This window comes from Centropristis striata, chromosome 8 (genome assembly GCF_030273125.1).
Source record: "Centropristis striata isolate RG_2023a ecotype Rhode Island chromosome 8, C.striata_1.0, whole genome shotgun sequence".
Taxonomy (NCBI): Eukaryota; Metazoa; Chordata; class Actinopteri; order Perciformes; family Serranidae; genus Centropristis; species Centropristis striata.
The window spans coordinates 21,408,847-21,669,628 of record NC_081524.1 but is presented as its reverse complement, the minus strand read 5'-3'; the positions used below and the strand labels follow the sequence as shown (position 1 = coordinate 21,669,628).

The window sequence follows — 260,782 nt, the reverse complement described above, 5'->3', positions numbered from 1 at the left end:
GGCTCGTGTGTGTTTGGTGCTGCATGGTGTCGTGTGTTTTGTGGCGCTGCCCTTCGCCACAATCAGAGCTGAGGTCAGCAGGCAGTTATGCGGCATGGTCGGCATGCCTGGCACGCCTGGCGCTCGTGGCCCAATGCCTGACACGCCCCCAGAGCTACAGTAGCGTGTCTGTGTGTGTGCGCGTGTGTGTGCGTGTTACCGGTTCAATCCGGAACGGTCGGGGCGAAGCAGAGGTCACGACTCAGCAGTCCGGACACTTTCACCCGGAGACAAGGACCCACCTGTGCTTGTCTGTTTCATGAAGACTCTGGTTTCACACGCAGGCTCATCTGTGCTCACACTCTCTCAGGCTGCCATAACCTGTTCACCCTGCACCTGTCCTCATCAGGACATCTCGCCCCACTTCCCTCCCTCCCTCCACCACCTCACTTCTTCTCTCCACCTCCCCCTCTGCAGGCCTGGACTCCATCACTGTCCTGTTGGAGCCAGCTGGAAATCCCCCAGCACAACCGGTTCTGGGCGCTCCCTCCCAGTCCGCAGCGATAACCATCATCCAACAGCTCAGTCTGCACAAATCTGTCCTGCCAGACCAACTGTGTCCATATTAAAAGAGAAAAACAGGACTATCTAAGGTCAAAAGTGTTCAAAATGACTGCTGCTATTGAAGCGAATAATATAATTACAGCATTTATGAGTAAATGATTTCCTAGTGTGGAATCCAAACCCTTCCTCTTACGATTGACCTTTTAAAATACACAAAATCTAACTGCTACTGTTTACCACTACAGTCCAGGGCAGCCCTGTTATGCAGTATTTTTAGATAAGCGTCCTCAGACAACAGAGGGCTCCTCTCTTTCTCTCTCCGATAGGCGAAGGAGACACAATCGATGAGCAGACATTGATGCCGCTGGATCAACTTTCCACGAGAGGAAAGCTCAAGGTGTTTCACCATCTTGTAAACAGCTCTCTGACAGTGTGATGGTAGTTTGTGTGATTGGATCTGCCATTTAGGAGTCATCGCCCTGAGCGTGAAGAGTCGGAGGAAACAAAATGGCAGGAAAAGATTTCCACTCATGACTGGCTTAATTTATGTCGGTACATTCATAAGATGTGCAAAAATAGATTCTGTACAAATACAAATATGCATGTAAACAGATTGTAGCTGTAGGCATGCAAAGTGTGAAGATAGATTTTCTCATGATTTGTTTTCAAAATACTGTGAAGACAGTCACAACCTTAAAGATGTAGTAAGAAATTTCTTTAATAAGTGGAGGCAGAAAAGCTTCAAAACAAGCTCACAGCCTTTTTATAACCTTCTGAATGTATTTTAGCTGATATGTTTGGAAGAAATATGTATTTACATGTTCAACATGGAGCAACATTAGCATTAGTTTTTTTAGAGATTCATCCTGAGGTTGTTTAACTGAACCGTGTTTGCTCGGTTTGGTGTAAAAGCTCATTCAAACTCTACTGCAGACCAGACAGACAAACTCTGTTCTGCATGAAAATGAGGGTCCCATTTTGTTTCCAAGTACACAAGAGTTTGGTGAACTTTAGGTAAGAACACAACCATGTATCCATGGCATGTGAAATCCATAAATTCCATCCAAACCTAATTCTTTCAACTGTCATGTTTCCATTAACAAATTTCTCTGCACATGTTAAAGGTTCACATGAGAAAAGCTTGATAGAAACATCAAAATTTAATTAAACTTTCGCACAAAAATGCACATAAAAGTTTAAGTTTTAAAGTTTACGCTCACTTGAAGTGGTTTTGGTCTTTTTCGAGAAATATTTAATGCACTAAACACGAGATGGAAACATTTTTTCCGAATAAGTTCTGTCTTTAACCGGGCAATAAGTTGCCCGGTTAAATACAGTTCCTGAAAACTCCATTTCCTCTTGTGGGTGGCCAAAGTTGTCCGATCAGCAACCTCTTTTTTGTTGTTGTTTTCTCTCTCTTTCTTCTCCTGTTCACTGACATATTAGTCTTCAGCAATATACATAATAATATTATGCATTACACTGCCATCTTCTCACCAAAGTACGTTAATGCAGCTTTGTTTATTCACTCTAAACCAGTTGATGGAAACGTCCCTAATTTCCATTTTCTTTAATGCAACATTACAAAATTTTGCTTCCAAATTTGAGTCAACTTTAATGGAAACACAGGGAACGTTGAAAGTTCACGGTCAAATTGCATTGACTTTACTGAACTCTACAGGTTTGGAAGTGACCAAAGTCTCCGTCAGGTTTGGTCTCCACCGACTCCAGAGAAAAATATCCAGGTCTTAAGTTGCTAAATGTTACTTTCAGTCAGTTTTTGTCTGCAGTTTGGTGCTGGACAGGTAAAATGCACTGAGTTTATCAGAGCTTGTTGCTAAATTGTGGCAAAGTCAAATTTATTTCTCCAAAAATGTGATGCTGAGAGTTTGGTGGCAAAGTGACAACTTGTGAGGCAACTTGGTGAGCAACTGGCGAGTTATGAGTTTACTACTAAAATGCTCACTAGCCAGCCAAAATAAAAAATAGTCCATCAAACTATTTTCAGAAGCGGCTTCATTTCCTTCAACAGTGTGAATTTGTCTGTTTGCCAAAGTTGGATTCTCTGTCTACACACAAACACACACACACACACACACACACACACACACACACACACAAAGCTCCACACAAAATAACTTCACCTCTGTCAGTGAATCATTTTACTTTTAGTCAAAAGTCTGCCAGGCTGATCAGACTGAAACACACAGTAAATGCGCTGTGAAAGCAAAAAAAAAAAAAAAAAAAGCTCTGGCATTATCTGTGGAGAAAAGTATATTTTTGCAGTGGATGGCATAATATGGAAAAATTGTATTATATATATATATATATATATATATATATATATATATAATATTTGAGCTTTTAACATCATCCTTTGCTATTATTTCACCTATTGATCAGACTGATTTGTTATTGGTCTGATATGTCATTTTCATACAAACTTATTTTATAACTTCCTTCTTGTATATTTTTACTGATTGGACACTCAAATAAGCACTTTGAAAGTAGTTTATTTGAACTCTGGTGTGTTAATTCCTTCCATTCTACCATTTGTACCCAGAAGACGCCGGAGCCCCTCACAGAGAAAGTGAAAATGTTTCGTACATTATCTGCGGGCTGACACAGTAACTGCAGTGTGGCTTGTTGAGGCAGTAAAGGGGTGAGAAGATAATCCTGAACAAATACAGAAAACGACCCAACACTCAAGGGTTTATGGGTATGAGGAGACAGATGTTGGCGTCTGATAGCCAGCCGTTTCTCAAGCTTGGAAAGCTGAGCGTAACAAAAATGAAGTGAAGGAAAACATGGAGCCAAGATGAGGTGAAATTCCTCCAGAAGGGCCAAGGAGCACATTTCTCAACTCCTTTTAAAGAAGGAGAGTAAAAACTAAAGAGTCTATCGTGCTTACCTCAACATACAAACACTGCAGGTTGGATTCATCTAGACCTGTGCAAAACAAACTGTAAAGCATTCCTGATGTGAAATGCACATACAGTTTAAACAAACAGGTTGTTAACCCTTTTGTTGTCTTAACTCTCTGTGTACACCACTTGTCATACGGGTCAAAAACGACGCGCCTTCACTAAACCCCTAAAATAAAACATCTTGACTTCAATTTTAAACCCAAATCTATTTTTGTATGAAGAAACAACCTGTCATTCATCACAAACTTTGAGAATATCGAGGTTTTCCCACTGACAGTGCAAGAAAACTGGATTCAATCAGTGGAATCCACTCGTTTTTATTACAAGACATCCTAATTGATTAAATGTTTTACTAAAGTAGGGACTTATTTTTATTAGTTTTATTGCTAATGGTACTGCATAGTTGTAAACATATTTTTTTAGCAAGCGTGCGTGTATGAACAAGATTTTATAGCTGCCGGGTTAAAAAAACAATAACACGAGATTTGTACCCTGTTGGTGTACAGCTTTCATGGAAATATGAAGAAAGACATGTTTTACTTTTTCTCATGTTGTTGTCATTCCAGGAAAAGTAATTGAATTTCAAGTTGAAAAAAGATCACTAAAGGGGTTACTTCTGCTGTTAAACATAGTGGCGGGTCATTTTTTGACCCCAAAGACAACACAAGAGGACACAAGGTTGCACTTCATTCAAAGTTACTTTGGATGCATGTTTGACTCACAATCAATGAGACACTGATTGCATTGAATTTTCATTTATTGCTGCTTTGAGAACGATGTTGTTCCCAGACCAAATTCATGGTTAAAGATGTCAACTAAAGAAAGATATACCAAGCTGATAAGACTGCAACTTTGTCTGATACATGCATGTTATTATTTTAGCCGTATATACTGTTTCCTTTCTGCTCAGTCTTTATCTCTGATGGATAATTCACCGAATTGTGTAGCTGTCACAGCCCCCCTCATGAAATATTACAGTCACAACCTTAAATTAAGTCTGATATTTTTTCCCGTCGTGATCACACTCTTATTTTCCGACTATATTGAGGTTACAGCGACTCCCATAAACTCATCATTTCCCTCTCAACTCTTTTTCTAATCACTGAGTGAAGATTAGAGGCCAGTTTCTGCTGCCTTCCTTGCAGGGGGAAGAAAATTGTCTCTTTCAGTATTCTGCCTCTCCTGAGTTGTGGTAGCAGAGCTGATTACTCTGCAGGTCATAAGTTAATTGTTTATGTGACTCGCATGTCAGCCAGAAATATGTCATCTGCATCCTTGAGAGAGGAATAAAAACCTTGACACTGCATTGACTTTAGAGTGCACGGGAGGCAAAAAGTAAGTGGCAAAGAAAAGCATAATTGGATCTTGATAACAAACTCAGTCTTTGGTGCTTGTTGCAGCAGTGTCAGAGATTAACCCTCAGACACATTAATCATTGGCAATACTGAACAGCCTTTTTCATCTTGTTATTGTTATTGCACATAACAAAAATCAACTTTAGACTGATACATGGGCAGATTATGAGACAATGGGCCCCTGAGCACAGACATGCAAAAGGTCCCAACACCTCATACATAGAAGCAACACAAACAGACTTTATAGCTGTTTAGCCTCCATCAGTTTTTTTGTGTCTCTTTGTAGGTGTTAGGCATCTCTCCATAGCTTTGTGTCTCTTTGTGGTCACTTTGCATCTCTTTGTGGTTGTTTTGTGTCTCTTTGTGGTCATTTTGCATCTCTTTGTAGTTGCTTTGTGGTCACTTTGCATCTCTTTGTATTTGCTTTGTGTCTCTCTGTGGTCACTTTGCATCTCTTTGTAGTTGCTTTGTGGTCACTTTGCATCTCTTTGTAGTTGCTTTGTGGTCACTTTGCATCTCTTTGTAGTTGCTTTGTGTCTCTTTGTGGTCACTTTGCATCTCTTTGTAGTTGCTCTGTGTCTCTTTGTGGTCATTTTGCATCTCTTTGTAGTTGCTTTGTGTCTCTCTGTGGTCACTTTGCATGTCTTTGTAGTTGCTTTGTGGTCACTTTGCATCTCTTTGTAGTTGCTTTGTGTCTCTTTGTGGTCATTTTGAGTCTCTTTGTAGATTCTTTGTGTCTCTTTCTGGTCATTTTGAGTCTCTTTGTAGTTGCTTGGTGTCTCTTTCTGGTCATTTTGAGTCTCTTGGTAGTTGCTTTGTGTCTCTTTCTGGTCATTTTGACTCTCTTTGTAGTTGATTGGTGTCTCTTTCTGGTCATTCTGTGTCTCTTTGTAGTTGCTTTGTGTCTCTATGTGGTCACTTTGATTCTTTTTACTTCCTGTCTTTTTGCATTCAATTTGTGTCTATGTGGTTGTTTTGTGTCTCTAGTTATTTAAAGTCTTTCTGTAGATGCTTTGTGTTACTTTGTGATCATTTGATCTCTCTTTGTAGATATATTGAGTCTCTTTGTGATGCTTGCTGTCTCTTTTCATTAATGTTGCGTATCTTTGTGGTTGTTTTCTGTCTCTATGTAGTTGTTTGGTATCTCTGTAGTTTCTGTGGATACTTTGTGGTCATTTTTGTCTCTTTGTAGTCACTTTGCGTCTCTTTCAGTTTCAGTCTCTTCCACAAGGATACATTGCACATGAGCTACTGATACAGATACTAAACAAAATCATGGAGGCTCCATAGTCTGAACTAAGCTAGCTAGCTAGCTAGCAAGCTAGCACTAGTGTTACCTGATAACTTAGCTCAACCCTCCCGTCTAATGTGTTCACTTCTGGCTCCAAAAAAACAAGATGGCAACAACCAAAAATGCCAATATCTAGGCTTCAAAACATTTCCTTTATACAGCCTAGTATATAAACCTTATTTGTAGGTGATGGGGTTATATTTATAAGAGAAAAGGTGAAGGTGAATAAAACTTAATAAAACAAAACAAATCCCTAAGGTTGTACCGTGGACATATTGCAGGTTTTCTGGTGCATTATCTCAGTCCAAACTAACTGAACTACTTTAATATTTATCGGAGAGAAAGTTTTCCAACTTTTCTCAGATGTTTGTGCATCATTAATTTTGATATGCAGATGTTGGACTTTCCATTCAGGGCCTTTCTGCAGCTTCCACCAGCTTGTCCACTGAAGCCTTCAAACCTGCCTCTTCCTAAACTTGAGGGATTCCCGTATGGCTGCGTTTTTGCTAACTTCACCTCTCTCAGCCGCCCACCTGCTTGCGCTGACGACAGCAGCTCTGAGGCTGACCCGCCCATGGCTCACGCTGATACTCAATTAGTCCTGGAACAGTGGTGCTCCCATCGAACTAATGATTCAAAGCAAAGCCCCCTCACTCTCCCCTCCTTCTCTCTCTCCCCCTTTCTCCTCACTCTGAGACATTTCTTCTTCCCCTCAAACTCATTTTTTCTTGAAATTGCATGTCTCAAAATGGCGGCGTCTCAGGATCATTACTGTCGACGTGAGATTGAAGAGATGACAGTTTTGAGAAATGTAGATTTCTCTGTGCAGGCGGTAACATGTTTAGTCTTTGTCACCCTAAATGAGTTTGGGGTAGTGTGCAGTGTGTGTGTGTGTGTGTGTGTGTGTGTGTGTGTGAGAAAGAGGGAGAGAGGAGCAGGAGAAAATGGAGAGCAGCAGCACAGCCATAGGATTGATCTCGAAGACTCACCTCATTGATTTCTGTCTTTGCCACCCATTTGTTTTCTTGTTCGATGAGTCAACAGACATGCATCATATGAGTCATGTTGCTATCACATGGGGAAGAGGTGAAAAGTGTTTGGTTAATGAATATGTGATTGTTCCTTACAGTTTGTACACATGGGGCCCAGCTGGCCTCTTTTTGCTTTATTACTGCACTGTTTTGTGATGTTTTCATGGTTACACAGAAGGAACATGTCAAAACTATTGACAGAAAAAGTGAATTACAGATTTTTGTTCAAAGCAGGACACAAACCTTGTTGCACCGACAGTGAACTCCTTTTCTTTCACAAGTTAAAGCTCCACTACACCTAATTTTCATGTTTAGAATAAATCAAATTAGCATGTGCAATACCAAGGATTACGAGACAATTATCTCTACTCCACGAAGCGTTTTCGCCTCTTAGCTTGTTGTTTTGCGGCACATTTAGCCTACATTTGCCGTGCAGCAGCATCTGTTTTCAACTAAAAATTGATATACTCTCAGTGCGTAACCTGCCCGGTAACAAACTGGACAAAGTTAGTGACAAGCTTGTGAAGAAAGTGAAGCTTTTAACAGCTGAAGAGCATTTTGAACTCCAAATGAGTGCTAATACTGCTAGTGTCGTTAGCAGCAAGCTGTTTGCTAAGAAGGTAACTGTATTAACTTTAGAAGTTGATAATATGTTGTGGCTGCTTGCAAGTATAATGATTTTTATTTTCCGTGCGACTATTAATTTCTCTTCTTAATTCTTAATTTTATTTCCATATGCTTGTAAAAAAATAAAAAAATAAAAATAAATAAAAACGCTGGAAATTGTTGCCGCTATTTTAGCTTAACTGTACTAACAGGCTAACTGTCAAGCAAAAGTAACAAGCCACCACAGTAACATGTTATGTTTTTGAAAATGCAGAATGTATAGAATTTGTCCATTGTGGTTTGGCCCCTCAAATCCTGGATTACTTCTCATTTTTGAAGCCTAGTCTGATTGATGCCTCACTTCCTGTATTTTAGTTTTTTTCTACACTTTCTGTATCCCAAAGTCGAGGATCCTTCCTGGATCCTTCTGATTCGGGTCCTTCCTACCACTGGTGTAACGCACAAATGAGACAGCCTTCCGACTATGCAGGTGTGCGTCATTGCGTAATTGGACGGTCAATTCTTTGCAGCAATTTCAAAACCAGTGCAGAACAAGGTTGTGGTTTTGGCATCAGCACTCTCCCACATTTTTGTGGAAATGGAAAAAGATGCATGATTTAAAGTTGAATCTACGTGATTTAGCAAGTAAAAGCCACTAAGTGGATTAAGCCTGAATATTTCACTTATCCTGGCTGAATTCGACCGCTACTCAGTTTCATGAAAGCAGCTGCACATAACTCACCATGGAGATGTGATCTGTGATGATTTTTTAAATTTTACAGTACAGTACATTAACAGTTATTTACAAATAACAATATCGGATAATAGCGGACTGTGGGACTAGCGGATTCCTTCAGATTTCGATGATGTTGTATCCTTCAAATTCAGTCGTTTGAGGATCCTGTCTTGACTTTTGGGTACAGCAACCGTGTCCGCCATTTTCGTAGCTTCCTTTTGGATGTGTCCTTATGATATTGCACCTGGTCGCTATGTTACCTGACGATCATCTGTAGAAAAATTTCCTCCTGCTTCATTTTCACCGGCTAACAGAGTACTTATTGCCAAACATAGACTCCTCTGGTCTGCATGCTGTAAACCACTTTGTCTGGTTTCATGGAGAATTGTACCCAGTGACAGGCATCAAGAATAACTTTATAGAAATAGCCAATCTTCCTTTTAATGGTCGAGTTTCTTTATAGGTCATATAGAGGCATCGGTATTAAATTTAGACTGTTTCATAACCAGTTAAAAACTGCTTGTAGCTGCTTCAAACTCCAATTACACAGAGAGTGAGGCTGAGCTGTTAGATAAAGATAAAGACCAGGGATGTAGGAGTGGACCATCACAGTTAGCAGGACCAGAATATCTCAGAGCAGCGTGGTTACCTCCTGCTGTGAGGAAGCAGTGGGAATACATATGATCATAGCTCTGCATGCCACAGCATTGTTAGAAATTATTAGGATCATTATTAAAGAGTCGACTCTGTGCTATTCCCACACCAGCTGAACAGGGTCGCTTGAGTTCATTGATATGCAAAGTTACACACACTTATTAATCTCTCCCACGCCAACCCTTCCTGCAATAAAACCTTTTTTGTCTTTTTTTAAGAGGAGCAGAGGGTATTTTAAGGGGGTATAGCAGGTTGACAGCACTGTAGATCTCACATGGGAGTGGTGTACATCATCTGAAAGCTGGGAAGATGCATTTTTGATGCAGCTCAGCACTGTGTGTCAAGCTTTTCTAGTAATAAAAAATAATCTGTTGAAGCATAGAAAGAGTGTATAGGCCTCAGAGCATTATGATGAGAATATATAAAGTCCACTTCCATGCTCAATTATGTCTCATAATTTTTGTCTGATACCATTTGATACACAAATTTGGTTCTATACATGTAGCTAACCATTTTCTACCCCTTGAGAATTGATAGAAATGGTGGAAAATTCCTCCAAAGTACCACAGTAAAACACTAAAGCCATGAGGGAGACCAAGACAATCCATGCTGGGATTTGTATCAAAAACTTTTAACATTTTAGAGATTTTGGAGATGACATTTTTGGAGAGATTGGATGGTGAACATTTTTGTTCAGAAAACTCTTCTGAAGAGTCCTCCTTAATGTCAAAATACCTAGGAAAGCTATACATCCTCCGATTGTCTCTAGTTTGTGGTTTTAAAGTTTCATGAGATTATCCTAGAGGTCACAGCAGCTCATTTTATATATATCAAATTTCAAGAAATTAAATGTTACTATGGGGATTAACATATTGGGCTCATTGCATCCACAATAATCTCAGCTTTCAGGTCATACCCAATTTATGCAATTCACAGTTTTCAAATAATACAATATGAGAATAAATGCATGGTTTTTGCTCCAAACTGCATGGGATTAGTATAAAGTGGGCATGCAGTACCCATATAACAGATTTTTTTTTTCAGATATCTTGAGGTCAGAGGTCAAGGGACCCCTGTGAGAATGGGCATGCCAGTTTTTCCTAACTAGCGCTCCTTTTCCCCCAAACCGACAACATGAAGTGTACTTCTTTCATATCAGTATCTTCACTGTGGCTGAATCCACTACAGCCTCTGAAAGAAAGAAAGTCAGCTGAGGACGCTTACATCCACACAGTGTTAAAGAAGTCAAAAGTCCTGAAAATGTAACATGGTTTATTACTAAGCATACAGAATAAACTTCAGGCTATTCTTCTGCAGTAACACACTAATTAAAGCTCATTATAATGATGATTGTAATGAGAAGATGCTTTTTAAGACTGTTTTCATGGTTTTAGGCAGATAACCATGTGCCTTATTTATTCGACTGTTTACCCGTGTACTAATAAGCCTGTTTTTTTGTCAGTCTAGCCAGAAGAATCTTTAAACAGAGAAGTGAGTGAGAGTGACATGAAATCAATTATTTTAATTTTATTATCACTGCAGTGTAAAAAAGTTCAAGCTTTCAGCCTGATTCATGTCATTCTGACTCAGTATTTCCTCTAAATTTATCGCCAAAAAGAGATTCTTTCATTCTGACAAACCACTACCACCAAATTAAGGTGAGGCACCCAGCAGACAGTAAACACAGAAGAGAAATGAGGCATATTCATCACTCCGCTGCGAGAGAATCATCCCTTTTTCACTCCAGTTTCGTCACTTCAGGTTTTTCATCAGCTTGCCTCATTAATTCAAATGAAGCGACACAACAAAAGCTTGTTGTGGCAATCAGAAGGTTAGTTAATTCAGCTAATTGGCCTCCAAGTGGTCGTGGACCGATCGCAGTCTTTGAAAGGGCTCTCTGATCCTTTCCATTTGCACAGTAAACAACCAGATGAAGACAAAGGCATTGAGTTCTTTTATGGGCTAAACTATGCAGGGTGATTTCTTCTTACAGGGACAGAGGTCAGAAATGATGTTATATCCAGTAAACACAAAGGCTCTGTGCGTGTGGGGAGGTGGACTCGACAGCTTAAGATATAGTATGTTGTTGATTTTCTGCAGTGTCCTGTACTTGAAGGGCCCACAATTCTTCCAGACAGTCACTTTAGGAAATTAAACACTTGTCCAGTTGGCTAAAGCTCATCAGGGACGGCATTCTCAGTGTACCATCAGTTTATAGTGACCGCCCCCAGACTCCCATCCAACAATGTTGAACCACAGCCATTAATTCCTCAAACACACCGGACGTCTCTGTGGACACATGCTGGTTGGAGGTGTTTGTCTCGCCTGAAGCAGATTCATAGCTACATACTGACACCTTGTGGTTACTGACTGGTGGTGCAGGGAAGTCTTTATGATGGGCTTTATTAACACATAAATTCTCATTTTCAGCTTTTCCAATGACATCAGTGTTACATGCAGCATTTTAATTCACTTTTAACACAACAGTTGAGCACTATTAGGAAAGCTGGTTTTAAAATCAGGCATTTGTTTGAGTATTTCCTGAAGCCTGATCAGTCACAATGTTTATTTAAATGTACATGACTTTGGATTGATGTTTTTTTTTTATGGATAACACAGATACATATCAACGGTGTGCACAGTAACACATAGCTGGCATACAGTGTATGATGTACAGAGTTATGTATGATGCACAGTTTGTATAATTGGCTATATGTACATTTATAGCTGTGTATTCAGAAATAAAAAAAAATTAAAAATTTAAATTGATCAACTCGTGCATGTTTCCATAAGGAAGTGTTTTCCAAAACTTCAGTAGAATGTGAATCAGTGTAACATTAACTGATCCTTTGCAAAGCCGCTCCCTAAAAAGGCTGCTATCCAATCCTCGGTGCTGGAGTCCTGTCAAGCTTTCTGAATAAGGAAAGTGTGTGAATATGGAACCTGCAAGTCCAATAGGAGTCTTCTGGCTCCAGTGGGGAAAAGGAGCTGGGCTTCAGTTTACTTTTTCCTCAACCTGATGATGGCCACATGTGGGAGATTCTGTCCAATGTGCTTTTGCATGTTGGATGTCTTTATATGAACATCTCTGTCTCCGTTGCTGTTGTAGCTTACTAGGACCCTGCAAGCGGGACTTCCAGCTCTACTGTTTTATTTGTGCTCAGCAGTGTGACTGGCTTGCCTGCCCATCTTTAAAACCATTTTTGTTTTAAATTGTTAATCATTTTTTATATATTTCTGCTTGTTTATACTGGAAATTGTTTATTTACTTTATATTTTTACTTGTTTATTTGCTAATACCTCGTCACCCTGTTAGAATAATCGCCTAACTAATTTTTTCAAGTTTTGCAGGAAACACAAAAAAAACTTCACCAAAAGTCTAACATATGATATTTATTGATAATTTCACTCAAAAAGGATGTAACAAAGGATGGCTATTGGCATAGTAATAACACTGTGTGTAAATGATGTAACTTAAGAGAAATAAATGACTTAGGCAATTTTTTTGAACATGCCTTTGTGACTTAAGCAAGATATGGTAACACTTTATTTTGAAGGTGTCTACATAAGAGTCACACAAGCCTGCCAGAAACATGACAAGACAAGTATCATGAGCATTAATGTTACTTCAAAGTGTCATTAATGTTCATGACACATCCCATGTCATGTTTATGACACGCTCATGTCACTCTTATGTAGACACCTTCAAAATAAAGTGTTACCATATCTTACTTAAGTCACAAAGGCATGTTCAAAAAATTGCCTAAGTCACATTTTAATTTGATTTAGGCATAATAAATCTGCTTAAGTCACACACTTGACATAGGCCATTATCTTAAAGGGGTAAAATCACATGATCTGATCAACTGAGGATGTAGGAGATTTTACCATAGGTGGCCGGCGTCATGAGGAGATGATTTAGGAATAAAAAAAAAATGTTGACAAAAAATGACTTAGGCGATTATTTTAACAGTGTGACGATATTTCTATTTTATACTGCTGTTTGCTATTTATTGCTTTTTTCTATCCACTTCGTGCTGTAATACTTGAAATTTGTGGGATTTATAAAGGAAATCTTAATCTTAATCTATTTGTTGTACTAATGTCAGCATAAATTGTTACGACTCAAACTCTCCAACGCTATCAGGAGTTACAACTAAACATTAACTTTAGATAAAACAATATTTTGTCTTACCCATTTTTGTGCCTGTATTAGTTGGTCCTTAACCCTCTGAAATCTTGGGCTATTATGTCCTTTAAAAAATCTGTTAAAAAATCTTTACCATGCCATGTTGGTATCAGTTTTTTCAGCGTTACCTCACCTATATGTCCTGATAATTCATTTTTAACTGTGATCTACCTGATAAAAATGTTGAACCCAAAAGAAACAAAGAAAAACATAAAATCTGATCTTGAAAATACACAGAATTTTAAATGTTGCAAGGTAAAATGAGAACAATCTCTAGTTCTATATTTTTATACTAAATATATTTGACATTATCTCCGGTTTTACTTGACCAAATATCATTAAAAAAAATCTGGATTGGAGTTTCAATCCAGAACTTTAGAGGGAAGCTGATGGCAAGGCTCAACGTTGCTTCATTTTTATGTCTTCATGTCAGGTAGAAGTAATGTGCCGGTGCTTTCATGGACTCTAGAGGGTTAATGTGAATTGTCAAGATATGGGGCGCCTGGGGCTTGCATTGGGAAAGTTGAGCTTTTCCCTTGATTTTAATGTCCTCTTCATACAATATGCTTTGCCGAGAAATAATATTGTGAATGTAGCTCTGGCAAGCATGCAGGGGAGACTTAACTTTACTCATCCAGTGGATTTGGCCATTACATTTTCCCCTGATACTATTATTCTCTTTTTCCCCTTATATTTTAGGCTGACTGATGAAGTGGAGAGGCATCTAACAGTGAGTGGCAGCATGACATGAATGCCTTGTCAACAACATTTTTTTCAATATTCTGTATCCTTCAGATGTTTCCACTCAGGTTATTATTCTTATGTTAATTGGAAATGTGCATAAAAACACATTTTGAGTTCAAACATAATGTCGTGCTGACACATAAGATGAAGCTAATGTGGAGTTGGTTCAGTCTGTTGAACAGAAGTTATCTTCATCTTCCAAATGTTTCTCTGTAAATGTATTTTTGTACATTTCACACCTTTTATACTAATTGCATCTTTTGTGCAGACAAATACAAAAGAAAGCAGAATGTAAATCATTATCACATTTATATCATATTATATCTGATGTGTTGGCAGCCTCACCCAGCCATTACCTTTACTGTTTTTACAGATGAAACTGCTGTGTTGGAAATCTCTCAAAATCTCAGCAGCACGAACAGTATCACTGGTATTTTAAATTTTCAAAAAGCACTCCACACTGAGCAGAAAGAATGAGTTATCAAAAGGCCGTGCTGTCAGTAACACACATGCCTCACATACAGTCCATTCAGGCAGGTTGGAGTACAGTAAGGCTGCAGCTGGTAATGAGGATAACAGCCCTAAAAAGCGGATATCCTTTTCAGATAAATGAAATGCACACAGTAGCCATTAGACCTGCAGGTTCCCACAAATACTCAATAATGCTTGAGACGCTCCTGGAGATTATTCAAGGCTCCAAATTGGATTAGCAGAGATGCTTCTGCCAGCAATTAGTCTGAGGGAATAGATGAGCTGAAGGAAGCACAAAGCTATTAATTAAAGCTGGGGGGGGAGGATGTGCCACTGAGTTCATACAGCAGCGATGAAGACGAGCCGCTGTGGGAGAAGAGGTGTCAAGCAAAGTAGCCCATCAGAGGAGAAGCCTTGAGAGGAGCGAGGAAATCAATAACGCCCTGAGCTGTGCTTTTAGTGCTCTTGATGGCTGACTTGGATGCTTGCTGGAGATACTCAGGGAACTTTAGCATCACAAAAAGTTTGCAAAGTGTGTGGTTGACATGTTTTCTCACACTTAGCGGGCCTCATTAGAAATTTCATCTGAGAACTCTGTGAGCCAAGCGGGCAACATGAAAGGCGTCTGTCGTGGGGATAGGGCAAGACCACGGGCTGCAAGAAATTGTCTCATCAGTCCACAAATGCAGCTCCCCAGAGTGGAGAGCACTCGAGTTGAATGTGAGCTGCCTGCAAGTGTTGGACATACCTTTTTAAATGCAAATGGTGGGTTACATAACTTTGTTGCATGAGCCTAAGTGATATGGTCAAATGACTTTTCCTCTCTGGAAACACTCGACATAAAAAAGAGCTTTTGGATGAGAATTATTCCTGCACCAGCTTGACATCTGCAAATGCTCGCCTCTGCCTTTCAGAAAACTCTTGTCAGGACTTGTGTTTTTCATGAAAGACCAAACACCATGTATTGACTTTATAACACAAAATGATAACTCATTACTGTGTTGTTTCTCCGGCTTTATGTAAGAATGCTGTGAGCCAAACAGGCAACATGAAAGGCATCTGTCAGGGGAATAAAAAAGGAGATTTGGAGAGTAAAGAAGTATTTTCATTTGTGCATTCCCAGCACATTGAAGCCCTATACTACAACTAGTGTGCTTTTAAAGTAGCAAAGCAAACAAGGCTTCTTTCACTGCAAACTGTACTAACAGGGATTAAATGTGCCAGTCATATTTTCCTTTGAGCTTCAGTAGAGTAGCAGCTATTAGTCACTCTTATAAAGAGGTACATTTTCTCTGTATTGATTTTACTACTTTGCAAAATACCTTCACTTACACTGATATTGTGATCCTGTGTCTGACCCTGGAATGATTCACTATTATGTTCATAAATGGCTGCATTCATAAATAAAATAGCACATTTGGAAAATAAATTAACTCCTCTGCTCACACTCGAGTCTGTACTAGATGGAATCAGTTGCTCAGATCATTTGGTAATTTCTGACTCAGCTTGACTTTTTCCTGTGAAGAATAGAAGGCGAGAGCAGTTTGATGATGGTGGTGGACAACAATGGTTGAAATTGTACCTTTCTACTTAGTCAAATGAAATCAAATCAAAATGACTTTATTTATCCCCGAGGGTAAATCAGTTAGTCTGGTGACTCCGGAAGAATGAGACAGCCAGTAGGAGAGAAGGATCTTTTGTATCTCTCCGTCCTGCAACAGAGAGACAGAAGCCGTCCACTGCTGTTTTTTTGGTCCATAAAGGTTTTGTGTAGCAGATGATCTGGGTATTTCAGGATGGACTACAACATGTTGACAGGTCATCTCTCCACCACCTCCTCCAGTGTGTCCAACCTGGCTCCAACCACAGAACCAGCTCTTTAGACCAGTCTGTCCAACCGCCTTCATCTCTGTGTCTGATGCTGCCTCCCCAGCAGACTGCAGCATAAAACAACACACTACCACCACAGACTGATAAAACATCTGCAGCATCGTACTACAGATGTCAAAAGATCTGAGCTTCCTTAAGAAAAAGAGGTGGCTCTGCCCCTTTTTGTAGAGAGCGTCTGTGTTTAGGGACCAGTCCAACTTATTATCCAGATATACACCTAGATACTTATAACTTGGCACCACCTCCATGTCCACCTAGTGAGACATGAGATGAAAAAAATGTTATAAGAACACTGACTGTATGAAAGAAGTGGATCTAGCAGCTGTAATGTGACCTGTTGGTTCGTGGACTATATTTTTGTTTTTTGCAGCCAAAAGTGACCATATTTGGACTTTGTTTTTTCAGATTGTAACTGCAAAAGAGCAAGTTATGAGTTTTTGCTAGACCTACAGTAGGTAGCTATCTCATTAGTTCAAGGTGCATCTGTAATTCCTGTTAACTTTTATATTAAATGGCATGCTAACTTTGGCTTGAGAAAAATAGGCTGAAAACCAAATGTAGGATACTTACCAGAAAATATGAAGAGCAAGCTCCTTAGGCCATAGTTGCTCAAAGTGTGGCCTGCGGACTAAAGGTGGCCCTCAGAAACTTTTGTGTGGCCCGCAAACTTTACATTAAGTACAAGCATTATATTTAAATTTTGCTGTCCACATTGTGTTACCATATGGCAACAAGTATTTTATAAATGTAACCCCCAAAAAACAAGATTTCATATTTCTTATATCAAAAATATTTTCTGTATTTTTTATTATACTATAATACTAAAAAATATTAGTATTTAGAAATAATATGTATATATTATTGAATATATATTATTATTTTTTAAATATTATAAACATTATTTCAGCAGCTTTAGTTAATTCATGCAATATGTTGATGCGTTTACAAAGTGCTATGGAGCCTGATTGACAGGTCACTTCTTTTTTTACAGTCCATGCTGAAGACAAAATGTCCTTAAAGATGGATTAATGTGTTTTATAGCTGGGTATCCAACCATAATATTCTTTTGCTGGAGGCTTAAATATGTATATGTATCGAAAATTGTCAGCTACTGAAAGTTGGTGTTGGATGTCTGATCAGATTTCCGATCTTGTTTATGTATCTTTTCAATAGTTCCTGATTTGATTACTACTATTGATCCTGATTACTTTGTCTTTTTTGTTTGCAAAGTTCCTGCACATCTGTGTTAAGAGAACATTTATCCACATTTGAAAAGTCTGGTTTATTTTGTGAAAAGAGTCTCAAGTATCATATTGGCATCAAAATATTTCATGATGAACAGAACCTCTGAGGGTGGTTTGTGGAACAAATATATAACACATTTGTTCTTATATTTTGATATTTTTCAAATCAGTTGGAGGCTCATTCTCAGTATCAGCATGCATCATTTGTGGACTCTCTGCTTGTCATCTTCCAGGGTTCACATCAAAACGGGCCCCCTGGGTCCCAGCCTGTTCCCTGTGGCTCCCGGGGCACATTTTCTGCTGTGTAGCACTTCAGATCCTCCGCTGCCGGCCACCCCCGGAGTTATCCACTCAGTCAACTCCTCTTCTTCCCAGTTGGTTGTTCACCCCACTCCCTCATTAGCCAGTCTCTCTGCTCCCTGGTCAGGAATTCTCTTTTCTGTCTACCAGTGTATCTGTTTCACCGCAACAGCTGCTCTTATAAAACGCTCATCTCTCATGGCAAGTCCTTTTAACATTTCATTTGTTGATTATGGGTAGCAACAGTTGTTTCTGACTTGTTTGCACTCCAAGCCAAAATATTCATAATGTAATTTTGACGAGGAGCAAGTCTAATTAAAGATATCTACAGTTAATTTCTCAGTGGTCAGAATATTCATTCTTGATAAAATACTCAGTGTAGTTATCTGTGGCTCAGTTACAGATATCATTCATGCAGTTTTGATGTGGTTTAATTAAGTCATTTCCATAATGTAATTTGATTAGTTGCAGTTCTGATCGGCAGCTCAGCTATCGCTGGTGGAAATGTCAATTGTAGATATCTTGTAGAAATTTGAAATAGTTCTTACAATACAAATATCACAAATATAACTAGATATATAATAATTCTTTCTGGCTAGTCCACATTGAATGGTTGACAGGTCGGCTCTGAATTGTCATTAGTAAGATAACCTCAAAAAGCTCAGAAGCAGCATTGGTTATCAGAAACATGCTTTTTTCCCACATAGCTCTGTATAGCCCACGTATGCAAGTCAGCCAGAGGTGCATTGATTTCTATGAGAAACTCTCTGATTGCCTTCTCCTTTTCCTTCTGCTTTTAGTTTTTATTTTTCATTTTTGTTGGGAATTTGCTTCAAGTAACTTGAAAAATGTTAAACTTTTGCCACAGGAGGTTGTCGTTCTTTTTGCTACCTTCAAGTGGAATTAGCAAATTAACTAACAGGCTGTTTTATTTAAATTAGTTGCTTGTTGATGGTCAAATTGTGTAATAGTATAATTAAAAAGAAACATGTTCAGCTAATCTAACACATTGTAAATTTGAGTAATGTCCCTGATGAAATATATAGTTAAGTTTAGGTTACACCACCCAAATAGAGGTTAAATAAGAGTCATTTTTACTGTGGTGCCGTTTCTTTTCCAGCTGTAAATAGATGCATTTATTTGTGTTAAACACCAGGGGGCGCACTCTGTATGCTATACATAATTGCATACACAAAATCTTATAAATAAGATGAAAAGAGCTGAGCCTGAATAGCAAAACATGGAATTTACAAATCCAGATCAATTGATCCAGATTGCACAACCTGGCCCTGATATATAGAAGAGTTTTTGGTCACTTTTGGCCAGTTTCCAAAGTGCTTCAGCCCTCCAGCTATTCCTGTCACCTGTTTGTAACCTGTTCCCTCCTTAACTACTCACTATGTGTCTGATTACAGGACTTCAAGCCTCAGGAACTGTGTGCCTGATGTTACTGCCTGCCCACAGCCAACTGTAAGTCTGTTCTTTCCTTCTGCAATAAGTAAGATGTTGAAAAGCATGTGTGCTTGTTCTGCATCTGGGTCCAGATAACTGTTGCATTGACCAGAACTGTGACAGAATCTGATAGTAGCTTTAGTGTTCATTTGGTTGGGTTTGTTTGGCCATGTGACCTGGTTTTAGCCTCAAGATTATTCACACAGTAGATAATTATACTTTTATCTGGATTTAGATAATCAGGGAAGATTATGACCTTTTTCATGCAGGAAAATTTACAATTTTGCAAGTCAGAACTGTATAAGAACTCTGGCAACAAGAAGAAAAGATTGTGAAGGTGAAGCCGCACAGATCTATTTTATTTAACACTTGTTCTGTGGCAGTCAGACACATTATTAGTCACCTGTGTTTTGGGTCAACAACAGGCGTCCGAGCCAGGTCGATCACTGCTTGTGTACTTAATGGATTTCTCCTCTTGATTCACATCCATCTTGACACAGGCCAGGTAGGATTTACAAAATAAAAATATAACTGGGGTGGTGAGAGGTATCGAGTGGTGGTGAGCAGGTTTGAGCTGGCAGCTGCCAAGTCTCTGGCATCACATCATGCAGCATGTGTTGGCTGTGTGTTTTTGGCAACATGCTCAGTGTTTTTTTTCCCTCCAAGGCTGCTAAGATGACAATGTGTGTGATGGGAGTATTTATTAAGGTTACAGCAATGTCATCAGTGTGCTGATGCCAATACTGGCCTTGCTGTTAAACCCAGATGTTGGACAGAAATTGGTGTCTGCTGCCAGTATGAAGGATAAATATCTGATTTTACTCAGCCAGAGTCACTCTGTTAAACCTGCAGTGAATGCTGCTTCAAAGATCTGCTCACCTGAAATACACATCCAGGCTCAAACTGAGCTGTATTTGTTTTTTTTATAATACGCCAAGGTTACACATTTATGGAAGCCTATTTCTGCCAATGTGATGAAAAAAATGTGATGGTCAAAGTGCTTATGACCTGCTACAATACGCCTTCAAATGTGCATTTTATACCGTGTCCTAACACTCAGAGCGCCAGTTCATTGCAGAAAAAACATCCAGGAGATTCAATCCAGGAGAATAAAAGTAACAAACAAAAGTAAATGATGTGATTTAAACATCACTGAAGTACCGTGCCTCTTGCTTTCTGAGTCCCGTTTTATGTATGGGCGGCTTAGTTGGTAGAGTGGTCGCCCACTAATCCGAAGGTTGGTGGTTCGATCCCTGACCACGGCAGCCTACATGTCGAAGTATCCTTGAGCAATATACTGAACCCCAAATTGCTCCCGATGCTGCGTTCATCGGTGTGTAAATGAATTCCCAATGGTGGCAGGTGGCACTGTTGTAGGATATTCCTGGCCACCAGTATGAATGTGTGTGTGAATGGTTGAATGAGCATAATGTGTAGTGTAAAGCGCTTTCAATAAAAACGCTATATAAGTGCACTCCATTTACCATGTAAATGTCACTTCCGGTAGTCATGTCACCCTCATACTGGCTTCACTTCCAGGATTTATGTGCATTTATTTGGTGTTTACAGTGGTGGAAAAAGTATTCAGAACCCTTACTTAAGTAGAAGTACTAACACAATATTGTGAAATGACTCCACTACAAGTTAAAGTCCTGCATTCAAAACTAACTTTAGTAAAATTATGAAAGTATCAGCATCAGAATGTATGAAAAGTATCAAAAGTAAAAATAATCATTATGCAGAATTGACTCACTCAGATTGTTTGATATATTCCAAATATATTTTAGGATTATTATTATTGACGCATTTATGTAAGCAGCATTTTAATTTTCTCAAGGTAGGGCTCATTTTTAAATGCTTAATATTTTTTTAAACTAAAGCTGTCAGCTAAATGTAGTGGAGTAAAAAGTACAATATCTGCCTCATAATGTAGTGAAGTAGAAGTATAAAGTTACATGAAATGTAAATACTCAAGTACAAGTACCTCCAAATTGCACTTAGTTACATTCCATCACTGACTGTTTAAACTGTGTTTTTTTTAACGCCTAACCAGGACGTTTTTTTCCAATGGTTTTGTAGCCTAAATTCAACAAAACTGCAGCATTTTTATTACAACCGTGAATCGTTCCTCTATTAATAATGACGTGTGTGTTAATTTAAGAATGCTTTGCTCTGTACCACAAACCCCAAACACTCATATGTGTCGTTTTGACAATGCTCATATGTGTCGATATGGGTGGTATTAAAAAACAACATATTCTGTAGTTTAGAGTGGCGATCTTGTTGCTGTTGTATCACATTGTACTTGCCCTGCAATATCACCAAGTCACTTAATTCTGAAGGAAATATATTAATTAAGGCCACAACTAATTTTGACAACTAATTATTTTTCTCTTCCCTTAATCAATTAAATCCAGGGTGACATCTGCAAAAGTCTAATTTGTTATCAGTTAAACAGCCCAAATCCCCAAAATATTCACTTTACTATCAAGTATATCAAAGAAAAGTAAAACAAATCCCCACGTTTTGTAAAGCTGGAACCATTTTTGCTTGAAAAATGACTGAAATAATTAACCAATTATCAAAATAACTGCCAATTAATGTTATGTTGATTGATTGATTGATTGATTGATTGATTGATTGATTGATTGATTGATTGATTGATTGATTGATTGATTGATTGATTGATTGATACAATCAGTTAATTTCAATAGTCTGGGATTGAGTGGACAGTAGACAGTAAATTTTGAATTTCTTTTCACTCCAAGGGTAATAACATTTGAAAGGACACCATGTTTTCAACAACAATATTATATTTAAATATCTGCAGAAAAAATAGCCTTCATCATGCTTCATCATCCATTTTTCTGCCTTAAAAAACCAATATTGAATATGTTTGTGCATATGATTTGTCAGCCGTGAGGTAAATTAACATTCACTGCCACCTGTAGCTGATCGTGTCCCCTCCTGCTGCTTTTGGCAGACGATCGGTATTCACTTCCATCTCATCCACTTCCTCTGGTTTGTCTGTGTAGCTGCATCCAAATATTAAGCAGTAAGACAAAGGAAATTGATTCCTCGCCAAAGGGCTGACAAGGTCATATAAAGCTCCTCTGCGAGATATTCCTTTCATGGAGAACGGCAGGGGAGAGCCGAGAAGACGTTGGCCCTACAGGGGCTGCCAGATAAGCTGGACCCACCTCGGTCTTCAGCGACTAGAAAGAAGAAAGCACTGTGAGATATTTGACTCATCTGAATGATTCAACATATTTACAGAAAATTCAGTTGCTCAGTTCTGTGGGCGCAGATTGTGAGGAGGGAGTGTAGTCAGTTGTGTTGATACTGTCAGGATGTTAAACATTGCATCATCAGGCAAAGTGTTGTGATGTTACCAGCTGCGACAGTGTTTGGCTGGTATTGTTTTCCCTGTGAATGTGTGTTTGGGTGTGTGTCATCATGCTAAAATGTGATCCTGGAGACGCCTGCTGTAGCGCAAACTAGCACAGAAGTGTTTATTTGTGTGTCTGGGGGCAGATACTGTCATTGGAGTAGCGTCACAGCCTTGCAGGATGCAGGCCCAGGACTTCTCAGGTGCATAGTTGAGATCAAAATAAAGGCCAAGTGTGAAAATGGGTGTAATCCCAGCAAGAGCGCCCGAAATAGTGTGATCGATTTTTGGCATCACAGATGTTGTGATCCCATCGTGATGGTCCTTAGGGTATCAAAATGAACTCTCACTGGCAAGAAAAATTTTGTCATGTTTCTGGGGCTGGAAGGTGGAGGTGTTCTTTGAATCCCCATTGGTCACCATAGTGCCAACCCAAATGATCTGATCCATTGTTTGCAATCTGACTAAATTGTAGTGCTCACTAAACACCTTTGCCATGTTTTGCATGTCCCTATCTAAGACAGAAATTCTCAAGTTTGCATAGAATCTGCCCTCTGCATGACATGTTCTCTAGTTCAAGTACTTGCAAGACATGTCTCCACCTCAGCACGAGTCTTATCAGTTTTTAAACGTGTTTGATTTTCATACTTTTGTAGTTGGAGCACCGTGGAGAGACAGAGGGAAAGCAGCACCCAGAGGAAACACAACAGGGAACCAAAGGCAGGCAGGGTGGGTAGCCACACACACACACACACACACACACAGACACACACGCACGCACACACGTACACACACGCAGTCACACTCACAGGGCCAAATTAAAATGCTGCAACACACAGCCACTCATAAAGGAGTCATTTAACAAGCCTCATTGTGCTTATAATTTCTTCTAAGAAACCATTATGATAGTTGACTAATAGTTTCTTTTTTAGTTATTGCTTCCTCAGTGGGATTTCTCTAGTTCAAAAGTTCATTCATGCTTCTTTCCTCCACCACAGTCTCCCCTGTGGCTTGTGTAAATCCATCTGTGCTTTTTGTTTTATACAAACAGCTGCATGTGTCAGTGGCAGATTGCATCAAACCTGCACCTCAAGAACAAGTGACAAAAAACAACAGTGACTTTTGTTGATTATTGCCATAATTTTCTCCATTGATTCCTGGAATAATCAGTAATTGTTGCCTAAGATCAACTGTATAGTTTATGCAAAGAAAAAAAACATATAAATATATTTTACCTATTTTCAAGTGGTTGAGGTTCTCTTAATTTCCTAAATCTTAGATATTTCATAGACAACTTAATCTTATTCTAATTAGTTTCTGCAGTAGTAGTAACCTAGTGTGCACACAAGATTCAGCAAATAAGTTGAAATGTATGAAATGAATGCAGCCCAATCAAACTGTTGCTTTTTCTCCTTGTGTGAGGCACGTGTGTAGTGCAGGTGAGAAAAAAATGCATTCATATATATCACAGAGTATAGTTCCTCAATGCCACCGATGCACAGATTTGCTCCAGAAACCTGATATTAATGGTGAAATTGTGCAAAAGTCTGCTCTTATTTTTCTCTGATCTTTGTCTTCTGAAGCGTGAGCTGAGGGCTGAGAGACTGACACAGCAGCAGCAAGAACCAATCAGCTACCTCCGCTGTCCTGGCTGTCCAATCCGCAACTCCCCACCCAGGATTTCATAACCATGTTGTGAAGTGTATTATAAATGTGCATTTTTATACTGAGGGTGTGAAATACCTGCTTTATTTTTTAAATTGGTCTGATTGGTAAAATACTGACTTTATGTTCATCAGAGACTCATAATTGACAAAATTGCAGCAATCAGGTCATGAATTATTAAAATGTCATGATATGGTGACAGTAACTTAAATGCTCATATTAAAAAAAACAGTTTCTTTAACTTTTCAGACCTCATTTATAGTCTGGAGTTGTCTTTAATAAAGCTTTATGGCAGATGTCAAGTTGTCATGCAGATTGGAGCTGGATATTACAAGCTTATTTGAATTCATACAAATTATGATGGCCAAATAAACACATATAAATCTGAAAAATCATCCCCATGACCAGGACTGCATTTATTGCAACCCAAAATGACATCCAGACAGGGAAATTGTAAGACTCTAAAAATCAGCATCTTTTTTTTAATGTTTTGTGTGAAACAAGTGAATGTTACCAGCCATGACAGCGTGTGACTGCTATTGTTTTCACCTTGTTAGTCTGTGTGTGTGTGTGTGTGTGTGTGTGTGTGTCGTCATGGCAAAGTTTGGTCCTGAATGTACCGGCTGTAGTTGGATCTACCAGAGGAGCTGTTCTGAGGACTCTGACAGTTGTTTATAGGTGTGTTTTTCAGATTTTTTCCACTAAGACAGCGTCACAACTGTGCAAGATGCAGTCATGAAACTGTACAGGCCTGTAGCTGAGATCAAAATGAATTAATTAAGGTTGTATGATTTTGAATAAATACCCAATAGCAATATTTTTCTGATATTCCATTTGCAGTATTATTTACAATATTGGAGGGAATGGAAGTGGAATTTGAAGCATTATTCTAATTTTTTATTGAAAAATATATTAAAAGTATCAGGGGTTCTTTTTGCTTTGCTTTGTTTTGTTTTTTTCGAGGATCTACATCCAACAAGTATTTTTTCTATTAAATCTGTAGAATAAAATGTGCATGCTACCAAGACATCTTGCAGGAACAATTTCGGTAAAATGTCAAGTAATTGTGCAGTCCTGAACAAAATCCCCTGATTTTATACGCTGAACCCCCTTAAAAGCTTTCATACTAAGGTGAAAAACAGGTGACATAAGCATAAAATAAATATAGTGTATTAGTGTATTTGATCATCAGTGAATTATGTGTTTAACCTCTGACTTATTTAAGAGACTTGCATTACAGACTGGCAACTATCAAACCTAACATGTCCAAAGGTAAAAAGTTGAGTCTGTTAAGTTGTCAGCTATTAGCCCTTAATCAAGATGAGAGGATCAAATATATGTTGTTTTAGTTGTTTAAGTCTCAAATGTCTCTTGGTTAAAGATTCATATTTACAGACCTCAGAGTTGTATCAACGTTCTTATCAAACTCTTGGCGAGAAAGCAAATAAGTGCATTTCCCTAAGTTAAGAGCTATATATTAAGAGCTGTGTACATAGATAAAGAAATCACTGATTTTAGCTTTATCTAAGAAAAGTTGAACCCCTAAATAGACATCGTCTTCTACTGCAGTTGAGTTTCAGTTTCTATTCGCTATAATGTATTCCTCTGAGATATAAAAAAGCAGAAAACCATCTCAGATTAATCTGTAATTAACTGAGAGTCGGTGGATTCACCATCTGTCTCAGCAGCTGCAGTCCTCTCTGACCTCCACCAGGTGGAGACGCAGCACAGCGTTTGGATGCTGACAGTTGACTGACTACATTATATAAGATTTCCCCAAACTGCTCTGCACAGTCACTCTCTGACCTCTTCGTGGACTGTCACGTTCTCCCGGAGCTCTGAGGGGATTTGCATCTGTCAGGGTAAGACAGCAAAGACTCTGAAGCTTGTCACCAGAAAAAAAATAATACATGGGAGTGTTTTTCTGCTTGAGATGCCCATCACACCTTAATCTCAAAATTGTGGCTGTCCACGATCCACAAGTCCATGTGCAGCAAAGTCTGTGTTGATGTCCCTCTGGGTGTGCATGTCTATCCTGGATATTTTTAATATAAAGCACTGGCAGACCCCTTGGAGCCCCCATGTTGAAAATACAAAACAAAAAAGGAAAAGTGCCCTCTTTGATTACCCTTTTGTACATATAACAAAGTGGCCTCTAGGCGGCATGTGACAGTAATATACTCATTTAAGCAGTTACAACGTAATACAACTGATAGGACGTTGGAAATTATTATTATTACAATTACTATGCCAAGTAATGCATTATGACCTGACATTAGTGAAACTGGATATTTTTAATGAAGAAAATATGTTTTGGTTGTGGCTCTGATGTTGATGTGTGATTTAATGAGTTTCCTAAAGGACAGAAAGCTTTACTCGTGGCTAAAGTAACTGCTGCTAACAGCTGTCAGATATCTCACTTTGGGGGAGTGTTACTGTTTACGCTAATGGTACACATGCTTTATACAGGGAGAAGGAGATTTTAGATCTGTGGCTGAGGGGACCGAGGATGGCAAATAAATAGGGTTCAACAGCCTCTACAGACATCATGGCAGAGGCAAAAAGACCAAAGTGATTAAAGTAGGGACTGACCAATTCAGACCAATACACAATTTCACCTTTCACATTCACAGTTTCAGTTCTCACATTCACAATTTTACCTCTCACATACACAATTTCACCTCTCACATATACAAAAAATACATTTCACATATACAGTTTTACCTCTCACATACACAATTTCATCTCTCACATTTACAATTTTACCTCTCACATATACACAAAAATATCTCTCACATTCAGTTTTACCTCCCACATTCACAATTTCACCTTTCACATTCACAGTTTCACTTCTCACATTCACAATTTTACCTCTCACATTCACAATTTTACCTCCCACATTTACAATTTCACCTCTCACATTCACAATTTTACCTCCCACATTCACAACTTTACCTCTCACATTCACAATTTCACCTCCCACATTCACAACTTCACCTCCCACATTCACAATTTCATCTCTCACATTCACAATTTCACCTCTCACATGCACAAAAAATATCTTTCACATTCACAATTTTACCTCTCACATTTACAAAAAATACATCTCAAAATAGGTATTTTTTGTCAATGTGAGAGGTAAAATTGTGAATGTGAGAGGTAAAATTGTATTGCCTACACGGCCCCTCATAAAGAAGCATCCTGACAATAGTGAATGTTAAAATGGCTTTTTGACAGCTTCGTGAAATTAAAGGCAGCAGACAAGCTGGTCTTCTTGCTGTAGTAATATTAGCTGGTTTGCTATGTCTTGTGTTGTTGCACATGCTTGATGTTTGGCTGTGAGCAAAGCCGTCATGCACCCCACATCCTCCTCTCTCTGTGGCTGTCAGACTGAGCAGTGACAAGCATCCCATGGTTGGTGCTTCGGGAGAAAAACAATGTCCGACAGATAGATGATATAATGCAAAGGGGTGCTGGTAGTCTATCATACAATGATAGTTAGAGTGGTGATGTGTTGTCAAGAGGTTGTTGAAGCTTTTCACTGTGACATGCGGACAGCTCTTAGTTCAGGTGTGAATGCATTCAAGATGCATTGACGAAGCTTTTGAGATCTGATCACTCAGACCACATTGGGAGGTGCTGTGGGCCACATTTAGCCACATTCTTTTAGCAGTGTGTATACACAAATGCATGATGCCCCTCATTAAAGACTGCATACTCAACTGATATCCTGCTGGGAACTATGGGGGTCTCACTGTGCTCCTCATGTTGATAGACAAGCAAACAAGTGATCCGTGAGCACAGGATAGTGCATTTTTGCTTTTAAGTTTGTCCTTGGTATGTGTAATTTTGTAACTGTTTTGTATTTGCTGCTGCTTATCTTGGCCAGGTCTCCCTTGAAAAAGAGGTTCTTAATCTCAATGGGATTTTCCTGGTTAAAGAAAGGTTATTATAATAACTAAGTTACTACTTGTTGCTGCTGCTGTGTTTCTCTTGTCATAGAAACCACTGAGTGATCCTGTGTTTTAAAATTAAAATGTATAATGTCATTTAGCAGATGCTGTTATCCAAAGCACTGTACATTTGAGAGTTCATACAACACAAAGCAAAAATCAAGTCAGAAGACAACATATGAGAATGTGCCATGGGTTAAGTATCAGGTAGTGCATAAGGACAGTGCAAATAGCGTTTATCATACTGAGGTTTATCTTTACAGATCTGATCACATCCCTGGCTCTCTGAAGCTCTGTGTAACACAAAGATGACACTGTCTGCAGAATGGAGGTCCCCGGGGACAATTATCTTGTGTTTTTAGGTTCCTAGGCCTACAATGTACCCAAATTCTGATATAGGGTATTACTATAGACATCACTGTAATCAACGTCAGAGGTGTCAGCCATGTGTTTTCCAACTAGTTATTTAGAGCCAGGTGTAACTCTACATGCTCACAGCTGTCCACTTAAGATCAGATCACCCAAGATGCATGTTAATGCCAGTTCTGAACAGCGACAAAGTAACAGAACCCAGAAGATGAAGCGATCTCGCCATCGTGTTACTGCTTTTCTGCCAGAAACAACAACACTATATGGACATTTTTCACTAAATGCAACAAACTAGAGCTCCTGTACATTGTTTCCCCACAATAAACTGCATTGCCCTCCTAAAGTAACATATTACTTTCAAATGAGTGTAACTAAATTGCAATAAAATTAATTTTCAAAGACGCAGTGCCCTGGCTGATAGAAAACTTTTTGCGTGCTGGTGCTCTTTTTATTTTTCAGCCCCTGCCCCTCAGGCAGCCTGAGTCCACCACTGCTATAAAGCCTGTTTTTTTGTTTATATTTTGCAGAACATGCTTCCAATTTTCATCATGACAATGTGTCTTTATAATTAAAAAGGAAAAAGATGTGATGCCAAGATAATAGAATATAATTGAGTCCATAATTATCTCACCTTTGACCTCAAATTATCTTTCTGAGAATGCATTTTTAATTACTTGTCTTTTATTTGTGATTATGGATACATTTGCAGATAACACATCAGGGCCACACCTTTCCCCCTCATTCACTTGCAACATATAGCCTACCTGGAGGATTGCTATGGCAACAGGTTGCCAGTAGCGACGGGGTACCACTACATCCCTGCCTGTGTGTCTGCGGGGATGAGCGGCGCGTCAGGACGAGCAGAAAAAAACAAGCAGCGGAGCAGCAGAGGGTGAGGTCTGCCCGGCTCAGTCAGCAAACAGAAAAATAACCACTGCGAGGCGGTTTTTTCTGTCATGAAGTGAGGAGCCCTGCGGGTCTGCAACAAGGACAGCTCGCTGTTGTTGTTCTGGTGAGAGTCTGAACACAGAACCGTCGGATCTGCCAGGATGGAGAGCTACCGCTGACGGAGATCCCCGAGCTCCCTGACAACAACAGGTTAGTGTTTACAGACTCGGTCACTTTCACCTGCAGCTGATGCTCTCACGACCACCTTCACCTTCAGCTGGAAGCCTCAAAATGTGCTCGTTTCATGGTTTCCTTTAGCGCTGTGAAGGTGTGAAAGGTGCCGTCAGACGCACCGGAGAGGAAAAAACATCTTCTGTCTCTGGACGCGTTTTGATGCATCCACGTGTGCAGTGAGGAGTCCGGCTGCGTGGGGCTCATGTACCGGCTCATGTCATGTACCGGCTCATTACAATGTAAACTGGCAACCTATGCAGCCGGTGTAGGGTCAGTTGCAGACAAAACATATGCAGGTTTTTATACGGTTATTTAAATGGCGGCTCTTCATTTTGCGTTGCGGGTGTGTCTACCTTTGATCTCAGTTGGACTACAGGCATTTGGACGGAACAGACAAAAGACATTAGACTTATCAGTATAATAATTCATAATCTTATCTGCACTTTTTTGTATTATTACAGGCATTTTTTTTTTTTTTTTGCATATCTAGATTGGCGTCATATTTCTACCTCAAATTCCCCCCCTTGGCCTTTGTTTACTTGTATTTTTTTTAACTATTTAACTCATAATAGAAAATTAATATTTTAAATGTTTAATTATAAAATTGATATTAGGTTATATAGATGTATTGTTATTATTTGTTATTTTATTTATTTTTACTTATTTAATTATTTTATATTATTTATGTTATTATTCCAAGTGAAATGATTGCTGTTTTACTGAGTTCACAGAGAAAGTTGTGCAGTATGTTTTGTAAAAAATTTTTTTTAATTTTCATAACTGTTTAAAGATGCTCAAAGATATGTACTAAAACTTAGAGAATTTAGAGAAAAACTATTTTAAAAATTCAAGATGAAAACAAAAACATCTTAATATGTGCATTTGCAGAGTTCATTTGCAAAAAAACAGATAAGAACTATTTTCTTAAATGAATAAACCAGCACCAGTTGAATTGATATTCTTAGCATGCACAATAGAAAAAAACATGACGTTTAAAAATCAAAAGGGAGAGAGAGAAATCTTATCAAAATGACCAAACACCAGTTTACAGATATATCCTGCATGCACAAAAAATAAGAAATACAAATAAAACAGAGATATCTGGTGCAAATGAACCTTTCATTTCTACGTATGTTTATATATTTAGAGTTAGGTTTAATATTATACAGCATTTGTACAGCTCATAGTGGCCATTCAACAGTTGCTTCAGTCATTTAATAACACAGGACATTTTATATCATGAAATGATTGACAACATGCTGGAAAATGAAATCCAGTAAATCTCCTAAACCATTTTCATTTCACCTCCTCTGATGCACTTTGAATTCTCCATTAGTCATCTCACACACACACACACACACACACACACACACACACACACACACACACAGGCCTGCAGGTTAGATCAACTTTTCAACATAATCTGCTTCATTTCTAAATTTGGCTCGATGTTCGTGTCACACTCACTTCCTTGTCAATTTAACTCTCAGTGCCTGACATTGTTTTATCTTCTCTCCCCATTATCACCACAGCAACCATCACAGAGGCTGTACAGTTGGACTAAAATAACTTGTCCACTTATATAATGCGGGTCACTTTCTGAATTCCTGTCATCTGGAGGCTATTTCGGAGCCACAGAAGTAATTATTTTTTTTCCTGAAATGCCGCTGCTGATGATCAAAGTCCTTAGATATTGACTGATGGCCTTCTTCAAGAGGCGGAGATCTCATTTTGAAGTGAAAATATCTCTTTCCAAACTTGTCAAGGGAAGCTTAAATGTTTAGCGTGTAAGACTGTCAAGAAAAGCTCTAAACTCTGAGCACTAAGTCGTGGAGCTGCTGATGATGTAAATGTTGGGAGTCTTTGAAGTGCACTACATAACCTGCTAACAAATAGCAGAATGCTTTCTCGCCCCAAAGTGCTAATACCCAGTAACCTCACCGTGTCTTTGGGGGACATGAAGACAAGATTATGAGTTGACAGTAAACACTGATGGAAAAGCAGCGGACAAAGAAAAACAGCCCGTTCCTTATCGTTCCTCACAGCGAGGGCAATGAATCACTGCTGTGAAATATCATTTTTGAGTTTTAAGTGTGATGGATTACAGGCTGCTGATCAGCGAGGCAGGGCTGAAGGTTGCTCTCTCTCTGTCTCTCTCCTGAGAGTTGCCTACAGAGGTTTTTTTTTTTTTTTTTAAAGCAGAGAGAGACAGCTCTCCTGCCCGTCTTGTCACTTCATGCAGCCTCATAACATCCACCACCCCTCCCAAGTGATTGTCAGTCTCTCTGACGGCTCTTCACGCTTACAGAAGCGTGACCAAAGGACACAACCCGAAAAAGATTGGAGTTTGGGTTATGCAGACATTTCTCAGAGGCAATTGATAATCTTGCAAGGATTTAATTGATCTAAACATGATTTTCGGAGCCAATTAAGGGAGGTTTTTCAGCTTACAGGCTAAGCCAGGGCCACATATGCAACATGCTGGGTCTTATTTTCTAAATTTGGCTGTATTTTTCTATTAGGACAAGCAAAGAAGTAAGCCAATAAGATTTCATGTCAGTTAACTCTCATTTGGATGCAACATATGGAGGCTGTCAAGGGCAAATATGCTCCAACAGCCCAAAGCATTTCTATAAGGGAAAACATGCTGCAACTGAAGAAATGATGCCAATTCAAACGTGTGAAAATTCAGAGCAAAAAAAACAACTGAAGCGTTCTGCAGAAAGCCAAAACAAATAAGTTAACAGCAAATACAGAACAGTGCAAACATCGAAACAAATGCAACAGAAAAAAGCTGTTTATACAGTCAACACAATGGAGCCAGAAAGAGTTCACGAGTACAAACCTACACTGAGTCGTGACACTCTGCCAAACCGCTGCTTCGGGTTGATAGCTGTTTTACTTGTCTTTACATGATTGTGACTTGGTGATGTATTCATTATCCTTAACCGCTTATCCACACTCGGGTGGCGGGGGGCTTGAGCCAATCCAAGCTGACATTGGGCGAGAGGCGGGTACACCCTGGACAGGTCTCCAGACTATAACAGGGCTGACACATAGAGACAGACAATCATGCTGTCATTCACACCTCTTGGCAGTTTAGAGTCACCAATTAAACCTGAGTGCATGTTTTTGGACTGTGGGAGGAAACCGGAGTACCCGGCGAGAACATGCAAACTCAGAAGAGCAGCAGGCCGAAGTCGAACCGGCGACCCTCCGGTACACCACCGTGTACCCATGGTTATTTATCATACTTGGAAAAAGCGAAGAGAACTTGAAATGCAGCAAACTTGCCATTCAAACAGCAGAGAGATTGGGGGGGGGGGGGGGATTTCCAACCTAAACAACAGAATAGACCATTTGTCAGTACCACCCATAACGACACATCTGAGCAGACCGTTCTATAAATAGCACACAAGTCATTATACACACTGACGGTTTGCGGTGGTAAAAAAGGCTACAGTTTCTGTGAATTTAGGCTACAAAACCACTGACCTAGGTTTATGGCAAAAAACCTCCTGGTAAGGTGTTTAAAAGTATAAACCGTTATTAAATGTAAATGCTGGAAATGAAGCAGTTACGAGGGTGATGTGAGCCACGGAAGTAACGTAACAATGGAAGTTACGTTAAAAGTCGTTTACTTTTTTCTCCTGGGTGAGAGTCTGTTGTCTGTTCGACTCATCCACCTTCCCTCCCTCCAGCTCCGATTTCCACCATTTAAACAGAAACATAATCATGAGCCTGTAAAAACACCCTATATTGTGGTTTTTGAGGTTCGTGAGTTGGTTTGCTGGTGGTGGATGAATGACACTTACTTTACTTTAGATCTGGTCTCTTTATCACAGCTCTCCAAGGATGTATTATAATAATGTGTGTATGTATGTATGTATGTATGTATGTATGTATGTATGTATGTATGAATGTATGTATATGTATAATGTTCTATAATACATCCATGCTACACTATACTCTCATCTGGTTTCTCTCTATCGGGGTCGTAAGTCAGGCTGTTCCACTTAGTGCTCCCCCTAGAGAAACTTTTTCTGTTGCTTTTGTTTTCTTTGTTTGTGTGTTTTTCACTTTGCATCTTTTCTGTATTTGCAGGGTGTTTGCTGTTGATGTATTTGTTTTCTGCAGCACATTTTTTCATCTGCAGTTCATTTTTGTTGTTGTATCTGTTTTGGATTTATGCATTCTTTCATTGCCATTGTTTGTGAAGCTGCAGCACGTTTCTCCTAATGGAAATGTTTTAGCCGTTGTAGCAGGTTTGACACAGTCTGCCACCGTAGTAAAAAGATGAATGTTTACATTTCCTAGATCCTCCATTTTTAATATGCACTCATTTTCCAGAGCTACTTTCTGGTTCATTTTTAACCTACTGTACTTACTAAATGCACATTTTGTCAATACAAAAGGCAATTAATGTAAATGATTGTATGTTTACTTCAACTGTATTCAGATAATTTGGTTTAGATAAGTGTTTCCCCGGCAGCCACAGCAACAGTAAAATCCGTGCAGTTATGAGAAGATGAAGAAGATAGGGAAGCAGGAAAAAACTGTTTCTGCAACCTCACACTGTGTAAATTATTCAGACGCTTCTCTAATCTTTGCTTTTTTTCTTGTTAGTTTAATTATTCAAAAGAAACAAGAAAAAGAAACATATTCCTTTGGTTAAAACTGGCCACTATTAGTCGACATGCAGCCGATGACAGGGCTCACGAGTGAATGTGCCTTCAGTTTAAATTATCATGAGACTAAAAGTTTGAACATTAGTTCATAATTACATCTGACTGCTCAAGTTGCTCGGATAGATTTGCATGTTGTGACATCACAATGACCTCAGATCTCATTATGTTGGTGAACAAATATGTCCAAGGAATAACAGAATATTAAGCAGGAAAAAAAACAATCTTAGATGTCTGAGCAGCCTCACGTATAAAAGCTTTAAATAAGCATTGCTGTGTGTAATGCTCCTTCAGTGTAAAAAATAAAAATAAAAGACAAATTATAAAACTGGTTTGCGGCAATCACTCTGAGAGTTTTGCTCAGCTGGAGAAAAGACATAAAAGGATGAACAGTCCTGCTGGCTGTTTTCAGATTGATGAATTTACCTCCAACTTGCTTTTTTTAGAACCGATGAGCCAACAGTCTTCCCTAAATTGAATGTATTGGGCCTCTTTTTGGCAGAAAAAATGATCCACACAGAAAGCTGCAAGCTGCTCTCACAGTTCAAACTCAATCATGAGAAAATTGTGTCTGCTGCTAATGAACAGGCACCTAAACCTGATTAAGAAACTAGCTATAAGCACCTGCAGGGTCTATGCAGTGGGAGCAATTACTGTCACTCCTTGATCTCTGTTGTGCTTAGCCTTAACCAGTCAGACCAGTTTAACATATTAGAAATCTCCATGATACGAGCTGAGAATTGAAGCCAAGTTGTTGGATTAAAAAAAAAAATTGTCATTTTTGTCCATTGTGACTAGTTACAAACTCTTGTGCAACAAATATATTTTTTTATTTATTTTTAAAGTTCAGTCATTTCCTCAACAGCTGGTCACTGTAGTTTTTAGCAAATGTTACTCAAACAGGGAAAAATGATAAAGCGCATTTCTTTGTGAATATTTTAAGCAGTGTATTAACACATATGTAGTACTCAGGAGAATATTTACAGCAGCAGGGTTGAGAAGTATACACTTTATATGCATATATATTACTACAACTTCAACGTTATTGTCGCCAAGTAAATTTGATCTGCAGCCGGCATCACATCACATCAAGGACCATGATAAACATGAACTATTTACAACATTGATAATACAAAAAACACATTTCCACACGGCAATTGAGAGCAAGGTACACCTGCCACACTAAATCCGTAGCTAAAAAACAAGCTAAAAACAATATAAACAGCAAATAACATAATACAATGGCTGTAAAGAGCATATAAGGCTTTGCATACACAGTCAATACATGTGTACCTTACCTTTGCCTTGTCCTTTAAATGTACAATGATTTAGTAATTTAGGAATCTGCACTGCATTTAGACACAAACTAGATTTGTGACACAGGGCACCTGCTACGAGACAGAGCATCGATTAAATAAAAAAGCAGGACCCACATTAAAGCAGCGTACGTTGGTATTTTTTTGCACTTCTACAATTTCAGAGTGCAAGTCACCTCTACATCGCAGTTGTAAATATGAACAGCTGTACACATGCATTTCTCATTATTGCATTACTTTGATATGAGGTGGAGAGGTATCCTGTGGATCAAAAATAGTTGCTAAGAGCCAAACGTAAAGTAAGTGCAGCAACAGGAGACATAGCAAAGCAGCTAATATTACTTACAGTCCAACAGCAGCATTTTATTCCACGAAACTTTCACCTCAAACTAAACGCCAGTCCAAGATTTCATTTTGTCCTGCAGCCTCTTGCTTGGTCAATTTCTCTTTTTCTCTCTTTCTCCACAACATCCACTGCATTGTCCTCACCTCTGCCATGATGTCCTTACAGGCTGCAGTTCCATTACCCACTCACCCGGCTCCAGTTCAGACACAACCCAGGCCTAATGACCTCCTGCTCCCAGTGGTCCAAAGCACCTGTGCGAGCAGCTAACGCTAACACTCCCCCGGTGCTCCGAGCCTGGCAGTACAGCTTATTGAGCTAACTAGATGAGAGCAGCTACAGTTAGCAACAGTTTGCATGTAGCATTACTTCACAACAAGTGAAGCTTCCTGTCTGTCAGAGGGAAAACTTTAAAAAAAAAAACAAATTTTCTCTACAAACTATGATCCAGTTTCACCAAAAGTAGCAGTTTGGGGTGCAAAGTGAGAATAACAGAGGCACAATTCTCCCTATTACAAGTTGCATAATGTTGCTTTAAAGCACTCATCACACCAGTTGATATTTAACTTCTGTATTTCTGATAACAACAGGAAGTGTTTAATTTCTGTATTTCCAAACAATTTTAATTTACATTAACACAAACCAGTTGACAGTTTCTTCAGGGTTGTAGAGATTACCAGTTGGAAATCCAGCCTTCATTACCTTTGTTTGTTTGTTCGTATGTCTAATAGGGAACCTTGTCTGAGATGATGTGCATGATGACTAATTTGCTGATGCAGCCTGGTTGCAAAGGAATATATTTTATTGGATATGGGATTTGAAATTTCAGAAGCTTGTGACATTTCTACCTCCAGAGCAGTGTTCCTTGCAAGAAAATGTTGTATAACAAAACTCCAAACTGCCAATTTAGACCCCCTGAGTTGCAGAAATCGAGGGCCAAAGGAGTCCCCTGAGACGTCTTTGCTCACAGAGCGGGCTTTATGCCTGGAGTTCCAAAAATGAACTCTTCTGAGAACCACTTTGTTCTGTCCGGGGTGACATTTTGTTTTGTTCCTCTCTCTTTTAAGTCTATAGATTTGAGACCGTTTCTGTTTCTGCGGTTACATTAAGTTGATATATTTGTTTGCTGTTTCATCTGTCAAACCAAAGAGGACACGATCCCCAGTATAATCCGTCTGTTTGGATTCTCTCACAGGTCTTATCCACTGAGCGAGCACCAACTTCCCCTCCTAAATCTTTCAGCAACCGACAAAGAGCTGGAGCCGAGACGATCAAGCATGGATGTGCCCCGGATGGCTGAGGGCCTCTTCAGCAGCACGCTGTCCTCGTCAGGTGGCGGCCATCACGTACCATCCTACCTGACGCTGGAACAGAAGGCCGCCTTCATCTTCGTGCTGCTGCTCTTCATCTTCCTGGCCCTCCTCATCGTGCGTTGTTTCCGCATCCTGCTGGACCCGTACCGCAGCATGCCCTCATCCAACTGGACAGATCACACCGAGAAGGACACGTTCGATTACCGCATCGTCTGAGGAGCCCCGAGGGTGCGTTACATTTGCACAAATTAGAAAATAAATAAAAAATAAAAAACTGATTTGATGCGTAAAGAGCGCTTTGACCCGAAGAACAAATGACAGCTGATTCACCAGGAAAACAGCTTTCAGAAAATCTTCTGAAGGTGTGACTGAAAAGAAGTACGATGGCGGATTGTCGTCAAAATGAGCGCCAACCAGAGTTCAACAGCTTCTCCCTGCCAAATCTGAAAATTCTCAACTATAACAAGACAACCAGAACTATGCTATGAAGATTATCGACGATCAAACCCTCAGTCCAAGCGATACCCATGACTTCCATCCCCCTCCATCAGTTCTCCTGTGGACTACCTCGTTCCTCCTCCATCTCACGTGTGGAAGACTCACATCGCACACAGGGTCGAATATCTTTTAAGGTCCAAGCCAGTTGGAGAAAAACAGTGTTTACATCTTATCATGTTTACGTCCTTAGATTTTTATTGATAATGTAGACAATCAGTGTTTAAAATAGTCGGTGAAAAATCAAGTTTATAGTTTAGATTGTTGAGATTTTTTTTGTGTGTGTATTTTGTCTTAATTTGTGGACAGATGCGAGAGGTCAAAAGACTTTGTGTGAGTGATATGATTCAGGCGAAGAGGAATAAAATGCCTTATGTCTCTGTAAGATGTTCTGTGGGGGTTGTTACCTTCTAGACAGCTGGGTATCAAGGTCCTAAAGCAGGTTAAATAATCACTGTCGTGGAGAAGTTGTCCCTTTAATGTTTTGGAGAGATTTGAACAGCTAGTTGCCCGCAGTGAGTAACTAAGAGTGTTCTGTGTGTGCGATAAAAAACTATGTGTCCTTTCCGTGTTGGACAGGCCTTTGGTGTCCATGTCTTTTAGATGTCAACAACCAAAAGAGGTATTGAAGAAAAAATAACGTTTACTGTGCTGTACCGTGTGCCTAATTTGAAAAAAAACAACAAAAGATTGATGTTCTAGGAAAAAGAAAGGAAATGGGTTTCATATTTTTGTCTTTAAATGTAGTTTTTTTGTGTGTCGTGCCCATTTAAAGAAACTTAAACAGCATTTTACTGCCTGCAGTTGGTATATTGACAGTTGGTATGCCAGATTCTGCAGAGTGTTGATGGTGAAGATGACGATGCATTTTCACATCAAACCCTTTACGGACTGATGTTGTGGCTCTTTTGTTGGGCAATTTTTCAACTGTGCGCCTTATAGTGTAGATTGTTTACAGTATCGTAGGTAGCGGAGACGCTGGAAATCAGCCAGTCACTGATGCGACTGCGTCTTTGCACTTCACGGAGATGTCATACAACCCGCTAAAAAGAAAAAGATATTTAAAAAAAAAAAATCCCTGCTCTTGTTCCTGCCGGGACAGGAAGTGAACTCTGACCCTTTCGACGACGTGTGATGTTCTTGTGATCTGCTGTGGCCTTTTCCTACCTATCGCAGATGTTGCGATGTTGTGCTGAGGTGACGTGTTATTTTCCCCCCCGCATGTATTTCTTGCAGAGTACCCTCTCCGTGCATGATAAATGGTGAAGTGCTTTAATCCTGGTGTTGTAGCTGTGGGTCAGTTGCTCAAGCAGCTATTTCCCGTCTGTACTGGAGCCTTTTGTTTCAATCTGTTTTTCCGCCTGGAGCCACCGTTCTTTTTCTAATAAAAATGATCAGAGCGCACAACTGCCTTTCAATGTGTTTTATTTCATTAGGTTCATTCACCAGGCGGGAAAAGTGGCAGGTGTTAAAGACAAACAAAAAACGGATGAGAAAAACGTTCCAAGGCACCCTGCCCTTTTCAAGGCGGCCATATGTGCCGGAGGCCCACTACATTCTTTTTCCCATTTTATCAGCGACTGGCAGTGGTAGCCGGCAGGTGTCTCGATTGGTTTTCTGTGAACCCAGACACTTTGTCTGGCTACACACACACAGACACACATACACACATTCTAGTCTCCAGGCTCCAGGCCCAGGCTGCTCTTTGAGCCGAGACCCTCCAGAGCGCCATGCAGAATAACAATCTTCTGTCTGACACTGAATATGTTGATATGCAATCATCATCTGCTGCACACATCCCTGAAAAACCTGCATCGTTTTCTCACATGGAAGCAACACGTGGATAAACTGACTTGTGAGTTTTGTTAGCAAGTGAATATGTGCATCTGTTCTGTGTTACTGAACAATTCTGCTGATATCACACATCCACAGGTTTTATCTTTATTTTTTTAAGGGAGGGCCACGGAGCTGAAACGGATCAGAATTTTAAATGCGAGCTGATCCCACAGAGGAGAAATGTGCAGTCTCCGCTTTTTGAATTATTATGTAAGAGACAACCTACGTCTTTACTAAAGCCTTTTCACCGTTTGCTCTTTTTTAAAAGTCAAAATAGTGCTGTGGCTGCCCTTCTGTGGCTGATTACGGCTGTAATATGAAAGCAGAACTAAAGACGCACAGTTTGTTTGTACAGAAACCTGCTTCTGCTTAATGCATGAGGGCAGAAAGGAATGAGCCAGTTTGTTACACAAGCAGCTGTGAGTAGTGAAGACAATCTGCTGGGATGCAGAAAACATCAGAGAATTGGGCTTGTTGATGAGATATCCAGGATTTAAAAAGCATGTCACCTGCACTCAAGACTGATTCTGACATGAAAGCGAAACACCTTAAAAGTTATCAGTCCAAAAATACTTTTGTTTTTCTTCAAGTATCACCCATGGGGTTTGACATTCTGATCATTTTGAGCGATACCGAAAATAGAAACAAATCATTTTTGGAAAGAAAGCCTTCATTTTCTGTCTCTGAAATCTCATTAGCTCATGCCAAACAAAGATTATAATCCAATCTAAACACGCCCTTACACAGCAAGAGAACATTAACCATTATGGATCAATATCACAGTCATGCTTTATGCAACGTGACTCATATTAAAGAAAGCCTCTGATAATTGAATTATTTTCATTCTCTGCTGTGTGCGCTCAGACGCCTTATGCTGAATTTATTCCCTTCCCAAACGCCCCATTTCACCATTCAGCCTCCAGTTAATTTTCTGGTCTCTGAACAGGTTGGAAGGGACCGTTCCCCTGTGAATGTGAATAGCTGTGCACGAAGACTTAAGGAAGGGGACTACTGATATTGTATAATTGATTTTGCAGTGATTCTTCTTTTTCCCAAGAGCCGGTGACGTTCACAATAGTCTGTCACCTATTTCACTGAATATGCTTCAGGGAACATTGGCGCCAGAGAAAAGATGATCGCCAGCATTATTCAAAAATGCTTTGGGTCTGCACCTTTCAGAGAAATACTGGAAAGATCTTCTGAGACGTAGTCAAAGTCAATCTTTATGGAACTGGAACCTGATCGTGGTGTTATATGGAAAAGTTGAAGGATCAGCAAAGGGATGACATCTCTGTTTGATGCAGTGTCACAGCAGTTGCGTAGACATTTTATTCAAAAAGTCAATCATGACATCACCAAAGTTAGCAAGATTCATCCTCTTAGAACAATGAATGTCTAAAACACTGGTAATGAACTGGCGGCCTGCAGGCTACTGACTGTATGTCCCGCCAAAGCTTTGCATCCGTCGTGTTGAATATTAATGAATTCAGAAAAATCAGTCAAGTTGCCAGAATAAATGTTAGCATTGTACAATTCTACAAACCACAGATTACACTGAATCTCAACACTTTTGAACCACAAATGTGTTGAATAATAACGTTTCTTAACCGCTGCAACATGTTCTCATTGTGAAATGTGCCAACCACTGCTTTAATACAACATACACTACTGCTCAAAAGTTTTGGGGTCACTTGGAAATGTCCTTATTTTTTAAAGAAAAGCACAATTTTTTAAAATTAAAATAATATTCAATAAATCAGACATATTGTTATTGTGGTAGATGACTATTAAAGCTGGAAACGGCTGATTTTCTTATGTAATATCTATTATTTATTGTCAGCAACCATCACTCCTGTGTTCCAGTGGCACATTGTGTTAATCCACATTTATAGTGTTGAAAGGCTCATTGATCATTAAAACACCTGATCATTATGTTAGCACAGCTGGAAACTGTTTTGTGCTGATTTGAGAATCAATAAAATGATCCTTCCTCAGGCTGGTTGAGGATCTAGAGGTAAAGTTGGAGATTTGTACAGGTTAAATTATTATTTCTACCCTTGTCAATCTCTTTACTATGTTTTCAAATCAATTTGTAACTCATTTAAAAAAAAAAAAACAGTTTATTTTAATGGAAAACAACATTTTCTGGGTGACTCCAAACTTTTGAGTGCAGTGTATATGACAATATTGAATCAATTTGTTGCTTTGAAGGCACGAATACTGCTGTGTCAATTAACATTATTATTATTATTATCATTAATAATGTTAATTATTAATATTATTATTATTATTATTAGAGCCTAAAAGCCGTTTCATAAATATATCATTGTGCTTTTGCTTTTAAACGTCTTTTTAATCGTGTTGTGTTATGTAGCACCTAGGGATAGCTTTTAACAATTAAAAGTGCTTTACAAATAAAATACTTTTATTATAGACTTCGATCCAATACAGATAAAGATCTTTTTGCTTGAACAGACATTTCTGTACACCTCTACTCGTTATCATTATATATTTTCAAATGTCTATTAAAAATAATATCACTTTTGTAAGAGAGCCAAAAATAATAAGGATAAGCTACACTATATATATATATATATATATATATATATATATATATATATATATATATATATATATATATATATAATTCTAGGATAATTGGGCCTTTTTAAATTATTTTTTATCCTGTTTCATTGACAAATATAGTTGGTGACCTATGATCTTAACAAAATTTGATTCCCATTTACACTGCAGTTTTTTGAGATATTTCAGTGGTGGATTGACAGATCAACATAGCCGTCCCTTGAACAATGCTGCTGGCAAAAATAGAAGAATAGAAATAACCAGTCTCCAAAAGGTATGCGGTGTTTTTCTCACAATGCAAGTATTTGTTTTAATTTGTTTTAGTCTCCTGGATTATAGGAGGTTGGCATTTTTAAAGCCATCCATTTAAATGAAAGACACAAACTGAAATGAGGTATGGCTGCATTATAAGAAGGGATTGTATAGATGAGTAGCCTTTCTCCTCAGGCAGGTCGTTGTGAGCCTCGGGGCCCTGAGTGATGAGGTGCTGTCAGTCCTGGTCTCTCTGGGACAGCCTGAGGGCCCCTGCCAGGTGATCTCAGGCTGTGTGAGTGCTCATATAACCTTCAAAGCTCTACGACACAGCAATGACTGGTTACACAAAGTGCTTTTAGGGCTAAAACTTGAGATCGGTTCTGAAAATTAGAGGCAGCCTGTGTGAGCAGAATAAAACAGGGGCAACATGATCCCGTCTCCTACGTCTTGTTTGAAGTCTGGAGCTGGTCTGTCAGATTCATGTCAGCCACAATCTGCTTTAGCCCTTAGTACATCAGAGGAAGACAGCTGTTCAAGAGCTCACATCAAATGCAGGCGCTCACTCCCACTGAGCCATTTTCTGCTCAAATTTCAAGAGTTTCACTCAGAGCTGAGTGCAACGATGTTTTTCACTACAGCGTCCGAGTGTTTGCAACTGGGAGCTGCCCAGTATAATGACAGTCATTACTGGTGACCACTGGAGAGCTTCACTAGAGCAGCTGGAGGATAAATGCTTCCACTGGCTGCAGTACAAAAAAATAATGGAACATTTGCATAAATTATCATTTCACATGCATATAATAAGTATTAGGCTCACTCAGTTTGTTGGAATGTCTGGATCAGCTCTTCTTACCTTTCAAACAGGAGTTTTTCAGTCACTGTTTATCACTATGCCTCATCAAATAATTATCTGTTTCATGGTGTTCCCCCCTGGGTTCTGTACTGGGCCCGATGCTGTTTGCTGTGTACATGCTTCCTCTCAGTTAGATAATTAGTAATTTATCATTTATCATTTTGTTTAAGCCCCAAATGTTGCAAATGCTTCTTTTACAAAACTGCCTTAACTTAAAAAGGATTGGAAGGCGGATTATTTTGTCTCTTTGTCCCCTTGTGTTAAAGCTTTTCTCCTCCTTTCTCTGGGTGTTTCTCTGGACCAGGCTTCAAGTCTTGGCCAGCATGTTGGTTTGCTTCTGTTTCTACCAGCTGAGGAACATGTGTTAATTTGCTTCTGTGTTGATTATTGAAATTCCCTTTTCATCTGCCTAAGCAAGACGTCCCTCAATCGTCTACAAGTGGTTCAAAATGTCTCTGTTTTTAAACATGTGATAATAAATATTGTGTGACTGAATTAATTGGTTAGGTTGAGAAAAAAAAATATGGTTTGGGTTAGAAATTAACCAGTTAACTAGATGATGTTATGTGGGAGACATAGAATGTGATATATGTTCATACGGAAGTTCATTTACAAGTTCATTTAAAACAACATTGCCTTTTGGTTTCATCACGGACATGAAAGGTGTTCTCCTGGGTCACAGTTCTGTGCAGTTTGTAGAATAGACACTACTGCTCAAAAGTTTGGGGTCACTTAGAAAATGTTTTCCATGAAAATATAGTAAAGACAAGGGACAAGGGTAGACATAATATTCTTAACCTGTACAAGTCTCCAACTTTACCTCTAGATATTCAACCAGCCTGAGGAAGGATCATTTTATTGCTTCTCAAATCAGCATAAAAAACTGTTTTCAGCTGTGTTAACATAATGTTCAGGTTTTTTTATGATCAATCAATCAATTAATCAACCAATCAATCAAGCAATCAAACAATCAATCAATGAGCCTTTCAACACTATAAACATGGATTAACACAATGGGCCACTGGAACACAGGAGTGATGGTTGCTGACAATATATAATAGATATTTCATGAGAAAATCAGCCGTTTCCAGCTTGAATAGTCAGTTACCACATTAACAATTTCTAAATGATTGTTATTTTATTTTTTTGAAATGTGCTTTTCTTTCAAAAATAAGGACATTTGTAAGTGACCCCAAACTTTGGAGCGGTAGTGTAATTTCTTCCAACGAACTGAACCCAACAATGCTGTCTTCAAAGCCACCAGACTCCATTGACAAAAACAATAATTTTACCTTATAAAAGACTGGAATTGATGGTCTACCATCAATTGATCATCAGAATGATTGATGCCATGAACTGTTTATTTGTTGTTGTTGCCATTGTGTCCAAACTAACCTTTAAAACACCAAAGTCACACAATAACACAGACAAACTGTTCTGCAAGGTAAAATGACTGTTTTTGTCGGATAGAATAGCTTTAGTTTCCCCATATAAACTTTATAAGTAAAGTTGAAACATTTAAAATACTCTAAATATAGCATACACTTAAACTGATACCCATTATTTTTTAGGTGGTTAAGATAAGTTCAGCTGCTGCAACAAGTTGGTTTCCCAGAAAAGATACAGCCTGTCCATCAACTGCCCTTTAACTCTGCTGAAGTGTCCTTGAGCTGCTATCTGCTGGCTGTAGGTCACCCTGGATAAGAGAACATCAAGTGCTCTTACTGTAATTGCTTTGTGATTATCTTTGACCGAACTGTGCACCTTCTCTGAGGCACATTCATCAAGTGACACATCACAGTCTGAAGGCCCAGTCATAACAAAAATTGGAAACACGAAAATACTTCTGCAAAATACAACACAGAAAGTGAATTTACCCACTCATAGAGGTGAATTCTAGCTAGTATTATATACCTAACTCAGCTACCATTCAGTCAAGAGTCTGGTCATGAAACTATAGGTGATCCAAGAGCTAAGAAACACAAAGTGGTGAAAACCTGAACATTGTCCAAAGTCCACGAGACCTTGTTCTTAGCTGTTGTGTCTGTTTCTGTGCAAATATATCGAGAAGAGTCAAATGTCTGATATGGGAACTTTCCTTGTCATAATTTTGACTTGGTGTCTTGGAACTCTATGTACAAGTCAGTTCAACAGCTTTTTAACAAGGATATTACATTACATGGATGTGACGTTAGACGGAAAACTTTGAATCAAAATTATTTTCAGTTTTTAATTAATTTCGTTGTAATAAATCTTACTGGAAAATGTAAAAACTGTGTACACAAACTGACACCAGAGAAAAATATTTCGTGGTTCACTTCTGTCACCGCATTTAGTTGTGATGGTGAAGGTTAGGTGTGTGTGTGTGTGTGTGTGTGTGCGTGTGTGTGTGTGTGTGTGTGTGTGTGTGTGTGAAAGAGAGAGACTTCTATTCTATGTATGTATGCAGCACTTCATTGTGCAGCTCCCTGTCTGCAATTGTGCAGTTTAATTTAAAAATGTTCTTTGTTTCAGACAGAAAGAGTGCATCTTATAAAACTCTGAGTTAAAAGTCCTTTTCTTTTGTTGAACTTCTTTCTGTGCTGACTGCAATGTCGTCTTGAGGTTGTCTGAACTAGTCCCAGCAGCTATGTATGAGAGACTCCCAATGCAATTTCATTGCCTGTTACTTGAAATTCTCCACAGCGTGTGCAGAATTCTAATTCTCTAACTAGCTGATTGTTTTTGTCTTTCTTGTTGGTATATTGCTGCTTTTTATAGAAGCCATCTGCATTAATGATGTCAGTGCATCCCTGTTCTCAGTCAGGTCCTGCGCAGTATTCCAGAGTGTTAAGCCTGTGTGTTGCCCACTCACGCTGCTGCCCCTGCAGGGTGGAGATGAACCGCTGGCCCGGGGACGCTGGCCATGTTGGTCCGTCACTATGGTGATGACCCCGTGCCCACTGTCGCCCACCACATGCTGACTGGTTGTTTCCACCGACTCTGCAGCCATCACATCCTCTGACTCGCCTGAAGACAACAGTTGGGCTTGTTCTGTTAAATAACAGCCACCGCCCAGGACTACACCAACATTATGATGCTGTGCAAAAATGAACTGGGGCCAAAAATGTTACACAACCAGAAAGAAGGGTAAATCAAGGATAACTGAATAACGATTTTTTTAAGACACTCAGTGGATATTTAATGACATTTTAAATGAACATGGAGAAGCTGATGCTTGTTGTTTTATTCTGACAGGAAAAAGAAATGGAAGGAGTGAATGGCCGGATAAATCATTTGTCTTATTGGTTGTGCCTCCTTCTTTCCGTCCCTTTTCTAGTTCTATTCATTGGTAATTCAACACTCCATTGCCTTTATCTGGTGCATTAGATTTATTCTTTACAATATAAGATGTTGGCAAATCTTAATTGTTTCACTTGTCAGTGACATTTTGTTTCTGTTCTAGTTGGTGGAGTCCTGTCCAGATGTTTCCTGTTGGTTGTCAGATACGATGATAGTATGTCTCTTGGGATAACACAGTAAGTCTCCTGAGGTTTCTTATTTCTCACCTGCACACATTTGAAACTCCCTCCCATCTGTTGTTTATTCATCGTCTCTGTCATCTAATTTCTTTACTTTATCATTGCACCTAACCACAACTGACGGATGCATGTGTGCCGCCTCCTTGCGTGGTGGTCTGAGAGCTGTGGATATATCAGATTTTGTTGTAGGGTGAGAACATTTAAAAATGAAATCAGATCTGACTGTATTGAAGAAATACATCTGGCAAATTATGTTTTAACCCATAATAATTAAGTTGACCGAAGTGCTTAAACTTGCACTAACTTTTTGAGGAAACGCTATCTTAAATCTCAATGACAGTGAGGAAACACCAAATAAAATGATAGAAATAAACTTAAAACAATATAATACAATAAACAGATAACAATCAGTAAATAAATAAATACATGGATACTTAATAAATAGATAATAATAAAAATAGTAACAACAATAATTATTATCATCATATATATAAACTAAACTATAACACTAAAATAAATATATTTATATATTTATTTTTAGTATATATATATATATATATAGTATAGCTTTTAATTCAGTTTTATGATGTAATGATAATGTTAATAAAAGTTATTGTTATTTTAATTATTAATTTATAATTATTGTCTATCTATCTATTTTTATTTTAAGACATTAATAAAAGCCAACTAAAATAAATAAATAAATATTTATAAATAAAATAAATAGAGAGATAAAACTTAAAGTTAAAAGCTAGACTAAATCAGTAGGTCTTGTGATGATGAGAGACAAATTGTTTTTTTTATCCTGTTTTAATTGTGCCTTGAGTTGTACCTATACATTTAAAAGATAATTTCTGCGAGCCAAGAAAGTCTCTTTGAGCTGTTTTACTCTCCATCAATTCCAAAAATCGTATCATGATCATATCAAAAGGTAAACTGACAACTAATTCCTAATTTATGATTATTTTAATTGATATATTTACATGCCTTTTGATGGAGAAAGTGGTATTCAATACATTTCTGGTCTCTTATTCCATTTTAGATGAATGTGTAATCCAATTAAAAATGTTCCAGAGTTGAAATGAAATAAAACACTGAAAGACTTTGATGTATAAAATAAAACCCTACCAATTGTTTAATCTGTCTGAAGATAAAAGGTTTAAACACAAAGATAAGAGTAGATAGTATCAGTATTCTGTAATTGAAACTGACACTTTTCAGCACATAGTTTCATTCTGTTAGAAAGAGTCAGAGAGAAGCAGGGTTGGCCCTGAGGAAGGTGAAACTGATCTCTGCTGCTGAAAGTGAGAAACCATTTTCAGAGTCATTTCTTTGATGGTATGACATTTACTTTTTTCTTCTTGAAACAGCTTGAAACCATTTTCCGACCAAAAGTAATCATGCACTTAATGGTGGATAAAATATGATAGCCATGATAGGTGTATGCTGGGATTTAAAACCAATAGTTTGTTTTATTGCCTATCCACTGGTGATTCACTTTCAGTGTAGCGGCGATGTGATTTCATCTGAAGGAAACATTTTATCTGCACAGAATTGATAAGAAAGAGACATAATGTCATTATTTTATGGATGGCGTGTAAACATGGTTGTGGCTTTAGAGATGAGAGCAGCACATCTGGGAGCTCTTTAAATTGACTGGCAGTGATTTCAAATTACGAGCTCTTGTGCTCTGCTTTTTAGCTGTAAGGAACCTGCAAGGCCAGTCAGGCAAACAGTTAAATATATATATATATATAATGTAAAGAAATAAGGGTTATTGAGTGTCCTTTCAGTCTGACAGATTCCCTATAGCCTATTATGATCATGGCATTAATGCAGTATTATGTTTGAATTTAGATAATTAATATGCCAATCATATCTAAAATTGCTTCAAGGAACAGACAGGTGTAGCAGTTTTACTTTGTACATGTATTTTTTGATCAAAGTCTTTTTATTGTTATTTTCATTTTTCCAACTATACAGAAAATACAAACAATACAAAACTACATGAACAAGCATAAAATAAACCCTCCCCACCCCATCCCCAAAAATACCAGACCAATGTCGGAATATGTATGCATGTAGCCAGATGACTGAGATGGAAAAAGAAAAAGTATGCATTTAAAATTACAATCATTCCATAGGTTCCACAAACAGTTTCACAGGGTCACATATCTACTGTATACAGTTACATTACTTATTCAGCAAGGTTGGCAGCCGCCACATTCTCAACAAAGGATATAAATGGTTGCCAGGTCGAGTGAAATTTCCCGACAGATCCTCGAATGGTATACCTAATTTTTTCTAGATGGATATGACACATAACCTCCCTGATCCAGTGTCCATATACTGGGGGATGAGAATCCTTCCATTTAGAGAGAATAAGCCTTCTGGCCAGTAAAGAGCAGAATGCAATCATGTTTATATTGCACTTACTGAGAGAGACATCCACTGGGGTCACCCCAAATAGTGAAATTAGAGGGGATGGATCTATTGTTTTCCCACAAATATTAGAGAAGGCCTCAAAAATAGATTGCCAAAATCTATACAACCTTGGACATGTCCAAAACATATGCAACAATGTGGCCGGAGCTTGTTTACATCGGTCACAAATTGAGTCCAAATCTGGTTTAAATTTAGATAATCTGTCCTTGGACCAGTGAAGTCTGTGTACGATTTTAAACTGAACCACAGCATGTCTTAAGCATACAGACGAGGAGTAAATTCTCTGAATAATACTTTGCCAGACGTGCACTGAAATAGGTTCCTCTAAGTCTGTTTCCCATTTATGTTTAAGAGACTCCAAACTGGTCACTTGCTGTGAATTGAGCAATGTATAAATTTTACTAATAATTTGTTTGGTAACAGTAGAACATGTAAAGATGGAGTCTAAAAGTGACATGGGAGGGCATGAGGGAAAACAGTCCGAGTTAGAAGTAACAAAACTTCTGACCTGAAGATACCTGAAAAAATCTGACCTTGGAATACCAAATTTCCGCGACATCTGTTCAAAGGAGGCAAACTTATCATCTATGTAAAGGTCGTATAGTGACTTTATTCCAACTTGTTGCCAGGAGTCAAAGGCATCATCGATTAATGATGGGGTGAACATGTGGTTTTTTGATACTGGAGCAGCAAGTAACAGCCCCGTAATGTTGAGAGATCGTCTAAACTGGTTCCAGATCTTCAGTGTATGGATAACAGTCGGATTGGATGTAAAGTGAGAAATGGGCTTTTTATAAGGTAATTTAGAACACAGCAAGGCTGCAGGCGAGGTATGTTTAATTGAGGTCTTCTCCACTACCAACCAGCTGAGATCATCAGCATCACTCCTCATCCAATACATCAGTGTTCTAATATTAGCAGCCCAGTAATAATGTCTAAAGTTTGGGAGTGACATGCCTCCCATTGTACGGGGCAGTTGTAAAATATTTTTACCTATCCTTGGCCGTTTCTTATTCCATATAAAAGCAGAAATCTGACTATCCAAATTAAAGAAAAATGATTTTGTTAAAAACATAGGGAGATTTTGAAATAAATAGAGAAATTTAGGGAGCACATTCATTTTGATAGAATTTATCCTTCCTCCTAAGGAGAGAGGTAGGGCGTCCCAGCGATCTAAATCTTGTTTAAGGCTTGATATCAAAGGTTGATAATTAGCCTTGTAGAGGTCCTTGTACTTGCGTGTCACCCATATCCCCAAGTATCTAAATTTTTTAGGGCTAATTTTGAAGGGACTTGGCCCGATACCTGACCCATCTGCAGACATAATAGGCATCAGCTCACTTTTCTGGAGGTTGACTTTATAGCCGGATATGCTTCCAAATTTCGCAAGTAAGATCAGTAATTCTGGAATGCTAGAGAGAGGGTCAGAGATAAACAGCAACATGTCATCCGCATATAGTGATACTTTATGCTCTGAACCAGCCAGCTGAATCCCCTTGATCGTGGAGCTCTGTCTCAAAGCGATTGCAAGCGGCTCGATTACAATCGCAAATAGGAGTGGTGAAAGAGGGCACCCCTGTCTAGTACCTCGTTGCAACTCAAAATATTTGGATATATTATTATTAGTGCGAACCGCAGCCATTGGAAGTGTATATAGGATTTTGATCCAAGAAATGAATTTAGGGCCAAATCTAAATGCTTCCAAGGTCTTAAAAAGGAAGTCCCACTCCACGCGGTCAAATGCTTTTTCAGCATCGAGCCAAAGTATCAACCCATTGTTGCCGTGGTTAGTTGGAGATGGACCATACAAGATATTTAATAGGCGCCTCATGTTAAAAAACAAATATCTGTCCTTTATAAAGCCCGTCTGATCAGGGGAGATAATGGTTGGAACCGCTTTCTCAAGGCGGCGAGCTAATATCTTTGCCAGGATTTTTGCATGTGTTTAGGAGGGAGACAGGGCGATATGAACTGCAGTTAAGAGGGTTTTTATCCTTTTTGAGCAACAATGAGATAACTGCTTCACGCATGGAGGGAGGTAAAGATCCTGAGAGGAGGGATTCATCAAATACTTTTAATAATAAAGGGGAGAGCTGAGTCTCAAACTTTTTATAGAATTCCGTTGGAAAGCCGTCTTGCCCCGGGAACTTGCCACTCTGCATATCTCTGATTGCTGAGATTGCCTCAATAACTGAAAGATCCCTCTCCAATTCAGCAACTAAATCAGAATTCACAAACGGCATACTCAGGGACTTAAAGAAGTCACCTACTTCAGATGGGTCAGTGGTTGAATCAGAGGTGTACAATAACTGATAGAACTTACTAAAACAGGAGTTAATTTCTTTGTTATCAGTCAATCTTACACCGTGATCATCATGTATTGCTGGAATAGTTTGGTTGGCGTATTTTTGGCGCAGCTGATGTGCAAGCACTCGCCCAGCCTTCTCCCTGTGCTCATAGTGGCCATGTCTCGTTTTGGAAATAAGATATTCAGCCTGACGAGTAGACAAGTTGTCAAACTCTGTTTGTAGTATTATACGGTTTTTAATCAGATTTGCTGAAGGGGAATGGCTATATGTCCTGTCCAATGCCAGTATTTCATTGGTCAGCTGTTTAAGACGTTCATTTTTAGTCTTCTTTTTGTTCGCACAATATGAAATAATTTGACCCCTCAGGTATGCCTTTAATGACTCCCAGATAGTAGAGGACGACATACCTGGGGTTTGATTGATCTCAATAAAGAATTTAATTTCAGATGATATAAAACTAACAAACTCTTCCTCTGAGAGAAGCAAAGCGTTAAATCGCCATGGGCGATAGATGGGCTGTGTATCAGGAATGAGTATTTTCATACTCAGAGGCCCGTGATCCGAAATAACTATGGCTTCGTAGTCGCATTCCACTATAGAGTGTAAAATTCTCTTGTCGAGAAAGAAGCAATCAATTCGTGAATAGGTTTTATGAACCGGGGAGAAGAAAGAGTAGGCCCTTGACGTAGGGTTACGGAAACGCCACACATCACCTACACCGTAGGACTCAAGAAATAGATTAATAGATTTAGCAGATTTGGTCAGGGCTGTTCTTCCGATAGCACTCCGGTCCAAAGATGAGAGTACGCAATTTATATCCCCTCCAATCATAAGACTATGTGTTGACATGTTTGGAAGAAGAGAGAAAAAATTATTAAAGAACAGAGGATCGTCCCAATTTGGCGCATAAATACAGGCGAGTATGACTGGGAGCGTGAATAATTCCCCAACCACAATAACATATCGTCCAGCTGAGTCGGCCTGGACATTAGACACTGTAAATTGCACATTGTTACTGATCATAATAGCCACCCCTCTTGCCTTGGCCTGGAAGTTAGATTGAAACACCTGGCCCGCCCACCTTTTGCTGAGGCGCAGATTGTCGACTGAACGTATATGGGTCTCCTGTAGAAATGCAATGTCTGTATTAAGCCGTTTTAAATGTGTAATTATTTTTTTTAATTTAACGGGATGATTCAGGGATTTGACATTCCAGCTAACACATTTAATTGGGTGACCACCATACCTCCTAATATTACTCATACTGACCGTACTGTGTACTTAGGCTTTGTTCTGAGTATGCAACCCATGGATACCAAAATGAACTAAAAGAAAATAGCTCCAATGCAAAGATCTGGCAAAATAAACCCAATAAATAAATAGGTCCAGCATATGTACCCACCCCATCACCTACATGAACATGGTGATTACAGTGCCTCCCAAAAGAAAATCCACACATTTAGTGCTTGTAGTGGGGGAATATAGCCCTAAGTACTATGGTCTCCGCCCAGCCTCAGAAAATAAATAAATATATATATAATAATAAAATAACATAAAAAGGATAAAATAAAATAAAAATAATAATAATAAAAAAAGGATAAAAAAATAAAATAAAATAATAATTAAATTACATTCCAAGCGTGCCACAGACGCACAACCTTAGGCAGCCCTCAAATAAGTGAACTGTAATATTAACATAACAGCACCAGCCTACAGAGACATAATTAACTGATCCACAATCCGGGACATATACACTATCAAAGCGTCATCTCCTCAAAAAGAGTTCCTGGTGTAAACAAAATCAACCCGGACATTATGTGTGCTTAAAGAGTTCAGTCTTACGGTTAATTTCCATTATCTGTGGCTGGGATGATATTTGTCTTCACGTATGCCATCGCCTTTTCGGGGTCGGTAAACTGCTTGTCTTCTCCGCCGTTTGTAATCCGGAGCCGAGCTGGAAACAACAAACCGTACCGGACGCCTTGTCGGTCGCGCAGGAGCTTCCTCACCTCCGTGAAGGCAGCGCGGGCCTTGGCCACACTTGCAGTGTAGTCAGGGAAGATGGTGATCGGACCTCCGTTGAAGCGAAGTGGGCCCCGGGTGCGCGCCTGGCGTAGCACCTCCGCACATTCATGGTAGTAATGTAGCTTCGCGATGATAACCCGGGGTCTGCCGCCCGGATTTGCCGGTCCCAGGCTGCGATGTGAGCGGTCGATCAGCGGCTCCTTTTCAAGCTGTAGTACCTCCGTTAGCAGCTTAGCAACCGATGCAGTAGAGCTCGAGCCGGGTGTCTCAGGAACGCCAAGGATCCTCACATTACACCTCCTCATTCGCCCCTCCAGATTCTCACATTGCTCCTTCAGCCCGGTTACCTCTGTTTTCAGATCTCTCACTGTACTTTGCAAGGCGACCACCTCATCCGAGCAGGTGGACAGGCCGCCCTCCACTTCCTTAACATTGGCCTTCACGTGTTCGATCTCCGTGTGAAGCGCTGCGGTGCTGTTCATAATTTCGGTTTTCACCGCTCAGAGCTCACTCTTGAGAAAGTCAAAGTCTTCGGTAAGAGCATTTTTCAGCTCCGACTTTATCACCGCTGAAATATCCTCTTTCAGCGAGAGAAGGATTTCAGACTTCAGAGTTGAAGTGTCCATGTCGCCAGAGACTGGTGGGGACGGTGGCGATCCACCCGGGCGCTCGGAGCCACCTCGGTCCGAGGAGGTAGTGGGCCTAGTATTAGAGGGTCCAGTAAACTTATATTTTCGTAGATTCGATGCCATCTGTGCACATGAACGGATTGACTTAAGTTTAGAATTAAGTACTGAAACTATTCACGGATCAAAGTAATGGAATGGTAGAAAAAAGCCCGAAATTAAAACAGGCTAGGCGGGAGCCCACACTAAACGCACCCTACTCCATTGCCATCCAGCCCATCCCCCTCTTGTACATGTATTTGAACAAAAAAAAAGAAAGAAGCAATTCCTGCAGCCAGTGCGAGCAAATTAGCAGTTAGCATACGTTACCCTTTTGCTGCAGACTAACATTGATGGTTCTGTGTGTAACTATCAGAAAATATTTGTTATTAATGACACTGGTGTAGTAAACATCGGTCATGTTGCTCAAACTCATGTTGTGCGTCCGAGCATCCTAGGCTTTGTCAAAAATACTGATGTGACATACACAAGACTGACTAGCATCTCGTTGATAGCTTGCTGGAGTAAATTACAGTCATATTTAGAATAACGCCAGGTTGTCGTTTGCAATCCTGAGAGATTTAGATAGAAGTTTTATTCATCTGTTTCCAATAAAAAGCAATTAATACATGTAAATAGTTACATGCAGAACCTTTAAATTGCTGTTTTTCAGAGTATGTTTAATGTATTGACCTTTTAATGCATGCCATTTTTAATTATTAACTATTACTTTTAACATTAATTCGGGGGCTGGAGTTGATCCCTGCTGACATCGGGTGAGAGGGTCGAACAAATGGAGGACTTTCACACAGGCGAATGATTTTTAACATAATAAAAATTCTTAATAACTTATGTTTTTACATTACTTCCGTGGCTCACGTCACCATAGTAACTACTTCACTTCAAGCATTTACATACATTTTTAACTGTCTTTTATAACGCCTAGCCAGGAAGTTTTTACCCTAAACCTAGATCAGTGGTTTTGTAGCCTAAGTTCACAGAAACTGCAGCCTTTTTTACAACCGCGACCATGTATGTATAATGACGCGTGTGCTATTTTTAGAACGTGAGCCACGAAACGCTCATATGGTGGCATTGACAAAAATGTTCCATTCTGTCACTTAGGTCGGAGATCTTCTTGGTTTTCTTGACAGTTAAGTGTTTTACACATCAGAGCATAGTAGAAAGTTAATTTCAGATAATAAACACGTGTCATGGCTCACTCACTGTGATTCAGTCCTTTCACCCCAGGGAAGCTTTTCACACTCATGGCCGAGGTGGGTGTTGATGTTTCATAAGCGCGTCAGTTCTCTTCTGTGTGCAGAACTCCTGCTCGGGCCAACCAGTTGCTTTTGCTCCAGGCCCTACTATCTGTATCATGGCTGGCTGCAGAGGCCTGTCCGTCCGGGGATATGAGTTATCTAATGCTAACTAGAACCTCCTACGTACCACCTGAAGGCCCACACTCACCTCTTTACATAAGGCCTTGGTAGGAGAGCCCGTGGGCCTTTTATTATCTCATTTTTCCAAATACAGTGTCCACTAATCCTCAACCACAATGCTGTTATTTTAATTATTAGTGTGGGTTCTTTATGTTTTCAAAGAGGAGGTCTAATCCGATCTTGTGTGAAATGGTGTCTAAATGCGGGTGTTATGGTAAGAACATGGCTGTCTGACAGAGAGAGGCTGCACGGCCACTGAAACCATAGCAACGCCGCTGAAAGTCCGACTAGTTGCACTTAGAAAACATCAAACGTATTTTTTGAAATCACAGGGGCACTGTGCAAACATGTCTGCGCCGGCAGTCTCACACATCTTCTTCTTATTCGCTTTTTACTTTTCTCCTCCTCCCTGTGTCTTTCTGTTAATCTCCTCGGCTCCCCCGCTTTCTCTTCCTCTTCCCCCTCCTTTTTGTTTCGCTCTCCCCCTAATCTCTGTCCATCTTTCTGCCTCCCTCCCTGCCTCTCTCACAAGCCTCTCATTTATCCGTCCATGTCTCCTTGTCTTCTCCGCCTTCATCTATCTGTCCATCTCTCCTGCCGTTTCTCCTCCCCGTCTTCATTTTTACCTGCCTTGGCTGAAATGTGCTTGGTCATTTTCTGTGTTTTTTCTTCGAATGTCTCCTGTTCTGTTATCTTGCTTTATAACCTTGCACGAAAATTGTTCTGTCTTCGAGGCGCCAACAGAAACGGATATGACATACCCCACCTTTTCTTTCCCAGTTGTCTGTCCTTTAATCTTTCCCCTACATCAATTTTTCTTTCTTGCCCTTCCTTCATCATCTTCACCATGACTATTTTTCTCTTTTCCCTTCTCTTCCATCCTTGTCTCTCCATCCTTCATCGGTCTGACTCCTCACATCTCATTTAATGTCTTTGCCCCTTCCTGTTTTTCTCTCAACTCTATCTGAGTCTCTCTCTCTCAGATTGTCTCTGTCTCTCCCCGTCCCCACCCCTCCGTCCATCCACCTGTGGCAGTATCATCAGCTCAGTGTTGCTGGTATCCATGGCGATGTCGGAGGGCGTCTCATCGAGGCAGTGGACGACGTCTGCGCCGTACCTCAGCAGGAGCTCGGCCACCTCCCTGTGGCTGTGCCGAGCCGCCCGGTGTCGTGCCGTCATCCTCAATATGTCTTCGCCGTTGATGTCCCCGCCGTTCTGTACAGATGCACGGCGCCCCCCGGTGGCGAGAAAGGGAAAGAAACACAAAAGACAAGGAGACAAAAGAGAAGTGATGAGAAAAGATGTCTGTGACTAAGCAGATAGTAAAACCAGGATCAGATGTAGCAAATTTACACTGTAAGAAATTTAAAAAACCTACATTTTATAGTTTATGTAGGAAGTGGAACTCATTTGTGCACCGTGTGGCCAAAAGTTTGTGGACACATGTCAGTCTTTCATTGTCATTTTTCATCTTGATGCTACCCACTACAATCATATTTACGTTTGCTTCTAACTCTAAAGCAAACGTTTGTGTTTAGCCCTTTCCTGCTTTAACATGATGATCTCCCCATGCATAAAACCAACTCCATAAAGAAATGGTTTTCACAGTTTGGTGTGACAGACTGGCCTGCTCAAAGCCTGACCTCAACCCAATTCTGCATCTTTCGGGCGCACTGCAAAAAAGGTGTGTCTAAAAACAAGATAAAAACACTAAATCTGAGGGAAATGATCTTGCTGCATGGACAGATAATTTCACTTGACAAGATTACTTAAATTAAGATAGTTAAATCTAGAAATAAGCATGTTGAACACTTAAAATGAGAAATTAACTCTTAAAACAAGATAAATTATTTAACACTTCTAAATCTAAAGTTTTTTTTAAATCTTGGTTAGAAGCACATAATTTCCACTCTGCTCGGGCAAGTTCATCACTGCTTGCAGCTTTAATTTATCTTGTTTCAAGAGTTAATTTCTTATTTTAAGCGTACAACATGCTTATTTCTAGATTTAATAATCTTAATTAGTTTTAGTGTTTTGATCTTTTCTTTTTTAGACACACCTTTTTTGCAGTGTGAATTTATCATCCAAACTCAGTGTTGGATATCACCAATGCCCTTGTGATTAAATGGAGGCAAATCCCACCAGGTTCGAAAGTTTGGAGGAATTAAATGTTCAACAATCCCATAAAGGTGTAATGTGCCAGTTTTTATGTAATGTACAAAGTCAAAACAATGCCCCTCTTTCCCACTATATACCATAATAGTATCAATAGTTAATAGTTCATAATACTGAACAATAACTGAACTAAAACACACAGTTGATGTCTCTCCTCACTTGCAATAGCAGTCATGTGAAGACAGGTCATGCTCACTCTGGTTGGGTTGTCCTGCTGACTGAGGATGCAGCAGTGATGAGCCCGGCTGGAGGAAGAGGAAGAGAGAGAAAGAACAAAATATGTTGAGGAGCAGCTGGAGGTGATTTTTTATTATCTTTATCCAGGGAAAGTTCACTTAACATGAAACTTTTTTTCTAGTCACAATTGCATGCCATCTCTATGAAGGATGGCAAGGAAGGCCAAATAAATTAAAAAAAATAAAAAATAACTCAATAAATAACTTATATGCAAATAAAAAAAAAAAAAAATAACATTAAAAACTAAATGTAGGCAATAATGTATTTATTGACCAAAATTTTGACATAAATTTGAAATACATTTTACATTTTCCCTATTTGTTTACATCCCTATTTTATCACCTTATTTATGTGTTTGATTATATTTATTTATTTATTTATTTATTTGGGTCTAACCTGTGTAATAGCATAAACAATAATGCTCCAAATAATAAGACAAAAAAACTTACTTCAGTCAGTTCTAGTCTGGTTCAAGGTAAAATTGATAAGGGTGAAGAAGGAAAAAGGTAATCACAATCATTGAGTCAGGAGCTCAAATCTCTGACTTCCACACTTTTTTCTAACTTTAAGGCTACTAAGCATCAAGGATGTAGTATTGTATTTCAGTAAAGTTGGAGACTCGTGGTGGTTAAATACATGCAGCAGAGGGCCAGATATCCTGACATTTACAGTTTTTCTCAGTTGCTTTGGCGCATTTCTCACATCACTATTAACAGTTTGTTCAACCTCCACAACATTTAGTCATTTGTGCTCATCATAGTAGCAGTTTCTCATTCCTAACAACAAATTACAAATGCTTCTGGACAGTCATCAATTGCTTTCATACAACTCTCTTCTGTTTTATAACTTTATTATTTGCTTATGTCATGTCAGTCTAAATTAACTATACTTGTGAATGCTGAATAGTCATTCCATATAAAACTAATAGTCCTCATTTCATTGCTTGAGTCATTACATACAAACATGTTGAATGAGTTGTCAAAATCTAGCAAATTTTATACAGGACCGAGGGCCGTCTGGCTATGCTGGCTCCCCCTTCCCCTGTGGTATGTCATAAGTCTATTCATGTTGTGAAAGTGTATTATGCTCATGTTGCTGAGGTTTTTTTCATGCTTTTTTCCTCCTTTCCTCTCCTCACGTGTGCTGTATTTCTCTCTCTTCTCTCCCTGTCGTCCTGTCCTGTTTACCTCTGTCATATTGATTGTTTGTGTGTGTTGTATACGTTTGGATAGGATGATGGCTAATTTCGTTGTAATGGTACTTGTTACTTGATCAATGACAATAAAGGGACTTCTGAATCTGAATCTGAATCTGAATTTTTTTTTTTTTATTATTTTTCCTGAAAATGTCTCCTAAATTGAACAATTTCTCTGAGGTGAACCTCAGCTTTCACTGATGAGAAGGGCTGTGTGAAGCATTAGTTGAACCAATGATAAGCCACTTCTCTACAATCACTCAGAGCTGAATCCGTAAACCCATAAACACTTCACAACATATATGAACCAGCAGGACATAGTGTGGACCATTTCTACAACACTGTCACACTGTACTGTCACAGCTTTACCCAAAGGGACTTTATGTTTGTTGTAAATAAGGGTGTATTTTTTTCTTTTGCACAATGCTGTGAACAAATTACAATTGAAAACAGCATGCAATAAAAATGTGAAACATACATACTCAGTGTGTTGTACTCAGTTACCTCACTAAATACAGCAATGTGTAATTTTACTGTAGTTTTCAAATGGTTATGTAAATAGTATATAGTGCTGTTTTGAGCATTTTCAGGTAGCATCACCAAGATCTGACTTTTTTGCACTGGAAAACATTTCCAGAGTAAACTGTCATAATGAAAACATGACAGAGACATTTGACTATCTTGTTCATAAACATGGTGTCAGGACTTTTCATCTTGATGTCACTGACACTTTCATTGACATGAACTATCCATTTTGAGCAAGTGACACGCTTTAGCAGATTATCAACTAGATTTTGCAGTTTGTTTTGAGAAATGCACTAACTGTTGTGCAAATGTCAATAGTGATGTGAGAAATGCACCAAAGTGACTGAGAAAAACTGTAATCCTTTGTAGGGCAAAATTCACTATGCAACTTAAAAGCTTCTTTCTACAAACTTTACACTCCTGGTAAACACCCACGCTTGTCACACTCCACACCTTCATCCCAAACCAGGATTACTCCACTGACGTAATTTGAATACATTTTCAGACTTAATAAAACTCCACCAGAGCAACACATTATGCAACTGCTTTCACAGTCTATAAGTAGTACTCCTTATGATGTAATATTACTTTGACATGTGATGAAACAAGTGGTTTAAAGTGAGTAAAACACCCACACCTTTCCATCACGTCTCTGCTTGTGCAGCACACAATACTGCTAATCCTGCAGTAATAGAAATCTAAATTATTATCTGTAATATTCAAATAGTCAGCTTTACTTAGGAAGAGTGACACATCTGTTTCATTTCATTAAAGGTTGATTTGAATTCATACATATAAATGTAAGAAATCGAATCAGTGAAAGCTTCTATTTCTGCCCCTGTTTTAAAATGCAGACATCATGTATGTCAACGTGGCATAAATCCACTAACTCAGGTGCACTTTAACACTGCAGCTACTATATTTCACAGATGCATGACTGAACTCCACTTGAATTTGATTAATTTTGACACCCTTCAATACATTATCTGTTCATATAGTAGATACAGGTTACATTAGGGAAGAGCATATTCAATAAAATAGTGGTGTACACAGTGCCTGTGAGCAGTAAATTATAAATGAATGTTATATATAGATGTGATAATAAGAAAGAGTCAGAGGAAGTGCCTGTGGATTTTTTATGAAGGCTTGTCTGATTTTCAAAAAATTCTTAATTATTTAAAACAACTGCGCTTTCATTACTGTAATAAGTGCACAGAGACAATCATTTTATATGTTTGCAGGGCAATCAAATTAATAAAAAATGCAAATTGGTGTACAGACACTGAATGTTCTGTGCTGGTAGCAGAAGCTCATAAAAGCACTGTACATTATGATGCAATGGAGATTTATTCATGCATTATGGGTTTGAACTACTGGCATCCTTTATGCTATTTAGACCGAATGCTTGTGTAAAATAACAGTTCAGCTAAATACAAGTCCATTAATCGATTAGTCCATCAACGGAAAATTCTAAATTCATTATAGCAAAGTGGATATTGTTGGTTTTGCATCTTTGGGCCGTCAATATTTAGTTTGATTTTTGTCAGAAATCGTTCTGCTACAACTAGGCCTACTGCTTGTAATGAAACTGAATGTTTTAACCCTTTATGCATAATAATGTGCAATGTGCAAAAGTGCACATTGCACATTATTATGCATAAACTTGTTGGCCTGCACCTGCATGCAATTTAGTTTATGCATAACTATTTTAACTGTTTATCTACTGTTTGTCCATTGCATATGTGTGAAAATTTGTAAAGGGTTTCACACGTATATGGCACTTTTGCAAATTGCACATTAACCTTGTTGCCACATGCAATTTAGTTTTTTTGTCCTTTGAACAGAGGTAAAGCATAACAATATGTTTGTGTGCAGGTGCAGGTGCAGTGCAGAATACGGTACAGCAAGAGTTGTATTTTCCTTTAGTATGTCTGTCCAAAGTTTCTTATACTTTTCCTCTCTTTTGAGCTCACTGTGACGCCTCAGCCCTGCTGTCACTCTGCCACTGCATCGTGACAAAGTCCAAAAATGACATTAAGAGCTGACGATTTCTGTTTCTTGGCAGCGGATGAGGTTGCACACACTCATCTCATTACGGATTAGCCTGAAGATTATTCCATAATTAACACATATCAGCCTCACCCAGTGGTGAATGGAGCCCCATTGGCCAACAGAGCTTTGACATCATCATCCTCGTCCACTTTGCACAACCTCCAGCAGCTGTTGCTGGAGATACAGCAGTGACATCTGCTGACAGGAAGGAGAAACAGTAAGATGCTCTCACATGAATCGTAGCAGTCAGGAGGAGAAACCATTACGACTGAGCACAAGTGGATGTTGACGACTGCAACTGTGCATTGTTTATTTTGTGGGACATTCTAATAACCAGAATACACATGTGTTTATACTGTTTGTGTAATGTTAAGCTAATGTGTTGCACTTCAGAAAATCATAATCTTTCCAATATCTCATCTGTTTTATGAGATTTTTTTCATGTCAGACTGTTTAATAAATGACGCATGATGCACAAAAAAACTGTTTCTGCTTCAGTGGTGCAATAATGTATAGCTGCATTTTATGCTGCAGGTTGTTGAGGTGGAGGTACTGTTTGGTTGATAGTAATGCATTGAATTTTATCGTAACAACAGATGCTAAATGTAAAAAAACAAAAGGTAAAATATTCCTTCTGAAATTAAGTGGAGCAGGAGTAACATTTATTATTTAAATGTTTTTGGAAAGTGTGAATTCTTTCAAGTGAACTCTTTTTCTAATTGCATAGTGAAATTTAAGATAATTTTCCTGACCATTAACTTGATTCATTAAATATGTCTGTAAGTGTTGCATAAATACTTCAGTGATGAGTTTAGGGATGTGATTATGTTCCCCTGTGGAGCAAAGGAAGAGCATAATTAGAATTAGTCTATGGTTTATTATTCCTGATTACAAGGTAATTTTATGCCCACCACAAAACGAGTGAGTTTAGTATACCCTCGGCTCTTATTAAGTGTATTTATACCATAATATAAATGAGAAGAAAAGTAAAAACAAACAAAACAAACCCCAGAGGTTATTTGATGAAAACAAAATAAAAAGTCAAACAAGCACAACAATTTAAGCAAAATCAACGAAATGAAAGCTGTAAATAAAGACAATTAATGAAAGTAATTATAACCATTTAGATAAAGCTAGGATAATATATGGAATAGAGGCTTAACCATTTAATATTTGGATTCATAAAAAGAATCCCTACTACTACATTGTATTTATTGTATGAGGCAATCAATTATCACTTAGAATGAGTGCATGTTGTTCTATCCTTTCTCAATTCGGAAAAAAAATCAAGTTTACGATCAGGGGATCTGTTGATACGTTTTACACTCACTGGCAACCACTCATCTCTTACTTTGGCAGACTGCAGTTTCTATCCCCTGACTAAACAGAGGTGAATTACTGAGGTCATAAACCATTCTAAACACCATGCCTTCGCTTTCTTCTATACTGAAACTTATTTTCCTCTGTCACTTTGTCACCTCTTTAGTAGTCAACTAGTAGCTCTAAATTAGGTAAAGGCTCGCATGGTCAGTAAACAAAGTCCGTTCAACTGGAACAAGTACAACCGTTGAACTGTTACTGCAAAAAAAAAAAAAAAAAAGAATACATATACATATTATTATTATTATTATTTTTTTAATGGTATTTGGGTTCTTTATTTGTTATCGCTCTTAATTTATTTACCTTTGTTTTCTTTTATTGTATTACCTAATATCTGTTTGCTGTACTGTCCTTTTGTCGTTATTTTATTTTATTTTATGTAATCTATGTATTAATGGAGGGGTCAAAACAGGGGTAGATGGGAAGGAATAAAGTGGGGGGAAGGGCGGTTGGAATACTGTAAACTACAAAAATGTCTGTATATCAATAACTGTCTATCACCCATAGTTATGACAATAAAATATTGTTTAAAAAAAGAATGAGTGCATGTGCAAGAATATCTTATACATTATAAGCAAGAAACAATTTGTGAACCTAAAATGAGATAATAGATAGATAGATAGATAGATAGATAGATAGATAGATAGATAGATAGATACATAGATAGATAGATAGATAGATAGATAGATAGATAGATAGATAGATATATTTTATTTACCCCAAGCTGGGAAATTACAGTGTAGCAGCAGCATTAGACACAGAGACAATAACAACACAATTAAATAAAAAGAACAACCTAGGCATACTTCAAGCAATAAAATATAAAAATACAATAAAAAATAAAGTGTCTAAAAAAGGAGTATGTATTAAGGAGTAGAATTCCAGTGCAGAATAAATATGAATATGCAGTATAAAATGTTGGTGCTGTGAAACAAATAAGTTGCAATGAACAGTGTGTATAAAAAAAACACATAAAGTGCATAACGGCTGTATGTAATCAACCAGACTATTATTTGTTATTGTACAGTGTGATGGCATGTGGCAGGAAAGATTTTTTCTATCTGTCCCTTTGGCAGTGGAGCTGGAGCAGCCTGTGAGAGAAGGTGCTCCGCTGTCTTTCTACTGTGTGATGGAGAGGGTGCTGATCATTGTCCATGATGGACAGCAGTTTGTTCAGTGTTCTCCTCTCCACCAAGGCCTCAAAAGTCTCCAGCCTGAGACCAAGTACAGAGCCAGCCTTCTTGATCATTTTATGTGTGTCTTGATAATGTGTATTGAATTAAGTATTGTATGAAATTAAAACTGCTCTAAAGTTATCTGGCACCATGCCTGATTACAGGTATGGTGCCAGATAACTTTAAATGCCGCTTATTAATTATTTAACATAATACAGACTTGTGAACTGAGAAGGACTTCATACCTGCTGTGATGTTGATTCAGCACTCCTGAGCCCATTTGCATTCTTCATTCTGCTGTTGGCTATTTTACAAAGTGTTATAGTTGGAAAAAAGATATAACCAAAATTAATACAAAAAAGACATGGTATGAGAGAATAATAACTATGCTATGGAGGATTTTGTAAAGACGCTGTGATATTGCAGAAAAAATAGTCTATTTCCAAATAACTCTACACCAATTTATACAAGAGTAATTGATTTTTAAACATGGCATTAAGGCTTTTGTTGTCTGCCTAATGTGATTGAAGTGTACGCTATATTTAGGATATTTTCTCCACTTTACCTTGCTGCGTGACAGTCCTTTCCAGGTTGAAACTGAGCCCCCCAGACTCCTTTGTCAAAGAGTAATTTTACCTCAAATGGCACAGGAGTTGTTGGTCTATTGCTGCATGGAACAATGAGTTAGTTTGTTTTATTGTGTGATTTAGGTGATTCAAAAATGTAAAGAACATGCAAAACCAACGAACAAACTAACTGATTAATGCAGCGGTGAACTAGCAACTCCAATGTTTTGCGAGGTAAAATTATTGTTTCTGTCAATGGAGTCTGGTATGTTTGAACACAGTATAGGTAACAGCTTCGGATCTCCACCAGGAACCTAAATACAACGTACACTTAGACTGATATGGACTTTTTTCAGAACAAGTCTTTATTTAGGTGGCTACATTTTTTTTTTGCAACCGTGATGTTGGCAACTGAGTCGATTATTAGCTAAATATGGTTGTTTTCTACTAACTAGGTCCTCAATGTTGTATAGTAAACTATTAATACATTGCAACTGTAGTAGAATTACTACCTCTCTTGGGTGAGAAAATGAATCAAAGAGCACGTAGATGTTACTTTTCGTTTTCTTTATTATCAGACATCAAATTACACTGCCTAGGTACAGCGGGGAGAACACTTTGTCAATATTAAGGGCTGCTGAAAAAAGGTGTCCCGTCTCTAATAGAGCCCGAGTTCTCTCCCTTTTTCTGTCTCTGTCAAGGCGTTTTAACCTTTCTGTAAACCAGAATTGTAACAATCTACAAATCTACTTTTAACCTTAAAAAGGATACAACTATATTATGCTTCCAAACGCCTCTAATATCTGACAAATTCCAGACCCTATAGCACGTTATAGCATTAATCAGGAGGTCAGAATGTGACCTTTAACTAAAGCAGAAGACTCACATATAAAAGTAACAATAAAATATACCACTTGTAACATAAAATATACTACACAACTTTTCCACTGTGGAGGTGTAGATAAGCGCAGTAAGAGTAGTTGCGCATTCTAGAGCCATTCACCCCAAGAGTCAACACAAAGTAGTTAGAAATGTCCTTGTATCTTATTTTTTGGCCACTTTTTCCATTCATCCTCCAACTCATTAATAGTTTGAGGGTCTGGCATCAACTTCCCATTTCAATTTTCTAATGGAAAGCACTCCCATATTTTTAATAAACTTGTAAAGCTGTTAAGATAAACTGGAGCAGGGATGGGCAACTGGAGGCCTGGGGGCCGCATATGGCCTGCACCCTCACTTGAAGTGGCCCTCAGTACAACTACATGCATTTGAGCATGAAACTTTAAAAGTGCAGTGTAAAAATGCACAAAATTACTTCTTGCAATTAATGTTGGTCTGATGTTCTTGCACTGAAAAAAAGAAATCACAGTAAGAGGTTATTTTTTATTTGCTTCAAACTTTTTGTAATCCTATTTATACTGTTATACATGCATTTGAGCATGAAATATGTTAAGTTACTGCACTGTAAATATATTTAAAATTGCAGTTTCATCATATGTGGTAAAGTGCACGGTCCTATATGTGGCCCTGTGGTAGTGTCGATGACAAATTGTGGCCCCCTCCAGCATTTAAGTTGCCCATCATTGAACTGGAGGATGCAAACGGAAGTTGTGCCCATTAAATCGCAAATTGACTACATTTCCCATATCCCAACGCGGCACGTATTTGGAGTCGACGTGACGTGCATTCCCAGTTTCCGGTCTAAGTGTAAATGGATACATGACACAGTTGTTTGGAGGAGAGCTTCTTTGCTTCTTTTCGGAAAACCTTTAACGTCCACAAAACTAGCGACGTGGTTTTAACATCGTACCGGCCGGCAGTCCCGTGTCGACTCGGCCACGATGGAGGCGGTTCCGCGGATGCCGATGATCTGGCTGGATCTAAAGGAGGCTGGGGAGTTCCAGTTCAGCCCGTCCGTCAGGCAGGTGAGCTGGCTGGGTGGAGTGGAGCAACAGGGCTGAGGTCCAAAGTCAACCAAACAAGGATTACCGACGACCGGATCACTCAATCAAGAGGCTAACGTTAGCCACCGTTAAAACAGCTGAGTGCTCCTGGTTGTTGTTGAACGGGTAGCTGTGAAGCTAGCTTAGCATAGGTCTGACTCTGGCAAAGATCCCTGACCACCGCCTTTTGTTTGCTAACATTAGCTTCGTTAGCTAGCTAATAACAAGCTAGCAACTGTCAAGTCGAAGTTCATAATTAGCCTCAGATCTGATGTAATTGAGTGACTACTTGTAAATAAACAAATTTAACGCACTAAAGGCAGTGCCACACGTTGCTAATATAACGAGCGTGGCTCCTCACGGCCCAGTCACACTGGCGACATGGAAAATAATAAACAGTGATCTCATTGTCACATGCACCTGACTACAGCATTTCGTCAGAGGAGTAGCACTCCTGCCAAAAGAAAGAAGACTCCCCAAACCAACAACCAGGTCTAGATTAACCCTTTGCTGTACCCTGGGTAATAATATTCAAGGGCCCCATCATCACGACCCCTGAATCACCATAATCTGGCAAAATATAGAATAAATTACAGTAATATACAGTTAATATACTCAATACATCAATTACTAACTGTCATCAAGTGCATTTTTGTGTACAGATGTGCAAACGCTCATAGAACTACAAATGCACCACTATGTCCTCTTGTCAAGGCCACTCACTCACATAATGTTATGAAAACTAAACACATCAGTATCAGTATAATCTGATCGACTACATAGATAGTAATAATAATAATAATAATAATAATAATAATAATAATAATGCATTTTATTTGAAAGGCGCTTTTCTTGGCACTCAAGGACACCGTACAAAAAGATAGAAAAAGAGAGGGAAGGAAGTGTCCTCAATTTTCACAAAAAAATAAGTAAGCAACTACTTTCAAAGCATCCAGTATTTTTTTTAACAACACCTATTCCCAGCAGCACAAAAGTATTGAATTGATAGAGGCATCACAGAGGAAGACAAGACACAAACAAAAATCAAGAATCTCGAATCAAGTAGCTTTTTGGTCCTCAGCTCATTTTAAACAGAGATCACCCCGTCACCCTAAAATTAATTTTTGAGCAATGGCTCTGATGGACAGTTTAACATATTAGAGAGAGATAACCAGATGTTTTGCTTGTGCCCACACTGCCCTGGGCCCTTTACAGGTCCTGGGCCCCTGGGCAATTACCCAGTTGGCCCATATGGTTAATCCAGCCTTGTCAACAACTTGTCTCTTCTGTTAGACTCAACATGTATTTGTATCTTACTCTAGAGTTACATCTACAAGAAAATGTTACAAGTTATCAAGTAAGGTACACCTGTTATACCTTTCTGGCTTAAATCAGTCGACTCTATTGATTAACTGCTATATAAAATGCAAATTAGGAATATTAAAAATAACATCAGGAATAACCAGATCATACAAGAAAGATGAAGTGAACACAAAGGGCGAGAAGGGATGGAGATCTTCTAGATGTTGGATTATTTAGATGATTTGTTTCTTTAGTAAGTGCTTTCAAATCTGCCTTTGGAGAAAATCATGTTTTTGTAAAAGATAAGTCAAAGATCTGTAATGACAAAAAAAACAAGAAGCGTCATATATAGTCCAGTATAGCATCATATTAGAGTACAGCTTATACAAAGCAAATCAGATTTATTAGACTATATTCACAGGAAATATAAAACTTGTTACATGTATCTCTTGTAAATTAAGAAATATCAGTTAACTGGAAAATGACTTTGATTTTGCAGTACAAATCTGTCTACAGACTCCAAACCAAACATTTTTTATATCATCAGTTTGGAGAATTGCTACAAATAAGGGCCCAAAAACTTTGGTCAAAGAACGTCTTTATGGGCTGCTATTTAATTAAAATGTGTACTCCCCCCAGACATTTTATCACTATAATAACGCAGCAGCCTGATGTATGGTCAAGGTAGATGTAAGAATGATATTAAAATGTGGTTTCACAGTTGGACTCCTTCAAGGCACTTTAAAATTCCTGCTGTAATTGAGGTCACAACACTGAAAAACACATTCAACTTGCTAGCTTTCACCTGTGATATTTATGGAAATGATAAGGAAATGCAGATGATTTAAATGCTTCCTGCTTTTCATTCTCATCTTTATCTGGTAACCTATTTTTCAGCACCTTCCTGGGTTACATAAAATACCAGATCTTTGCCCTCATTAGCTCCAGTACTGTAACTTCCTTTCGGTAATACTCCTGGGAACTATTTTGCAATGGTGTGCTCCCATCAACGCCTTTATAAATTAGTGGTAGTAGCAGTTAAAACTATAACTAACTGCAGGGTTTCCTGCAGACCTTATTTGGCCAGGCGCCCCGCCCGGCCTGAAATCTGTAGCGCCCGGGCTAGAATGTCCGGCAAAAAAAAAAGAAAAAAAAAAGATGCAACGCATGCAAGCGACACGGCAGCTTGAGAACTAATCTACCAGCACACATAGATAGATTTGTGTTATAATGAATTAATGTTGATTCTTTAGTGCTGCGCTGTCTGCCTGCAGTGCATTCTGCGCCATGTCTATCTCTCTCTCTCTCACACACACACACGCCAATTGCGGCCCTCGTGACGATATTTTGTGGCCCCCACCTTGATATGAAAGTTTAATGTTAGTGCGGTCCTTTAGGCGCTCGCTATCCCGGTACTTTCTGCCATGTACAAATGTCCTGATGATCATGTCATCATGAAAATATTGAGCGCAAAATGAAAGGCAAATGCTACTGGACAGTTTATTATCTGCAGTGTTATATTTTGTATGCTGGAGTAGACAGTCTGGCCTTAATTTTCTGTTAGAAAAACTGCAGCTACTCCATAGAGTTTTTTATCCTCTTTAATTGCTTCACACATGAACAAGGTACTTGACTTGTGAGGTCTCACAAAAATAAAACTCTGTGTGCGGGATCACGCATCACAACATGGCGACCGGTCCGGATCCATAAAATGCACATTATACAGCAAATAATAATAATCAACCGATGCAAATAACTTGTACTCACACACAACGACCACTAAGTGATAACAGTTATGATTAGGCTCAGTTTGACTCTGCCGTAACCATACAGTCTATGGCCGTAACCAACGAGGATGTGCGGCAGCAGCGGCGCACTGAACTGGTAATTTTTCCTCCGGAACTGTTCGTCGTTCATTTGGGTCTACTCGGGACTACTCGGGTCTTTCCGGTGAGGTTCGACGACGTCCCGAACAGGGCAGAGCAGGGAAGTTCAATAGTAGGCTACCCTCGGGAAGTTTGCACATTAAATCATTTAAAAATACAACATTTAATCATTCCATGTATGTTATATTAGTAATGTTTATATTATAATGATAACAATAATAACACATGACATTATCATATATGTATTTATTATCATTATAAAAATCTGTCTCTTGTTGCCTTTCTGTATAGGCCTGTTCTGTAGAGACTGATTTCAGTAAGATCGAATCGGCGATCGGAACCCAAAATCCTGATCGGAGCATCCCTCGTCTGTTTCTGTTTTCTGAATTTTCTGTTTGCTTTGTGTGCCAAGGGTTCCCAAACTTATTAGGCCATGACCCCAAAAATAAACAGTTTGTGTTTTCCATCATCATGTTTGTGGGTTTATTGTTAAGCAACTTCTCTCATATTTTGAGAGCCAAAAATAAAAATTGATTAAGCATCTTCTCTTTAATATTGAGGGCAAAATTAATAATTGAACAATCTAAGTAATTAATTAATTTATCCTTTTTTTTTGTTGAGAACGGTTCTCGATAGCTGTTCTCGGGTTGAACCCGCTCACTCACCTCCCCCCTGGCCAAAGTTTTTTCCTGCAGGAAACCCTGAACTTAGCTACAGTTTAATCCTTTTACACAGACATAAAGCAGAATAGCACATTGTTGGCTTGTGGATTCAGGACAATGCCTGCCTGTATGTTGCTGTGTCATTGTGTGTTTTTCCTGGAGGCTGTGACTCTCCTGCATCCATGATTTCATTATAAACTGAGACACTGGTAAAATAATGAGTATGTCTGCAGAGTTGTTCACCTCCTGACCTGCAAGCTCCATTCAGTAGTTTGCTGCTTATTGCAGTGGCTCAAGGGGACAGGGACAGTCTTGGCAAAGCATTGTTTATTGTATCCTTAGGATCCCCATTAGTCTTCATAGAGATGAAGACTATTCTTCCTGGGGTCCACATTAAATGAAACAATTATTACACAATTACAGCATTACAGCATTTACACAGAGAATAACATGAAGTCATTCATCCTAACATGATCATAATGTATATTAACATGATTATAGTATATATTAAGTAGTACAGGACATGATTATAAAAAGAGTTACATGATTATAGAAGAGTATACGAGGTAAGCATAAATTGTACTATGATGTTCAATGCAGATGTATTAACATACGTGAGTTCAACTTAACATGATTTCCTATTTTCATAGAAGGCTAGAAGCATAATGGGAGAACACTAAACTAACTTCTTGGCTCTAGCTCATGGCCAAAGGTTAACATATAGATGAAATAGCCACAGTGTTGAGTTCGAATTGTATGACAAGAACTTGTTTTGCATGACGGATAATGTTAAAGATGATTCTGAGCCTTAAAAACCTACTTGTCCTTTCTGTCTCTTCTCTAGTTCATCTTGAAGAATTATGGAGAAAATCCAGACAACTACAATGAACAGCTGAAGAAACTGGAGACACTGCGGCAGGTGGGAACATGTGAAACATCTTCAGACACAGCAGAGTCATTTTGTCAGACCTGTGTGATCATTATATGGGTTACTTGTAAAGCCATTGATAAACCTAGTGAAGGCAGAATGAAGATCAACATGGACAAAGACATGGGAACTTACTTGACAAAAAGTTATGATTCTTCTGTAAAATGCTGCCTGGCAGTGTGTGGTTTCTCTCCTGTAATTGATGTTTGCATAAATTGTCACAAGTTGGGACGATGTGGACGTATACTGTTAAGAACCTTCTAGGTTTTTGGTTGGGTCATGTGCAAGAACACACCCGGTTTGTCTTTGTCCATTTTAGGGCAAAATAATATCTCTCTCTCTGTCACACCTGCAGATTTTTTACTTTATTGTCCCTCCTTCCACCCATCCACTGGAGGTGGAAGGAAACTTGCATCCAGTGCTGCATAACTACAGAACCCACTCTGAAATAAGTTAGAGTTGAGCTTAGTGTTGATGATGATGATGTAATCATATTTGTGTTGCCCTCTGGGAAATAGTAATGGCAGATAAGTGGAGTAAAATGCTCCTTCCAACCACTAAGTGATATCTGCTGCGCTCTCTAGTTTGTGTGCTGGTTTGCACATGATTCAAGTCCGTATGAAACCTAAAAATGAGCTCTTTGGAAATGGCATCTAGAAAATGATCAGTTCTTAATGTTAAATGCTAAAACTTGCTGTTCTAGAGGAAGGAATATACTGTGCACTTAGTTGCAATTGCAGAAGTGCTGATTCTGGCACTGCAGGGGTAAAGAACAGCTCATTAAATCCATGTGAAACATGAGCTTTTGTGTGTGTTTCACAGAGTGCGATTAATGTGACGAGGGATTTCGAGGGATGCAGCACACTGAGGAAGTACTTTGGCCAGCTGCATTACCTCCAGAGCCGAGTGCCCATGGGAACAGGCCAGGAGGCTGCTGTACCCATCTCATGGTAGTATGACACACACACACACACACACACACACACACACACACACACACAGTGAAATAAATGGAAGCACTAACAAGTATTCCCACAGCCCATCTTGAGCTGAAGTATTGGTAGCCTGAACTCTCGAGGTCTGAAGCTCATTTTAGTGTTGCACTCGTTGCATTTTGCTCCAGATGAAAATATCATCTCACCACCCTGAATCCTCCCATACAGGAGTGGACAAATAACATGAACATTTTACAATGCAGTTGAATCCGGGGATCCGTTGATGTTATGACTGTCAGAGTAGTTTTTAATAGGGCCGGGACTTTAATGCATTAATTAAGATTAATTAATTACACAAAAATTAATGCGTAAAAAAAATGTACGCATTTTAATTGCACTTATTTTTGCACCGCGGAACGTTTCTCACTGGATGACTTTCAGGCGGACCAATTATACTGGAGCACCAACTAGCATTCATGAGTTCAGACAACAACAAACCACAGTGAACATGAAGGAAGAAGCTGATGAGAGCGCTGTGGTTGGCCCCGTGGATGATGGGACATTTAGTTACAAAAAACCAACAGATGGAAGCGTCGATAAGAGCATGGTTGTGTTGCTATGCAACAAGGAATTTGCATATCACCGCAGCACATCGAGCCTCAAGTATCACCTCAATGCAAAACATATAGCAGCTAGCGGCTAGTGTGGTAGCTAGCGTGGATTGTGTTTAACTTAAAAAACCAAAGTATTGTAGTTTACAGAAGTTCTACCTACCTATAGGCTACCTGAATTTCTGAAATGTACTATATTTCCAAATATGTTATTGCTACACTTAATAGCAAAAATTGCACTGGTCTGTTGGACTTGAACAAAAATAAACAATATTTTTGTTGCTTAAGCTTATGTATTCAGTCATTATTCAATGGCATACTAAACATCCATTTGGAAAAAATTACTTCTCACTGTTCTCAGGTCAAATATTTATATGCGATTAAAATGCGATCAACTTAGATTAATTAATTACAAAGCCTCTATTTAATTAGATTAATTTTTTTAATCGAGTCCCGGCCCTAGTTTTTAATTAATGGTTTTGCTGCAGCAGAGTAGATTATTTGATGTTCGTTTTCCCTCCCTTTCTACAGAATGGGATCAGACTGATACTGTACATTTATTTACTGATATTAACCTTTTGTCTATCTCCAATGTGAATCTCAAAGTTTCCACCTTTAGTGCAGCAGCATGATGTTAATAAAACATTTAATCTATATGATTTCTTGAGCAAATTGATTGTTAGATAGCTTTTAACTAGTATGTCATCATTTTGGAGCTGTTTAATTTCATAAATAAATGATACTGTTCACAAAATCATGTCAAATATACACATATGTAAGCCTTCTATTAATTGTATTCTTTGTAATATGCCATTTTGTTTGTATGCAGGACTGAAATTTTCTCTGGAAAAACGGTCACCCACGATGACATCAGCTATGAGCAGGCCTGCATCCTCTACAATCTTGGTGAGTTGAGTCATGAAGAGCAGTTAATAGTCTTGTTGTAAACTAGACCAGTTAAAACATGTTGCTAAACTTTCTAGTTTTAACTAATTTAACTAATGTACCTTTGCAAAATATTGTTAGAAGACTGATTGTAACAATCTATACTTCTCTGCGAACTAGTGAAAAGAAAGTACGTAACTTATCAAATCTAAATCATTAAAAACATTTATTTTTGTGGTCAACGTTCTTTTAAAATAGCCAAAAGGGACAAAAAACTTTCTTTTTTCTCATCTGATGACATTTTTGGTAGCTTCCACACTTCCAGCGGTAATTGTCTCATCAGCCTTTGATTTGCACTTCATCTGCTGATTATTTTTTCGATTAATGAGTCGTTCAATTAAACCTCAGAAAAATAGGGAAAGCTGCCAAGGGTTCAGATTGCTTTATTACTCCAACCACCAGTAGAAAACACAAAGAGATTCACTACAATGCAAGATATGGAAAGCCAACCATCAGATTCTCATATTTGAGAAGATGGAACATGTTTGCCAAACAAAGAAGACCTATAATTAACAAACAATCGACAAATTTATTATCAAGATAGTTGCCGATTTCTCTCGATCAACTAATTGTTTGATATCTAGCTATATCGCTACATATTGACTATTATATCAACAGCCCACACTACGAAAAATGCAGTGAGATATTTAAAGGAAACTAAAGCTTAGTTACTGTTAAGAAAACTGTAAAGAGTAGTGAAAATTTGTGTGCCAGTATTTCCTGAATGTGAATATCAGAGTCAGGATTTCTGGCACACTGTCAGCTAAAGTCTGAAGAGGTGAAAACTAACAATAAAGTTTTTCTTTATAATTCAAGTGTTGCTGGAGTTTTGACGTCTTCTGACTGTGAAACTTAACTGAACCTGTCTGTGGATTCTCCGTAGGGGCCCTGCACTCCATGTTGGGAGCCATGGACAACAGAGTATCTGAGGAGGTAAGACACACACAGGCACATCAAACACACGCGTGTGCACACGGTTATAATAGTTTTGGATTTTTCATTAGTTTTAGTTTTAATTTCGTTGTGAATTTTTGTTTTCAAATTCAGTTAGTTTTAATGAGTTTTTAGAGTGAGTTTGCTAGTTTTAGTTTAGTTTTTAGTTTTTGAAAATGCTTAGTTTTAGTTTAGTTTTTATGAGTTTTAGTGTTAGTTTTTATTTTTTGAAAATGCTTGGTTTTAGTTTAGTTTTTGTTAGCTTTAGTGTTAGTTTTAGTTTATTTTGGCTATGTGTTGGGTGCCAGATTCAAAGAGGTCATAATACATTTTACCTTTATTTCATTTCTCAGCCCCAATAAGTTTATTAACTCTCACAGTTCCAGGTGTTTTGAATTTTCGTTCTAGTGTAGACATCCCAGTCTCAGTAAACATATTAACATGTGTTCCTGCATGTTCACTGACCAGCAGCTTCTCAATTGGAACTAACTTCTCCCAGAAGCCCACAAAGCAGGAATACACACACTCAGCACTAGAAACACTGGATTATGTATGAAAAAAGTTGAAAAAGACGAAAACAAAAGACATTTTCACTTTAATTTTAGTTAGTTTTGTAACCACACAATACATTTTCATGTAGTCATCTTTTTTTTTTTCCAGTTAATGAAAAAATAAATAAATGTAGTTTTCGTTTTTTTCATTAGTTTTCGGTAACTATAATAATCTTGGTTCGCACAAACAGTCCCTCTGACCCTCTGCTCTCTGTCCAGGGGATGAAGGTGTCGTGTACACACTTCCAGTGCTCTGCGGGGGCTTTCTCCTACCTGAGAGATCATTTCAGCCACAACTTCAGTGTGGACATGAGCCACCAGATCCTCAACCTCAACATCAACCTTATGCTGGTAGGTGACACACATACAGATACACACAAACACGCATAGATAACAGTCTAATGCCCCTGTGTCTGCCTCTCAGGGCCAGGCTCAAGAGTGTCTACTGGAGAAGTCCATGTTGGACAACAGGAAGAGTTTCCTGGTTGCTCGCATCAGCGCTCAGGTCTTACTATTAAATATTTATTACGTTTAATAATATCAAATCATATCAATCAATAATTCAAGTGTCAGAGAATACTAAGTGGCTGTTGTGCTGCAGGTGGTGGATTACTATAAAGAGGCCTGCAGGGCTCTGGAGAACTCAGAGACGGCATCTATGCTGGGAAAGATTCAGAAAGACTGGAAAAAACTGGTTCAGATGAAGATCTACTACTTTGCTTCTATTGCACATGTGAGTCTAATGGGGGAGTGTGTGTGTGTGTGTGTGTGTGTTCAATTCAATGCATGTACGAACGTGTCTGTGTGTTGGCGTTTGATTACTTGATGACAGTTTTGTTTTTTCTTTCAACAGCTTCACATGGGAAAACAGGCCGAGGAGCAGCAGAAGTACGGAGAGCGGGTAGGGCCAGATTTCACATTTAAGATTTTTTTCCCATCACCTGTCAGGCTGCTGAGGCTGTGATCTGTTCTTTTACTGTTGGTCCAGAGAGAAATGATCATCTGTTTGCTTGTGAGAATTCATGAAAATTCAACTAGGGCTGCAACTAACGATTATTTTCAATATCCACAAATCTGAATATCAATTCTCGATTCACTGTCTGATCTATAAAACGTCAGACAGTTGTGAAAAGTGGACAGCACAGCTTCTCCAAGGTGTTGTGATTTTTAGTTTAATATGATATGAACAAAAAAGAAGGAAATCTCCATATTCAATAGACTGAAAGCAGCATTTTCTGCTATTTTTGAAAAAACTTGAAACAATTCTTTAATTGATAATTTGACTAATTGCAGCTCTAAATTCAACCATAATATGCAATTGTTGAAAATAAAAAAAAGTAATTACATATTTTTTTTCGGCAAGACAAACTGAAAGAAAGCTTGTCAATTTTCCAGCAGTGTTTTTATATGAAAATGTCTCTCAAGTTTTGGTGGGATGGGCTTTTCTGTTTTCTCATGCAGCCCCTTACTCCCAGGCATCAAGCTCAACAAAACCACTATTTTATCTCAAAGCAATACAAAAGTAGTCAGAAATACATCTACACTTTTCAGAAAAACTGCAGCAGACCGAGCTGTTACACATTTTATTGTTGAAGACACTGGAAGCTGCTTTTCCTTCTGCTAAATGTCTCACTGTTTTTTCTATTTTACTACCACTTCGCTGCATTTCTTTCTGTTGCTTTATTAAATGTTTTTTTTTCCTACAACAGTTGGCCTATCTGCAGAGCTCCATGGACAAACTCAGTGAAGCCATCAAGCTGGCCAAGGTAGACTGGCTCTAATTTCCCAGCAACACATGATCAGATCATTTCAGTGCTGCTGTAACCTGTCTTTAGTTTGGGAAAACAATGGAATCACACTCACCAACTCTTCTTTGTTTTGTCTTGGTACAACCAGGGTCAACCTGACAGCGTGCAAGAGGCCTTGAGATTCACCATGGACGTAATCGGGGGAAAGTGAGCAGTACATGTTGATATTTTCATGCAGTTTAATCTGTGTCTTACTGGCTGTACCTAATAGAAATATATGTTAACATGCTTTAAATTGCTTTTTACCTCCAGGTTTAATTCAGCCAAAAAGGACAATGACTTCATTTATCATGAGACAGTTCCTTCTCTGGAGACTCTGGCTTCAGTTAAAGGTAACAGGCTTTATCACTGTGTGCATGCAAAGCTGCATTTGCATCCGTATTCTGTTGAATGTATGTATTCAAAGTGATAAGAACAGCCTGTTGTGTGTCTCTGGCTCTGTTTAAACTGGGTGTGGCCTCCTGTAGGTTACTAGTGTGTGACTCAGCAGGTTTCAACAATGTAGAATCTTTGACTTGTTACATATATTATAAAAGAATTCTGATACAGTTTTGTTTATCAGGGCACACCTGCCTAGTCTCTAGTAACATTCACACTCTGAAGCATCAGCTGATACACAACACTGAGTGAAAGCTCAAATAAGTGAGTTAATCACTTTTGTAGCAGGTTTTAAATATTTATTTTACTTTTATAGAGGTGTGAATCACTGGAGGCCCCACAATATGATTTTATCCCAATATTTGAGTCACTTGATATTATTGCGATTTTTTAGCATTTTGCTATAAGGATACAATATATTACGATTTAACTGTTTAACTACATTTTGTATCCACAAAATTAATTGTTTTGTCAAATAACAGAAAATTCTCAGTTCTGAATTGGGAGGCAGCCATGTATATGTGAAGAAGAGACTTGTGGAAACCAGGAGAGCCTATTTTCATTGAGATAGCATGACATCAGAGGTTACATGATCGCTTTGAAAATGACCATAAAACATAAAAAATAGCCTACCTTTGCAACGTTATTTTGAAAACTTCCCGACACAATATTCTGACGCACATGGTGCCTATAGATCCTTAGATCTTCTTGTTTCATATGATACCAGTATATTCCTAAAAGTGGAGGATGCTCGACATAAAACTGCGGGCTGACGCAACGCTAAATATCGATACTTGGCGGCCATGAATCGATATAATATCGCCATGCAAAATATCGCAATACTATGCTGTATTGATTTTTTTCCCCACCTCTAGTACTTGGATCCTACCTCTAGGATTTGATGCTATTTGAGATTGTATTTGCCATCGTCTTGGTTAAATAGAGTGTTTTTAATTTTTATTTTAATCAAATAAGATTTTCTGTCTTAGAAGAAGGTGGCTGAGCAAAATAAATGTATTGCTAATTAGGGATTCAACTTGATTGTTTACATCATTGATTTATCTACTGGTTATTTAGATTTTAATTTCACAATTTGTCTCAATATTGATTCAAACATTTTTTTTCCTTACAGCACTGACAGCTGTGCAATTGTGCCACTATGAAGTCTTTATTCTTTTACAGGATGTCCTAACAACTGCTATTTACATTTTCAAATTCTTCTTTAAACAAATGGTATCAAGTGTGATATGATTATTATATGATTATATATATGATTATTTTGGGAATGCACCATACTAAGGCCATGTAGTCAAATTGTAATATTTTTTTTCAAAACCAGCATTTTTGATTTCGTTTGAAATGTTGACACCCCTAACTGATACACTCATGAGCTTATGCATGATCCCCTCCAGGTTTACGTCTGGCAGAGATTACTACAGAAGCTGTAGCTGTTTTGCTGTTGATCTCATGTGTTACTGTGCCAGTAAAACCAGCTACTGTGCCCTTCTAGGTGCCCCGCTGGTGAAAGCTCTACCAGTCAACCCCACAGACCCCAGTGTTACCGGACCAGACCTGTTTGCCAAGCTGGTGCCGATGGCTGCACACGAAGCCTCGTCGCTGTACAGGTAGGCACACACAGTGGATGCTCAGGTTGAAGGTGAAAAAGAGTGTGTTTTGTCAGAAAGTTTACTAATATCTGTTTCTGCTTTTCCAGCGAGGAAAAGGCCAAGCTGCTGAGGGACGTCATGGTCAAGATCGAGAGCAAGAATGAAACTCTAGAGTGAGTACATCATGAGTGTGTGTGTGTTTGCCCAGAGGGAGCATTTCTGTAAAAAAAAATGAGCTGACATTTCTGACAATAAACTGTAGCACTATTTCAAGAGATTTAAAGAAATATGCTAGTAGAGTATTTCTGTCAGTAACCTGTTCTGTTGGCTTGCAAGAAGTTGACTCAACCAATCAAACTTTATTTATGTATTTTGTTTATTCTGCACTAACCTTTCATACAGGTTAGTGTGGTTCAAAGTGCTGCACAGGTGACTGACTGTGGAGAGAGAGAGAGAGAGAGAGAGGGAGAGAACAGAAGTGTAGACTAAAACAACAGAAAAGACAAAAACAATTAAACAGTTTGAGATCAAGGCACACAAGACAATAAAATGACGAAAATGTAATAAAATGAAAACAGTAAAAGTAGTAAAACAGAGTGAAATAAAAACTAGATTTAAGCGCTAGATGAGTTCAATTAAAAAGACGAGAGAACAATAAAACTGATCATAATAAAATACAATAAAATAGATTTAAAAGCTATAACAATAAAACGACATGATGGATTAAAAATACAATACAACATAAAGACAAATCAGTAAGTATCACACCATCCTCACATCAAAATATAAAATGCAGTTATTTTAGATTATTGGTACATTTTTAGGCCATTGTAGACAACCATTGATGCAAAAAAGTAAAAATGATATAAGGAAAGAAATATTTTTTTTCAGTGTGAGCTGACTGGTCTCTTCTCCTCCTGCAGGCAGTTCATGGACTCTCTGGGCTTGGAGCCGGAGTCGGTGGACAACTTAGACATGTACAGTCACATCCCTCCGGTCCTGATGGAGAAGTGTGCTGCTCTCAGTGTCCGACCTGACACCGTCAAGAGCCTCATCCTGTCCATGCAGGGTCAGTGGAAACAAACGTACACACACGGCACCCTACTTGTTTGCATATATGATAATTTGTGTGCATCTACGTAAATAATGCTTTGCTTCTGTAGGGCTCTCGGGTGTCTTCACTGATGTGGAGTCTTCACTGAAGGAGATCATAGATGTCCTGGACGCAGACGAGGGTGGTGAGCGGGCCCTCCAGGAGGTCGGGGGCCCCGCTGCAAGCGAGGTGCACCCAGCGGCGCAGAGCCAGGCTCTGGCTGAGATCCGCAGGGACCTGGTGAAGTACATGGAGGCTCACGAGAAGGCCAGTTTTACCAACACGGAGCTCCACCGGGCCATGAACCTGCACATCAGCAACCTGCGTCTGCTGGGGGGGCCACTGGAGAGTCTGAAAGAGGCTCTGCCCCGGCCCCAGCTCAGCGAAGGTGAGGGCAGGTTTGATGGTCAGGGTTTGTGTGTGTTCTTCAGAAGGATTTGGCACAAATAAGTGTTGGGATGAGGGTTTTCTGCTCAACAGTTTGACAGGTTTTGATAAGTTTCATCAGTGTAAAGAACAATAATAAAGTACAGTGATTCATTATACAACTGCAGCTAATGATTATTTACTCTATCGATAAATCTGCTGATTTTCTTGATTAATTGTTTGGTCTTTAAAATGTCAAATAATTGTATTATCATTACCCAGCTCAATGTGATGTCTTCCATTGGTTTGTTTATTTAAAAAAACACTTTTAAAGCCACATACAATCATGGAAAAAATTATCAGACCACCCTTGTTTTCTTCAATTTCTTGTTCATTTTAATACCTGGTACAACTAAAGGTACATTGTTTGGACAAATATAATAATAACAACAAAAATAGCTCATACGAGTTAAATTTAAGAGCTGATATCTAGTCATTGTCCATGGAAAATGGCTAGATATCAGCTAGTTAGTTGTACCAGGCATTAAAATGAACAAGAAATTGAAGAAAACAAGGGTGATCTAATAATTCTTTTCATGACTGTATATCCAGTTAACTACCACATGAGAGGAAGAAAAAACAAAAAATACTTGTGTGGTATTTCTGCTTGAAAAAGAGTTAAGTCTATTATTAAGAAAATGTGGAAATAGTTTCATGTTTAAGTTATTTAACAAGCTGGAGAGTTTTAAGATGTTAAATTGTAAAAGTAAGCATTGTCTGCTGCATTGTGTTGTGAAAAAAGGTAAAATATGTAGCTTATCTTATGAAACTAACCATTAGGGTGTAAAGACAATGTAGGTAAAAATGATCAAAACCAGGTTTACAATGTCCTTCACAGTTAGAAAAATAAGATTTGAAACGCTGAACAGGTTTATTAGCTTTATCTTTATAATGTTGTTATGAATTGTGAGTGTGACCCTCTGTGTGTTTGTGTATATGTGTGTGCAGAGGAAGTAGCAGGCCTGCAGTGTATGAAGCGGATCCTGGGGAAGGTGCAGGAAATGAGGGAACAGAGAGGCTCTCTGGAGAAACAGCTCCGCGACCTGATCCAGCAGGACGACATCACCTCCACCCTCGTCACCACAGAAAGAGCAGACATGAAGGTACGAATCCCAGAAGGCCACAAAAACACTGACAGCATTTTTAAAATCCTTATTTGTGAGATCTCTAACTGACCCGTGTCTTTCCAGCGTATATTTGAGGAGCAGCTGAAGAAGTACGAGCAGGTGAAGGTGTATATCGACCAGAACCTGGCAGCTCAGGAGAACATCCTGAAGGCCCTGACCGAGGCCAACGTCCAGTACGCCTCGGTCCGCAAAGGCCTGAGCCAGACCGAGCAGCAGTGGAACAGCACCGTCCAGGGACTGGTGGGCTCGTACGAAGCTTATGAGGACCTGATGAAGAAATCGCAGGAGGGGAAGGATTTCTACGAGGACCTGGAGGCCAAAGCGTCCCGTCTGCTGGAGAGGGCCAAGACTCTGTGTCAGACCAGGGCAGAGGAGAGGAAGCCCGCCTTGGAAAAGTAAGGCAGACATTGAAATGATAAAGTTTTAATATGAGGAGAGAGGCTTTTAAATCTGAAATACAAGAAAACTGTGTATTAAGTAACAGTGGATTACTGTCACTGTCAGTTAGACTGAGGGCTGTCTTGACTAAAGAAGTTCTTAGTTGACTAACACTCGTATGATTTTGTTGACTAATAGATTAGGTTATTTAATCTTCTATGCAAAGATTCATGCAAAAGCAACACTCTAAAATCTTGTGTTTATCAGAGATGTGCTTGACTGTTTCTGGGAAATAAGACATTCATAAAAAAATGCAAAAAGACTAATTGACGTAAGAAATCCCAGTCAGCTAAGAGAGGGCAGCCTTGGTTCCACTCTTCTTGCTTTTTCATCCTGTTGCTGTTCTCCACTATATACTGTAAATGGGATTTCTTGTTGCCACTGTAGTTTCTTTATAGATTGTTGCTCTAATATTGGCTTTTTCATAAAGTCAAAACAACAAAATATTTTCCATTTCACAACATTGACCTTTAGATATAGAAAAGGCAATTTAATGAAGAATGTATCTTTCCCCTCTGTTAAAGGTGAAACTTGTTTTTCAATCCCTGATTTTCATGTTGTACTCAGAGAGACCCAGAAGAAGCCACCGGCACGGCCCACAGCAGCCAAGCCCTCCTTGAAGCCAAAGTCCTCCGATACCGACTCTGCCTGCTCGAGCCTGGAGGACCCGGAGCTGGCCCAGCTTAGTGCAGCCATCTTGGCCTTGGGAGGTGACTTACCTGAAGAGCTCCGCAGCCTCCCGCCTGACATTCCTTCCTTCCCCGGCACTGCTGCTCGTCTGCCCGGTCCTGAAACCTTCATCCCGCCTACAGCCAACCTGGGTGGCAGCAGCTCTCTGCCTTGGCCCGGTGCTCAGGCTGCCGGTCTTCCTCGCTTCCCTGCCAACCTGCCTCCTCCGGAGCTCCTGGCACGGATAGCTCAGTTTCCTACATCGGGGCCTCTGCCACGTGGACCCCTCCCTCAGATGCCACCACAGATGCCTCCACAGATGCCAAACCAGGCAGCTGTGTCAGGTTATCGGCCACCCCATCCTCAAGCCCCCCAGCCTGGCATTGTAGCCCCTACCCCAGTTCGGCCCTCAACCACCACTGTGGATAGCATCCAGGCCCCCATCCCCAGCTACGCCCCAACACCACAGCACCACCCGGTCCCACCTGCAGCCTCAACTGGCTACACTGTACCTCCACAGATGGGGGCCTACCCCCAGTTTATGCCCCGACCTGGAATGCCCATGCAAGGCCCGGCCCAAACTCCTGCACCCCAACCACAACCACCACAGCAGCAGAAGCAGCCATACCCTCAGCCCATTGGACAACCACTTCCTCAGGGGTATCAGCCTGGACCAAGAGCTATTCCTGGCCCCCACCCTCATCTCCAGGCTCAGCAGGCTTACCCTCATAGATACATGCCGCCTCAGCCTGGTGTTCCTCCCCATTACCAGCAGGCATTCCCAGGTCAGCTGCAGCCGCATCAACAAAACGGCTATCAGCCCCAGCCTCAGATCCCACAAGGCTACCAGACTCCACAGGGCTATGTACCCCAGCAGCACCCCCACATGATGCCCGGCTCCATGCCAAGGCCACCTCAGGGCCAGATGCCACCTCAAACTGTTCATCCACACATGCCACCAACTTCTCAGCCAGCACCTCCTGCATCTCAACCCTACCTGCCCCACCCACACCAACAAATGCCCCCTGGACACCCTCACCAACACATGCTGCCACAACAGCAACAAATCTCCATGCCCCCTAATGCCCAGCAGATTCCGCCCCACCCGCAGATGCAGATACCAGGTGGTCCCAGAGCACAGATGCCCCCCACAAGTCAGCAAATGCCTCCAGTCTCACAGAACTACATGCCCCCCACTAGCCAGCCCATTCACCCCACTTTGCGGCCACAGATGCCTCCGGTCTCACAACCTCATATGGTCCCTGGTCCTCAGGTCCACCTGCCAAGGGGCCCTATGCCACAGATGCCCCCCAATGCACTACCACCACAACATCACCCCCACCCTGGACAGCCTCCCATACAAAACATGCCCCAGCAGCCCATGCAGATGCCCAGCCAACCCCAGGCTCAGCCCCCTCATTCTGGGGGAGTGTGCTACCCTGGAGGGGCTCCACTGATGCCTCAGCAGGCCCTGGCACCACAGCCAGCTGCTCCCCAACAACCTCAGGCTCCTCTTCCCATGACTTCTCCTATGTACCCTTCAGCTCCAGGAGCTAGTGTACCTCCAAGTGCCCCCCAGCAGCCTACTGCCATGGGCCCACATGGTCCACACGTTCCCCCTGCACAGCACATAATCCAGCCCTCTCCTGGAGGGCCACCAGTGGCTCCACCACCCAACGCTGTCCCTCCTTCCCCATCACCTTCCCCCTCCCCATCCCCCTCTCCAGGTCCCAGCTCCCTGAGTCTGAACCCCCAGCAGAGACCCACACCAGCTCCCACCCCTGGAGGCACAGCTCCGCCCACTCTCCCCTCCCCCTCGGCTGTCTCTCCCTCCACGTCGCTGTTTCAGCGCCAGAACTCAAGCACAGACGACCTCCTCTCTTCGAGCCCTGAGAGCCAACCTGGAGGCACCAAGGCGCCCACCAACGTCCTCCAACCCACCAAAGCTGACCCACAAGATGGAGAGCGTCGCAAGAAGAGCTCCCAGGCAGTTCTCTTGATCCAGGGCGACCCATACCAAGCTCCAGAGCGCGTCGCCCGTCTTCACGGTGAACTGGAACGTTACAGAGCCCAGGTGGATTCCCTGGAGCACCCCTCAGAGAGCGAGGGCGGTCTGTCGGTGCTGGACGCCCGCTGGAAAGAGCTACAGGACCAGCAGGAGAAGGACGCCCGCCAACTCTCCATCGCTATCGCCCGTTGCTACACCATGAAGAACCGTCACCAGGATGTCATGCCCTATGACCTGAATCGAGTGATTCTGCAGTCAGGCAAAGACGACTACATCAACGCCAGCTATGTGGAGGACTTGTCGCCATACTGCCCGCGCCTTATCGCCACTCAGGCTCCGCTCACTGGCACAGCGGCAGACTTCTGGCTGATGGTGTACGAGCAGAAGGTGTCACTGATAGTCATGCTGGTTTCAGAGCAGGAGCTGGAAAAGGTACTGGGTTCAGTTTAGTTTACACTGTGATCCATATGGAAGTGATTAAAACAACATATGGTGTACTCCTGCAGAAAAGTTACATGCAAATTGTTACATGCTGCTATAAATATAGCAGCATGTAACAATTATTATTTTTAATTTACATTTTTCTTATTCATTATTTTTTCTAGTTTCTAGTATATATATATATATATATATATATATATAAAATAATATATATATATCTTATGTCTTTTAGTTTGGTGATTTATATTTCAAAATTTGTACTTTTTTATTTATTTTTTAATAGGGGAAAGTACACATTTCTGCACTTTCAATGAACAGTCTAAAGTCTTTAGTTTTTGAAACTTTTAATCATTTAACAAGACCTTCATCAACATATGGATTTTGCGCATTTGAAGATAATTAAATACATTTTTTCTCAGGCTTTCAAAGGCCTTGTCGTCCTTGTTGGTTTTAAGGCTTAGGTTCTAAGTTCTTGTCCTTTTTAAAAAATATATACATTTGAGAAAACAATTTTACCACAATGTGTAACTTAATTTATATAATCACTGCTTTGATGGAAATTACTTTAAACAGAAATAAATTAAATATAAAGAATTAGAATCCCTGAAACATTGTAGTTTTAAATCCAACAATTTCTTTCAGCTACACGCTGTAAATGTGATTTCCTCTCACCTGTTCTGTTGTCACGTCTGTGTTTTTAATGCTGTCTTCTCGATCTCTCCCAGGGAAAGGTTGTGCGCTACTTCCCAACAGAGCGCGGCCAGCAGCTCTCTCAGGGACCAATCACACTGAGCCTCACCACGCAGAAGACCACACCGACACACGTGGAGCGCATGATCAGCCTGCAGTACCGCGACCAAAGCCTGAAGCGCACCGTCGTCCATCTCCAGTTCACCTCCTGGCCGGAGCTGTGAGTCATTGATTTTTATTTTACTAGTTTCTGCAGAAAATACATGACTCTTATCCAGAGTTTGTCATTGGGATTTATTATTCTAACCATTCTAAATTAGTGGAGTGATCATTTCTTCATATTTCTCACCAGGGGTCTTCCTGACAGCAAGAGCAACCTGCTGCGGTTCATCCAGGAGGTTCATGGACACTACCTCCACCAGAGGCCCTTACACACACCTGTCGTGGTGCACTGCAGGTGAGTCCTATCCTAAATAGCACCAAAAAACATACAGTACAAATCGTGTTGTTTTACAGTTTCAAACATGCAGTAAATCAGTGATCCACAGTCGTTTGGATAACCAGCCTGAACTCTGTCTGCCTCAGCTCGGGCGTTGGACGCACCGGCGTTTTCTGTCTGCTGTACGCGGCGCTGCAGGAGCTGGAGGCAGGAAACGGGATCCCAGACCTTCCACTGCTGGTGAAGAAGATGAGACAACAGAGGAAGAACATGCTGCAGGAGAAGGTCAGATACACACAACCCTTAAGCTTTGTATTTAATTTGTATAATGGGTTAAAAGCTGCAGCAGGCGGGGTTGTGCAGGCGGTAATAGATTCAATTTTTTGGACTTTTCCGGTCGACAGTAGCCTGGGTATACCCATGCTGCCTTACGCGCTCGATTTTGTTTTCTAACTGCAAGGCGGCATGGTGTCCATTGCTGATACTTTTGGTATCCAATCACAGAACGAGGAGGGACTGTACTATTCGACAGACAGAAGCTTGTAGTTTGCTTACAGATCCAACATGGCTGCAGCAGACGCCAAGCTCTTTCGATCTATCTGTAGACGGTGTTCAAGATAGTTTAGAGCGAAAGTTTATTTTAAAAGAAGAACAACGTTTGGCTTTACACTCCTTTATCATCACCAAAAAGGATGTTGTAGCCTTTCTTCCAACAGGATTTGGCAAAAGCCTAATCTACCAACTAGCCCCGCTAGTGGCTAAGCTAATGGGGTTTTCTGTCACTCTACATACGTCATCTGGTATAACTGATACGATTGGCTAGCTACGTACAGACGCTTATGATAGACATTCGTAGCGCCCAATAAACGGCTCTGGACGATCGTAAACCACGCCTCCTCTACGGAGAAATGAAGGTGGTCTCCAGAATATGTCTCATTTGTGATATAGTCTGGCGTCGACAGTGCATTGCTTAGAAATGAATTTCTTCCTGGTGGCTAATAGAAGATCAGAGATTCAGAGAAATTTAGGAAAAAGTGACATCCCAGTTGTTACTCAGGTGACTGTAATGCAGCTCCACTGTGTGGTCTGTGCTGAGGATACAGGTGCATTGTCACAGATGAACCCTGCATAGAGCAGCTTTGAAAACTGATTTAGTAAAAAATATAAATAGCAGGGTGCACATATAATTTACAAATAAATTGCATGAACGAAAACCGAAAATATTTTTTCTTTCCATTAGCACAAGTAAAATCAACAAATACATGAAATGGGTTCACAGGAAATTGTGCAGTTAGACAAGACATCCTAATGGGCTTATACAAGGTCTCTAAAATAATAGATGCTATTTACAACAAGTTGAATGAACACAAGATATGAAAAAAATAAAAAATGCAATAGATAGTGATAATTAAAAGAAAGAAATGGACCTAAAATATGAAGCTTGTAGTGTAGCACATGCATTCTTATGCCAGGGCTAAGTGTGTATTTAGCACGTGGATCTTAAGCTTGGATTATGTTTTTATATTATATATATATATATATATATATATAATAGTAATTTAGGTATGCTGATGTAAAATATTGATGGTATTTTCAGATATAAAAAGCTTTATTTTAATACTGTCTTTGTGTGTGTCCTCAGCTCCACCTGAAGTTCTGCTATGAGGCCGTGTTGAAGCACGCTGAGCAGGTTCTTCAGAGACACGGCATCACTACCGCCACCTGCAGCAGGAGCACCAACTCTGCAGCCACCAAGGTCTGACACTCAAATGAATCATCATGAATCAATCATCATTAATCAGTGGGTTAGATGAGTCTGTGGTGTTTAAGTTGCCTCCTCTCAGTCCATTAGTCATCTGAACACTAATTGGTTGTTTTGGTCTTAGTTGACTTGATTTCTTAAGTCCATGAGTAATTTTTTTATTCTTTTTTTAAAAACTGAATTACTTATTTCCGAGTAACTAATGAGCACATCTGTAGACACACAAGATTCAGAGTGGTGGTTTTGCACAAATCTTTGAGGAAGCTCATTTTTTCTGATCTGTTGATTTTATTCGAATAGGGGTTTATTTGGTCGAGGGGAGCCCTATTAGTGTTAGAGAGTAGAATTACTGTTCCTCTCGTGAACTCCCATCCCCTGCTAGCACCAATCTGTTTAATCATTCTCACTTCAGTTGTAATGTTTTACTATTTTTTATTTTGCTCACCTGATTGTTCCAAAGGAATTCTACGAGTTCTGGTCGGATGAGGTACTCCTTTTTTATCTTCAGTAGAGCAGCAGCAGTAGTTGTGTTGAATATAGTTTACAAAAATATTGAATATATTTTTAGTTTTCAGTAGGTTGTGGCAGTGCACAACAACACCCCCCCCCCAAAAAAAGTTGGGATGTTGTATAAAACTTAAAAGAATAATTTAATTATTTTTGACATATATTCAAAAACTGGATAGAGACACTATCTTTTATGTTCAAAATTACTTGAATATAAATCGAGAAAATAAATTGATGCACTCTGTTTTTCCGGTGTCCCAAGTTTAATGGGATCTGGGTTGTATTCGGTCTAAATTATATATTTTATATATGAGAATTTTCAGTGGGTTGCACTAAAGTTGCTTCATAGTTACATCATTTTTATTTTTGTAGCTTTTTTTAGATATACAGTGTATATACATATATAAAAAAACAATAGTATAATATATATTCCATTTATTAAAATGATGTATAATGTGTATATTATATTTTACGTTCAGTAAATGCAACATGTTTCCAGTCCAAAATTATTATATTTTTCTGTCTCTTTATCTGAACATTTCTGTCTTCTCTGCAGCCTTACTCCAGACAGGAGTCCCAGCAGGACATCGTCCTCGGTGGAGACATGCCCATCAGCTCCATCCAAGCCACCATCGCCAAGCTCAGCATCCGGCCGCCCAGCGCCACAGACCCGGCCATGGAGTCCCTGTACGGCCTGGAGGAGCAGGGCGCCGCTATCTTTCCCGGCCTCGACTCGCTGAGTGACTTCCAGCAGCTGCAGGAGCCCTGCCCCCCCGCAGACCCCCAGCCGCCTTCCTCTTTCAGCCCGCCTCTCTCCTCCCCTACCCACTCCCCTCCACCCAACGGCCTGGATGCTGCGTCCCCCTCCACGCCACCAGCAGCCAACCACCAGCCAGTCCCGGAGGCTGCGCCCAGCGTCAGCCCGCCTCCTCCCTCCTCCGCTCCCGCCCCTTCGTCGCTGGAGCTGCTGGCGGCGCTGACGCCCGAGGCCTTCTCCATGGAGGGAGGGGGCAAGGGGAAGCAGAGGGTGACCAAGCAGAGCTTCTTGCAGCCGGCGGAGGGTCAGGGTCTCCACGGGACTCGAGGGGAGGAAGGGGACGACCCCCTCAGCAGCCTGGACCCGCTCTGGAGCCTCGGCAAGCGCTGAGCCGAGCCAACGGACCGCTGCCTTTCTTTCTCTCTACCACCAGGTGTCAGCGAAGGCCTGTAGCTCTTTCTAATCCTGCTTTGAAGAAGAAAACACTGAATCTGAGAGTCAGAGACATTTTAGCGGTGTTGATTACCAAGACGTGCCTGGTGGCAGACGGTAGGGGTTCAGGTTTGTTTGCTTTAGGGTGAGACACAGACACACTTGCTTCTCCTTCCATCACTGGTGGCTTCTGGGACCAGATCTCTATGCACTCGTCTGTATTCCTCCCGTCACTCTTCGCTGCTTTTCTTTCCTCGTGTGGCTGTTCTGCACTCTCAGCACCAGATCTGGGCCCCCCCAAACCCAAAAAAGAAAAAAAATCCCAGCATGCACTCCACTCTCATAGCCCCTCCCACAGGGTGTGACGGTGTTCGGCTGCTCCCTTCTGCGCTGGTCTGCGATCGTGTTTTAGTAACTGGAATAAAGGATGCATGGACTTGCAGGCAGGCCAGAGGAGCTGGGTGGAGCTTTTTTCAAGGACACAAACACCTGTAACTCAATCAGTGTGTATAGCTGAGTGGCCATGTTAACACAGAGCAGCATACAAATCAGCACGTCTTAACAAGTTGATTATTTTTCTTCATGTGTAACACTGTAAATATCTTACATAAAGTTAGACTATTCCAAATGTCCTTCTGGTAAACTTTCACTAATCATTCATTATTGTAAAAAATATTAAATAAATCCAGTAGACAGACAACTGTTGTGGTATCAAAGCCTCTTTATTTGAAAATTAGTACAAAGTCTTGCGCTTTTTTTTGTGTTACAAAATAGTAAATAAGTTACCTCCACTACTACAGCCTGCGTAGATTGTAGCCAGCCAATGAAGGGAGGAGGCTATAGGAGCAGACCTGGGGGTTTATAGACTTCACTGTTTTAGTATTGTTCTGCCACAGCTCTGATTCTCCTGACAGCTGTATAAACAGTGAGAAATAAAATGTTACAGAATCTGATTTCTACTTGTTTAAGCAGCCGGCGGAGGATCACACGTGGACCACAAAGCGTTAAATATCAGAGTTCTGCTGTTATTGTGAGGACGCAGCCACAGGAAATGTTCCTTTTCCTGCTTTAACTACTCAAAGGATAGAAGGAGGTCGTGGCTGCTCCCACACACTTTTGATATGATACACTGACAGCCGGATGAATGAAAGAAACAGGATGGAAAAGGTATGTTTGAAGCAACAATAATAAGCATGGTTTACTAAAATAAAATGGGCAGAAACATATTAAATCAACAGACAAAGTACAGTTGGATATGGATTGTTTCAAGGCCAAGTCCATGAGTGATGAACCAAAACATTCAAAAGAAGCGGCAATTCTCTTGGAATTGCTACACCAACTCCCCCCCCTTAAAGGAATAGTTTGACATTTTGGGAAATGGTTTAATTGGCTTTTTTTTTTTAGATGACAAGATCGATACCGTTAAATATAATACAACAGCAGGTTAGTTTAGTTGGGCACAAAGACTGGGAATTAATTACACATTATCTCGTTTGTTTACTTGGTACAACAACTGATGTGTTTGTATGACAGTTCAACATTTTATGTGCAGTAACAAAGTACATTTGTACTGGATTCACAGGGTTCATACAAAGTTTTGAAACATTTAAAAATGCTTTAAGTTATATTTTCAAGGTTGAAAATATGCTTGAATTTGAAAATGCATAATTTTACAACACAATGTTTGTTCATTGTATTCCATATAGGATGTCATTTACTCTGGAAATGAGCAAGGATTAAATAATCATGATCAAAATACACAATCAAAGCTTATAGGAACAGCTGGCAAAATAAACAAAGTGACAGTATACTGTACATTGATTGGTGGGTGTAAAGAAATTCTGTAAACTTACAATTAAGATGTGTTGATAAAGGCTTCTAGTGTCTGAAGTTTTTCTTTTGAGGTAACTTTACAGTGCTTGAATTTTACTCTTAAAAACTGAACGAACCCTGTAATTCAGGACAACTTTGAGGTACTGTTTTGCTCCATTAAGTTCACTTTACATATCAGGATTTTTGCACAGAAAACATATGAAGAGCTTAAAAATAAGCTATAGATATATGTTGCTATGAATAAAATTCCCCAACTTTATAGAGCTGGATTAAACCATTATATCAATTATATTCAACAGTAAAATCCTACTTTTACATTCATGCAAAAGTACTAATAATCTAATGACTGAATATTGGATGACATTTTTGAGCATTGATTATTTTAAATACATTTTCCTGATTATACTGGCATTCTTTAAGTGAAGTAAAAAATAAATGCAGGACTTTTACATTTAAAAAAAATGTGATATTAGTACTTTCTTTGTTCCTTGTGTCTCTGCTGAGTGAAACATCAAACTGTCCGTTTTACACTTTGTACAAACCAAACAAACGAGACAACCAACGTGTTGATTATAGAGGTGATCTTTGTTAGAAACAGAGCCAGGCTTAAAAATTCCCCGTTTCCAGTCTTTGTGTTTAGGTAACCTGACCGACTGCTGGGTAGCTGTCCTCTCATCGATCTTCTCATTTAACTGCCTGAAAGCGAATAAACGTGAAGCATATTTCCCAAAACATCCAACCTTTGCTGTAAATCAAATTCACATTGCTAGAAAACAAGTTAAAAAAATCTAAAAACTACACATTTCCCAGTTCTAAAGCTTTCTCGACTATCGTTACAACAGAAAACACAAGCTAATAAATTAACAGGTTACAATACCAAGCAGGTCACGAGCCTGTAGGATGCAGGTAAACTAATGATGCGTTTCGTTTTGTGCAGAATTGGAAATACTTGCCGAATTATAGATTTATACAGTGCAATACCAGTGTATCCTCAGGCTCTGCCCACTTCATTTTAAAACGAGCAGTGTACTATTTGCAAAACAAATAGTAGAATCAACATGCTGTTTTTTGTGCAACATTTCACCCAAACGTAGATGTTTATCACATTCAAAGCATTTCCACAAGCATCACATGATACAGATCGTAAAACAACATGCTTTCAATTGTTAAATGCCTGCTACTAATAGGCATCGTTTGGAGTTCTGCACATAGTTTGAAGCTTGTGGAAATATGTTTAATGCCTCATGAATATCTATAATTAATCAGGACTTTGCACAGTAACACAAACAGTGTAACGTGATTCTACTATTTCTTTGTGCCTCAATGTTTCCTGTTTGGTCCAGCACCTGTTGAAGACTTTCGTGGTTGTGCGTACCTTTTTAAGTGTCAAAGAAATATTTTAATGCAAGTACATCAGGGATCCCGATTTTAGGATAATCCAATCTTTTACTTAATTTGGCCAAAGTGATATTTATCTCTGTGAGCATCTTAAAATGGCCAAAGCGGCAGACAAAAATGAACTACAAAGCCACAAACTGTTTTAACCAGAGCATCTGTGTGTATATTGTTAAGTATTATTAGTTCATAAGGACATAAAAAGCTGCTGTATATTATCCATCTGTTGGTGTTTCAGACGTGGACAGGTTTTAAAGGGAATATTCGTCGATTTTCAACCTTATCTCTTTCTGAATTAGAAATATAGCTTAAAAGACACCTGCAGCTGCAAAGTCTGTTGTTTTTCTGGATTTCAGCTACATAATTTGACGTGACAGTGACTCGGCTGGGATTTAGGAAGAACCACAGAGTGTTTTTTTAAGCTTTTGTTGGTTGTGGGACGCAGTGCTGCTCCTTCGCTTGTATTGGAAACTAGTTGAATTTTCAGCAGCATAAATGGCTTCCTAAATATGACTGTAGAGGATTTTTACAGTGATTTGGCTGACTTTGATATTCTGCCATGTTCAGCTGGAGAGGCTGCTGATTGTAGCAACAGTGCAAAGACTCACAAAGACAGCTTTTGTTTTTTTTGTTTCAGTCCAACTTGAATGTAATGTGTTTTACAATGAGTTAACAAGGCAATTAAGCTCATTTTAGTTCAGTGTATATTTGCTGCCAGCAGGATAATTTCTTGCTTCAATTGGCTACATTTACCATCAACACTGATTGCAGATCTGTATAAAAGGTTGTGAATTTCCCTTTCAGACAAACTTCACTTAGTTTACATCAACATGGTAAGATGTACTGTGAGGTCCGATGTTACAATGAGTTCTGTTATTATTTGTGGCCAAAACCGTTTTTGTTGAACCACGGGTGATTTAAAGAATAAAAAAAAATCTCGAGGGCACAATTTATATAAAAAAATACGAGAGTCAATGTAAACGTGACGTCAGCTAATGACAGAACAAAGTCAGTATTCTCATCCAAAATTCGAGCAGTTTGGAAAACGGAGGTAGCCTGATGAAGGTGTAGCATGCAGGGGCCCCTCATACAGCAACAGTAACCCCAGAATCAGAGGCCGAGGCTGGGATAAAAGCAGGAACCTTTTCTACTACAGCCCCCAACTCCATTACAACAAACACTTCAGTGTTTCCAGTTCATTATCACAAATAATCGTTTTATAGCCACGTCCCAAACCCCGCCCACACAAATAATCACCATCTTACATTTATGTCATTACTTCCATATTGTTATATTCTTGTTTAAGAGCCGTTATTAGCATTCATAAACAAACTGTTATTTCAAAAATGTATCGCTAATAAATAATAGATTTATACATATAAAAACAGCCCCCTATGGAGGTTTACTTTATACAGTAATCATCAGTTCTCCCTCACCCACACGCTCACATTTCATCCATTCATCAATTTTTGTTCTCAGCAGTATTTTGCCATAAAAAGGACCTAGATTTATTCATTCAGTCTCCAACACACACACACACACACACACACGTTTAACCACACAGCTCATCCCAACAGGCCGTGGACCCGTAGAGATGTCTGTGGCTGCACTTCGCTGTTGGGCGAAAACAGGCAGCAGGAATATTAAAAAATAAGGAGACAGTTCCTCTCTGGGCGGGTGGGGGTTACAGTGAAGCCCCACCCATGTAAGCAGCATAGAGGGCAGAGCCACAAAACAAACACACACACATTAAAAAAAGCACAAACTGGTGACTGGTGGATCCTCTTTAAGTGAGAAACATCCAGCTTTTCTTGAACGGACCTCATGCCCCTCGTAAATGTCCAAAATTCACTACCGAGGGTCTGTCACCCTCTGATAAAATGCAGCAGGTTGCACAATCAGTCCTCAGCTTTTTTTGCTTAATACATCCACACCTGTAGTTACAAAAAAAAAATCTAGAAAAAGAAAGAGCCTGTATGCACGTGGAAACTGTTCTAATGACCGCGTCTCCTTTGGGTGTCAGGAACAACAAATGAAAGCAAAACAACAGGGAGGTGATGAAGGGGAAAAGGATGTTCTGAGTGCATGTTTTTGTTCCCACCGACATCAATGACTGCCGTCCATCTGTCCCTCATCAGTCTAGTTTCTCCAACACAGAGGGCACGTACACCAGGCTGAGCTCGCTGCCGAAGTCGCAGATGATGGCTGCGTTGTCGAGCACCAGCAGCTGACGGACGCCCTGGCCGTCGCTGCTCTGGCCCAGGTAGACTGTCTGCAGCAGGTCCCCGAAGTTAAGGTCCCAGAAGGAGACGCACCCCTGGCCCCCGGTCACCAGGAGAGACTCAGAGATCACTCCCAGACTGGCCCCACAACCCACCTCCTGGTGAGGAGCAAGGTTATTATAGTTAACGAAAACTAACAAAATAAGGAAAACTAGAATTGAAAAAACATTAACTGAAATAAAAATAAAAACAAGAGTTTTTAAAAAAACGATAACTGAAACTGTATTGTGTTGTTACAAAAACTAACTAAAACTAACTAAAATTATAGTGAAAATGTCCTTCGTTTTCCTCTTTGTCAACTTTTTTGATACTTAAACCCTTTTCGGTTGATATGAAATCCATTTCATCTATCTGGTTTTATGACTTAGTGAACTTATTGGGGCTGAGATGGATCAGACAAAGGAAATAAAGGAACATTTTTTGTGACCTTATTGAATCGGGCACCCAACAAATACCCCATTACAAAGAACTAAAACTAACACTAAAACTTACAAAAACTAAAGTAAAACTAAGCATTTTACAAAAAATAAAAACTAATTAAAACTAGCAAACTCAAACTTGTTATTGATGTTATGTTAGAGATGTAAGAATGGTTCTACCTGCTGTATGGAGTAGAGTTTGATCCCTGTGCTGCGGTCCCAGATACAGATGAGGTCGTCCAGTCCCGAGCTGATGACACATGAGGTGGTGCAGACGAGCGAGGTGACGTCTCCACGGTGACCATAAACATGGCTGACACGACTCCCTGTCAGGACGTCCCACAGACAGATGGCGCCGTCTTGCCCACCACTCGCCAGAACCATCGTCTGAGGAGACCAAGACACAGAGTCAAGTGGGCTTTCTTCATCTTTATTTCTACTTTTTACATGCAATTCCACAGTCTTTTTTGGACAAACTACACTTAGAAAACACCATAGCATAGTATGTCTAAAATAATTTTGGACAAACTACCGGTACACTATGACATGTTTTTCTGTCATTTCTGGCCATATAATGCACTTACATATTTCATCACACTATAATTAGAGCATTTTAAAATTTAAACATTTTTGACAAAAATCGACATGCTAAAGTATGACTTCTTTTGAGGGTGTCATTTTTTTTCATTATTTTTGGACAAACTATACTACTACTACATGTATCAGCGTACTATAAATGACCCATTTTAAGCATTTTAAAATTTGTCAATTTTTGACAAAAATCAACACTTTTTTTCCAAACTTTGAAAATCTCAGAATATGGTGTTTTTTGTTATTTCTGGAAAAACTATACTACTACTTGTATCAACTTATTATAATAAGACCATTCTGAGAGTTTCGGGCATTTGAAAATTTAATAACTTGTTCTTGAAAAATTTCAACATACTATATAGTATGTCGTTCAAACTCAAAAAAATCATAATAATGTATGTCATAAAAAAACGATCAAATTGTTCATAATACTGTAGTAAAAATGTTAAAATGTTCAAGTAAAGTAAAATTGTCTTACAATTTAGTCACAAAAACATACATTATATAATGCTTTAAAAAGTCAAACAATTTTCCAGTTTTATGCAGAAGTTAGAATACATATGTAGTTTTTTGTATGCACTTGTCTTGTATTACTGACCTGGTCTATGTAGATGGCTGTGATCCCTCCAGAGTGACCCTGCAGGGTGAAGAGGCAACACGAGTCCTCTAGACGATAAACCTGAATAACAAACAGAGAAACAACAGATTAAGTAAAACCATTTATACCGTTTGTCTGGTAATGTGTTAAAGGTGTATGTTTATTTAACAGTTTGTTCTCACAAACTGGTTTTTCAGATGTACTACATGAATACAACATCAATGGAGCTGCAGTAAAAATTCTGTGACAAACAGCAGGTTTCTGAGCTGTTAGTATTCAGTGTTACCCGGACAGTGTGGTCCTGGCTACCGGTGACGACCCTCCCGGCGGCCGCTCGCAGCACTGTGATCGGCTTCTGGTGAGCGCACTGAACCGAGCGCGTTAGCTGGCAGCTTATAACATCTTCGCTGCTGTAACAGGGAGAGGGAGGCATGCTGCCTCGCCCAGGGGCACCTGGAGGAGAAGAAGGGAGTTTTCAAAACACTTTTAGGAACCTTAATACCCATTTCTTTCTCCTGTGTCATCTTTTTTAAATGGAGTCACCTGGGTTTATGTTAGAGCTGAAAAATAACTGATTCATCTCTCAATTATTCTATTAAATATAAGTCCATCCCAATTTCATACATCCCAAGGTGATGTCATGGAATCTTTTGTTGACCAGCAGTCCAAAACAAAAATACTAAACTTACTACAATGTTCAGATAAGGTAAACAGAAAATTGTCACAATAAAAAGCTTTAAACAAGAACTGTGTGGATTTTGCTGCAACCAACAATCATTTTCATTTTCAATTAATCTGCAGATAATTTTCTTGACTAATTGAGTATTTCTTAGTTCTGTCAAATGTCAGAAAAGAAAAGAAAAAGTGTCTATCTTAATGTCACACCGAGTGAAGTTGGAACCAGAGGATGTTTGCACTGTTTGGGCCAGGCCAAGGTCTGATGCAATATCAAAAATGTATCAAACATCTAATAAAGTTGTGTTCTGGCAAATAAATAATAAAATAAAATAATAAATTTTTTTTATAAATAACCAACTATATGAATACCACTGAAAGCTGTTTTAAAGAATTTGCATCTATTATAATATATTATTATGAAGAGACAACAATCGGGTTGTCACAATAATGTATTTATAACATTTGGTGTTTGATACCAAAGTACACATATTACATAAAGGTAACAGAGAAATAGCCCTATTTAATAAGGTTACCATGACCCTGTTTGTCTCCATTGACTTCACATCAGTTCAATTAAACAAAAAAGACAATAACACAAACTGTTGAGGCTCACCTCTGTACTGCAGCAGACCCAGAGGTTTGTTTATCTCAACAGTGAAGAAATCTAGAGACCCGTTGAGCCGAGCCGCTACGATTCTGAGGAGGAAAAACATGAAGTGTCGGGATGAAGAATCGCCAAGCTCGTCTTATTGAACACCAACATCGTAAAGTGTGAAGGATCTTGCATCCAGTGACTGTCAATGGGTTGTCATTATGCTAGTCACTGAAGTTAAAATATTTTAACTGTATTTAGTTAAATTTTCATTTAGATGCAGCTAGCAAGGTTTATACATTTTCTTATGTTGTCGAGAATTAAAAAAAAAAAAAAAACTTGACATAGAAGTATGCAAAAGTAGTGAGAAAAGAAATGCAATCGGTATTAACCTAGTGTTAAAGAAGTGTTATTTTATTCCAATTAATGGTCAACACAAAGGGTATGTGCCACTTAAATAAAACCTGAAAAGTTTAAGAAATGCATGTGGCACAATAAGTCCCATCCTAGAGGAAGCACTGTTAAAATGTGTTTTCCCCGTGTGTATGTTTCTGTTGTGTTTCACCTGTTGTTGAGGAAGGCTAGAGCTGTGATCCCAGAGACTCCGTCTTCATTAATGCAGCGTAACGACCCTTCTACTGCATCCCACAACTGGAAACAAATAGGAGTTCATGGCGTATATTACCTTTACATTTATTACATCCAGGGAATATCAGTCAAACTGCAGTTGGGTTGTTTCAAAAAGGGATCTCAAACATTTTATCGAATATATCAGAGATTTGACACACCTCCAGTTTGCCGCTGCTCCTCCCAGCAGCTATCAGATTTCCTCTCAGCTCCATGGCCCAGACAGAGCTTTCCCAGTCCGCTGTCGCCTGCATCCCCGCCATGGAGGCTCTCTCTGGGGTTAAGAAGGAGGTTGCGTCTCCAAAGCTGGGTGTTCTCTGGAGGTGAGCTCCTGAGGGCGGCGAGGAGGAGGCCGAGGAAGGAGAGGGGTAGGTGGAGGGCGAGGGGGGCTCGTGCTCCATATAGGCACGCTCCACCAGACCCCCAAAGTCGAAGCCGTCTCTGGGCGGGGTACAGAGGTGGGAGGGGGGCTGGGAGGCGAAGTTGGTGTCGATGAGCGGGGTGAGATCCGGCTGGTCGACGAAGAGAGTGGGCCGGGCGGGAGCAGTGCGGCGCCTCAGCGGGTAGCCCTCTTCCTCTGATAAACCGTCACCGCTGACTGACGGGCCGTGAGCTTCAGAGCCTAAACACTCTGCGTCTGCGGCTCCGCTCACACCGTCCCAGCCGTCCCGCTGCTCCCAGCAGCCACTGCTGCTGCTCCGTCTGAGCCTGAGGACAACACAAAGTACAGTTAGCTCCATCGAAATACACAACCCCATTTCCAAAAAAAGGTGTGACGTTGTCTTAGATGTAAATTGAACAGAATTCGATCATTTGCTAATCCTCTGTGACATATATTCGACTGAAAACCGAAAAAAGATAACAGAATCTGGGTTGTCCTGAGACTGGGAGTTAATCAATCAGCCTGATATTATTAGTGGATGCTAAGGTGTCTATTATTATCAGCATACAGTTTGTCAGCCAAGAGGAAACAATATATTAAGCATCCATAAAAATGTACTGAAGTAATTTATAGGTCATGTAACACCAGTGTCACCATCACAGCCTGACCAGCAGAGAGCACGGGCAAGTTTATTTTTTAACTGCAAAATGTCACAAAAATGTTTCTGTTCTGGGTTCATGTAAAAACTAGGGCCGGGACTTTAACACGTTAATTAAGATTAATTAATTACACAAATTTTAACATGTTAAAAAATGTACACATTTTAATCACACTGTTATTTTTGCACCGCGGAACGTTTCTCACTGGATGAGTTTCAGGCGGACCGATTATTCTGGAGCACCAACTAGCGTTCATGAGTTCAGACAACAACAAACCACAGTGAACATGAAGGAAGAAGCTGATGAGACGCTTTGGTTGGCCCCGTGGATGATGGGACATTTGTTACAAAAAAACAACGGATGGAAGCGTCGATAAGAGCATGGTTGTGTTGCTATGCAACAAGGATTTCACATATCACCGCAGCACATCCAGCCTCAAGTATCACCTCAATGCAAAACATATAGCAGCTAGCGGCTAGTGTGGTAGCTAGCGTGGATTGTGTTTTACTTAAAAAACCAAAAGTATTCTAGTTTACAGAAGGTCTACCTACCTATAGGCTACCTGAATTTCTGAAATGTATTTCTAAATATGCTATTCAGTCATTATTCAATGGTATACTAAAAATCCATGTGAAAAAAATTACTTCTCACTGTACTCAGGTCAAATATTTATATGCGATTAAAATGCGATTAATTAATTACAAAGCCTGTAATTAATTAGATTATTGTTTTTAATCAAGTCCTGGCCCTAGTAAAAACATATTGTCAATACTACTAAAAGAACTGCCGTAAGATCTTAAAACTTCTGTGCTGTAATTGTAATAGCTTTAACTTAAATTTTGTCCTCCAAACTCTTCTGATTTCATTGTTTGACAATGTCACCATCAGAACACTGAAATATCTAACAGAAAATTTCTATTGTGACATTCTCACCCGTGCTTGGGGATGACGGTCAAACAGTCACCAGTCTGAGCGTCCCAAACCCGAATCTGTCCTGCCAGGCAGCAGCTCGCCAGCAGCATGCCGTCACTGGCCAAACACTCGATGTCCTGCCAGACAGAAAGACAAAGAAATAACCAATAAAACAAATGGCTTTTGCCATGTTTGTATTTTTGGGTAGCAAGTGCCCTTAATTAGAACAAAAAACTGTTTTGGTTGTTGACACAGTAATCTGACTTCTCTAGAGAAATGCACACATATAGTATAGGATAGTGTTCCTCCAAAAATCAGAACTATACTATAAAGATAGTATGTGTAACAGGGCAACTGAGCTCTAATCTAGGTGTACATGTCGTCTTTATCTGAGTCCATTCTCACCATACTGTGGCCCCTCAGCAGCAGTGGTGAGATCTCGCTGATGGGTGGTGAGTAGCCGTAATCGTCGCAGGGCAGGTCCCCTCGCCGCCGGCGCCCATGAGCAACGCCGTTCTGGCCGTAGTTACGTGGGCAGAGAACTCGGTAGAGGCAGAAGAGCAGCAAAACCAGCAGGACGCCGGCCGCCAGGCCCAGAGCTGCCACCCTGGATGGAGGCAGGAGTGAAATAAAGAATACAGTTTTTGTTTGGAAATCAGGCAATCACTTGTTTTCTGCAGCATCTAGAAGACCATTCCGTTAATCCACACTGTGGACTCTTTAGAGGAATATGCATGTTGGGCTACAGTAAAAAAGATAACTATCAAGTTGAAAGTCATATTGGCTTGCTCACATTTTTACCAACTTTTGAATACTTTTAGGTCTGCAACTTTTACTAAATATTTTTAGTTTTCAACATTGAAACAGAGACCAATTTAAAAAACTGAAAGAGACAAATATTCTACAGGTTCAACCTTTCAAACTCGTGTATAATTCAATGTTATATTATCCACCTTGCAGAAAACGACAGCATATCTGCATCTTCTACTATCTGCTGTGGAATGTGGCACAACGGTGATGATGAAACCTGCCGAAGGAGTGTGACTGACTCCAGTACCATACCAGTCTTTTAAAACCCCATCTGCTGCTCTGGAAAACCCACCTTATCAGCCATGATAGGCCAACAACATGTCTTTATCAATAATGTTCTTGGGTCATGTCATGTCCTGTTCTGGTTTGTGTTCCCACCTCTCACCTTGTTCTCTTACAAGAGCTCTGAGGTGCACATTTGTGCCCATCTGAACAAACTCAACCAATAGGTCAACACTCTAAAAACATGCATGCTAAGTGTTCAGACCGGTTTTTATTGGATTCCACAGGGCATCAAATCTGATCTTGGCGGTACCTGAGTTCTAAAACACATACACACAGGACGCTGGGAATCTGATGCAAAGATGTTAATATCCTGTTCTCAGTCCTTGAACATAGCCAATATTGTGATTCTAGTAGTTGAAAATTGGGACTTGGAACAAAATGTAGGGTTGATCTCTTTGCTGGAATATAATGTTACTGAGAAACAGCAAGACACCCAACATTTACCAAGACAGGGTCTTAATGTTCCCAGGATAAACAGAAACTTTTTATTGAGTTTGGTAGAACATCTTGTCCATGTACGGATCATAAAAAGTATGCAATGTCAATGTTTCATATTTGTTCATCTTTTAAAGGCGGCACATTATTCGCTTCAGTTGTAGCATAAGGAGTTTGGGCATTAAACATACAAAGCTACAAAAAAAAAAAAAAAAAAAAAAGCTATCCTGACAATGAAAATTATTTTCTTTATCAATTAATCAGATAATCATGATAAATTGTTTGGGCTATAAAACGTATTTCTTCCAAGTCTTTGAAATTATTTTTTGAGAAATAGAGAAGGATAAAATGCTTAAAACACAGCTGAGCAGTATGTTTGTACTAAGGCACTGAAGTTTTAAGTAGTAATTGAATAAATTATTAATGTTTTATATAAATTGGGTCAACTGGTTTTAAACTGTACAAATGTTTGGCAGTATCTGAAGCACAAAGGTGGCTGGTAACTTTCACAGAGAACTTCCAATCAGTTATCTTAACTGCAGCAGTTTTTTAAAGTTATTAATTTCTAAACAGTAGAATGGAGCACCAACAAGAATTCACAAATAATTTCACCAAATCTGACTTCTCATTCTTCAGGCAGAAGAATCCCTCTACAGACACAGCATTTGAATGAACATGAACCAACATGGTCTCACAGGAATCCGTGAAACTGACACAGATTTCGCTACAATGCAAGTTAATGACAGTCATATCCTGTGGCTATTCCAACATACAAAGTGATTATGTACATTCACTGAGTGAATATTTAGAAAATAAAACATATTTCTCGCTAGAAATGTAATCAAAATCCATTTTTATGCAGAAAGTCAAAATATTGATTTTTTCACTAAAAATGAGACTGTCCGCCATGTTTTTTGTTCTGACCGCCGGAACCTTGAAAGTCACGTGACTTGGACACAAACCAACGTTAAAAATAGGCCATTGTCATATAGTGTGGAACATTTTGTGTAAAATAACGACCTGTTTGCCACAATGCTGCATTGCTGGCTTTCTATACACTATGCATAGATCTTTTCCTGTGATTAGAAAACAATTAGCCTGTGGTGCAACCGGCTCTGCCTCTCATTGAAACAGCATGTTCACCTTTATCACACTGGCCTTCTCTCTGTGTCAGGGTCATCTAAACAAGCTGAAAACTCAGCTGCACTTCCCCGCTGTGAAGGTCACAACCTTGACTCAACCGCAGCTGATAGCTTCGTATCTACTGTCCAAAGATGAAACTAAGAAATCGCCCTTCCATTTAGCAGCCAGGTGACAACACACTGCTTTACACAACACAGCACAGTGAAAACTAGCCTCCACACTGAAAACTGGAAAAAGTTTATTTGGCCATTTTGCAGAGGATTTACTCCATTAAAGTCATTTCATGGCATAAAATAACAAGGGGACGTTAACTTTAGGTACATTTTCAAACATAATGCATCAACAGAAAATCTAAATCACCAGATGCAACCAGAAAATAGTGTTGAATAATAAATATGCTGCAGCCAAAACTTGTGACGACTGGATGGATTGTCAGTTGTCGTAGTATTGCCACACTCTTTCTGGCATAACTACTGTCAAAACAGAGCCCAAAGCTGATATATCTCAGCCCTAAAAAAAACAACTGGAGCTGTCAAAAAGAAGTCAAAGACACTTCAACTTCTTGGCTAACAGCTTTTCATGAAGAAGGGAATGTAGCTGTCTAACACCTGAATCTGCAGATGAAACTGTCAAATGTTGCACTGGGGACGAATAAGCTCAAGCAATGCAAAGAATCAATGCATGACGTCATGCGTCTTTTTGGCCCTTGAGGATCTGAGGTGAAAGCTAAAGAACAGAAATGCATTGAACCAACCATCATATGCAACCATTCAGCCAGGCTGGTCCAGTCAGGCTGAGACAATACTTGCCAAAGGCGGAGATAACCAGCCACCTCCCATTTCTTTGTCCGGTCCCTTTGTCTCTATTTTTGCCTCAGATAAGATAACAATCAGTCCAGTGACACTTGACACAGTGCAGCTTCTCCTTTATTCCCTTCTTCTAAAGGGAAAAAAAACAATTCTTGTATACTGTTCCAAACATTTTACCCAAACTATGTAAACTCAACAACATGAGTTCATGTAACTACAGAACAAATGTAGGGGCGGCTGTGGCTCAGTTGGTCGAGTGGTCGCCTACTGATCGGAAGGTCGGTGGTTTGATCCCCGACCATGGAAGCCTACATGTCAAAGTATCCTTGGGCAAGATACTGGACCCCAAAAGGCCCACTGATGCTGCGTTGATCGGTGTGTGAATGAATTCCCAATGGTGACAGGTGGCACCAGAGTGCCCTGGTATCCTCTGCCACCAGTATGAATGTGTGTGTGAATGGGTGAATGAGCGTAGTGTGTAATGTAAAGCGCTTTGGATAAAATCGCTATATAAGTGCAGTCCATTTTCCATTTACAAATGTAATTTCACTGTGCCATATTTAAGTCTAGTCTTTATACTTTCAAGAAACAACAGTTTAACCCCTCCAAAAAAACATTTACATGCAGCTGGACACTGATCAGATTGGTCCTCTATCTAGAGCCACGGTTTTTAATTAAGGCAGACATATATTAAGTTATAGTAGTTGTTGTTGCAGACATGTTTTACAAATAGAAAACGAGTTTCTCTAACGCACGTCAACACCCTGATTCAGACGACTGTTGAGCCCTGAGTACTAACTTGTAGAGTGTGAGGTCCGTCTGTAGATCTGCAGAGACCTTGGGGATAGGTGGAGGCGGGTGTCTCGTATCTTGAGGGTGGCGTGTCTCTACGGCCTCCTGAGGGCTCAGGTGAACGGTGACCGGAATGACGGGCAGGATGCTGATGTACCTGAAACAGGACGGACAACAATAATAACATAAATATATTTTATAAAACAAAACTGATCAATGCTCCTTTATGGGGGGGGGGGGAGCTGTATGAAACAACTGTCAGAATCAGATCTCTTTTAAAAATTATAAAAAATGCATTTTTCCAGGTTTTCCAGCACCTTACAGCTGTGGAATGCTGCATATTTATATACAGTACATACAGCATGTACAGTATTCTGATTATTTCACTTCAAATCAAATCAAACTAGATGTTATAGTGCTATAAAACAAGCAAAATGCTGCTTTGTGACAGCATTCCGGGGAAGGTTGGGGAAGGAAGTTACAAAATGTAAAAATGTTTGTAAGTAAACTTGACATCCATTAAACCTAAGTTTTAAGCACATTGAAGCACTTAATTCAAACCAAGCACTTTTAAACCTAAAAAAAAAGTGTGTTTAGGGATTTCCAGCACCTGGTAGAACCTTGCAGAATTAAATGTTTACATCCTCCTGCTATAAACAGAACAGAGTAAAATAAACCTTGTAATATGAAACAATGTTTCAAACTTGAAAGCCAAATGGGTTCCACTGTGAATAGTAAACACTAAATAGGCCCCTAATTTGAATACCAGCTGTTTGGAGCGGACTTTTGTCGGGACTTTTTTTGGCCCTGTCAAAGAGCAGGGCCTTTTTTCTCCCCTGAAAAAAGCCTGACAGCGGATAGATCGCTAAGCAGGATGTGACGTAGTACTCAACGCCACAACAACACGCGACATTTGTAAAAGCCGGCGAAGCAGTTCTTACTCTTCTTAACGAGCCTCCGGTCCACGGCTCGTTAAGAAGAGTAAGAACGAACTGAAGCGGCACAGTCACTTCCGGAGTCTCTAAATCCCTCTGGGAGTCTTTTTGTAATGGAGAGTGAGTGGACATTTGAGAAGGCGTGGCCCCTAAAGGAAACACGGCTAATAGCTCTCTTTCCCCTCTCACCTCTTGGCTAAAGTGATGTTATAGTAGCTGAAGAGCGAGGGCCAGTGTCTGAAGGAGAGCCTCCTCCACCCCTCCTCGTCCTCCGCCCCCCAGGTGATCTGTGGCACAGCGGGAGGCGGAGCCTGGGGGAGAGGACCATGGTGGCCCTGTGACTGGTTCTCTGGTAAGGGTGTTGGATCTGGTGCTGGGTGGATGCTCAGTGTGCTGGTAGGATCGCCTCCACGAAAGACGGGGGCCACCCCGAGGTGAGGGGGCAGACCGCCTCCTCCGGGATCTCCCAGAGGGCTTTGCTCAGAAACCTGCGCGGCCAGGTAGGTGCGTATTCCGGCCGGGTCGGTGTAGACCAGAATGCCGATCCAGATCACCGTGCCAACCTGGAGATGAAGCAAACAAATGATAGTGAGCCAGTTAAGCTGTATAATCTTAGATTTCTGCTGGAGTTGTTTTAACTTTTGCCTTCATTGAACTGTTCAGTCTCAACCTCAAATTTCTCTTATTCTTTACATTTATCTTTACATTCATATACCACATACTAGGGCTGGGCGATATGGACCAAAAGTCATATCCTGATATGTTTAGGCTGAATATCGATATATGATATATATCTCGCAAAGTGAGAGCAAATGTTCAGTCAAAGCTAAAGCCAAATATAACATGTAAATGGACTGTACTTATATGTCACAAGTAGTTTTATTGAAACCGTTTATTTAAGTGAACATTAATACTGTATAACAACAGGAGTACCTTGGTCCAATTCCATATCACGTTTAAAAATATATTGATTTATGTTTTATATTGCTATATCACCCAGCCCTACCACATATCCACTGAAAAAAGAGCTTTTTGGAGCCTCCGACACTTTTATCATGATTTTATCATGTCTACAATTCTGCAAACTAAATCTAAATAAGGGAATAAATAAAAGTTACTCATCCTATCACACTGTTGGATCATCAGGCATATTTTCTTCTTGTCTTATCATAACTAATCTCTCTTTTACCAACTCTCACAACGAACCAATTATTCACATGCTTCAATTATCAAATTGCCTTAACCAGCAGAAAAAAACTTTATCAACACTAAAGTTCAAATGAAAGCACATTTGTGCAACACATTTAGCTTATTGTGGATATATAGTCTTAAGCCACCAGTCCCTTTTAATGTTGCTGTGATGTATCACCGAACAAATATTTAACAGAGAATGGATAGGAAAAGTGGATAAGCAGTTAAGGATAATAAATTAATGAATGTTCCAGTCAAACTCTGACATTAATACAATGATCTGGTTATTATCAAAAGTGACTGCAGGCACATGAGGCACAAGAACCGTTCAGGAAGTCAATAATTGAAGACAAATAACAGACAAAATATAAAACAGTACAAATTTAAGGTTCCCTTTGAATCTAACGTCTCACCATGATGATGCGCTGAGCCAGACGTGTGCGGGCCAGGAAGTAAACCACACGCAGCCTCTTGGGAAGCCGCAGGTTCCTGAAGGCCGGGGTCTGCAGGGTGATGGTGTGGGGGGAGGGCCGCGGGGGAGGGGGGACCTCACGTGGACGCAGCGGGCCGGGCTTGGGTGGCGGTAGGCCTGCTTCAGCTGGGAGCCGGCGGTTCAAATCAGCCAGCTGAGTAGGGGATTGAAAAGTCGTTTTAGACACATCTGAGAAACATCTAAGATCAATTGTTTGGAGAAGACCAAACAATTGATCCAAAAATTAAAATAAACAGATCAATTGATAATGAAAACAATTACCATATGATCATTTATTTAACATGTAGCACATATTCCTCGAATTCCTCGGATTAGGGATTTAGGAATACTTTAAGATGATTTTTTTTGGTGTATGTAAATGTATAGGTTTATAGTGCTAATGCTCATTAAGCAGGGCACTGAGCTAAACACAAAAGGTTTCACTATGTGTGTGTGTGACAGGGAAAAGGACCCACAGTGGGACAATAAGAGGTTTTACACAAGAAGTACACATGTGGGAAACAATAATCTGAAAACTATGTGGTGAATGTACGTGGGCCTGTGACTTCCATCTGACCTCCTGTGTGACCTATATCTGCTCAAAAGGAATGGATTGTGTGTGTTAGCCCCAGTTCATGTCTTTCATGTTATCTTGATGTTTAAAATCCATATCTTTAAATGTATTACTATGGTTGATTCAGATATGTGCTGCTGTTTGTCAAGAATAAGTACAGTCTGAAAATTTGTCAAAATTGTTTTAGTTCTTTCTATTTTGAGGAAACCATTGCATTTTTGTGTGCATTTTTAAGTGAGGGCTCTCACCTCCATGCGTCGGATGTCTATAGATAGGACTGTGGTGAAGAAGAACATCTGCAGGAAGAAGTCAGACACCAGCCCCACAACAGCAAACAGACAGAACTCCTGCAACATACAGAAACCAGAGGAGACATCAGACAAAGCACATGTTAGCATGTCTCACTGTAACAAACAGGTACAATGCATGGCTGCATCATATACAGGTGTATCTCAATAAATTAGAATATGATGGAAAAGTCCATTTCCAGCAGTTGAAGTCAAACAGCCCGAACCAAGTATTGACTCATATAGATGGACATACTTTTCAGAGGCCAACATTTCCATATTAAACATACTTTTTAAAATTGGTCTTTTGTAGTATAAAATTCAGTGTCTCAAAAACATTCAATAAGTCTTCATTAAATGGAACCGTGATCATTACAATTATAAGAAATTACACAAATTAAGACATGAACTGTTTCATTCTGTGTGTAATGGATCTACAGTCACGGAAAATATTATTAGACCATTCTTGTTTTCATTAATTTCTTATTCATTTTAATGCCTGGTACAACTATAGGTACATTTGTTTGGACAAATATAATGATAACAAAAATAGCTCATAAGATTTTAATTTAAGAGCTGATATCTAGACATTTTCCATGGTTTTCTTGATAATAACCAAAATCCTTATCCAGAAAACCATGGAAAATTTACAAATGTACCTTTAGTTGTACCAGGCATTAAATGAACAAGAAAGCAAGGAGAAAACAAGGGTGGTCTAAGATTTTCCATGACTGTATATATAATGTGTTATTTCCACTTTTTGAATTGAATTACTGTCATAGACTTTTCTATGATATTCTAATTTATTCAGATGCACCAGTAAATGAGAAATGCAGGAGCTTGTCGCTTACAATATATGTCGTATACTGCAAGTACAAGAAGCTTCCTCATATAGATGGATAGATAGATTAGATTAAGAGTGATGTGTGTTGCAATAACACTTTTTATACCTTATTATTAACATATTCTAAGTATTGATGTCTTTGTTTTTGCTGACTCAAACATATTTCTGTTACCTGGATAGCTGGCACCAGAGTGAAATATCCAATGAGGATGATGCACAGTTCAGTGGCCATGTTCTTCATGATAGACCAGCTCTCATTACTAAGGCCTGCAGGAAAAAAAACACATCAATTAACATACGCCAGTATATATACAGTAGGATGCCCAAAAAGCTCTTCACACACACACACTCTTTCTAGCCTCACCCTGAGCGATGCGGAGTTTGACCTCGAGGTCGACGGGGGTGGACACCACAGACTTGGTGAGGACTAAGACGTTCTCCAAGCCGATCACCACCACCAGGTAAGGAAAAATCTCCCTGCAGACAGAAAACAACGAAAGTTTGAACACAGTTATGGGTTTAGATGAAGTGTATATACTGTACATAATTAATACAAAACTTCCCATAGCTATTTTAGCATGTTTTTAACCTTCTTTCTAACTGTCTTTTCCCCGCACACATCAGAAAATCAATGAATCCAAAAGTATAATAAGCTTTGGTTCCTGAATCATCAGCAAAAGTGAGGTAAAGCCGAGTTTGGTGGAACACAATGTCGTAAGTCTCCCTGACATGGTTGCAATGAGAGAATTCTCTAAAAAAACCCGAATGCAGTGTGTCTGTGGTGGCATTCATTAAGTGCTTAAAAAATAACAATTCTGACTTATGTCTTGATGCACAAACTGATTTCATGAGTGCAACTCAATTGCTGCCACATCAATGGCTCTAAAGTAAAAGATAATTTGTTCAAACTAATTCAATTGTTAAAAAACATGCCTATGTTTTACCATCTATGTAATGCACTCATTTTTGTCAAAGAATTAATAAGATGATGATGATTACTAACGGTGGATAAAGCCCCTGTAGATGGTTGTGTGTCCATAATATTAAATCAGTTTGGATGAATAATTCCAGGAACAAAAGTGTTAATTCAGAAAGTTATGCCTCTATTATTGCTTGAAATGTTAGTGTACTACAATGTAACATGTGTACATAATGAACTACTAATAAATATGTCCTGCAAACGTCAAGAGCTCACACTCAACACAGCACTCCCTCTGGTTCCCAGAAAAACATCTTGCAAGTGTGAAGTGAATCAGTTATTGAGAAATCGATGGGCGGATGCAGGGACAGAGACAACTTCCTTCCTTGGTCTGATTTTTTTGTGCGTCAGCCACAATGACACAGTATATAGTGAACTGTGTGGCCTTTGAGATGATCCTTCACAGTAAGGGCCCATGAATCATCAGGTTATGCATTGGTCACAGCACAAGTGTTGGCTGGATCTAACAGTTTAGGTCTAAATTAAATGTTGAAATAGTTTTCAAAATGATGTTTCTCTTCCTGCCAGAATTGAACAAATAATAACTACGCTCAGTTATGATCCAATATCTGACAAGTGGCAGGGAATTTCCTCCTCCGTTGAAGTGTACAGAGAGATTAGTTTGAGAGTAAAGATAAGCTTGTACTATATAAGTAAGTGTATAACTGGGTCACAGGAACTCTGCACATTACGTCACACACACTCAGTAACACATAATAAACAGTTCAGATGAGTTGAACCAGTTACTTGTCTTCTCTGTAGAATCACTTCGTCCATTTGCTCTGCACCCCTGCTGTAAGGTGCTGCAAGGACAGCTCGCAGCAGGTGCATGTGTGTGTGTTTCAGATTGTTTTACAATGCCTTTGCTGATGAAGACAGACCCAACTCTCTGACCTCTGTCTTCTCTTTTGACCAAAGATTCGGCAAGAGCAGAAATGTGCGTGTGTTAAGTGAATGTTTGTGTCGTGGTGTCAGCGGGGGGCTGTTATGTGTGGGCAGATGGTCAGTTCAGATGAGTTGAACCAGTTACTTGTCTTCTCTGTAGAATCACTTTCTCAGCAATTTAGTCTGTCTACACTGGATGACAAGATTGCTTTTATTTCATTTTAACGGCACTATTAACAGATTTGAAGTCCTGTGTCCATCCCAACACCAGTCCTACTGTCAGCCCCTCATAAACACTAAATCTATCTTTTCATTATCAGGAGTCCTACATGTGGAGCCAACCATGAGTAAGCAGCATGTGTAGCTTGCATGCATATCTGAGTTATGTTAACCTTGATGTGCGTTTATGCAAACACTCAGAAGGTCCAAGCACAGCCCACAGTGGACGTGCGTGGATCTTGGTCAGTGGTTGGACAACAGTGTGCCGTTGTCACGCCACGATGTCTGCTTTCTAACAATCCTCAAATGATTGGACGACCATTAAATGTCAACATCACTATATCCCCGCCCCCTCGGGAAGCCCCGCCTACATCCACGCCCTGTCCCTTCTTCTTTAACCACAGTGACACACAGCCCACCAGCTGTAAACATTAACCATGTAATGTCAGTAAGTGGGAAGTTAATAAGCCGGTGTGTGTGTGTGTGTGTGTGTGTGTGTGTACCTGTCCTTGTCTTTCTGTGTATAAGATAACAGATAATGATGAAACTGTAACAGTCTATTGGGGCAGTAAATATTATCAGAATACATTTGAATGTCAAAGGCAGAGCAAAGTAGGACAATAAAACAGCTGCTGAAACGGTGTACCAAAAGCACAAATTCTATTATTTTGCTGTGAATACCAGAATAAATTACCTCTCTTTCACTCCAGAAATGATCCATATTCGAAAGCAAAGGACAATCCACACTAAAAGCGTTTTTAGAAGCATTTTTGGCATTAATCAGCCACGTGTCTCACAGAACAGATTACATTTTATTGTTTCAATCCACACCGATGCATTTTTGCCACCTAATTTGTAAAGACAGCTGTTTAAAATCAGACAAATATGCTGGTGCGTATCAGTTCTGGCCTTATTAACCATATCTACATTGAATAATCGAAGCATCCAGTCTGACAGATTCCCCCACAAACATTCTTGATTTCTTCCCATTGAACCGACATAAAAACTTTTTTATGTTAGTAAATTTCTGCTGGCAGTCAGCCTGGTGAAGCTGGGTTCGCCAGATTTGTCCACTGAGCTCCCCAGGAGCTGCAGCTGACGGACGGCTGAGACACGTCGAAATGCAGACAGAGTCAGTGTGGATTGAATGACGGAATGGTTACACGCCACTCACAACTGGCTTCGAATGGGGAATCCCAGTAAAAGTCTGTACAGCCTAGAAAAGAGTCTAGAAGAAAGTAAGCTTTCCTACCCTCCATTGAGAGTGGGTGTGAGTCCAAACAGCGTACACAGCCCCACAGACATGAGCAGAGAGCTGAGGACTGTGACCACAGCAGCCAGGGCCAGACCCCACTTAGACTTCACCATGTCAATCTTACCTGCAGAGAGCAAAACATGATATGATGAGGAAAGGACACTACAGCTATCCATACAACTGTTACATTCATTCTTCTAACAATTTAAATATTCAGCCATGAAGTCAGGTGTCCTCTCCACAAACCTTTCACATGATGGTGATCTTTTTAAGAGACCACCTCACCAGTTTATTATTCAAGTTCTAATCAATTCTGTGCCGGGATTTTTATTAAATGGCATGCTTGTGTTGCCAGACTGAAAGTAATAATAATAATACCAAATTTGCTATTTAATGAATATGATCTGGATACTGACTTAGCCAATAGTGTAAAAAGAAATAATTAATGAAACCTACATTTCTCTTTTTTTTAATAAGCAATACTCCTAAAAATTCTTACATTGTTAATACATAAAAGAAAAACCTATAGATCTTAACATAGGAAGTATATCTTGTAGCTATGCCAGCGACACAGGAAAGAAATAATTTATCATAATTATCCCAACAAAAAAAACAAAAAACAGGCATTCATTTTTTTCGCAGAAATAAAAAAAAAATGCAATTTTTTGCACATTACATTTGGGGAAAAAAATATCTTTAATAATGACTCAGCTAACTGGCTTTGGGGCATGAGAATAATATTTTGTGTACTTTGAGTAAAGTGTGTGTTTGTTTTCTGAACTAATGTTTGTACAGGCAGGAGGCCGAGGGTTAGCTGGGTGCATTCTTACAGCAGTGTACAATGTTCCCGTGTGGGGATTATCCCTGCACCAGACAGGAACAACCTTGGCACACAAACACACGTGCGCACACAAAGGGCACAGTAGGCATGAGTCGAGATCTTTGGCACTTATCAGAGATTAAGAGGTGTGAGAAAGCCAAGAAAGAAGAAAAGACGTAAAGAGTGGAACAAGGCACGCGGGACAGGGCAAACAGGCCCGTAGTGAGACCTACGTGTGGAGAAGTAGATGTAGGCAAAAAGGATGATGTATGTGGTGACGAGGGGGATGAGCTCTGCGATGCCGATCTCCTCTTTGAAGTGGACATGAACCATGTGGTCGTCTCTCAGGCTGCAGTTGGCTGACGGGTGGAGCTGCTTCAGACGAGCCCGCAGGCTGCCCAGGAACCTGGACACACACACACACATCATGATCACCATCAGCACTGCAGATACACACCACTGATTAACTGTATTCTCAGAGTTTGTCAGACTGAATTAATTCTAAATTTTATTCTGTTAAATACTAGGGTTGTCACGATACTAAAATATTCAATACTCGATACCATTTTCGATACCATAAGGATAAAAACAAAGACCCCAAAATTTAACTGAAACATTTTTTTTTAACAAGAAAAATGCAACATGTAAAAATGAACAGAACCACAGGTTAAATATTTATAATAAAAAACAGTTGTGCAAAAAGAAACTGCAACTATGATAACAAGCTTCAGGTGTGAGGTAGTGCAAAATATAATAAATACAATAAACAATAACAATTAGAACAATATTTTGAGGTTGTATGCTTTGCACATTAGGCAAGCTTGATAAAAAAAATAAAAATAACTTAACTTAAGTGTTCCTTCCTTTGCTATGCTTAACACACATAACGTTTTAGTATCGATACTTTTTTGAGTATCGATACTTTTGACAACCCTATTAAATAGACAACCAATTTTCTCTGAAAATGCATCCTATTATTGCTTGTTAAGCCTCAAAATCAAACAATATTCTACACAGCAATAATGAATGCAGTCTGCATCTTCAGAAGACAAACAACTCAATATGGGATATGTAAAAAAAAAAAAAGCATGATTCAATTATTCTTTCATGTGACACAGACAACTTCCAGAAACCCCTAAAAAATCGAATCTTTGCATTATGACGGTTGCCTTTATTAAGATAAAATACAAGCTAATATTTCGTATTAAAGACTAAACAAAATCACCTTTGGATGATTTCGGAGCAGAGGCAGAAAAATATAAAATTAAACTTTAAAAAAGCACTTTAATTTTCTGTTCTTTGTCTATGTATTGTGCATATGTAACTCACCTTGCATCGTAGCTGGACAGCACTACAGTGATTGTGTATGTCACCACCCTCTTCCTGTTGTAGTGGCTGACCCCAGTGTACTTTCCAGGGACGCCAAACAATAGGTCTAAAATACACACACAGCACATCCAGTAAGTGTGAATGACAATTTCTTTACTTTTACCTAAAAAGAAACAGCCTAAAAATCATGTTGATGCTACTCTGACTTGTAATAGGCAGAATGGCGCTTCTGTCATTTCCACTTGCACTCCGAATACCTGTTTTCATAGTATGTAACCTTGGTGAGTGGGTACGAACTGCTGCTTTACAGCACAAAAAATCCAGTAGCCAGTAAAACTGGATCATATTTTATGGAGGGAATATTTTCTGGGTTTCCCACTGATATTCTCTGGCTGCTCTGTCTCGAATCTCAGGGATGTTTGCAGCTGTTTTTATTTACGACACTCCAGCGTAGGGGTGTGCCATATCTTATCGTTCACGATTATACCGGTATATTCTTTTTTATGGGTAAAAAAAATGCATATCATGATATTGGCAACATTCCGCTAACAATAAAAGTTGTGTTAATCACAAAAAGCTACTTCCTGTTGCTAAACAATGCGTTTTTCAAAATGAGAGCCACACCACAGAATTTACAAAAAGGCTGTCAAAATAAGATGCCTTAAAATAAACATACAAGAAACTTTATTCTCCTTTACAATATTTCATTAAAATATGCAATGATTAAGATCAGTGTATATGATGGAATAGTGGCATTAGAATGTGTGAGAGGCACCAAATTTAGGCTTTTATGGAAAAAATGTGAGGTTATGTGAGGTGTTTGCTCACATTTAGCTCTCAAAGTGAATGAGATTGATCACACTGTACTATAAAATGTGCAAAATGTTCTCCCACCGGACTCCCTAGACGGTTATTTTTCATTATTTGCTAGTACTCAAGAGTCGAGAGATTTTTTTGTATTTTGCAACTGTTGAGATTTGCAATTTACACTACATTTAGATTTATGATTATTTTTTATTTTGTTGTATGATTTTTATTTATTTTTACAGACTAAAAAATAATTTTCTATATATTTTTCAGGATGTTTTAATGTCGTCAAGAATATCGTTATCACAAAAATACCCTGAAATATTGTGATAATCTTTTAGGGCCATATCGGCCAGCCCTACTCCAGCGTCCAACTAATCTAGAGCAGTAGTCATTCACTAGGTGCCAGTCTGATTGGTCTGTATTGGTCAGACTTTATCTGGCAGCCAAGCTGTCTCTGGCTCCGGCTCGAGAACAAGCTGCCCACCTCTAAATCACTTGAGCTGGAAGGTGAGGCAGAATGCTGAGCTGGCGTCGGTTCACTATGTCAGTGGGTAAAGTTTTAAGAGAATTCAATAAGTTCCAAAGGAATGAAACTGCTTGTTCTCTGTCAATATGAAAGCCTCTTAGTTTTCTGATACCACTAATCCCCGGCTCACTGCCTCCCAACAATTGCTCCTGTTGAATGATGGCAGACTGCCCTGCTGGAAGAAGTGGGAAAGCCTCTGAATAAACTCCACTCCCTTATTTTGCACCTTCACGTTGCATTTTAAACAACCATACAAACTATTACCTTGGTATATGGCATCACTATTATAATAACTATGAATAAGTGAGTCGAACAAGATGGAAATTTAATATCAAAGATGCTCAGCATAGACTCAATGATGGGCCTCTTACACCAGCAGCCACTGCTGGTGTGTAAAATGCATTTTCATTTCAGAGTTATCAAGGCTGCCTAATGTCATAAAACAGGAAGAGCACAGCACTACTGCAGTGCAAGTTTCATCAGGGCTTCAGAAACTAAAGGGTTTTCTTTAGACGCATTTAGTATGAATCGATAAAAATTAGGAAGTTGATGTTAAAATGATGTTGTCCATCACTGGATGTTAAGCAGTTCAACTAATTTAATTGTATAATGCAGGAAATACCTCAACTCAGAACATCAAAAACACTCAATCAATCCATGTCATGAGTCTGTACACAGAAGTATTTGACCTGGAAACTTAAAATGTCATCATGCTCTTCAGAGCAAATGCACACCAGGACGGTTCGGGGATGTATGAAATGCTTGCACTTACACCTCAACTTTACTATTCAAAACTTCTCTTTCAATTCATCCATTTCAAGTCTTAAACTGGTAAAAATCACATGTTGCCCTCTATGCCATTTCTTCCTTTGATTAAATATCCCCTAAAGCCAGAAGAAAAAGGGAACTTTTTCAAATGCGTTAGATGCTCACTCCTACCTCGCAGCGTGGCCGAGGTGTGCAGGCCCTTGGGTTCATGTTTCTGGATGGTCTTGAGGAGGTCGGAGTCTGAGTCGAACAGCTCCCGCTGGTTCTGCCAGTAGTTGGCTGGTGAGACGAGCAGGCAGCCGTGCTCTGGCAGCACCGACTGCATCCTCCGTAACCCGGGGAAAAGGTCCGTCACCTGGAGACACAGCGCCTCCAGACTGCGAACCCCGGAGCTGACAGAGAGGGACGAGGAGAGGGCAGAGGTGAGGAACAGAGGGGAGGAGGTGAGAGGAAAGGAGTAGTTGATATGAACAAAGCTCACAAATAGCTCCTTGATTAATTCGTTTTAAGCAGATGACAATAATCTCTCAGTTATCTACGAATTTAACCCATTTAAGCCGGGAAAGCATTACCGCATTTCTACTATTAAAACCGGGGGCGCTGTTGTGTTATTCTACCATTAAAGGTTTCTTCTTCTTTTTCCCTGTTAAAAGGGTTTTTTGAGGAGTTTTTCCCTGGCTGATGTGAGGGTCTAAGGACTATATAAATAAAATGTATTTGATTTGATTTGATTTGATTTGATCTGAAAGCTGGGAAAGCGGATAAGTCGTTTTGTAGTATTTTCGGACTCTTGTCCAATTAAATGTATCAGAATACATGTGGGAGTGTCGCAATGCATCATGGGACTTTTCCAGAACTTTGAAATGATGGCGGACGACGACTATAGTGGAGGGAGCTCAGATATAACAGCTATAAGCTCTCAAATACTTTTTGAATTTCATTTCTATCTGCTACAGAGGCTGAAAAATCTACCATTTAGTAGGAAGCGTTGACACTTCTTATTATTTTAAAATCGGCCATAGGTTTTACAGGCATTTTTTCCAGGCGTTTTAGGCCTAAATAGGTTAACTTCATAATTGAACATAAGACGAGGGAAGTACCTCGTCACTAATGTCGCTCTTAGGAAGATTCAAACAGATGTCATCAGAATCAACTGCAATGTGCAACTTCCAAGTAAAACAAGACTTTACTAGGAATCAGCAGTCATATCAGTGCTTGTACAGTCCATCTGTCAAACAAACAGAGGGCTGCAAGACAGCACGTGCCTGACCTTTAAGTTTACAACACAACTACGGCTCACTGGAAGTCCATGTTTTTGTGAAGATCAGAGATGTTTTTCTTATGTCTCTCACACAAAAGGGCAAACTATCTGCAACTATTAATATAATCAAGTGTTTCATTTTTCAAGGAAAAAATCTGCTTCTCACTTGGGAGGATTTGCCTCGTTTTTCGCAGTCGCTTCGGTGCATTTCTCACATCGCTCTTTACATTTTCACAACAGTTAATGCATTTCTCAAAACAAATAGTACAAACTGCAAAACCTAGTTGATAACCTGCAGAAGCATGCCACTTGCTCAAAATGGATAGCTCATTCCTCAAAGCAAGTATTCATGTCAATGAAAGTGTCAGTGACATCAAGATGAAAAGTCCTGACACCATGTTTATGAACAAGATAGTCAAATGTCTTTAACTTTCTCTTACTCTGGAAATATTTTCAATGCAAAAAAGTCAGATCTTGGTGATGCTACCTGAAAATGCTCAAGACAGGACTTTATACTATTTACACAGCCGTTTGAAACTAGTAAAGTTACACATTACTGTATTTAGTGAGGTAACTGAGTACAACACACTGAATATGTATGTTTCATATTTTTACTGCATATACACCCTTATTTACAACAAACATAAAGTCCCTTTGAGTAGAGCTGTGCACATTACAGTGTCACAGTGTTGTAGAAATGGTCCACACTATGTACTGCTTGGTTCATATATGTTGTAAAGTGTTTATGGTTTATGGATTCAGCTCTGAGTGATTGTAGAGAAGTGGTTGCAACTAATGCTTCACACAGCCCTTATCATCAGTGGAAGCTGAGGTTCACCTCAGATAAATTGTTTAATTCCAGAGACATTTTCAGTAAAATATAAAGATTTAAAAAAATGTATAAAATTTGCTTGACAGATTTTGACAGCTAGTTCAACAGTTTTGTATGTAATGACTCAATTAATGAAATGAGGACTATTAGTTTGATATGGAATGACTATTCAGCCTTCACAAGTATAGTTAATTTTGACTGGCATGACATAAGCAATGATAATGTTATAACACAGCAGAGAGGTGTATGAAAGTACTTGATGACTGTCCAAAAGCATTTGCAATTAGTTGTAAGGAATGAGAAACTGCTACTATGATGAGCACAAATGACTAAATGTTGTGGAGGTTGAACTAACTGTTGTGCAAATGTTAATACTGATGTGAGAAATGCACCATTCAACTGGGAAAATTTGGGCTTTGGTTAATCAAGAATATCAAAGGCAGATTAATATTTTATAATAGTCTCAGTCCTACTTTTGTGTGCAGTTGGGGCACAAAGAATTGTATACAGGTGTTGATGTTCCTTCTGCTGAACAGAATGAACATCTGGTTTGTCCTCTAGCACTGTGTTTACCTGTCAGTATGGACATGGTTGCGTATCTCCTCTAGCAGGCTGAAGGCTCGACTCAGAGGCGACCGAAACACGTCCACCGGCACCAGGTTGCTGTCCCACGGAGACACCGCCGCCTTCACCAACACCTGCTGGATGTAGGCAACCGGAGGACCCCGATACTACAGCACAGACACAAACACACACACAGAGAAACATGAACGTGACACATTCAGTTTGTCTACTGAACCAGCCTCATAAGCAGGTAATCAACAGTTTAATGAAAGCTTTTTAAACAAGAACTCAAGACAGCGAAAGTCTTCTGTGAATGCTTTAAGTTTCCTATTGTCCTGCCTCAGATGCTAACTGTAAAGTAAAACTACTGCTGACAAGTAAATGAGCAGCTGCTTTGTGTTCACCTTCAATTATTTATGAGCCTCCATTTTTGCTGTGGAACTCCTATGTCTCGGTCTGAGAACCAGTGTTAGACTTTCAGAGCGAGGACAATGTTTCACAGAGATGCAAGTTTAGGCTTAGGATGCAGATTTAAGATTATAATTAGTTTCAGATTAAGATTCAAGGTTAAGAAACCCTAGAAATAATAATGGGATGTTTATACATGTGTGTGCGCTTTCGTACCCAGTCGGGCCGTTCTCCAAGGTCTCCCTGAGGCTCATGAGAAGGGACGCTGTAGTCTCGCACCCCTGTGGTGAACTCCACGGGACCCGTCCCAGGCAGAGGAAGCCTCAATAGCGGATAGCTGGAAGAGAGGGAGGAGGGAGGGGGGAGGTCACAGGGTGCATAAAAGATAGAAAATACAAATGTGAGAATGATTGAATCTCTCAAAGTCTGTCGATCAGAGTTACAATAGCCCGCACATGACGTTTTTTTCCCACAGTTTCCCACATAGGCAGATAAAATTATGTGTAATATTAGACATAATGGCTGCAACTGAATACTATTTTCTCTAGGAAATCTAATAATCTCATTAATGATTTAGGCAGTAGTTTGGACAAAAACATGACAATTTCCTTCTCAGTCTGACAAGAAGAAGACAACACAAGTTTTATAATATAAAAAATGCAGGAACCGGTCAGATCAGTATTTGCAAAGCTGCACAAAAATACAGCACAAACTTGATACATAATACATGTATGTGCATGTGTTGTGTGTGTTCACTGTGCAACACCTTCAGAGAACATGACACTCCGGCCTCCGGCTTTTCTTACATGATTAAGTGCTACCTGGAGGAGCCCCCTCCCCATTCCTCCTGGAAACGAGTGGGGCGTTATGAAACAAGTTCCCTCTGAGCACAAAACCTCTCATTTGGTGTCCTCTGTGTGTGTGTGTGTGTGTGTGTGTGTGTGTGTGTGTTCAGCAAGTTTGTTTTATAATGGTGGTGTTGGGCAACCCTGAAACCTAACTGACAGATGAGCTTTCTGTCGGGGCAGGAGAGATGGGTAGATAAAAGGGCACAGCTTAAGAAGATTCTGATGGAGAAGTGATAGTGTTTCTGTGTGCATTCCTTCTGCTTACTCATCATGTACATCAGAGGATTAACAAAAACGCAGCTATGTCCTCTCCTTCTAAAACCAGTTATGGGACAGAAGACTTTTAGCCTCCAAGCAGTACAAAGCCCAGGTGTGAGACTGACATTAGTCAAGTATGAGTCAGTTATTAGTTGTTACAGTAGGCAGTTGAGTTAGGACATATCCACTCAGGAAAAACTGCTCAAAGCCAGAATTGGTTTCTGATTAAATCTAAAACTTAAGTCAAAGCAAGTTATCTCTTAAGACCAAGCTTGATTTATATTAGCAGCAAGTCCTTTATTTTATAAACAACTGTTAATATGGAGGACTTGCACTATAAAAGTAAAAGCCCTATCACAGACATATCGGTATCAGCAAACAAGTTTTCCAATATGATATAGCTATATATTTTATTTTTCCTTACTCTGTCTAAGTTTTCTTTTGAAATTGGTTTAAAAGATGTGCAACAATTGATAATAATAATGTTAAATATTCCTAAATAAAGTGATCTGCTTAAGAAAGCAGCATTTTGAGTACTTTTAAAGAGTCATATTGATTCAAAATCAATGTGCATGATCCACAGAGAAAAGGTCTATTTTCAGCTCAAACATTCTCCATATAGGTGTATTTTTGCCCACATGAATCGGTAAGGGTCTCAAAAATCCCATATTGTTCAGGCACTGATGAAAAGCCTTGCAAAGTTTGTAAAAAAATTGGCACATCCAAAAACAGCTGAATAATACCGCTTGATACAGGACACACTCGCATATGACCCTCGTAGGGCTGAGTCATATAACAGCTGCACTGTAGTTCCATACACTGACAAACCAGAGCTTTCACTTTATTGTTCACTTCCTGTTTGCTCGTATTGTTTCCTGTCCCTTAATCTAACTGCCACAAGAAAAAAAAACTTTTTTCTCTGCCACAGGTAAATCTTTAAGGGAACATTTACAGGCTTAATGAAAATCACCTAAATCACTGAGCACAATGAGTGGACAGTAGCATACTGGCACGCATAAGAAAAGACCTTTTGTGTATTCTGAAATGAGACAGTGATTTACTCTGGAAGGAAGGCTGGCCCTACATTATATGTGTGTGTGAATTCATGATAATGTATGATAACATTATCAGCATTTTATACAAGTCCTAAATTAAAGAACTGTTGAAAAACGATCCAAATGTGGAGTAATTAACTTGTTTGAGAACATTAACTATCGACGTGTGACATAAATTCGAACTATTTATTGCCTGCAGGGGAGATTAAGAGGGAATAAAAAACGATGCCAAAACTGAAAGAGCAGATAAAGTATTTGCTGAGTCACCATTATTGATCACCTTCCACATGGACAGTGTATTATCATTCTGTGCTGTTTGCTAGTACAAATATTACTCATTTCTTGCAAATTTGCTTGTCAGTTTGGAAAGAAACCTCTCTTCTGTCTCTCCGTTTTTCTCCCTTGCCTCCCTCCCTCCCTTCACGCCTCCCCCCAAGGTCACTGTACCTCCACAAAGGCCTCTTTTGTGCGGAGCCAGCCCCCCTCCTGACAGGCAGATGGAGGGACAGACCTTCCATTCTCACAGGGCCATTTTCTCACAGCCCTCTGCTCTGGTCCTGCCTTTAACATCCCCGTTGTCAAGCTCTTTTCTTTCCCTTTGCCCCGGTTGGTGGTCGGCCGTCCATTTGCTCTGCACCCCTGCTGTAAGGTGCTGCAAGGACAGCTCGCAGCAGGTGCATGTGTGTGTGTTTCAGATTGTTTTACAATGCCTTTGCTGATGAAGACAGACCCAACTCTCTGACCTCTGTCTTCTCTTTTGACCAAAGATTCGGCAAGAGCAGAAATGTGCGTGTGTTAAGTGAATGTTTGTGTCGTGGTGTCAGCGGGGGGCTGTTATGTGTGGGCAGATGGTCAGTTCAGATGAGTTGAACCAGTTACTTGTCTTCTCTGTAGAATCACTTTCTCAGCAATTTAGTCTGTCTACACTGGATGACAAGATTGCTTTTATCTCATTTTAACGGCACTACTAACAGATTTGGAGTCATGTGTCCATCCCAACACCAGTCCTACTGTCAGCCCCTCATAAACACTGAATCTATCTTTTCAGTTTCAAACACTACTTAGTAATAAGACTAGGGTTGTCAAAAGTATCGATACTCAAAACATTTTTAGTATCGTGACAACCCTAAATAAGACACAAACCTCAATCTTTTATCATTTACTATCTATGAATTGTAAGCCTGCGTGCATGTGTGGAAAAAAACATAGTAGACAGGGTTCTTTAAACACCATACTGGCTCAAATATAAGACGACATTTTATTCATCGCCAGACAAAATACCTACCAGCAGGTGAGGATGCTGGCAGAGGTGAAGAGGATGATGGGTACTGGGTAGGAGGCACACAGCAGCCCATGGCGGTAAAAAGCCGCCGAGATCTTCTCTCTCAGCTGCTCACGCAGCGTCATCCTGGTGGGCGGGGTCAACTCCCGGCCATTGGGAAGCACTGCGCGACCGAGGACGGTGCGCCGCGGGGCATCCAGGGACCTGAAGGAGCAAAGGAGACAATAGTTTAACAGATAATTTAAAACATCTTTCACATCATAGAAGCTACCACAGTGTAAGGACCGTTTCTCCCACACACTTATTCACCTTGAGATCTACATCAAAGACAGGTGGTATAAATATCAATACTAAAAACTAGGGGTGGGCGTTTGGAAGAAACCTGCCAACTCAATTAGCTATAACGGTAATGATCAATTAAATGATTAAATCGCTGCAGGTATACATGCACAAAATAAGAGATATATATATACAGTACTGTGGAAAAACCTGTTTAGATAACGGATGCTTTTATTTTGAAAGGACGAAAAGAGACTTGATCCTGTCACTCGTAAAACTAACTCTGAGATGATACTGTAAAGATAATGTCAAGAAGTTCTATGTTTTATGTTTTAGCCCCGGAGAGGCATGAGGTTAGTTTTCACAGTATTCTTGCATAAATAAATGTGTTTTGTGCTTCAATAAGTTTTGGATAAAATTAAACTCAGTAATTCATGCTAGCAAGGTTTGATACAGTAAGATAGTTTTGCTGAAATTAATACTCTTGAATTTCTGTGTGTTTTATAATTAATATTGCAACTTTCAATTTGCAAACTGTAGCATTATCCAACTTAATCCTCAGCTCATTGGCTTATTCAAATACGGCCGCAGAACTGAACGCTCAGCGTGTTACAGTTCAGTGATACTGATACACAGTCATAGATAAAATTAAAATACAAAAAATACACAGATCGATTAAAAATTCAATGTGATCGACCAAATTCTTGATGACCAATTATCAATTAATTATAAGGTGGTCTGTGGAATTGTTTTAAAATCTATTTTAGCTTAAACATTCAGAATTGATTCCAAATGATGAAAATTTTAATGTTGTACTATTAAAATCTATAAATGTAGAGGGTTGCGCAGCCATGAAAAACATACTGTATGGGATCTCGCCTGCTTTCTAGTTTTCTCAAGTGCTTCTGGGGTTAAAAAACACATATGTAAAACAACCTGTATCTACTAACCCCTATGGGTACTTATTTTTATAAAAATCACTTGCATCTTGCCATGGCAAATCGTGCTGTACACACATGCGCCAACACCGACACATACACAGGGCAGCTCTTAAAGTGAAGCTCTGTCCCGAACACCTAATTACTGACATGCTCCAGATTGGCACACATGCTGCTGACTAAAGGCACGGTGTGTTTTTCCTTCGGACCAGCTCCTACAGGGTCACATGCTAGACAGCACTTAAACACACAGCTCATTCAGCAGCCAGAAAGGTGTGGATGCATTCCTGCCAGTAGAAAACGTGCAACTCCGGCTGAGCAGCTACACTGAAGCACACAGATGTACATCTCATCGATCACCTGGGTGAAAAACAACCAGCAGGTTCACCTTGATAACAGCCTTTTGTTACTGGAGAGTGGGTAAATTCCACTTCCACTCAGGCGGGAAAGCACCGAGGAATAAGCTGGCCAAGGAGGAATCAGCAGCATTTAATGGTAGTAGAAAAAAGTTGAAACAAGTAGCCAATTAATAGACAAATTCAGTCTTTGGCTTTACAAAATATAAAAACGTCTTGGCGTCACCTTTGGCTTTTGCAACTTGTGCTGAACATTTTTCACAATCTTTTAACATGAGTAATAGTTGGTTTCAGCACAAATATTTAGACAGCTATAAACTCAAGAATACAGACGCTTTAAAGAACATTCATTTTACAACAGGTAGTCCTGAAACAATGTCCAACACAGGTATTCAGTTTAAAACTTGTCCAACAATAACTTAATTGATCAACAGAAAATTACATTTTCTAGTTAAGTTTTTTTAACATTCACTGTCGTCAGCTTTTGTGAGTATTTGATGGTGTTAGGGCTGGGCGATATGGACCAAAAGTCATATCCAGATATATCTAGGCTGAATATCATTATACAATACATATCCTGATTTTTTTTTATTGCAAAGTGAGAGCAAAGGATCAGTCAAAGTCAAAGCCAAATATGACATGTCACAAGTAGTTTTATTGAAACTGTTTATTTAAGTGAACATAAATACCTGTATAACACCAGGAGTACCTTTTTTTTTCTTCTTTTTTTTTTTTTTTAAATCAAAGCTCCATAAAGTGCACATTTAAATAAAAAAAATATCTTAAATTATATATCTTAAATGAAAATAGCCTATAAAATAAAATAGGCCAATCTTTTTGTGAAATCAATATATTTATATGAGAAAAGAATAAGACGAAAATATCACTTAAGGGTAATCAAAGTAATTCTCAGTTGTAGAACTGCAAAAACTGTGTGCCTCTATTACTAGACTCCAGATAAAAGTCTATAAATATGTGAAACAAAAACTTACATAACTACTCTGGTAGGTTTTCATTTAAATTTGCTTTGAATCCTTTATTCAAAGAAACCTATAGGATAGTACAATATGTTCATACCACCACAATATGAATCCAGTGAAAGACATATATACATATGATATTCACATTATAGAATTGTTTACTGGCAGACCAAGCCAGCAACCTGATCACTGATTTAAAGAGAACAAGAATGTTGCATAAAATGTGAAATCTCTGCCTTATGGGTGGAACATCACCTCAAACAAAATCAGTTCCTTCAGTTTCCCGTATCAACTCAACCTCCTGTTGACTTCTCTGCCCAATCTCAGCTCTGTGTTTACTCAGGAGACAGGACCAGTGCTGCCTATCGACTGTTGTTACACATTGCTCTATTAGAAATGTTTAACAGGCTGCCTTGGCACACACACACACTGCAGCTGGATTTGTACAGTATCTCATTCTACTGAAATTAAGCCTCAGCTTCTCACATGATGCCAATAAGCAGCACAGTATTATCTGCTAATCATGCCTAAACACAAGAAAACAGCTCTGTCATATCAGCCGTTACCACGATCAAGCCATCATAAAAGTCTTGAAATGTTCTGAGACCATACCTGCTAATTGGAGACCAAGTTATCTCCCTAGCTCGCAGCTGTTTACGTCCCCTGAAAGCAGCAGCACTGGGTTTTTTGAGCGTAAGCGGTGCCTTGTGGTTAACATAATGCTCTCTTCTTGACTCAGGCAGAGTGTGCGACTGCTCGGCTCGTCCCCCCGAGAGCAACGGAAACATTCCCTGGGAGGAATTTGCCTCAGGAGTCTCTTGATCTGTTGTTATAAATACCCTATACAGTAAAAACAGCAACGTCCTGGCAAGCTTGCACAATGGGTTCTGCTAAGGCCAAAACAGGCTTTGAAGCAAAGCCTTTCTGCTCTCTGTTTCTGCAGGAAAGTAGACTCTCAGCCAGGTTCTGGTCCTGCTCACTTTCTTGCAAGGGAAAACTTTCAATGAATGCCTCCATCGCTCTGCTGTTTGTCCGGTTCACTGTGGAGTTACATGAGTGTAACAGCGAGACCTGATTTGGCAAAGGCTCAGCAGCATCTCCGTCAGTGAACTAATCCGGGATTGAGCCGATCGGAAACTCAACGAGCAGGGCTCAGGGCCTATGGCCACCCCCTGCTGCTTCCCTCCTCCTCTGTTCACAGCCTATCCTGTATGTTGCGGCATGTAGAGACCTTCGCATGTCAAAAGCATGACAAGTCTGACGTCGGCTTTATAATCAAATCTTCACAACCAGGGCAGAAAACTATACCAGCTACAGGCTGAGTGCTGGTAAACTGTTGTTTCAGGCGGGTGAGTCTGTGCTCTCTTCAGCCACTTTGGCTGATGACCAGAAATTGTTTGGAAATCCTATTCCGTCTGGCCGGATGGTGTTGTTGGGGATATACAACTACTACAGCTGAGGAAATAACAATAGCATTTCTGCTGAAACCCAACAAACCACAATTAATTCTTCCTGACAACACCATGAAAAATGTCTCAGTTAAATAACCCTGTGCTTTTGCGCACACGTGCTGGGAAACTAATATTCCAACAAAGAACAGTCTATATGCCTCCCACGTGAGAAGCAAGCACACTTATTTGCAGACAAAAACACAGCTTGAGACATGACAGACACAGTGTTCCACATTGAAACTGCAAATTCAGTTTGGGAGATAATTTCTGCAACTGTGTAGATTTGCATTTATAAAGCCACATGCTCACAACTTTGAGCAAAAATGGTGCACTAAGTTTCTGGATAAACTGTAACAAAACTGATTCAAAACTAAGATAGAACACTATTGGACAATTTGGAAAAAGGCATTAAAACAGCTTACCTCTTTTCAACACTCGCTAAAATGCCTAGTTTGAAGGCATCTCCAGGGCTTATAGATTCAAATGACATGATCAGCTATTTTATGAATCATGCATCTTCAAGTGAATTATTGCAGGCATAAAAACTGCATTAATACCCACAAACATCCCAGAGAGCATTAAGCTGTGTCCATTCTCCGTAACATAACTGCATCAACATTCAATCCCATAGTTGCATAATGTGAAAGCATGCTCCTCTGATCAGTGACGCCCATTAGTCCTGTTGTAAAGACAAGCTCGATGTGGATGAGCAGATTACTGCAACACAGCCTTTTACAACCCGAGTTTATGGCAGAAGAGGGAAATACCCTGTCAATCAGTAACCTTAATGTAATAGTGAATGATGTGTAACAGGCAGTCCGGTTTCTGCATTTCTGACAAATTCTTTACAGGAAGAAAATGACACAATGAATGTAGATTTATTAGGAGTTTTTTTTAATTTTACATTATTAATCATACCTGCTAGTTATCATGCACATATTTTTTATCACAATAATACCCTTTGAAATGTTAACAAGTTGTCTTTTTCGTGCACATGTAACTGTTTTACAATTAGGACGTTCATGTAGCCAAAATGATGAAACAGCTTTCACAAGACAGTGAACACATGCAGGGATGATGGGGCTGATGCAACCCTGTGGCAACATCACCTGCCAAGAACAAGCGAGCACAGTGGCTCCCAAAGCCAGTGGCAGGGATGCCCAGGGGTCCCAGACCATGCTCCAGGACGCTCTTAAAATAAATAGTTTAAAAGTGCTCATTTACTTTTATCACGGGGTTCACAGTGAAGAACAGGAAGATTGACTAAATCTGTCAATCAGTTTCCCCTTCAGCAGATCCTCTGTGCACCACATTTACCACATAGCCTCTGTCACATCAGTAGGTCTTTTGCAACATCTTTACCTCCTAAAAACAAACAAAAATAAAACAGCCCATGGTCTTTGTCAACAATACTATAGCTCGACACGTAAATGTGTAGAAAGCAGACAGCTGGCAAATAACTACCTAATTTATTACGCTTTAATGCTGTTGAAATTTCCAAATATAACACTCAATATAACCTCTATGTTTGACCTGATTTGGGGAAAGTATTTTTTATAATTTAATACATTTTCTGGAAGCTGCTGTCAGGTGTAAATCTGAAAGTTAACCAACGCTAGTGAAAGCTGCTTGCTAACGTTAGCCATCAGCATCTCGCAGGGTTTCCAACGTCTTTTACTACATAACATTTATTTAAAACTTAGTATTTAATACCATTTGGTATGACTTTCACCCTGCCTTGCGAATTAAGTAAACAAAATATATTAACGGTAGAAGTGGACGATAAACACACTAATTGTTAGCTTGCTAACGTTACCTGAATGCGTGTGTGACTTAGCTTTATCTGACAGCTCGTATAAACATCAGTCCATAACCGGAGCTTCTTACAAACCAAGAGACTAATTCACTGTTATTATTATATATTATATATCAATATAATGGTATTCCAAAGTGTGGTACATTACGGTTTCTGTACCCACAGAGCTAACGTCTAACACACAAAGCTAGCATGCTCCTAGCAATGTTGGCTCCTCAATGAACCCAGTGAACCCGAGTCCATAATAATGTGCACTTTATTAATTAACTAGATAAGATTGTGGCAAACAGAAACGGGGACGTGCATGTAATGTATGTTTACTGTCGTAGTGAACCCATGAGAACAGTTTGTAACGTTAGTTATCATCGTTGCCAAACACCAAGTTAAAGCCCAGGTTAGCTTGTTAAGTGACGACGTTAAGTTGAACAATATGGAGGGATTAAAGAAACCAAAAGGTGCGAATGAGCCCAGCCGCTATGACCATAACACAGCTAAGTGGCTAACATTAGGGAGCGATTAGACAAACCAGCAGCTCTCATCATAGACTGTATATGGCTCCCATGCTTTCATCAGCCACTGAGCTAACTTTCGCAGCTAAAGCTAACTGGTTACAGCTAATAACTGTTCGCACACTTGCCTGAACGAACTTTAGAGATCCTCAAATGTTGTCGTTGCTGTGGGCCTCCTGGGTAAACTGACAGGCACCCGTCGTGTTATTCCTTTGTTTTGGAAATGAGCTAAATGTTATCTAGTCTCGGATGCTGACATGCAGGAGCAGCGTTTCAAATCCACTGGTTGTCAAATCCAGAGACCTCTCCACTCCGACCTCTCACCCTGCAGAGAGCACAGCGAGCACAGAGCGACCTCTAGTGTGCAAATACATAATGACAGTTTTTTTTCTGTGACGTGCAATAGGCTTTCCCTTTTTTTCTGGACAGAAGTGCAATGTTATGTGTGCAGTGTTCGCAATCATTTGCAGCTTTGCCACGTGTCTCTGTTTGCAGTCCTGTTTACAGTCCCTTACTTTGTGATTTGTGTGTGGTGTCCTTTTTTGTTTGTTTGATGGGTGCATGCCTTGTTTGGTAATTTATTTAATGTTTATCTTTTTTGTACTGGCAGGAGAGCTGCGCCTCAATTTCGTTGTGCTAACGTATTTTTTTATACTACTGTGCAATGACAACAAATAATTTAATCTAATTATCCACTTCATAATTGAGATTGTATTCAACCACGATCTGTTCAGCAGTAAATATGATTCTGGGTGGAAAGAAACAGCTTATTTATTCATTGGCCTAACATCAGCAGTCCCTTTGACCAATGTATTTTCTTTGTTGGTGTACAGTATTACAATCGGTCCATAATGTCCACTCACCATCACAAAACAGTCTGCATTCATAGCACACATTGCATGTCATCACACAAACACTCATTCAACTTTTATTGAATATTGACATAATATAGCATGAGTCTAAGTTCATACCAGTTTTTCTTTCCTCCTCACTTTTTTAAAAACCTAAAAAAAAACATCTCAGAAGTGGTCAGCAATTCAGAGGTCTGGAGCCAGATAATCAGCTGACACATCGTCCTTCCTCCAGACGGTCTGGGCTCTAGGCTGGCTTGGCGGTACTAGCAAGCTTCCCAATGTAAAGCCTGGCTGTGCCTACTAAATTTGTCCAGCTCACCAACCGCTTTGGCAGCTCAACATCCAACATCTGTATTGTGTGGTAATATTAAATTACACCAGTCAGTTTAAAAGGGACAAAAGGCAAACAAGATGTTGAAATGTAGAGCTAGAGAACAGCGCTGGACGTCCCAGGAGCAAAGAAGGAGGCTCCTTTATCATGGACCTTGTACTGAAAGAGTTTCTTCTGTGTGTGATGTCCATCACCTTGTCTCCTCCTCCAACACACTTCCACCTGAAAAACAATTTTTAGTTTACTTTTGGTTTACTACTTATGTTGCAGGAATTCAGACTCTAGCAGACTTTGTGACATGTGTATCACCAATTTGTTTACTTTTATGTTGTTGATACTGTGTGTGCACTCATTTTATTCAGATATTAACTCTCTAAAAGATGTTTACAAAATATTCTCTACGCCATGACTAAATCCAGGCTTTTGTTGAAGCAATGGTCACATAGATAATACTTGTTAAACACATCTATATGTCGAGCTTCTGAAGTAGAGCTGAAATGAAAAAAGTGTTTAGAAGAAAAAAATCATAGTTTTTTGTTGTTTTTTTAATTTCTGACACAAAAATATTAATCCAGTGACTAATTGGTAGTGTAATAATACAACAATTATTAATTCATATAATAATTACTTATTGGACTATGTTGAACCAATAAACTATTTTGTGACCCGGTGCAGACATCTGGGGCCAGCAGCTCAGCATTTATCTATTTATATTATTTATTTTTAATTATCTTATCAGTTAGTTATTATCTTAGCTATGTTATTATCCTTGTTTTTGTTATTTTTCTGATTGATCTGTATGCCCCTGACTCTGACTCCTACCTGCACTTATTTGTTTCACTTCATTATGATGCTACAAAGACACCTAAATCTGCCCATGGGAATAATAAAAGGCGTATCTTATCTTTATTTGCTAAATGATAATCAAAATAATCTTGGTTGCTGAACTATCCTCAACTCTATGTAGGATACTTGGATTACAGGCTCATCTATGTGTAAAATGGATGTAAAATCAGGCAAACACACCCACCTGCCCATGTATGTCCCTGCAGTAGCCAGTGGGGAGACCCTGTACATGAAGAGTGAGGCTACACTGGTGGGTCAGGCCCTTCAGAAGTCTCTCTGAGCCTTCATCATCTCCATCATCCTCCTCTTCTTCTTCTCCATCACAGCGTACCAGCATGACCACATTGCCCTGCAGTCAAAGGAAAAGGTATGTTGACATTGTAGTTCTTATGGAAGTTTTTCACTGTATTATATTTCCCTTATTGAACATGCTACACCAAGTAAAATGTCTCATAGGTCTCGTTCAGACTGCCAGCCAAAATCATATTTTTAGCCCATCCAGATTGGAACTGGATGGCTCTTTTGAAGTCTGAACAGTCACAAATCACATAAAATCCGATTTTTGCAAACCGGATCGAAACCACCTTCAGGAGGTAGTTTCAGATCGCATTTGGACAGATGCGTCTCAGTCTGAACTGCTCCAAACACTCAGATCGGTTCTGACTGTCCGTGACGTCACTCTACGCGGCACGCGTAGCGCGGAGACGAGGTGTCCACCGGCAGCCGCGCCCAACTCATGCAGGCCCGACAGGGGAGTCCATCTGCCCGGTTTCTCCCCTGGTGCGTCTGAGATGTTCTGCACCTCTACTGGACAGTGATAAGGCCAATATACTGAGGTGACCTGCCTCCATCATGTTTGTTGTTGTTGTTCTTGTCGCTGTCGCAATTATATGACGTCAGACGCTCTGACGCCGTTACAACGTCAGACGCGCTGACGCTGTTACTACAGCAACCTGTCAGATCAGTCAATAATGTGGCCTAGTCTGAACAGAGCCATATCCGATTTGGACACTTGCTAAAAACAGTGTGGACAGTCAGCCCTAAAAATCTGATTTGAATAGGAATCTGATTTGAATCAGATTCGCCTGCAGTCTGAACGCGGCCTTAGTCAAACTGGTGCAAAGAGTCTGGCCATGCGAGTTGCAGCTCTAATTGACCACAATCCAAAGACAGCAATAGAACCATGCTTTGACAGTAAGGATCTAACCTGCAGCTGGGTGCAGATGGTGGCTCGGCAGTAGTGGCTGAAGTCCAGAACGGCTCCAACGCTCACCCCAAGACTCAGCAGCACACTGATGTCATCAACCAGCAGCACCGGGGGTCCCCACTTCTCCGCACCATCTGCCTCCTCTTCTCCGCCACCACAACTTATCACACCTGACCGGACAAGCTCGTACAGACCCTTCAGACCAACAGCAGGATCCCTGAAGACATGGAGGAAATAGTGTTAATGAGCAAGAGGACAAAGAAGCAGCGAGGTGTCAGACTGGCAAAACACATTAAGTCTGTCGTTGAAGGTTAAAACTGGACAAAAACTTGCCTGGTGTGTAAATAAAGAACTGTTGGACTGGTAATGCAGATAGAGACACTCAAATATGATTAATTTCCTTTACAGGGTGGTTTCAAGATGTTGTGATAAGCAGTGATAACATATGACAAAAAGAAGTTTGTACATGTAAGTCAAAACAATAATAATGATTAAAAAAAAGAGTATTTGCTTGTACCTGATGAAGTCCATGGCTTGATTTTCTGTGTCAGTTTCTTTAGGAATTAAGACAGACAGTGACTCATTCAGTCCCTCCAGGAAAACCAGCTGACCCTTTTCCTTTGCTTGTGCAAGGCTTACACCCTGAGGACACAAAAGATTGTCAGTGTCATCACTTTTGATGGCACCAAGATAACAGCAACTCCTCAAGGAAACCAGTCATTCCAGGTCCCAACCAATAAATAATTTACACATTAACTAGAAATTATTGGAGTAAACAAACAGGTTTAATGTCTGTAGAGCTTAAACTAAGAGCCATAACATAAAAGCTAAGTAGGCACATCAGCTTTTGACTGACCATAGAACATGTGACGAATTGTTGTTATTTTTAGGCTTTTCATCCAGTGCTGATCTGGAGTTCAACACTGGAAAATGATTAGATTTATAAACAATCAAAATGAGAAGAATGCAACCAATAATGACACACTCTGCCAATGTTCAAGTGTCTTGTTTTTTCTCCAGTTTAAAACATAAAGCCATTCAGTTTAACATTATATAAAACAGAGAAAAGTAAGAAATGTTCATATTTTAGGAGCTGAAAAAAGTTTTTCTCAGTTTTTTGCATGAAAAATTACTTTAATGATTAATGGATTAGATAGATATATAGATACAATATACATATATAGAAATACAAAAATACAATATAATAAAATACTGGGGGAATAAATAACAACAATAATAGAGAAAAACACAGAATAGAACAAGGACACTTAAGAAGTTAAAAAGAAGATAAATTGGTAGGTAAGGTACAGTGGCAAACATGATGGTAATAATGTTATTGTGACTAGACAGTTTATAATAATAGTACAGTATATCATATATAATATATAATAATAATAGTAATGGCAGCAACAGTATATGTCTATAAAATTAATAATAATAGTAGTAGTAGTAATAATAATAGTAATAATAATAATAATAACATAGCAATGTGTCATATATTTAGCCTGTGCAGGGTGTGAAAAATAAAATTATCAAAATAGCTTGTGATTGCTTTTATGTCGACTAATCATTGCAAGTCTAAACAAACTCTTAAACTGTTAAAGGAGAATACAGTACAAGGATGATGAGAGTGGAGACTCACCAGTCTCTGACTGATTGCACTGTAATGATTGAAGGACTGCACCAGACCCAGAAACCACACTCTGCAGCGTGCTGAAAGGAAGACACAAGACATCAGCTGTGGGTCAGACCTAAGACTAAACAGCCTGCACCAGACCTTAATTAACTGATTTTGCTAACACTTTACAATGACAACTCACCTCGTAGGTACAAAGAGAGGAAGTGGTGGATGAGGAAAGAGGCATCACTCTGTCTGTCTGAGAGCAAAACAAACTCCCCCTGAGGAAAAATTACAAACTTTAGACACATATACTGCCCTACAAAGTCTAACTGCACTACGCAAAGGGTAAAACTGAGAACTGAAAACATTTTTAGCTGGCCAGCCAAATGGGTTATAGTTAAGTGATATGACACTTATTTCTACATGTATTGATGATGTCATTTTTATGCTCAAAAATCATGATGATTTATTTGACCTTTGACCCCAAAAACGTGGTTACTGCACTCTGGTTTTGCTGTAAAAGGTTCTAATAGTAATGCATAAACAGAGTGGAGTAACAACAATGATGTCGTCTTCTTTCAGCTTTTATATTTTGTTTTCAGTGAATAAACATTTTCAAATAGATTTAGTTATAAAGGTATTTAAAGGTGTTTAACAACTCTTTTAAAAAGATTTGCATATTTTAGATTTAATATTGTAAAGAAATGCTATATTTTAGTCTTAATATAATTTTATCTCACTTTTTTTTTTTTTTTACAAAATCACTATCTAGATAATCATTTCCCTTTCAAATAAACTTATAATTTCTATTATTCTTGTCTTCACTATTCAACACAATGAGGAAATACATGACTACACAGTCAAAGTGAACTTATTGCAGTCTGTTTTGGTTTTGAGTTGGATTTTTTAGTTGCTGCAATTTTTATATCATTATTTCTCTGAAATAAAGCAAAATTGAAATCCAAAACTTTGTCACAAGATAAAACAGAGATCAAGGAGTTCATTTTTAGTTATCACTCAATTTCAACCAATATGTAGTTACTGCAGTTAAGCTTTGCAGGGCAGTATTGATGCTGTATCATTTCGCAGCTAACATTACCACACATGAATACATTAGCACTGTGTAACAGTCTGTCATTTCTCATTAAAGCAGTGTAATGTGTATACCACCAAGCCAGACACATTTACACAGTTAAATCGTCACCTGTGTGAAGCTGTCCGGAGTGGTGTTCAGGATGCTGTTGAGCTCTGTAAACATAGCTCACTGTGTCGTTACTAGCTAACCTAACTGTAATAATACAAGCTACAGTTTGCCACTGAGCAACAATAACGCCACAAAATATGAGTTGTTAGCAGGACGTAATCTCAAAGGTTGTCTTGTGAATCTTACAGGTTAAAAGTAGCGTCAATGATTCTACTTTACTCCATAATTTGACTGCTCTCCTCTCAAATGGATCTGCTGTGCTAACGTAAAGTAGCATGCGACCAAAGATGAAAAAACACAAACAAGAGAGATTACTCTGCACTCCGCGTTTAGTAGCTGTTAGCAACGGCTTCCTGCTGCATAAATATCTTATTTATTACAAGTGTTTTATGCTAGACTACACAAAAATACAATTCCAAGTTTAAATATTGGATTATAACTTTTCCTGCGTGTTTTTTTTTTGGTAAAGCAGACACCTCAGGTCTGTGACAGAATCAGGACAGAATAGTCCTCATGGTGACGTCTTTGTACAGCTTTCTGTATAGACGATCTTTGCTTGCACATGGCGGCTTCTTCGATGTGTTTCAGTCCTTAATTAAAAGGAGGACAGCACCTCCTGCTGGCAGCAGTTAGTGGTACTCATACACAAATAGTAGCAGTAGCAGTCTTGTCAGAACTCTCAACACCCACACAGGACAAATTCATTAAAATGTGCAATTAAACGGACATGTGCAATACAATTGATATGTGCAAAATATACATCTACCTCATCTATACATTATAGCATTTTCAGTAGTCATTTATTTATTTTTATACTTATTTATTGTTGTTTAGCTCGGTATTTTTAAATGTTTTTACTCATGTTGTTTTGTGTTATGATTGTCACAACTATGGACCTTATGCAGTGGCACTTTCAATTTCGTTGTATAGTGAACTATATAATGACAATAAAGGCTATTTGATTTCATTTGAGTAGTGGTAGCTGTTGGGATAGAAGCAATGTTTTAGGAGTTGTAGTAATACTCGAAATAACATGCAGGGCAGGTTACAAGCAGGGAAACCTGAATACTAAACCTCATTGTTTCCACTCAGATCCAAATTTTCTACAAATTTGTGCATTTTTAGCAGCCAAATATGACGCAGAGGGAACAAACTCTCCTACAAGGTTGCTATCAAATATTTCCATGTTATTGTTTTCAATAATCTGCATTAATATGGCAAGTGTTTTCTATGCTGTACCTGAAACTGTACTGAGATATTGCTCTCTATAGAGATGTTTTTGCGCCAGGAAACCGGAGGAGAACCTCTTTCACACCATCACTTTCCTTTGCTTTTCCTAAATATCGATTAAATGCCAAATATGTAGAGCTTATCAAGCAGGAAGTCTCGCCTCATGACAGAAAGGTTTGAGGTTTGAAATTGAACAAAGCCATATTTACTAAAAGATAGTTTCAAACCATCAACCTCTGGATTGTAGACTAAGTAAATTCACTTCACAACTCATCTTTCTGTTTGGAAATATGCTTTTTTTATTTTCCAAGTGACGTCAGCATCAATTCATAGTCATCAGGACAAACAGAATATCCTGCACCGGAGGTTTCTGATGCTTTTGTGTGACATTTCTTTTCTTTCTTTTTTTTTTTTTTGCTGTTCCAGCGCACAAGTGACAAGTAAAATATACATTTTTGTTTTACGGAATAGTTTAATCCAGCACTCTCAGGGGTTTTTTAAAAGGGAACATAGACATTTAAGCAGTTATATTTTTATTTTTTAAATTTTATAATAACAATGCATCAAATGAAAATGTGAGAATCTGTTAAATGTGATTATCACACTCATGTGCAGCTCCCCTTGGCTTTTACAGAGCTTTATTATGAAGTCTGACCCACAACTTTACTGTTTTGGTTCACTCATACCACTCTAATAGCACAGTTTTGGGCCGCAGCAGTAGGCCTGTCATGATAACACATTGTTAGGACAATATATTTTCCCAGAAACTGTCACGATAAACGAAAGTATTGCTGTATCATTGGAATTGAAATGTGGAAAAGAAATATTAAAATATTCTAGATAAATAAAACATACATAAATAAACTACAACCAAAACAAATAAAATAGACTTTCAGGCTCTGTTAACAAAAAATTGCACTGAGATAAACATTTTGTATTATATTATTTTATTATTAAAATAACATATAAACAGCTGCAATGGCTGATTGGAAAATATATTTTTTTGTCTGCAATTTTGCCTGTCAAACATTGCAGCATTACTTTGAACACAACACAAAAAAGCAGAAAAAGTCACAGATGTTAACGACAATATATTGAGTCCAGAAAAAAACTATTGTGTCCGTTTTTATATATTGAACGATAAGTCGATATAGTAATTATCGTGACAGGCATACGCAGCAGGCAACTGTTTTTGACATAAACAATTTAAAAACTCACCTGCTCAGCACCAAACAGCAGACATAAACTAGCTGGTGAACATGGCGGAGCATTTTACTGTTAAAGATGATTTTATCATCCATTCCTGAGGATCATTGCCAACAAAATGTGTGTGCCACTGCATTTAATAAAAAAATAGAAAACCTGCATAACATGTATGTTTCTTTTCCTTGTGTGATCCAATGCAGGTTGGTTCATGTGTGTCATCCATCTTATACTCCTGGTTCATGCAGAACAGCTGAATAAAACACTTTCAAGTAAAATGGGAGATATAACATGAGCAACTGATCATGTGTTGAATCAGCAGATGGCAGTGTGTCGCTCTCCAGCAGCTCGATATCAAGCACATCTAAACTGCAAATGCCAATATTCTGCATTTTAATCTTTAAACATGTTTCATGTCACCCTGCTAATAACACAGCTCTTAAGACAGAGCAATGTCATCTCTGAGCTGCTGTATTATAGGTCAAATCCTGTCATCTCCACTGTTTCTGTGCTGTAGTTTAAACTAAACCTTACATTTGTCACAAAGGCAGTTTAAAGTTGAGTAATTCTGTTTTATATATCATAATCCAAAAAGAGAAATTAAAGCAAATTTAATAATTGTTATTGTGTTTTTGGCCACTTGGGAGCAGCAGAACAAGCTGTAAACACTAAGATAATATCAACTAATAAAGTTGTGTGAGTGTGTGAGGAAACTTTTTAACATCCAGCAGATCCAGAACAACATCAGCAACTGGAATCATGCTTCCATCTGATAAAAAATACAATATTCACTCATTTAAGCATCATTTTGGTGACAAACTGTCCACTGAATATCTGGCTTTTAGACATCTAAATGCTCCACTAGCTATCTATAAAGCAAGAAATGTGTGTGTGTGTGTGTGTGTGTCGATTTTGAAGATTGTTGAATTCATTTTTCAAAATATCATTATTTACGTGTTGCAGCATTGCGCTGTTTCTGATCGGACGCCTTTTAGGGGAGCTCCACCCCATTGTGTGATAGGCCTACACCTGGTCAGTAACACAATTCACTCTGGATTTCCACCCTGACTCATCTCATCTGTAAGTCTATTTAGCCTACCTATCTTTCAGAGTTTTAAAGTGCGCTACAAGGTTTGATTTTCCAATAATATTCAAATAGTTTCCAGCTAATATCAATGTTCAATGTGTATGTGCTGGATGGTGTGGTACCTTATGAAAAGTAAGTGTTTTATGGAGTTGCAGACGTTGTAGTGTTGCAGTAATGTACTAATACATACTTCCTACAGGCACTGCACTAGTGGTCACCAATGAATCTCTTACTTGGTCTGTGATTTGGTGCAGAGCAGTTAATGTACAGTGGGTTTATGAACAGTGTTTTTTCTCTGTTTGAGTGCAGAGATTGGATCAAAACAGTAACATTTAACCAAAGCACAGAGCCGAAAGATGCTAAAAGGCTCTATAGATTGGAGGCAAAATGCAGAGTTGCATTAAGGTTGATGGGTTCATCACACAACAAACACATCTCACATAACATATAATCATTTGTTAATATAAAATATTGATTTGCGCAGCTTCAAAAATGAGAACTAAATGTAGAAAGCTTTTACATTTTAACAGTGTCAGCAACATTCTTTCAGTGGATGTGTTGTAACTGTCCACATGTTTGTCTGTAGTCTTGACTAACCAGATAATCAGCTACAAATTAGGTCATGCTGAAAAAAAATCTGGCAGAGGTTATCAAGTTCAAGTTCTTCGAACGAGGATCTATGGCAAGTAATCAACACGGACTCCTTTTCTGCAACTTTGTCTGCAAGAAGAAAAGAGACTCTTTCAGCAGGGATCAATAAAGCATCACATAATAAACATTTCACATGTGTACAGTATTCAGACAACATCATTTCACACTGCTGAGTCAGACTGTGCGTATCATCAGAATCAGCATCAGAGCACAGACACTGTGTCGTGTGAGAAGAGTAATATGGAACAATCCGATGAGCTGTCATTGATTCGTCGTTTGGCAAACTGCCTCTTTGCTCTGGTGTAATCGTCGCTGCTGATACACAAACATAAATAAATGCTTGTGTATTTGTCTCCAATAAGGCTATCGCAGCCTTTTGTGGTTAGACACCTGCTGATTCCCACAGTCTCTGAAGTGTTCAGTACTGTCACACTGCACTACGGTATAATTCTCCATATCAGCGAATGATCAGTACATTGAAAACTGCCAAAAAACAAACAAACATCAAAAGCATTATTTTCTTGTTTTTCTGTAAAAATCATATCCAGCAGTGTTCTAATAACGTCCTAGTAAAAGCAGAATTTGAACAATAAAAAACATAATTTTCTTTCCATCTTTGACATTAAACCTGAAAAATAACAATTATTTGGTATTTATTTCCTATATAGCACTTCCAAACTATGAACATTTACTAATTTTCTGGAGCGCAGCATATTGTGACAGCTGCCAGAGAAAGCCAGTACAACAACATTCAAGCTAGCATTCCCTTTATCTGAGCCACTTTCCATGTTTGTCCCATTTGTGTATTGTCCTCGTCCCAGATAGACTCTTTAAACACCTTGACTTGATGCTCTTACTTCCTGCTTCAACCTGACACACAGAAAGTCAAACTATGGAAGCAGAATCCCACAGGAATTCTTCTGAGCTTCATGTAAACGCCAACAAAATGCAACATACAGCCAGGACGGTGAGATATGAGGAGCAGTTCATAGGGCGGTGTAGGGGCTCAGAGTCCACGGTGAGGACCGGTGAAAGTCTGTGATCATGGAGGCCGGCAGCGAGTGAGTGCTGGTGGGGCCACAGACGGAGCAGGGGGGAGAAGGAGGGTACGCGTCGTCCTCCCACCGCAGGACCCGCTCCTTAGCTCTGCTGGGGCCGTTAACAGTCTTGACACGGGGCCCGTTGAGGATTCGGGTTTTGGTTTTGGGCGTCCTGTAGAGATAGACATCGTAGTGGGCAACAGGTCCACTGGAAGACTTGAACTTAGTCTTCTTGGCGAGGTGGACCTCCAAGTCGATTCTCACCTTATAATGTAGGGATGGACTGGTTATTGATGTGCAAAAGTACAAGCAAATTGACATTATTATCTTCAAATCAGTAACAATATTGCGACACAGATGTACAGTCAGTACTAGCGTCTTTGAGGCCCAACAAGAAAAATGTGCTGTCGTTGTGAATTGACCCTCACTTTCCATACTGTAGGATATTTTGTCATTGTAGTATATTTTATGTTACAAGTGGTATATTTTATTGTTACTTTTAATGTAAGTCTTCTGCTTTAGTTAAAGGCCACATCCTGACCTCCTGATTGTGTAACAGCCGGTTCAAACCAGTAATAAAGTGCTATAGGGTTCTGGGATGTATCAGATATTAGAGGCGTTTGGGAGCAGAATATAAACAGTATGAGTTGTATCCTTCTAAGGTTAAAAGTAGACCTAGCAGCGTGTGCGTGCACGGAAAATGTGCAATATACATTGAAGTGTGGGCTGTAACAATTCTAGTTTACAGAATGTTTAAATACGTCCTGACAGAGAGAAAAAGGGAGAGAACTCAGGGCTTTGTTGAAGACAGGACACCTCTTTTTTCGGCAGCCCTTAAGATAGACAAAGTGTTCTCCTCCGCTGTACCTGGGCACTGTAATTTGATGTCTGATAAGAAAGAAAACGAAAAGGAACATCGACGTGCTCTTTAATTCATTTTTTTTTCATCTTTATAGGAATTTTTAGTAAAGGATTGTGGGGTAACTATATTTGTTACGTAACTTGTGTTAGTTAATTACATAAATCATGTAACACTGGACATAAATGGCGAACTCCTGGGTGAAAACTGTTTGCTTGGCCGATCCATCCAACCCGACCTACTCCCTGCGTGGAATGTGTCAGTCTTTATACTGCATCACTGAGACAGCTTTGCAAGTCCTGGCTCACAGCTCACAACTACCCGGGTTATATACAAATTATACACTCACCTGCCACTTTATTAGATGGCAAGGTGTACCTAATAAAGTGGCTGTGTGGTCTTCTGCTGCTATAGCCCTTCTGCTTCAAGGTTGGCCATGTTGTGCGTTCAGAGATGGTCTTCTGCATACCTTGGTTATAACGTTATTTGAGTTATTGTTTACTTTCTATTATCTCGAACCAGTCTGGCCATTCTCCTCTGACCTCTGGCATCAACAAGGCATAAAGGCTCTCTGTATATTTTCTCTTTTTCTGACTATTCTCTAAACCCTAGAGATTGTTATTAGATCAGCATTTTGTAATATACTCAGACCAACAACCATGTCACGTTCAAAGTCACTTAAATCACCTTTCGTTATTTTGATGCTCGCTTTGAAGTTCAGCAGCTCGTCTTCACCATGTATAAATGCCTTAATGTATTGAGTTGCTGCCATGTAATTGCCATGTAATTGGCTAATTAGATATTTGTGTTAATGAGCAGTTGAACAGGTGTACATAATAAAGTGGCCGCAGTAGAGCATTCATTTTTGTAGGTACAAGTAACAGGGAATGAAAACAGGCTGACAGCAGTGAGAATAATCAATGATTGTCAACAAGGTAGAAATAGCACATTAAAAAGAATTCCACCTAAAGAAACTCAAAATCAGCAGTAAATCTACCAATTTACCAATCCACCAACACTTTCTGAATGACGGGTGATAATATCTAGGATGAAGAAAAATCACTGCAGCCAAAGATGGAGTTCAAACAAAGAGAACCTTACATTATTGATCTCAATAACAATAAAGAAGAACCGGGCAGGACTTTACTTAGTCACACGGCCTCCTCCTCCTCCTTCTCCTCCTCCTCCTCTTCATCAGGCTGCAGCCTTTCCTGATGCAAACAGTTGGGTCACATCCCTCTCAGCCCTCTGAAGTCATCGCACTGCCCTGCTGCCAAAGCAGTCACTCATTCTCATGTAGTGCAGGACGGAGAGAGGGAGGGGGGGTTACTCTGCTAGGACTGGTAATGTATCACTACATTTCCATCAGAAAAGAAGCCAAAGGGTCCTGTTCTGATCAGCAGCATTCCTCAGAGCCTCATTAGTAAACTAGACGGTGCCAGAACGATTCATTTAGACTTTACCCCCCCTCGCTTCTCTCCTCTTTCCTTTTGGTTTCAATCCCTCCTTTGTAAGGCACACTGTGTGCTTGTGTGCGTGCATGCATGTAATTCTAAATAAAGTGTGCATACATATGTGTAGTGATGTGTTTTGTTTTGAATGTGTGTGTTAATATGTGCATGCATGTAGATTGAAATGTGTGCATTGTGTGTGAATTTCAGCATTTTTTCAAATGTGTGTGTTTTTTTTGCACACATACATGCATGACTTTGAGTTTGCATGTGTGTGCCTCCATCATGCCCTACTATGTGTGCGCGCCTGAATCGGCCAATCACAGCAGCCCCTTCAGGATCCTAACACCATCATTCCACCACATCATCAGCCAATCACAGGCCGCTGATGAATCCCAAGTCCCAGCAGGTTTGACTCGGAACAGCAGAGAAGAAAAAAAGAAAGAGAAAATCTTGACATGCCTCCACCATGTTCTCGGTTTCCAAATTCGTATACCCTTTTTTACCCTCATTAGCCATTTTAAAACTCCTACAGTAAAGTCAGCTGCGGTGAGAGAAGGGTTGCATGATTTGGGATTAAGTAAATAAAAAAAGAAAAGTAACTATATTTTTTATCTTGCCACTTGTGCTCTAATTTACATGAAAATCATCAGTTTATGCTTCTTTCTACTTCTACTTCACTACATTTGAGGTATATAGTGTATTTCTTACTACAATACATTTGTCTGACACTACTAAATTATATGCAGATTCATATTTTACATTCAGAAATCATCAAGTATATAATGCAGATGATGTTATGGATTGAACCAGTGACTCCCATGCCTGTTAAAAAGCACAGGAAAGAAGAAAATACATCATATATATTTGTTGCTATTTTCCTGTGAAAAATTTTCTGAGAATCTTCTGTTCTTTAACTGTTATTAAAAATAAACTTGGTCCAATATTCACCCTCCTTAAAGACCTGGCTGCTGCTTCTTTTTGGTCTCCACCGACTCCTGAAGGAAAAACCTGCTACTGTCACAGCTAAATGGACTGGTGCGTTTCCACTAAATGCCCCTAGTTTGTCCGGACATTTTTTTGTCCCTGTTGAAGAGCAGGGCCATTTTTCTCCCCTGAAAAAAGCCTGGGTGCTGACTGGATAGAATGCTAAGCGGGATGTGACGTCGTACTCGATGCCACAACAACAAGCGCCATTTTTAAAACCCGGTGAACCTATCATTTTAATATTTTTTCGTCCATAATCATCGCCGCCATGTGCATGAACACAGCGACAAGAAACACAGCAGCTCTGCTCCTTCCATCTCTGCGTCTCCTTCTTTATTGTTTACGTTTGGTGTGTCTCCCGTGTTAAATCTGTCGCGTATGTGACATCACGGTCCAAACTGTCGCTGATTGATTACACCTCGAATGAAAACCATACGTCACCTCCGGAGACTTGTGACAAAAGAAGGTCCCTCTGGGAGGCCTGGTGAGCGGCCATTTGAGAGGGCGTGGCCTGAAACTTTCCCAGCGGCCACTTTTTACCCTAATGGAAACACGCCTGATGCTCACAAGTAAGTTGTTAGCTCTGTCTGTCTGCTGTTTTGTGCTGGGCAGGTAGTGTACAGTGGCTTTATGGAAGATTTTTCATCAAAAAGCCTACAGACAAATTACTATCCACAACAATATAATACTGTATTATGATACCAAAACAATGAGCTAAAAGACGGTAGAAAGCTGAGTTGAACTGCAGAGCCGAGCTGAGTAATTCTCGGTGGTTCATCACTAAAAAGACTTTTACTTGCAATTATGTTTTCACTTCTATATTTGCACTGCACTTAATCATGATAATTTGATTTATTTCCCATAAATATGCGCACACACTGTCATCACCCTGATTTTTTGTAGCAAATACCATAAACGAAATGTTAATATTCAAATTGTTCGCTTATATGAAGATGAGAAACTATAATCCTACTGGAGTCATGATGAGGACAGTGTGCGTGTGTGTGTGTGTGTGTGTCTGTGTGTGTGTGTATATGTGTGTGTGTGTGTGTGTGTGTGTGTGTGTGTGTGTGTGTGTGTGTGTGTCAGACAACTGTAAGTGACAGCTGGGCAACTGTGCAGGAGAGGATTAGGGTCGTCTACAGAGACCGCAGGGTGTGACGTTCAACCTAAAGTGAAATCAAGTAGTTTTAATGCTCCGATATGCTGCAGTTTGTTATTAGATAACAGTAAAGCTGCATAAGAGTCACTTAATCTGCCTCAGGCATCCTAGCTTGTGCATGTGTTTGTGTGTGTGTGTGTGTGTGTTTGTGTGTGTGTGTGTGTGTAAAGGCAGAGGAACCCGGAGGTCGCTGAGTTTGGATCTCGTTTGCTCAGATTGTAGCATCAGAATGGGTTTCCATGGCAACAACGCCCTCTCTGTCTGAAGATGCATGAAATCGCCGCCAGCAGCAGATAAGTGAGAGAGAAAGAGAGAGAAAAAGAGAGAGAGAGGAAGAGAGTGATGTGCTGAGAATGATCGAAAGGTCAGTAGATGTGGAACACACACACACACACATACATGCTTAAAGGGGGTTAATGTGTTCTTTTACTGCTGTAATAAATACAGATTAACCAGGTGCTGCTTCACTCTGGGGGGATCAGGTGTTACGTCCATGTTATTCGTCAGTACCAATCAGTTCCGTTTATCCTCTTTCACACGGTCATAAGAATGATTTGTGGAATATTTGGCAGCTCCGACCTCGTTATTTAATTCCTAGAAAGCATTTGAAAGCCCATACATTTTCATATTACATAATTTAGAAAAAAATCAGCTGTTTTAAGGTCCTGAAGTGCTACCGTAAACAATTATCATTGTCATCTGAACTTAAATTGATTTATTTACTATTTATTTTATTTTTGTATGTGTTTCTATGAGCCTATAAATGCCAAAGTGTATTTTGGAAGATTGTGTGAAAAAAGGTCTGTTTTTTATACACAAAATAAAAATCAATCAATCAATATTTGGTTGTATGCTTCTTCCCAGGGAGAACATTTGGTTCTGACATTTCTGGCTGCAGCAACATTTAGTTTGGAATAAACTGAATAAAAAGTGTGCAGTCAGCATCAGCAGCAATAAGCTTCACGACTGAACAAAGACGGGTTCAGAGATCAGACTGACTACAGCTGAAACATCTTTTAAATCCCTTCTTTAGACTTTATTTTAAATGAAAATGTTTATGAATATTTAATCTGTTCCTAGGTTCTATCATCTCTCCTTAAACATTTTATTTGACTTTGTGTCCCTTTTTTAAAAACTTTATTTTAGCCCCCGGTGTTATTATGTTTTTATGATACATCTGTTGTTTGTACTTTATTTTGCTGTTTTTATCGACTTTCTTACAAACACTGTGCACCCTTGTTATGAAAATTGCTATATAAACAAAGATTATGCCTATTATCATCTTAAGAATCACACTTATTTGGAAAAATTTACTTTGAAGTGCAAAGATAATATTCTGTCATTTCAAGATTATCTAGGAAAAATTTCAGTTTTCACACTCAAAATGAAATCAATTTCATTTTTCAGACAGCTCACTCGCCGCCGACTGTCATTATCTGGTCTTAACACTTAAAATAAATAAACCAACACCTTTTAAATTGATCTCCCTTGAGTGCAGAATACAATGCATGCTTTTTGAAAACGAAAAAAGCTTGAGATGTCTTAGTAAAACAACCAAACAGTAGTTTGAATAAAAAAACAACATGATTTAGGAAAATAAATCAAAATAGAGATGCCTTTTTTTCACAAATTAACTCTTTGGGGGTGTTTTAACTGCTGTCCCTTATACAATGCTTGATTGACAGCTGATTCCTGAAAAGAAGAGTCATAGCAGCGATGAGCACTCATACCAAAGATGGAGACAAAATATTACATTTTACAATTAAAATGATAATTTTTAACTGTGTTTTAGTGGCGGTGAATTGATGAAACTTGACTGTGATAAACAAGCACATGAAGGTTGACTCTGCCACAGTGTTAGTCTCAGAAGGATGACGGCACCTCCCCCATCCTGCTTCACTTCTCGCTGTTGGTAATGTAATGCCCACTTGTTGCCATGGCTTCCACTGGTACTTCTGGCCTCAGTCATTTCAATTCAGAGGACCCTCCTTTAGTGTGTGTGTGTGTGTGTGTGTGTGTGTGCGTGCCTGCATGTGTGTGTGTGTGCGCACGCGCGTGTGTGTGTGTGAGTGTGTAGGTGTGTTTGAGCATGTGCAGTCATGTGCTTCTGCATGTGCCAACTTCCACAAGTGTGTGTGTGTGTGTGAGAGAGAGAGGGAGAGAGAGAGAGAGAGAGAGAGAGAGAGAGAGAGATAGAGAGAGAGAGGCTGACAGGAATAAAAGAGGGTGATAATCACTGTTGCTGCTGTTTTTATAGCTCGCCTACTGCTGTTTCCTATTCTGGCTTAAAAAAAATCTTTTCTTCTACCTTCTGGGGGTTGAAATGCTCTCTTGCCCCCCTCTTTATTTATTTGAAGAAAGAGAAGTGCACCCAGACCTTCCCCCACCCTCCATCCATCCATCAGCACCCCTCCACCCTGGGAAGGATCCCCCACAATAACACGGTTTAACCCGTTGCTTTCTCACTGATCCAAGGGAGAAACCCGACAAAGGGCCGGCATCTGAGACCCATTCAGGCCTGTTTACCACACGGGTGAACGTGTGTGTGTGTGTGTGTGTGTGTGTGTGTGTGTGTTATTGTTGCACTTTTATACTTGTGGGAACCAGTTTTTATACTTTTAGAGTGAGGACATTTTTGAAAGAGAGAGAACATTTTGTTCGGTTCGCCTTTTCACAACAGACTCAGCTGAAGGGTTCAGGGTACAATCAGACCTGTAGACTTGAAACTTGGACTTCACATTAACTTGACTGCTTCAAGACTTGAACCACTTGAGTTCTGACTCCTTAAAGAATGATTTGGGACTTGAATAAAAGCCATAAGTTGTTACGTGGCTTTTCTTAACATTAGGGGTGTAAAGATACATATATTGATTCATCTGTGATTGAGCTAACTGCATCGATGCATATTGCAGTCTTAAATATACAATTTCATTTAGACAATTTCCCTGTTTTGTTTAGAGAAGTAAACTGAGCACACAGATAGAACCAATCTTGGGGATGGTCTGTAATTAAAAGATGATTACAGGCTCTTAAATTTAACCCATAAAAAACATTTGGACTTAAATGCAATGTGGGGTGCTTTATAGTGAACAGAAAGTCTATTTTATTCTTTGTGTTAGAGAAGAATGGATTGCTTTTCATTTAAATATTTTTTTGTCCTCAGAAATAAAATGGTAAAATCATATTTTAGTTTATAAATTTAACAGACTGTATTAAATTGTTATATGATATCATCTCATATTGTGAATTGATCATGATGGTGATGAAATTCCAACTAAACACGCCTCCATTTAATTAACTTCACACTGGACACTGTGCTTCCTTGGCACCTAAACAAAATACTCCACACCTGGTTTCTTATAATTAATATCTTCCCTCTTAAATACCTGTCACATTAACAAATTTAACCTCTCAAATACACAATTTTACCTCTTTTTTGTGTATGTGAGAGATGAAACTGTGTATGTGAGATGTTAAATTTGTTATTGTGAGAGGTAAGAACTATGGCCTATACGGCCCCTCATAAATAGGGGCCCTTTCTTAATTAACTATGCAGTGTGTACAAAATGCATTATTAATTAATATGTCATGTATCTCTCAAGAGCTTGCACTTGTACTTCCTTTGCCCTCCCTCAGCAATACATACACTAAGTGTGAAGTCAAGTCAGTTTAATTTATGCAACCCAATATCACGAATCACAAATTCCTCCAGGAGGATTAACACTCTGCACAGGTGGTTTCATATAAACATAAACATATGTTGAGAGACCAAGAGAGCTTTTTACAAAAAAAAATTCCTTAAAGAGTCAGCATTTAAAGACATGAAAGAATTAGATTTTGAATAGCAACTTATGATGACATAACTGAGACTTGAACTCTAGGCTTCAATTCTGATGAGACTCGGGTGATGTGAGTCTGACGTCAGACTTGACTTGGACTTGAATAAACTTTAAACGACTTGACACTCAACATTAGACTTCAGAGTTGACTTAAAATCATCTCCAATGACTTAAGATTCAACTTCAGTATGAATTTCCCCAAACCTAGACCTAGAAAGAGTTCTGCTTTGGGTACGGGGCTTGTCAACACATTACGTCATTGAGGGTCCTCGCTAGTATAGAAGTGTTCGTGTGTGTGTGTGTGTGTGTGTGTGTGTGTGTGTGTGTGTGGTGATCATGGGAAGCTGACAGATGCTTTGAGCATGTATGAATGTAAGTGAGCATATGTGTGTGCGCTCCATTGTGTCAGTTCAGCATCCTGAATGGAACAAAAAGCTTTATAGAGCAGAGCTGAAATATGTGTGGGAGGTTTGTGTGTGTGTGTGTGTGTGTGTGTGTAGGCGTGATTATGAGGAGTTCATTTCTATGTCATTTTCATGTAGAAAAGCAGAATGACCAAAGCAACCACGAAAACATGTAAAACAAATAAAAGTGGGTGCAAAACTACCGCAAAAGATGCAAAACAACTAAAAATAGACGTAAAACCACAACAAATACACACAAAATGACCACGTAACATAAAGTTTGGCATCATGGTCATGTGATAACAGCTGAAGGGCTCCATGACATCTGAGCCAACTCCATCTGCCTATGAAGGCCATAGGAAGCGCCAGAAAAGCCAAATAAATTCTAATTTTAAGGTTAAGAATGACCCTTCAAGCTCATATGAAAGTCTGTTACAATAATCTGGAGTAAGTGAGAAAATTTAGCTCAGCACAAAATTACACAGAGACACAAAGCTACTCAGAAGAAATACCAGATGACTGAAAACAGATGCAAAACAATCATAAAACACGCACAAAACAACAGACAGGTGCAAAACCACTACAAAAAGATGAAAAACAGAGGAAAGAGTACAAAAGAGACACAAAATGACCACATAGAAAACTAAAATGACCAAAAACAGATTCACAAAATTCACAAAATCGTGTAAAACAAGTAAAAACTAACACGAAAAGGTGTAAAACATAAAAAAAGAGGTTAAATGACACAACAGAGAGAGAGGAATAAGTTGCAAAATGATCACGTAGAAAAGTAAAATGACCAAAAAGGGATGCAAAACAAACACGAAATTATGCAAAATGACTAGAAATAGACTCTTTGAGACTCTTGAGTTTGGGGGCCTCTTACATGACTGATTGGCTCATTTCCTGATAATCATAATAACAGTTTCTTAACAGGATTTGTGTCAACATACAGTAACACTGTACTGTTTGAAGTTCATGCTGTTAAAAAATATATACACACTTCATGTGGGTGTTAATTTGTGTTGATATATAGAAGATGCACATATTCTATATCCCATATGTGCATGTGTAAGTGCTATTCAGTGTGAGTGTGTCTGTGTGTGTGTGTGTGTGTGTGTGTGTGTGTGTGTGTGTGAAGCATCTCTGGAGGCAGGAAACATGCAGAAGCAGCAGACTGGTACCTGGTGTTTGTGCTCATGATTTATGTGCAGTAAAGATGTTTTTTTTTAACAGTTGAGCAGCTGTCGACTGCTGGAGATGGTAAAACTCAAAGTTGCAACATCAACATTTATATGACAGAGGCACAAATTTGAGACATGCTGACCTTTGACCTCCTGGTTATTATTCCCTATAAAAATGCTGATGTAAAAATCTATCCATCCATCCATCCACCCACCCACCTATCTATCTATCTATCTATCTATCTATCTATCTATCTATCTATCTATCTATCTATCTATCTATCTATCTATCTATCTATCTATCTATCTATCTATCTATCTATCTATCTATCTGTCTGTCTGTCTGTCTGTCTGTCTGTCTGTCTGTCTGTCTGTCTATCTATCTATCTATCTATCTATCTGTCTGTCTGTCTGTCTGTCTGTCTGTCTGTCTGTCTGTCTGTCTGTCTATCTATCTATCTATCTATCTATCTATCTACCTATCTATCTATCATCAGGGGGGTCCCAGTTTATCTGTGCTATAATATCTACCTAGAATATGTATATTAAATGATGCATATTCCTGAAAAAATGGTAAAATAGCATTATGACAGGATTTATTTGCTGTCTAAATGGTTTAACTGCAACAAAAATGTGTGCATTTTTGCATTTGAGGGAACGTTAGACCATCATTTTTTATATGTATAAGTCCATATTCACCATTTTTGATCCACTTATTCCAGAGCTTTCAGCCACATCTCCTGGCTTTCATCGGCAGATCAAGTTGGCTCAGCTGTCATGGAGATTCTTTATTATTTATCATGTAATCTAAGTTAGGCACTGTGGTCATGTGATAAGAGCTAAAAGAATAATGGAGGCAAGTCCATCTACCAATGAAGGCCATTAGATGTGACTGAAAGCTCCAGAAAAGCCAACTAAATTCTATTTCTAAGGTAAAAGATGAACCTTTAAGCTTATATGAAAACCTGCTATGGTAATTTGGAGTAACAACACCTTAATATCTGTAAATGTTGGCTTCATAATGTAGAAAAAGTCAAATGTGTAAAACCTTGGTGTTTATGTTTGTGTGTGTAAGCAAGGAGACACATTAATGACAAGGATCTAAGAAGCTGCGTTCAAAGCCATGCAGAGTGTTGGAGATCAGGGGGAGAATAAGGGAAAACACAGGATCCATAGAGGTCATGTTAAAAAGGTTTATTTCAACAACTGTCTGAATCTTGTTTGTTTATTCTCTGTTCGAAGTCCCAAAAAAGTACAAAAAAAGAACAAAAAACAAGTACATCAAAGGATTAGAAATCACATCAATGAAAACCAAGACACATTGTGTTGCTTTTTTTTTGTTTTAAATCAATCCAAGCAATTTTTTTCTCCAATATTTATACATACTCACTGGATTAGTCAGACAAACATCAAAACCTCTCAGTAGCTTTATCTTTTTTTTTTTTTACAATGACGTTTTACGTACGTTTTAAACTTCTGTATGATTTCTTTCTTTTTACAAAATACACCAATGCAGGCAGGGGAAGGTGTGTGTGTGTGTATACATATAAGCATGTTTATGTTTATTTCTTTTCACTGTATGTGTGTGCTTCTTATGTGTGTGTGTGCGTGTGTGTAAGAGAGATAAGGGAGAGTAGAGTGACAGCAACAAGGGGGGGGGCGGGGCTGCGAAACAGGGGTGTGTGTGATGTAAAAGGGGGGGAGTTGCAAGGCGGCGGCAGGGTGCGGTTGGTGGGAGGGGGTTACTCTCAGCGGGGGCAGTGGCGGCGGCGGTGGTGTACGTTTTTTTTGCAGCGGCCCGGGCCGCTTGGTGGCAGTGTTGCCGTGTTGGAGACGGTTGCAGACTGGGTTGGTTGGCTGGTACGTTGGCAGGCTGGTTGGTTGGTTTGTTGGTCGACTGGTTAGGCGCACTCGGCAGCGGACGGACAGGAGAGCAGGAAGGGGGTTTTAGGGATGGGGGGAGGGGGGGTCCCATTGCCGGTGCACCTTGTCGTTTTTCGGTGTCGTGTTGTCAGGTTGCTGGGGTTGTTTTGTTTTTGTTTTGTTTTCACATCATGTTGTTCTGCAGTGAGTTTACCTCCGAGGAGTTCTCCTCGCCCAGGACCTTGTGGTTCTCGTGTTTGGGGGTCAGAGAGTTGTGGATGTTGAGGGAGTCGTCCTCCTTGGGCGGGGCCTTCACCGGGTCCTCCAGCTTGTTCTGGGAATTAGGATCATCCTACCCAGGGAGGGAGGTGGAGGTGGAGATGGTGGTGGTGGTGGAGGGGTGGGGGCAGAAAGTACAGTTAGAACCACAACCACAGATTCATGTTCAGTTAGAACTTTGACCTGCAAATTGGTGGAAAACTCTTATAAAAATTATCTTTTAAAGCATCCGCAGCAAATTCTGACTAACCCATCAGAACTGGATTTCCTTAAAGACTAAGTTCATCTTTGTTAAAGGCAATGAAAATCTGTCTATAATCAAAGAAATTACGTCCATATTGGATGATTCTGCACCCCACGATTTGTCAACACTTCGTCCAGTCCAGATTCCGTCCAGTCTGACCTTTATGTCCTGTCCCAGACTTAAAATGAAAATTTTTCCTTTTATTAGCTGTTTCCACAATGTTTCTCTAACCTTGACCTTTAACCTAACTACACTTTACCTTTGTTTATTTATAACCAAGCTCTTTCTTTAACCTAAACCCTACCCCTACTGTTAAAAAAACGTTAACTTTGGAATCAAAAGTCTTTGTCAGTGAATGTAATTCAATGTTTTGCACAATCGTCCAACATTGACGTACTTGTCTGGTGGTTTTGTTAAAGAAAAAACAAAGATGAACTTAGGCTCAGAATGCTTTCGAAGAATCCCAGAACTCAGGAGTCGTCTTTTATTTCATGCACTCAGACGGATTTTCATGTTCCACCTTCATGCTTTAAAGAACCCGACCAGTGCGTTTGCACGTTTTAGCTCCTTAACTACAAATCTTTACATTATATATATATATTTATATTTTGTATTGATTATTATTAAAAATCCACTGCTCAAAAAGTTTAATAAATGTGTGATGCTTTCAAAATCAATGAGTAATGTGTTAGATAGATTTGTATATATATACATTTATGATTTTTGCCATGAACAGGCCTATTATGACAAAGACAAGAAATAGAACAGTATACTATAACTTTGCAATAACTTAAATAATAATAATATTATTATTATTACAAAACAATTAATTTAAATAAATTAAAAATATGCAGATTTGATGTTTGCAAGTAAGTTTCAAGAGTCTGCAAATAGATTTTCAAATAAATAAAAACAATAGATTCCTGAAAAGGTTTAAAAATATCAACTTTCTAGAACAGCATCATTGTTGAATTATGAAATTTGATTGGTAGTAAAAGAGCTAAAACACTGGTTTGGTCCTTTAGAGACTGCCAGAATGCAGCATTTTACCATCACAATTCAACAAAATCAAATTGCAGCTAAATTGTGACTTCAAGCAAAGACCAGTTTCAGTAGCAGCCATTATTTCAGCGGTTCAGAGTCTCCTCTGTTTGACAATCATCATGCTCCACTGGCATGTCATGTTTGGTTCAGGAGACGGTGAGGTGAGCTGCATGAGCGGCACCAACCCCCTCCCCCTCCCCCTCCTCGCCCCCTTTCAGGCAACCCAGGAAGCACATGCACATCCACATGCAAGACCCTTAAAAATATGCCCCTCGTGTACAGTGATGACCGCTCATGCAGAACGCCCCGTCTCCTCCTGCTTCACCTCCTCCTGCTCGCATTTATTGTCCCCAAAACAAAAACAAAAAAGAGGCAAATAAACTCTCGGGCCTGGCCGATTTATCTGTGGGTACCACCGTCATACATACCCAAGCAGTCGCTGGGGGGAAAAAGAACAACGTGTTTTAAGAGGTTTCAATTCAATTCATCTGAATTTAATTAAGGTCAGAGGGAACAAATTGATTGCGGAGTCCATTTTAGTTCTGTTTTTCCAGCCTCTTATCTCCATTAATATTGCATGGCATCATCGACCCTGCTGCGCCGAGGCATCCTGGGGCGCCCGTCTGCGCCTCTTCATCACACACACACACACACACACACACACACACACACACCCTTACAGACAGAAGCTGGTGAGATAGACACATTCATTCACATATGCACACACACACACACACACACACACACACACACACATCAAACTCCAGACCCTGAGGCCTGGACCATTGACAAACACACCCTAATTGAATGTTTGCGTTTGAATTCAATGGCACTTTTAGAAAGGAAGAGCAGTGAGAGCATTTACCCGCTGGCTGCTGGCCTAGATAGTAACTTCAGGCAGGACGTGTGGATACGTCACTTCCATGGTTACGGGATAGGGGCCCTCTGTCCTCCCGTCAGCGTGAAACTGGAAAATGTTTTTTGTTTGTTGGATTTCATTGTTGTGCATGGGTGGAGGGGGTGCGGGCAGTGGGTGGGAGGCACAGAGTCACGAGGACTTTAGAGCGGGTGTCATTTTGGGGGAGCAGGAACAGAGATAAACAGGGTTCTGATGATGGTGATGATGATGGAGGCACATGGACAGTTCCTAATGTCCTTTTTGTCTTTTAGTGGGCTGTGGACATGTCCTACTTTAGCATTAGGAAATTAGTTTTTATGTTGATTTAAATAGATAGTGGTAGAATTATTATATTCTTTGAGGGAATGTGCTGTACTGGACAAACCCCGTCTCCTAAAGAATTACGTTCCCAATAAATAAAACTGCATTCTCAATTATAATTCAAGGTAAAAGTATTTTCTCCTGGGTAATGGATGCTGTTTTAAACATGGTTAAGGTTGTGAATTGAAACAGAAAAGATCATGGTTTTTATTTGTTTGTAACTTAAGCTGGTTAAGCTTCCAGATGTCCTTCGGTAAAATTTGACCCAGATTCAAATGTTTTTGTATCAGATATTTGTACCTTATGTCTTTCATCTAACTGCAACAAAATAACATTGATAAATTCCCCAAAAAGTCTAAATTTTGTGGTAACAAATTTGAATTTAGTTGACAAAGAAGCTGGAACATAGACTTGGGTTATAATATATACTCTGTGCTTTATAAAAAATATTTTATTTATTCATTTATTTTTTAATCTGACCTGAGAAGACAAAATTTGCATGCTCCCACCCATCCCCGGGCAGCCGTGCAACAACGTGAAGGTTTCTCTTTAATAAAGCCAATGGGTAAGAAAGGACCCAACATATTTTCATTTTCTCGTCTTTGTTTTGATATTTGCTGCTTTAGTTTTAGCTTGCAGATCTTTCATAAACCTGTCGACCTTTGCTAGCAGTGCATTATTTACAACTCCAGGTCCACGTAGAGGTTTCAACCCTAAGTTTTGAAAGCACTGGTTTAAGTTATGTGACCTAAGTTAAGTACATTGTAAGTTAAAATAAGTCAGTGTTGACTTTATGTTTCACACTGGACAGGAATATGGTTTATCCACCCGTTTCCCACCTTTCATTAGAAAAATAATTGTCATAGTCTAAATTTAAAACAAACGTGATCCCAGAGGAATTATTTGTCCCTTGAAACATAATTGAGAATGCAATTTTGTTTTATGGGAGGTAAGAGACAGGGCTGAAAATACAAAGTACTTGGAATTTAGACGTTAACCCACTTAAAGTCCCTATATGTAGATTTATATGTGATTAAAGCGACTTTCAAATCATTTTTAAGGGCATATGTTAGTGTTTGTAGAAGTATTTGACTTTTGTCGGTTGTGTTGTGGGTCAGGTGGTCTGAAAGTTTGTATCTGGATCAGTATTTTTCTTTTCTCTCCCTGCAGCTGATTAAATATGTTTTGAATTTACATTGTTTGTGAGTCAGTACACCTGTGTGTCTGTTAGCTTTAGTCTTTTTCTTTCACGCTTGGGTGCATAAACTTCAGATTAAAATATTTGTATTTGGTATGTGTGTGTGCATGAGTTAATATTAGCCTGCCGGTGGTACTCTCTCCCAGCGTGTGTTTACATACTTGTTTGTGATTTGTTTGTGTTTACCGACTGGCTCTTTTCTCTGAGTATATGCAGCATGTGTCTACATTTGTGTTTGCACTCCTGTGCATGTTTGTGTGGAGTGCAGAGGAGAAGAAAAGGGACCGGTCGTAGCTTGTGTTGATTTTCAAATGGACTCAGCATGGTTTGGAACAGCGTGGCCTCGTGATTCATACAGGGACACAACAGCGTAATTTTTTCCAGGGAGCATCTTTTGAACATTGCACTGATGCAAAGTCTAGTCCCCTTTGTGTCTTAAAACTTCAAAATCCATCTCACTCTGTGTAGACTTTGCAAGCTTTAGTGAATGCTGTTCCTTCTGGAAAGTCCCTGGGTGCAAAGGAAGCGATGTCCTTTAAATTTCCACTGCAGTAACAGTATTTTGTTTGCTTGGAAACAGCAACAGCAACAGTGCTGCTCATGCTAACTGTCTGCAGATGAAACCAGGAAAACTTTCAAAGTCAAAGATTCTCCAGCCCACACTGTGATCTCTGGTTTGTACTGTGCAGAGCAAAGCACAGTGATGGGAAAAAAGATGGGGAGAAAAAATCAACTTTTCAATAAGAAACCACATAATTTGGTCGCTCTAGACAGTGATAATGCACTGTAATAAATTATTCTGTAGTCATTTAATTTTACTTGGCAGTTGTTTAAGTAACTTTAATATAAAAATGTTTGAGATAGAATCTACTTATTTTGATCACATTAAATATTATCTTTGTGTGTATGTAATTCCAAATCAAGAGAATTTTGAATGAATCCAACACAATAGAATTAGTCCGTTTTTAATTGACAGAAACTTCCTGTTTAGTTTTTATTAACTCAACTTGTAACGTAGTTAGATTTAATTAATAATATTGCGTGCAATCTGTTGCCTCAATTTTATTGAGTAGCTACTGTTTATCTGTTCTAACTGCATAAGGATCATTTGAATGTTTTTAAATGAATGTAATTACATTTTAAATGTACATTTCTACTGCATGCCTGCAGCATTTGGACTTCAGGGTCAATTCAGTGTAGATCAGTCAGTCTGAGATCTGATTCAGTTGATGGAAATTAAATTGTTTCAGGAATTACAGCCAGCTCTGCCCGCTCAATTCATTTTTCTGTGCTGAATTTATTTAGTATTGACAGGAAACAATTCCATTTCGCTTGCTGCAGATGAAAGTGTGTGGCCAGACTCTGCTGAATTACTGTGGAGGGAAGATTGAGGACAAGAGGGTTCAATTTACCGCAGTGAATGAAACACAAAGCATTCTATTACTGTAGAGAAACACAAGTGCTTTGTGTTATTGTTCAGAAATGTTTGCCCTGTGTTTGTGTGCGTTCAATTTCTCTGTGAATGCAGTGTTTTTTTTTGATTGCGTGTGCATGTGTGTGTGGTGGAGGTGGTCGTCTGTCTTGACGTGCAACAAGGTCCTCACAAGGTCAGCAGTTTTGTGATTGGGTTTGTATGTTACCTCAGGCTCTGCAGCTTTAACATGTGTTTAATGGCGATTTCACACAACTTTCTCTTCAGGGACTTACATGTAACTCTGTGCTCTTTTGGTGACAGCTGGCTGATTATTGTAAAAGTTCCTTTCACACCGCTTTTACTTATATAAAAGAAAATATAATCAATATTAGTGTTTGTTTGCATCCTTATGGATATGAACTGGAGCCCATTGTTTACTCTCTTTTCATATATTTACTAAATGTCTGCAGAAAAGTGCTGGAAAATATGATTTCATCAGTCTAGTCCAGTAATGAGTGGCTTTATAAGTCCACATCCGCACATTTTCATTTTAAGAAGAGAATGCAGAATCATGTCATGTAATTTCACGTTCATTAGCTGCAAAATGATGTGTTTGATTCACAATTAACTAAAAATATGAGCACAATAAATCAATGCACTCTTTTATGCGTTCATGTACAACATATTTTCTTTTAGAAAAGGACCGAAAAGACCCAATCAGGAAGCAGGCATGGTGCCTGCATCATCGTTTTTAGAAGTGTCTGTTCAGATTAAAATGCAATCCTGATCTACTAAACTAAATAGGGTTAGCTGCATTTTAAAAAAAATCTCTGTTGCATGTGTCGGTACATGTTTATGATAATTATGTGTATATTTTAACTGAGGTGCTTTGGGGCTTGTTTGTTTTTTTTCTTTTCTTCTTTTGGTTACTCTACATATATCATAAGTGTCAAAATTGCTGGAATTGTGTGGACAATCAGTGTAAATGTTGCAAAAATGCATTTTAAAACCTTTTAATGTGGATGTAGCTGAAGTTTTTTTCCCTGACTCATGACATATTTTTTGTTGTAATATATTTGGCGGGAGGGGGTAAGACTCAGATTGATCCACTGAGAGTTGAGAGAGGGTGATTGACAGGGCCACAGTAACAATGAGAGAGCTGTTTGGGAAGGTGAGAGAGGGGGGCGGGACTATCTGACATTTCGGGATTTGGTCTTACCTCACAGTCGGACTCCTCTTTGGTCTTACACTCCCAGGTGTATCTGCTCATGGTTTTCTGAGGGGAGGGGGATGGGGCAAATGGTTATACTCCTCAAAACCATACAAGGCATCCTCAGAGAGAGAGACAGGTAGAGAGATGGACAGAGAAAAAAAGAGAGAGGACAAGAGGAGGGACTGATCGAAAGAAAGAAGATGAGTGGGAGATGATACAGAGAGATTAGGTAAGATGGAGAGAGAAAGAGGAGGCGGACAGGAAGAGATAGAAGCAGACAGATGAAATAGACAGAGAGAGATCGAGTGTTGGAGACAGAGACCAATAGTTGGAGACGTCAGCTGATATTCCCAGCTGGCTCCAGTATCTCTGAGGTAGACACCGACTCTGTTCAAACACAGACTCTCTGGTGCTGCCTGCCTCTTATTCTGTATCTGCTCAGTAAATACAGGTTTTGGATATTTCTGGTGAGGTTCTCCACCGTCATGACACAGACACTGGGCCATTAGTTTGGAAGGGAACTGAGGTTATTTGATTTATTAGTGGGTGTATTTTGGGTGAGGGATTGGTGAGTTGGTATGGTTCTTGGTTTGGGGAAGCCTACTCTTTATGTCTAATTGGGTTTTGTAGGTGGTTGGAACATGTGTTAGAGATTAAACTTGGACTGAATAGTAGTTGGAAATATGTTCTGTTTGTTTAATAGACAGGAGGGCAGAGTGTGCCTCATCTGGACCATGTGGATAATGCCAAGAAAGGCTGTTTACACCAAGTTAATGTTTTAAAGACTTTTTCTTTGACTGACTCATAAGGGTTGGGTTTGATACCTTTTAATTGAATCTGTATCCAATCCAATTACTAATCCAAAACCCCTTCTCCAATCTATTGTAAGTAAAAACAACTACAACACAAAGATTCAGTTGAGACTGTTAACAGTTGTTTTATATACCTTGTTTTTTTTCAATGCACTACTTGTTCCAGATGCTGGACGTCCAGATTTAGCTCCATAAGGCTCTAAATTTAAAAAACTGGGAGATTCAGACTATTGAAATTCATGTGAAACGATTAGATGAGACTCACCCTCAGAGACTCATGCAACAGAGATGCTTCTTTGTGTTGCTAGATAAAGTAGTCAGAGTGCATTTTAATATTTTAAAAAGTAAGTTATGTTTATCAGTTACTGCTTATACAAAAAACTGTGAAAGAAATTTTCACTGTCAACAAAAAAAATAGAATACAGCTGTGGAAATGTTCTCGTATATTACTTAAGAGATACAGGATTTGTTGACAGAATACTTAAGCCTTGGTGTTTATGAGATTTGGATGTTACTAACCTGAACTTATTACCTATTTATGACTTAAAGGTACCCTATGCAATTTTCATGCACAGCACCAAACATACTAAGTGTGTCCCAAAAAAGCTACTGACTGCATTTCCTCCCTCATTAAACATTTGCAAAGCTGATTGTTATGAATATTTTTCAAAACCTGCATTGTTTATATTCATGTTTGCTAGCTTGCAGTCTTCTTTCCTGCCTTTTCTGGTGCATCAATGTATTTCTTGGCACATTTCTGCTACCAACTGTCAATCAGTTGATGCAACTGGCAGCTGAAATATGTAATAAGTAGCACAAATGCTTCACACCTGCATGTGCATCCTCAAAACTTCAGCAGGGTAAAAAATGTAAAGTATTTGCAAATACTATTCAGTCCAGTGGATGTGTGGGATTTTGGGTTTTTTTGATATGTAGGTGGTGTTGAGTTAGGAAGTTGATATTTTAGAGATATTGTTAGCGGGTGATGGTGGGATGTTGTTTTGGGGGGTTTATTGTCTGTCAGGGTAGTGGAAATGGTATTTGGTTGTGGGGACAATGAGTGTGTGAGACAGCTGCTTCTAAATGAATTAGATTTAACTGTCGAGCTAACATGAAAGAAATGAGGGCTATAGAGAAAAGACTAGTTGCTGCACTATTACAAGTGAACAAAACTACTGATGGAGTTGTTAGAGGGTGGTACCACATCTTCGAAACACTAAAACAGAACAAAAAAACAAACTCTACCTCAGTTGTAGCACTAGAACTACCCATGCTGCTACAACGATAGCATTGCCGCTACTAGCTACCCATGCTTCAGTTAGTGAGGCGCCTGTCGGCTCTCTGCTGCCACCCACAGGCGGCCGCGGGGCGTTGCATCTCAGATGTTTATCCTGATAACCCCCAAACCATTTATCGCAAATGTCCCACACTTAGCTTACCTGTTTGTGACACCAGTCCTCCCCCCTCAGAAAAAAAACAGAATAAACCCCTCCCACTCCCATTTTCAGGATAAACAAATAAAGCAGACATTTTGTTATATATTTTTTAAACACATAGCAAAGCTGAGCTGCAGTGGCTGACATGGCCACCGGGTGGCGCATGTCAGCGTCAGAGCAAGAATGCCATGACACACCGATGCAAGAGGTGATCAGAGAGAGAGCAGGTTAGAAAGAGATGGAGTGGGGAGGGGTTGCAGCGAGGGATTGTGGGAGTTTTCTCTTAAAAGGGTCAAGTTAAAGCCAAGGGTTCGCTGTTTGTTAGCAGCACTGTGAGAACCATCCATAAATGTTCAGTCTGCATGGTTTCAGGGGGAATTTAACCTCTAACCTCAGCTGTGTTCGTGCCCCCGATTCACCCACTGAGCTGATTTATGCTGCGGCTTGTCTTTGTCGGCATGCAATTAAGCATTTCTTGGACACCGTTCAGTCAAAATAAATTAGCGGGGTGTCGTGTAACGTGGCTAAAATAACTAGTTAAGGCTACGACTCTGTTTTGCAGACATTCTCACTGTGTAATGGTAAAAAAAACATCTTTTTATAGCAGTTTCATACATTGTTTGTTTGTCCGTGGGTTTGTGTGTGTTGTCGTCACCTTCAAAATAGGATCAATGAGCAATCAACCAGAGGAGCTAAATCAATAAACACTGTGAAAACTATGAGACTCGACATTGTGTTGCCATAGTAGCAGGCTGCAAGGTCTCAGCCACCTGCAACTGCACCTGAGCCTTTTAAATGTCTACATATACATATGCTGCGTGAGTGTGTGAATTCTATAAATATAACTGATGTGGTGTTATATAAATTGGTTCAAACATTAAATAATGGTACTAACCTAAATGTACATGCGGATCCAAGTAAAGATTATTAAGTTCTTAATTTCAAATAATTTAAAATAGCATTATTGATCTACTAGGAACTTAATTTGTGTAAAATTGTCAGTGCAGACGCAACACATAACAGGACAAATAATAACAATAAACAATAACAATAAAGTTGGGACACTGTGCAAAACGTAAATTAAACTGAAATGCATCAAATTCAGAAGAAGAGTTTATAATTACAAAAACAAAAGTTTATCAGTTTGAACATTAAATATATTGTCTTTTTTAAATCATTTTAACTGAATATTTGTAAGAAAAGGATTTGCAAATGATCACATTCTGTTTTATTTCATACAATGTTGACGCTTTTTTGGAGTCAGGGTTGTATGTCTAACCAGTTGGGATTAAGTGTGTTTAAAAAATGTCCAAAAATAAATAATGAAAAAGGGTCAAGCGCCCAAGCTAGCTCAGATATTAATGAGTCTGATAGAAGAAGACACAGAGCTGTTTCTGCAGCCTGAAGATAAATGGCCGTGTGGCATCTGAGACTCTCTGCAGTCTGTCTGCTGTAGATGCTACTTAGTGTTTCTGCGTCCACTCTTGCAGCTTAATAAGGATTAAGATTCTATGTGCATCCTATAGTTTTATTTGCCATCTGTATTCACCACATGAGAAAACTCCCGCCACCTTCCTCGCACCCGGACCCCGCCCACCCCTCTCCTCAGCGATGCACACCTCGGAGTATCAGAGAATACTCATGCCCATGCATTAGGGGGAGGGGGGACGGGGGCGGGGGGAGTCAGAGGGCCCGGGCAGGGTTTGCGGGGGAGATGCAGAAAAAGGGGTGAGAGAGAGGCGAGAACCACGTTACCTGACAGATAATGTTATCATAGTAAGCCAATGCACGGGCATGAGGGACGTTAGGAGGGGTGTCGCACAGTTTCCTTACATTTGGGTGGGAGCCCTCAGCGATGGTGGACAGCGAGAAATTATCATTGTGCTGCTCCGATGAAGGCCGGTACTTACTGCTGGGTGTCGGAGGATGGAGGGGGGTGACAGTGGGGGAAGGGGAGGAGAGGATGTGGAAGGGAAAATGGAGGAAAATAAATTTGGTGGGGAGGAAGTAGAGGGGAAAAGTGTTTGGAGATGAGGTGAGGAAAGATGGTGAAGAAAAGGAGGAAAGGATTTGGACGATATGGAGAGGAGGGGGAGAGTTTGAAGAGGTTGGAAAAAAGGAGAGAGAGTAAGACGAAGATGGGTGTTTGGAAATTGAAAGTGAACAAAGGTGGTATGAAGTGAAAATGTAAATTAAGAGAAGGATAAAAGAGAAAGAATATGGTAGGGAAGCGACAGAAAAAAGAGGAGGGTAAAGAGAGTAGAGAGGGAAATTTGGCGGTTCAAGATAATGAAAATGAGTTTTGAGAAGATAAAAGAAGTAAAAGGCAGTTTGAGGATTTAAAAAAGAATCCAAGAGGAGGAGAAGGAGGAGGAGAGGAAGAGATGGGGGTGAAGTGACATTTATAGGAGTTGATTCACAAGGTGAGAGAAGGACAAAAGACAGTCAAGCAGATCCAAAAGAAGAAAGTGGAGAGACATTGACACAAAATGGGAAAAAGGGAGAGAGGTAGGGTAAACGGGGGCAAGAAAAAGGACAAATTTAGGAGAAACATTACATTGTTGAAGAACAGACAGACAGAAAGGAAAAAAGGAGGGGGGAGAAAAAAGCAAGAAAGCAGCATTAGTTAGACAGAAAGTTCACGTCTTCTGTTTGTCAACTGGCAAACAGAAATACAAAAAACAGAGACACAAACATTTAATCTGTGATGCAACAAACTGAGAGTAAAACGTTTCATTTTCAGGTTACCTGGTTCGTACACGAGTCCCCTCAGAGGCTTAACTCTGACTTACATCTGACCCACTAACAGGGAAACCCACTGGAGACAAACACACTCTTTCTATTTTAACCAACACAGTTCTGTCGGCTCAGCTGATAAGTGATGAAGATTTTGATGCAAATAAATAAATAAATAAATAAATAAAAGTCTTTAGATTGCTAACTTGCATAACAAATGTACTCATTTTAACCAGAACCATGGAGTAATTTTGTTTGAATTCACAACATTAACCACGTGTAAAAACTGCGCCCGTGTGTCCGTATGTAACAAGTTGGGAATGAGAAGGGGACGTTAAATGAAACAAGTTAACCTTAACACATGTCACCATGAAGCGCCAAATGTCCTTAATAGTGGTGTGCTACATATATGCTGTCCCATTAGATCACACTTGGACTACAGATGTAGAAACACCTTTTGGCTAACTAGAGGTTTGATTAGGAACCTAAAAAAGTTTATGGAATAAAAACTGCAACATTGTAAGTGTAAGACTGCAGAAAAGTGCAACATTAAATAATATTCTGCACAAAGAAGCAGACTATATGCAAGCCTGTCTGTTTGCAAAAACCCCACCTATTTTAAAGCATTTTTGGTTTCAAGTAACAATCGAACAAATTACAAACAAATAAAACTTAAAGTTAAAAAAGCTAAGTGACCCTGCAGTGACGTATTTGTGTTCGTACTGGTCACCTCCTCTGTTTTTTATTTGTTATAAAAAAAATATATACATTTCTTGTTGATAAGGTTTAGTAAGTGAAGCTGTGCGTAATTTATGATTTTTTTTGTATGCTGCCCTGTTTGTTTTCCCTGCAAATAAGCATATTTTTCCCCATCTAAAACATCACGGACACTGCACTCTCATGGCTCCAATCATACCTCTCCGACAGACATCAGTTCATCAGCAATAACAATTGTAAATCCCCCACTGCTCCCCTCTCCCAAGGTGTCCCCCAAGGTTCAGTTGGCGGCCCCCTTCCTCTTCATTCTATATATTCTTCCCATTGGTCAAATCATCCGCTGCCATGGACTTTTTAATTTTCATTGCTTTGTGGATGACATTCAGCTCCACATTTCCACCAAAGTTACTCCTGCCACTCACTAAAATCCTGGCTCCAAGCCGACTTCTCAAACTCAACAGTGACAAATCAGAAGTCAGAAGTCAGAAATCTTCCCCAAATCTCTCACCAAATTTATCCACTTCTCTTCGTTACCTCTGTATTAACTTCGGATAAAACCCTCTCCTTCAACCAACCCATCAAGCACCAGAAAAGCCTTTTTCCACCTTAGGAACATCGCCCGCCCCCATCCATCACTCTCCATTTCAGGCGCTGAGACTCTCACCCACATCACATCCAGACTCGACTACTGCAACAGCCTACTCTATGGTTCACCATCCAAAACATTCAGGAAACTACAATATATCTAAAACTCTGCTGCTGGTCTTCTCACCCACTCCCATGACCACATCACTCCTGTCCTCCATAACCTCCACTGGCTCCCGATCCCCCAGGGAATCCACTTCAAAATCCTCAAAATTACCTACAAAGCCCTGCACAACCTGGCTTCCTCCTATCTGTCCGAGCTCCATTGGCACTCTCCGTTCTGCTGACGCCAACCCCCTCTCCTCCCCCCATCAGGACTAAACACCACACTTGGGGGGAAAGGGCCTTCTCCATTGCTGCTCCCACCCTCTGGACCCTACAACCATCCTCACTCCAAAAAACCCATCTGCGACTCCCCCTCACTTTCCATCCTCAAGAAACCCTTCAAAACTCACCTCTTCAAATCCGCCGACAAGCACTGACTGAAAAGCACTTTATAAACTGAATGCATTATTATTTTTTAAAAAGCAAACCATTTCTTAAAATTGTGTTTAAGATAACTCTACAATTATGCATCAAATAGCACAGTATTTGTTTAACAAACTCAAGGTCTCCTGCAAATGCATAGAAAAGGCATAATAATCACAAAGTAAGTGATGACATATTGCTTGTAGATGCAGATAAACACAGCCTTCTTTGATCTTGTCTGTAAACTTCGGGAGTTCCCTTTTGACCGAGTTAGACGAACTCTTTGAAATTTCCTCCTCTTTCTTCTTCGTCTTCGTCTCCGACTTCTCAAAGGGAAGAGATGTTTGTCTCAGGGAACCAAATGAAACTTTGACAAGAATGTCACAGATGTGTCTCCTCTTCCTCTCACAGATCCTCCTTCTCACATATGAAACGGCTGTCATGCAACCATATAAACCTTAACTCAAATATCACGTTGTGTTCCTCCTTCTCGTCTCCTAACTCCCCCGTCAGATCTATAGTTAAAGAGGCCGTGATCTACTTCCTGCCAAAGAAGCACCCGTCTCTGTGATCCTAATGTGAGCTTACGTATTTATATTTCACAAACGCTGTGACAGGACAATCAAAGACGAGGTGGTGATGAGAAAGAGTCAGACTGAGATTGTGTTCTCCCATCAGCACTTTGGATCTCAAAGTCTGGCACCAGAAACCATCTTTGGACCAGTCACTCTGGCTTTTTTCTGTGGAGACAAAATACCAGCGACCAAGAAATAATTCTACATGTAACCCCTGTAGAATTGGTTCTCACACTTTGGGTTTCATACCGATTAAAGAAACAATCTGTGAGTTTTAGAGAAGCCAGGTTAGCTGTTTCCTCCAATATCCAGTCTTTTTGCCAGGTTAAGTTCACTGGCTGCCGTTCAATCATCTCATCTAACTTTTGGGAGAACAATCAGTCCATCGACGCAGAGAGATGCAGTCCAACAACACAGGCTCAACCGGAAAATACACTTGAAACAAGCTCATCTTTTTCTGCAATGCAACACGACATCATGTGATTAACACAATCTCAACTAAGCAGTTATTTTAAAGGGCAAGCATTATATTTGTTTTCTGCTTTCAGCTTTTAATATCATTCTGTAGCTTTCCAGTAGTGGTCCTTAGGTTTTCAAATCTAAATATGCATATTTTGGTTAAAGTGTGTATGTTTTATGTATGTTTTTTTTTGTTAATGGCATTTCTACGTATATATATTTTTATCCATAGCCAGTGCCGATGGCAGGGGGTCGATATGTTCCCAGTTTGGAGAAGCAGACTGCTGTGGGCGCCACATACAATAAATCGAGGCAGCAGTGGACCAAACTGTACTTCACAAGGTAAAATTACTGTATTTGTCAGAGGAGTCTGGTGGCTTTCAAGAGAGCGATTTTTATTGCTAAGGACAGGGGCTGCAGCAAAACATATGTGGGCCACCTAATAAACAATCAGTAGCCGTTGGAATACACTATATTAAGAATATTTTTACCCCTTTATGATGGAGAAGTGAAGCCGTTATCTATGCTATCTTCAAAGCCAGACTCTATTGACAAAAACTTACATTTTTTTACCACATATGACAATAGTGATGCTGGTTATCCACTATCTTGTTCACTTAATTTGTTTGTGTTATTGTGTGACTTTATGATCCGATCAAACATGGCGTCCACAGCAGTTAATCTGGCCGTGATTTCCAAACTTAATAACACAGCTAATAAGATTTGAAAATGCAGTGGGGGTGCGGACCAACACTTTGTCCAGAACATTCACTTAACAGGGGATACCAAAAAAATCACTACTTTTTAAAATTAAGTGAGGAATGCTACAAATACTTCCTGTCATCTCATTTCATCCATCTTCCTTTCTTCACTCTCTATCTTTCTCTCTCTCTCCATCTCTGACCAGGATGTTAGGTCTGATCTCGACTGCGGCAGAGAAGCACTGCGACTGCGATTACCCACAGCAGATGGGGGAGTGTGGGAGTCTCATGTATTCATGAGCCTTGTCAGCAGTCACACACACACACGCACACACACACACACACACACACACACACACACACACGCTCCTCTGAATGTGTCATGCTGAGCTTTTTTCTCTGTAGCCGCCCTTTCTTATTCCTTTTTCTCTCTCTTTCACTTTCTCTTTCCATCTCTCCTCTCCTGCAACAGTTTCTCCTTCACTCCCCCCTCCCTTGTTTTATCCTGCCCTCCTTTTTACTCCTCTTATCTGTCGCCCTCCTCCTCCTCCTCCTCCTCCTCCTCTCTCCTCTTCGATTTCTTTTAGCCGACCACTTGATGAGGCTGTGTTGTCTCTTTCATGCTGCACCCTGCCACTGCTACACACACACACACATGCACGCACCCCTCAGGTCGCACAGCTGTATGTAGGTCAACCCCGCCTCCCCCTGTTTCTCCCTCCCTCCCCCCTCCTGTTCAGACTGCCCTACTTTCAGCTGGATCCAGAGTACCAATGACATCACCCTTTTCTCCTTTTTAAAAAAAATAAATATCTGCTTCCGAGCGTTAAGGCTGTTACTGACTGCACCACTTTTTCTCCTCACCCTCATCTTCTCCATCCATAATCTCCTCCACCATGACTAGCACGATAGCCTTCCCCGTGGAGCTAAAAATAGTCCCTGTAGCGTGGGATCTGGTGTTGAGAATTTGGTCCTTCGGTTCACATTTGCATCCGCGGCGCTCCATCGCCGGGCTGCTGCTGCTCATCTTCTGTTGCTAGGGAGACCAATGCTAAAACACAGGCGCTGCCAAAGCAGCCGAACCAACGACCCCACCTACACCCCCACTCCTTTTTATATTCACTCCAATCCTTCTATCGGTCTGTCAGTCTCTTTCCTCCCTTCAGTCCACCTCCCTCTGATAGTCCTTTTCAGGGTTCTTTAAAGGTTCTTTAGTAAGGGTCTCTAAGCACATTTTGATGCTAAAAATCCTGATAAGATTAGAATATTTTATCATATTCATGAACATTTTTATATCTTTTTCACAGGTCATCATGCAGTTACTACTGTGATACCCAGTTAATGCTTTTTTTTCTTTTCTTTTAATTTTAAGATAAGGCTTGAGGGATGAAAATTATTATCCATATTTCACAACGAAAATAATCCAAAAAATTCTACTAATATTTCCTATATAGCTTCACTAGTCCTAAAGTTTCTGTCTATATAAACAGGTACCTATTAAATACAGTTTGAGAAAAATGATTTTAAATACACCCTAAAATAAATAAATGAAGCAACAACTTAACCAATAACATAGAAGTAAATATAAATATATGAGTCAACATTGTTCAATAAATAAATAGATACTGAAATAATGAGTCCTAAAACTCAACAAAAATTTTCCAATAACAAGTAAAAAGAATTTGATTATTAATTTACTAGCTGTCATTTACAAGAAATTCTTGTAATCAGTCGATTGTTTTTTTTTTTTTTTTTTTTACGTAAACGTGAGATTTATGCAGGTTTACATATAAAAATGTATGTTCAGCCATTTAACGCCTGCTCATACATACAAAATACTGTATTATTTTACACGTGTTTTGGTTGTTTTGTTTTCTACATTAAGTAAAAATCCATTAAAAAATGTTTTTTTTTAATATATGTTTTTTTTTAATTTTTTTACCTTTTTTTCAATAAAAATCAGTCTATTGTTATTGAAAACATTTTGAAATAATAATTATTTTAAAAAAGGCAACAAATGTGCATTTAAATTGGGTTCTCAAAATGAATTTGGAACTAAACCTCCTCTGATTCTGATTCTCACACATTAAAAAAAATGTGATCTTGGACTTTTGATTTAATCTTACAGAATAAATACCTTTAATGCATCAAACACACCCAGAACCCTTTCCTGGTCCTGCACAGAGTGTAAAGACTACACCGGCCTTCTCTTCCTCTTCCCTCTACCTCCCTCATCTGCTCTGTCATGTGGTTTTCTGCCGGCTGCTCACCATCAGCCCTCGCTCCCTCCCTCCGTCCTTCTTCGTCTCCTCCTGCATTCCTTCATTGTCTTCCTCACTTGTTCGCTTCCTTTTTCAGCTGATCTATCCTTCCCCCTCAGACTGTCTCTCTCTTTGTCGCCCATCCCCCCTTCCTCATCCTTCTCTGTCTCACAGGCCCTCGTCATCCTCCTCCTCTATCTGCTTTTTTTTCTCGCCGTCACTAATTCAAATGTGAAAAAAAATCCAGCGCCACCTTCACAACCTCATGCTTCTACTTCTACATGCTTCTATCTGTGTATACGATCGGTTTAGATCAGTGACAAATGAGAACAAGAGACAAGGATAAAAACACGGAAATAAATCTGCTGCAATTCAAAGGTTTTTGGGTGATAAAACTGGTGCAAACAAACTGAACTGTCTCTGCTGAAAAGAAACAGGATCCATCTCCATGTCCTTGAGCAAGGCACTGAAACTCTACTGCCTCAATCTTTCTTGAGTCATTCTTGCCCTTAAAACTGTAACTGTGAGAAGAAGTTTATTCTTCCTGTGCTCACGGCGCCAAGGCCTCGTCTCTCTCTGCTCCTGTGAAGGACACCTTCTGCTCTTCACTCATCCTGCCTTTCACCAAACCTCAAGCAGCCTCTGTTTATCAAGTGACTTTGACTCTGCTGTGAGCTCCTGACATTTTACTAAAGCTTCTCCCTGTCAGTGACGGTCATCGTCTGTTTTCACTCATCCCTTAAAGGGACAGGTCACCCCAAAGTACATATTTCCCTTGTACTTGCGGTTCTATTTGTTTTGGTGTGAGTTGCAGAGCGTTGGAGATATCAGCCGTAGAAATGTCGGCTTTTTCTTGGATATAATGGATCTAGATGGCACTTGTAGCCTGGTATTACCAGACTAATTTGCAAATTTCTACAGACTGAAATGCTTCTGGATAGATCTACAGCCAACCAGAGCAACGAAACGTCTCTGAGGTGGGATATGGACTTTACTTTTATTACAAATATTAACCATAAAATGGAAGTTGAAATCTGTAAATTAATATTATGGAACATTATAGATTTATTTTTTTTTACAGTATTTTTCAATTACTTATTGGTCTTGAATGTTAAATTACAGTGAACAAATAAAAATAAAAAGGAAAGCAACTTTCTGATTTCTGACAGAAAAAGTTTAAATATAATGTACAAAAATTTTAATAAGAAATGGAAAAAAAAAGTCTGGCAGCAAAAGTTGCCAAACACTTACCGTCATATTAAAGAAAAAAAACAATATTTTTTTGTAATAAAGATATTGTATATTGTAATGTATGTTATCGATATTTGTTTTTTAATTATCTGTAAAATATTATTATTTATTTTAAATATTATAAGTCATATTATTACTTATTTGACAAAGTGTTTGGCAACTTTTGCTGCCAGATTTTTTTTTAAAAATTTTTTGTATTTTTTTTTTTCAGTGTGTGTCATGGTTTCTGGAAAGGGACATCGCCATCAAGCTTTTCAAGTGCATTTTTTGGCAATTTGAGCACAACAAGCCGACCTCTCTACGGCTGATATGTCTAACCGTCGGCTGGGCGAGAGCAGTCTTTGGCGGCAGACCTTTATGCACAAGTTTGACTAACTGTGATTGGACATTGAGATGAGTCCCGGAACACGGTAGCAGCACACTTTCATGACAGTTAAGAGCCAGAGAGGGCCAGATGGATGGTAAAAACTTCACAGACTTTTTGACAGTCTACAGTCCCAACAGGATTTGTCCAAGTACACCAGATGGTCAGTACACCGATAGAGCACCACAACGATATAGAGAAGACATGCTGTCTATGTAAACGCTCAGCATGACAACAGCTTGACAATGTCATTAGTCCCGCCCACGGAGCTGATTGATTGTTAGTCCCCCTGTGGTGATCTAATGCTGTTTAACCGAGAGGCTACTGTTTTATTTCATGATGCCAGATCAATCGGTCAACTCAGTAGAGTTGGTGGATTCAAAGGTCTGGAGCAAGGCAGATAACAACATGTCACACTTATATATAGATTTGTTTTATAGGTAAAGAAGTTTGGGAACTACTGCTGAAGATTCAACCTGAGGCCGACTGATTCTGAATTTTTAAGGAAGATACCAACAACTGTATTAGGATATAAGATATAAGAGTTGCTATCGAGATAATTTGTGCAATATCTTATAGTTAAAAAATAAAGTCTATGGTGGACTCTGTAAAGGAAACATCAAACATACCTTTCATCTGCACCGAAATGTATTGCTATTTATGAGCTGACATATACACGCTGATACATCTGTGATAATCTGTGATGCATCCCTCAGGCTCTATCTGAAAACCTGTCAGCTGGTATATACACTTCAGAGAGAAATGCAAAGCGTAGAGAGTCTGAGCAAAGTCACAGCAATTTACTTCTTCTTAAATCTCAAACCTTATAAAGAAGAAGAAGTGGAGGAGGAAGACATGCTGTTCCAAGATGAGTCCAGTCCGTTTTAGAGGAGTTTTCCAGTTTACAAACATCAATTTGTTATCTGTGAGTCATTAGAGTCTCATATTTTTTCGGGAATCCTTTAGGATCATATTGGGATGATAGTAAATAGCCATGTTTCGACTGGGGGGGAAAATGGCCACCAGGAAAGTCTCAGGCCACACCCTCCCAAAAGTCTGCTCACTCTGCATGTTTCGACTACAAGTTAGCCCCCAGAGGGATTTAGAGACGTCTGGAGGTGACGTATGGTTTTCGCCGTCGCTAACTGTGCACAACATCAACAACTGAAAGCAGCATGGCTAATTATGCACAGAGTCTCCGCTGATCATAAACATAAAACATAGTGATTGTGAATTAACCGCATGATAACTGTGTCTGGTGCTTGTTGTAAACAAACAGAGATCTCTAAGTGAACACCTCCTGCAGCAGCAGCACATACACACTGTACTGCTACAGAGCTAACTGTAGCTAACTGCGGCTAACGGCGGCTCTTTTTAAAAGCCGGCGTCCGGCTCATTAGCGGCTACTTAAGAAGAGTAAGAAGGAGTCGCTGGATTTGTCTCCAGTCGCTTTCTTGAAAAATAGTCGCTAAGGGGGTCTGAAAAGTCGCTAAATTTAGCAACAAAGTCGCTAAGTTGGGAACACTGCTTTGCCGGCTTTTACAAATGGCGTGTGTTGTTGTCATGTAGAGTACTACATCACATCCTGCTTAGTGATCTATCCAATCAGTAACCAGGCTTTTTTCAGGGGAGAAAAAAGACCCTGCTATTTGACAGGGACGAAAAAAGTCCTGGCAAAAGCCGGCTCCAGACTGCTTGTATTCAAATTAGGGGCGTTTCGGCGAGTGAGACCTGCCTCACTCCGGGTATTGCCCGGTAGTGGAAACAGCCCAAATGTGACTATTTATCATAAAGTACTGACTTGAAACTCCATGCCAGTTTTTGTTTGATGATGATAGGCCAAGGAGATAAGCTCAAATATATTTTATGTAAAAATACAGAAATAGTGGTTATTGGAAGCAACTCCAGTTCTATGAATACAACAGTGCTCCAAAAGTGTTAGAAACAGGGATCTAGCAGCTGGATAAGACATCGGGTCCCTTACCAATGTGTCTTTTATATTTTTCTGTGCCCTTTAGTGAAGAACTTTTGGGTATTAATACAGGAAGGGATGGGACAGGAGTCACTCTTCCAGGATTGGGACAGGACAGAAATGTGATGGTACAGGAGTGAAGCCCATCTTTTCCCCAGTCTTCTTCTACTTTTACCTGCCTACATTGGAGATCAGAGCTGCTGGTGAGTCTTTGTCCCACGTTAGAAAAATGCTCATTTCAACTTTTGCCAACTAAAATGTTTAGGTAGGAAGAATCTTTCTTTCTTGACACTTCTATTCCTTTGAGATTTGGATCCGATCAACACATCTTACAACACAAATATGTGCCACATGCTTAATCTATTTATACTTTTGAACTATGAAGAGTATTTCCCCTCTGTCAGACTTATTTCTAGACACCACTGACATATTGATTGAATTTCAGAGAGTGTTTAAAGCTGTTGTTTGGTCTGTTTAGCCTTTAGATTTTATTTCTCCCAAACTTCTTTTCCCCTGCTCTCTCTCTCCCCCTCTTTCTCTCTCTCTCTATCGACCAGTCTGTCTCTGTCATTCCCCAAACTTCACACTAAACGCGAGCCGGGGCAGCAGTTTGGCCCAGAGGCAGCACCAGCTGCAGAAAACACAACTCTCTCCTTCAATCTCCTGCATCGATGGGAGTAATGTACCGCAGCCGAGACTCAAAGTCCGCTGGGGAACGGATAATAAATCTGTTGCGCCATGATGCCTTTGAGCAAGGCACTAAAGACTTTACTTTTTAGTTTTGTTTGATTGATCTTTTAAACTTAGACAAATGAATCCACCGATTCAAAGACAAGCCTGCGGGACACATCGCGCACACTAAAAGGAGACGGATGGAGTTTCACAAAGGTTTGTATATTTCTGCATCAGAAATTAGCTTCTGTGTGAGGAAGGGATCAGTATTTTATCTCTTTCTTTCTTCTCTTTCTCCAGGATATTTTTGTTTTTACTGAATATAAATCTAAGGAGTATGAGTCTCAGGTACATCCCCCAATATAAAGAGTAAATAAGTATATATTTTCATGCTTTTTCTTAGTGAAATGGATGATCACTATAATCATGATACCAATAAAAAGGGTGAGATAAAGTACTTCCAGTCTTTAACCTTTTTTTCCTGCTTGAAAAAGCTTAACGCAGTAGAACAGTGAGGTCATAATGCACTCATGATGCTTCATTGTTAAGGTAACATCTTATAGTTTTTGAAAATGAGCTTGTTTAGCAAGTACTAGAACACAACCTGAACTACATCAGTTCAAACATGGCTCTAAATAAATGTTTTTGGGGTGTGACTGGTGTCCCTGAACTTCCAGAACTAAAGGAGTGTCTATAAAATAATGAGGTATACCGCTCATACTTATGTGATAAGAGTTTAAATGATATCAGTGCTAATTATCTGTTAGCTCAGTGTCTGGTTGGAGCCTCACCTGCGCTTGCGTAACTTCTTGTTCTCCGTCTTGAGCACGTGGAGCTTCTTGGCGAAGCAGACGATGATCATGAAGAGCAGCAGGACCACCAGAGCCGAGGCGCCCACGGCCAGACACATCACCTGGAACTCGGTCACCACCGACTCGCAGCGAGCACCCTTGTGCCAGATGTAATCCTGGACGTTACATCTGAAGGAGGTAGAGAGGAGAGAGGGGATAGAGGGCAGAGGGAGAGGGGGACAGAGAGGAGAAGAAGAGGAGAAAAGAAGAATTGGTTAGTTGGATAAAACTAAGTGATTCTACAAGATGCTCTGTGAATGCACATCAGTTTCTGAAAGGCATCATTTATATTTATATTATATTTGGCTTTTAGGTATAATTTAACATCCACGTTGGCTTTAAGCACGTTCTTTTTCCAATTTGGTCTGTTTTTGAACATTCAGGGTTTCCTTTCTGTTCCTGATTATGTTTAACTGCTTTAGTGTGGCGTCTGAAAAGCTCTAAAAACTTCAAATGTTTCACAACATGTTACATAAGTCTTCAGTGTAATTGTGAAGTAATCGACCGCAGGCGTCTTCGCAGCATGGTAGAGTCGCCGGCAGGTTTTGAATGATGCTTTTTTCAAAATAGGCTAATATCATCACATTGTGTGTCTGAAAATAGAAAGTAAAAATGAAAAAAATAAAGAGCCTGGGGCATTTTCTTGCTATAAACACACACAAACACACACACTGTCAAACATCATCACAAGAGACATTTGCATTCATCAGATCTTACACAATGCATACGGGCATCCATGTGTGGATGCACATTATGGGCGCATATGTGGACGCACGCACAAAAACACACACAGCCGCCATCTGAGTCCCAGACTCCCTCCGTACCCGTTTGGCAGAGTACGGTGTCCGCCCGGGGACATAAAGGCAGATGGCTTTGTCTACACACTGTTTGTCGTGTAAAATGGCAAACCTATTTCAGTGCTTAACGAGACTTTAATGGTGCTGAGCGATGCTGTTTCATTGCCACATGAGTGGAAGAATGTGTGGCTGTGCATTATTTTTGTCTGTGTGTGTGACCATAGGAACCGTTTCCATTAAAAATACAACATTTAAAGTCTGAGTAGAGTAATTTAAAACAGAAAAAACTTCAAAGGTCCCATAATGTGAAAAGTGAGATTTGCATGTCTTTTTTTTGATAATAAAGCAGATCTGGGTGCCTTATAAACACTGTGAATGTATCAAAATACTCAATGCACAGGCTGTATTCTGAAACTGTGCCTTTAAACGAGCTGACAGGGCTTGTTATCATGGTTGTGATGTCACAACTATACCATATATACTGTATCATACAGTAATTTCCTGGCTGCAGTGATGTAACAGAGATGCCAAGAGTGCAGACGTGAAAGACCTAGAAATACTGACCAATGACAAAAGCCCCAGTGCATTACTTCTTCATGACGTCACAAGATAAAAACGAAGTAGAGTTGAGCCCTGCCGTCACCTTCCCTCTAAAGTACTGACTTGAAATTTGTGTACGTTTTTGTTTGATGGTGATAGACCAAGTCAAACTGGAGATAAGGTCAAATATATTTAGTATAAAAATACAGAACTAGATGTTCTCCTCATTTTACCTCTTATATGTTATATCTGTAAAAAAAACCCATTTCAAATTCTTCATTGAGCATGATTGTGTTTTGAACCGATTTTATGTACACTTCATTCATCAATTACAGTTAGCTCGGGATGACAGTGCATTATTTTAACCAGCAGTGAGAAATTGCAAGAAAAGCAGTTCTATGAATACAATCAATTTCCACAAAAAAAAAAATCTACAGAAATTTGTGAAAAGCATACATAGTTGTCCCCTGTCATGATGACAAAATTGTTAAATACTTGAGATATCTCCATTTAAGGTACATTCTGAATAGATCAAATATGATATGTGATTTATTTGTAATAATTACAAATAACTAATATAGTTACTAGTTGGAAGGCAGCATCTCTACCACATGTCCATAGTGTCAAAGAGAACGTGTTTTTCATTTAAAAAGAAGTCTTTCTCATTTTCCTTCTGGTTGTTTTTGACCAGAAGGCTGTCAAAGAGACTGACACACACCCACACACACACACACACACACACACGCACACAAAAATATATAGAAACTGCCAGAGGGAGGATCTGAAGCGTGAAGGAAACTGTGCTCATTTTTTTATTTTCCCTCCATATCAGAGATATTTCAGTAGGTTCTGAGCATCCTGAGGTCATGAAACCAAAATGACCACAGACGCTCTGAACAGGACAGCTTTAATTAACCAATGACAAAGCAATTAACAGTTCCCCTTCACACACACCAGAGATGAGGGAGTATAAAGTAAAGGGAGGTGTCGGGGCGTATGGCCGCTCCTGCTACGTTCTCTACATGCTAATAAGGCTCCTTTCACCGACCCACTTCCTGTATCCTTCCTGAATCCTTGACGCTTTTATTTTGCCAGCTGAAGTGAAAACACTGGCAATGAGCCAGGAGACATTTTGAGTGCGGGCATATGTGAGAAAAAGAAAAGAGAGAAAAGAGAGAAAAGAGAGAGGGAAGATGCCCGATATCACATTTTCAGGGAGACTTCAATGCACTCAAGCTCCAAGTAAATCATACAAAGAAGAGGTTTATGTAAGTCAGAGTTAGATGGAGGTGGAGATGGAGATGGAGGGCGGGGGAGGGAGGGAGGGAGGGATGCAAATAGAGAGAGAGAGAGAGAGAGAGGAAGGGATGCATGAAGAGAGGAGGCAAGCAAGCGAGGATGTGCTGGTCGTCATGGCAACCCAGCTGAGCGGCAAAAACGGAGCAGATGCGGCGCTGACATGTCATTCCATCACACGCACGCACCCTCACTCAGCTGTCCGCAGGGACACGGTCGAGCTTTAGCGGCTAGTTCCCATTTCTGTTTCTTTCTATTTCCCTCCCTGCCTGCCTCCCCTCCTCCTCCCTCTTCTCTCCCGCTGCTTGTCTTCTTGAAAATCTCTTTTCTTGTTCACTGGCTCTTTACCTCCCCATCTTCCCTCCTTCCCTCCCTCCCTCCCTTCCCGTCTCTCTCGACTCGCCCTCCTCCTCCTCCTCCTCCTCCTCAGCCTCCCTCCTGCACTTTGCAGAGCGCCTCCAGCTGAATCATGTCTTTGCTTTCAGTTTCGTGCAACTGATTTTTTTTTTCTTTCGTTCTTTACTTGACATGAGAAGGAAATCAGAAGTCCAAGGTGAATGTTCTGCTTCGTATATCAAGAAACAAGAAAACTATTTAGATTTAGGAAACCAAAATGAACTGAACTGTGCTAACAAGCATTGCCTGTGAATCCAAAGCCTGATATGATCTGATTCCTCTGAGCCACAGAGCTCCATTGTTGTCCAAAACTATTAGAAACACGAAGAGTCTGCAGCCATGCAAGTGGCCCTGCGAGGCTCCACTGAGTTCATGTCAGCATGCTCAACATGACAACATGCTGATGTGAAGCACGTGTAATTGTAATATTATATTACTTGCTAATTAAAGTATACTTGAGGCTGCTGGGGATGTCATTAGTTTAACAGTTATCTAGTTATAAATCACAGTTTCAGACAAATTGTTGACCTGTTGGTGGCGCTACATGGAAAATCAGGACAACAGGATTCATTGTCTGTTCAATCATAAGCATAAACTATAAACTATGTATTTAAAAAAAACAACATTTTTAAGTAAGCCTTAAGTGAGTCCACACCATAACTATAATGATAATGGCAGTGGTGAACAGTATTGTTTGAATCACCTTCAGGACAAAAGCCAATCAAAATCCACCTGAATTTACAGTGTTTCACATTCAAACTCTTTAGAATTGGTTAAATTTATTGCTGTAGAAAGACGCACGGCACCACAACTCTGCAGCAGCAGCAGCTGCTCTTTAAACTGTTTTCTTATGCTTGTTAATTATATTCTTATTCATCCAAATAAAGATCGATAAAAGCTGAGTTTTATCTCATACATTGTCCTGATGCTGTCCATCAGTCAGAGAGCTCCCCTGATCCAGGATCAGAGACTTCTGGATCAAAGATGGTGCAGTTTATAGGTTTATGTTTCAACATTTTATTCATAGTACATTTAATGAGCAGATTTGTGACTGAAATGTCAAACCTCCTGCAGACAGCCATGATGTGTATTAATCTGGAGCTGAAAATCATCTCCAACAAATGCAAAAAACTGACTCCTGTGTGTGTTCCATTTGCCTAAAACAGCGGCAGCACATTTTTGGTTCTGGTCTTCTTGCCGAGTGTGAGGACAACAGGAGACACACCAGCCTTAAGATTACCATTAAGATTTGGAGCATGGTTTAAGGAGCGGACATGAGAGGAAACAGCTCTTGGCTGAATTTTGAAAACAATCTTTAGGATTGGATTTCCTCCTCGGGAAAATACTCACGTCCCGGCCAGCTGCACAGAGCAGAAATCAAATTGGAAATGACTCTTCATCAGGGAGAAAAAAAACTTCTACTGTCAAACCTCGTTTCAACATTAAAAGCTGCGATGCTTCTCTGGCTGAGATGTGTCGACCAGCCTCCCTTGTTCCCGCTCCTTCCATCTATAAAACCTCCCACGCGTCCCACAGGCCTTCCCATTGTGTCCCTGTGCAGAGTTTTTTTCTTTCCTCCCCAACCAATCATTATCTCCATCACTGTGGCTCACCGCAGCCGCATTTAAATCGTTGTCGCAACCCGGCAGGAATACAGCAGAATTAGCATGAGGGCGGCATGAGCCACATTACAAAGAGCTAACAAATCCTCTCAATATTTACCTGATTAGACGGGCCCGCCGAGAGGCAGACAGACAGACAGGCAGAGAGAGAGAGTCTTTAATTTTACTTACAGAGGGTGACAATGGTGCAGATGGGGCTGTAGCCTGCTAATAAGACCCCCTGCTGGTCTCAGTGATGGGTGATGTACAGTGAGAGATGAGGGGGGTGGGAGGAGATGCTGCAAGGACAACTCAAGACAGACGGGCGGGCAGTTAGGGGCTAAAAGCCAGTAGAGAGCTGTGAGTGGTGTGTATTTTAGGAAACCGAACATACTGATATCAGCTCCAAACCAAGGAGTCAATATTGTTGTGTAAAGAAAAATAAAATCTTTAAAACTCATTGCACGTGACTTGCTCAGCACCAAATAGCGGACAGACACGGTTAGAGACTAGCTGGAGAACATATCGCAGCATTTCAGGGGTAAAGAACTCGATATTTCCCTCTGTTGGTGGTCGACAGCAAAACAGAGCCAAGGAAAAATGGTAGATGAATAGTCTACTATAATGGAAGTGAACGTAGCCAATTTGAGGTCAACCATTGGTTTGTGCACTATAGGGTTGCAAAATTTCTGGTAAATTTCCAAAACTTTCCATGGGGAATTTTGGCAATATTCAGAAAAAAAAAAAAAATCAACCGATTTATTTCTAAGTAGAACTTTATCATTTTTTAATTGTTTTATTGAACAATCAATTCTTCTCATTCAACATGTAAATGTTGAATTGAACAGGCAAATGGATTTAACAAGTGATAGAGGAATGGACAGTGCAGGTAAGGGGCGTGGCCTCAGCAGCCCTGCAGTAAGCAGTGTCTTCCGTCGAAGCCATCTTGTTCTTTTGTAACCAGAAGCGACCATATTATCATATGCATAAGTTATCAACCAAAATGTTACAATTAACTAAAAAAACACAGTGTAAAAGATGAAAACATGAACAATATGATAGCAACCTGTTAATCACAAAGTAGCCCCAGTCCCAATGCATACCCTGCTTTATTGACTATTTTACTTTAATTGTAATAATTCACAAGATAACAATCATGCCATATTGAAAACTTAAAACTATAACGATTGAGAGCATAAACTCATTAGGGCAATGTTTCCTGAGGAAATAAATACACTTTTCAGACCTTAACTGCCGTAAAAAAAATCCCACATAAACACATCAAAAACATATCAACGTATAGTGTGATGATCAGTGTTATGTAAACCCATAAATTACCAAAGGGGCTTGCTAAGACAAGACTCACATCTCCAAAAATAAATTTTGAAGAAGGCATTCTGTTTGATAGATCAACTTCACATTCTAAATCTAAAAGTTACTTTTCAACTAGAAAAAATATCACAAATGTATTTGGTGCTTGGGCTGGAAACTGAATTTGATTTAAATCACAGTATTGACTAGTGCATATGTACCAAAAAAACATCCTGAAGTTTTTTGTTTTTTTTTTGCTGCAAGATGTCCCGTCCTACAAATCATGACTTGAGAATCACAACATGATCATTTTAATATACTTTCCAACTAAATGAGAAGCCCTATTTTGTGCCTCAGTATGAACCAAACAAATGGAGAAACAATGTTAAGATACAGGAAATGTTCTCTTGCAGTTTGGACGGAGATCCAGCAGAGAAGAGAAATGTATTCCAACAAGGTCTTTGGAAGGTTAGAAGCAGAACGAGCAAACAGAAGGCCGGCCCTAAAAGAGCTGCATCTGGACTGACAGGAGAGGGCACGGCAGGGTGTTTACTGAATATTTTTGCATAAATTCCATCTTTGCATTAAAACAACACTATTTTTAAACATTTCTTCCTTGAAGCATTGCATATTTTATCACGCAATAACTGCACATAGTGGAAGAAGGAAGGGAGAAAAAGTGAGTCAAATCTGCAGCGTGCAGAAAGAGGCGGATCTGAGGATAACAGGCCAGCAGAGGACGGGAGAAGGAAACTTTTCTCTATCACGAGTTTGGACGATAAAACATCTGCTACTGATACTGGCTCTGAAACAAATCCTCATTTCAGTTTTTTTCTGTTGAATAAAAAGCAAACGTTCTCATTACACGGAGGGCTCTGAGAGGGGAAGGCCAACCACTGGTCAGGCTGAGGGCAGGATCAGAAACTCATTTGATCTCATCTGATTAGATTACTTCATGTGAAATTTAAGGAGGATAAAAGTTATAGTTGTTTTGTTTCAACAAGAAAAACATGTTTGGCTTATTTAATTAATAAAAAATAGATGTATGACTTCACCAGCACCCACATCAGAGATATGAATGGAAGAATGTGTATTTTATAGTCTAAAGAAATGCTCTAGTTGTATAATAAGTTAGGAGAGAGGACCTAATATTTCTTCTCTGTAAATTAGTTGTAGTTTCATTTGCTTTTCTCTAATCCTAGTTTTATCCACTAAAAACTTTTCAAATTAAACAATATGAGACATCACTCTTTGGTTGAACTGCTCACAACATTTGCAACCTGTTAAAAGAAAGGGTAGTGAGGAAATGTTGAGCATATTGTAAAAAAACAAAAAAATAACAATTCTTGCTCCTGTGTACTTTATTTTATTACCTTCGCCAAGAATGTCATGTTTTCAGCTCAGTTTTGTTTGTCAGCAGGAATATGAAGAAAAACAACTGTCCCGATTTTCATGAAACTTGGTGTAAGGGTGCATCATGGGCCAAGGAAGAACCTTGATCCAAATCGCTGGAAGAATATATTAATTATATTTCATTTTCATTACCATTGCACAATAAGGCATTTGTGCTGCAAATCGTAATAATCTGAAATATTTGTTCCCCAACTGAGAAAAGTCGGAACAACTCCTCGGAAAGTCAATCTTTTTTTTTTTTTTTTTTTTGGTGAAATGACGTAACAAACAAGGTGACATGAGGGACAAATACACTACACCATGTGGACCACAAGTAGGGACAGCAGACATACAGCGCAAGTGTATGTGTGTGTGTATGCGTTTGTGTATGTGGATGAGGGGCAGATGCTACAACATATATATAAATATATATAACATGGCTCACTTATATGTATACCACAATGACAATAAATAGGCAAACAAAGCAAGAAGCACTAACGCGAGAAGAGAGGGAAGAAAGAGTGAAAATAAATAAATAAGAATAAATAAAATAACCAAGTAAATAAATAAAAAAATATATAATAATATTTAAAAAATAATTATATGTATACATAATACATACAAAATAAAAAAAAATGTCTTCATTGTCTATGGCAAAGACTGGAAACAGCTATCAATGTGCGAGTGAAGAAAAACAACACAATTTGTAGTGGAAGAACGACTTTGCAGCATGCACTGCATTTATTTTCAGTGTACTGTGTGTTATACTTATATATTCTTTGTGTTGCATGTTCCTGTGCTGCTAAAGACAATTCTCCCTTGCAGTGAACAGTTAATTTATATTCTTTAATGGACTTTTTTTTTTTTTTTTCCCCATTCTTTAGGTTTGACTAATAACTAGATTTCCTATCAGCATTTATCCAGTTTATGATGATTGAATTGACTTAATTCTTGAACAGTTTTTAATATATTTTTTAGATATGAACGCCTAGTTTTTATTGTTTCTATAAACTGTAAAATGCAGAATACTGCCACCCTGCTGCTACAGTCTGTCTCTCACTGTCATTGTCAAGGCACTGCTGTCTGGGAGCATGTCACACATGTTCATCAGATGGGAGAGAGACTATAAAAAATAAATTATTAAGACTGGAGGTCTGTGCTCTGATGTGCTCATGAAGGATCTGACAGACTAATAATACAGCAATAAGATATTGATCGCACAATCCATGCAAGCCACCTCAGTCTGAAAACATTATTGTATTATTTTAGGTCAGATGCTTTTTGTCTTTCATCAGCCATCCTCTTAGATTTCCCTGAGGCACCCAGTCCTCTGCACCACATTCAAAACAAACCAGCTTTAATAAAATATCACTGCATCGGCTTCCATTATGCAGATGGAACCATTATAACCTTATTAGTAACCACAGTGGGGACAAAACTGCTCCATTCAATCAGCCAGTAAAGCTAAATCCCTCAGTTTTAAAACTGAAAAGGGATTTAGAAACATGACGGCATAATCAGCGTTCTCCTGTTGGCATTAAAAGAATCCAACCAATTCAAACCATGGCAGTAATGTTTAGACACTTTCAGACATTCTGTCGGGTGTTGCAGTTCTTTTTCCAGAGTTTAGGCCAAGTTGGAAGACAAGAAGAAAGAGAAATGTAGCCTTAAGCCTACCAAATATTTCTGAACAAATTAATTCAACAGTCTTTAATGAGCTCGATGCTGCTGTTTCTACAGTCCAATAAAAGCTTCTATTTCTCTGGTGAGCAAAATATAAATACTTAATTGTGTGCATTGGCATATGATCTTCTGCAAAGCTGCTGGTCTTTGCTGAGTGCTAACCTCTATATCCTATCATATATAAAGAGAGGCTGCAAATGACTCAATCAGCATGATGGATCTCTGGGTACAACTGTGACCAAAACCTATTAGAATAAAACCCTGCATCCCTGGAGAGCGCTCACAATAAACCATAAACTGCAAACCAATTACTGATATGCAGATGTGTCCCTCTCTCATCAGACAGGAATACAGCATATATAAGCCGAAGAGATGCTCACACTGCCCTCAGGAACACGGACACATGGAGTCATCTTTATGCACTAAATTATGTAAAATTAAGCCGACGTTGGCGGCTAATTGCACCTAATAGTTTCAGTGTCAGTTAATTTATTTGTATATTGAAGCAGATTCCTGAGTAGACTGAAGGTGCGTGGACACATCAGTCTTAGGGCTCAATCACAGCAGCATTTATTATAGTGAAATTTATACTTAAAATTAATTAATTTCCATCTAGAATCAGTGGATAGAGTTCAATGTTGGTGATGGTGGGACTCTGTTTATCTGTATGAATGTGATATGTTATATTCAGGTTTGTATCATAGCCGCAGACAACAATTGTCACTGACTGACTGGCAGGTGTCTGTAAAAACAACCAAGCGTTACCTCTGGAGTCCAGCGGGCGCAGCTGCAACGCCATTTTGTTCCGTGCTGCACAAGGTGCCGTATCACACCTGGAGCATTTCAGAAGCGTAGCACTTTGCTTGCCTGTATTTGTTGATTTGTAATTTTTCCTGGATATTTGTTTTTCTACTAGTATGTAAGTATGGTCCATAGTTAAATGGATTATTTTTGTCTTTTAATTGTGTTTTTATATTTCCTACCTGTGCTTTAGTATTTAAAAATATATTCATCCTCTTAATTATTTTGTATCCGTACATCACATACAGTGCCTGTACACTGTTTTTACTCTAATTGGGACCATAGTTGACAAAATAAACATCATGCTGTATTGAATGATGACTTGAAAGTATTGTCGCCCCTGATGGCCATAAGAAAGAATGCAGGTAAAAGGTGCTTCTGTTCAGGCCCAGAGGTGCTTCCTGCAGCTGGAACGCAGCACAGATGTGCTTGGTATGTGTAGTTTTTAACTTTAGACAGATGCAGGTTAGCTGTTTTACTATTTTAACTCCTTATTTACACTCCTTGTGCATATTGATATATCTGGTGCAGACGATTTCCTCTCTGCAGCTCTTCCAAAATAAGAGCATAAAACATCTGGAGGAATTTGAGTCTGACAAAGAGACAAAGAATGAGACAGAGAGAGCTGATAGTCTGTGAGCTGGTTCAAGAGAGCCTGTTAGCCCCGCCCACATACAGATCAATAAAACCTGACGATTCTGTCTTTGTTTATGTGTGCGTGTGTGTGTGTGTGTGTGTGTGTGTGTGTGTGTGTGTATACGTGTGTCTGTGTGTACATATATGTGTGTGTGCAGGGAACTTAATGTTCAAACTTAGTTACCCTAGAGTAAGATGACCACTGCCAAAAACTAATTTGTGTGTATGTGCATGTCAAAAATTGAATACATCAGGCCGGACTACCTTTGGCATAAACAAAGTGTGTGTGTGTGTGTGTGTGTGTGTGTGTTTTGTCCCAAACTTTTCTGCAATCATAAATCTCCTGTGTGTTTAACCTCTGGCCTGATTCCATGACCCCACGCTCTTTGACTTGGAAGCGATCCCTAATACACCCATAATCCTGTGTGTGTGTGTGTGTGTGTGTGTGTGTGAGAGAGAGAGAGAGAGAGAGAGAGAGAGAGAGAGAGAGAGATAGAGTGTGTGATTTGTGTGTGAATGTAAATGTGTCTATGAAAGTGTGTATATGTGTGTGTGTTTCCATGATGTAGTCATGAAATCTAAAATGGATACAAACTGTTGTTGGTGCTCAAAGCTTCCCTTAATTACATCAAGCTGCAGGACACACACACACACACACACACACACAAGTAAACCCGACCTGGCTCTCCCGAGTCGTTTCCATACTGGCAAGCGTTATAAGGTTCTGACTCATTCTCTCACTCAGTTTCTCCTCCACCTCCTCTCATTCTCTCTGTCCACCTCTCACTCTTTTATTTCCTGTTGATGGCTTCTTGCTCTCTTCTCCCTTCCACTCTTTTTATTTCCCTCGCTTTTTCTCTCTCTATATCAATTTTTTTCTGCCTCACACATTCATAACATAAACACCCCTCCTCTGTTGTCCTCTCTTTCACACGCAGACACACACACCCTCGTTCCTTCCTTCCCTCCCCTCTGTTTTCTCATCTGTTTCTCCGAATATGGTCGTCAGTCCTGCAGCTCCAGAGGAGGAAAACGTTTTACGACACTAACGCTGTCAGGTCCCATTTGTCAGAGGGACAGGGGAGCCAGAGTCCAGGAGATGCCGTAGATAGCTTTAAAAAAAAAAAAGGGAGTGCATTGCAATGTTTTCATACAGACTGTTTGGCTTTATAATTTAACAAAATAAAAGCTTGTGTTTTGGACAATTAGACATTTCCTCATCTGCTCTGTACTATGAAATGTCCTTTAACCCTTTATCAGGCGAAGAACTATATTTGGTAACTTCAGTGGATATCAAAATGTGGTCCCCATGTCTCTCTGTGAGGTCGTAGAACCACACGGATTTCTTCCAGCTAATCAGCAAAGATCAGGCTACGTTACTAGATTAAAGTGGCAAATCTGTGCGAAAGAAGTTGCAGATTGATGAGAAAAAAGCAAAAGAGAAACCCAACTTTTTTCTCGCAGATTCACCACTTTAAATCTCATAAATCTGCACACGTTTTTCTCATAGATTTGCCACTTTAACCTCGTCAATTTTTTTACCGTTAATTTGAGATTTTTTTCTCATAAATTTATAACTTTTTACAATTAATTTGAGATTTTTTTGTCATAAATATGTAACTTTTTTCTCAAAATATTACCCCCCTCCCCCGGGTCCGTATGTTGTTGTTTTTTACACATTCTGGCAGTATGTAATATCCTCCAATATTCTCTAGGGTTGAAGTTTGGAATTTGCAAGTATTTCAATGAGTGCCCTATTAAGGGTTAACTTCAGGATACATTTTGAAACATTTTCACCTTGACTGGAGGCATTTTCAGTCTTTAAAAAATGTCCTCAGTAACATGTTATCAGTACCTTGGGGCGTCCCGGCTCTACAGGTACATATATCTGCCTGTTAGAAAGAAAGAGATACGATGGGCCGCTCTGAGGTCAGTAAACAGAGCTTCAAAGGGGTCATGTGTTTTACTGCAGAGGGCGAAAGGTCCAAACATTCATCCCGCTGTAATTGAATTGGTTTGATGTATGAAGCAGCTCCAGCTCTGCTGCACGCACATGCAACCTCACAGTTTCACACACACACACACACACACACACACACACACACACGATTGTGTGTAATCAGACACACAATCATGCCTAAACACACGCAGACACACACACATAGAGGAACATATTGGTCCTCATCTGTGCCAGCGCTCCATTGACCCATATTGCACTTCTGCCCAGCAGTTAAACGCCTCTCAGTCTCTCTCCGGTCCTCGCCTGACTCACTCTCCAGAGGTTCATCACTGCTACTATCTGCTGACTGAAGCCCAAAATCTGCCCTAAATATCTGGATCATGTTGTCCACTTAGCAAGAGTTTTTTTTTTTTTACATCTCTGTGTGAGCATTGCTCCATTTCCCTCTCAGTCAATAATTTTTTGATATGATACAAAAAGGGATGGGTTTTTTTGCGCCCTGCTCAGTCACTAGTGATTCTACATATTTCTACATTTTTGTTATGAATAGAAAACTTTTCCAAGGTTAAGGGGGGCTGACAGAGAGGTAGGGAGATGCCATATTTTCAAAGTTTATAGTTCAAAGTATATATATATATATATATATATATATATATATATATATATATATATTGGACAGAAGACATAAGTGGTTAGTTACAGTAACACTGGTTTTTGAACATTATATTGTTAAGTTTGGTGTATTTAGGCAAGACACAGATGTTTAATATTTGTGACTGAATATTTTGTTCATGGGTAAATTTTATATACAGTGATGCGTATGTTTAAAAAAAATATTATATATATATATATATATATATATATAATTAGTTTTGGTAAGTTGCTCCTTTTTAAAATAGTTGCAATAATAAAAAGACAAATGTTTAATCTGTTGATAAATACTATATATATATAACTGTAAACTATATTTATGTAACAATTCACACTACATAGAACAGCAGGTGTTAAAAGATAAAGGTTAACATCACAGTAAACTGTTTTTTGTTTTGTTTTTCGCATATGGACTTTTGTTATTTTCTCCGTTGCAGCTGGTGGAAAAGTTCAAATTTCCTGTTGTTGTACTGTAAAGTAATTCCAACTTATTTCTCACAAAACGTCGCACTATTACTCCACCTGCAATTAACTTATTTATGTTAATCATACGTATGTCTTATAGTTAAATTGTGGTGAAAGATTGGTTGATAATAAAGTTCCCCATGCAGGACAATTTTTAAACTATTTTCCTGCTGTTCTAGTAGATTAGTCTGATTTCAAATGGTGGATATCAAATCACTTCCAATTTGAAATCATGATGCAACCGCCAGCATTTGACATGGGGGGATGAAGGTCGGCGAGCATCAGGGTCATGGTCACAGCATGACCCTGATTGGAGCGAGCAGAGGGGGGTGGAGACATAACGCCACAGTCTGCTCCATATAACCTGAACAGGTCACAGGGTCAAACAGGATGAGGGACATAAATATATGGCCATTTTTTTTCTGAACAAATCAATCTGGGCTATATCCATGTTTTCAGAGACATGTAGCATGTCAGATTCTTTGTTTTAGTTCAGACTGAGAAGTGACTTAGAGGCCGATCACCACTGTGCACATTTGCATGTTAATCTTTGCAGCTGTTCACAAATTAAAAGTCCTTTTTTCACTGATTGGTTGGTTCATTTATGTATTTAAAAATCTATACTGTCTTGAATGTGAAACCTATATTTATGTGACTGAAAAATCTTCCTCAGATCTGACATTATCATATCTCAGCAGTCTCTTATGTACACCATATTCCATGTTTCTTTTTGTGATAAAATTGCTGTGAAAGCATAATTCTGTGCAGCCATTTCCCCTCAGCCAAGGCCACAGTGGGTTGATAAATTGATTTTCATTCTTCATCTTCTGTGATGGATTTCATCCTTTAAGGATGTTGACCATCAGTACAAAATGGCGAGTGTAGAAAGAGTTTTTTTTCTTGTTCTTTCTCAGACACCCAAACACTTAGTGTTGATGTTTTCAGCCTTTTACCATCTCCACCTTGTTTAATGCTGAATAAAGCATCTCAAGGTGATGTTACATCATGAACATTCAGCCGATTATCAACAGAAGTAAGAAACCCTGAACAGCTTAACTGATATACAACTTAAAGCAGTTTGCAGCATTTAAAACAACATCATTTTTGCAGCAAAATCTATAAAATCACATCTATAGATTCGCCCGTGGAGGTGGAATGAATCTGCAAACAATTTTGTTTGTGGCAGCTTCAACTTTGGTGATATCTGGTGCAGTTGTCTAAAAGCATATTGGCTTAACTGTGTTTATCGCTATAGAAACAAAGAGGTGCTGCACAGAGACAACTGTCATTGCTAGTTTATGACTGATGCAGTTGTCATTTTAAAGATAAGTAATAAAACACGGTGGGTTGACCTGTCTGATGTTTCTGCTGTTTCTGTTTGTGTCTTTGATAAATCCACCCAACAGTAGCATCTCACTGCTGCTTGGAATAACTGCTAGTTCTGGGAAAACTCAAGCTTTCATTTTCTTTAGTCTCTTGCTAAACAGGGTCTCCAACATAAAAAAAATGTACTTTTTTTGTTGTTCCAAGTTGGAACAACAATAAAAGTTTTTTTTATGATCTGTGGTATAAAAGTGACTTGAGTGGTTGGAAGTTCCAACCACAGATCATCATTTACCCATTCACACACACATTCATACACATTTGGCCAAGGCTACAAGGAGCCACCATCAGTGAATAACCATTTCTCACAAGCAATTTGGGGTTAAGTACCTTGCCCAAGGATACCTCGACATGTAGAAACAAAACAGGCATTATTGTCCATTTTTTCAAACTTTCTGACAGTCCTTGAATGGATCACATGCAGTGGTGGAAAAAGTATTCAGATCCGTTACTTCAGTAAAAGTAAAAGTCCTGCATTCAAAACTTACTGAAGTTATCAGCATCAAAATGTACTTAAAGTATCAAAAGTAAAAGTACTTGTTATGCAGAATGAACCCACTGAGATTATTTTATATATTCTAAATATATTATTAGATTATTGGTATTGATGGATTTATGTAAGCAGCGCTTTACTGCTGTCATTGTAGGGCTCATTTTAACTTTTTAATATACTTCTATGTGGTTTAATTTTCACTTAAAATTGATCATGTTTTTTATGCTAAATCTCAACCTCAAAGTAACTAAAGCTGTCAGATAAATGTAGTGGAGTAAGAACTACGATATTTGCCTCTAAAATGTAATGAAGTAGAAGTATAAAGTTACAAATGTGGAAATATTCAAGTAAAATAAAAGTCCCTAAAAGATTGTACTTCAGTCCAGTACTTTAGTAAATGTACTTTCCACCACTGATCACATGTGACTATTATATCCTACCCTCCCGTCCTTTTTTTCCCTTTTGCTTACGTTTGCCATCGTCTCTCCTGCTGTCGGAATAAACAGGATCTCACATGTGTATTGCTAGTTGTGTTAAACAAGGGTAAGAGTGTTAGGAACAGCCATGTGTTGGATCCCCGACCTTCGGATCAGTGGGCCACCCCATAAAAATGTTGTTATCAACGAGATATCAAAGCATCAAACAAGAGTATGGAACATTTTTAGAGTCCATTTTAGGATTCTTTTATTTGTTTTTAAATCTTTAAATGGTCTCGCCCCGTCTTACCTCTCTGAGCTCCTCCACCCCTACGCTCCTGCTCGGTGCCTCAGGTCAGCTGAGCTGCTGCTCCTGGAGGTACCGAGGTCCAAACAGAAGATTAGAGGGGACAGATCTTTCTTTGTTGCAGCCCCCAAGCTGTGGAATGAGCTACCTTTGCAAATCAGACAAGCCTCATCACTGTCCATTTTTAAAACTCATCTTAAAACCTATTTTTATTCCTTGGCTTTCAACCGCGCATGAGACTCTGCTCTTGTTTTAGTGTTTTATGGCTTGCTTTTATTTATTGTTTTTTAATTGTTTTTAAAAAGCAATGCAACTATTTATTTTAGTGTGTATTCCTGTTTTATGTATTTTTTTGTTTCTTGTTTGCTTGTTTATGTACAGCACTTTGTTGCGGCTGTGGTTGTTTTTAAAGTGCTCTACAAATAAAGTTGAGTTGAGTTGAGAGTTTAATTCCGTTTGCTCAGTGCCGTTAAACTGTATAAAAGTGAGTTTTTGTTACTTATGTGATCATCAGTTCAACGATAATACAGTATTAGAAATACTGAAAAGCTATTGCACGAAGCACACATCATCCTTCCTCCATCTGCAGCAGCTCTAATCCTGAACCCGGCACACTGATGTGTTTTTTTAAAACTCAAGTGTAGCTGTTCTCATCACAGATTTTGATCCGCAGATGCACTGTGATTGTTGACTTTCAGATGCATTGCCAGAGGACTCATATTGAGCTGGAACTACTCTGTGGCTTACACCATATTTTCATAAATGATTCGCTTAATCCGTTTGACTGTTGACCTCCACCTAGATTTAGCACACAGCAACTCTATTGGATGGAGTATTGAAGAGAGGCATTACTGCCGTTTGTGGTTTGGAAGGTTCATATAGTAATGAGAGTTCATCAACAGGTAGGGGGCAAAAATATGAAAATAACATATAGTTTCACAGAAAACATGCATTTCAGTTCCTGTGCATGAGCTCATGTATCATACTACAATGTGTGTTTGTGTGTGTGTGTGTGTGTGTGTGTGTCTGTGTGTGTGTCTGTGTGTGTGTGTGTCTGTGTGTGTGTGTGTGTGTGTGTGCAGTTTGCATGACAAAGAAAAACCAAATCTCAGCTTATGCCGCCTGGCAGAAGAACAGTTCCTCATAAAACTCTCTTGTTAAAAAGAGCAAAAACACACTGGTTTCTATTCTGCACTGAGCTTTCCCACATGTTCCTGACAGGAGAGCACAACACCAGAATAACTCCATAAATCTAGAGTTTCACGGAGCCTCGTGCATCGTTATTTTACATACTGGTGTCTGATTGCTCTGTGGAACCCGTTGTGGATGCTGTAGAATATATATTTATAGTTGATTATACATGCAAATGAATGAGCCTGATGGAGCAAAACACAGCTGCAATGCTTTGGTTTTTAAATATTTTGTAAAAAATGAATTTTTCTACATTATTATTTCTTTAAAGATTGTTTATCCCTTTGACCGTCTGTGCTCAGTTTTTTGTCATCTTTTGTACAATTGCCATACATTGATTTGGTTACTGAAAAAAGTGATTTACAATTTCAAATGACTCTTAAAATATATAACCCAATATTTTTCTGGACAATGTTTAATCTTGTAAATTAAGCTATGCTCAATTTTGACAGTTTTCTGAGCATTTTACACATTGGTTTAAGTTTAAACGTTGTTAGGAACATCCTGAATACCAAAACCTGGTTTATCTTTGAAACTTGAGAAGATGAAATTTGATCTAAAGTTAAAAGGAGTGCTTTTTGATTTAGTTAATATGGCTCAGTTGGTAGAGCGTTCGTCCAGTAACTGGAAGGTTGGTGGTTCGATCCCTGACCATGGCAGCCTACATGTCGAAGTATCCTTGAGCAAGGTGTAAGATACTGAACCCCAAATTGCTCCTGATGCTGCGTTCATCGGTGTGTGAATGAATTTCTGATGGTCGCCTCTGCCACCAGTATGAATGGGTGAATGTGCATAGTGTATAGTGTAAAGCACTTTGGATAAAACTTGGAGGAGCTGCAAAGTTATGGCTTACTCAGTGATACTGACTGTCCTGTTCTGTGATTGCACTGTGTCATACCTGCAGAAGACTCCCATGCCCTCCATCAGGTAGCACTGTCCCCCGTTGAAGCAGTAGTTGGGCAGCATGTCGCAGGGCGAGCGGCAACTTCCGTTCACCATCTGGAAACCCACACGGCATCCGCCCATCCCGTCCGACCCGTCCACTGGGGCGGCCGCTGGAGGAGCAGCAGGGACGTTTGGTACCGGGACTCCTGCGCCAGGAAGCGCAGCCCCGGGGATGAAGGAGCCAGACCCTGGGGCCCGGGGCTTGGAGCGGGACCCGGTGGACAGCCGGAGGTCTTCGTCGCTCTCGTAGGCGTCGGTCGTGGTGCTGTAGGTGTACTCGTCGGCAGTTGGGGACACGCCATCCTCGTAGGGTGTGAGGTAGTCGTAGTTGTCCGGCATCGCCCAGGAGGTGGGGTCGCCCCCCTGCAGCTCATGGGCCAGTGATGAAGGAGAAGCCGGGGCGAGGTCGAGGCCACGACCACGAGAGGAGGGGTCAAAGAAGTCCACGTGGAGGACGTCGGGATTAGAGGGGTTGGTGGGGGCTGAGGGCTGGGCGGTGGTGGTGGTGAAGAGGTGATCCAGGTCGAACACGGCCGTGTCCTTGGCGTGAATCCAAGGCGGGTCGGTGTGTGGCAGGCGCTCCTCTTCCTCCTCCTCCTCGCTCTCCATGACATCCTGTCCCTGCGGGCTGCTCGGCAGCAGGTCCTCCGTCTCAGCGGAGTCGGGGCTGAGCTGGGGCGGGGCGGCCACGCCCACTTCCTCCACCGATTCACGAATCGATTCGCGAATCGATTCGCCGAACATGCCGCTGGCCTGCTCGTCCTCCTCGCCGGCGCGGGGGATCCGGCCCGCCCTCGGGGTCACAGTGTCTGGACTGGCTGAGCTGCTCATCCCGGTTACGGCAACGATGACCTCATTGAGCTTGACAGGCCCCTCCTCCTCATTAAGCAGGGAGGTGACATTGGCTGCACTGTCCGGCTCAGTGGCATTGGTCCCCACATTTCCTGCAAACACACAAAAAAATTCCTTAGCATAAATATAACAACTGAAAATTTGTTTTAAAGCTTTCAAAAGAAAAACACCTTATAACCTCTCTATAATCTATCCCATACTTTAAACCATGAAGGTGTTATCATTATAAATCTGACAGCACGCCTCACGGAGTTTTTATGAGATCCTGTGTACAGGTGCTCAGGCTATGACCTGAAACAAAGATTTATTTCTCTCGGACTCAGAAGGAAGAAGTAGAGAAACATTGCGGCGAGAGAACCAAACTTAATGAGGTGAAAATGGTTTCACTCGGAAAAAACAAACCACAGTTTGTATCGATCAGCTCTGGAAAAACTTGTAGCTCTCAAATGGGCTTCAGTTACCCCAGGGTAGAGCTCATTAGGGAGATGGTTGGAAAGCAGCTGGTTTTATTTAAAGCAACAACATATTCAAATACTGACATAGCATCAATAAAACAGACAGGAAGTACTCGAAAATGTAAAAAACAACAACATGAAATACATGAAATACACAAAAACATTTTGTGTATTTTACTCAGATTTTACATTAGATTTGTCATGAGTGCAGCTACTGTTTGTCCCCAGTAAGGCCCCATAAAATATTAATAAAAATGGCTTTTATCATTTCTTTTATTATTCTTCGTCTTACTTCTATTCACAGTAAAGTTTTGAAGCTACACTTCCCATATTTTAGGGGCTCTAAGGTGGAAAAAAGGGAAGCTTGAGCCTCATTTTATTTAGCCAACATTTGTTTTCATTGTAACAAATTGTTGTTCTTTTTAAAAGCATTCTGAATTAACAACATACCCATGAATGTACAGACAACTATCACTGGATTACTTCGATACTGAAGAAAACCTGATTAACGTGAAGATTATCTTGCAAGAGCGGGTATAAGTGTATTTTTTTCTACTTTTTTAAGCAGATTTATGGATGTTTTTTCACATCGGATATAATAATATCCACAGAAAGTCACAGTAAATCTTAAACTTGTGTATGGCAGGCAAAATTGCTCGGAAAACATCCACACATATTGAAGATTTCTTTTTCTTTTTTTGACAGACAATGTTGGCCAAAACCCCCCAAAAGTTTATCTGCTAAGTACAAGATAAGGCAGAATTAAGATATCTCTTTCTTTGGAGAAGCCCTTAGTGCACGATACAAAGGGCATTGAAAGTTCAGCCTATCCTAATATCTCATGAGAGGAGAGGCAGAACTAAGACTTTCATTAATTTAACAAAGAAATTTTATCTCCTATGTATGAGATATTGCGAAGGAGATAATATGTTGTACGTAGGACAGATTTTGGCCAGCAAACACATTTTTTCACCTTGGCTCTCAGGGCTTCCACACAACTTAAACTGTAGAAAACAGTCCCTCTGTGCAGCCAGAAGAAGAAAAAAAATGCTGATCTCACCCAAACTACCATGACATCAGGAGATGCAGCAACTGTTACCATGAAAAATTCAACAGTAAAAGGGTTGAAAATAAACTGGTTGGGGACAGAGCGATGAGAACTGCCCCATGCTTTTTTTGTAAGGCTTGTTCCCAGAAGTAAATAATCACAGGGGGAGAAATTAAATGCATATCTAATTCAAATGTATCCCTTTAGATGTCTGCACCCAAATCAGATCATGAAAACATACAAAAAATGTTGTTTACATTTTCAAATTATGGCTCCAAGTAGATGCACTTAGCTGCTGGATGCAACATCTGCTGTTGTTTGTAGCTGAACTGTAAATACAAACAAACACGTACAATCACCAACTGGCTCGCTTCACTCTTTCCAAAAACATTTTCCTGGCCTCACACACACCAGTGGTCCCCTGCCGCACAGTGACATCACAAGCTTAAGTCTTTCTCCATTAAGCGATGGACAAAGGCGGCTCAAGGAGTCTGGCATCGAACCCGACGGGTGAAACAAATTAAAACGAGACGTGATTGGCTGTTTACTTATCCTCCGGTCGATTACTTCATCCGGAGGTGGCTCGTTTGAGTCATGCAGAAAGCTGCTTTATGGCCGCTCCCCCCTTTGGATTAAAGGAATAATACACTAATGTACTTGAATGGCGAGGAGCCGGGATTATGGATTATGGGGTTGGAGAGGGAGGGATTTGGGAGACTTTGGGGGTGCCCTCCCTGCAGGGGGGAGGTGATGATCTTGAGGAGACGCAGACAAGACAGTGTCTAGATAATTGGAAGACTGCTGTAAATATGTGAAGATGACATGCAAGAGAATAGTCTCTCTGTGAAAACAACAGCAGTTTTCTGACAGGAAGTGAAGCCTGAGCTGAAATAAATTTAATTACGACAGCACTGTTGTTGTTGTTTTTTTTTAATCTCCTTTAAGATAATTAAACTAATGTGATTTGTTGAGTTTTATCTTTTATTCATTATAATTAAAAGTTTCCCATAACAGACTAAACAATGTACCCAGTAATTTAGTGATATTGATTTTTACAAACTAATTGCAGCCACTGTAAGACACTTTTATGAAATGTTATGAAGTTGCAATTACAAGACTTTGTAGTCGAGATGTTCCGATACCATTTTTTCCCTCCCGATACCGATTCCGATACTTGTACTGTGGGTATCGGCCGATACAGAGTACCGATCCGACACCAGTATGTTCTAAAAAAATATCATACGACATCTGCATGACTGTGATATGATTATCATTGTGGTAATGCCTGGCTCAGGTTAAACCCTTTGTAAAACATGAATAAATACAGCAGATACAAGCCATTTATTTTTTACATTTATTTTTAAATAAAACAGTATACAAAACATTAGTGCAACAGCAACTTAAATAAATTAATCTGGGGGTCTGGGGCCATACTCCCCCGGAAAACATTTTTGCCGTAAAAGTCTAAATTTGGTGCCTCTCGCACATTCTAATGCCACTATTCCGTCTTAATCATTACAAATTTTAGATAATTATTGTAAAGGACAATACGGGTTCTTCTGTGTTTAATTTAAGGCATCTTATTTTGACAGTCTCCTTGTAAATTCTGTGGTGGATTCTGCTAACACATCCATGTGCTCTTATTTTGAAAGCTACACGCTTTATGGTGTGTTTAATTCACACTCAAAGTCAGAAGTTGAAAGACGGAACTTGGAGCTCAGAACAATGTAGGAAATTCTCACATTCGTGTAGACCTTGAACGCACCATTGGCCACCGGACCCTCTATGTGTGCTGCAATGTAAATAGTCTAACTAACGGAACATTAATCCTCTGTTTTACGGCGATGTTTGTTTGGGGGGGAGGGGGTGTTAGGGTTAGCAACTTGAACGTAGACCCGTACTGCTACCATCACTTAAAAATAGCGATATGAGGCACTGAATAAATAAAAAAATAAAAAAATAAATTTACTGTTCATGAGACCTCAAATAAGACTAGCTTCCTAGTGCACCCTAAGATCCCTCCCTACCACCTCAGCTCCCAGGAGGAGACTGACGAGCGGAAAGCGCAAAAAGCCCCACAAAACCCTTTCGACCCACTGCTGAAGGAATCACTAGAATCTACCCTGCTAATAAGTCTGTGTAGCCAGAGCCGAAGACAGCTTGACCTCTGTGCCTCTGGTTGCAGGCCTTGAAATTGCTGAATCGGCAATTTTGTTCCAGTAGTAAATAGGTTCAATAGCTGCATCCCATTTGGCCAGAAACCTTTGAGGGACTAGAGGTGGCATTTGGAGCTGCAGGTTTGTTAAATCTCTATGTGGTTTAGCAGAAGATAGTGGTGGAGCTGTGGTAAACTTCAATTTCATCTTTATAAGCTTCTAACAGAAGCACTGCAGTAGCTTTTCCATTTGGATTCAGCCGCTACAAGCCAAAATAAGTATATTAGTTCACAGTGCTGCTGTTCATGTGGTGTTTTGTTTGCTTGCTGCACAGAATAGTCAACTGCAGTTGGCCTAGCTTTAAAATAAAATACAATATCCATAATGATTGCAATGGGGTATATAAGCTGATGCAACAGTATCGCTCTTTTCCTGCACTTTCCTGAAATCATTAACCATAATTTGTTTTTTTTTAGACAACAAATCTTTTTTTCATGGTCTTTTATGGAGACTGGAGTCCCAGTTGTATCTGGAAACATGTGTTATATATCTCTGACATCATGATATTATTCACAAATTCAAGAGATGCATCTAATCAATTTATTTTTAATAATAAAATGATGAATTAATAACCAGCGTTGTGCTTTTATAATCAGTCAGCGGCCTCATGAATGTAACCTACGCTCAAGAAAAATGGTTTCAGAGGATATAAATTCATCCTACTTCGCCACAGTGAATAACCCTGCATTAATCTGGTGTCAGAATAATGAGATAAAATTAATTCCCGACTGTGACACCCCCTCGAGTCAGAACAACTATTCAGAACATTGGTGAAAATTTTGGTCCATGACTCACAGATTTGACACGATAATATCCAGAAACATGGTGGGTGAAAGTAAATGCTGGGTTGATGGTAAGATTTTTTTAAATGAATTCTAATTTTTGATTTGTAAAAATGTATTTGTATTTGGATGGTTAGTTGCCGTCCATATAGAGTGACCTAGATTAGTTAGATAAGTTATTTATCAGCATTAACACTGAAAACAAATATTTGATCTGATATTTGGTTCTAGGGAGTTAACTGGTACAGCAACAAGGCTGGGACAAAATCATTATTATGAATTATTCAAACACTTTCAGCTGAATATAGCAACATGAATCTTCACTGGGACATCAACACATTACCTAGATACTAAACAATACACAAGGGGACTTCATGCTTTATGTAGATATCAATGTATTCTCTAACCCTTTTGTTGTTTTAACTTTCTATACACCACTTGTCCTAAGGGTCAAAAATGATGCGCCTTCACTAAACCCCTTAAATAAAACAGCTTGATTAAATTTTAAAACCCAAATCTATTTTGCATGAAGAAACAACCTGTCATTCATCAAAAACTTTGAGAATATCAAGGTTTTCCCTCTTTACAGTGCAGAAAAACTGGATTTAATCAGTGGAATTCACTCGTGATTATTACAGCACACCTGTCATAATTGGTTTACTGTTAATGTTACTGTTACTAAAGTAGGGGGTTATTTTTATTCGTTTTATTTCTAAATGCACTGGATAGGTGTAGACATATTTTTTTAGCAAGTGTGCATGGTTTTTATGGGTTTTTGTGGCATGAAAATTATTTTATAGCTGCCAAGGCAAGATATTATCCATTTTTACCGTTGTAAAGCTTCATGGAAATATGAACAAAGGCAATGTTTTATATTTTTAAATGTGATATGGAATTAGATCATATCGCATATATCGATATAGTTCTTTTTTTTCCTTTCTTTAAATATAAATGCTGCCCTTACTAGGGTTTGTCATATTAAGTTCTTTTGTAATGTTCGCTATTTTTATTTATATATAAATAGCCTATTTTATTTCATAGGCTATTTTTGCTTAATATATATGTTTTTATTTAAATATGCACTTAATGGAGCTTAATAAAACGACTTAATAAAACTCACTTCGCAATAAAAATATTGGGATATATATCGTATATCGATATTCAGCCTAAATATATCAGGATAAGACTTCTGGTCTATATCGCCCAGCCCTAGTGGGTCTTTTTTGACCCCAAAGACAACACAAGGGTTAAATGTTCTGAGCAACAAAATACAACACATCTTCAATGTAACGTCCATGTTGCTTCCACATTAGACTTAAAGCTCATGAACATGCTGCAATCATAAGAGTTTCCTTGAGAAACTTGACCATGTGAATGCACCATGAATAAGTACAAGGAGATTTGGTAAACAGTGCCCACTAAATGGCATATGTGAGGATATCTGCTGGCTGAAGATAAGCTCTGATCCCGACCCCTCCGGGTTTTTAATCCATCCATCTCTAAATGTCTCCTCAGCACTCAGCTACGCCGCCAGTAGTTTATCATTTATTATGACCTCAACCAAAAGTTTATGACTAACATGACGTGATGTCTGATTTGGGAGAAAACAGACGAAAATAAGGTACACACCCTCAGAGTAATGAGCCAACAATCTTACACTTCATCACTTATTACACTGCAGCAGAACAAGCAGGGAACCAGTGCTGCTTAGTGTGCAAATCTCCTCTACCTTTTGATCATTCAAGTCAACTTGTATAGCCCAATATAAGATGTCCTAAAGGGGTTAACAGAATTCTTGATGGGGAAAATACAATCATTTAGTTGATCATTTGAAAGGAACTGAAACGAAACAAACACGACACGACAATATGATCCCAAAAACTCAACATGTGGCACCAGTAGAAGCAATTTTTAAAACTGCTAAATTAACCCTTGTATTTCACTGCAATATATCAAATCTATATACCGTACAATCTATCAGTCCTGCAGCTCTATGGAGTCAGCACAATCATCGTTAGTAGAATGAACAACTCAAAATGTCTTTTGTGCAGAATAACACAGATATAATGACATATATCATAAAAAATAAAAAAGTTGAATTATCTGATCAATTACTTTTTGAAAAATTGGAATAAAATGCAATTTATATATAAGTTTTCCAAGTGTCTACAAGTGTAAACAAAAAAAAAAAAAAGGGTCTATTCATATTGGATTAATTGCATTTTTACAACTTCTCTTGTCCTCTCCTCTCTGCTCTGTGTAAATGGATTTTCAGTGAATATTTGTTACATGGACGTTCGTCTCAGAAATCTCTCCAAATCAGTCATTGCTGAGGAGCATAGTTTAATGTTTTTGACATGATAGAAATACCACAAATTTAGACTTCATCTTGTTCACTTATTTAAACATAAATCTTTTTAACCTATGATCCGTCCAAGGACCATTCTAAAAATTTAAATTCCAACGATAATGCATTTTTTTTTACAGTTTCTTTCTTTGATTAATGGTGTAATTTTAGCAATCTTTTTAAGAAAATGTATGTTTCAATCCTGATTCAGAGGGTTGGACTAACACATACAGACCATGACAATATAATAATATAGTAAAATATCTCTGCTGCTGCTGCCGCAGGGTGAGTTTGCACGTTATTCTCTTAGCATCTACTGTCAAAGTACCCATGAGAAAGATTTTTTCCCTACCTTTCGCCATCAAAGAGGATAATATATTTGAATTGTGTCCATGTATGAATATCAAGGACAGCGCTGATAAAGAGCATACCCGCAAAGAAACTGTTTGCCTAATAAACACTGATCAATAGATGTGCCTTATGGATGCATGCATGCTATGGTTTCATCAAACCCGTCCTGTCATCATTAGGCGTGAGGCTGTCACTGCAGCCACGAGGCGTCTGACAGGTGGAAGGCTTCAGTTTATTGAAGCTCTTGTTTTCTGGCACGGCAGCAGCGAGCTGCGTCTTTGAAGCCGAGGTCGTTCTGGGGCTAATCCCTCCAGCAGTCCCCACAATCCACTGCTGTTCAACACATCATCTGAGCAGCCCGGGATAAATGTGCCAAAACCACACTCACATAAAAACAGGCTTCACTAAAACTACACACGAGCATTTTACACACTAAACACTTGATGCTCACCAGGAAATCAGGCTTTCAGAACGTCTGCCTCGCTCTCAAGCACATAAAAACAATCACTAAATGCACTAAATAATGCCAAATAAAGAAACATTTTACTCTTGATTCTGTACAATAGTAGATTTATAAGAGGAGATAAAGAATAGAAAAAGACGGTTGTAAAAAAAAAAAAAGTGTTTTCTGAATTCAGATCACTTAAGTAATCCATTAAATCAAGGCTGAATAGAAACAATGTCATTAAATCACTTGTATGTCAGAAATAATACTCTTCAGTGGGGTTTTAAGTCAATTCAAGGTTCTGTGTGTTATGAAACTTAGTCAACACATAATATAATTTATAAACATCATGCAGAGAAATAACTGATGGTTACAACAGACGCACTACAATGTTGGAGAGGAGATAGAAGGAAAATGAAGAAAAATGTCATCACTTCCTCCTTTACAGTAGAAATACTTAATCTGTCAACTTATTGATTACTCGATTGACTGAAAAATTATTTACATTTTTTTTGAGAATCACCTAATAGCAACCATTATTCATTAGGTAATTCTTGATACAAAAATGGTGGAAAATTCAGTTTTTAAAGTTTTTAAAATTTGGAGATTGCTGGACAATTATCTCTTGCTTGTGTTTTCACACACACACACACACACACACACACACACACACACACACACACACACACACACACACACATCTGACAGCGATGCACTCATTAAGTGACAGTTTGTCCGGATGAGCATGGTGTTTGGGTGAATCTCCTGGGGAACCGGTCAGCCTTCAACAACACTATCTCCTCCTCCTCTTCCTCCTCCTGCTATAACAAGCCTGATGAATACAAACTGCACAGACTGAGAAACAGACAGTAATGGCTGCCGCACAACCAGAAAGAATGACAGCGGGTGATGAGGAGCGATGGTAACGAGGGAACAGGGAGAAGTGACACATCATGACAGAGAGAAGGGAGAGAGAGAGAAAAAACGAGGGAGGGTGTGACAAAGTGACAGTGGAGATGGTAAAAAAGAGTGACAGAGAGGAAGGGAGATGCTTTCATGGTCCATGAAAGACTTTTGGACTTTTACTCCTACTCTGCCAGTATCTCCGTACCCGAGGGAAAACTCTCTACAGACATCTTCTCTGTACTTTCTACTATCAGTGGCCTCGCTTCTCAAAACTGCTTCAGCCCAGTTACATTACAGTATGAGGCTCCTGGTACAGTAAAGGAACATTTTCTGACTGTTCTGCAGGTTCAATGCAAGCATCCACAATTTGGCCTGCAGACATCAGCACATGCTTCTCAAAATGCACACAATTAAGACATTATCATCCCATAAGTATGGTCGAGTAGGGGCCTACTCTACCTTCTAGTCGGTTGTTATTAGCTTGTTCAATGGATGGTTGCTGTTTCTTTACATTTGACTTTCAGTTTTGTTAGCTTTATCCACCAAAATAGGCCACATTTTCGTTTGGTTGTAGAATTTAAAAAAAAGTTCTTGGTTAGGCATTATAAAACCAACATGGTCTCACAGGAATCCGTGAAATAGCCACGGATTTGCTTAACTCAAAATCCGTGGAATAGCCACGGAATCCTTCCTGCTTTTTACCAAATTCCCTTACTTCTCCCTTTCCTTTTATGCTCCTTTTAACATCACTTCTGCCTTCACGTTGTCCATAATTACTGGAGCCTAAAATGCTAGTTTTGGACAAATCGAGGTGGAGTCTGGGTGGAGAAGAGAACCAACACAGCCTAGAGTGAGTCACCTGTCAGTCAAGCAACCTTCAGACACACCCAGTGAAACTCCCATTACAAGTCTTATTTGCTAGAGAGAAACTTTAATATTATCTGTGTGTGCTTTAAACTATATTTTTTCTGTGATTAAACCAATTATATATACCCCGACTTTTGCGCCACTGCCAACAAAACAAGAGTAAAACAAACACACCCACACATCAGAGCTCAGGTGGTCTGGTGCTGGAGGAGACCACAGAGGTGTCAGTCTGCCAGAATCTTCACAGTGTCTGGACTGAGCTCCAATTAAGTGGAGATGTCTCCCTTTCACCGCCTCGTTAGCCTAATTGGATTAACGAGGAGGGACCTTTTGACAGACAGCTGGTTTATGAGAAACATGGAAGCCGGAGAAAGTAAACTGCATCACACTGGAAAACAACAGCTAGATGTAATGCACTAAATAATGCCAAATAAAGTAAACATTTTACTCTTGATTCTGTACAATAGTAGATGTATATGCAAGAGGAGATGAAGAATAACAAGGTGGTTGTAAAAAAAAAATAAGTTTTCTGAATTCAAATCACTTAAGTAATCCATTAAATCAAGGCTGAATAGAAACAATGTCATTAAATCACTTGTATGTCAGAAATAATACTCTTCAGTGAGGTTTTAAGTCAATTCAAGGTTCCGTGTGTTATGAAACTTAGTCAACACATAATATAATTTATAATCATGCAGAGAAATAACTGCTGGTTACAACAGACGCACTAATGTTGGAGAGGAGATAAAAGGAAAATGAAGAAAAATGTCACCACTTCCTCCCTTTACAGTAGAAATACTTCATCTGTCAACTAATTGATTAGTCGATTGACTGAAAAATTATTATTTATTTTTTTTGGAATCACCTAATAGCAACCATTATTCATTAGGTCATTTTTGATACAAAAATGGTGGAAAATTCCGTTTACAGCCCCTTAAAATTTGTCCGTTGTCTGTTTTATACAATATCAAAGCAAATTTCTATGTTCTGGTCTACAGAACAAAACATTTAGAGACACTACATGGGTGAAAAACTGGGATGGACTTTTTCTCTATTTTCTGATATTTAAAAATTTTGCTTTCAGGTGTAATGGCGGTCAGCTAATTCATTTAAAGTTTAAAGGTTAAAACAGCACTCTCCAGCTAAGTCCAGCTGTTGGTTGCCAACTGCATAGATAACGAAGTAGACTGCATTTATTATTATTTTCATTATAAAATAATAGGCTTGTAACTTTATTTTGTCCAAGAAAAAGGTTTGAAACGCAAACATTAAATTAAGAAAAATATAAAACATTTATTAAAATTGGATATTTCTATCCTATGTTCTTAAGTTTCTCGTGTTGAATGTAATGAGAAAGTTACTTCAACTTTGTGGTAACTTTTATGAGTATTTTAACCAAAATAACAATCTATGACTCAATAAAAAGACTGAATGAGTTCATGAAAAAGGAATGTGTTGGGGGCATTTAAAGTGCAAGCCGAGCTAAACCAACAACAACCAGGGTCTTTTACCCAATTAGAGCCACAGACCTGGCAGACTAGACATCAGCTGGCAGGGTCGAGGTTGGGTCGAGTCAGGACGAGTCCATTCAGACTCAGTCTGGGTCCAGGACGGACCAGCTGAGGTCAGGATGAGACAAAACTGACAGAATAAACGAGTCTTTGTTTGCTTCACTCCGACTTTACATGAGATAATCAAACAGTATTACATAAGGAGATTCCTCACACTGTCTGTGAGTGTTTATATTGTGTGTGTGTGTGTGTGTGTGTGTGTGTGTGTGTGTGTGTGTGTGTGTGTGTGTGTATGTGGTGTGGGTTGTCTCTTTGCCAGTATGAGCCACTGGTAATTGGGGTGGCTTCCAGCTCCTCTGGTGAAGGGTGTGGATGGTCATAATGAGAAGAGTTTGGCTTGTCTTCGTGTGTGTGTGTGTGTGTGTGTGTGTGTGTGTGTGTGTGTGTGTGTGTCTCAGACTGATTGTTTGGGGGTGATGGCGCCTCAAGGCCAAGTGCTGTTAGCCTGCGCTGGCGAGCCACCGACCCTCAGGCCTCGCCTTTTGTTTAACCCAGATCAGTTTGGAGAGGGGAAGCCACTAAAACCACCCGCAGACTTGGGGCACTCTGATTGGCTGTGACAGTCTGTAAAGAGGACCCTGATTGGTGGTGACAGTTCGGGCCCGCCAGCTAGTTTGCTGACCCAGACTGGAGGCAGAAGGGGAAAGGTTGGACACTGGATGGCAAACAAACAAAATCTAACAAAGGTTTTCATCGAGGTTTAATGTTTGAGGTGTCGGTGGTGAAATCTACGTAAATATATTTAAATTTCACTGATTAGATTACATGCAAAAAGCCATCACAATACGGCATATGTAGTGTGTCAGTCTGAATGAATTAAATATTATTAGAAAACAGCAGATTCCACAAAAATTAATGATGTCACCTCAGGTTCTGTGGGTGTAACATTTGACAATAAGCAAGTAATTAAAGAGCAAGGTACACCATTTTCCTTGCAGTCACTTATTTAGTCAAGAAAAAAGGCAAAAGTGGTGCCAGAATTCAATTATACATCAGTTATGAAGTGCTGTATGGCTTTGCCAGGTGTGAGTGAGAAAGGTCAGAGAAGAAAACAGGTGAAAGAGTCAAGACGACAGGTCAAATTGCATTAATTGCCATGACCCACCAACACGTATCAGCCTATTAAATAGCCCTTATCAGTTGTTATAGTGTTGGTCAGAAGGTGCCTGCTCTACCTACTAGAAGGTACATACAGTTTGATAGGTTACACTTTAATTTCCATAAGATCTAAGCACCAAAGCAACATGGTTAGGTTTATCAAGATCATGGTTTAAATATCTTAAAATGACTGGTGTGTCTACATGGTTAGGTTTAGGAAAAAATATGATTGGGATTAAATACCATATGTGACTAAAGATATGCATGCTGGCTAAATATAAAACACCCCAGCTGTCCCCCACATGCAGACATTACAGCACTAGCTGTGTTTCCATTAAAGTTTTTAAAGCAGCGTCAGAATTTATTCACAAAAAGCGCTTCCATAGCTATTTTTCGAAAAAAAGACAAAAAACACCATAATCAAGCGTAAAAACTTTTATGGGCTTTTTGTTTTATGGAATTCTGGTGTTTCCATCAAGCTTTTCTTATCATCCAATCTGCAAAATGGGCAGAGCAATAACTTAATGGAAATACGACGAATAACTGTTAATAAAGCAAGTAATTTAATGGGCTGATAACCACTGGAAACATTCAAACTGTGTGTATAACCACACCGGTGTGGTGTTCTATCTGGACAAGGTGATAAAATACTTTCACGTTGTATTGATTATACTAAATCTTAAATTGCAATGGACTACTTTGACAGCAAAAGTAATAAAAGCAGACAAGGTTCGAACTCCTCTCTCACACAACTATTTCTGTCACTTTTTGTGTTTAAAACAAAGTGCAAATCCTTGAATGCCTTCCAGGAGTTATCAGTTATCTTCCATGCAGTTATCGTCATTCATTGGGTCTCATCAGATAAAAACCCTTTTGACCTTTAAATGCGGTTTAGCTGTCACCGTTTTATTTATTCCTGTGTGGGGTGCAGCAGATTTTTCTCATTTGTGCAAACTGATAAACTAAAGAAAATCTGTTTGTGGTTAATCAATCAACTTAGGACATACAAATTCAAATTTGTGTAAATAAAGAATCATCAGTATCATCAAATATTTGCATTTTATGTAACCATGTTAGAAACATTTGATCTGGCTCAGAAATTGATGAAACTGTGCAACTGTGATTCATGTTGGTTTCTCTGCTTATTTAGCCAAAAAACTGACTTCAATGTGACAGTTTTGTGTATTTCTTGCAGTGTGTGGACCTAAAACGCCCAGGAGAGATGATTTAATTAATTAATTCGTGAAAATGTCCATTTTGAGCGGACTGATGAAGCCAAGTGAGTGAGTGAGAGCCTCTTCAGCTCTCCCTCATTGATTTTAGCTTCAAATACCTGAACCTCAAGAGAACCAACCACACACACACACACACACGCACGCACACTCCTCTTTTCTCATTCCCACACTCTCTAATGAATAAGACATGAGGCTTTTTTATCTTTACTCAACGCTGCTCATTAATATCGATATAAAGAGGAAATGCACAGATCTGCATTCAGCTCTAATTGAAAACCTCGGCATTGATTTTACACCAGCCGCTCTCACTCTTCCTCAATCTCTTATTCTTTACTTTCTTGTTCTCCCTCTTCCCATCTCATAAATTTTGTCCATTTCATCCCTCTCTCTCTCTCTCTCTCTCTTTCTCTCTCTCTCCTCGTCAAATAAATCCTTTGGATCCTTCCTCATCTTTCTCCGAGCATTTCTCTCTCTGTTTCTCCTCTTCTCTCTGTCTCTCGTTTTTCTCATCCCATCACATAAATCCTTTCATTTCTGACTCCACAGGTGGTGGGATGGAGGAAGGATGTGTTGCCATAGAAACGTTCTCAGCCTTGGCCTTGGTAGAGCCGATGCGGTGCTGCAAAACTCGACAAGATCTGCATCCGCGCACATTAAACACACACACACAAACACATATTTGTACACGCAGGGACACACACCTTATAATAATCTTTGAAGAACTGCGCTTTTTATGAGGTTATAAGTCCTACGTATATGTGTGTGTGTGTGTATGTGTGTGTGTGTGTGTGTGTGTGCGTGTGTGTGTGGACACGTGCAAGCATACACAAGTACGATTTCCGCATTTCCACACTCATTAACATGTGTGTGTGTGTGTGTGTGTGTGTGTGTGTGTGCATGTTAAGTGTATGCATACTGTATGTGTGCATCCATGCATCCACTGTACATTTAGACAGCCCGCTTTTTTTCCTCTTCTATGACCTGATTTTGAACCGTCAGCCAATTAAAATTCAAGTGTGTAAGCATGTATGCATGTGTGTATCTGTATGTTTCACACACTAACACACACACATGCACACACACACTCTTCCCATCTTACCTCTTACAGTCTGATATCTACAGTACATGTTGCGCTCATTATTTTCTGTTTTTATTTTAAAATCATCACTGTTTATTCTGAATTCTAACAACTGAATAAAAAAAAAATCACTAAGAAGAAGAAAGAAGATTAAAAAAAGAAAATGCTATCCTAAACTCAACCAGTCAGAGGGACTTTGGTGCATTAATTAAGTAATGGTTCAGATCCTTTTGCGGCAAAAAGTCCACAGCCTTTGGATGAAGTCACAAAATCTGGTTGAAAGGTGTGTATTAATTTGTGCATCTTTCACTTAAAATTGTTAAAATAAGATAGAATATAAAACTGTAACTGGTATAAACTATATACAGTACCTCCAAATTAAATGAACCAAAACAAAAATAAAAAACATGATGTATAATTCATCAATGAATAAAGTATTTGTCAAAAACAAAGTCCGTTTTCAGAGTCTTCATGCTCTTAAGTCCTTTAATAGAAGTGCAGTATTGCTCCAGTTCATGTAGAAAGTGAAAAAAGCTGGGTTTGGAGTCAGCCCATTTCTTCTTATATATGTGAAACTTTCCTAAAAACAGAACTAGCTTTAAGTGTTTTATAATCTGATGTCCTTCTCTATAGGATGACATCATTTATCTGTGCCATTCAAAAGTCCTTACAAAAAGTTTACTGATGTGGCATCGCAATAGCTACTTGGTTTGGTTTCATTCAAAGGAGTAGCTCATTTGACCAGTTGTCTGACCACATTGGGTTGCAAAAGTGTGAGGCTGAAATACCAGAACAAGAGCAACGTTTTCACCTGCAGTCCTGCAAGTTTTTCTAGGCAAATCTGTAAGCCTATGACAAACCACAAATTCCAAAAGCGCAAGCTGACATTCTCCAGTGACTTATTTCATCTGACCAAGAGTCAAAAACCCAAAGATAGTCAATTACTTGACTAATCATTTCAGCTGTAATTGTCTTTTTTCCAATCAATTCTGCTCTGTTGTGCAAACCTGAACACAAACTGTGAAGCAAACTCATTCCACAAGAGAAAACCTCAAACACACAAACCAAATAAATCCTCTTCTCTAATTATCTGTCTTTCTGCTAAAGCTGGTTTTTGATGCTATGACAGGAGTGTGTTTGTGCATGTGTTCACGTAAGCGTGTGACGTGCGCGCTGAATGCTAATATCACAGTCTGTGGTAGAAGAAGAAGAAGAAGAAGAAGAAGAAGAAGAAGAAGAAAAAGAGGGCTGGGGAGGAACGATCAGCGAGCCCACGCTGACGGAGACGAGAGAGGAGCTCGTGCACGAGCATGAACTCAATGACTCGCTTCACCAAGGACACGCGAATACACAGACAGTCTAGCACCTACACAGCACAGCAACACACACACACACACACACACTCATTTACAGCATATTGACTGCATAAAGCCGCTATATCGTTGCAGAAGCACACACAGAGACAGGTGCAAGCCTACGCACAAGAAAAAAGATATTTATTATTATTACTCTTATTCCATCTTTTTTCACCCTGTGTCTCACACACACATACCGCCTACATGAACACCACACACACAAACATGTAAATTACTGTTCAAGGGCACCCAGGGTTTGAGAACAACGCCAACTCAGCACTGCTAAAAAAAATAAAAAAAGCACACATACTGTACGCTAATTATTTTGTCTTTGAGCGGGAAGGGCAGAAGCAGCCTGTCACTGTCAGACTGCTCATGAAACTTTTCCACCTGCACCAAAAAACTTCTAGATGACCAGAACGCAGAGGACACAGACAATGACACCACAAACAAAAGTCACACCTGCAGCAGCAGAAAACACCTGGACACTGACAAGGACGATGAGAAATATCCACTTACTTCTTGAATGACGCTGAGCTTAAGTGAGTTTTTGGAGGCTGAACACAAATTCTTTTGTATCCTGTCAGATTTTGATTTTTTTTAATGCTGAAACATACAAGGATAAGCAGTTTTCTCAAGGATTGTACTCCTGTCTAGCCCCAAAAACAGCATTGTGCAACAACTTCAGTGTACAATGAGCCGCAACCAGTAATAGCAGTAGTGTATTGCTCATGTACAGTGTGTATGTTTTGGCTAAATCTACACTAAAAAAATGTATAAAAAAGAAACACTTAACGTCAAATAACAGTAAATGTACTAACGAAATAGTACAGTAAAAGTACTCATTATGCAAAAAGGCTCTTTTAAAGTGTCACTACAGAATATTATATTTTTATGATTTTATTACACACAAATACTTAGTTATAAGTTACGTCATGTCAAATCATCAGGTTTTCATCCACCATGAATGTAACTCTTGCTGTACGGAGTTTTAAAAAACATCTAATACAATCAATCTATCAATTCATCACTGTCTCTTCGTTGTTATTGATTAAAGCTTACCACACCATCACTGTGGTCCATAATGGGACACTAAAATCTCCCACTGAAACGCAGGATAATTAAATTTTTTTAGGGTTAACAGCTGTTTGAAGGAGGAAGGAGTTGACTAACTGGTAGATAAGCTTGACGATACAAGAAGAGGTTTAAATTAAAGAGGCAGAGTCAATGACTAAAGAGACTGAAAACCACATTTGATTGCGGGTTGTTTTATTGTGAGAGGATAGAATATTCTGAGTTGTATCTTAAAGTTCTGTCAACAAATCCTGCTCATTTTTCATCATCACATATTCCAAATGTATTTATTTTATGCCTTTTGTTACTTTACTGAGGACTTTTGCCCCTCGGAGGCAGCTGAAACGTTCATGCACACAAACTCATATGTACAGTACAGTACGTCAGCACACACAGTGACACAGTGTAGAAGCCAGCAGCTGGTCGGGTCAAGCCTGTGGCCACATACGTATGCTAATGTTGGCCTGCAGGCAGATCCAGGTGGGAGGATATTACAAATGAGATTAGGATCACTTAGTTCCCCAACAAGCAGATTTATCTGGGATGAGGGACATAATAGCCACCACAGATCCCAATTTAGAGCTGCGAGAAAAGTTTCTACCGCGCTTTGCTCCGCACGGAGAATAGATAAAATCTAACTTTTAATGCAACTTTGGTGGTTTGAACCGAAACACCTGCTTTGATGCTAGGCTGCAAGCAAAGATGATTTCAATTGTTTAATCTTACCTACAGATGTTTATAGAGATTAAAACATCTCTAGACACGGGACATCCTGCACAAAACCTCCCAAATAGCCAAGCTACTGTCATTAGCGACCACTCAGTTTTTTCATCAACTGGGTACTATCCACAGTGAAAACAAAACAGAGAAAGGGACCTGCTACCAAAAGGCTATGGTAAAAACTAGCCTCGATGCTAAATTTGGATTTTTTTTCTCAGATCCGATTTTTGTGTTCGGCCGTTCACATTGTGTTTACAGTGGAAGCTGGAGAAGTTATGAGCAGATGATGGCTGCTACGTCTGTACGGAGCTGTGTGTAGATGAGGAGTCAGAGCCAGGAGTGGTTGGATCGACATAAACGATTGTAAAATCACTGCTCCCAACTGACTTACGCCCCGCCAGCACAGAATTGTGAGGGTTGTCACTCTAGAGCGTCGTAAAAGTGACTGTTCAGACTGAGGTCGCATTGGAAACATCAGTCCTGGATCCGATTTAGGACCACATGTGAAAGAGGTCTAGGTCTGATTTGAAAACATCTGATTCCATGTGATTTCTGCTGTTCAAATCTGAGTCACATATGAGCAAAACAGTCAAGTTCAGCCACTTTTGCCTGCAGTCTGAATGTCGCCACAGTGAGTGGAGTCAAACAAAGCAGAGGAAACATATGTGTCCCATCACTGCTGTCAGACTGAAACCACTGACTCGGAACTGCACATTTTCCTTTTGCTGTCACTCTGTTAACATGATTGCACGTTACTGCTTATAACTCTCCGAACTAGGCTCATTATGGCATCAGCAGTTTGACATGTTCAACTGCAGTGATGTGCCGAGTCATCAGTCATTGGTCCTGACATCTGTCATACACAGTCTCTGATCGCTGCCGTGTCTAAAGCGACGTCACTTTCTCTGCTTTCTGTTGAACGTTTCAGGAAAGATTTTAAGAGAACTCGAGTACTGACGCGGCCTCTTTGAAGACGCACTACACGTTCCTTCTTGCATACAAATTAAGAGTCAAAACACTGATGTTTGCAGAACCAACAGAGAAACGTGTTACATCTGCTGGCAATCAAACACAGTACGCCGCGCATGAAATCATTATGCACAAATAATGAATACACCAGTGCAAATAGTGATATCATCTACAAATTAGAGCTGGTAATGATGGACTACACCCACCGCCAGTGGGTTGGACACACACACACACACACACACACACACACGCACACACACTGGTGCGTGGTCAGTGGGCATACAGCCACGAAACTTGGCAAGACATTTCTGCGTGTGCCAAGAAATCCAACCAACATTTCGAGCCTGAATGAAATTCAAAGCGCGAACACATTATGGCGGCGATATGAACACACTGTTCTGCCAGCCAGTGTCAGTGGATGGTGTGTGGTTTCCATGGCGACAGAGAAGATGCAGAGGAGAGACTGCAAAGCCATTGTTCCCCAATAACCAGAGATGTAGAACGGCATAAATCTTTATGATTGGTCATCTATTTTTTTCCTAGTTTTTCCCTTTTGCACGCTGCAAAAAACAAAACAAAAAAAAGAAGAAAAAAAGAGGCTGGACTGGGTTAGTGGAGTCATGGAGGGGGAATTTGGCTTGAAGATTAACCTACTGCACATCAAAGATAATCTGCTAGCCAGCAGATATGTGTCAGCAGGCCAGAGGAGAGGCAGAGGAGGAGGGAAGATATAGGGAGTGGAGAAGGGCGCAGTAGTACATCCATGAGTTTCAGTACAGAAACCATTAGTCTGTCAATCACCTATCTACCAGCTTAACTCTGCGTGGGGGAGGGGAGGAGGGGGTGGCGGTGGCGGCGGTGGCATATCATCCGCGTTAAACACACAGAAGGAGGAGGATTGCAAATGGCCACCGGAGAAAAGCTGACAGGAAATGACTGGCGGCGTTCTAGGCGGCTGCTGTCAGTTTGGGGCAGTTGGCCTTGGTCGTCTGAGCATCATTCACAGATGTGGGGCAAGCTGCCGCCTCCACACTCCACCGGCGAAGCGAGAAGACTTGTCTGTGTGTGTGTGTGTGTGTGTGTGTGAAGGGGATGGAGGAGGAGGGGGAGGAGGGTTAGCCCAAGGTTGTCTTAAGGCGTCTGTGCCAGATCTGCCAACCTCTTTTCATTAAATATCCACCTTCCAAAGACTTTCCTGAAGGGGAAGTTTAAAGTGCTTATAAACGCTCAAAGGTAATTTTAAGACGATCACATTCATTATCCTGCATTGATCCCCTAAATACTCACATAGTTTTAGCCACACTAGCCACAGGGCTCTATGGACAGTAATGTCTGTCAGCGCTTTGGTCCTAAATGAAATTAAATGGATTCCCATGAAATTTGGTGGAGGTCCCCCAGAGAATGTATCCTAATGACTTTAGTGATCTCTTGCCTTCTCTCTAGTGGAAACATGAGATTAAAATATCTTGACAACTCAAGAGCAGAGAATCAAGGAAGTCACTGAGGAAAGAAATACTCCTGCACATAAGCCCCATAAAAACCACAAATTGATGATTTTACACTTACATTTTATAACAGTTCATAATAAGATCTGCTGATCCAATCCCAGCTGACACAGTCTAAGAGACAGGTAAAACCTTGGACAGGTGGCCAGCCAGTCTCAGGCATAACAGGACAGACTGACATTCACACCTATAGGCAATTAAGAGCCAACAAATAACCTACCATGCATGTTTTTAGACTGGAAGAGGCCGGCACCCACTGCAAATATTATCACTGGATTTAATTGGTGTTATCAGTGGTTATTATCCTCATAGGGACCTGATGCACCTTCTAGTCGGTACAGAAGGCCATTATCGACTGTCCATAAGGTCGATCACAGATAAGAATACAGACGTCGGTGACTCTACATCTTATATCTAAGCTGTTTAGGTGTCGAACTCTCGTAATTATGATGGAAAGCAAAGAAGGAAGTCAGATGATGTGGTATAAAGAGCAACAAAGTCCGTGTAAGGATGAGGTTCGCTTGGATGGGTGGGTCAAACTGATACAGTAGGGCAGGCCATTGTTTGTGTCCTTTGTGAAACCAAATGGCAGTGTTGTTTTTAAAATCTAAGTTAAAGTACCAAGCATATTTAATTGACCTCACATTACTTTACATAACAAGCTAATTTGAACATTTCCTAAACACAACCATGTATTTCTGCCGCTGAAACCTAATAAAACTGAGGGTGAAACTGACTTAAACTATAACCATATCATAATGTTGGATATGCCCTGTCTGAGGTACCATAATGATAGTGATTGATCTCAATCCTCTCATCTCTCCTCAATGTCAAATCATTGCTTTAAAGATGGAGTCTGCAATTCTAGTCTTCATCCATCCACCCGTGGCTTTACCCAGTCCTGTACACAGGCAGCAACACATTGGCTGGAGCAGCTTCCCATTTACAGAGCCAGGGCTGTGTATGAACACTGGATTTTTTTTCAAGGTATACACACAAACAATAAGGTGATATCCACCAAATTTGACAAATAATGGATTGAAGTCGCTGACTGCACCATAAAGGGAAATCAGGCCAAATAATCTGCACACTGTTCTTACATGCATGTGCGTTACACTGCCTGGACCAGCTTTAAAAACTGGTGACGTACTCTACATTTCTATAAGACATTAGGGCCCCTTTAAAAAGAAAAAAGACCCTTATATAAATTACATTTGAAGGAAAAACTGAAACAAAGGACATAAATTGGTCAGCTTGCTAAATCATTACATATTTGGCTCATGCATGCAGCTGACAGGGAGCACTGCTCTGCTCTTGGATGCTCCACTGATGATTTTCCCCCTTTTGAGAGCTTCCAGACGGATCTTTGCGCTCCAAATAAAACACACACTATAACAACATCATTTTTGGGGGACTTCACCTTGAAATCACACTGCGTGAATTTCAGCAAGTGCGACGAGAAGAATCAGCCAGATTATATTGGATTATAACGCCAGACTGATTTCATGTCGTGCACGTTCCTGCATTATTAATCTGACAGTAATGTGGCCCGCCGTGCGCAATGAATCTCAGACAAAGAGACAGGGAGAGAGAAAGAGAAAGCCTTCGTGTCTTTTTTTATTTTTTATGTTTACTCGTTTTTTTTCTCTGTTCTTTCCTCTCTGTGTATCAGAATGTCCGTCCAGATCCCTTCATGCATTATTCATAAAGTCCCCCGGCCCTAATCCTCGCCTTTGTGTCGCTGTAGTGCCAGTGCGCCTCAGGGATCCGGTTTACTGCATCGGCTGGACGCTGTCACTGTCACACATCTCTGTAATATCTCCCATCATATTCATACAGTGGCTTTTAATGCGCCAGCAACACTCCGAGTGTTGATATAGTGACCTGATTCTGCTGTGATTGGCTTCCAAGATGTCTTATCGGTGTTCATTTAATGAGTTAAAAGCTTAAAAAAAAAAAAAAAACCTCACCATGCTGTGGGATTTAAAAAGTCTGCAGCATTGAGCTCATTGCATGCTCATATATCAAAAATACTTATATTATATTAGTCCTTATATGGACTTACATCTGCAATTAATTCCAATTAATATCCTAATATTCGTTCATGCAGTGTATCTATGGTGTCTAATGGGTTTACATTGACCTCATTGTTGCCTCCTCTTGTGTCTCTATAATATTCATAAGGGCTTAGATTGTCTCCTTGTGCCTTTATTGTGACCTAATTTCGGGTTTTTGTCTCCTGTGACATCTCTGAGATATTCCTGCAGGGACACAGTGTTCAATAATGAGTCTAAAATGACATGTGTGCCCCCCTAGGCACCGATACAAGAATACAAGAATTACGGAATCTTAAAATCCTTATTATATTCCTTTAGTGTGATATTGGGATGTGTTCTGCACTACTATGTGGAAAAATTTGTTATTTAACATTTTGGTCTAAGTTGTGTTTATTTTCAGTTCCCAGTGACTGGAAAATGTCAAAAGCAATATAATGTGCAGAATAATATGAGAGATTTTAACAAACCAATCGTGTATCAATAACAGTTGAGTGTGCAGAGCTTCCTAACCTACAATCCGAGCCTCACTGACCTCGTTTCTGGCTGCCCTGTGGGAGTGTGTTTAGGTACCCTGAATCCTCCGAGAGGACGTGCTGCTGCAGCAAAAATTAACCAAATAAAAGTGGATTTTTTTTTTTTTTTTGCATGATTAAAGTGCACAGTGAAGGGCAATTTTCTTACCGTGCACAGACAGCGGGATCAAGTGCAGCGCCAGGACGCACGACAGCAGCGTTAGTCTCCAGCATCCCGTGCAAAAGCTCGTCTCCTTCCCCTGCATCCTCACCGTGCAATGATAGAGTAAGATTATCAGGCGGGAAAAAAGGGGAATCCTTTGCTTTAATGGTGGTAATAGAGTTCAAAAAATGTTGCAAAAAGTAATCCGGGTTTGTTGGTTTGCGTGCAGTCTAGACTCCAGCCTCCCTGCGCTTCTCCTCCATAGCCGCTTGGTCTCAGCTGTCTCCTCGTCTCCGCCGCTGTTTCACACGCTCGGCTCAGTTTAAGCACACTGAGGTTGGTTACGGCTCCATTGCCACAGAACGGCGGTCGGAGACGGCGAGGCGAGGGTGGGGTGGTGGTGGTGGTGGAGGTGGTGGCTGAGCTGTGGTGGAGGCGGGGGATGCGCCGTGGCTCGGCTCGGCTTGGTCGGGGATCGGAACGGATCGGTGCTTTTGGGCACTTTGTGGCTGAGAGGGAAACAAACGCACGGCAGAGTGCAGCGCTCGGCAGCCTTCTCATCATCCGGGGAGGGGACAGAGGGCTGTTGATGCCCCCCTCCCCTCACCCACCCCCTCTTCATCCCTCCTCCCCCCTTTCCTAAGACGCTTCCCTCCTCCTCCTCTCTCCATCCTTCCCTTTCTTTAAAGTTGTTCCTATTTTTCGTCCTTAAAGTGTCCACATCTTTCCTCTTTTCCAAACATTTTCCCTCCTCTTCATCTTCCATTAGTTATTTTCCTCTTTTCAAACATGTTTCCTTTTCTCTCCTCCACTCAAGTTCCCATTATTCCAATTTCCACTTTTACTTCCATTTTCCTACTTTTTCGTCCTCCAAAGCATCCACATTTCTCCTCCTCCCTCTCTTCTTCCTTTTTACCTTCCAAGGTTTCTTTTGTTTTTCTTCACAAAACTTTCTGTCTTCTGCACCAAGATGTTCTCATTCCCTTTCTTCTGTCAAATCTCCATAGTTGTCGCCACTTTCCATCCTTTTTTTCATACAACTGTTCCTCCTCTTCTTTTCATTCCCAAGACACTTCCCTCCCTCTCCTCTCTCCAGCCTTGCTTTTTCCTTAAAATTTGTTCTACTTTTTCACCTCTTTTCCACTGATATTCTTGTCCTCTTCTTTTCGGTTTCTTTCTTTGTCCTTATCTTTTTAACCCTCCCTTTACAATTTTTTCCTCCAGAAAATGAATTACCCTCCTCCATCCTATGTTTTTGTCTTTCCACCTCTTTCTATTCCTGACTCTTTTTTTTATACATCCTTCCACACTTCCAGACATTTCTCTTCATCTTCTCCTTAATATTCCAAGAGTTTTTTAACCCTGTTTTTTTAAACCTCATTTTGTCCTTTTGTCCTTTCTCCTGCACCTTTGCGAAGATGATGTCTGTCATTTTCCTCCTCCTTTACTGCCATCCTTCTCCTCCTCCCGGGAAGCTCATTCCTTCTCCTTTTCTTCCTTCCTCCTGTCTGTCTGCATCCCAAAACATTCCTCTTCTTCCTCTTTTGAGACATTTTCCCCCATGTTTTCCTCTTCCTCTTTCCCTTTCCCCCAAACTTTCCCACCTCCTCCTATTCCTCCTTCTCCCAAAGCCTTCAGTTATTTGCTATTCATCTGAGTGTGTTGGATCTCAATAGGAGTGCACACTCTGCTCTGGACACTTTTTTTTTTCTCCCCAAGGGAAATCGGCCTATACTGAAGGAGCTTAACTTCCCTTCATCACTCAGTGTGTGTGTGTGTGTGTTGGAGAGGATGAAGCAGTTTGAGATTATGTAAAAAAAAAAAAATAAGTGTGGTGTTTGATGCCGTCAAAACAACCAGCTTTGTTTAATGGTGTGACACAGAGAAGCAAACAAAAGGGGGGAGGGGGGGAGACATGGGGGGTGTCTGGGTGAGAAGGGGAGGGTTAGAGGGGTAAACGGGGGGATGCATACGGTGATGAATGCCCAAGGGCCCCGGGGGTAATGGTGGCGGTGGGGGTCGTGGGCATTCTTCCACACACAAAAAAAGCATAAAGAGAGAGGGGCTGGGCAACAGGAGATGTTTTGTGTGTGTGTGTGTGTGTGTGTGTGTATGTGTGCGTGCGTGCGTCTGCAGTTGGTTGTTTATGTGTACGTGTGCATATGAATGCAAGAAGCAATGCCAGGGAAATGAAATCCAAAATGTGTAGTGGAATAGAAAATGTGTTTGATGAATTGTGAAAAGTAGGTCAAGAGGACATTTTTAGTGGCTTCCATTGAAATCTTATAAAATATGGTCCTTTTTCTGGAAGAGACTTTTGGGAACACTGCACAAACAATGTGAATCCTCTCAAAACATTGTTGCCAAGAAAAAGAATCTGGAATAAGTACAAAGCACCTGTCATTCCTGTGTCTCTCTGTGGTCCACACAACCATCAGTGTATTCATTATGAGCACAATAAGATTACATTCACACTGCAGACCTTCCTGCTCATTTCTTCTTTCATCTGATTTCACTGGACGACTGGTTTTATCTATTCCGCTGTGTGACGCCAATATGAGCTGACAGCAGCGCTGGACAGAGGGACAATAACAAAACACATCCCATCTGTTATGAACTAAAATTTCAGGCACATTTATTTCGGTTCTATCTTTCAATGCACCAAAAACCTAATAAAGTGGGATATTTGTCTTTTCATCTGTCTTCATGCCTATTCTGACTCAACTGAGCTGTCGTCGTGTCTCAGGTGAATCATTGGTGCTAATTAAACTCTCACAATCAAATGCTTATTAACACAGTCTACAGTCTTTTAGACACAGCAGTGTTTGGAGCTTAAAGGCCTTTACATGCTGCAGCAGTGACGAATAAACGGCACAAAAATGCAAAACTTGACAGCAAATATTTTCCATCAAAACTATTTATACTTGCAGCGATGCAAATCTGCAACAGTTGCATCTGGTCGGGGAGTGTGTAAATGCGCCAAGCAATGGAGTTTAGGTGTCTCTGGGATGATGCAGGTGTGGTACCAGACTTCTGTGGCGAAGAAAGAGCTGAGCTGGAAGCCGAACCAGTCTGTCCACGTTTCAACCCTCACCTATAGTCATGAGCTTGGAGTAGCATCAGGCATCTGGTAAAGATGCCTACTGGTCGCCTCCCGTTAGAGGTGTTCTGAGCATGTCCGCCTGGTAAGAGACCCCGTGGTCGACCCAGAACACACTTATCTATTCTATAATTATCTCTCTCATCTGGTTTGGGAATGCCTCTCGGTCGCCCAGGAGGAGCTGGAAGTTGTGGCTGGGGAGAGGGACGCCTGGAATACCTTTCTTAGCATGGTTCCCACATGACCCAGCCCCAGATAAGTGGTTGAAAATGGATGGATGGATGCAACAATTGTTCAATAAAAGCTTTATAAGGATTTGTACCAGGATCTTATTGACCCAGAGCAGCATCTGGCAGTCTGTCTGAGGTCACTTGTTGTCCAGCCTAAGCCACTCTGAGCTATTGTATCAAGTTTCACTTGAAGAATACTCTAAATCAATTTGAGTTCCCTCTAGCAAACAGTTACGTAGTTTATATGTCTTGGGCTTTTATTGTGAAGGTTCGAATAGAGAGGTGCATCTGGTATGCTCTGTGTTTGTCGGGGTTGAGACATAGACTGGAATGGATGTAGTCACCGTGATGTCACCGATTGGTTTGTGGACTGCTCATTTGAGGCATTGTGCTCGGCGTTACTCTCGTCCCCATCTTGTGTCGCCATCTTGTTTCCGATACGGGGAGAAGACCATATTTGGACTGTGGAGGAGCGAGAGGGATCTGATCACCGACTACATGCCTCTCTACACCTCAACCTGACTGAGAGAAGCCGCTGCTAATTCATGTTAGCATTAACTGGAGCATTAACTGGGATCTTAGTTTTGGCAAAAAACAAAAACAAAATGTATGTTACTTACCTCAGAAAACTGAACAGGGACTCCTTGGAGTGTCTGTTAGTCCAACCAAACACTGAACAAGACATTTTACTGAACAAAACGTTCAAATAAACATTAGGTGAAAATACAGTGAAAGGCTCAAAGTTATGAGACCAAACCGATAAACGTCCTTTTTGTATATGTAATATTACATATAACTTTATTGACACGTTGCCATGGATATGCATTGTTCTGCTTCTCTCCTGATGACGGCTCGCCTTGTTAGTGAGCTGTCAATCAAAGGTAGCCACGCCCCAAATCATATGATTCTTTATCTTCTATTTTCTTCTAAATGGAGCCATTATTTACACTATTAACATCAAATTGTCTTGAAGAAGATTTTTTACTAGAGATTGAGACCATAGTGTCCTAAAGAAGATTTCTGAGGTAATTAATGAAGTGAAAAGTTTTCTCATTTTGCATTGAAATGAATTGACCGAAATGCTTCTGCAGCCACCGTCAGAGCCCCCTGCTGGAATTTTTGGTAGAATGCAGCTTCAGGCACTTCCTGATTTGCCTCACTGCTCTGAACCGGAGGTTGCCGCCTGGGTTGAAAGAAGTAACAAATTAGCCATTTTGGTTCAATGTCCTGAGCCCCAGTGTTGTTGTTGTTTTATATTCATAAGTAAACAACACAACAGGATTGGTTGATGTCTTTATACATGGTGCAAAAGTCCGGAAAAAACAATCTTACTCTAAAAAATGTGTTTATGCTCAGACACGTTTTTAACGAGCACTGCATATTTTACATATACCAGCATGTCCAAGGGCAGAAAGTAAGTTTACTACAGACACCACAATTTGGGTATACTTGCAAAATACAGAAGACTGTCCCTGGTGGCGACAGGCCTAAATCAGCATTGTGTGAACTCATTTGGCAAGGGCTTTAACGTAATGCACATTCGTTTATTTAAGTCCTGCACTACAGCTTTAAGTCAACCACCAACATTTCTGTCCATCAGCAGTGTAAATGCTGCCCAAATGTACAAAAATCTGCGTCGCTGGCATCAGTACACAGTGACACAGCAGATGACAACCTTGATGTTCCCTCTATGCAAACACACATACACAAAAACATCCTAATTCTGTCTGGCAGCACGCCGTTTGCCAGTATTTTGGGGTTAATTCCTTGAACAGCTATCATATCAGATTGAGAGTCACGTGTTGTTGTTGTGACAGTCCAGGTCAACTGTTTTAGAGATATTAAAAGGGGGACAGTGCTCATCAACACATGGATTAGGGGTCATTTAATCCCTCTTATTCACCTTTAAAACATAAAGCCCACCCCCTGCATCTGTATCTCAGAGAGAATACATGCCACCCTGTGCATAACAAACACTTATTACATCCCCCGTCATCCCTGAATCTTCTCCTCTACTTCTCTCATACTGTAAGCAACACAATAAAAAATTGCAATAAAGTTGAGCAAACATGGGAACTCACATTTGGCTGCAGCTGCACCTGTCAAAGTCAACACCATAAAAATAAATCTAATTTCTGAAATCTAATTATTTCTTTGTTTCCCTGCAAATTTAATTTCATGTTTTTTTCATGGGAAGTGCAAAAGAAATAAAAAAAGTTACAGAAATGAAAAGTTCTTGAATTCCCTTCGCAACAAAATGATGGAACAAATGATCTGACCTAATCTTATGGGATAAGCTTGGGTAATTAGTGCTTGCTAGAATGCATTATTTACTCATCAAAACAAAGACTAAGTAAGAAAAGCAATACGAGAGCAGCAGAGACAGGACAGATGCAATTAGAACCTCTTATATGATCAGATATATGATCATGAACAGAGTCACCGGTGCAAAAAACAAATTGCTCACTAGTGTAAACTCAATGTTGTTCGATCTTTCACAGTGTAAACAACTGGAACGAACACAATGCAGTCAGTCTGTAAGTGTGCAATAACAGACCTGGGGTCATTTTATGACCTATATATCTATATGTGACTAAAGTGTATCTGGTCTAATTAGCCTTATCCGTTATGAATACAAGGTAATGAGAGCAGAAGCTGGCCTTGGAGCTTGTTTGCCATTTGCTGCACATATGGTAATGAGATGTTGTGGCCTGGTTTATTGTTAAAGGATAGATTCATGTTTTCAAACCTTAATACATTAATACAGTACTCACATTCACATAGGTAGATCACTGGACTCTGTTGTCATCTTTTTTTCCCCCTTTTCCATGGCTGCAAGTCAGTCTCCTTCTGCTGCAGCTCCAGTATTAAGAGACAAAAAAGCAACACGGTTTGTGAAAGCTTACACCAGTCCTCAACAGTCATCCAGAGTTATAGACTTCTTTATCCAAAATCCTGTGAGTATAGGTCATTTTAATTTTGACTTGGTTGAAAACACACAGGCATTACTAATGACATTAATCAGCAAAAAAGAAGGCAGCTATCATTAATTTTATCAGTCATACCTGTGATTTTCCTCCTGTGAAAAAATCCAGTCACAGTCCAATAAAATGAATCCTAATTACTGTATTAATTATTGTGAGCCACAGCTGAGCCTCACATGCCACATGTTAGCATGTCTCTACAAGTCCCATATGTCACAAAACATTTATTTCCTACAAATTAAAACTTGAAATGATGAAGGCACCTGCAAATGACAAGGTAGTACAAAATGAAAACCATAATTACACTCTGTGTTCAGATGAACTTTTAAAGAAAGACACAAACAAACAGATGCACGTCTTGAAATAGTGTTTAAATTATCAATGTTGTGTTAGTGCACATAAAAGACAATCGGAAATGCTTGTGTTTCTGCAGCTGGAGCGGTCGCAGGTGCACCTTCGCCCCCCTAAGTGCCGACCATGCAACATATGGGAGGTATAGAGATGGAGCCAGGCAGCAAGCCGCAGAGCTGAAAACTGAAGCCAATGCAGAAGTGCCAAAAGCTGCAGTTCCTTGACTGGCCACTTGAGGCTGGCTCCAAAAGTGAGCCAATCCCTGTAGATCTTAATGTTAAAATGCTCAAATTTACTGTAGAATTATACACATTTACAGCCTGTTGCAAAAGACGATTCCGGTCTCTATAGATAATTTCCCCGTTCATGACAACTGTGAGTGAATATTTGTATAACTCAACTTTTCAACCCCTTCTGCATAATTAAGGGCCTTATAGTAGGACTCAGTGGTGCATTCTGCCCTCAGCTTACCTCCGCTCCACTGTCTTTATTAACATGATGGGTAATGAATAAAGTGGAGGAAAAACTATTAAATTTGGTACATTATCAGTTTCACTTAAAGTGTACTGATATTATTTCTTGTCACAATGTGCATTTTTCACAGCAAACATTTTGCTAATAATAAAATGTCTGTAAAACTAGCTTGACTTTGAACTTTCAGTCTTGTTCAAACAACCAATCTGTCTTTTATGGATCCATTCATGCTTCTTTTACCTTAATTCATCCCTCCATTCTCATTTTATTTCATTCCTCTGTTCCTCCACTCTATTTTCCCATGAACATCCCTTCATCTCTTCTCTTTTTGTACTGTCTTTTCTTGGACTCAGAGGGTGAAGCCTGCTGTGTTTGCTAACCAGAGCAGAAATAAACTGTTTGTCCCCCCTCTTCATAATCAACCCCTCCCATTTCTGTCTCCCAAAAATATTAACCCCGACCCCCTTTAAAAGACCTGCCACACTTACAGTCTCACAACACACACTGCACATATATTTATTGGTTTCCTGATGCAAAAAAAGCTTCTTAAAAAACAACAACAACAAAAACACAAGCTTCTTTCTATGTTTCAGGACATTTTCTAGATGACTTCTCAAATTTGCATCTCAAAATAAAGCCCAGCAGCGAGCATGTTAATATTTGTTGATGTCTAATACTGTACCATCAGTCAAAGGCAGACTCTGTGATGAGTCCTGTCATGTTGGTATTAATGAGGGCAGGTTGTCGCCCAGTTTCCAGAGCTGGTTTTACCACCACTGCTCCAAAATATATTCAAACTTTACACTTGTTAATATTTGTCCAAGTCTAATCCAGTCAATGTTTAGACTTAGGTTTGAATTCACTGAGTGACATGAGTGCTGCTGAGTTTCAAAAAATTTGGACATTCAGCTTTAAACCTGCATTAAGCATTATTGTGTGATATACTATATTATACAAACAGTACAATTATTAATTGCATTTAAATAAGTTATGTCAAAGGGTTACTGATGGTGCCAAAATCCTGGTCTGAAAGTCTGAAACACACATTGGTTTAGTCTCAGTGCTTTCATCAACCATCATTTCAGCTTCTCCAGAAAAACAAGATGAAGCACGAGCTGAGCAGATCCAAACAGCAGCTGTGACTTACTTTGCAAAGATACGACTGGACTTACCTCTTGTCTGTGGTCAGTAGCTCTGCTCCAAATGCATGCTAGGCGATTGTTTGCTGACTCAAGTACTGTACTTAACCCTTTGATGCACAACAGGGTCTAAAGTGACCCGATATGGGTTTTTATGTTCTATATCTTTGCAATAAATTATTTTCATCATTCAGTATTCCAGGTTTTCCTCAATTAGTTTGTTTTTGATCATCATACATCCTAATTTTATGTTTTCCTTTATTATTTTTTAATATCATCCTGTTTTGTTTCACTACTCTTCCAATGTACATCATGGAAGAAAAATGACCCATATCGTTTTTTCCGCTAAGTAGCTTGTCAAGCTAACTACTTAGATAACTTCTTGGCTAAGAAGTTAGCTTAGCAAGCTTCTTAGCCAAGTAGTTAGCTATGCAATACAAAATAAATACAAATACAAAAACTTTTTTTCTTCATAAAGTATGAGGCAAAATGGAAATAATGATCTGTTATTATCAAGAAAAAGATATTTAAAGAATACTTGGAATATTCAATCATAAAATAAGTTGATATCAAAAGATAGAGCACAGAAACACACAGCAAGCATTAAATAACATGGGAATGAATGAGGGTCATTTTTGACCCATGTTGTGCATTAGAAGGGGGGGTTAATATGGTGTGCATCAAAGGGTTAAGTGCAATTTTGAGGTCCTTGTACTTTACTTGAGTATTTCCACATATGTAACTTTAAATTTCTACTTCATTACATTTTGAGGCAAATACTGTACTTTTTATTCCACTACATTTAGCTGAGAACTTTAGCTACTTTTAGGTTGAGCATGAAAAACATGATCAATTTAAAATGATTTTGCATTTTTATAAATTAAACCTAATTACAGTATATTAAGCAGTTAAAATGATTCATCATGACAAATAATCTAATATTATATTTAGAATATACAGTCATGGAAAAATCTATTAGACCACTTTTTTCCTTCAATTTCTTGTTCATTTAAATGCCTGGTACAACTAAAGGTACATTTGTACAAATGTACCTTTAGTTGTACCAGGCATTAAAATGAACAAGAAATTGAAGAAAACAAGGGTGGTCTAATAATTTTTCCATGATTGTATATCTGAGTGGGGCCATTCTGCATAACAAGTACTTTTACTTTCAATACTTTAAGTACATTTTGATCCTGGTACTTTTGTACTTTTACTGAAGTGAGTTTTGAATGCAGGACTTTTACTTGTAGTGCAATAGTTCTGCTGTGTGGTATTAGTACTTTTACTTAAGTAAGGGATCTGAATACTTTTTCAACCACTGGTTGAAAAACATTCAACCAAATAATTGATGAATGCAGCTTCAAGAAGGACCCTTTTACATGATTGCTGCACACTGTTTGGAATCAAAATCTAAGCTTTTTTTAAGCTGTGACAAAGACCATTTTACACTTTTTTTCCAAAACACATTAGTGCAATATGTTCTACACCACAATATTAATACAGATAATTTACAGACATTGGCATCTCCATATGACTGCAAACCCATTAATCGACTTAATGATTCATGCAATTTACTGTGTTCCTCTCTTATGATTTACATTAGATGAGACTCTTCAAAGTTAAACCATGTATCACTCATTTTGTTTGCTTTAAATGCAATTTGTTGGAATTGTTAATTTTGACAACAACAAAAAATCAACATACTATGATCATATCATTAATATATGACAACACTGAGTTAAGACTTATCATATTATAAGCTTTTTAAGACTTTTTATGACCTTTAATTTTGACTTTTAAAGGAACCACAGGAACTATTTTTTGTCAACTACACCTGCATCATTGGGTATACCTTTGCACTGATTAGTTTGATAGGAGGTTAAAGATTCATTGGCCAACAGTCTTTAACCATGCATTAGCTGCTTTCATTTTCTGCTTTTGCAGCAACACTAGCTGTGAAGTTAGGGACACCTCATGGAAGAAAAGGCATTCTTGCTGTGTAACTCACATAGCTGTCAGATCAGAGCCCCCATTAATTCTGTGAAGACCTTGTATATTTTTTTACTGTGTTTCCTTTACGGCATTTCTTTAAATTAATTAGACTCTTTAAATTAAACAGGTGTATTTCATTTGAAATGTACTGGCAAAATGTAAACTGTGAACCCCTTAGTAGGATACAAATGGTGAGATGTAGACATTAAGTAATAACAGAACTCATATACAATTAAGGTTTTTATTTATATATTTATTGATGCATTGAATGATTGATTGATACTAAACATATATTTAGTATATATAAAAAATTTTCAATTTTATATATTTGTTGTATTATTTTCATCATTTTAAATCATATTTTATTTTATTTAATTAGGTTATGCCAGATTATTATGATTAAAGTATGTATATCCGTCTGTCTGTCCGTCCGTATCTATGTATGTCTGTATAGCCCCTTTCATAGTGCCATTTCATGGCAGGACATTTATGGCTCTGTAATGTCTCACCTGCAACATGAAACACCAGAAGCGGGATGCCAGGATTAAGTGATCCCACCAATTTTCCGCCTCCTGAGGTAGTCACAGAGGGGGAAAATTGGTGGGACTGTTGGAGGCGAGACCACTATGAAACGGCCAACCCGGCAAGGTGGAAAATTTGACAACGCACGTAACGTCTAAGACACACCTCCCACTCAGTCTGACAGTCACTGAATCACCTTTCAGCAGCATGCACAACAACTGCGGCCGCCGTTGCTAACTGTGCACAGCGTCCGTCGCTTATTGTAAACATACCAGCATGCTAACTGTGCACAGAGTTCCAGTGCTTGTTGTAAACAATCGGAGGTCGCTAACTGAACACATACTGCTGCAGCACATACACATTGTTCTGCTACAGAGCTAACTATGCGGCCTATTAGCACTGTGCTACTGTGCAGCACTGCTGCTGCTCTGTTGCACCTCGTCGCACCTCACTATCGTCTCCTCCCACTATCCTCCCACCTCATTCCACAACAGTGGAACAGAAACACAATGAAAGGGCATGAATATCACTTGGCGGGATCACTATGATTGCCCTAAGTTGGAAAGCTGGCACAGATCATTCCGGCAATATTGCGTTATATAGACGTTTGCAGGAATCGCACTCTGAAAGGGCCTTATGTCTGTATGTATGTATGTTTGTTTGTCCATATTCTATGTCTGTTTGTATGTCTGTGTGTCTGTATGTATGTATGTATGTATGTACGAGGTTACAATTTGCCAAAGAACACATCAACTGGCCTAAAGAGAAATGGAGGAACATTTTGTGGACTGATGAGAGTAAAATTGTTCTTTTTTGGTCCAAGGGCAGCAGACAGTTTGTGAGACAAGACCCAAACTCTGAATACTATGGTGTTGGCTATTTATCGCATACCAGGGATCATGGATCAGTTTGCATATGTCAAAATACTTGAAGAGGTCATGTTGCCTTATGCTGAAGAGGACATGCCCTTGAAATGGGTGTTTCAACAAGACAATGGGCCTCATTCACGAACCGTTCTTAAGAACAAATTTGTTCTTAAGTCCTACTTACGAAGATTTTACGAAGATTGTGGCATTCATGAATTTTGTTCTTATCCAGGATTTTTCTTAGGTAAGAACAAATCCTACGAACACTCAGGAGTACTCTTAAGCACATTTCAGTGCTGACATGTTGGCATGGTTGTGTTGTCTTCTTTTGTTAAGTTCAATAAAATACATTATGGTGAAATTACCGTCATGTATTATTTATTTATTTATTATTCATTTCATTTTTTTTTTTTCATTTTAATGAAATTAAATGTGCCAACGCTTTAACATGAATCAAGTAAATTGGAAACCACGCTGTCAATTAGTGATACCACCCTATTTATAGGTGGCATTTCTCCATCCACGGCCTACAAAACAATGGCATATGTATTGCTGCTACAGGAGATTGCAGATCGTGCCCTACGGAGGGAACAAATCTTTCAGGATCACGTAGATCTTTTTTCAGAGAGCGATGAGTATCTCTTTGGACGCTTTAGGCTCCCACGAGCAGTTCTAGTCGACCTCTGCAACTATTTGGAGCCGGCACTTCGGAGCCACATCGGTCCAACCCTGTCCCCCCGCATGTGCAGGTTCTATTGACCCTCGGGTTTTTGGCCACTGGATCCTTTCAGCGGGAGCTGGGGGACAGGGTGGGCATCTCACAGCCATCCATCAGCCGCGCTCTCCCTCGAGTTGTGGATGCAATTAATCAACTGGCTACACAATACATCAAATTTCCATACACAGCAGAAGAGCAAGTAACAGTCAAGAGAGGATTTCATCTCATTGCTGGTCTCCCTAACACCATTGGCGCAATAGACTGCACCCACGTACGCATCAAGGCACCCTCTCCAGACTCTTTTCCATACCTCAACCGCAAGCAATATCACTCGATAAATGTTCAACTAATTTCGGACTCAAATAACCACCTGCTGAACGTAGTCTCCCGGTTCCCAGGAGGAGCACACGACTCCTATATTTTTCAGAACAGCTCCGTGGGAACACGCCTTGAACAAGGAGCAGCTGATGACGCATGGCTCATTGGTATGCATCTGTTAATTACAATTTCCCATAAGTGAGATATGCCCTGGCCCCCTGGTTGATGACACCACTGACAAACCCTCAGACTCCTCAGGAGGTGTCATATAATCAAATGCATGCACGCACTCGCTCCAACATCGAACGCACCATCGGCATTTTAAAGGGACGCTGGATGTGTTTGGACACAGCAGGTGGCAAATTGCTGTACAAACCGGAGAAGGTAAGACAACAGATTTGTTTCATGAGCCTATTATAAAGACCCACCTACACTAGGCTCAGGTTTCTTCAAACACCTTGTATCTTAATTTATGACTGTCCCTCACCATTACAGGTCTGTAGGATAATCATGGCCTGCTGTGTCCTGCACAACATTGCCATGAAGTGTGGTGTGCCACTTCCCCCTCAGCCACTACACCATGAGGATGTGCGTCCTGATGCAGTGATGGGACCAGACTGCAGGCGCGCTGTTCATGTTCGAGAGCATTTAATTGCTCGTTTGTGAATAAAGTTGAAATATTACAAGTTTAATCAAACAGTCTACTGTAATTCACTTCAAAAATGAGGACAAACCATTTTCATTGGTTTACAGGTTTATTTTTTTTTAGAATTCTCGTTAATTTCTTGAAGAGTTTGTGAAATTGTTCCCAATGTTGAGGCAATCTTCTCCAGTGTGTCCGCTATCCGTTCTTGATTATGTAGGACTGCATCTGAGATCAGGCGTGGTCGTGGAGAGAAACGGGCCCGAGTTCGTGTGGATGTGCTGCTACAGGAGGGCTCTGTCAGTTCTGGCCCTGTTGGAAGACGGCTCTGCGGGACTTCATCTGTGATTAAAAATAAAAATCAAGCCAAGGTTGCAACCCCTCTGTCCAATACTAAAGACATATTTTGAGCTTACACTGTGGTAAACTCCTGCCTTACAGGACACACATTTTAAATCATATATATATTACAGAAAATAAATTTACCTTCCGATTCCTCTGGAGTAGCAGCGGCACAGGGAGGGGGTGACAGCGTTGCATCGGGGCCCAGGTCTGTGTCCAGAGACTCAGTTGATGGTACTCCTAAAAAGTAAGGTGGGAAAATGTAATCAATTAAACTAGTTACATTATAGTACCGGTAATTTGATTTTTCCGATATAGCTTACCTGAGAGTGCCGTCTCCCCGATGATGGCCCCGATGCGCTGGTCCAACTCAGACATGGGTGTCGTGTCTGCTGTCCCCCCTCCAGTCCGTTGCATCTCCCGACGGAATTTGGCTATATTTTTTTTTGTTTCAGATTTAAGGTCGAACCATTTTTTTTCACCTCCTCTATTGTCCGTCCTTCTCCCGATACTTCATCCACTGCACTCGTAACTGCCTCCCAGGCCTCCTTTTTGTTCGTGTTAGTGCAACCTGCACTCAGGCTGCTAAATATATATTTTTTTCTGAAACTGATCTCCAGCAGCAGAACTTCTACCTCTAAAGAGCTGAAGTTTTTCTTTCTTCTCACCTGCGCTCCACGGGATTTAAGTTTTGCTTTTGGCATGATGTTGCTTCTTCTGTGTGGCATCTACACTCGGCCCTGCAGTCCTTTTTATGGGCCCTTTTATGGGCATTAATGGGCAGTTACCTATGCTAATCCTATGTTAATTAGACTCACCTGGCATGCACGCTCAACTTACGAGGAGATGGCATTCATCAATTTAAGAACACGGCTGCGAACAATTCAGCTGCTTAAGAACATGTTGATGAATCTGACGTAGGGTCTTCTTAGAAATCTTCTTAAGAAGGACTTAAGAAAGAATCTAAGAAGATTCTTAAGAAGATATTGGTGAATGAGGCCCAATGACCCCAAACACACTAGTAAACGAGCAAAATCTTGGTTCCAAACCAACAACATTGATGTTATGGAGTGGACCTTAATCCAATTGAGAACTTGTGGGGTGACATCAAAAATGCTGTTTCTGAAGCAAAACCAAGAAATGTAAATGAATTGTGGAATGTTGTTAGAGAATCTTGGAGTGGAATAACAGCTGAAAGGTGCCACAAGTTGGTTGACTCCATGCCACACAGATGTGAAGCAGTTATAAAAAAAACTGTGGTCATACAACTAAATATTAGTTTAGTGATTCACAGGATTGCTATTTGTAAAGTCAACGGCAGACACTGCTATTTTTTTTTAACACACCCCTTTCAACTAATTGCCCAATTCCACAGCCTTAAGAGCTGCATATCATGAATGCTGGGTCTTGTTGGTTTTCTGAGAATCTACTGCACCTACTGGTACCCTGTTTGCCATGTAGCAATAAAAAATATACTAAAAACCTGGATTAATCTGGTTAGTCACATTGGACTGCTATTATTTTGAACACTACTGTATGTATGTTTGTATGTATGTATGTATGTATGTATGCCAGTATGTACATATGCCAGTATATATGTAATCAAGGTATAGTGCAATAAGAGCTATTAGTGCATCAATAAGTGCTAGTGACAATTCTTTAAGGAGTAGAATTATCGTGTGGTGCTAGGAGAGAAGATGCTCTCTGAAGAGCTGGGTCTTCAAGGATTTTTTAAAGGTAGAGAGGGACACCCCTGCTCTGGTTGGAACTGGTAGTGTGTTCCACCAGCGGGGAACAAGAAATGCAAAGAGTCTGGATTGCCTTGGACCAACGGGGGGCAGAGCCAGGTGCCGTTCATTGGAAGAGCGCAGCGGTCGTGAGGTAGCATATGTCTGAATCAGGGCGTTCAGGTAGGTAGGAGCAGTACCGGAGACAACTTTGTAGGCTAGCATTAGAGATTTGAATTTGATGCGGGCTGCAACAGGAAGCCAGTGGAGCTCAATGAGCAGCGGTGTGACATGTGACCTTTTTGGCTGATTGTAGACCAGCCAAAAAGGCAGCAGTCCCACTTGAGACATTTGATTATGTGCAAGTGGGCACGCGATTCAAGTCCATGTGGACAAGGAGGAAGGTGTGAGGTCCATATGTACTGTATGTGACTGACTGCACACAGACAGATACACACACACACACACACACACACACACACACACATAAGGACATACACACGCATACACACACACACACAAAACACATAAAAGAAATACGGTCATACACACACACATACCGACAAGCATACACACCTTCAATACATACAGACATACACAGATCCAAATCCAGAATTTAGTTTAAAATCCTTCTTCTTACTTACAAAGCTCTAAATTGTCAGGCACCATCATATCTCAAAGACCTCATAGTGCCATATTACCCTTCTGGAGCACTACGCTCCCAAAATACTACGTTACTTTTGGTTCCTAAAGTCCTTAAAAGTAGATTGGGAGCCAGAGCCTTCAGTTATCAAGCTCCTCTCTTGTGGAATCATCTCCTAGTCTCAGCACGGGAGGCAGACACCCTCTCTTTATTTAAGAGTCAACTTAAAACTTTCCTCTTTGACAAAGCCTATAGCGGCATAATGCCGCTATAGGCCCAACTTGCTCTCTTTGTCACTGACTCCCTGGGTGTGGTGTGCGTTGTCCTCCTCATGGCCCGAGTACAGCAGCAGCTCTCCTGTGGCCAGCCTTTTCTGTCCAGAATCTGTCCATCTTGATTCACTGATTCCGAGTATGGCAAGGTTGTACTTCTTCATCTCGGTCTTTCCAGCTTCGAAAATGGTCCTTACGTTCCATGTACCGATGGTGGTTGTAACCCTGGTTGAAAGGATGCTTTTCGGCAGTGTGGCTTCCGAGTACTTCCGGCTTTCACCACCCTGCGTCATAAATCCTTCTGACGAAGGTCCATCTTCTCCCCTGGGTCATGGTTTACTCTTGTTTGCGTATCTGTAACAGGTATTGTTTTTATGGGGTGAGGTTGTTAGCCCCACGCCCAACCCCCAACCTGGAGGACCAGGTGTTGCCTTTCGTCGGATCTCTACCCCGAAACCTGCCCGGCTTGGTAAGACCTACCGGGGGTATAACCCCCACCGGTATAGCCTCCAGGGTCATGGAAGTACACAAGCCTCCCCACCACGACAAGGTAGCAACACAGAGGGAGGTCACACACACACATTCATACACACACACACACACACACACACATCCCGACACACACATATAAATACAAACACACACACACACACACACAACCATACGGACACACACACAAAAACACATACATACGGACATACGGACATACAAACACACACACACACACATAAATACGGTCATACACACACACATACACACACACACACACAAACACACACACACACACACACACACACACACATACACAACCCGACGCACAAACACACACACAAATACATTCATGCACACACACACACACACACAAAAGACATATACACACACACATACACACACACACACACACACACACACACACAGACATACGGCCATACATACACACACACACACACACACACACGCACACACACACACACACACACACATATGGCCAGAAACACACACATCAGTCAGTCATTAGGTCAGTCAGTCAGTCAGTCAGTCAGTAGGTCAGTCAGTCAGTCAGTAGGTCAGTCAGTCTATCCGTCTATTTTTTTAATTTAGTAGCTTTACATTTTTTATTATTATATTGTATTATTTTCATCATCTTATATCATATTTTATTTCATTTAACTAGATTATGTCATATTATATTTTAATATATTACATTGTATTATTTTCATTATATTATATCATTTCTTTTTTTATATTATATTATATTTTATTTTAATATATTACATTTAAATATATCATATTTCATTAAATCAACTAGATTATTCTATATTTTATTTTAATATAATCCATTATAATATGTTATATTTTATTATTTGCATTATATTATATAATCTCATATTTTTTATTTTACTCAATTATTTTATATTTTATTTTAATATATCAAACTTTAATGTTATATTGTATTATATTCATTATATTATATTTTATCATATTTTACTTTATTTAACTAGATTATATTATATTTTTATATTTCATTTGAATATTTTCAATTTTAATATATGATATTGTATTATTTTCATGATATTATATCATATTTATTTATTTAACTCAATTATGTCCTATTATATTTTAATATATATCCTATTTTATTTTACTATATTATTTAATATTTATTTGAATATATTAAATTTGAATATATTATATTGTATTATTATCAATATATTATATCATATATATTTAACTAGATTAGGACATATTATATTTAAATATATATCCTATTTTATTTTAATATATTATTTCATATTTATTTGAATACATTACATTTTAATATATTATATTGTATTATTGTCATTATATTATATTATATTTATTTATTTAACTATATTAAGTCATATTATATTTTAATATATATCCTATTTTATTTTACTTCATTATTTTATATTTATTTGAATATATTACATTTTAATTTATTACATTGTATTATTTTCATTATATTATATCATATTTATTTAACTAGATTACTTCATATTATATTTTAATATATATCCTATTTTATTTTACTATAATATTTAATTTTCATTTGAATATATTACATTTTAATTTATTATATTGTATTATTGTCATTATATTATATCATATTTATTTAACTAGATTATGTCATATTATATTTTAATATATATCCTATTTTATTTTACAATATTATTTTATATCTATTTGAATATATTATATTCTATTATTGTCCTTATATTATATCATATTTATTTATTTATTTATCTACCTAGATTATGTCATAATATTTTGATATATATCCTATTTTATTTTACTAGATTATTTTATATCTATTTGAATATATTATATTCTATTATTGTCCTTATATTATATTATATCATATTTATTTAACTCGATTATGTCATATTATAGTTTAGTATATATACTATTCTATTATTTTATATTTATTTGAGTATATTAAATTTAATATATATATTATATTGTATTATTGTCATTATATTATATTATATTTATTTATTTAACTATAGTATGTCATATTATATTTTAATATATATCCTATTTTATTTTACTTCATTATTTTATATTTATTTGAATATATTACATTTTAATTTATTACATTGTATTATTTTCATTATATTATATCATATTTATTTGACTAGATTACTTCATATTATATTTTAATATATATCCTATTTTATTTTACTATATTATTTTATATCTATTTGAATATATTATATTGTATTATTGTCCTTATATCATATCATATTTATTTATTTAACTAGATTATGTCATATAATATCTTAATATATATCCTATTTTATTTTACTTGATTATTTTATATCTATTTGAATATATTATATTGTATTATTGTCCTTACATTATATTATATCATATCTATTTAACTAGATTATGTCATATTATAGTTTAGTATATATCCTATTTTATTATTTTATATTTATTTGAGTATATTACATTTAATATATATATTATATTGTATTATTGTCATTATATTATATTATATCATATTTATTGTCTGTCTGTCTGTCTGTCTGTCTGTCTATTATATTATTCATATATGGCAACAGGTGGGATTAAGTGTTATTTAACGCAGCGAATTATCAAGTAATATTAATTTTAAGCCCATGGGATGAAGACACCTCCCTCAAGCGGGCAAGGAAAAACTCCCAGACCGACCCTTTAACGGGAGGCTGGGAGAAACCTTGGGAAGGACCACACAAGAGGGAACTCCCTTCCTGAGATAATTGAGTGTCTTATGGGCTTCATAACAAAAAATAGTCCAGTGTTGTTAACTAAATCTAGACAAATATATAGAAGAAGAGAGGTGCTCTTTGAAAGTAATTAGCAGTATATCCTCCTCTGCTCTGATCTATCTGCTAAAAATGATACTGGACTCGTGTTTTATCCTGTTCCACCTGTGCCAGTGTAATTACGACCTGCTGGCCTCCTAATACTGTGATGTCCCCTTGAGATGTGGATATGCTGTCCTCATCAGACACCTCTCTGCCTCTGTTGTCCTTTGGCACTTCCATCCACACCCATGACCTGGTGTTGTCAGACAATGACAAAAAGTTGGTTATGTTTTGTTTTCCACTTGTGTTGCAATCAACAGCAGGAGTTATTTTACTGATACCCGAGTTTCCTGTGGTAAAAAAGAAAGTTTTCAAGTGGTAGCTGTATATGCCTTTTTAACCCTTTGATGCACAACATGGGTCTAAAGTGACCCGACAGAGTTTTTATGTTCTATATCTTTGCAATAAATTATTTTCATCATTCAGTATTTCTAGGTTTTTGATCATCATACATCCTAATTTTATGTTTTCCTTCATTCATTTTTGAATAAAATCCCTTTTTGTGTAACGACTCTTCTAATGTACAACACGGGTCAAACAGATCCATATCCATTTTTTTTTAGCTAAGTAGCTTACTAAGCTAACTACTTAGCTAGCTTCTTGGCTAAGTATTTAGCTTGCCAAAATAACTACTTAGCTAACCTCTTGGCTAAGCATTTAGCTAAGTAGCTTGCTAAGCTAACTACTTAGCTAACTTCTTGGCTAAGTAGTTAGCTTAGCAAGCTACTTAGCCAAGTAGTTAGCTAAGTAATAATACAAAAACTTTTTTTCTTCATGTATGTGTCAAGTATGAGAAGCAAAATGGAATAATGATCTGTAGTTATCAAAAACAACATTGAATACTGGGAATAGTCAATCATAAAATAAGTTGATATCAAAAGAAACACACAGCAAGCATTAAATAACATGGGAAATTAATGTGGGTCATTTTTTATCCGTGTTGTGCATTAGAAGGGGTGTCAATATGTTGTGCATCAAAGGGTTAAAGGCTGTGTAAGCCATTGTAAGTATATCTGACCTACACAGTACCACTTTGAGACAGTTGGTCTGAACACAATTTATAGGTTGCAAAATGTTGTTGAAGCCTACAGTTTTTTAAAAAAGAAGCTTGCTGCGTCTTTTTCAGTTGTGCCTTGCAGGCTCTGAATAAAGTTTTATCAGCAATGCAAAATCTGCACTCTCTTTAAAAAAAACAATCACAAAAAGCCACCCCAGGCTGCTAAAAAGTTCTTTTTAATCAGGGACTTACACAGCTCTTCAGCAGCAGTTTAAAAAAAAGTATAGAAACAGTCCTGAAGCACCAACAGCTTGAAGCAAAACAGTTTCATTACTCAGTCTGAGCAAATAAAAAAATAAAAAAAGGAGAGAAGACTGTCTGTCTGTCTGTCTGTCTGTCCGTTCTTCTGACATAATTTAATTTAACTAGATTATGTCATATTATGTTTTATTTTTTGACATTTTAATATATTACATTGTATTATTTTCATTATATCAGATTTTATTTTACTAGATTAGGCTATATTTTATTTTTAATAAATTACAATTTAATTTAGCATATTCTATTTAACTCGATTATATTTTATTTTACAAGATTATATTGTATTTTATTTTAACATATTACATTTTAATACTTTTTTATTTATTTAACTATAACACAACAATTTCCTGTTGATAAAAATAAATAAATGAATAAAGAGAAGACTGGTTGCTATAAAAGATAGAATTGTCAACGAGGAGGAAAATATAAAAAGCCTTTTTAAATGCCTGAAACATTAAAATGATTTAGCCAGCATAATGCAGCCATTTAAATATTTTCTTCCTCATTGATATTTTTTTTAGTATATTTGGAGATAATAGTAAGCAGAACTATTTCTTCTATTTTAAGCTAAAACCTGCTCCATGCTGAGGTTATATTGGGTCTTTATTAGGACTGAAAATAGCTGGTGACCACAGTGGGAGATCTGCTCCCTGCTGCTGCCAATTAAAAATACAGAACACCCACATTGCTGGGTACCAGATGCAATAATTTCCATAATGCAACCCAACAGTTCGACCCTACATGCCCCCAACTCCTTTCAAAATCCAAATCTTAAATTTGTGATGCAAGATTTCTGCTAAAAACGTTATACTTTGATATGTGAGTGGGTGTGTGTTGCAACAGGTGAACCTACCTGTATGTGCATGTGCTCCCTGATCCAGGCCCATCTTCAGGAGCTGCACTCTTCTGGGTTTCTGCACAGATAAAAACATGTCAGAATTTCTTGAATCTTTAAGTTCAATGATCTTCAAACCTGCAAAGCGATGCAACACTTACTTAACCAGGCCACTTTCTTTTCCTCAGAGATGTGGTTTGGGTCTTCATCTCCAGGGAGGACTTTTTTCTGAATCTGGTCCTTCTCTTCTTTGAAGAGCAGTCTGGTTTTCTGCACAGATGAAATGTTTAAATATCTTGTATCCTACAGTTACAGTACAGACTCAACAAAAGGGAAGTGATATAACACCTACTGGTCGTCATTCTTCTGACTTTTGCCATTGCTCGATGAAGCCTGATCAGAGTTGTGGGGCTTCTCTGTAGGGAAGAAAAGGTTTTAACGTTTTGTCAAAACTATTCAGAAATGTGGAATCTTTATACAGAACATGGTTGAACTGAAATCCTTTGAAAAAGAGTCAAAGATGAGCTTACCTGCTTCTGTTTCTGCCTCATCCAGGCTCACCATTTTCCTCCTCTTTGCAGGGTTCTGGCATGGAGACCTGCATGGATGAAATGTGTTTAAATCTCTCAAACTTCAACAGTAAAATGTAATCACTACAGAAAGTTAAACAGCACGTACCTTGACCCACTGTGGGAGGCTTCAAAAGTGGCTCGTGTCCTTTTCCTGCAAGGTTTAGTTTCAGCCTCACTGGCCAGAGCTTTGATTGGAGTCTCCTTTGAGTCAATCAGCAGGCTCACAATCCTCCTCTTCTTTGCTGGGTTGCTGCATGGAGATCTGCATGGATGAAATGTGTTTAAATCTCTTGAACTTCAACAGTGAAATTAAATCACGACAGAAAAGTTAAACAGCACGTACCTTGACCCACTGTGGGAGGCTTCAAAAGGTTCCAGTTTCCTTTTCCTGCAAGGTTTACTTTCAGCCTCACTGGCCAGAGCTTTGATTGGAGTCTCCTCTAACTCATTCAGCAGGCTCATCTTCATCACCTTCCTCTTTGGCGAGCAGCTGTTTGGAGACCTGCATGGATGAAATGTGTTTAAATCTCTTGAACTTCAACAGCAAAGTTTAATTAAAACAGAAAAGTTAAATGGCACGTACCTTAACCCACTGTGGGAGGCTTCAAAAATGGCTCGTGCCCTTTTCCTGCAAGGTTTAGTTTCAGCCTTACTGGCCGCAGCTTCGATTGGAGTCTCCTCTAGCTCATTCAGTAGGCTCATCTTCATCACCTTCCTCTTTGGCGAGTAGCTGTTTGGAGACCTGCATGGATGAAATGTGTTTAAATCTCTTGAACTTCAACAGTAAAATGTAATCACCACAGAAAAGTTAAACAGCACGTACCTTAACCCACTGTGGGAGGCTTCAAAAGTGGCTTGTGTCCTTTTCCTGCAAGGTTTAGTTTCAGCCTTACTAGCGGAAGCTTCGATTGGAATCTCCTTTGAGTCAATCAGCAGGCTCATCTTCATCACCTTCCTCTTTGGCGAGTAGCTGTTTTGAGATCTGCATGGATGAAATGTGTTTAAATCTCTTGAACTTCAACAGCAAAGTTTGATTAAAACAGAAAAGTTAATTGATACGTACCTTGACCCACTGTGGGAGGCTTCAAAAGTGGCTCGTGTCCTTTTCCTGCAAGGTTTAGTTTCAGCCTCACTGGCCAGAGCTTCGATTGGAGTCTCCTTTGAGTCATTTACCAGGCTCATCTTCATCACCTTCCTCTTTGGCGAATAGCTGTTTGGAGATCTGCATGGATGAAATGTGTTTATCTTACCTGCTTGTGCCTCAATTAAATCCGTCTTCAAACTCTTGCTCTCTGGCGGGGCCATTTCCAGGCCCTGGTCCTCGTGGATGGAGAGGCTACTGGAGACGTCTGATGCAATGCCCAGAACGAGAGGGTGCTCCGGGCGAGTGTGCCAAGCAGGAGTGACTTGTCCAGGGATGTTGTACTTGTCCAGGCTGGCGGTGCTGGTAGAGGCCTGAGGCTGCTGGTCCCAGTTATCAGAGCTCAAAGTCTGATCCCGACAGACTCCCATCACCTCGCAGCATGATTTCACACTGAAAGAAAAATCAGAAAAAAACATTAAAATCAACATTCATCCATTGACTCCAGCACAGAGATTGTACCACAGCGTTTAAACGTAGACCTACTAGAAGCTGTCGGGGAAACTGTCAACGAGGTCGCCCATGGTGATGAAGGGATCCTCAAGGAGCTGACTCGGCGTTATCCGTTTATCGGCGTCCAGATGAAGCATCTGCTTGAGCAAATCAACAAACTTATCCAGGTCTTCCTCTTCTGCCATGGTGTCCTCATCTGACAGATGGCAGGTTGGTCTAATCTGAATCAGAACAAATCAAAAAGGTTAAAAAAAAAGTCTATTTTTCTCAAACTGAATTTGTGGGAAAACATTCCCGTGTTAAAAGGCAAAAAATACAATTTGCCAAACTTGACTCCTACCTTTTTCAAATCATCCAGGGAATTGAAAAGGCCCTTGCTTCCAGTTGCTTCTCCATATTCAACGTATGTCTAAAGAGAGATAATATTCGATTATAGCTTATTTGTCGCAAAGTCAATGAGTGGCATAAGATGGAAATAATAATAATGCATTTTATTTATAGGCGCCTTTCAGGACTCTCAGGGTCACCTTACAATAAACAATTAAAAACAAAACAATGATAAAAAAAAAACAGCAATGGCAGTAATAATAAACAACAATAAAACAATTACACATTAGAACAATAAAACAATAAAAAAAAACAATGACAGTAATAATAACACTAAAACAGTACAGAGAAAAATTGTAAATTAAAAATTATGAATATATTAGGGGTAGGCTAGTCTAAACAGGTGCGTTTTGAGATGTGACTTGAAGATTGACAGTGTTGGTTGGATTATAGCTAATTTGTCACAAAGTCAGTGAGTGGCATAAGATGGAAAGACAAGACACAGATAAAAACAAAAACATTCTAGCTGAAAGTCATTGAGTGTTGGTACCTTTAATCTCCAGCGGTGTCTGTGGCCCTTTATTTTTCGGAAAAAGCATCTGGTTTTCATGCCATCCTTTAGAAGTTTGTGCGGCAGTTGACCTTGAATCTGCATCATTTGTCGTAGCTGTTGGCACAACACAAAGTCAGTTAGGGTACATGCAAAGTTATTACTTTTTAGTTTTAAAATAGGTATCATAGAATTGACTCAAAAAAGCTCACTTCCCAAGAAAAGGCTAAAGTTTTACGCTATTGTGGACTAAATTGACGACATTGTTTTGGGAAACACACTTAACCCTTAATAGGGCACTCATTGAAATACTTTTTTCAACCTGAGAGAATATTGGAGAATATTACATACTGCCAGAATGTGTCTGACTGTGGAATGTGTAAAAAAAACCTACAGACCTCTTAAATCTCTTAAATCTGCGACTTTTTTTCTTGTAGATTTGCCACTTTAATCTAGTAAATTTGCAACTTTTTTCTCCAAATATTAATTATTTTTACAAGTCACTGAAGAATAACTCTGTTTGTACGACTGTTTCTTGCTGATTTTTTTTCAATTTTTTTCATTTTTATATTGGAGGTCAAGGCCAATAAAGTTAATATTATTATATTATTATTATCATACTGATTGGTCAGATGTCTGTGACGTAGCCTGATCTTTGCTAATTAGCTGGAAGAAATCCATGTGGTTCTACGACCTCACAGAGAGACATGGGGACCCAGTTTTGATATCCACTGAAGTTAGCGAATATAGTTCTTCGTCCGATAAAGGGTTAAACATTATTAGCTTAGCTTAGCACAGGGCCTGAAAGCATGAATACTTAAACACTTAGCCTGGCTCTCGTGCCAATCTCTAAAAACCACCAACATTTGTTTTTACAAGTGTGATTCTGGAATCTCAATCACATGTCATCAGGTACAGACACTTTGGCGTACTGTCAACATTAAGTAAAAACTGATTCCAGGAACTTCCCATTGTTCAAATGACCATTTAATGTGAAACCCCAGTAGTCAAAAATATGTCCAGTTGGACCAAAAACCCATTACTATTAATGTTCATAAGTGTTCTCATATTCCAGTCCATGGTTATCGTACAAATGTTGCTAATTTTTGGTCTTTTTCACCCCCTAACCACCGATAAATGAAGCATTTTCTGCTGAAATGTTACACTCACTATGTTGTACTCGGTGCTGCCAGGGTACAGCAGGTGGCCCAGGAACAGCTCCGCAGCGATGCAGCCCAGAGACCACATGTCAATGGCTGTTGTGAAGGGAAGTCCCAGGATTACCTCAGGAGACCTGGAAAGTAATACAAATATACATTGGTTAAGTTTTTGTTCTTTATTAGAAATTAAATCTAAAGGTGGAACTCTGCCATGCTGCAACCAGTTACTTACCTGTAACTGCGCGGCTGCATGTATGTGCCACACTCTATCTGAGAGACGTGACTGGCCATACCGAAGTCAATCATCTTAACCTTCAGCGGCTGATTTACATGGTCCACCATCATTATGTTGTCTGGCTTGAGATCTGCATGCACAACTCCCAGGCTCCTCAGGAGTTGTAGTGTTGTGGCCATCTGAAAGTCATTAATAAATTATGCAAGAAGGTCAATCACTGTACTGCAGATGAGTTGATATTTGCTTCACCAGGTTTTGCAGACATTTGAGACCTGAGTGAGCCCTGTAAGATCTGAGCTCGGTGTCATTTCTGGGCAAATTACTTATTTACACTCAACGGAACAGAAACAGAAACTCCTAACAATTGAACGTAGCAGAAGCAGACAAAACAGTAGGAAAATACTTCACAAAAATGCAGTCAGAAATCACTTTTCTCACAAATTCTCTTATAACTGACTGTTCGCTAAACCTGTCTGTTGGTCAGCGAGTGCCCAGACCCAGGAAACAAAATATTTGCTTAAGATTAGGGAGAAAATTACAATTAAGGGTAGCAAAAGATAGCTTTAAAACATTTTAGGAATTGAGGTAGTTACATCTGTAACTTAAAATGTGATGTAAAGCATGATACAAAAGTTACGTGACTTAATAATTCCTTTTAGTTTTTCTTTATTGTTATTTGTCCCATACCTCAGTGGACCTTGTTGTTCCTTACACTCTGTTAACATGATTTCTGCCTGGTATTCTACGTAAATACTACGCCCATTAGAGGGTGCTGCTAACTACAGACATACATATGGGCAGAGCTGGCCCAAGCCTCCATGGGGCCCTGAGCAAAATTCGAATTTGGGGCCCTTTATTTCTGCCATTAATATTGATTGTTGATCATTCACACACCTACTATGAACTCATTGTGACAGTGGCAGTGTTGTATACATTATCCTATTGTCACAATTTTACACATTTAAGGGAGTGGCCCACTTAATAACATAAATAATACCAATGCAATAATAATACAAATAATACCAATGAATTAATGATGAATGATGTCCAAGGTGCCACATATTGTTTCTGATCTCAAATGTAGCACATTCAGCTACAAGGGGTTGATTTCCACTGGGGTTGATTTACACAACATTCCAAATGGTAATGCATAGTATTTACTGTCAGTGTAATTTTTTGCTTCAAACTGCAACAGCAATGTGCAAAAAACAAGTTGTAGTGCAAGAACAACAATAAAGTGCCAATAAATCATTGTGTGTTGTGTGAATTGCTGGTGTGGTTTGCACTTCAGGGCCACCATACTTTGATCATATAGAAACATAGACTGTGTATAAATAGTATATAAATCATCAGTCATACATGCAAAATATAAAGGAAAATGTATACATATTTTTTCCTTATTTTCTCTTCGGGCCCCACTAGTGGCCACGGGGCCCTAAGCAGTCGCTTAGTTTGCTTATGCCTTGGACCGGCTGTGCATATGGGGCTTTTAAAGTTGCTGTACAAATGACCAGTGGGGTTTTCAGGGAGGATAGTCTCCCACCTCCTGTATGCCTTTTACATAAACCTGTTGCAGTACATACCTGGTGCAGGATTGGGCGGATTTCTTTCACAGACAGAACGTGGAGAGGTTTTTTCGCCAGGAAATCCCACAGATTCATGTCCAGAATTTCAAACTCAATACAAAGTCTTTCTTTGTTGGTAAAAGAGTCACCGTGTCTGATGAAGTTGAATCTGTCTGGATCAAAAAGTCTCAGTTGTTGCAGGATAGCCAACTGGAGAACACACAATATGTTAGATTTAAAGTACATGGTTTAAAATACATTTGAAACAGGAATTAATTCACATCACTTCTTTTTTACCTCCTTCTGTCCTTCTGTTATTGGGCTGCGGATTATCTTCACAGCCACCTTTTCCTGAGTGGCTGACTTTATGCATTTGGCGACTTTTCCATAGGAGCCCACCCCCAAAAAAGACAGAACCAAGTAATCGCCGAAGGGGGAGGACAGGATGTCCCGGACAGCCATGGAGTCATCACCTGAAGAGGAGTCAGAGCTGGTGGTGCTGGCCTCCTGGTTAGATGATGAAGGATACTGAGTTTGGTCCCGGTATTCCGCAGGCTAGAGAAGGAAAGAGCAATGGAGACAATAAGGAGTCACATTTTGTCCCATAAAAAATGGCACAAGCAACAGTAATATAAATAATTTACAAATAAGGTACATATTTGTCATGCTGTCTTTCTCTTTAAATTCAGAATTAATTTAAAGAGTGGACTTTTGGGAAGGATTTTAATGATTGCTCATGTAAATACATTTTGAGAATGACAAAACAATTAGCTTCTATTCAGATTCGGATTATTAATAGAGATTACAAATCAACTCATACAATATGATGTAATACTACATAGTATATTACCCAGAAGTATATCAAATAATCAAAATGTTAACCATCTTTACCAACTAAATCATTAAAGTAATGAACACACTGATGCATCAGTTATTATTATCCAATAATGTAATTTAAATATATGTCAAATGTGTCAGTCTGCATATTGAGTCCTAATACTTTTGTTATTCTAAGTATATTTTGACTCTAATACTTTTGTTATTGTACTTAAGTAAGATTTAGAAGACTTTCTCTTGCACAAGAAGAATTGAAAATAAACCTCAAAATTGTGGTTTATTTGGAAGCTTTTCTCCCACTAATTTCAAATTAAAATGTTTAAGTCACATATCAGTTTGTAAAGTCACCTTTCAAACAACAGTCTGCCGCTTTTCTGATCAGAATAAATACATAATTCAATAAAATATAGCTGTAAACTAGATGAAACACTATCTAAGATTATTCTACTCATCTAGCTACTTAAACATAACTGTTGATAATAAATATTAGTAATTCAATGGACCTTAAATTAAAAAAAAAAAACACTTTATTTTTTACATTGGTTTGAGCTGTCTCCTCTTTTGGACGAAACTTGTGACTTATTTACAAAGAAACAAATTTAATCTACTCACCATGTTGTCACGTGTGATGTTTTCCATATAATAAGAGATAGTAGCAAGTGAAATATTGAAGTTGATCCTCTTGCAAACGTGTTGTCTCTAACTAAAGTACAGTTGAAATGACCAACAGTTCAATCATTTCTCCCCTTAGACAGTTAGATTCTGTGACGATATCAGCTGTGATGTCACATTCCAACATTCTCTCATTCCGCAGATGGAACCTTCGTTTAGGATCAAAAGTAAATAGAATTCTATCAAATATTGCCGTTTGCAAAATTATCATATAATGCAAATACCTCTTGTTTTTTCTGATACTCGGCTTAACCCTCTGGAGTCACCAAAAGCGCCAAAGCTTGACTTCTTCATCACATCCAGATATACCAAATACAACTGGAGACAAGGTCAAATATATTTTGTATAAAATTATAGAACTGGATGTAAAAAAAAAAGGACACAAAATGACTAAAAAAAATACACAAAATGACCAAAAAAGACAAAATTACTAAAAAAAGACACAAAATTACCAAAAAAAGACACACAGAAGACACAAAATAACTAAAAAAAAATACACAAAATAACCAAAAAAGACACAAAAAGACCCACAAAATACACAAAATGACCAAAATCGTAACATAAAATGCTTACGCTCAACACACAAAACACAAATAAAATACAGTCACACTAGAATAAAAACCAGAGTTGGATGACAGGATCACACACAATCACAAACACACATTTATGTTCATTGTTTCATTTTGGTTCTAAATGTTGATCCAGTAAGTCAGAATAAAAAATAAATTATTATTAGGTCATATAGGTGAGGTTGTTCTGAAAAAAACATATACCAACATGGCATTTAAACATTTTTTAAGTGGTGAACACAGGCAGGAAAAATGGACAAAATAGCCCAAGACTCCATAGAGCTAAACTTAAACTCCACACGTTACAGACAACATTTAATCATGTTTCTACTGTTTCTCTGGATTGAAGTTACCTGGTCGCACCTCATTCCAAAAACACACTTAGACTAAAAAATATTTTCAGAAATATACATACAAATATACAAAAATATTAAATAAAAAATAATTATAATAAAAACTAATATTAATTTGATTGATACATTTGTTGATATGTTTTGCCTTTTTTTTTTTTTTAGAGTTTTTTATTTTTTATATTTCAGTAGTTTTATTCAGTTTCTTTATTTCTTCAGAATATTTCTTAAGTTATTAGAATAAGTATTAAGTTGCATGTCCTTTTACCATTTTGTTTATTTCTTTCTTTGGGCGTATGTCTCACATCTTGAAAAAAATATTAATTGAACTTATTTACACACACATAATACACTTTTCAGTTCAGTCATGTATATTTTTCAGTGTTCATACACAGATTATGTGACCTGATTGGGGTTATTAAACTCTATTGACACTGCAAATGTTTTCTCATACTTAATTGTATTCTTTATTTTGACAGCTGTTAATGAATCAGACATTGAAATAGGAACCTGGTCTCACAGGAATCCGTAACTCAAAATCTGTGGAATAGCAACGGAATAACTGAAATTTCCATGAAACTGACACGGATTTCGCTACAATGCAAGTAATGCAATTTTTTCCTATTGGTTTGTTCCAAGTCACGTGACTTTTAAGGTCCCGGCGGTCAGAACAAGTGAAAAAAATCAATATTTTGACTTAGTTTCTGCATAAAAATTGATTTTGACCACATTTCTAGCTCTATGTTTTATTTTCTAAATATTCACTCAGTGAATGTACATAATCACTTTGTATGTTGGAATAGCCATGGGATATGATATAGCCACGGGATATGATATTGTCACATTAACTTGCATTGTAGCGAAATCCGTGTCAGTTTCACAGAAATTTGAGTGATTCCGTGGCTATTCCACGGATTTTGAGTTAAGCAAATCCGTGGCTATTTCACGATTCCTGTGAGACCATGTTGTGAAATAGACGTTAAAAGCATAATTAAAATACAATTTAAGACAGTAAAAGTCTATTTAGAAGACAATACTATTGAAACAAGCAATTAAAAAGGATTTAAAAAGAAATCTATGGTATTCATGAGAAAACTGAAGGAAAGAGTAAATGTTTTTTCTGCCCTGTTTTTAATGAGCCAACGTCAGGTATTCACTCTGAGATATAGAATAGAATAGAAATAATTTATTGATCCCTGGGTTGCGTTTTGTTACAGTTGTTGCTATATAAGAATAGAAAGATGAACTTCTGTAAACAAATACAGGTAAAAAGTAAAAAGCACTCTATACTAAATTTACAACAATACAAACAAAAATACCAGTCTTAAGTAAATAAAGATTTGTAAAAATAGAAGTATAAAACATAGAATAATTCAAAGTAAAATAGAGATATGTACAATAGAACAAATTGGGTAACACTTTACAATAACCAACTAAGTGATGTTTATAGATGGTTTATAGACCAATTAGTACCCATTACAAAGTGCTATACATATTTAATCTTTAAATGCTTTAAACCAATTTCTTAAAAGGTAAATTAATCATTTCAAAATCATTTACATACTTAATATGGTGTTAAAAATGTTCAAATGAGTGCAACTAAAACTATTTATGAACTATTAATTATAATTGAATTGTTTGTTAAAGGTAAATTAACTGTAAACTTAGATTAACATACCATCTATTTGTCATTTATAAATGATGTAGTTAGTTAAAAATTAATAAATTATGTATTTACCATTCTAAATGGCCTATATACGGTTTAAAAATGATGATTAAACTTTTTATTTACCATTTATAAATGAGGGTTATTGTAAAGTGTTACCTAAAATAGAATTATGGAAAAAAAGACATATACAAATATGTATAAGAAATTGAAATATTGTACGTGATTCATTAAGAATTTGGGATTACACAAATATTATAAAGTTATAAAGCTATGAGTTGTGAAGTTATGAATCATTTTGTCATGGCTGCTGAAGGTTGAAATAGTATCTAAATATCGAATATAATATAAAATATAAAATATCTAAATATAAAATATAAAATATCTAAATATAAAATATAGTATATCTAACTAGAAAATTTCCTCTGGGGAAATTCTGAAAGGGCCACGGGGGCTACTGCCGGTGTGTGTACACTATGATGAGATTCTTCAGAGATTTCAAACTATGCCCTTTAAGCTCAAAATGTGTGAGGAGTGTGCGCGCTTACGCGCATGTGTGTGTGTATCTGTAACTGTAATCACATCAAAGTTCAAAGGCAATCAGAGCAATCAACAGAATTAACTGCCACCAACTGTCAAAGTTGTGACAGCAACCAGAGGTGGACAGACTGGAATTTCTGGCCTCGAACAGAAAGCTTTCTTGGCAAAACCATTGATCCGACTTCATTTTGAGCGCCCTGAGTTCTTCCTGAACATCTACATATGTTTGTTTTTTAAGAAAAATGAAAAAATAGCTTTGTTAGAGCGATCTAAAAAAACTGTTAAATACATCTCCCTTTTTCAGAAATCTTCCTGCGTTTTTAATATGGGAGCCAATGAGGCTGTTGGTGCATGTTGGTGGTGTATCTGTGCATCCTACGCCCAAACTATAACTCTGACAGCTTTACCAGAGGATTGTGAGGGAGAAGACAAATTTTTCTACGTTTCTATGTATAAATTATTTCTGTAGAGTGGAATTTGTGGCCTGGAGCGCAAATTTTTAAATTAAATTCTTTTCTCCCTCTACACTCTGGCGATGATGTCACACACTGTGCCACGAATATTCCGTGCAATACACACCCATTATAATGATCATGGTCATTGAACAGGGATTGATAAAAAACTATATGACCTATGGAAACGTGGATTAATACACCGATACACAAGACTTGTGTCTACTGTTTAAACTTCAAACAGTCTCAATCCAATTATTGTTCTTTTTCGCTCATTTTTTTTCGGCCGTCCCATTCATTTCAATGCAAAATTTCGGGCAGTTTTTCGCGACTTATGTCGGGAAAAATTCGTATTCTGTAGAGAAAAGTAATAGCACACCGATCCCGATCAAACCGCACGTTTTGATATATAATTTGTCCTGCAACTCTTCAAGTTGTAGGACTAGTAGCGGGACGAAATTGCGTCCGGAAGAGGAAGAAGAAAAAATCCACATTATAACAGTAGTGCTCGGTGCGATTGCCCCGTGGCCCTAAATATAAAATATAATATAAAATATAGTGTATCTAAATATTAAATACAATATGAAATATAGTATAGACAGCATTCACTGACAGGATTTAAGGACAGGTATGATATGGTCCATTAATTCTGATGTTAGTTTTTGCTAATTTATTAAATGCATTAAAAATAAAGCAACAATTGACCCATCTGATAGTGGAGCCCTACTGCGTCATGACAATTATATCATCTATTAAATGAATGCAAAGATGACCCTGTGACTGTGTGAATCTATTCTTGTGGATTTTCTGGAGAATCGCAACACATAAAGGACAAATTATTATGACCATTACAGTCATCATAATCACCATCATCATCTGTGTCACCATTATCATCATCATTATCATATCCGTCATCAGCACAGAGCAGAGAATAAATGATGATAAAGGGGAGATATCAGGTGCATTATGGTTGGAACTGTGGTTTTATTTATGATAGTGTCATTTTTGGTCCTTTTTGGTGGCTGTACGTCTGAAAAAGTCAGACAAAGGACAATGAAGAGACAATGGATGTGAGGAGGAGGAGGAGGAGGAAGAGAGGAGAGATGGAAGAAGGAGGCAGAGGAGGAGGACAAAGAGGAAGGCAGCGTGGGAGGGAAGTGAGCTGTCTTTGCGCGGCTCCTTCCAGCCCATGAGGTGCTGTGAACCGCTGGCCTACTTTAGCCTTCTCCATTTTTTATGACACATACTGACACACACACACTTACTGTTCATAAGCGTGCACGCGCGCACACACACACACGCGCGCGCGCACGCGCACGCGCACACGCACACGCACACACACACACACACACACACACACACACACACACACACACACACACACACACACACACACCATTTATGCCCTCATAAGCAGGCACAGCGGTGAAATGTCAACTATGAAAACATGCATGAACACACACAAGCTGCAGTATTGACAAATTGAGGCAGTATTTCACTGAGTCAGCGCTCTGTGCAGGTTTACCACACACTTAATATATATACATTAAATGCATTATGTATTCTATATATACTTTGCTGATCCATTTACTCTCATTTAGCCTAGCTTGTGCCCTGTTTATATTGTAGCATACATAATATAATAATGGGCTGCCAAGCTGGAAAAACAGCATTCTTGTAACTTTGAGTTTCTACTCCAACTTGGCATAAAATATGTACCTACGTGTCCCACAGACCGCTGAAAAATCTCTGCAAAGCCACCGTACTGGCACATTACAATAAATATAACACTGATGCAATAAATTCAGATAATATAAAAAGAGCAATACATATTGTGTAATAGGTGACTAACAGCTGGAATTTAGAACATTTTAGTTGTGTGAGTACAAGGTAAGTTATAGCGATAATCTATTTTGGAATAATGGGAAAAACACCTTCATGCTTTACATGTTACATGTATAAGACTTACATGTTGTGTGTGTTGTCAGCCCGCAATACATGAGTCGGCTGGGTTTTACTCATCAAACTCTGCAAAGCCTTCACTAAGAAAGCAGGAGCCATAATTGTGATGATTCCATAGAGGTGCAGGTGCAAAATAACCCACCCTGCAACCGTTTGTCGGGGTTCAGAGGATTAAAATATATAAGTGAAAACTAACTTTATGCAGGTTTTCTAAACATCAGCAGCAGGTTGGAAACAAAGCTGGACTCAAAGTGCTTCCTAGCAGCATGGTTCTGATTAAACTGTCGATATGGAGGTGCAGGTGGCTGAGGTTATGATTTCAAAGCAGCACCGAGCCGGTGGCTTTGCACACCGACCTGCCAGACAGAAACGCTGGCTAGATAAGTACGGAGCCATCGCTATAGCAACTGGCTCCTCCAACAAAAGGGCAAAGACCCGCAGTGGTTCAGCAGACATGCAGACACACACACACACACACACACACACACACACACACACACACACACACACACACACACACACATCCTTGTACTTCTATCTTTGTGAGGGCCCTCATAGGAATAGTGAATTCCCTAGACCCCTACCCTAACCCTTAACCTAACCTTCACCATCACAACTAAATGCCCAACCCTAATCCTAACATAAACCTAGTTGTAACCCTAACCCTAAAACAAAGTCTGAACTCTCAACTCTGTTGGTTAAAAAAGTGTTCCGGTCCTCACTATGTAGGAAGTACAAGAACACACACACACACACACACACACACACACACACACACACACACACACACACACACACACACACACACACACCTGAATTTCTTTCAGTGAGTGAAACAATTAGTTGAGCAACATATAAGCAATTTGTTTTAAAAATGTGTCTTAAATCAGGCATTTCAGTGCACTACCTCTGCTATCACATTTGAATGTAATGAAATTAAATTTAAATCACAGATCACAGATTTGCCTCACAGGGCTTTACAGACTGTACATGGTACGACAGCCTCTGTCCTTTGAACCTTGCAGAGGACAAGGAAAAACTGCTCAAAAAACCCTTCATCAGGGAAACAAAAGAAGAAACCTCAGGGAGAGCAACAGAGGAGGTGTGAGAGCAACGAGAGAAGAACGAGATGAACAATGACAACAATAGCACTAACCCAAAAATGAAGTCTGTGCTAAAGGTCGACATGGTACAGGAAGATAAAGGGATGAAGTGTAATTTGTCCCGCCACAGCTTTATAATGAACCAAAATATTTTTACACATCTCATAATAACAGAAAGGTCTCTTACATGTTTCGACTAGGGGGGGAAAATGGCCACTTGGAAAGTCTCAGGCCACACCCTCTCAAAAGTCCGCTCACTCTGCGTGTTTCAACTACAAGTTAGCCCCCAGAGGGATTTAGAGAGTCTGGAGGTGACGTATGGTTTTCGCCGTTGCTAACTGTGCACAACGTCAGCAGCTGAAAGCACCATGGCTAATTATGCACAGAGTCTCTGCTGATCATAAACATAGTGATTGTGAATTAACGGCATCGCTAACTGTGCACAGAGTGTCCGGTGCTTGTTGTAAACAAACAGAGATCTCTAAGTGAACACCTCCTGCAGCAGCAGCACATACACACTGTACTGCTACAGAGCTAACAGTAGCTAACTACCGCTAACGGCGGCTCTTTTTAACAAGCCGGCCTCCGGCTCGTTAGCAGCCCGTTAAGAAGAGTAAAAAGGAGTAGCTGGATTTGTCTGAAAAGTCCCAACACTGCTTTGCCGGCTTTTACAAATGGCGTGTGTTGTTGTCGTGTAGAGTACTACATCACATCCTGCTTAGCGATCGATCCAATCAGCAACCAGGTTGTTTTCAGGGGAGAAAAAAGACCTTGCTCTTCCACAGGGATGAAAAAAGTCCCAACAAAAGCCGGCTCCGGACTGCTCGTATTCAAATTAGGGGCGTTTCGGCAAGTGAGACCTGCCTCATTCCGGGTATTGTCCGAGTATTGCCCGGTAGTGGAAACAGCCCTATAGTGTCTCTCACAACCACTTTAGCTTAATTTCTTTGACAGCTCAAATGTATGCTCAGTTTTGTGTTTTTTTTACCATTTGTGCTAAACTCTCACCTCGTTAATCATTCAACTCACAATTTGTGAGTATGACTTTTTTGCCTTATCATCACCATTTATATCTGTACAACCAATGCTTACAGTTAAATTCTGCAAAATTGTGTATAAGAGCACAATGGGAGCTGCAGATTCAGGAGATCATTCTCTGGAGGTTCATCGAGCAACCACAACATTGTAAATATGAAAATATAAATTTTACAGACTATATTAGACTTTTATGGAAGAGGATTAGGGTCAGGTTGGAGAAAAAAATCATGAGAGGAGGAAAAACAAAGTCTTCAAGAATAAAGTCACTTTTTGAGTTTGGTAAAGTAGACTGCAAGCTTAAACGTGACTTTCCTCAATAGGTCTAGAAAATTCACAAATTGCATAAAATCTGATTTTCCCAAAACAATAGTTGTAGTAGCTACTACCAATAAAATCGAATTTATGTGTCAGGGGATTTTTTGTTCTACTACACCATTGGTTATCGCTCATTTTATGACACAGATAAAAATCAGGTTGTAGCTGCAGCAACTGTTCGGATAGAAAATAATGTTCCTCTGGCGATTTTTTGACAGGGGAACAAACAATTTGTGAATATCTCTCCAACTTTACCCAACTCAAAAAGTTCACTTTATTCTCGTCATTTCGACTTTTTTCTCGAACTGCATAATAATTTAAAAAAGTAATCTTTTCTCCTACCTGACCCAAATTCTCCTATATAGACTTGAACATTTTTCACAATGATAAAAAAAGATTTGTTTATTTTATGTCAACTTAACACTTGACAATCTCATCTACACTTATCAATGAGCTCGACCTATTTGAAACACTGGGCAATGATTCACAGGCTGCTTCTCCTCTTGATGGTATTTTCTTTTTCTCTGTTTGGGTCTCCTCAGGTCTAGTGCTGATTCTCTGATATTTCAGACACATCCTTTCCAACTGGGTCTCTTTGGGAAAATGAATTCATGCATGTCTGGCACAGTGGCTGTCTACAAAACGTCAGGGGCTCACCAAAAGTAATTAACAATTCATCAGAACCATTTAAAATGTATTGCAATCCATCCAGTATCAAGATATTCCCCTTTGAAAATAATTTCTGTTCCATGAGCTGCTAGTACGGTTTGAAAAGAAGAAGTTGTGGGTGGAGAGTAAAGGTGAAACCTGAGGGTCAGAGAGGGTGAAAAGCAGATGAAATACAGAGAAAGAAACAGAGAACGGTTGAGTTGTAAAGTGTAAAGCTCATCAGTAGTGGCAGATTCAGCGCAGATGTGGGAGGCCGGAGGGAGCGGCTCTGTTAATTATGAAACATTCTGGATGAGGAGTGTGCTCGCTCACACACACACACACACACACTGCAGAGACATGCTCAGTGTGCACACAAGCTCACATCAGGCTTCTCTTCATGTCTTTAGTTATGGTGAAGAGCTCAGATGATTGTACAGGAGTGCTGCTGAATTAGTGTTTATATTTGTATGAGTGGTCTCAGCCATATCAAAAAAAGATATCTTTACTTTGTTCATTTATTTACAGTACACCAGCAGGGGGCTGCATAATGAAGAAGTCAAACGGATGGATGCAACTGAGGGAATGAGCAATGACCAGAAACAAATACAGCTGAGGGACATTAAGAATTTAACTGTTTACCATCTTTAATGTCAACAAAAATATATAAAAAAATGTGGCTGTGACCAAGAAGAGGAAAACTGAAAGGAAAAGAGAAATTATGTTCATTTTATGATCAACCAGCGTGCAGAAGAGTTTCGGCTGCAAGCCTGCACACGCTGCAACATTATGAAGTCTATTTTTATTGCAAATGCATTCTTATATTTTAGAATTTGACCCAAATAAAATGAGATCTTTGCATGAAACCACAGCAGTGTGTCATGAGATGTTTGAGGTATTATAATGTGGCTTCATGAGCTTTTTCCACCTCTTGTGATGCAGATTGGAGATAACTTTACCGCCAGACTTCATCTCATAGTACGCCCTACTGAGCAAAAACTGACATGCGGGCAAATCTCAAAAGACACGTGTCAATCACGTAACTCTCCACTGTCAGTCTCGTTCATGTCGTTTAAATATGAGAGGAAAAGACACTCAAAACCTCAAAGAATATGAAATCCATACTTAAATATAGAAACACCTGACGTCAGCATCACAGCCGACTGCTAGGAGACGCGCTGTCTTGTAACTAAAAGGTCACGGTTTGAGCCTGTGTGTCAAGTTTAAATGCCCTCGTGTAAAATACTCGAGCCTTCATCCTCACTCGCTGTCAGATATTCCCAGTAGAAGCATCAGCAAAATGCAAATTGGTCATTTTTTAAAACCTTTTTGGCAGGCAGTTGGTTCGTCTCCTGACGTGTTTTTCCAGACTGGTTGCCTGTTTGAATTCCTTTTTAACTAAAATTTAATCACACTGACCCTGCTTATTTTAGCTTACAGGCTACTTTTTGATGCTGTAGGCTACTTTGATTAACACCAACATAACTTGCTCACACGATAATGTACATGATAAATATTTGCATATATTATTTGAATTTCCATAACTATTTATTTATAGAAGTTACAAAACAAGCCCCCAATTAGTACAGGGTTAAAACAGCTTTGTAACAGTAAACATACATCTACATTTGAATTGTTGCTATAAATGCAAAATTTTGAAAAACTGTTGAAAAATATATTTCTGAATAATCTGCGAACAGTGTTAATAGTGCTGTCTTCACTATCCTTTAAAAACAGACATTTTTGCATGAATGCTTCTGAACTCTCTTTACATTTTACTCACTGTGTCGTTGTTTTTCACTGCAAAAGTCCTGCAGCTCTATGGAATCAACACAATCAGGGCTACAAGTGGGAACAAGTCAGAAATGTTGTTTGTGCAGAATAACAGAGTTGTGTCATAAATCATTAAAAAAAGACCAAAAGCAAGTTGAATTTCTATGATAAATATTTGTTTTAAATTGGATTAAAATTGAATTTATGTATACAAAACTTTTCAAAGTGTCATGCATATTTTGGGAAAAAATCCACATGCTATACATACTGAAGTATCTGTATTTTTTAAACCTCTACTTACAGCCTGTCCTGTCCTCTCCTCTGCCCTCTGTGTAAACAGATTGTCAGTGATATTTATATATACTTTCACGTGACCGTTCGTCTCAGCAGAATCAATCATGGCTTCACAGTGTCGCTGAGGAGGAGAATATAATGTTTTAACAGGATCTGGTAAATCCAGGTTTATTTTGGCAACGTTATAAATACGACATGTAGAATAAAGGGATTTTGACAGAAATATCACAATTTTAAGCCGTGTTTTGGTCACTTTTTCTAACAGAAACATTCGTAACCTACGATCCCTTCAATGATCAAATTTTGACGATAATGCCCGTTAAAGAAAACATGTCTCAATCCTGCTGGCGGGATGGTGCAGGACATAAATCTCACTATAAGCAAACAATTCCACTTGTGAAGCTGCAGCTTGACTGTGGTTGACCCGAGCGTCTCCAGTGTGTGCAAATGTCAAAATATCACATTTTCAGACATTGAACATTGGCAAACGAACTGAAAGATGCAGCTTCCGCTCTTTCTTTCCTGAACCATGCATGCTGGACTGGAAGTTCCAAATCCAGCACAGAATGATGGAGAGTTACAAACGTTAGCTTCAGGCCTCACACGAAAACAGCCTCTGAATTGTGTGTGCACCATCACTTGATGAGCACTGTCCTTGTGTCCTGCTCCTCTGACACAAAAAATAAAATATAACACTCTTTCACCCCCCCTCCTCCTCTTCCCCTCCCAGAGAGTGAGTAATCACCCTCTGGCCCCTCATCCCTCTCAATAACATCCTCATGGTCAATCTGCTGGACAGAGAAATCCCCCCTCGCCAGATTACAGTGCCGACCGGCCTGGATTATTATTCTCGTGATGTGCACACACACACACACATATACACACAGATGTTACGAGCAGAGGGCTAAACAGCAAAACAACCACACCAAAAACATCTTCTGCCCTGCTCTCGTGCCTCACCAGGCCAGGCAGAGAGCCTGTTTAGGGCTTTTAGTCCCAAATTGGATGTTGAAACACAGAATAACGGCACAAAATGAAATTTGCACGTCATTTTTAAATCCCTTCCACAGTTTACTCATGCCAACCAGTGAGGTTGTTCATCATAGTGGACTTCTAAATAATTCAGTTTCGCCACTAAACCTGTAAAAATAGATTAACTATATAGCAATACAATAATATGTTCAACAAATTCCTGGCTTGCTATTTATTATTTTTTAAATGTTTTAATTTCTTACACTCATTATGTTTAAATCATTTTGTTGTATATATTTTTTACAATTAGCCATTACATTAATTGTTGCATGTGATGCTGGATATGGGGCAATACATTTTGTTGGACATATTACAAATCCAACTTGAAAGAAATAAGTCAGTGTACGCATCACAATTTTTTTTTTTTTTTTAAATAAGAATGAAACACTTCCACAACAGCTTGATAAGCCTGTGATGTCACTACAAACTGTAGTTCACACACTGCCAAACGCATTATGTGCAGATGTTTTGTAGCAACGTCCCTAATCCCAACACAAAGACACAAACAGATAATCCAGTTTCTCCAACTGGAGCTGCAGTTTTGTGAAAAAAAGAGACAATATTACCAGGAAATACAGTAACAACCTTCATGTTCAGATTACAAACCCGTTATTCACCAGTTTATTGGATAAAGCTTCTGTGGGTTTTTTGGCATGGAGGTGAGTGGCGTTACTCAAAATGTTTCCTGTGTTCCTCATTAAAAACTGAATTAAGACAGTTTACCAAATCAATCCTGATCTAATAATCCAAATCAGTGGTGGAATAAGTACACAGGTGGTTTTATTAAAGGCACGCTATGAAGGAATTTCCACCAACATTTTGTAAACATGACATTCAATGTCAGCCTCTCCTCCCCAACTCAAGGAAAGTGAAAGCAAACCAGACTGTTTTTGAAACAAGCTTTGTCAACTTGACATTTAGCTGAGTAGCCTATATCTTTTAAATCTCTTCTTAAAACATATTTTAAAAAGCCTTTTATCAATTTTACCACATCACCTAATTTTAACGTCTTTACTGTCCTATCTCATTTGCACTGGGGGTGGGGGGAAGGGTGTACAGTACTTTTTTTTTGTATGCGCTTGTTTCTGTCTTGTATGCTTGTTTTACTTGGTGTTCAGCACTTTGTAAGATTTTGTTTTGAAAAATGCTCTATAAATAAAGTTTATTATTTGACATTATTTTCCACAGGTTTTTTCCCCGACGGGTGGTTCCCATAAACGTTTTCAACACAGCAAAATGAATATAGAGACAGAGGGAAGTATTTACATTACATTTCACATACTCATGCAGAGTGTAAGCACCATTTCATTGCTGTATCTGTTCAAGGTGGAGCACGTTTTGGCTTCTTTATATGCTACCGAGTACTTCGGTGCAATGGTGCATGACCAAGGGGTAAAAAAATAAATCAGAGGGGTCGTGGGCTGATTAACCCTTTAGAACCAACGGGAGGAAGTAGTTTATTTTGATGTACATGCTGTGCAAATTGTGCACAATGTGTATTTTGTTTTTGTTGTAGTTCCCTCAAAAAGTAAGTAATGAACACACTCTAAATACATTTCCTGTGGTTTGAAAGGATTTTGTGCAGCTTTTCTCCATTTACACTTTTGAGGGAAACAGCTATGAAATTTGTGTATTTCGAAAAAGTAAAAAAACAATTTTCTCTCTTTTTAAAAAAAAAATAAAC

The 260,782-nt window shown here is 39.3% G+C and overlaps 6 protein-coding genes and 1 long non-coding RNA gene across 15 annotated transcripts; 2 read left to right on the top strand and 5 right to left on the bottom strand.

Annotated features, from left to right (window-relative positions):
• Positions 1-29,577: 29,577 nt before the first annotated feature.
• LOC131975617 (cortexin-3) lies at positions 29,578-39,121 on the top strand. Its single transcript, XM_059338297.1, has 2 exons — positions 29,578-29,906; positions 37,470-39,121. Exon 2 carries the CDS (start codon positions 37,552-37,554, stop codon positions 37,801-37,803), a length of 252 nt encoding a protein of 83 aa, XP_059194280.1. The 5' UTR covers positions 29,578-29,906; positions 37,470-37,551; the 3' UTR covers positions 37,804-39,121.
• Positions 39,122-66,999: 27,878 nt separating this feature from the next.
• Positions 67,000-91,299, top strand: ptpn23a (protein tyrosine phosphatase, non-receptor type 23, a). The gene is made up of 24 exons (XM_059338292.1): positions 67,000-67,246; positions 71,959-72,033; positions 72,865-72,992; positions 74,418-74,494; positions 75,417-75,466; positions 76,237-76,368; positions 76,442-76,522; positions 76,619-76,750; positions 76,871-76,918; positions 77,727-77,783; positions 77,914-77,972; positions 78,078-78,157; positions 79,714-79,828; positions 79,918-79,983; positions 80,734-80,879; positions 80,974-81,291; positions 82,278-82,432; positions 82,520-82,851; positions 83,462-86,003; positions 86,738-86,922; positions 87,055-87,159; positions 87,288-87,426; positions 88,784-88,897; positions 89,967-91,299. The coding sequence occupies exons 1-24, from the start codon at positions 67,163-67,165 to the stop codon at positions 90,555-90,557; spliced, it is 5,811 nt and encodes a 1,936-aa protein (XP_059194275.1). The 5' UTR covers positions 67,000-67,162; the 3' UTR covers positions 90,558-91,299.
• A 276-nt stretch (positions 91,300-91,575) lies between these two features.
• Positions 91,576-130,899, bottom strand: scap (SREBF chaperone). 3 transcript variants are annotated; one of them, XM_059338296.1, is made up of 23 exons: positions 130,701-130,899; positions 124,247-124,447; positions 121,017-121,137; positions 120,402-120,559; positions 117,907-118,127; positions 115,632-115,737; positions 114,536-114,708; positions 113,480-113,606; positions 110,509-110,621; positions 110,317-110,411; positions 109,262-109,360; positions 108,381-108,593; positions 106,966-107,339; positions 105,849-105,998; positions 101,973-102,174; positions 101,589-101,704; positions 99,776-100,322; positions 99,553-99,638; positions 99,009-99,091; positions 98,004-98,170; positions 97,718-97,798; positions 96,709-96,915; positions 91,576-96,207 (listed from the first exon to the last, which is right to left on the bottom strand). In XM_059338296.1, the coding sequence occupies exons 2-23, from the start codon at positions 124,366-124,368 to the stop codon at positions 95,962-95,964; spliced, it is 3,807 nt and encodes a 1,268-aa protein (XP_059194279.1). In that variant the 5' UTR covers positions 124,369-124,447; positions 130,701-130,899; the 3' UTR covers positions 91,576-95,961. The 3 variants fall into 3 exon arrangements, with proteins under 3 accessions (XP_059194279.1, XP_059194277.1, XP_059194276.1); XM_059338294.1 differs by lacking the exon at positions 130,701-130,899 and adding an exon at positions 128,670-129,180; XM_059338293.1 differs by lacking the exon at positions 130,701-130,899 and adding an exon at positions 127,409-128,575.
• Positions 130,900-131,325: 426 nt separating this feature from the next.
• On the bottom strand, positions 131,326-137,029 carry elp6 (elongator acetyltransferase complex subunit 6). Its single transcript, XM_059339514.1, has 7 exons — positions 136,636-137,029; positions 135,631-135,709; positions 135,453-135,523; positions 134,328-134,452; positions 133,811-134,027; positions 132,788-132,952; positions 131,326-131,979 (listed from the first exon to the last, which is right to left on the bottom strand). Exons 1-7 carry the CDS (start codon positions 136,687-136,689, stop codon positions 131,854-131,856), a joined length of 837 nt encoding a protein of 278 aa, XP_059195497.1. The 5' UTR covers positions 136,690-137,029; the 3' UTR covers positions 131,326-131,853.
• Positions 137,030-153,754: 16,725 nt separating this feature from the next.
• On the bottom strand, positions 153,755-218,518 carry cspg5a (chondroitin sulfate proteoglycan 5a). Of its 7 annotated transcripts, none has more exons than XM_059338673.1 (6): positions 218,003-218,518; positions 194,344-195,334; positions 176,067-176,255; positions 164,288-164,363; positions 160,213-160,269; positions 153,755-153,947 (listed from the first exon to the last, which is right to left on the bottom strand). In XM_059338673.1, exons 1-6 carry the CDS (start codon positions 218,097-218,099, stop codon positions 153,780-153,782), a joined length of 1,578 nt encoding a protein of 525 aa, XP_059194656.1. In that variant the 5' UTR covers positions 218,100-218,518; the 3' UTR covers positions 153,755-153,779. The 7 variants fall into 7 exon arrangements, with proteins under 7 accessions (XP_059194656.1, XP_059194655.1, XP_059194658.1 ...); XM_059338672.1 differs by having other exon boundaries at positions 164,288-164,366; positions 218,003-218,517; XM_059338676.1 differs by lacking the exon at positions 153,755-153,947 and adding an exon at positions 155,901-156,129 and having other exon boundaries at positions 164,288-164,366; positions 218,003-218,517.
• Positions 218,519-240,196: 21,678 nt separating this feature from the next.
• LOC131976165 (uncharacterized) lies at positions 240,197-240,585 on the bottom strand. Its single transcript, XR_009394781.1, has 3 exons — positions 240,523-240,585; positions 240,375-240,442; positions 240,197-240,260 (listed from the first exon to the last, which is right to left on the bottom strand). It is a non-coding gene; the product is annotated as an uncharacterized LOC131976165 (long non-coding RNA).
• Positions 240,586-240,637: 52 nt separating this feature from the next.
• Positions 240,638-246,318, bottom strand: LOC131976729 (homeodomain-interacting protein kinase 3-like). Its single transcript, XM_059339883.1, has 12 exons — positions 246,145-246,318; positions 245,866-246,057; positions 244,280-244,461; positions 244,058-244,181; positions 242,888-243,004; positions 242,351-242,419; positions 242,044-242,231; positions 241,480-241,950; positions 241,240-241,398; positions 241,000-241,158; positions 240,770-240,918; positions 240,638-240,678 (listed from the first exon to the last, which is right to left on the bottom strand). The coding sequence occupies exons 1-12, from the start codon at positions 246,307-246,309 to the stop codon at positions 240,638-240,640; spliced, it is 2,016 nt and encodes a 671-aa protein (XP_059195866.1). The 5' UTR covers positions 246,310-246,318.
• Positions 246,319-260,782: the final 14,464 nt, after the last annotated feature.

Bases quoted from the DNA above. Each gene is read 5' to 3' on its own strand.
- LOC131975617 (XM_059338297.1), top strand. From the start codon at position 37,552: ATGGATGTGCCCCGGATGGCTGAGGGCCTCTTCAGCAGCACGCTGTCC.
- ptpn23a (XM_059338292.1), top strand. From the start codon at position 67,163: ATGGAGGCGGTTCCGCGGATGCCGATGATCTGGCTGGATCTAAAGGAG. The intron at 80,880-80,973 runs GTCAGTGGAAAC...TTGCTTCTGTAG, and splicing joins CCTCATCCTGTCCATGCAGG to GGCTCTCGGGTGTCTTCACT. The intron at 82,433-82,519 runs GTACGAATCCCA...GTGTCTTTCCAG, and splicing joins CAGAAAGAGCAGACATGAAG to CGTATATTTGAGGAGCAGCT.
- scap (XM_059338293.1), bottom strand. From the start codon at position 127,584: ATGTTTCCGTTGCTCTCGGGGGGACGAGCCGAGCAGTCGCACACTCTG. The intron at 110,622-113,479 runs GTAGGAAAGCTT...TTCTGTCTGCAG, and splicing joins ACACCCACTCTCAATGGAGG to GGAGATTTTTCCTTACCTGG. The intron at 97,799-98,003 runs GTAACACTGAAT...TTTGTTATTCAG, and splicing joins GCCAGGACCACACTGTCCGG to GTTTATCGTCTAGAGGACTC.
- elp6 (XM_059339514.1), bottom strand. From the start codon at position 136,689: ATGTTTACAGAGCTCAACAGCATCCTGAACACCACTCCGGACAGCTTC. The intron at 134,453-135,452 runs GTGAGTCTCCAC...TTGTGTCCTCAG, and splicing joins GTGCAATCAGTCAGAGACTG to GGTGTAAGCCTTGCACAAGC. The intron at 134,028-134,327 runs GTACAAGCAAAT...CCATGTCTTCAG, and splicing joins CAAGCCATGGACTTCATCAG to GGATCCTGCTGTTGGTCTGA.
- cspg5a (XM_059338670.1), bottom strand. From the start codon at position 218,099: ATGCAGGGGAAGGAGACGAGCTTTTGCACGGGATGCTGGAGACTAACG. The intron at 176,256-194,343 runs GTATGACACAGT...TACCTCCTTCAG, and splicing joins GGCATGGGAGTCTTCTGCAG to ATGTAACGTCCAGGATTACA. The intron at 164,367-176,066 runs GTGAGGCTCCAA...TCCGACACCCAG, and splicing joins AAGAAGTTACGCAAGCGCAG to CAGTAAGTACCGGCCTTCAT.
- LOC131976729 (XM_059339883.1), bottom strand. From the start codon at position 246,309: ATGGCTGTCCGGGACATCCTGTCCTCCCCCTTCGGCGATTACTTGGTT. The intron at 244,462-245,865 runs GTATGTACTGCA...AATGACTTTCAG, and splicing joins TCCGCCCAATCCTGCACCAG to ATGGCCACAACACTACAACT. The intron at 240,919-240,999 runs GTACGTGCCATT...TCATCCATGCAG, and splicing joins GCCTCCCACAGTGGGTTAAG to GTCTCCAAACAGCTGCTCGC.